This window comes from Ranitomeya imitator, chromosome 2 (assembly GCF_032444005.1).
Source record: "Ranitomeya imitator isolate aRanImi1 chromosome 2, aRanImi1.pri, whole genome shotgun sequence".
In the NCBI taxonomy this organism is placed as follows: Eukaryota; Metazoa; Chordata; class Amphibia; order Anura; family Dendrobatidae; genus Ranitomeya; species Ranitomeya imitator.
The window spans coordinates 137,368,899-137,657,256 of record NC_091283.1 but is presented as its reverse complement, the minus strand read 5'-3'; the positions used below and the strand labels follow the sequence as shown (position 1 = coordinate 137,657,256).

General features: G+C 43.4%; 1 protein-coding gene and 2 long non-coding RNA genes across 3 annotated transcripts; 2 read left to right on the top strand and 1 right to left on the bottom strand.

The window, feature by feature from the left end:
- The first annotated feature begins 30,675 nt into the window (after nt 1-30,675).
- LOC138667248 (uncharacterized) lies at nt 30,676-31,745 on the top strand. Its single transcript, XR_011318670.1, has 3 exons — nt 30,676-30,799; nt 30,882-31,032; nt 31,462-31,745. It is a non-coding gene; the product is annotated as an uncharacterized lncRNA (long non-coding RNA).
- A 2,865-nt stretch (nt 31,746-34,610) lies between these two features.
- Nucleotides 34,611-35,322, bottom strand: LOC138667247 (uncharacterized). Its single transcript, XR_011318669.1, has 3 exons — nt 35,056-35,322; nt 34,826-34,929; nt 34,611-34,735 (listed from the first exon to the last, which is right to left on the bottom strand). It is a non-coding gene; the product is annotated as an uncharacterized lncRNA (long non-coding RNA).
- A 10,882-nt stretch (nt 35,323-46,204) lies between these two features.
- Nucleotides 46,205-276,451, top strand: NALF2 (NALCN channel auxiliary factor 2). Its single transcript, XM_069747331.1, has 3 exons — nt 46,205-47,833; nt 250,960-251,131; nt 263,544-276,451. The coding sequence occupies exons 1-3, from the start codon at nt 47,030-47,032 to the stop codon at nt 263,918-263,920; spliced, it is 1,353 nt and encodes a 450-aa protein (XP_069603432.1). The 5' UTR covers nt 46,205-47,029; the 3' UTR covers nt 263,921-276,451.
- Nucleotides 276,452-288,358: the final 11,907 nt, after the last annotated feature.

Below are 288,358 nucleotides of genomic sequence, written 5' to 3'. Positions count from 1 at the left end.
AATATGAAAAATGAGAGCGTTTAGCGCATAAAAATGGCTAATTTTATGTGTACCTGGTAGCCACTTTACGGCATCTCTCTTATACCAGGTCCTACGCTTGCCTTACCTCGCTGAGAATAAACGTCTACATCTGAATGGGTACATGTGAAACCTCTTCCTAGACTAAAATTCTCTCTCTCTATGGAGGAGTATTGGACCTGCTGTAATTAAAACACCTGTGGCTAGAAGGCGGAGTGCACGATCAGAAGGCTAGAGAATACATTTCAAAAACCTGACCTGCACATCCAAACATAGACTAAGTGTGAACAGGTGCTGAACCTAGAGTCGCCAACTCGTATATAGTTAAATAAATAAGGCAGCACACTGCAGCGCTAGAACATACAAACTTGAAATACGAAATTTGAACTGCATTACTGCACTAGAAATATGAAAAATGAGAGCGTTTAGCGCATAAAAATGGCCAATTTTATGTGTACCTGGTAGCCACTTTACGGCATCTCTCTTATACCAGGTCCTACGCTTGCCTTACCTCGCTGAGAATAAACGTCTACATCTGAATGGGTACATGTGAAACCTCTTCCTAGACTAAAATTCTCTCTCTCTATGGAGGGGTATTGGACCTGCTGTAATTAAAACACCTGTGGCTAGAAGGCGGAGTGCACCATCAGAAGGCTAGAGAATACATTTCAAAAACCTGACCTGCACATCCAAACATAGACTAAGTGTGAACAGGTGCTGAACCTAGAGTCGCCAACTCGTATATAGTTAAATAAATAAGGCAGCACACTGCAGCGCTAGAACATACAAACTTGAAATACGAAATTTGAACTGCATTACTGCACTAGAAATATGAAAAATGAGAGCGTTTAGCGCATAAAAATGGCCAATTTTATGTGTACCTGGTAGCCACTTTACGGCATCTCTCTTATACCAGGTCCTACGCTTGCCTTACCTTGCTGAGAATAAACGTCTACATCTGAATGGGTACATGTGAAACCTCTTCCTAGACTAAAATTCTCTCTCTCTATGGAGGGGTATTGGACCTGCTGTAATTAAAACACCTGTGGCTAGAAGGCGGAGTGCACGATCAGAAGGCTAGAGAATACATTTCAAAAACCTGACCTGCACATCCAAACATAGACTAAGTGTGAACAGGTGCTGAACCTAGAGTCGCCAACTCGTATATACCGTATATACTCGAGTATAAGCCGAGATTTTCAGCCCAAAATTTTGGGCTGAAAGTGCCCCTCTCGGCTTATACTCGAGTCAAGGTGGGTGGCAGGGTCGGCGGGTGAGGGGGAGAGGGCGCTGAGGCATACTTACCTAGTCCCAGCGATCCTCGCGCTGTCCCTGCCGTCCCACGGTCTTCTGTGCTGCAGCTTCTTCCCCTCTTCAGCAGTCACGTGGGACCGCTCATTACAGAAATGAATAAGCGGCTCCACCTCCCATAGGGGCGGAGCCGCCTATTCATTCCTCTAATCAGCGGTGCCGGTGACCGCTGATAGAGAAAGAAGCTGCGGCACCGAAGACCAGGCAGAGGGACAGCGCGAGGATCGCCAGGACTAGGTAAGTATAGCATATTCACCTGTCCTCGTTCCAGCCGCCGAGCGTCGCTCCATCTTCCCGGCCGGCGCCTCCATCTTCCCGGCGTCTGCGCTCTGACTGTTCAGGCAGAGGGTGCGATGACGCATATAGTGTGCGCGGCGCCCTCTGCCTGATCAGTCAGAGCAGAGACGCCGGGAAGATGGAGGCGCCGGAACGAGACGCCGGGAGCTGCAATCAAGGGAGGTGAGTATGTGTTTTTTTTTTTTTATTGCAGCAGCAGCAGCGGCGGCGGCAGAGATTTATGTGGAGCATCTATGGGGCACAGTGAACGGTGCAGAGCACCGTATATGGCACATCTATGGGGCACAGTGAACGGTGCAGAGCACCGTATATGGCACATCTATGGGGCACAGTGAACGGTGCAGAGCACCGTATATGGCACATCTATGGGGCACAATGAACGGTGCAGAGCACCGTATATGGCACAGCTATGGGGAAATATGAACGGTGCAGAGCACTGTATGGCACAGCTATGGGGAAATAATGATCTATTTTTATTTTTGAAATTCACCGGTAAATGCTGCATTTCCACCCTAGGCTTATACTCGAGTCAATAAGTTTTCCCAGTTTTTTGTGGCAAAATTAGGGGGGTCGGCTTATACTCGGGTCGGCTTATACTCGAGTATATACGGTAATTAAATAAATAAGGCAGCACACTGCAGCGCTAGAACATACAAGCTTGATCGTGCACTCCGCCTTCTAGCCACAGGTGTTTTAATTACAGCAGGTCCAATACCCCTCCATAGAGAGAGAGAATTTTAGTCTAGGAAGAGGTTTCACATGTACCCATTCAGATGTAGACGTTTATTCTCAGCGAGGTAAGGCAAGCGTAGGACCTGGTATAAGAGAGATGCCGTAAAGTGGCTACCAGGTACACATAAAATTGGCCATTTTTATGCGCTAAACGCTCTCATTTTTCATATTTCTAGTGCAGTAATGCAGTTCAAATTTCGTATTTCAAGTTTGTATGTTCTAGCGCTGCAGTGTGCTGCCTTATTTATTTAACTATATACGAGTTGGCGACTCTAGGTTCAGCACCTGTTCACACTTAGTCTATGTTTGGATGTGCAGGTCAGGTTTTTGAAATGTATTCTCTAGCCTTCTGATCGTGCACTCCGCCTTCTAGCCACAGGTGTTTTAATTACAGCAGGTCCAATACCCCTCCATAGAGAGAGAGAATTTTAGTCTAGGAAGAGGTTTCACATGTACCCATTCAGATGTAGACGTTTATTCTCAGCGAGGTAAGGCAAGCGTAGGACCTGGTATAAGAGAGATGCCGTAAAGTGGCTACCAGGTACACATAAAATTGGCCATTTTTATGCGCTAAACGCTCTCATTTTTCATATTTCTAGTGCAGTAATGCAGTTCAAATTTCGTATTTCAAGTTTGTATGTTCTAGCGCTGCAGTGTGCTGCCTTATTTATTTAACTATATACGAGTTGGCGACTCTAGGTTCAGCACCTGTTCACACTTAGTCTATGTTTGGATGTGCAGGTCAGGTTTTTGAAATGTATTCTCTAGCCTTCTGATCGTGCACTCCGCCTTCTAGCCACAGGTGTTTTAATTACAGCAGGTCCAATACCCCTCCATAGAGAGAGAGAATTTTAGTCTAGGAAGAGGTTTCACATGTACCCATTCAGATGTAGACGTTTATTCTCAGCGAGGTAAGGCAAGCGTAGGACCTGGTATAAGAGAGATGCCGTAAAGTGGCTACCAGGTACACATAAAATTGGCCATTTTTATGCGCTAAACGCTCTCATTTTTCATATTTCTAGTGCAGTAATGCAGTTCAAATTTCGTATTTCAAGTTTGTATGTTCTAGCGCTGCAGTGTGCTGCCTTATTTATTTAACTATATACGAGTTGGCGACTCTAGGTTCAGCACCTGTTCACACTTAGTCTATGTTTGGATGTGCAGGTCAGGTTTTTGAAATGTATTCTCTAGCCTTCTGATCGTGCACTCCGCCTTCTAGCCACAGGTGTTTTAATTACAGCAGGTCCAATACCCCTCCATAGAGAGAGAGAATTTTAGTCTAGGAAGAGGTTTCACATGTACCCATTCAGATGTAGACGTTTATTCTCAGCGAGGTAAGGCAAGCGTAGGACCTGGTATAAGAGAGATGCCGTAAAGTGGCTACCAGGTACACATAAAATTGGCCATTTTTATGCGCTAAACGCTCTCATTTTTCATATTTCTAGTGCAGTAATGCAGTTCAAATTTCGTATTTCAAGTTTGTATGTTCTAGCGCTGCAGTGTGCTGCCTTATTTATTTAACTATATACGAGTTGGCGACTCTAGGTTCAGCACCTGTTCACACTTAGTCTATGTTTGGATGTGCAGGTCAGGTTTTTGAAATGTATTCTCTAGCCTTCTGATCGTGCACTCCGCCTTCTAGCCACAGGTGTTTTAATTACAGCAGGTCCAATACCCCTCCATAGAGAGAGAGAATTTTAGTCTAGGAAGAGGTTTCACATGTACCCATTCAGATGTAGACGTTTATTCTCAGCGAGGTAAGGCAAGCGTAGGACCTGGTATAAGAGAGATGCCGTAAAGTGGCTACCAGGTACACATAAAATTGGCCATTTTTATGCGCTAAACGCTCTCATTTTTCATATTTCTAGTGCAGTAATGCAGTTCAAATTTCGTATTTCAAGTTTGTATGTTCTAGCGCTGCAGTGTGCTGCCTTATTTATTTAACTATATACGAGTTGGCGACTCTAGGTTCAGCACCTGTTCACACTTAGTCTATGTTTGGATGTGCAGGTCAGGTTTTTGAAATGTATTCTCTAGCCTTCTGATCGTGCACTCCGCCTTCTAGCCACAGGTGTTTTAATTACAGCAGGTCCAATACCCCTCCATAGAGAGAGAGAATTTTAGTCTAGGAAGAGGTTTCACATGTACCCATTCAGATGTAGACGTTTATTCTCAGCGAGGTAAGGCAAGCGTAGGACCTGGTATAAGAGAGATGCCGTAAAGTGGCTACCAGGTACACATAAAATTGGCCATTTTTATGCGCTAAACGCTCTCATTTTTCATATTTCTAGTGCAGTAATGCAGTTCAAATTTCGTATTTTAAGTTTGTATGTTCTAGCGCTGCAGTGTGCTGCCTTATTTATTTAACTATATACGAGTTGGCGACTCTAGGTTCAGCACCTGTTCACACTTAGTCTATGTTTGGATGTGCAGGTCAGGTTTTTGAAATGTATTCTCTAGCCTTCTGATCGTGCACTCCGCCTTCTAGCCACAGGTGTTTTAATTACAGCAGGTCCAATACCCCTCCATAGAGAGAGAGAATTTTAGTCTAGGAAGAGGTTTCACATGTACCCATTCAGATGTAGACGTTTATTCTCAGCGAGGTAAGGCAAGCGTAGGACCTGGTATAAGAGAGATGCCGTAAAGTGGCTACCAGGTACACATAAAATTGGCCATTTTTATGCGCTAAACGCTCTCATTTTTCATATTTCTAGTGCAGTAATGCAGTTCAAATTTCGTATTTCAAGTTTGTATGTTCTAGCGCTGCAGTGTGCTGCCTTATTTATTTAACTATATACGAGTTGGCGACTCTAGGTTCAGCACCTGTTCACACTTAGTCTATGTTTGGATGTGCAGGTCAGGTTTTTGAAATGTATTCTCTAGCCTTCTGATCGTGCACTCCGCCTTCTAGCCACAGGTGTTTTAATTACAGCAGGTCCAATACCCCTCCATAGAGAGAGAGAATTTTAGTCTAGGAAGAGGTTTCACATGTACCCATTCAGATGTAGACGTTTATTCTCAGCGAGGTAAGGCAAGCGTAGGACCTGGTATAAGAGAGATGCCGTAAAGTGGCTACCAGGTACACATAAAATTGGCCATTTTTATGCGCTAAACGCTCTCATTTTTCATATTTCTAGTGCAGTAATGCAGTTCAAATTTCGTATTTCAAGTTTGTATGTTCTAGCGCTGCAGTGTGCTGCCTTATTTATTTAACTATATACGAGTTGGCGACTCTAGGTTCAGCACCTGTTCACACTTAGTCTATGTTTGGATGTGCAGGTCAGGTTTTTGAAATGTATTCTCTAGCCTTCTGATCGTGCACTCCGCCTTCTAGCCACAGGTGTTTTAATTACAGCAGGTCCAATACCCCTCCATAGAGAGAGAGAATTTTAGTCTAGGAAGAGGTTTCACATGTACCCATTCAGATGTAAACGTTTATTCTCAGCGAGGTAAGGCAAGCGTAGGACCTGGTATAAGAGAGATGCCGTAAAGTGGCTACCAGGTACACATAAAATTGGCCATTTTTATGCGCTAAACGCTCTCATTTTTCATATTTCTAGTGCAGTAATGCAGTTCAAATTTCGTATTTCAAGTTTGTATGTTCTAGCGCTGCAGTGTGCTGCCTTATTTATTTAACTATATACGAGTTGGCGACTCTAGGTTCAGCACCTGTTCACACTTAGTCTATGTTTGGATGTGCAGGTCAGGTTTTTGAAATGTATTCTCTAGCCTTCTGATCGTGCACTCCGCCTTCTAGCCACAGGTGTTTTAATTACAGCAGGTCCAATACCCCTCCATAGAGAGAGAGAATTTTAGTCTAGGAAGAGGTTTCACATGTACCCATTCAGATGTAGACGTTTATTCTCAGCGAGGTAAGGCAAGCGTAGGACCTGGTATAAGAGAGATGCCGTAAAGTGGCTACCAGGTACACATAAAATTGGCCATTTTTATGCGCTAAACGCTCTCATTTTTCATATTTCTAGTGCAGTAATGCAGTTCAAATTTCGTATTTCAAGTTTGTATGTTCTAGCGCTGCAGTGTGCTGCCTTATTTATTTAACTATATACGAGTTGGCGACTCTAGGTTCAGCACCTGTTCACACTTAGTCTATGTTTGGATGTGCAGGTCAGGTTTTTGAAATGTATTCTCTAGCCTTCTGATCGTGCACTCCGCCTTCTAGCCACAGGTGTTTTAATTACAGCAGGTCCAATACCCCTCCATAGAGAGAGAGAATTTTAGTCTAGGAAGAGGTTTCACATGTACCCATTCAGATGTAGACGTTTATTCTCAGCGAGGTAAGGCAAGCGTAGGACCTGGTATAAGAGAGATGCCGTAAAGTGGCTACCAGGTACACATAAAATTGGCCATTTTTATGCGCTAAACGCTCTCATTTTTCATATTTCTAGTGCAGTAATGCAGTTCAAATTTCGTATTTCAAGTTTGTATGTTCTAGCGCTGCAGTGTGCTGCCTTATTTATTTAACTATATACGAGTTGGCGACTCTAGGTTCAGCACCTGTTCACACTTAGTCTATGTTTGGATGTGCAGGTCAGGTTTTTGAAATGTATTCTCTAGCCTTCTGATCGTGCACTCCGCCTTCTAGCCACAGGTGTTTTAATTACAGCAGGTCCAATACCCCTCCATAGAGAGAGAGAATTTTAGTCTAGGAAGAGGTTTCACATGTACCCATTCAGATGTAGACGTTTATTCTCAGCGAGGTAAGGCAAGCGTAGGACCTGGTATAAGAGAGATGCCGTAAAGTGGCTACCAGGTACACATAAAATTGGCCATTTTTTATGCGCTAAACGCTCTCATTTTTCATATTTCTAGTGCAGTAATGCAGTTCAAATTTCGTATTTCAAGTTTGTATGTTCTAGCGCTGCAGTGTGCTGCCTTATTTATTTAACTAGGTATACTAAATGACATCTTAGTGCTCACGTGCACTAAAGCAAAATACTCCGGGTTGCATTGCAGGGAGAAGCCATCTCTGGCTTACACGGCCATTAGCCTCCTTACACACCATAATTTGCAAAATAAATCTTGCCAAATCAGACAAGGTGATTTTCTGGATTTGTTTTCTCACTTTGACTCTCATAGTTGTGGTCTACCTATGATATTAATTACAGGCCTCTCTCATCTTTTTAAGTGGGAGAACTTGAACACTTGGTCGCTGACTAAATACTTTTTTCCCCACTGTATCCCAAAATGGGAACAAAAAAATCTGTAACTCATCCTGCAAGAAATAAGCCCCCATACAGCTCTGCTCGCCAAAGCATAAAAAAGTTACAACTCGCAGAATATGGCGAAAAAAAAACTACTTTTCTAAAAACAAAAAGCATACTACAGTATGTGATAGCAGCAAAACCTAAAAAAAATTAAATAAATCTGGTATCGCTGTAATTGCACTGACTCACATAATAAATCCACCTTTTCACACCACAGAATGAAGCGCGTAAAAATAAAAATATGAATTATTCTTGTACTGCTGTCTATATGTTCAATCTACCTCCCAACAATCGGAATAAGGCTCGGCTCACATTTATTCTGCCGTCCAGTTTCACCTATTAACCCTTGTGTACCTTACAAATTTGCAGCAAATGCAAAAATCACATATTTACCTCTTAGATGTCATATTTCTACTTCTCAATGTTTTAAATTCTGTGAGGCATCTATGGGTTCAAAATACTTACTACACCCCTAGATTAATTTCTAGTGCAGTTTCCAATATGAGGTCACCTGGGGAGGTTTCTGTTGTTGTGGTACCTTAGGAGCTCAGCTAATGGAGCGCACAATTTATTTGAACGAAATATGTGTTATAAAAGCCAAGTAGCGTTCCTTACCGTCCGATCCCTGCCGTGTGCTCAAACATCTATATATAATTGTCTAAGGTCCACTTTCGTCTGTTTGTCTGTTTGTTTGTCACGGAAATCCCGCGTCACGACAGGGACAGTCTGGCTGCAAACTGGCCTCTCCCTACCCTCCTCCAGTCAGTGCCCCCTCCATACTCCCCTCCAGTCAGCGCCCACATAGCATTTTAGCAGTCCGTTACACGGACTGCGTTACACCTCGGCATAACGTGGTGTAACGCAGTCCGTTAACGCTGCCATTAACCCTGTAAGTGTGACCAACTTTTTACTATTGATGCTGCCTATGCAGCATCAATAGTAAAAACATATAATGTTAAAAATAATAATAATTAAAAAAATTATTAAATTCTCACTTTCCTCCGTCCGCGGCAGTCTTTCCCGCTCCTTGTGACGCTCCGGTCCCAAGAATGCATTGCGGCAATGACACCAGATGATGTAGCGGTCTAGCGAGACCGCTACATCATCACGACTTATTGCCTCAAGGCATTACTGGGAACGGAGCATCGCGAGGAACATCGCTAAAGGCCTGGGCTGGATCCGGGGGCCGCCGGAAGGTGAGTATATAACAATTTTTTATTTTAATTATTTTTTTAACAGGGATATGGTGCCCACATTGCTATATACGATGTGGGCTGTGTGATATACTACGTGGGCTGTGTTATATACTGCCTGGGCTGTGTTATATACTGCGTGGGCTGTGCTATATACTACGTGGGCTGTGTAATATACTGCATGGGCTGTGTTATATATTGCATGGGCTGTGCTATATACTACGTGGGCTGTGCTATATACTACATCGGCTGTGTTATATACTGCATGCGCTATGCTTTATACGTGGCTGTGCTATATACCATGTGGCTGTACAATGTACTATGTGGCTGTGCAATATACTACGTGGCTGTGCTATGTACTACGTGGCTGTGTTATATACTACGTGGGCTGTATTATATGCTATGTGCGCTGTGAGACTCTTTTGCCTGGGGCCTTCAAAAACCTGGAGCTGGCCCTGGCTTCACTGATTGGTCGTGCCCGGCCGGACTGCATCCGTCGCTGATTTTTCGTGGCCGGCTGTGCTATATACTACGTGGGCTGTGCTATATACTATGTGGCCTGTGTTATATGCTGCATGGGCTGTGATATATACTATGTGGGCTGTGTTATATACTGCGTGGGTTGTGTTACATACTGCTTGGGCTGTGCTATATACTACATGGGCTGTGCTATATACTATGTCGGCTGTGTTATATAGTGCATGGGCTGTGCTACATACGTGGCTGTGCTATATACTACGTGGCTGTACAATATACTATGTGGCTGTGTTATATACTATGTAGCTGTGCTATATACTACGTGGCTGTGCTATATACTACGTGGCTGTGCTATATACTACGTGTGCTGTGTTATATGCTACATGGGCTGTGAGACTCTTTCGCCTGGAGCCCTCAAAAACCTGGAGCTGGCCCTGGCTTCACTGATTGGTTGCACCCAGCCGCCCGCGAAAAATCAGTGACAGATGCAGTCCGGCCGCAAATTGGTGCAGGATTTGAACCACGCTTCGCTAATTGGTCGCGCCCAGCCGGCCGAATCCTGTGTATTCATTGCATTATTCTGAAATCTTCATAAATAAACTACATACATATTCTAGAATACCGGATGCGTTAGAATCGGGCCACCATCTAGTTAGTGCATAACCACATATGGAATACTGCCACATTCGGGAGAAATTGCATAACAAATTGTGGGTCCACTTTATCTCAATACCTATAGTGTAAATTATAAATTTGGTGCTAAAACAGTATTTTAGTGGAAAAGAAAAATTTTTGTTCTCACATCTAAATTGTATAAAGCTTTGTGAATCATCTACAGCTTAACCCCTTTCCGACGTTGAACATAATAGTACGCCGATGTCGGACTCCCTCCCTCACCGTCGGAGCCCACATCTTTCCTGGTGCATTTCAGCTGTTTTGAACAGCTGACATATGCCCGGAACAGCCGCGGGTGGAATCGTGATCCGCCCGCGGCTATTAATGCATTAAATGCCGCTTTCAAACGCTGACAGCAGCATGTAACATGCATTTCCGGCAAGCGTGCCAGAAATCTGCCCAACGGTGACCCCCATCACGTGATCGTGGGCCACCTGTGCGTTGGCATGACATCCAGAGGTCTCCTGGAGTCCTCTATGGTTGTCACTGCCAGCTTGCTATGAGCACCACCTGGTGGTCGGCGCTCATAGTAAGTGAGAAATTCTACTACATACAGGTGATCTGAGCATCGCCTCTATGTAGCAGAGCCAATTGAGCTGTGGCAGCTTCTAATCTCCCATGGAGACTATTGAAGCATGCCAAAAGTAAAAAAAAATGTTCTTAAACATATAAAAAAATAAAAAATATATAAAAGTTCAAATCACTCCCTTTTCTCCCCATTCAAAATAATTTAAAAAAAAACAAACATACATATATTTGGTATCGCTGAGTTCATAATCACCCGCACTATCAATTAAAAAAAAGGATTAACCTGATCGCTAAATGGCGTCGCGAGAAAAAAAGTAAAAACGCCAGAATTACTTTTTTTGGTCACCGCAACATTGCATTAAAATGCAATAACGGGCGATCAAAAGATCGGATCTGCACCAAAATGGTATCAATAAAAACGTCAGCTCGGTGTGCAAAAAAGAAGCCCTCACCCAACCCAAGATCACGAAAAGTGGAGATGCTACGGAGAATCATAATGGCGGGTCAGTTTTAGGATTTAATGAACCTAGTAAAAAAGCCAAAGTGTGGAATTGCATGGTAAAACCAATGGGGTCCTTCAAAAGTACAACTCATCCCGCAAAAAAACAAACCCTCACATGGCCAAAAGATAAAAAAAAAATTATGGCTCTGGGAAGAAAGGGAGCAAAAATGAAAATCCAAAACAAAAAAAACCCTGGTCATTAAGGGGTTAAAAATGCTTAGTACACCCCTAAATGAATTTCTTGCATTAGTTAGTTTCCAAAATAGGGTCACTTGTGTGGGGTTTCTGCTGTTTTTGCATGTCAGGGGCTCTACAAATCTGACATGGCTTTCACAATCTATTCCAGAAAAACAGCGCACCCTGCCTAGTGCCCAAACAGAAGTCTTTGACCACATATGGGGTATCATCGAGTTTAGGAGAAATTGCATAATTTCACCTATTATCCATTGTGAAAATTACAAAGCCCACAAGAAGCCGAAGATTCTTAGTCATAGATCATGTGACTAGAAGAGTAGCTCAGATTACGGGAGGATTTGGTATAGCAAGGTATTTAGTGAAATGCTTATTTATAGCAGTTAGTTCACATAAAAGAGACATAAAAAAGAATGGCCAACCCTTTTATCCTTATATTACAATATTATACTTGTTATATGGCGGTATTATTGAAAATATGGGTAGTACTATATCTTGATTTCCTCCAAAGAGGGTAATATTAGTATTAGAGACTAGTGATGAGCGAGTGTACTCGCTGCTCGGGTTTTCCCGAGCATGCTCGGGTGGTCTCTGAGTATTTATGACTGCTCGGAGATTACGTTTTCAGCGCCTCAGCAGCATGATTTACAGCTATTAGCCAGCTTGATTACATGTGGGGATTACCTAGCAACCAGGGGCAACCCCCACATGTACTCAGCCTGGCTAATAACTGTAAATCATTCAGCTGCCGATGAAAACTAAATCTCCGAGCAGTCATAAATACTCGGAGGTCACCCGAGCGTGCTCGGGAAAACCTGAGCAACGAGTACACTCGCTCATCACTAGTCATCACTAATAGAGACTCCAATCTAGGGAAGGGGCCTGCGTGCATTGACAAGGGCTGAAATTTAGCTTATATCAGAGACAGACTGGGACTATGTTATCGATAAATATATTTCCACTGGATACTATTCTGGAAAGCTCAGGACTGCACCCTCAGTTTGCCCTTATTTTGCTTTTGTCCCATAGGTATCCTGCTTGTTTCAGATGGTTGGCTACAGTGCTGTGTGATTTATGTGTTTGGCAGAGACACAACACACAGAAACCCCCCCAGTGATATCAGCTGCAGTTACCTCCATGAACCCTTCACAATAATTCATTTCTGGAGCCCTTACATCATCAGCTGCTTGCTAACCTAGAACATTTTATTTCCGATATTTTCCCTTTTGCTACAACACATCGGATGACTTATGTATCTTGTGTAAGATAAAGCATTCCCACTATAAATTTAAGAGAATATTAGAAAATACCTAGGTGTTTTGTGGTTATTTGAAAGATAGAAGCCCCAGGCAGTAGTACTACAACAGTTGAGGTATTGCTTTGGCTGCTGCAGAATCTCTTTGAAAAGTAAGAATTTTACCAAGGATGATCAGTGAATAGAAACAAAATATAGAGCTATACCCATACATACACCAGCTTAATATCACCAGGGGCAGCACCTCTTCCAGAAGTGAAAACAATTTACCGTATATCAAAGGTAAAGGAAAGGGGAGGTTTACAGTGGTCACCTGTAGACTAGAATTGTCAACTTCTGCAGGAGCTTGTATGGCAACTCTTGGTTGCATTGACTATGGCCTGGAAAAGCACATGGGGCAAGCCTTAATTGAGGACCCACCAGGACTTGTGACACAGGCAGCTCAATCACCATTTTCTTCCTCCACCAAAATAAGCTACACTTTGCCCCCCTTTTTTAGACCACAAGGTTACCATTTTAAAGCAGTCCGCTGGACAAACACATCCTCATTGGAGCCAATATGCTTGATTAAATCATATTCCTTGCAGGCATTTATCCATTTCAGCATTCCCATCATTATGCCTGCTGGCTCGTGCAAAAGCTTCTTTGTAACCTCTGATCATTCCCAAAAAATAGCTTGTTCCAATAAACAGCACCTGGGAAACCACTTGAAAGCCTTATGGATTCTTTAACAAGGGCTCCCGTGTCTTGATGCTAAGCAGTGGTTTATTTTCCTGTGATGAGAACTGTATGATCTCTGTGGCCATCTGGGATCCTAGATTCTTTGGCTAGATGTCCAGGCTTGTTGCATCTCCAACACCTGATACTCAGCTGTATAGTTCCTGAAGGCAGGACTTTACTATTAGCATTTTCCCCTCTCAGCTGGGAAATCCACTTAAAAAGTTCTCCAAAAAAGTTTCCTGGAAAGACATTATGGGGACAGTCTGTGTGCTTATAGTGGGTCCAGGGGTTGCCCCTCAGAGACTCATATTATTTGTGATGCCATTGCTAAGATAGGAGAACATTTATTTATTCAATCAGCAGCTTTCACTTATTTTACGTAGCCATGACAACCATAAGAATTTTGTTTTCATGACTAGGCAGCGTGATCAATGTGGAATGCACATTTAGTCCAGTCCTCCTATTTCTCAGAATAGGATACATCCGCAATCTGGACCAGTATCCCAACTGTAAAGGCCCCTTCACATTAAGCGACGCTGCAGCGATACCGACAACGATCCGGATCGCTGCAGCGTCGCTGTTTGGTTGCTGGAGAGCTGTCACACAGACCGCTCTCCAGCGACCAACGATGCCGGTAACCAGGGTAAATATCGGGTAACTAAGCGCAGGGCCGCGCTTAGTAACCCGATGTTTACCCTGGATACCATGCTAAAAGTAAAAAAAAAACAAACACTAGATACTTACCTACCGCTGTCTGTCCTCCAGCGCTGCGCTCTGCTTCTCTGCTCTCCTCCTGTACTGGCTGTGAACCGGAAAGCAGAGCGGTGACGTCACCGCTCTGCTTTCCGGCTCACAGCCAGTACAGGAGGAGTGCAGAGCACAGCGCTGGAGGACAGACAGCGGTAGGTAAGTATCTAGTGTTTGTTTTTTTTTACTTTTAGCATGGTATCCAGGGTAAACATCGGGTTACTAAGCGCGGCCCTGCGCTTAGTTACCCGATGTTTACCCTGGTTACCAGTGAAGACATCGCTGGATCGGTGTCACACACGCCGATCCAGCGATGTCTCCAGGGAGTCCAGCGACGAAATAAAGTTCTGGACTTTATTCAGCGACCAACGATCTCCCAGCAGGGGCCTGATCGTTGGTCGCTGTCACACATAACGATTTCATTAACGATATCGTTGCTACGTCACAAATAGCAACGATATCGTTAACAATATCGTTATGTGTGAAGGTACCTTAACTCTGTAGTCAGGGCCACAATATGCAGGGGGTCCACAGCTCGATCCCTGTGCTCCTATCTCATCCTCACGCACAACTGCCTCTTGCTAAGTGCTGACACCTGATAGGTCATCAACCAAGGCTGAAAACACAACTCTGATCAGGCACAATACACTTTCAAAAAGACAGCCATTCATAAAGGGGAAACATCATACTCCACAGGTGGGCTGCCAGTGTGTGATGGCAGGAATACTCCTCTCACATACAAGGCATATGTGAGCATTTTCAAGGAGCCATACCAATAACTCACAAGTCATCTAGTATTTCCTTTTTTGAGGAGAGAATTATAGTATTCAGTCTATAAAATGATTAATAATAATAATTAGGGTTGAGCGAAACGGATTGGAAAAATTCAGAAATCGCCGACTTTCAGCAAAGTCGAGTTTCATGAAACCTGACCCGATCCTAGTGTGGGATCGGCCATGAGGTCGGCGATCTTCGCGCCAAAGTCTTGTTTCGTATGACACTTTCAGCGCCATTTTCAGCCAATGAAGGAGGTCGCAGAGTGTGGGCAGCGTGATGACATAGGTCTCAGTCCCCACCATCTTAGAGAACGGCATGACAGTGATTGGCTTGCTTTCTGCGGCGTCACAGGGGCTATAAAGGGGCGTGCACTCCGACCGCCATCTTACTTCTGCCGATCTTAGCATAGGGAGAGGTTGCTGCAGCTGCATCAGAAGAAGGGATATAGTTAGGGAGGGAAGATTAACCCCGAAACTGCTTGTGCTGTAGCGATTTCCACTGTCCAACACCACCTTTTCCTTGCAGGGACAGTGGAGACTAGATTTCTGTGCATCAGCGCTGTAGCTTGTTAGGCTGCCTTATAAGGCTCCCTGATAGCTGCATTGCTGTTTGCACGCCGTTGTGCAAACCAACTGCTTTTTTAAAAGCAAAAATCCTGTTGCTCCTTTATGCACAGTTATCTTGTTTATTTGTCCACACTTTTGTGTGCAGCAGTCCTTTTTATTGCTTCCATACTTTTCCTGAGATCATTGTAGGGAGATTGAAATTGTACTACAGACCGCTGACAGGACAGGTCCTGCTGCATCGATTCAAAGTGACAGGAGACAGCATTTGTCCAGTATGGTTACGAACTACTTTTCCTCCCTTATCGATGTTCTCCCTCACAGGTCATTCCCCTTTGATTACTGGGCATCTAAAATAGACACCTGACCTGAATTGGCAGAATATGCATTACAGGAGCTCGCTTGCCCTGCTGCTAGTGTGCTCAGAAAGAGTATTCAGTGCTGCTGGTTCAATACTGACCGAAAAAAGGACACGTCTGGCTACCCAGAATGTTGATGATCTTACCTTCATTAAAATGAACCAATCATGGATTTCAAATTATTTTGCCCCACCTTCTCCTCCTGACACATAGCTTGCCTGAAAAATGTCTTGCTTTTGGCCTCCTCTTACTGACTTCTCCAATTCTGCCATTTGCAGCTGCTGAATGTCCACTATAGGCCATTTTTATACCTCCCTAAATGGGCTGACTCCCCCCACAGGGCCGTGGTCACCACCTGGCGCAAGCACCTGTGTGAGTGCCATTTGCCTGGACAGGTGGGTGCGCCCACTCTTGGGCGACTGCACTGGCACAGGGTCCCTCATAGTACAATGAAGTGTCTCTGACGATGGTGATGCACAACCAACGTCAGACACACCATCGTAATATGAGGGGCCCTGTGCCAGTACCGCCGCCCACGAGAGAGTGTTCCCCCCAGCTCGAACAGTGCTCTACCACTTGCAATACTTACCTCTCCCTGCTCCACCACTGTGTAGTCTGTGCTGTTAAATCCTTCAATGGCACTGTCAATACAAATTTGTTGAAATGATAGATGATAGTTAAAATATACAGGGGCCCTGGCCTCCATTTAGACCAGTTAATACTTTGCGCCTACTACCACTGTCTGCTACTCAGCAGAGGAGCCCACCCCAGTACCTAGCTATGCCGCCTGTTTAGTCCTGTTACCAATTTTGAACTGCATTTAGCCTACTCTAACCAAAAAGATACAAAGTATCAAAACACACCACTCAGAAGGTAGTATAAAAAGATAACAAATTTTATTGAGAATACATACATGCTAAAAAAGAGTAACAGCGATCAATACGTAATAAGAGGAAGGATGATAACCGAGTAAAGTGCACAAAAACCAGAGAATGAGGTAGAAAGTAACACAGGCTATGGGGATGAGATGGATATCCATAGTATACCAGCTTCATGATAACATGCATAAAGGGTTAACCATCTTAACCACGATCCAAAGTGCAAGTGCATAGAAACTTAGTAAAGTTATTGACCCATACCCATAAAATCCGCCTGTCCTCAGTCTCACAGAAAGCCCCGACGCGCGTTTCGCGATCTTGCTTTGTCAAGGGGAAAGAAGTTGTGCGTGTCATGTCTCTGTTAAGCCCCAGTTTATAATGCCCGCTTATTACTGCACCCGCCAATGCCGCATCGCGAATGGCACCGCCGCCCCCGGGTCCCAGGTGCATCAGTTTCCGGCACTCACAATCGGCGTGCGGGGAGGAAATCCTCCATGACGTCATATCCGCACAGCCGATGGTAGAGAGGCCTTCAACAAAATGGTGGTTCCCGGGCAGGGTGCGCATGCACGTCGCCATCTTGTTAGGGCCAGATTTCAACAATGTAGGGGAGCAGCTGAAAGAAACAGCCGATCATGCTGACATACATCACCCCGGATCCAAGCGGTAAGGAACGCATTATATACAGAGAAGAGCACAGTATACCACCACCGCAAAGGGGAACACAGTGCAATACGTTGAAAAATATACATTATATATCAAAAAAGGACACATCACAAGCAATAGGAGAAAACATAGCAAGAGAACAATGCCCTCATATCATCATAAAACGGTACACTTTTGTATTGGGGCCTACTAACTGTGTCTGCGCCACTCATTACAGTTGTCCTCCACTGAACAAAGCTATGCCGCCTGTTTAGTCCTGTTACCAATTTTGAACTGCATTTAGCCTACTTTATTATTTGGGCCTATATCTGTGTTTCCTCCTCATCCTGCCCATTGCCCAGCCACTGCTAGATGAGTCTGCTGATACATTGACCCAGACCACTACATTCCCCTTGCACTCTACACAGCCTGAATCTGACCCTGCTGAAAGTCAGGTTCCCCTTCCCGCATACTATACCACCTTACACGGGGACAAAGAGGAAGGTGCAGATGAAAGTGCAGGTTCCTTCATCAGGTGGGGGGCATACTCGTTGGCAACGTCACTGGCACAGGGCAACTCATAGTACGCAAAAGTGTCTCTGGCAGTGGGAGGCGCCACCTGCCCTCAAACACTGCCGTACTATGAGGGGCCCTGTGCCAGTGCCCAGTGCCAACAAGTGGGCCCCCCCCTGGTTGCTCAGGATCACAGCACTTGCAAAGTTGAAATACTTACCTCTCCCTGCTCCACCGCCGTGACGTATTCTGCATTTCCTGGGCCCACGAAAATCTTGATGCAGCCCTACCCCCCCACAACTTTAGCCAAGTGACCCCCTGTTTTCAATGCCTAACTATTATTATAAAGTAAATTAAGATTGACAAGCTTAAGAAATAAGAATTGATGTTTTAGGCATTAAAATGGGCACTCTAGGTGTTTTCCTGTCCTCCACTCACTGCCGACTTTGATTCCCCATTGACTTGCATTGGGTTTCGTGTTTCGGTCGGCCCCCGACTTTTTGAAATAATTGTCCGATTTCACCCGACCTGACTTTTGACAAAGTGGCGCAGGCACTTCCAGTCTATCCCACTGGTGTCACATACTCTTCATTTCAGAGTCCAGATCATCTCTCTCTTGTTTGCCAGGCTTCCGCTTCTGTCTTACCCACCATTTCATCTGTCTCAGCCCTTCGTCTTCATCCTGAATATGTCTCCATTCCTCATTGGTTCTCCCCAGAGACCGGGGTAATGCGCAAGCCTCCCTTCTTGACTGGGCCGCAACCACTGGGGGCTTAAACTTATGAAAGTCTGGGGTTTCCTCCTCTTCGAGTTGCTCATCGAGATCCCCCTTTGGAGTCTCCACAGTCACTCTTGACAGCCCATCAGCATTTGCGTTTTCGGTAGCAGAGTGATAACAGATGGTAAAGTCAAACTTGGCTAGGCGAGCCACCCACCGTTGTTCTAAGGCCCCCAATTTAGCATGCTCAAGGTGGGCCAGGGGATTATTGTCTGTTCGAACTTGAATCTTGGTCCCTGTCAGGAAGCCCACAAACTTCTCTGTCATGGCCTACACCTGGGCCAGGAGCTCTAACTAGAAGGAGCTGTAATTGTGAGGATTTCTTTCGCTGTCTCGCAGGGACCTTCTGGCATACCCAATGACTCTCTCTTGTCCATCCTGATCTGAGAAAGTACTGCACCAAGTCCATGAAGGCTACCATCTGTGTACAACAAGAACGGTTGATCGAAGTCTGCGTAGGCCAAAATCGGGGCTGAGGTAAGGGCATTTATAGCCTGGAAGACCTCATCTTGTCTCTGGGCCCAAGGGATGTACTTGGTCTTCGGTACTCCAGTGGTCCCTCTCAGCAGCTCATTGAGAGAACCCGCCACCTTCGCGAAGTCTTTAACAAACCGGCAGTAGTACCTTGCAAGCCCCAGAAAGGCTTGGAATTCTCTCACTGTTCGAGGGACTGGCCACTTCTGAATAGCAGCCACTTTTCTGGTGAGGGTAGAACTCCATCTTGTGACACTATGTGGCCCAGGTACTCGATCTCTCTCTTGAAAAGGTGGCACTTCTTTGGCTTCACCTTCAGGTTATGAGCCCGCAGTCTTCCGAGTACCTTTCCAAGCCAGGCAAGGTATTCTTCGAATGAGGCCGAAAACACAATGATGTCTTCCAGATAGATCAGGGTAGCCTCAAAATTTAAGTCTCCTAAACACTTTTCCATCAGCCGTTGAAACTTTCCCGGAGCATTGGAGAGCTCAAAGGGCATCCGGTTAAACTCGAACAGCCCCATAGGAAGGATGAAGGCGTTTTTTTCTTTGTCTTTCTCTGCCATGGCTACTTGCCAGTATCCGCTTGCTAGGTCCAAGGTGGAGAAGTACTTGGCTTTCCCCAACGCTTTCAAGGATTCCTCGATGCGGGGCAATGGATACGAGTCTCGAACAGTGCAGGCATTGAGTTTCCTGTAATCTACACAGAACCGGATTGTCCCATCCTTTTTCTTGACGAGCACCACCGGGGCTGCCCAAGGGCTATGCACCACTCCTGAATCCAGCATCTGCCTCAGTAATGTTTTCACCTCTTGATACATCTTGGGCGGGATCTGCCGGTATTGTTCTCGAATTGGACGGGCTTCTCCGGTTGGTATCTCATGCGTGATGGCTTCAGTACAGCCGAAATCCTCGGTGTGACGGGCGAATGCGGCCTGATTTTCCCACAGCATAGCTTCTATTGCTTGCACACACTCAGGGCCCAGAGCCTTCACATCCACTTCCATTTGATCAAGGATGACCCGTCCACTCCACTCTGGGGATGGCGTCTCTTTGGCCCCCGCAGCAACTGCTAGGGTCCACTTCACACCTTCTTTCGGTGATAATGACATCTTCTTCTGACTCACCACTTCACCCTTATGTAGGTACACCAGGGCCAGATCTGTCCTTCTTGGCAAGGTGACCTCCCCCAGGCCCACATTCAAAGCTCTTTTAGGGACATGTCCTCGCTGGACCACAGCTATCGTACGAGTGATCATGACTTCTTGGTCCACTCCTCCGCCTACCACAGGCTGAGCAATCACTTCCAACCTGTCAAGGTTGCGATGCGTCCCCACTGGAAGGTATACTATAGTTTCTCACTCAGGAGGCAGGACTACAGGTTCATTACCAGGAACCCTGATGACCCCTTCGGTCTTATAGGATGGCACACTCTTCTGCGTCCCACAGACGCGGATCAGTCGTTGAAGGGCTTCTTGAGTAGGCTTATGTGTATTAGCCTTCTTCCAATATCCAGGTCCCCATTTGGTAAACATAATCTGATCAAGTTCACGTAGGATATTCATTCCCAGTACAGCAAGCACATCTTCTTTGATAGGCTCAGGGACTAGCAGGATCCCTTTTCTCCCCACTTCTCGCCCACAGATTCGAGTATTCATCCACACGACCATTGTGACCGGGATCGGTTGTTGGTTGGCAACAAACAACCGGATCAATGTCTCTTTTTCTGGCTTGGCCAGGGCCTGAAAAATGCTGCTTGAAATACGTTTCTGGCATCGTCGTCACTTGTGACCTGGTATCTATAAGGCAATCCACTAGAACTCCCTCGAATTCAGCACATAGGATGGGACACCCAGCAATCAAGTGTTTGTTATGATATTGAGCGGTCTCTCTCCTCGCCTGCCCCACAGAGTGACGCACTACTGGTTGGTAGTTTAACAGCGGCTTTCACTGGCCTTGAGTATAGTTCCAACAGTCTCTAGCAAGATGCCCCCGTCCTCCACATTCCCAGCTTTGGATGCCTCCTCCTCACCGGGGGGCACCTCGAGCCTGTCCTCGTGCCTCCGATGCCTGACGGGAGGGGACTTGCTCCCACTGATCCCTTATCGGTCGGCCGAAGAGTGGTTGCATGAGTACGGTGGTTCAGACTGTTGTAGTTTCCCCACTCGTCATTCCATCTGGGTCAGTTTCTCTTGCACGTTGACAAGGGACCGCTGCAAGTCTTGCACCACCTGGAACAGCACCTCCTGATGGTTTGGATCCCTCTCTGGTATTGGCGCACTGGACTCGCATCACCCCAGACGCATAGCTCTCTTCTTTACTTCAGGCCACTGTTTCCGCCAGGATTTGACGAAAAGTAAGAGCCGGATCTGCCCAGACCCTTTCAGACAGTGCTCGCCTCAATGATGTGCTGTGCGGTCCCAGAATGAATTGCTCCTGGAGTATCCGCTCTTTAGAGCCCATGCCGCCAAATCCATCCACCTCCTTTCTCTGCACCTCCGCTAACACTTCTTGTAGAGCTGTTGCATACTGAGAAATTCCTTCTTCCCACTGCAGCCTAGAGAAGAAGGTGTCCGGCGCCAGCAGTCTTGCCTTAGATCTCTTCCAGGAACTTCACTTGCTCCTTCAGGGTACTGCAGGTGAGTTCTGGTTGTAGGCACACGTTACCAGGGGCTTCTCCCTCTAGGGAAGTTAAAGCAAGGTCTGCTTCGAGGTCTGGGCTGATGTTGTAAATCTTCAGGGTGCTTTGTAGCCGGGACACCCAGTCGGACAGTGGCATATTATTGCCATCAAACTTTGGTAGCACACTAAATATAGTGCCCATAGGTAGTTTCCTTGCAGGGGTTCCACCAATGCCCACAGCATCTCCATTAACATTAGCATTCCAGCCATTGCTGTCTGCTGTCTCCATCTTGGTGACAGTACCCTGCTCGCAGTGCCACTTGAAGCGATGGCCGGGGGACCACCACAGTGCAGGAAGACTACTGTACACAAGATGAGGTGCAAATAACAAAGGGTAGATTTATTGGAAAGCAAGGAATGAAGTGGATGAGGAAGATGCAAATGGGTATGCAATGGCAAAACATAATTTACAAGAGTTACCGTATATACTCGAGTATAAGCCGAGATTTTCAGCCCATTTTTTGGGGCTGAAAGTCCCCCTCTCGGCTTATACTCGAGTCATATACCGGGAGGTCAGCAGGGGAGGGGGAGCGGGGGCTGTCTAATTATACTTACCTGCTCCTGGCACGGTCCCTGCAGTCCCTGGCTTCCCCAGCGCTGCAGATTCTTCCTGTACTGAGTGGTCACATGGCACCGCTCATTACAGAAATGAATAGGCGGCTCCACCTCCCATAGGGGAGGAGCCGCATATTCATTGCTGTAAATGATCGGTAACTGTGACCGCTCAATTACAGGAAGAAGCTGCAGCGCCGGGGAAGCCAGGGACTGCATTGACCGCGCCAGGAGCAGGTAAGTATACGGGGAGCGCAGCGCTGCGCTATATTTACCTGCTCCTCATTCCGGTGCGGCTCCATCTGCAGCGTCCTCTAGCAGTGACGCTCAGGTTAGAGGGTGCGGTGACGTAGTCAGTGCGCGCCCTCTACTGAGCGTCAGTGCTGGAGACGGAGCCGCACAAGGAGCAGGTAAATATTGAAAGCGCTGGCAAGAGAGGTGAGTATGTGATTTTTTTTTTTATTGCAGCACCAGCAGCATTCTATATGGCACAGCTTTATAAGGAGCATCTATGGGGCCATAATCAATGGTGCAGAGCAATATATATGGGGCACAGCTTTATAAGGAGCATCTATGGGGCCATAATCAACGGTGCAGAGCATTCTATATGGGGCACAGCTTTATATGGGGCCATAATCAACAGTGCAGAGCAATATATATGGGGCACAGCTTTATATGGAGCATCTATGGGGCCATAATCAACGGTGCAGAGCAATATATATGGGGCACAGCTTTATAAGGAGCATCTATGGGGCCATAATCAACGGTGCAGAGCAATATATTTGGGGCACAGCTTTATAAGGAGCATCTATGGTGCCATAATCAATGGTGCAGAGCATTATATATATATGGCACAGCTTTCTATGGAGCATCTATGGGGCCATAATGAACAGTATAGAGCATTCCATATGGCACAGCTTTATGTGGAGCATCTATGGGGTCATAATGAACGGTGCAGAGCATTCTATATAGCACAGTTGTATATGGAGCATCTATGGGGCAATAATGAACGGTATGGAGCATCTATTTTTATTTTTTTAATTTACCAGTAGCTGCTGCATTTCCTACCCTAGGCTTATACTCGAGTCAATAAGTTTTCCCAGTTTTTTGTGGCAAAATTAGGGGGGTCGGCTTATACTCGGGTCGGTTTATACTCGAGTATATACGGTATATTCTTTAGCTTGTACGTAAAATAGTACGGTGCTCCAACTATTACAGAATCAACATGTCTCACACAAGCAAATGCAAACAATAAACAAATAATGATGCTACTGTATGTATAACCTCCCTGGCCTTTACTAAGCAGGCCACACGGCTCCCGTGTACTGACTATTGAAGCCTACACTAGGCCCTGACATGTGCACAAAAAAGGAACAAACTCACATTGATGTTGGGAACTCAGATCCAGTCCCCAGGGGCCCCCAACAGTCTAGTATGGTGGTGCGCACGGCTTTCTGCCAGCTCCGTGAAACGTACTCTTCTCCTTGCTTCTGGGTCCTGGAGATGCTCCTGGAAACTGTAAATCCCTTTCTCGGTATCTTCGTGGCTTCTCAAACTCACACAGAACAGCCACTCTCGCTGCACCCAGAAAAGTCTGTCAAATTTCACAAGTCCACTCTGATACAGGCTGTGGGTCCTCTCTTGCAGAAAAACAGCACAAAGTTCTCTCTGCAGAAGCTTCAGCTCACACACCCTGTTCAGGCTCCACCCCCACCCCCTCTGCACAGTCCAGTTCATTCACACAGTCTCTTGCAGGGGAGAAGCAGAACATTCCATCACACCAGACAAGGGGGTGCAGTCTCTTAAAGTGACAGCGTGTACCTTACTGTCCATAACAGCACCACCCTTTTACATTATAGTATTGGCTGTTTTGGATCACCCACCTTATAGACATGTTAGAACAATTCCTTCTGTTGGCTATCTAGCACTGGTTTCATCTTCTTTTGTTTAGCCAAGACTCACCACATGTGAAACATTTAGATATACCTACAGAAATAACCTATTTCTAGGAGACTACATACAAGAGTTAACAAGTATAGTATTGGCTTATTAACAATTATACAGGCACAGCCCGTATTGCTAGAAATAATCTTAATCAGCAAACCTAAAGTCAATAAAATGAAAACTCTTCTTGATTCCTATGTTATGTCTTCAGGTCTAAGCATCACATTACCGGTATAATCAAGGCACACGTGAATGTTTTCAGACCTGTCACTTCTTATAAATGTTCTGAGAAGGAGACTCTGGAGGCTGCATTCTGCTTGTAACATAATACCACCATGTACAATGCAATGTACAGTATATGCAGTGTAGGTGTAGGCAAGACTTCTTAATGCCTCGTCTCTCTTTAGCATGAGCAAACCTAACATCTATATTATATATGCTGGATCAAGGTTGATTGGAGTGATTACTGACAGGAAGCCAGAACTAATTTCTTCCCCAATAATAAATACATTATCTTACATATAGATAGTTTTTATTGAAACAAGAACTATTACATATTTAATACGTTATTAACAGTTTACCGATGTTGCAGGAGAAGTAATGCCTCAGCACCTCGCTCACTAGACAGCTCCTCCGTGCTTTGTTTCTCATGTTGAAGGGAAAAACAAGTCGCACCGCATTCAACATGCTTTATTAGATTTAATGCTGTTTTTTATGTTGGCTAAAATTATTACTGCACAAAATGAGCCTACAATTGTGTGCACGGAGTATTATAACTCCAAAAATGTGGGACGCTGTGCAAAATGCAAAGAAAACAAGAACACAATGATTACAGCCATATTTTCTTCACAACAGGACACAGGATAGAAGTTGAAAGTTATATTAGACATTTTTCCATTTTGTTTGAAAGACAAACCTCATTTAGAAATTGATGGAAGCAACACATCTCAAAATGGTTGGGACAGGGACATATCTACCATTGTTTAGCATTCTCTTCTCTTTTCACAACCATCACATGGGCTACAGGGAAATAACTACAATAGACTGAGGATGGGGGACATCCCTGTTTGGGTCATTGCCCCCTTACTGGGACACCACCCCCTTTAGGGACACCACCCCACTCTGGGGTACACCCCGTGGACTCCCCCACGGCACTCTCAGGCCTCAGTTTCCACAGTACACTTATGTCTCTCTGGGCTTGTACTGGCCCTTTAAGAGTTTATACGACCTGGACCACTGTCCTCTCATGACACCTCACCAGCTCTTGCTGGTGCTACCACAGCACCTGCTGCAGCCACAAACCGCCAGTACCTCCGGGTGCTGATCACAAGCCGCTGCTGTTGCAACTGCAGCTCCTGCTGCTGCAGAACCTCTTGCTGCACCTGCAGCTACTCTCCACAATGCTCTGCACGGCTCTATACTGCAGACTTTTTGGACCCACCGATCCATAGCAAGACTTCGTAACCCTGCTGAGTTACAGCCAGACGCTTGTAAGCTTCGTGGATCCGCCAATCCACAGCAAACTTCATAACCCCGCCGAGTTACAGGAGTCTAGCACCATATGTCAGATAGCACTACCTGAGTGGGTTGGGGGACACTCGCTTGGCAACGGGATTAAAGCATTAAGGCACGGTTTCTCACATAAACAGTCTATTTGGTTTATTAACTCCGCATAAACCACATAACATAAAGTCCATTTCATTACATCCACAAACATATCATGACCACCAGTCTGTTCATGTAGCAGGTAAACCTCTCTGCCTTATATTACAATTGCTCTTTTCTGGGGTTACGTTCCAGGAGCTCTGCTCCTCACGCTGATGTCTTGTCAGTCCTGGCTTCGCCAACACAGAAGCCGTCCCAGGCTCTGTAGGTACATGGCCTCTCCATGCGCTCTTCAGGATGTCCGTCCCCAGCTGGGACCGTCCAACACACAGGCCACTCAGTGCCAAAGCCCCACCACGTGATTTTCAGGGAGATATCACGCCCAACACATAGGCTTCCAGCACCTCGCACATGGACCAAACAGATCCATATACTCTCAACCATGTGACCACAGCATGGTCACATTATGTACCTCTAACCACCCCCATAGGTGGGAGGTGTGTGTGGTTAGTGTGTTCCACCCAGCTCTCCGGCCAACCCTGCAAGCCTCTCTTTATCTATGCAAATACTTGTGGGACTACAGGTCCCAGAACAACAATACTACAGACTTACAGCGCAGACTCCCTCTGCGACACATACCAGCCATTTACAATCATGCCGGACACTGTTTCATTATCACCATTACAGATACGCCTTCATGCGTATCCTGAGGAGCACATACAGCGCCCCCTGGCTGTAACATTGGTCACTGCATCACAGCCAACAGATCACGAGCATCCAATATTGATTGTCATCCTGTTCCCTTGTGCACATTGATTTCTCCAAAATAGATGCATCTTTTTATATTATGTACTGTAGATTGTGGGATCTTTTTCTGAAATTGTTTAACAATTTTTACATGCAGTTGTTCAGAGATGAGTCAACCTCTGACCATCTTTTCTTTTGAGAGACTGTGCCTCTCTAACATGCTCCTTTTCAACACAATCATGTAGTTGAAAATTTACACTCCAGCTGTTTTTCATTAGTACCACTCACTTTTCCAACCAGTCGTTAACAGTGTCCCAACTTTTTTTGCAATTTTAAAATGGGTAAAAAAAAAAATAATTAAATGAAAAAATGTCTATATGCATTCTTGTTTCCTTTTACACCAAGTCCCAACTTTTTTGGAACTAGAGTTGAATAATTATTTACCCCAAGACTTGCGTACTTGCCTTGGTATTATATGTATGATGCTCATGCACCTGGAAACAGAATGCAAATAAAACAAGCTTACTATGTATGCAGGAGAAGCAGTACTCAGCAGTGCACACAATTAGAATGGTGTGACTACTGAGGTCAATGACTTCACCCAGATGACTCGCTAAGAGTATTTACAATACATATGTGCACACGATGCAGATTTAGTGCAGAACTGCAGCAGATTTTTCTGCAGCAGAAACGCTGCAGAACTGCACTGTGATTTAGGCTATATTCACACGTTGCGGTTTTTTCCGCGGAACCGCAGCGATTTTGCCGCTGCGGGTCCGCTGCAGTTTCCACAGCGTTTACATTTACATGTAAACCTATGGAAACCGCAAACCGCTGTGCACATGCTGCGGGAAAAACCGCGCAGAAACGCAGCGGTTTTCATTCCGCAGCATGTCACTTCTTTTTGCGGAACTGCAGCGGTTCTGCACCCATAGACCTCCATTGTGAGGGTCAAACCCGCAGAAAAACCCGCAGATGAAAAAATATCTGCGGGTTTTCTGCGGTTTTGTGGTGCAGAAACCGCTACAGCCGGAAGTGCGGGGAAGCAGGAGGAAGTGCGTGGGCGGAAGTGCGTGGGCGGAGTGTGGCTGTCATGATGGAGGCATATCGTCGCATGGGGATCGATGTCGGTCGCTTGATCGATTTGGTATGTATGTGTATATGTGTGTCCCCATGCGACGATAGTGCCACCCAATTGTGTTAAATCACCGTATGGGACTACTACTCCCATCCGATATTAGGATGGGAGAGTTGTCCCTGTGTCCGGCGACTTTAGCACAATTGTACGGTAAAACAAAACACATCACACATCACACACAATACACACACAATAAACGTGACATACATGACACACAGTACATAAAACATAGAGTATATACTCACCAACACCACACTTGTAGGCGAAGCCCTCGTCCATAGAAAAAAATCCCAAAAAAATAAACCAAATTCATACTCCCTGTCCGCAGAATCCAAAACCGAGTGTCCCACGACGATCTCCTGCTCTCCGGCGATACACTGCCAGGAGCGAAGCTCCTAGCAGTGTATCGCGTACTGTCCCGGAGCTCAATGGCGCCGGCTTCTCGGTTAACGGCAGTACAGCTGCGTTGAACTTTCCCACGCAGCACTGCCGTTAAGCGAGAGTGCCGGGGTCAATGACCGCCGGTAAACTCGCTCGCGCATGCGCAGTGACACACCGACAGGAACTATGGCTCCTGTCAGTGTGTTGCTGCAGCCATGGAGAGCAGACACATCTCTGGATGTGTCTGTTCTCCATGGAAGATCTTCGTGGGACCCTCGATGGATTTCTGCGGACAGGGCCAGGGAGTATGAATTTGTTTTTTTATTTTGCCTTTTTTTCAGGTCGAGGGTCTTCAGGATGGATTAAGCGTACAATAAAAAATGGTCAAAAAGTGGGTGTCTTTATTTCATTAAAATATTTTTTTCTAGTCTTTGTGTTTTTTTTTTAACCCTTTCATTGGCTTAATAATGGATAGGCGTCTCATTGACGCCTCTCCATTATTAACCGGGCTTAATGCCACCTTACAATAGCAAGGTGGCATTAACCCCTCATTACCCCATATCCCACCGCTACACGGGAGTGGGAAGAGAGGGGCTAAGTGCCGGAATTGGCGCATCTTTTTGATGCGCCTTTTCCGGGGCGGCTGCGGGCTTATATTTGTAGCCAGGGGGGGGCAAATATCCATGGCCCCTTTCCTAGGCTATGAATATAAGCCCACGGCTGTCTGCGTAGCCTTTCTGGCCTAAAAATATAGGGGGACCCCAACACTTTTTTTTTTCGGGGCCCCCTATATTTTAGTGCCAGAAAGGCTACGCAGACAGCTGTGGGTTAATTTTCATAGCCTGAGAACAGCCATGGGTATTTTAACCCCTTCCCGGGCCTCAAATATTGGCCCACGGCTGTCTGCCTAGCCTTTCTGGCCTAAAAATATAGGGGGACCCCAAAACTTTTTTTTTTCGGGGCCCCCTATATTTTAGTGCCAGAAAGGCTACGCAGACAGCTGTGGGTTAATATTCATAGCCTGAGAACAGCCATGGGTATTTTAACCCCTTCCCGGGCCTCAAATATTGGCCCACGGCTGTCTGCCTAGCCTTTCTGGCCTAAAAATATAGGGGGACCCTATGTATTTTTTTTAGGGGGTCCACATATATTATAGTAACCCTTTAATAGGATTAATAATGGATAGGCGTCTTATTGACGCCTCTCCATTATTAACCGTGCTTAATGCCACCTTACAATAGCAACCCTATCATTAACCCTAGGATCCCTTTAGGGTTAGGGTTAGGATCCCTTTAGGGTTAGGGGTAGGGTTAGGGTCCCTTTAGGGTTAGGGGTAGGGTTAGGATCCCTTTAGGGGTAGGGTTAGGGGTAGGATCCCTTTAGGGTTAGGGTTAGGATCCCTTTAGGGTTAGGGGTAGGGTTAGGATCCCTTTAGGGTTAGGGGTAGGGTTAGGATCCCTTTAGGGGTAGGGGTAGGGTTAGGATCCCTTTAGGGGTAGGGTTAGGGGTAGGATCCCTTTAGGGTTAGGGTTAGGATCCCTTTAGGGTTAGGGGTAGGGTTAGGATCCCTTTAGGGGTAGGGTTAGGATCCCTTTAGGGGTAGGATCCCTTTAGGGTTAGGGTTAGGATCCCTTTAGGGTTAGGGGTAGGGTTAGGATCCCTTTAGGGGTAGGATCCCTGTAGGGTTAGGGTGCCCACGGCTGTCTGCCTAGCCTTTCAGACCTAAAAATATAGGGGGACCCTACGTATTTTTATTTTGGAGGGATCCGTGTGATGTCCGTGTGTCTGCTTTTGTGTCTGTGTCCTTGCATTGCAACAATTTTTTCAATGTTAACACTATGACAGAAAAAATGCACACGGATGGCACACAGACAACATCCGTGTGCGGTCCGTGTTTACATGGACCCATTGACTTTAATGGGTCCATGTAATCCGTGCGCTCCCATAAACACTGACATGTCTCCGTGTTTTGAAAATGGACACACGGTCCTTGAAAACACGCTGACATGTGCAGAGACACATTGATTTTAATGTGTCTACGTGAGTCAGTGTCTCAGGTACGTGAGGAAACTGTCACCTCACATACCGGAGCCACTGACGTGTGAAACTGACAGAATTTGGTGTTTGCCTTGTTTGTTTGACTTTGGGTTAGGGTAGGGGTGATGTTAATATATATCAAAATTTTTACACATTTGTGCTTTAAGGAAACCTCTTAACTCCAACATGGAAGTAGAGCTAAGCCCACCGGCATCAGGGGCTTATCTACCCATTCTGGTATACTGTAGATAAGCCCCCGATGTATCCTCAAAGATGATTAAAAGAGGTTAGATTATACTCACCCAGGGTCGGTACCGGTCCAATGAGCGTGGCGGTCTGGTACAGCCCCTCCCATCTTGTTATGATGACGTCCTCTTGTATTCACGCTGCGGCTTATCTCCCTGGTGAGGACACAGCAACGTACTGCAGTAATGCAACGTACTGCCCTCAACAGGGCAGACAAAGTACGCCTGCGCTGGAGCCGCAGTGTGAATACAAGAGGACGTCATCACAAGATGGGAGACGCTGGACCGGACCGCAACGCCCATCAGTCCGTTACCGCCCCTGTGTCAGTATAATCTAACCTGTTTTGATCATCTTTGAGGAAACATCGAGGGCTTATCTACAGTTCCCATTTTGGGGGTGACAGGTTCCCTTTTAGATTAATTATCATTTGGATATAGTATGTAATGACACTATTCTATTCATTGTAGGTTCGCGATATACCTTGTTTATGGGATGCCGCAGATGTGTCCTACAAGGATAAATATTTCCGAGACCATTGCTGGACCAAGATTGTGAGGGACCTGTATCCGGAGTGGGATTCCCTGTCCATTAAAAACCAATTGGAAATTGGTAATTATATTGTTACCAATTATTAGAGTTTATGATAAATTTACTTTGACAATATATATATATATATTTTTTTTTTTCTTAGAAAAAAATGTCAAGCAGAGATGGAGGTCAGTTCGGGACCGGTTCAACAAATTCATAAGTACATGTGACCGGAGTGGATCTTCACCAAGTCGAATAACCTTTCCCTTTTACGATGAGCTGCAGTTCCTGCTCACAAGCCGGACTTTGCGGAGGTAGGTTATAAACCACTAATATATATGTAGCCTCATCAATGTTGCCATGTGGTGTAGCACAGTTGACTGCGTATTGAATGCTGTGTCCTGCCGCAGCGTTCAATACACAGCATCCAGATGTTATACCATAGTGAAGAGAGCATTTTCCAAAATCCTGTCTGCGCTATGATTCCAAAGATGGAGTTGTGATAGCTATGGCTCCACACCATGTCTATTTATCTTGTGTTGGCACTTTGACTGCGCAAGATAACTAGCACATTGTTTGGATAGCATGTGGTGATAACGCATGTGTTAAATCAAAACATGCATTATCAGCACACATGCCAAAAAATGAACAGCGTTTTGGAGTAAGCGGCCTTTATGCTGTTCCTAAAATGTTGCTCCTCTGCAGCGGTCATGATTAATAACTTTTTTCCTTTTCTCACACAGGACTGAGGGAAACCTTTCCAACCCGCCTCCTGTGGATGACCACTCCGAAGATGGAGCAGGCACTGATGGAGCAGGCACTTCCTCGGGAGCGGGAGGGACAATTTTTCCATCTCTTACCACAGCTTCTGCTGAAGCCGCATGTCCAGCAGCTGCTGCAGGCACATCAACTGCAGCAGCTGTTGGATCATCTGGTTCGTCAGAAGCTGTGGTAACAGAGAAGAGAGCTCCCTATCCGGTGGCAGGAGAGTCCATTAAAAAAAAAAAAAAAAAAAATGAGGATAAAACTGAGAAGATGGCCAGTGACACACTTGATTTACTGAAACAATCCTCAAGTGAGGACCAGTGTGACTTTTTTGCATTGACCATTGCCCGAAAGGCACGCTCACTGCCACCGGATAGGCAGTCTCTCTTCATGTCTCTGTGCCAAACATCCCTCACCGCTCTGGAGGACCCTGCTCCAATTGAGTCATACGAGAATGTTTTGACGGGGGTTTTCGGACTCTTTCGCCCACGACCGAAATCCAGTGAACCGCACTATAGAGTGTCTTCCTACACCCAACCGGCACAGAATTTTTCTGGAGGAGGAAACACAAGCCTGGGACCATCAGCAAGTCAATCTTTCATGACTGACACAAGTAGCTCATATGGGTGTTCCCAGGAATACACCTACTTGCATTAAGATGCAATTGTTTTTGAAAAAGTTAGTTCAGTTTTTCACATTGAAAAAATTTTTCTCAAGTGTTTGGAAAAATTTAGTTGCTTGTTAAATAAATTAATGTTGATCAAATGTCATCTCTGATTTTTAGATACTTTACATACTTAGCTGACAGGTGTACGGTGTCATGGCTATATGGGGGCTGGACTATGGGATGGACATAGTGTGATGGCTGTATGCGCACTGGACAATGGGATGGAGAATAATTCTTAGTTAAGAATTTTATATATACAATACTTATTCAATCCAAAAACAACCAAATTAAAATAAGAATTTTTTTATTAACCATAAATAAAAATTACAATTTATTTTGTTCCCCAAAAAAATACAACAAACAAAATTGAATATCGATGTTGATTTTGATTAATAGGGATCTTGACATCTTCTATCTTTTGGTATAGATCTTCCCATCTTGGTCAGTCAATGTTCTTCCATCCTTCTCTGCTGCTCAGGCTGCCCAACACCAGCACAGGAGTATTGCCAGTGCACGGCACCTTCTGGACTCATGAAGTAGTCAGTGAAGGATTCTCTCACACGCACACCCGAGTTGGACGGCCTTCCCAGACCCACGTTGACCACTGGATTAAATATTGGCTGCTGGTACTCCACATCTACGTCAGTGTTGTACTCACGAGCATAGTTGTGGAGTACACAGCAAGCCTTAATCACAGCATCAACGGTGTCTGTGTCCAACTGGATGGGTGTGTGAAAGATCCTCCACTGACTAGTCATGATCCCAAAGGTGCATTCCACATATCTGCGTGCACGACTCAGCCGATAATTAAAAATCCTTCGCCGGGCATTCAGTCCCCTTCGTGGGTATGGGCGCAGCAGGGTTGTCGTTGAGGGAAACGCCTCATCCGATACCATCACAAAGGGTACTGGATGTGTGGAACCCGGCAAAGGTCTTGGGGCTGGGAGCGTTCCGCCATCTTGAAGAATTTGCATCCCAATCTGTGACGTTCGCAACACCCGAGAATCCCCAGTACTACCATAGGCACCAACGTCAATGGCAACAAATTTGTAATGTGCATCAGCCACCGCCATCAGGACCACTGAAAAATACTTCTTATAATTAAAGAAGCGTGATCCTGATCGTGGTGGCTGCTGAACCCTTACATGTTTACCATCGACTGCACCTATGCAGTTTGGGAAATTGGCCACAGACTGAAAGCCTGCTGCAACCTGCAGCCAAGTCTCCTCGGTAGGGGAAGGCATCACCATGGGCTGCAACTTCTGCCAGATGACGGTACATGTGCACCTCACAATGTTAGAGATGGTGGATTTACCAACCCTAAATTGGAGGTGCAGGGATGTATAGCTCTCTCCTGTGGCCAAAAATCTGCAAAGAAACAAAAATGAATATTAGAAATGTCACACAAAAATACAATAAAACATGTCAGCAGTTATGGGCGCTATAATATGTGTTCAGCCCCTTTCATGTTTTATCTAAAGTATTCTATAATGCTGCCCTTAGTAACACGGCACAACACAAGGGTATCAATAAATAAACCACCAGTCACATCAGAAGGGACTTGCAGGTCCGTGTCCAGCCACTCCAATGTTTAGCCAACGACACCACCCTCCTACTTCCTTCAACGCACTAATCCGGCCTGTTGAGGGCAGAAGTAAGTCCTGCAGTGAGCGAAGGCAAGAAAAGGAGACAGGCCCAGCGCATGCACATCTGCGCACTTTGCTCTATCCTCATCAGGACCAGAAAGTACATCTGCGCAGAAGAGAGGTATCGCAAGAAGGGAGGCGCACAAACTGGACACAGCAAGATGGGATAACATTACAAAACACACACACGGGTATGATGTATCTCCACTGACCCAGGGCCCAAATTATAGAATTCTGTAGATAAGGCATAAAATACAGTGGGCACATCTGGTAGCACACAAAAATGTTTACATTTTCCTGGCGTGTTATAAACATGATATTTCCGGTAAAGCATTTGCCCGTAAAGTATTTGCCCGTAAAGCAGAGCACAGTGGTGATGTCACCGCTCTGCTTTCCGTCCAGCGCACTTACTGCAGGGAAGCTGACGCTGCGGGACGCGACAGGAATGGATTTTTTTTTTTTTTTACAATTATACAATGGTAACCAGGGTAAACATCGGGTTACTAAGCATGGCCCTGCGCTTAGTAACCCGATGTTTACCCTGGTTACTCGGGGACTTCGGCATCATTGGTCACTGGAGAGCTGTCTGTGTGACAGCTCTCCAACGACCACACAGCGACGCTGCAGCGATGGACATCGTTGTCTAGATCGCTGCAGCGTCGCTAAATGTGACGGTACCTTTATTAGTTTGTCAGTGTCTCCGAGACATGTGAAAACTTTCATCACACATACCGGACACACGGACATGTGAAAGAGCCCTAATAACATTCAACCCAAAAATTATTTACTTACCGCAAAGTGATGAGCAGCCTTTCCTCAGCAGAGATGGCCTTCCTCATAAAAGTGTCTTGCAGTGTGAGATGGGGGGAAACTATTGCCAGAAGTCGGTCAAACGCCAGGATTGGCAGACGGCAAAATGAAACGAACTTTTCCGGGTATCTGAAAATGTAAAAAAAAAAAAAAAATTGTTACATAACATATCATAACATTTGTGGAAAAACATTACTTTGTATTTTCATGAATTTCTACTTCCGCAAATCATTATAAAGCACATAAAAGTGGCCTTTTTGTGTACGTTCTGCAACAAGCGGGTGCACCCACAGTCTTTTCCGTCTTCTCTCCTGCTGCTGCCTCTAAAATAAAAAAAAATACATTTTTTTTACAACACAACACTGTGAAAATTAAGAAAAATCAAGATGTCAGTAAAGCGCTGTAGAATATGTTTAGCGTAAAAAAAAAAAAAATGTACTTCAGCTTACCTGCTGTCTATGCATATTCAAGATTTGCAGCAGCAACCCCAGCATAAGTATCCGGTGCGGCCTGCGGACGTGTACCTGCGGCATATTGTGGTAACTTCCACTCATGTTTGCACAAAATGGAGGATGAAAGAAGAAGGGGATGGACAAGGAAATGACATCATTATTTTTTTTTTTTTGTAACTGAAGTTTGTCAAGTTTCCAGAGCTTTATTTAGGTAAAAAACGCAGACAATCTGCACTAAAAAACGCACTGAAAAACGCACCAAAAACGCACCAAAAACGCACCAAAAACGCACCTGCGTTTTCTGCCATGAGCTGCAGATTTTACTGCAGAAAAAAAAGCTGGAAAATCTGCAATGTGTGCACATAGCCTTACAGTACAATGTAAATCAATGTGAAAAAAAAGCTGTGCGCATGGTGCAGAAAAATCTGCGCAGAAACGCTGCAGATTTCAAAGAAGTGCATGTCACTTCTTTTGTGCAGTTCTGCAGCGTTTCTGCACCCCTCCATAATAGAAATCCATTGGTAAAATCTGCACAAAAAACGTATAAAAAACGCATAAAAAACGCACAAAAACGCACAAAAAACGCACCTGCGGATTCTGCCAGGAGATGCAGATTTAGTTCAGATTTTATGCAGAAAATTCTGCACCAAATCTGCATCGTGTGCACACAGCCTAATAGGTTTATTTTCTGCAGTAATCACTATCACTATATAACTAAAACCATACTAGTGCAGCTTTTAAAAAGCCATATAATGTTGTGTTGGTCCTGATTTATAGTCCAAAATTGCAATGGTGAAGCAGAGCTGTTCCTCATAACAACTTAGATTTCAGATTTTGGTTGATTAATAGAGATGCGAATTGACCGCAGAGGAATGATTTCAAGCTGAATTTCCAGAAATTTGCGGTTTCAAGCAAATTAGACCATTTTGAGATTTCATTCACAAGTTGCAAATAAACCTCAAAAACATTTCTGGCACCATTTCCCATGCTGCGGAAACATCAAATGCCCTGCGGCTATGACATCAGATTATCATACCTTGTATAGTGGTGAGCAGCACTGGGACCATCACTGATCAGCGGTTCCCAGCGGAGCACAGTTTGTACCAGGGTTGTGGATTTGGACTCCATTTTGGTGGAGTCAGAGTCCGTATGAAATGGCACAACTAGGACTCCTAAAATATATAATAAATTGGGTGCAGTAGTACAATGTAGGATGTGCTGTAAATGTTTTAGTGAAGTTATGAAATGTCCTGTAAATGTATGTTCTGTTCTTGATCTAAGGATCTGGGCTTTTAGTTGAGATGAATCTGTGCTGCATTTTATGTATATGCTCAGTAGTGAGTCATGTATGGGATAGTCGGGGAAATTGAGGAGTCACAGTTGGAGGTTTAGCTTTCCGACTCCACAGCCCTGACTTGTACGGCAGAGTCCTTTTCCATTTCCAGAATCACTGGGTAAGTCTCTCTCTTCTGTATAGGGTAAGTTCTTATGGTCAGAGAGATTCTCTATCCTGTCCCCAATGTGTATTTTCCATGCAATTACAAGCTTTCCAGTATTGAAATTCCTGTGAATTTATTCACGGCTAGTAAAATATTTAGTGGAAATTTGATGAAGTTGGTGAATTAGAATTTTGAAGGACCCGTTGTAAGGGGTCGAGTTCCCGCTTCTGCACAGGGAGTATCTTGGGCCGTTTCTGCTGCAGTCTCCCATTCTTCTCCTGCCACAGTGGAACCTGCTCAGCGGAGACGTCGGTCCTTGCGTCTGGCTCAGTCTCACTCTTTGCTTAGGCTTGCTGTTGCTTCTCCAGCTTTTGCCATTAAAGCCAGTGCTGGGCAGCGGCGAGCGGACGCTTTTGGCACTAAGTCCTGCTTTTTCCCTTCTGAGCATGCCCAGGGTGAGATCTCTCGTTGGAGATCGAGGGTCACATGCTCAGATGCTGCAGCGGTTCCCATTGGTCCTCCTGGAAGGTCCTGAAGGTGCTAAATTTCTGTGGCAGCTTCCCATTGGTCCTTTTTTGGAAGGTTCTATACGTGCTGCAGCTATATAAGCTTCACATGACCGCACGGCCATGCGCTAGTGTACAATTGTATACGTGTGTATGTGGATGAGTGCAAGTCGTCCTTTAAATAACCCACCCTATTGAATGACTGCTCGCGTAAGGTGTATGGCTGCTATCTAGTGCCCGACTATCCTCACAACGTGTTACACACGAATCAGCGTCCATTGCTGTGACTGCCAGTGCGGCGCCAGTAGTGCGCTTCCTAACCCACGTCCGGGTGCTTGGTGGTGTCTGCCAGCACGGCACAGTTCGCACTTCGGTGCTCTAAAATTATTTCTATTTGTTACCTAATACACCCAGTTGCGGTGTTGTGCGCAATTAGTCTGAACGGACTTCAACCCCGAGTCTTGGGACTGAGTTCGGTGACTCTTAGCTTGCACTCTTTAGTGCGGTATTGCGGTCCTGTGGCTTAACAGGGTTCGCTTCCACCGCCATATAGCGCTGCCATTTACTAGCAGCAGGTTTTCACCTGCGCGGTGGACCCCGGACTGCGAACGCACCTAATATTATTTCACCTTATACTTGGTGCATTCCGCCAGTCCTAACACCCGCTCACCTCTATTGATGACTTTAAGCAATAATTAGTGATGAGCGAATATACTCGTTACTCGAGATTTCCCGAGCACGCTCAGGTGTCCTCCGAGTATTTTTTAGTGCTCGGAGATTTAGTTTTCTTCGCCGCAGCTGAATGATTTACAGCTACTAGCCTGCTTGATTACATGTGGGGATTCCCTAGCAACCAGGCAACCCCACATGTACTCAGCCTGGCTAGTAGCTGTAAATCATTCAGCTGCGGCGAATAAAACTAAATCTCCGAGTACTAAAAAATACTCGCAGGACCCCCGAGCATGCTCGGGAAATCTCAAGTAATGAGAATATTCGCTCATCACTAGCAATAATTCTAAAATAAAATTAAAAAATGCACTATGTCTGATAGTTGGCTAAACACACAATTTTTGTACAATCAGCAGACTATAGCTGAATGGTACTTGTCCACTAAAAAAGGGACTAGATATAATGGTTTTTAAAATTTGCTGATCCCGTGTTGCTTTTTAACTTCTTAATTCTTCAAGCGCCACCTCTGTGCTCTGTGTCTGCTCCCTGGACTGTGAGAGGAGTGCAGAGACATCTGAAGGGAGAACTAATTTCAGCACCTCTCAGAGGACAGCTCCTTCCTTAGTACCTTTACTCTTATTGCTGGGCTGAAAGATGGTCTAAAACTCTTTTAAATTGGCTTTAAATATGAACTATTATTATATGTAAGCAGCAATTTCAGTCTGGGGAACATCTAAATCGAGTGGTATTTAATTAGATTGCTAGCAAGAAGTTAAAAAGTGCTGCTCACAATCACTACTTTATATCCAGTATATTAATTTCTGGACGGAAATTAAACAGTTAACATCAGGTAACCAAGACAATGCTCCTTCCCTGTAAAAAACAACCCAGAAAAAAGGGCTCAAAAGACAATACCATGGGGACAAAGCAAGACAATATGAGCTCCCTTTAGTTATGTGTTAAAAAATGTTCCTGTGCTGAGATAATCTTATAACTGTCCCCCTGCTGTGTACTGTGTAATGGTGGTGTCCACCCATGCAGAGCTGCTTCAGTTTATGGTCGGCACATACAACTGCTCCTGGCAAGGGGTGAAGAAAAAGTAATTTATGATAAGGCTACAGCAGCTACTTTCTAAGGTAGAAAAATGTCTGTTTGTTTTATCATAGGAGTGAGTGTTTATGCTGCATCAACAGTCCTGTGAGCTCATTATAAATCAAGCCAGTGACAAACAGGTGCATCTCACAAAATTAGAATATCATCAATATGGTCAAAGTTCATTTTAATCAACAGATCTTGGAATAATAAATATCACTTCCACAAGTGGATGTGTTAAAAAAAAATGTTCCTGTGCTTAGATAATCTTATACATCAGCTCCTGCTGTGTACAACATAACGGCTGTGTCTGACCCTGTGTAGCTCTCCAGTTCATGGTTGGCACTTACCACTGCTCCTGGTCAGAGGGCATAAATCAATTAAGATAAGTGAGCATGCAGACAACACAGCAGGGGCTCGCAGCTGTTTATTTCTGGGATAACACATTTCCCTGCCTAAGTTCTGGTGGCCACTGAGTTTATACAGGTGCTTCTCACAAAATTAGAATATAATAAAAAAAGTTAATTTATTTCAGTTCTTCAGTACAAAAATTGAAACTCATATATTATATAGAGTCATTACAATCAGAGTGATCTATTTAAAGTTTTTATTTCTGTTAATGTTGATGATTATGAATTACAGCTATACATACATTAAGGCTTACAGCCTCAGTGGTCTTATAGTTGTGTATTGAACCTGTTTTTGAACTCTGTAATGTAAACATAGTCTTATTAATGTCCAAATGACTTCAACCTACAGTATCTGGCTAGAGAAAAACAGATGGTAACCAGCAGTACACAGCAGCTTACGTAACTGTACATTGCGGTTTTGCACTTTGTAGGCTGCCTAAATTGTATAAAAGGTCAAAAAATATCCCTTTTTGGGGCAGATGCCTGTTTGCTGGTGTTCATACATAGGAAGTGAAAACAGAAGAAATGGTGGCTTTTTCACATGAGAAGTGAAACGAATGTTGTTGTTTAGGGAATTCCAAGAGTTTTGTTCTTTGCTAAGTGAAGTTGCGATAGCTTTTTGACAAACCATCCAAAAATTATACTTTTATTTAGAGAGCGCAAAGGTGAAGAAGTAATGGCTTATCAAGTAGGAGTGAAAAAATGTACAAAATGATTAAGCAATTACAAAGGCTTTTTATCAAGCCGTCCAAAAATGATTCCCTAGTTTAGAGAGCATTGATAGGTTAGCTGTTTGTCATCAATGCTTTGTCATCAAACCTTTCTAAAAATTAGCCCTATTATTGGAGCTAGTTCTCTTTTTATGTATACCATCAAGAAAGTTTGGTTACCAGCATCAGTACAGTCTAGCACTATAAAAAAAAAACAGTGGGCAACCTGGAGATGTGTGGTTGATGTGGCTCTGCAATGGCGGTGGAATAAGCCCCATGGTAGGGACTTAGGATGAGGCAGGTAAAGAGGTGTGCAGCAATGTGGAACAAGCAACAGCAGCCCTGGCATCAGCAAAACAGACACACTTTTATGAAGAGGTAAGCTATAGGCTGGACCACGGTGAGTCATTGGACGTGGTATATCTCGATTTTTCCAAAGCGTTTGATACCGTGCCGCACAAGAGGTTGGTACACAAAATGAGAATGCTTGGTCTGGGGGAAATTGTGTGTAAATGGGTTAGTAACTGGCTTAGTGATAGAAAGCAGAGGGTGGTTATAAATGGTATAGTCTCTAACTGGGTCGCTGTGACCAGTGGGGTACCGCAGGGGTCAGTATTGGGACCTGTTCTCTTCAACATATTCATTAATGATCTGGTAGAAGGTTTATACAGTAAAATATCGATATTTGCAGATGATACAAAACTATGTAAAGCAGTTAATACAAGAGAAGATAGTATTCTGCTACAGATGGATCTGGATAAGTTGGAAACTTGGGCTGAAAGGTGGCAGATGAGGTTTAACAATGATAAATGTAAGGTTATACACATGGGAAGAGGGAATCAATATCACCATTACACACTGAATGGGAAACCACTGGGTAAATCTGACAGGGAGAAGGACTTGGGGATCCTAGTTAATGATAAACTTACCTGGAGCAGCCAGTGCCAGGCAGCAGCTGCCAAGGCAAACAGGATCATGGGGTGCATTAAAAGAGGTCTGGATACACATGATGAGAGCATTATACTGCCTCTGTACAAATCCCTAGTTAGACCGCACATGGAGTACTGTGTCCAGTTTTGGGCACCGGTGCTCAAGAAGGATATAATGGAACTAGAGAGAGTACAAAGGAGGGCAACAAAATTAATAAAGGGGATGGGAGAACTACAATACCCAGATAGATTAGCGAAATTAGGATTATTTAGTCTAGAAAAAAGACGACTGAGGGGCGATCTAATAACCATGTATAAGTATATAAGGGGACAATACAAATATCTTGCTGAGGATCTGTTTATACCAAGGAAGGTGACGGGCACAAGGGGGCATTCTTTGCGTCTGGAGGAGAGAAGGTTTTTCCACCAACATAGAAGAGGATTCTTTACTGTTAGGGCAGTGAGAATCTGGAATTGCTTGCCTGAGGAGGTGGTGATGGCGAACTCAGTCGAGGGGTTCAAGAGAGGCCTGGATGTCTTCCTGGAGCAGAACAATATTGTATCATACTGTATCATAATTAGGTTCTGTAGAAGGACGTAGATCTGGGGATTTATTATGATGGAATATAGGCTGAACTGGATGGACAAATGTCTTTTTTCGGCCTTACTAACTATGTTACTATGTTACTATGTATGTTACTTTGTAGGTAGGACATGCGTGGCTGGTGTGGCCGTGCATTGGCAGGGGGAGCTGCAGAAGTCGCACAGTAGAGAATCTGAATAGGGCAGGCAAGGAGATGTGTCCCAGCTTACTGCCAGCAACATCAGCCCCAGCAGAAGCAGTGCTACATTATAGATGACATAACTGACGGGGTAAATGCCTGCTGAGTGTGGGCCATCGGCACTGGCAGCAGCAGAATGGCATAGAAAGCAATGGACAGGTATATGGTATGGCCGACTGACATATGTGGGTGAACTAAAGTTGTTTTTGGTCCATGCCTGATTCATTTTAACAAATGTCAGGTGGAAGATAACCTGGCCTGCTTGACTAAGCCAAGGGCAGCACTGAGTCCCCTCTCTAACAGTACACTGGGGGCTGGACATGACAGTAGACCCATAGCAAACTTTGTCACTTGTTTTCACTGCTCCAATATGCTGAGCAAGAAATCCATGGAATTGGATCTCAGGGTATGTGCTACAGTAATGACACAGAGCAGGTACAAATTAACATGGCTGTTCACGCAGTGCAACTCTGCTGAGATGAATACGTTTGTTGCACCAGCAGATAAACCATTTGGTCCATCATGTCACAATTTACAGTATATGTTGTAATTGGTGCCGCTGCTGACTCAGCTATTTGTAAAGTTGTTAATTTTTTTTAAAAGAAAAATTGTAATTATGAAATTCAAAGAATTTGAAGTTCGGAATTTTAAACAAATTATGGTTATGGTCATGGAAGTGAAATCATTTTGGTTTGAAAATTTCAAACAGTTTCACCCTATGTGACAATTTTTCCTTTTCTGTCCTGCCTTGTAAGGTGTCCGCACACATGGGAAGTGTTGACTCTGCGGAGAGTGGAGAGGGTGTTTTTGGTCAAACATACAGTCGGAAATCGTTTACTGTACAAAAACCTCACCAATTAGGGAAGATGTATTTTCATGGTAAAACACATATTGCTCTGACCTCAACATTTCTTAATAATTTTGGAAAAAATGATAATTTTTTAGAGAAATTTCACTTATGGAATTCAAAGAATTTTTGCCGGATAATTTTTGAACAATTTTGCACCTTTTTCACATCCTGATCAGGGTGCTCCCAGGAATATTTACTCCAGATGCAGTAACCATAGAATTGAATTTCACTCAAAATGGAAAAGATGTTGAGGTTTTTTTTTCAAAATATTGATGCACAAAATGTAAAATTTAGCATTTTGTGCCAAAACCTGACGGATAACTTTTTAGCGCAACAAATAATGGCAACTACATATCGTCCATGTTTCTTGGGCACATGAAAGGAGAACTGTCAATGCAATGGAGGTAGAAGAAATGCATGGAAAGCAGTAGGTAAGGATGATGATGGGGCTGATGACAGAGACAAGGCACTACTTGCAGGTGCAAACTGGTTACTAGAAAGATGATTGTGAGGAGAGGAAGGAACATAGCTTGAACCTCATCCTCTAATAACATTACCTACTCAGCACTCCTGTCTGGTTCCCAGGTCTTGACCACATCAGACTAATTATCATCCCTAATTTGGCTGATAATTGACTCTTTGCAGTAAATAACCTGAATTACTTGTCCCTTGCTCACCTCATCCCCTCCCCAGGCTTCTTGCCTTGAGATTTGCCCTGGCTCGGAATGCTAGTATCACTGCCTTTGCCTTTACCACAACGACTTGCTGATCTTACAACACAGCTTGACATTAAAATTGTGTTCTCCATCTCATCCAGCTCAATGTCATCCAAAAATAGTGGCTGACTGTTATTTTCCAATAAATCAACTGGAATGAGTTATTCTGTTGTAGTATATTGCTTAGCGTCTGAAGTGCTGTGGGTTAGGTGACTATAGGACAGAACAGAAACAAGTGTTATTGACAGAATAGAAATCCTGTTATGTACAATACTAAGCATCATAACGTTGGAGAAGCTGAACTGGGCAAAACACTGACTCGAGCTGATGGTGTCACTGTCAGATGCTACATCATCCTGCTGTAATTGATATGAGTAATATGATAGATATTCCACTACTTCCTATGCTTCCTCTCCGTTAATATTCTTGCCAGAGGTAAAATGAGGCCAAGTTTAACCAAAATTTGATATTACTACTGCCATGACAGTTGCTGCCAGCAGTGTTTGTGTTGTTGCTGCTACTAGCGTCTCCCACATTTATTGCACAGACGTTTTGCTTTAAAATACATTTTTGTAAAATTTAATTTGTGTCTAAAACTTTGTTACCACATAACCCAGGCAACTCGGGAAAAATATGAAATCAAACAAAAATGCTAGGCAGGGTTCACATGATGGGCAAAAAAGATAATTCAACAACAGGCTGGGTTGTATCTCCAGTTTGACAATTTAGGCAGGTGAGGCAAAACAGACCTGCACAGTAAAATGTCAAAATAAAAAATGACAATGAATGCAAGAAGCACACTTTCTTTGACACACCAGTCTTGGATTCAGAATTTTAATTTAGCAGCAAAAAAAGCATCAAGGGGTTTGATACTTACCTTCTTTGTTTGCAGTTTGAGAAAAATAGTAATGAGTCTGTTGTTAAGGTGCTGTTACTGCAGTATCTCACAAATCAATCAATCAATCCACAGTCACACTGAATAACTACAGTATATAGCCACAGCAGTTCTCTACACATCACTGGAATCTCTATATTAGCATTCACCAAATGATATGATCACTCCCATTTTCAATCTGCTTGAGCACTGAATTGACCTTTTTCTATCCATAGGTATAATGAGCTGTATGCTTTAATCTCCTAGCCCTACACTGTACAAGCATGTAATGTCGCTACTTGGCTGGGCCTCAAATTTTATACTGGCTGTGGTAGTCCACTTGATTGGCTGCGCTAGACCATGTGAGGTGATAGCTGACGGTCAGTATGGAGAGGCCTGTGCCATGCCTTTAGCCCATACTATGATTCCTCAGAGTGTTTGAAATGGCACCAAGCATTTTTTTTAGCCAGTCCTCACGAATCGAATCGCATAGTGTTTGACTTCGCAGATTCCTAAAAATTTTTGGAAATTCTATTCTTAGTTGTCACGATTTCTTGGCTCAGAGTGTCTGGGTCTCTGTGATGGACAGCTCTGTCATCCTATCCTGTGCTTGGGTGTGCTGAGCTGGCAGTGCTTTGATTGACAGCGCGGTTGACCTATCTGATACTGAAAGGTACAGAGATTTCCACAGGTGCTCCCTGTTCTTGGTAATTGCCCTGCTATTTAGGTGAGCTGTCTGGCCCAGATCACTGCCAGTCAAAAGCTTGTTCTAAGCTTGTGCTCTCTGGTGTGTTTGCCTGCACCCTGTGCTGTTAGTTCTGATTTCTGCTGCTGTCCTTTGGACCGTGTTCTGACTACCCGTTTGTTATTGCCCCTTTGCATCTGATATTCTGCTGATGTCCTTTGGACCATGTTCTGACTACCCATTTGTTATTGCCCCTTTGCTTATCTGCTATTTCTCTCATCTGACCCTGGCATGTGACTTACGACATCGTATTTTCCCCTTGGTTTACTACGTGCTCTTCCTGAGGAAGGAAGTTTCTTAACTTCCGAAACGCGCGTCGGGGAGGGTGGGAATACGCATGTGAACCTGCCACATCACTTGGTATGTTATTTGAGACATGGCCACTGCGCAATATAGGTGATGTTTACTATTCTCTATAATCATTTGTTGTCTCCCTGTTGGTTCGCATGCTCCTTCTCCGCCGGTTTTGTCTGTGGGAGTGTCCGTTTATCCTTTACCATGTGTGCTGTCTATGGGTCTTTTGTATATGATTAATAAACTTTTGCATTTATTTTGGTGTCAGTCTCTGGACATTTGTACACTGATTTTTATTAGTGGTGCTCTCTGTATGGACTTCAGTGTGTCCGTGTACGTCCTGTAATATACTATGGGTTACGCATATATGTATTATACGATATATTAACATGGTGTCCCATAGTTTTCTGTGTCTTCTTGCTTATTATTACGTGCTCTTTTGGTATTGACCCCGGAACATCTGACTTCGCTGATTCAGCAATCCAAGAAAAACTTTAAAGCTAAATGTGCTTTAACAAGCGGTTTCTTCTATAAGTTCAATAAGGATTCAGATTGATAGTGAAATATCAGGCAATGTGGAGGGGCAGCTTGACATTAGCCTTGTCATTTAGTCCTGTCCGGCTACGGTGAATTAATTCCACATATCAGCTTTTCTCTGGTCCATACAACTTGTTCCAAATGGGACATTTTGCTGTCAGTAATCCAATTGTCTATGTGTTGTGTCTGAGCACTGATTATTTAGTTGCAGACCAGGATACATGTCACCTGGCAGCTGAGGTCTGGAAGATGTCACACGCTGACTCCACTTTTGTAACCAAGAATAGGCACCAATTCCACATTACATTTATGATATTTTGCTTTTATTGCCTATGTGATCGGGTGTGATCATATAGTTCTCTGACAACTGAATTGTGCTTTATAGAAGAAGCTGGCAGTCAGGGTTATGGTAAAGGCTGTCTCACCCAATATTAGGGGGAGAGGGCTGCTAGAACACAAGAAGCTGAATGGAAGAGAAGATGAATGAGAAGCTGCACATAGTGAATGAAAGGAGAGGAGGGGGAAGGAAGAGGTGGAGAGTCTGTGAAAAGGAGGAGGGGGGCGGCTTTTATAATAAAAAAAACCCCACAGTTGCATAAGGCAGGGAAGGCAGTGCACGTGCATGTGAGCACGGGGCCACGCATTGACGTGCCTGCGCCCCTCTGATCAATTTCTCAAGGTGTTCTCTGCACAGCTGAAGATGGCGACAGATTAAATAGAAATAATAGGAGACCCAGCTGGGTGATCTCGGCCTGGGTGCTCTGCGAGGAAGAGAAGGCATGGGAATATTCAGTCCTAGCAGCAGGATGCCCAGGGAGCAGAAGAACAGTGCCCATCAGAAGAGGAAGAGAAAACAATAAGGAGGGCACAGCCACCTTCTGAGGAGCGGAGGAGCAGAAGCAGCCCGGGATCAGCAGGCAGGATGGGTAGCAGGTGCTAGGCACAGGGGATGCCCATACCTGGCTCTGCTGTAGATCCATAGGGGGGTGGGTGGGGGGATGTGCACGGCTTGTCCCTTGCATCCCCTGTGGACTTCTCCTTGATGTTCTATGCCCCGGGGCTGAATCTTTACACAGGGAGGGGGGGTTCTTTTTTCTTGGTTGCTTTCCCAATATTTCCTGCAATGGCCTGTTACTGAGTGACCCGGGCAGGGCGGGCAGGGGAGGGGAGCTCCCATCCCTTCATCCACCTGCCATTGCTCCATCACATCCTCAATATTCTACAATTCATCCTCATTTCTCCTTCCTGTATCTGACCCTCCATCTCCTTGTCCCCCATCCCCCGATGATGTCCCTCTCTGCAGGCCCCCTCACTGGAGGCAGGTGACATTTTGCTGGTGGCACGGAACCCACCACAAACATAGGGGGTGGGGAAAGACTGAGAGCACCCGGCCGCCGAATTCTCCCACCCCCTAAAATATGATCAGGGGGGCTTGGATGTATCCAAGGGAAGATGAGGCCGTCTTAAAGATCTGCTGGGAACCCCGACACAGTGACAAACCGTGCGCCGACTCCGAGAGGGCTCAGAGATGGCGCTTGTCCCTCGCCTCTCTCTTGTTCTTCACCGTCCTGCTGTCTAATCACCTCTGGTTGGTCTCTGCAGGGGCCAAAGCAAGAGGCAACTTCTCCTACAGCCAGCAGCCCAGTCGGGGGGAGCTGGACAACTCTAGCTTGCTGTCCCTCCAGAGCTTCCCCGGGGAGGGCAAGGGGTGCTGGGACAACTTCCTAAGCAATTCGACCAAATCTGCTGCTCATCGTCCGCACTGCACTGGTGCCAGGTCTTCTCACCTGGATACTGCCTGCACCAAATTGCATTTGCAAAGACTTAGGGGGTCTGCGGCCCCCTCCTCCCCCCAATCCTCCTCCTCAAGAACCTACTCCCCTTCCTCTACTTCCTACAACCAAAAGAGGAACTTTTTGAAGGCTTATTTTAACAATTTCACTCTGTCTTTTTGTGATACTTACACCATCCTGGACCTGCTGCTGGGCATGTCCAACCCGGACAGCCTGAACTGCAGCCTGGAAAACCTGATGGAGGACTTCATGGGGGACCCTGCAGCCTCTGCTGCTGTCACGGACGATGAGGTGTGCAGCACCTGTGTCCAAGCCTACCAGAGACTGGATCAACACGCTCAGGAAAAATACGAGGAGTTTGATTTTGTGTTAGAGAAGTACCTGCAATCTGGGGAATATTCTGTCAGATCCTGCGTGGGGGACTGCAAGGTAAGAAGGATGTACCCACACCACCCACTCTCCAGGTTATCTCGGGTCATATCAGGCTGTCAGGTCAGAGGTTGCACCATAGCATAAATGGCTACTCCACAAGATGCTGGTAAAGGCGGCTATTAACACCAAACACAACATATTTCTACCAGCTCATATGGAGGTCACTTCAGCCTGTCAATAATGGGAGGCTACAGATGGAGGACAATTTCTTATTCCTTTAGTTGAGAATCAATAGACTCATCATTTCCTTGCACCAATAGAAATATGGAAGAGGATAGTTTCCACTTTTAAGTACTACATTAATTCTGATTCTGTGCTGGGACTGATGGTTGTTGGTTAACTATATCTTTTGCTTTTCTTGGTAATAATGATATCTTTAGCATAATCATTATTGGATACCCTGAGTCTTATCTCCTCCGTTGTAGTCCTGCAATGGTCATTGTCTAAAGCTTCATGAAATAGTTTAGTTCTAGTGATTCAAGCCTAAGAACAATATGAAGAAGTAAAAAGTAAAGAAAGGCTGTGTATTAAGACACGGTATTACTATTACATGATTGATATTACTAAGCTTACAAATACTGATCGACACTGGTATGTTTATACGCTTTACTATAATAATTAGATGCAGTATAGAACATTGGTCTGCGACCTAAGCCTGAGACTGCAACTGGCAGCATGACCCGAGATAGATAGACAGATAGATTATAGATAGATAGACAGATAGATTATAGATACATAGATAGATAGATAGATAGATAGATAGATAGATAATAGATAGATAGATTCACAATGGTAGTTACATCAACTATAGTACTATGTACAGACTTGTAAGAACTTTTTTTTAATATTACTTTATTAGCTCTTTAAACAATAGAGATGCACAGAATGCATCAGATTTGTTAAGTTCCATATTAACAGATAACATTGTTCACGAAACCAGTTTTCTTTTAAACCAACTACTTTTCATGTCTTACCAAACTCCTGATTTCCCCCCACATGTAAGAACTTTTATCCTTTTTTTTAACAATATACTTTCCTAAAAGTTGTTCTTAGAAGGACACCAGTAGAAAAATACTTGACTCTCCAGTACAATGGTAAACATAATATAAACTAATGAGATTTCTGAAGTGTATAAAATATCTAGGGATCAATTCCAGTAACGAAGCTATAAATATCGGTTGAGAAGGTCCTTTCCAGTCAGGACTCTGGGCTACACCTATAAACAAGCTTGATCGTATGGATGCAAATATTCCTTCCAGTCACCGCTCCTTAAGTTACTTTTTTGGTAGCATTTTATTTAAAGTATTGGCACTTGTCGGAGATGCAGGAAGTAACATTTTCTCAAGAAGGGATTCAATATTTGGAATGTTATTCTAAGTGCTACTTCCTTTTTTTAGTTGGTCCTTTGAGATGTGCACACTTCACTGTATATCCTGACGCAGCAGTGGGAGGAGTGCTGGGGATGTGGAGCCATGGACAAAATCTATTATTGCGTAACCATGGGGACTTATTCCTGTTCCTAGCTGGCTTCCACATTGCTTGATCTGTAGGAAGGGTGATAATGTGGCATAGCTGATCACACAGTGTTGTGGTTCCATGGTTTGCACACTGCATTGCACCTCATGGATTAAACACTGCCCACAATACTACACTGCAGTGCTTCATCAAGCCTGAGCGACCACGCTCTGCCGCTCTGCCTGTAGGATTGTCTCCGCTCTGCACATTCCTCTCCAGAACCATATATGGAGCAGAACGTAAGGGAAGCATGGCCAGGCCCATACACTGCAGCACACTGCAGGCTGCTGCTGGGCGACAAACTCACATTCTGCAGTGTGGCTGGGAACTATAGGAAATTACGGAAGATTAAAGTCTCGTTGCTACCACGTCGTAACCAGCCATGGTCGGCTGAAGGCTAGCTTTGCAACAATTTTCGTGAAGAGCCATTTCCAATAACTGGTTAATGTAGACTACTGTGCCAAGGCTCATTAGCCGGGCATTCATCATCTGTGGCGTCCTCTTACTTTGTGGCATCGCAAGACTATTTAGATTGTTCCAAGATTAGTCAAATGATTCTTATTACTTAGCGGACGAGAAATAGCCTTTATTCTGTATCGCGTGCCCTATCGAGACGATGGAAAGTGTTGGCAGGACCCAGTGACTTTTTAATGAATTGTTATACCCCCAGCTCGGCTAATAAAACTTTCATTTCCTCAATTTGACATTTGCACAATCTGTGGCTCTTGTGCCAGGCAGACGTGGTATGCGATGAACGCTGAGATTGGTTGACCTCTAGCCCCTTTTACCAGCCTCTTTCTGTAATGGGCCACCCGGACTGCTGCCTACTACAACAGAAAACCAACAGAAACCATGGCAACTAAAACCGCCTGCCAGAAATTGCAGACGCCAACTCCTGCATTGCAATCAGGAGAGCCTGCTATCTGTACCAGAGGGGGGAAAGGAGAGAGGGGGAGGAGGAGAGAGCAAAAAAAAAGAGACACAGAAAGACACAAATGGCTTGCAAAACAGAATAATACACGTATTCATATGTAGAGTGAAAATAATGGCAGCCGGCGTAGACCGAGCAGGGAGAATGACAGAAAGCAGCATGGTGACAGCGCACAATGGAGAATGATGGAAATCTACCAGATATAGAATAGTGTGGGAAAGGCGGCAGTCACTTGGAGGAGGCAAGGCACCTGAAGGATGGTGTACTGCTCTGCAGATGAAGGGCTCAAGCCTCTGACACCTGGTATCGAGGGTGAACCTCAGATGAGGCAGATGTTCTGCAGAACGGAATGGTCATGGGGCAAAATGTCCAACATTTACTTTATTAGCTGATCAGTATACTAATGTTCTGCTATGAATGGTAGGTGTCATTTTATAGATGGAAGCACCAGATAAAATATTGTGTCTCATGCACAAGGATCCATATCACGCACACTGATAATGCATTTGGATGGAGCCATTTATACTATCAAAATATGGCGACATTCAGATATTTCTAGATGTGGAGTCTACCTGAAAAAAAGAACTGACTAATACAGATTCTTTCCAAAGCTTTTCGGGAAAACTTGGGTTTGAGTTCACTCTGAACTATGGGGTCTTCATTAGATGCTGCAGTTGGTTCCATATGGCACACTGTACGACACACCACATGATTGTCCGTGGATCAGGCGCACTGGAAGATACATACACTGATCACACATACAGTATCATTAAAACCACCGAAGTGAATAATATTGATGATCTCTTTGTAATGAAACCTGCCAAGCTGTGGGATTTATTAGACAGCAAGTGAGCAGGAAGTTTCCGAATTTGATGTGTTGGAAACAGGAAAAATAGCCAGGTTCAAGGAACTGAGCGACTTTGTCAAGAAGGCCAGATTTTAATGGCTCGCAAGGTGTTCCCACCATGCTGCGGGGCAAGGGCCCCTAAGGGGGAGCAAAAGTTAGGATGTTTTGCCCATTCAGTTTGATGTGCTGGATATCTCACAATGTCCAATACCAGATGGCAGAGAGTCAGAAAGTGGTTATCATGTTACATTTCCTGCCAGTACCATTTCTGCTTTATGCATATTGTGATATTGCTATGTCCCCCTGAAGAACCTTCTTTGAAGACACATGTTGAGACTTTGTCATTGGTGTTAGTTGTGGAGATAGGCTAGCTTTCCACCAATGTCTATGGTCAAATTTGCTATTAGCCAGGCACCTTGTGAAAGACTATCAATAAGTAAGTTATTGCCATTATGATTGTTAGCAATCAGGTCTCATTGGATTTATAGTTCCATCATTTTAAGGTTGAAAGTAGACATAAATCCATACAGTTCAACTAATAACCTAACAAGTTGATACAGAGGATGGCAAAAACCCCATGAGGCAGACGCTATTTGCTTCATATTAAAGGGAATCTGTCAGCAGATATTTGCTATGTTATCTGAGGATAGCATGAGGTAGGGGTTAAAAGACAAAATTCAATGATGTGTCACATGTCTAGCTGTGTGCTGTTGTTTACGTACACTGAAGGTTTTATCACCTTGTGATTATCATTGTCTGGACTACAGAAGCAGGTGCCTCCTGGTCTGACTCCGCCCCTTCTGTGATAAGCAGCTCACTGTCCATAGCTATGTACACAGAGAGCCTGGTGTGGCCCGGGGGGGGGGGTGGTCGGAGGGGTTGTGGCAAGTTTTTCGGCTCTGTTTCATGCTGCAGTTAAGATCTCTGATTGTGTCAGAACGGCTGCACCCAGTAAGCTAAGTGATGCATCATTGGATTCAACTACTTTTTGCCTACATTGCAATCTACTCATGTAGATGTAGATAGGTAGCAAAAACTTGCTGACAAATTCCCTTCAAGTGAATAATTCCTTCCCAACCCCACATATGGTAATAAGACTAGTTCTCTGGATCAATGTCCCACCACAGGATCTAATAACCATAACCTATACATTATATTTTTCAAGAAAGACTCCTTGACCTTTTTAATGAATCGGCCATTACAACATAATCTCACTACTCCAGATGTAAAAAAATGTTGTTTATGATGATTATTAAACCTTCTTTGCTCTAGACTTGGAGGATGCCCCTTGTCATCATTGAAATCCTAGGTGTAAACAAATCATTAGAAAGAGACCTATACTGTCCCTTCATATATTTGTACATTGTAATAAGATTGCCCCTAAGCCTTCATTTTTCCAAACTGAAATCCCAAACTTTGATAACCCTTCTTGATATTGTAATAAACTAATTCCCTTAATAACCTTGGTCGCTGTTCTCTGCACCCGCTCTAGTTTAGCTATGTCTTTCTTATACACTGGAGTCCAAAATTGTACACAATGTTCTAAGGGTGGCATCACTAATGACTTGTATAGAGGCAAAACTATGTTCTTGCCATGAACATCTATAGTTCTTTTAATGCATCCCATTATTTTATTTGCCTTGGCAGCAGCTGCCTGACACTGGTCACTAACTTAGAGGTTACTGTCTGCCCATATACCCCATATACTCAAGTCTTTTCAGTGACAGTTTTAGCCAGTGTTTTTATTTCCTCAAGTGTATGATTTTACATTTATCTACATTAAAATTTAATTGCCATTTCTCAGCCTAAAACTCCAGCTTACATTATTTCCTCTGTTATATGAAATTATCTTTGCAGAGTTTAGTATCATCTACAGATTTTGACATTTGATTTTACTCTAAGTGTCCTCTACAAAGTCCTAAATACACATGTTAAAAAGAAGAGAGCCCAATACAGACCCCTCTGGTGCTCCGCTGTTAACTGTAACTCAATCCGAGTGTGTGCCAATATTAATTAACCTCTGTTTTCCATCAGTGAGGCAGATGTTAACCAAACGACACATGTTTTTCCACAGTCCCATTGCTCTCATTTTATGTCCAAACATTTCATGTAGCACTGTGTCAAATACCTTTGAAAAGTACAAATAGATGACATCTACGGCATTACCCTGGTCCAGTCTGGAACTTACTTCTTCATAGAAGCTGATCAGATTAGTTTGACAAGACCAATCCCGCGTATCTACTATTTCTTTTCCTTTAGGCTCATTTACACTGAATAGGTCTATTAATGGGTATAAACAAATACTAAATATCAGTAATCTATATTGTAAATACTGTGACCCAAAAGACCAGACTGTGTTAGGCTAGAGGGACAGTCGGTGGAAATTCATGTTTAACAATTGTGGTAGTTTAATACCAAGTTTAGACAGGCCGGTACACTTCCTATGTGTACAGAATGATCATCAATAGATCGTTCTGTGCGTATAGACTGTCATTGTTCTCAGCAACACGTCCTGTGTACACAGGATGATGTGCTGCCAAGAAGAATGATTTTTAACCAGGTTGGAGCTAGTTCATTGGGTAATTGGCAGCCGGTCTACACTGCCAGATTAACGGGAAACGAATGCTACTAGGAGCGCTTGTTCATGATAATTGGCCAGTGTAAATACATCCTTAGCTTGCAAGCACTGCTTTAAAGCTGGCCAGATTGCTGCACCCAGCCAGCTTCAATGTTCTTGCTTTGTTCAATGCATCAGAGACTATGCTGTCCTTGCTTGCCGCTCGAGAGAGCACACAGTTCTGGCCATTGGAGTGGCCATGATGCCGGCCATAACTGTCATTTTTAAGGAGCACTCCGCCGCTCAGCAACATTATTGATACGATTGTTTTGTCTCCATACATGAGGTGATGTGTCGCTGGCAACAATGATGTTTATGCCAATCTCCAGACAAACAATCATTTTGTGCATACTTTAGATGGTATGTATACATGGGCAGACAATTGGGAAATAGCAGTTTTATGGACACTTGTTCTCCGAGTATCAGCCTGCCTAAATGTGCGTTTAGTAAAAGTCTTCTGCATTAGTCCTCTAAATGTTCTCAGATCTTATCCCAAAAGAACTTCTCAGCCCCATGTAACAATGACCTTATCGGGTTCAATATAAAGAAACAGTAGAAATTTATTGCCAGATTGTAAAAATAGTAGACATCGGGTAGATCATCAAAATATGACAATATTCACTTCAGCTGAAATCATAGTAAGATGATTATGATCAGTTGGCTGTGCTTGGCTAGATTCTCTAAGGCGAAGTTAACATGTTCAAACACTGTTATGTTTTCGGTAAAGACGCATTGAATTAATGTGCAAAAGTGACCTGCATCATCTAAACCCAGCCTAACAATACACTTTATACAGACTATATAAGCAGAGTTGAGCAAAAAGATCTGTATGACCTTGGTCCTACGGCCACCTCACTAGACTAGACTGGAGCCCTGTGTGAACCTCCTCCTACCTTCCAGCATCATTGGCGCTTCTACTGATGGTAGGAGGCCCAACACAACATCATCATTACGGTGTGACGCATGGGAGGAATCTCGGCAGGTAGGGGAAAGTTCACAGGGCTGTGGATCGGCATTCATGGACTGGATCGGGGTCCTACTATTCATTTTGCTCAACTCTATTTCTATGTTAAATTCTTGTAAATGTCTTTGTAGCAAAGTGAAAATGTAATAAATAAATGATGCTTTAGAATGGCTCCTAATGAGTTGTCAGAAATGTTGACACTCCAATAAATATATACATAGACTCATGTAAATCTACATTTCATTGTGTGCTTTAGGTGTGAGCATATGGTTCATCTGTGGATGTTTTGATCTACAGACGTTTGATGAACGCATCATGAGACACAAGCAAATATATTACTAGACAGCAATACATTACCTGTGCCAAGGAGCTACACTGTCTACACGAGCAATCTCATGCAAACAAACATAAATTCAGTCTGGCTACACATACCTGTCTGTGTATGCAGCTCCCTGTATCAGCTTCTGTTATATACCTTCATACAGATATATTTATTGCTTTGTCCTATATCACCACGTTTGGAGATAGTCTTGTGCTGGATGTGCACAACCTTCTCCCGAGTCCCATGGACTTATTTAGCTTGTACTATGGTGGCTGTTCCGGCATACATGCCAAGTTCGGTTTTAATTACATGTATGGAGTATATATCACAAAGGGCAGCTCCTACTGCAGCCAGTAAAATTGTGTCGTGAACTTTTTTGTGTGAACAAAGCCCTAATGATACATTTCTCAAGGCAATTCATTGATCCAAGGATGTCTATTGGTTGGGATCCTGAATACTCAACTGTAATCTGTGTCCCAGTGGTGCTTCCCGGCAGCACAATCCACGGTTGAAATGGCGCATTACCCATTGCTGAGTGAAATCTATGGCCTGTCCCTACATAACACAGACTTGCCACGTCCTCCCACGCTAGTGGTTTCCCAGGTAAGACTCATTATGTGACAGGGAAAGTAATGCGGCATCTCATTATGGACACAATTAACAAAGATAGATCAGACAAATGAGCTAAATATATAAATGAGATATAGTCGGGCAAAGCTACATACATAGTTAGTGATACATATATTTTATATAATGAACTAGTGATTTCACAGTCAAACTAGCAATTTCCCTAATGGCTGACTAACCATTCAGTGTATCTGCTCCTGTGATGGCGTTCTGACAGCATCTAGATGTGCATGACTATTCATATGTGTGCATACTTTGTCGCAATCATGCAATTTTATATAATAGGCAGTGATGTTCTTGGTCTGCATATATTAGACCACTAGAAATTGCTTTGCTGGTTATATCTTCCATGAACCAGTCTGCAAACAGTTGGCTTTGAAGAAAGGAGACAAGACATTGAGATGAGAGGCAGCCAGCCTTAGCTTATTGTAAGACAGGGGTCTCAAGCACGCAGCCCACGGGCCACATGTAGCTCCTGAGGCTGCATTCTGCTGTGGCTCACGGGGCACCAGAGCTCCCACAAGACATTCTTTGGTCTGGAAAACAGGCCAAAGGAGGAGCACATCAGGTGCCCCTTAATGACATCACACCGGACCACAGTGTGACATCACATCAGCTCACAAGCAGGACTGGCACCATCTTCAGCAGGTGTTCGCTGAATATCATAGCTGACAACCTGCTGAAAAAGGTCACAATTGGTTTTAGTACCGAATACGACCATTTAACCCCTTAGATACACATGTTTTTTGAGGCAGGGGGCTCCCTCTTTGAGCCTATTGGTAGCCCACGATCAAAGGGTGCCGATAGTGTCATGGCCAAAAAATAGCCTTCAAGTCAGCCACCTGCCCTGCAATAAACAGGTGAAGGGTCAGTGTAAAACTGACAGAATATCCTGCAGTGCAGAATTATTTCAGGATAATACGGTAGATCAGTGATCAAGCAATTAAAAAGTTAAAGTCCCATATAAGGACTAAGTAAAGAATTTAAAGAAAGAAATAGGAAAAAATAGTAAACATTCTGAATAAAGTATGAAAAAATAACAGAATGCTGGAATGACCCAAGCTATAATACTGTACCATAACCCGTACGATGAACATAGTAAAAAATATGAACACGCCAAAAATGCAGTATTTTCATAATACTGACACACAAAAAATATAGCAAAGAATGATCCAAAAATGTATAGAAAAATAATCTCACAGATAACATCCTGTCTACAAGTAATGCAGCATGTCAACTTCAAATTTTTTTCTAGGCACGCGGCAGAGTTTGAGACCCCTACAGTAAGATAAGGAAGAATTACTGCTCAGTGAACATGAAGAAAGTCAGGAACGCACTAGTTCGTCTATACCCTATAGTTGGTCTGTAGTATAGTGCAAGGTTTCCCGTGCCTCATTTCACCTGGTATAAAATATCCACTCCTTATAGTGGTTGTCCACACTTTTCATGTAAAAATAATAAATGCAGCAGAATAACCTAGCAAAGTCCCGCTATTCCTCTCTTAGGCTGCATTCACATTTGCGTTGTTGGGCACAGCGTCGGCGACATGATGCAACCAACAACGCATGTACACAACGCAGCATTTTGCGACGCATGCGTTGTCATAAGATCCTACAGATCAGGAATTTCGGCGCAGGGAAAACGCTACAAGTAGCGTCCTCTGCGCCCTGTCTTGTGTGTCTATATGACGCATGCGTCGTAAAACGCAGTACAACGCATACCGGCGCATGTCCATGCGCCCCCCATGTTAAAGATAGGGGCGCATGACGCATGCGTCGGTATGCGTCGCCGACGCTGCGCCCAACAATGCAAATGTTGCACTCTTTTTGCTTTCTTTTTTGATGAGCAATGGCACATGATGACTGCTGTCACTGATTGGTGGAAGCAATCACATGTTCATATGACTTTCAGAGGATCCAAAGTGCGGTGGATACATTTCTGTTAAAGAGGCTTTATATAAAGTTTATTGAAAAGAGCAAATGATGCAGCGATGTGACTACTTTAAATGAGGACGTATTTTAGACGCCTGTAAAGGAGTTACGCTTTTGGTTCTAAGAGTTTAAACTATACATTTTCAAGACTAGAAACTAGGGAACAATATACAATTGCAGGCATCTAGCTGAAAAGGACATTTAGAATGAATGAGAAAGCCTCGCCTATCTGCTGCCCTAAACCAATTAGAATCGCTGTGATTGTTCTCAGTGATGCTGATTGGTGCAGAGGAGCTGTAAAATGGGGCAGATCTCGCAATGCTCCTCTCAGTTGTCCATTTCAGCTGGATTCTTTGAGGATTGCACTGTGTCTTTTTGCAGTTATTGATCCCAGAAAACATATCAGGAGGATCATGGCTACAGGAACATTGATGTTTGTTTAGAAATAATGCATCCTGGTTATACAAGCAAACACAAAAGGGAGAAGATTCATTCACACAAAGAAAAGCATGGGCTCACGATAGAAAGATGATTGGTTTTACTGAAAACAAAAGAATGTTGCCTATCCCTATGTAACTAATAATTAGTGCCATAGACTGAAGCTGTGCAGCGATTTAATAGTTACCACATTGCAATTAATCCTAGTGACGGTGGTCATGTTTCACCCACTGGTTACCTTTAATGCAGCGTGACACTAAACAGAAATACAAATTTGTTGACTTCTGCAATAACTCATTCACTATAATTGGTTGAGTTTAAGAGAGTTGCACCTGCTTACCAGGAGGCGGTGCGTTCCCGAAGACTGACAGTTTAGGCCAGCTGTGTGCTCGTGCCGCGTGTCTGAACTGTGCTGTCTCAGATGCTGCTATCATCTTGCAAGCTCGCACTCCTTACCTAGGTTACAGGCCACCCTTATTGCAGAGAAGGATGGCAACCTAGGCAACGATCTGTAAATTCTAGAATTAAAAATCCATCTGTTCTCCAGAACGAAGAGGATTATTAATAAGAGGGAAATTGCAAAGTTGCTTGTTTTTACAATCACTTTGCAGTTTTGCAATTATAATCAAACTAACTCCTTGCAGATGTTGTCCTTCTTAGCATTTTCCTTCAAGACTGCCATATGAAACATCCATTTTTATTAATTCTTCCCCCCACTATCCCCTCACCCAATCTTATTCCATTCTCTAATTGTGAAGTAGTTTTTGAGAACTTGTGTTAAACTGTGCAATGTGCCAAGAGCACTGTAGAAAAGACTCCAAAAACATGGCTGACACAATCCCTTTTTTATAGAGTGATCACAATAAAATGATCACCAAGTGTCCCGCTGCAGAGACTTCCGTAAACCTGTTATGGAACCAGGAGGCAAGTGTTCCATTTCCATTTATTACTGCCCTTTGCACTGGCTAATAGACAAAGGTCCTGAATGGGAAAACCCATCACCACCAAAAACTAATAATAATTACTCAACCAGACAACTTGTTTAATAAAGGTCTTGTTTTAGTGCCAATGCAAAGTGTTGTTGCTATCAGTAATATCATCATCATAATCCAGCAATTATGTTGACCTACACCGTGCAATGACGACTGTGATGTCCTTATCCTATGCTCTCTGCATTTCTACAAGTTGGTCTGAGTTCCACCCAAAGTAAGGTAATATATGCCACCAACCTCACACTCCTATTATCAGCTTAAAAAGGCAAAAATAGGCTTGACATGTAACCAGAGACAGCTACAAATGACTCAAATCTTAAGAATCAAAGATTGCAGGCAAATACAAGGAGAATTGTCTGTCTTCCAATAATGTTATGTTTTCACTCCCCTCCTAGAGATAACCGACCAGTAGAATGATCTAAATAACCTTTATCCTCATCTGCAAAACATTCACTGTCACACGGAGGAAACCATACACACAAGTACGTCTGGCACACCAGCATTACTGTCACACATATATTTAGTGCACGCAGTTACATTATCACTTCCATTGTGAGAAACATATATTCTGACTCATACCTGCTTTGAAATACTTACACATTGGACTGAAAATTAACTTGGTTTTTTATATATATGTTTAATACTCCCAGATTGAGAAGAGTTGCAGACATTATACTGAATGTAATTTTCAGGGTCACAGAAAGGGAGGATAATCCACAACATTACAAGTAACAAGCTGCAAGCCTATCCTATAACAAAGGTATGCTAAAACTTTTTCTGCTGGAGTCTCATCAGATAATGCCCAGACCTCACCAGACAAAGACCAATAATTATCTGCTTTTATCAGACAGAGCAGGAAAATGCCCGGGGCTCACCAAACCAAGGTAATGCCTAGGGCTCACAAGAAGACCAAGATAATGCCTGAGCTTCATCTGCCAACCCAAGATAATGCACAGATTTCTCCAGACAAACATAGATAATGCCCGGGCCTCATCAGACAGACCAAGATAATGCTCCGGCTTCATCTCTCAGACCAAGATAATGCCTAGGGCTCAGCAGAAAGACCAAGTAATGCCCGAGATTCTGGTGTTAACCCAAGATATTGCACCATACAAACCAAGATAATGCCCGGGCCTCATCAGACAGATCAAGATAATACCCAGATATTACCAAACAGACCATGACAATACCTGGGCCTTACCAGACAATCCAAAATAATGCCCGGACCTCACCAGACAGATCAATACAATACCCAGATATTACCAGACAGATCAAGATAATGCCCGGACCTAACCAGGCAAGTCAAGATAATGCCCGGACCTCAATAGACAGACCAAGATAATGACCGGTCTTCATTAGACAGATCAAATAATGCTTGGGTCTTACATACAGTCCAAGATAATGCCTGGGCCTCATCAGCTGGACCAAGCTAATACCCAGTACTCATGCCTTACAAGACAGTCTAAAGGTATCGTCACACTGAACGATATCGCTAGCGATCTGTGACATTACAGCGTCCTGGCTAGCGATATCGTTCAGTTTGACACGCAGCATCGATCAAGATCCGGCTGTGATGTCGTTGGTCGCTGCAGAAAGTCCAGCACTTTATTTCGTCGCTGGACTCCCTGCAGACATCACTGAATCGGCGTGTGTGGCGCCGATTCAGCGATGTCTTCACTGGTAACCAGGGTAAACATCGGGTTACTAAGCGCAGGGCCGCGCTTAGTAACCCGATGTTTACCCTGGTTACCATCATAAAAGTAAAAAAAACAATCACTACATACTTACGTTCCGCTGTCTGTTCCCGGCGCTGTGCTTTCCTGCACTGGCTGTGAGCGCCGGCCAGCCGTAAAGCACAGCGGTGATATCACCGCTCTGCTTTCCGGCCGCTGTGCTCACAGTCAGTGCAGGAAAGCACAGCGCCGGGGACAGACAGCGGAAGGTAAGTATGTAGTGATTGTTTTTTTTACTTTTACGATGGTAACCAGGGAAAACATCGGGTTACTAAGCGCGGCCCTGCGCTTAGTAACCCGATGTTTACCCTGGTTACCGGCATCGTTGGTCGCTGGAGAGCTGTCTGTGTGACAGCTCTCCAGCGACCAAACAGCGACGCTGCAGCGATCGACATCGTTGTCGGTATCGCTGCAGCGTCGCTGAGTGTGAAGGTACCTTAAGATGATGCACAGGCCTCATTAGACAGACCAAGTTATTGCCCCGACTTCAAATGCCAATCCAAGGTAATGCCCGGGCCTGGTCAGACAGATCAAGCTAATGCCCAGGCCTTACTGAGCAGACAAAAGTAATATCCAGGAATCACCAGACAGACAAGTGTGAAGTCTGGGCCTTACCCTTGTGAGGCAATGATGGGTATTATATGCGAGGGGCACTATGTATCCCCCAGGATGCGCATAGAGGCAAATTAAGGCCGCTGTAGTGCATTGCAGTCACAGGTATAGCTGTAACTGCAATGCAGAATAAAATTATGAGTGGTCTTGGACAACAAGCTATTTAAGAAAACGTGACATAGGCTTTTATTTTTGGAGCAAACTACAGAATGGTAGTGAGGCGGTTTGCTCCTTCCACATCTTAAAAGTGGCCCATGGCCATTGATTCCATTTAAAAACCCTTCAATAAAGGGTTTGGGTGTGTCAGTGTTTGTTTGCAAGTGGCAGAGCTGGTGGCTCTGTAACAGTCTGCTTGGGTGAGGTAAGACAGAGCCAAGAGCAGCGAATGCCTGGCACCCCTCAGCGTGACACGGTGGTGCAGTTGTCCTCGGCAACCGGTCTCTGATACGGACTGTTGTGATGCTCCGGCTGCAATCCAGAGGATACCATGTGAAGTTAATTTTGTGAGTTTTTGACATTAAATACGTTTGCGTTGAACTTTCCTGGGTCACTGCTTCATCACTGCATGGTGTGCACTATACCCTTTTTAGTGGAAATTTATAAAAAAGTTCAAAATATCTCTTAATTTTCCTTTTTTTGCTTGAATATAATGTAACGTTACAAAATGAGTCAGGTATGTTGCTAAACAAAATATTGTTGCGGCCATAGAAAGTACTGTGCAGCGTACGATCACTTGTATGAAAACTTCCTTCCCAGCTGCGCCAATAACTAATGTACACTTCACAGTTTGAGAAACACTGCTCTAACAAATAACATGCCTTTGTTTTATATAGTACCATATGTACAATGGTTCTTTTCTTATATAAAACTGGGGAACTTAATAGTGCGTACAATCTGTCCCACTGAGGAGCAAGAAGTATATCCAAATAGAATAAAAGATTTCCTTCATAAAACAACCATTTAAATAGGTTGTACCCAGTTTGGAAGTCATTGCCTTACTGTAAAGGTACCTTCACACTGAACAACTTAACAATGATAACGATAGGGATCCGTGACGTTGCAGCGTCCTGGATAGCGATATCGTTGTGTTTGACACGCAGCAACGATCAGGATCCTACTGTGACATCGCTGGTCGGAGCTAGAAGGCCAGAACTTTATTTTGTCACTGGATCACCCGCTGACATCGCTGAATCGGCGTGTGTGACGCCGATCCAGCGATGTCTTCATTTGTAACCAGGGTAAACATCGGGTTACTAAGCGCAGGGCCGCGCTTAGTAGCCCGATGTTTACCCTGGTTACCATTGTAAAAATTAAAAAAAACAAACAGTACATACTTACATTCCGGTGTCTGTCCCCCGGCCTCAGCTTCCCGCACTGACTGTGCCAGCGCCGGCCGGCCGTAAAGCAGAGCACAGCGGTGACGTCACCGCTGTGCTCTGCTTTACGGCCGGCCGGCGCTGACACAGTGCAGGGAAGCTGACGCCGGGGGACAGACACCGGAATGTAAGTATGTACTGTTTGTTTTTTTTACATTTACAATGATAACCAGGGTAAACATTGGGTTACTAAGCACGGCCCTGCGCTTAGTAACCCGATGTTTACCCTGGTTACCCGGGGACTTCGGCATCATTGGTCGCTGGATAGCTGTCTGTGTGACAGCTCTCCAGTGACCACACAATGACGAAACAGCGATGCTGCAGCGATCGGCATCGTTGTCTATATCGCTGCAGCATCGCTAAATGTGACGGTACCTTAAGATAGAGGATAACTTGTGAATCATGGGGGGTCAGACTGCTGGTGCCACCACTCTAAAAACAGGGGCACTGAAAATCCCTATTGGAATAGGGTAGTGGAGTGGTCAATCATGCGTACTGCTGCTACATTAATTCCTAATAGGATTGCCGAAGCTCAGTCAAACCCTGTGCTCGGACATCTCAAGCTGTTCCATGGAGAACGAATGGAACAAAGGTGCGAACAATTGGCGAACACTTATTTCACAAGGGGCTCTACAGAGCATTGGTTTTCAGGACCTGTGGTCAGAACCCCAGCAATCAGGAAGTTGTACCATATCCTTTGATAGAGAATAACTTCCAAACTTGGTGTAACCTCTTTAAAGAACAAACTCTTTTGTCAGCTGGGTACATATTATCCGGTCATGGATTATCCTTTAGGAAAATACACGCCAATGTATTTTTTTTTTTCATGTGCTTCCTGGATATCCATCTCTCTGCCAGATTAATGTTCAGTATTCGATGAGACAATTTTGGATTCCTGACACTGTCCCAGAAAGCAACACATCTACGATCCTTTACATTTACTTCTGAAATTTTACTGTTTATATAGTCAGAAGGAAATGTTACCATTTTCTCCCGATTTGCCTTTTCAACAAATGGGTGTCTGTGTATTTGAGGTTGCAACAGGCATCAAGGACAAAAAATTGCTCCCGAGAACCTACAGCCTGCCTTCTGGAAAAAGGCAATGATCTAAGGATAGTAATAAGGGAAGCAGTTCATCCTGTGACCAGTGTGTCATGTTTTTCTGTAAAACAGAGGACCTGCAAGCTTTCCTGACATGAAGAAGCTCTCCTGACATCTGAGGAAAGCCTTGTTCCTAGGATGAAACATTATTGTTTTACACTAAAAATAGAGACATCTGTTAATCTACCTCGTATTTTTGCAGTGTTTGTCGCTTGTGATAGCAAATTGGTCCAGAGCTTCTCTTCATATCCAGCTCTCCGTTAAGTCTGTTTCCGTGAATTCTTGTTTTCTTTGTAAAGTAAAATTGCTGGAGCATCTCTTTTTCAAATTTTGCATTGGTTGATTCCTACACTACTTGAATGTATAAGTCCATAAATTGGAGTTATTATTCCTCTTGTCTATGTGGGGGGTCTCTACCCAGTCTGACTCAGACAAACTGTTGTCAAAGTACTCAACTATTTGTGTGGAATAGCTGAATGCAGAGTCCTGAACAAGAAACAATACCTTAGAATTAGTAGTCAATGTATCCAAGAGTACTGACACTTACCTTGTTTGGTATTAAACCAATGGTATCATTGAAAAGTACAACTCGTTTTGCAAAAAAAACAAGCCCTCACATGGCCAAATTGACAGCAAAAATAAAAAAAATTTATGGCCCCGGGAAGAAGGGGAGTGAAAAACAAAAACGCAAAACCGAAAAAAGCTCCGGGGGTTAAGAGGTTACATTCCCCTGCCTGAGCTTTATCTCCCCAAACTTCATCATAGCAGTCTCAAAACACATCAGATGGTTGGCCAGCCCTGACAAAATCAGCCAGTTCCACTGACTTTAGCCTAAATTGTAAGTTCTGCCAGTCTATGCTTGGGTGGTTTGCAGCAAAGCTAACTCTTTAGGAGGCACCGACTTTGATAATGCAAAGGAAGCAAGTTATACCTTATCTTATATATGGTGAGACACGAAAAACAGACCCCTGTGTCCCCTGTGTGCTTTGTACGGGATTATACTTATCGGGGCTCATTCATCAGAACTGTCTTACAGTAAAACAGTCTTTGTGGCTCGCAATCAGTGAGAGCTCAGCTATTATTTTACCAGAGCAGTAAAAGAAATGAATGAGGCCCATCGTATCCTGACCTGCCAGCCTATATGGAGGACAATAGTGATGTGTGTCAGTATGTCTTACATCCCGTATTCGAATCAACAAAGATCTGTGACAATGGAGGACGATCAGCGCACTTGCTGCTTCACAGAAATACCAGACTGCTTTATTGGTTAATTTAAAGAACCTTCTGCTTCAAGAAATTGCAGTATATATGGTTTGGTGCAGGAATCGGAGGGTCTTTGGCCAATTCTAGTACTCTCTAAACATTGATGAGAATAGGAACTTTTGCACAGTTAGCTGATTATTGAGTGAGCAGTCTTTTTTTTTAATAGGGTCCTATCTTCCATGTCCCACCCTGAACAAAGATATTGCCAAGATACAGATAGTGATGGTGTTCCCAAATACAGCTTGTACATATAAATGAACAATATAATGGTGGAATTCGATATGATCCCCTTCCCAACTTATGATGTACATTTACATCATATGTCTGGTCTTCTTCTTTGAAACAGGCTCAGAACAGCCTGCGGTCTTCTCAGAAGATGGATGATAGTGCTGTTGAGTCATCATCTGCCTCTAACAGCAGCGAGTGGAGCCGGGCTCAGGGTGCTGCTGTCAACCTGTTAGATGTCACTGTCAATCTCTGACAGCACATGCCGGGGGGCCCGCCAAGCTAAGCGTTCATAGCCCCCCTAGCAATGTGATTGCGGGTTGCCGATGGGTTGCCATGACAGGCGTGGGTCTGCTGAAGACCCTAGTGCCTGTCATGATCGTGCTCCTTTGAAGCCAAGCATTTAGTTTGGCTTTATGGCTGACCATGATTTTTGCTATATACTGTGATATTGCGGTGTGTAGTATAAGCAATCAAACAATCACAGGTTCAAGGACAAGAAAATACAGTAAAAAGGTAAAAAAAAAAGTTTTTTAAAAAAATATATATATCAAAATGTCATATTTAACCCAAAATGATATTGATAAAAACGTCAGCTCCTGGTGCAAAAGAAAAGTTTCTAAACACTCCATCAGCCAAAAAATGAAAATGTTACATGTCCCGAAACATGTCACATTTGTCCACATGTGTGATTTGTCCACAGAACATGTTTAATGAAGTTAGTTTTATACAAAAATCCAGCAAAACCTGTTTGGTGCCTTTATTTTCAGCGTTTTTACACTTTCTCATCTCTTTCTAAGGGTGAAAAAATGCTGCAAAAACTCTATAAGAATTGCCATGCTGCAGATTTATTCTTATAATCACTGGGTTCCAAGAGTTCAGATTTCCAGTGACTAAAGATATGTAGTTTATCCTAATGATATGCCATCCCATACTGATATCTTCTTTATTCAGAATGCATCTACTATTTAATTGTCTAAGGGTCACTTCCGTCTGTCTGTCCTTCTGTCTGTCTTTCTGTCACGGACATTCATTGGTCGCGGCCTCTGTCTGTCATGAAAATCCAAGTCGCTGATTGGTCGTGGCAAAACGCCCATGACCATTGCCACGACCAATCAGTGACAGGCGCAATCCGGCAGCAACATGGCAGCTCCTTCCTCCCCGCAGTCAGTGCGTGCTCCATACCCCCCTCCAGTCAGCCCTCACACAGGGTTAATGCCAGCATTACCGGAGCACGGTGTAACGCACTCCGGTTACGCAGCTATTAACACTGTGTGACCCACTTTTTACTATTGATGATGCGTATGCAGCATCAATAGTAAAAAGATCTACTGTTACAAATAATAATAAAAAAAATGTTATTCTCACCCTCCGACGTGTCGTCCTGTCCTCGGCAGTGTAAGTGGCAGGTTCCGGTGCTATGGATGCTATGCGACAAGGACCTGCCAAGATGTCATCACAGGTCCTGCGCTCATACCAAACCTGGGACCGGAAGCTGCGGCGTACACCGCACACAGGCGACAGGATTACAAGGGCCCTTCAGAAGGTGAGTATGTTTATTTTTTATTTTAATTTTTTTAACCTGTTACATACGTGTCTGGGCAATATACTATGTGGCTGGGCAATATACTACGTGACTGGCCAATATACTACGTGACTGGCCAATATACTACGTGACTGGGCAGTATACTACATGACTGGGCAGTATACTACGTGGCTGTGCTGTATACTACATGGCTCTGTGCTGTATACTACGTCGCTGGGCAATATACTACGTCGCTGGGCAACATACTACGTGACTGCAATGTACTATGTTGCTGGGCAATATACTACGTGGCTCTGTGCTGTATACTAAGTGACTTGGCAATATACTATGTGACTGGACAATATATTACGTGACTGGGCAATATACTACGTGGCTGGGCAATATACTACGTGTCTGGGCAATATACTATGTTACTGGCCAATATACTACATGACTGGGCAGTATACTACATAACTGGGCAGTATACTACGTGGCTGTGCTGTATACTACGTGGCTCTGTGCTGTATACTACGTCGCTGGGCAATATACTACGTCGCTGGGCAACATACTACGTGACTGCAATATACTACGTTGCTGGGCAATATACTACGTGGCTCTGTGCTGTATACTAAGTGACTGGGCAATATACTACGTGACTGGACAATATATTACGTGACTGGGCAATATACTACGTGGCTGGGCAATATACTACGTGACTGGGTAATATACTATGTGGCTGGGCAATATACTACATGACTGGGCAATATACTACGTGACTGGGCAATATACTATGTAGCTGGGCAATATACTACGTGACTGGGCAATATACTACGTGGCTGGGCAATATACTACGTGACTGGGTAATATACTACGTGTCTGTGCTGTATACTACGTGGCTCTGTGCTGTATACTACATCGCTGTGCAATATACAGTACTACGTAGCTGGGAATATACTACGTGACTGGGCAATATACTACGTGGCTGGGCAATATACTACGTGGCTGGGCAATATACTACTTGGCTGGGCAATATACTACGTGGTTGGGCAATATACTATGTGGCTGGGCAATATTCTACGTAGCTGGGCAATATACTACGTGGTTGGGCAAGATACTACATCGCTGGGCAATATTCTACGTAGCTGGGCAATATACTACGTGACTGGGCAATATACTACGTGGCTGGGCAATATACTACGTGGCTGGGCAATATACTACGTGGCTGGGCAATATGCTACGTGGGCTGTGCAATATAATACGTGGACATGCATATTCTAGAATACTCGATGCGTTACAATCGGGCCACCATCTAGTAATAATAATAATAATTTTATTTCTATAGTGCCAACATATTCCGCAGCACTTTACATTTTAGATGGGACTGAGTAAATTCTTAATCCAGGTAATATAACTTGGGGCTTGTGTTCTAGCTGTAAGAGTCACCATAGCACTGAATTAAAAAAAAAATGTTTTGTACTTGTTTTTTTTAGACTAGGTCCCAAGACTATAGGTGTATTATGACCAAAGTGTGGCATTGTAGAAGCATCGGATCCAGTAAGGAGGCATCATATAGTGGTTCACTATGGAGTCACAGGGACCAGTTATGTATATTGACCACTTTGTAAAATGACAATGCGCTCTCTAAACTGGATGGGTGTAACAGTAGGAACATGAGTTAGCAACCTACGAATAGAAACTGCACTTGGGTGGTCATAGATTTATAGATGTACAAATAAAGAAAGCAGCGTCAAGAAACTTCAGGAAATTGGGAGGTGGAATAATATAGAAAGAAATACATGGTGATGAGGACACGCCAACTTGTTATGTCCTCATTTGCAAGTCTCCACATAAAGTAATGTTGGCACTGGTGCTGAAGAACAATAGAAAACCACATGGCGTGATGTATTTCATTGCAGAATCTCTTGTTATGGAAGTAAATTATTTAGGAAATAATGACAGGTTTTTCTTTCAGAAGGTCTAAACTGGGTTTGCGATCTTGACACTGCCCCAAAGAGTAGAATGTTTCGCTTCCAATACTGACTTCAACTTGGCGAAGGCAGAACTGAGATGGCGTAATATGGTTGTTCATCCAAATTGATTGACTTCGGCATCATTTCCAAATGCAGATTGGGATTGAATGTTTTTGGACCTAGCAGACATGGTGACTTTAATATCTTTAGATATGAGATCCTATTTACAGTATTCCATACAACCTCCAGCATTAAATGAATTTTACCTGTGCCATGCAAAGAGCAGGAAGTGATTGGTGCAGGTTCCTGTACCAGCTTAGATAGAATTCGGGAATGTTCAGGTCCATTGGCTTTGTTGATGTATCTGAACTTCTACAGCTTTCCTACGGCATATGGATGTTCAGTTCTCTTACCAGACACTTCAACATGCTGAAGAGATGTTAAATAATGTATGAATGGTCTCAGGACCTACATAGGTGGTCTCCAACCTTTCTTACCTTGAGAGCCACATTCAACTCTGAGAGGTGGTTGTGAGCCACACCCTGTGCCAACCCTCATACTAGTGACACTCAGATACCCCCATTATCAGAATGAAAGCCAAAACATAACCACAGAAAGCACACTGAGATCTTGTGCCCATCTAGGAAGTATACTTACAACAAAGAGGTCTACCTTACTCTCATCTGGTGTTCTTCTAAAAAGCACACCCTCCACACTATTGCATTCACCCTAAAGCTCCTCGCTAACACAATCATCAAGCTTACTATATTTCTCACACCCATCACAACAATATATGCACATTCAGATCTTCTCTTATGTACAAGGCTACTCGCAATAGTCACCGTTTGGACACCTACTCTTCATAGCTGGTAGCTATTGCACCAAACTGGCAGAGAGCCACGAGACACCAACTTGGACCATGGACCATTTGTGGTTCCCAAGCCATTGGCTGGGGCCTCCTCCCTACATAATGACAATACAAGCTCTGATTCTTCAGTAAGATGCAATAACTTTCTTACCCAGGGGTAGAAAGATATTGAGGGATTTTGATATCGGATATCACAAATGGATATTTTATCCCAGAGCTCCGGTTTTGAACATTAGAGATTGGGCACAGTAATTCTGAGAATATGAAATTGAATCCAAAAGGTTTGTGGTTCTCTTTGATGGGAGCTCATCACCTACGGCGTGTGTGTGGGCACATGTCGTATGGGACGGGAAGCTTGAATGTGTAGCATATGTAGCTCGTCATGCACTTTGCTGAATGGCTCTCGTGGTGGATTGACCTGCGACGTGCTGGTGGTGAGATGAGCTTCTCACGCAGCACTGCTGTCATCTCAAGGGCACTGAGTCAAGAGAAGGAAGAGCCAAGTGATTTTACAAGCGAAAGGGAGGAGGGGAATGGACATGATTATACAGAAATATGTGTCTACTACAGTCTCCATTACATGATCTACACAATACATAATTCTACTACTGCATGTCCCTCTGTGTGATTTTGGCTTTTCTGAACTTTTTTAAGATAAAGCTCCACAGTGCATTTATGATTTTGCCATTCAGACATCACAATTTATTTCACAAGTGACTTTCTGCCATTAGCTGAGGAATCTGTCTTAAGAGTTAAAATAAAATTAGATTTTAATATCGCATGCCATTGTGGGTATACTGCAATTTTCAATTCATATGGAATGGCACATATGCATGTCGGCATGCCGTGTAATGGAACCTCATTGGAAAACACATTATAAATGATAGCATGCTGTGATCTGATGTAATGGCAGTAGTGATTATATGTAGACTTTTGGTATGAAGCCCTATCATAGTTTTGATGCCGAAAAAGGAAAAAAAAAACGCATTAAAAATGCCACATGTGAATATATGCTTGTGGACACAGTTGACAGGACAGGGACTGACACTAATTGATTGCTAGGGCACACAAATGTCCTTGCTGTCAGTTCTTACCAAAGTCATTTAATTATGTGACACATTACATAGAAACTACTTGCTGCCTTTAGGATAACAAAATCTTTCGGCCTTATAGAGTAACCATAGTTTTAATTTATTTTTCATATATAAAGTGCAAATGAAAAAAAAAAAAAAATTGTAATATATCTGCTTCTTTCACATCGTCACTGACAATCTTCAACTAATGAATAAAATCTGCATTCAGAGAATACAGATTTTCCGATCACGTAGAGAGGAGATGACAGTTGGTGCTCATAAATTTCTATGGAGAACTGTATCTGCCGCTGAAGGTGTGTGTCCGTCTTTAGCTCCTCCTTCCTCTTCTCCCCACCCCTGTCCACAGAATTTTATAAGCACCAACAGTCATTTCGTATCTCACTAATGTGAAAATCTGTCTTTATTGAATTTAGGTTTTACAGGTTTTACGCTAGTGCATGCCCTTATCATCTCCCGCCTCGACTACTGCAACCTCCTACTCTCTGGACTCCCCTCTAGCACTCTGGCACCACTCCAATCCATCCTACACTCTGCTGCCCGACTAATCCACCTGTCTCCCCGCTATTCCCCAGCCTCTCCCCTATGTCAAGCCCTTCACTGGCTTCCTATCGCCCAGAGACTCCAGTTCAAAACCCTCACAATGACATACAAAGCCATCCACAACCTGTCTCCTCCATACATCTGTGACATGGTCTCCCGGTACCTATCTACACGCAACCTCCGATCCTCTCAAGACCTCCTTCTCTACTCCCCTCTCATCTCTTCTTCCCACAACCGCATCCAAGACTTCTCCCGTGCTTCCCCCATACTCTGGAACTCTCTACCCCAACACATCAAACTCTCACCTACCATAGAAACCTTCAAAAAGAACCTGAAGACCCACCTCTTCCGACAAGCCTACAGCCTGCAGTGATCCAGAAGTTACTGAACCGCCGCACAGCCAGCTCTTCCCTCTCCTAGTGTATCCTCACCCACCCCCTGCAGACTGTGAGCCCTCGCGGGCAGGGTCCTCCCTCCTTATGTACACATGTGCCTTGTTATCTGCTCATGTTTAATGTATTTGTCTATATTTGCCCCGTATTCACATGTAAAGCGCCATGGAATAAATGGCACTATAAAAATGTATAATAATAATAAAATAATAATAATACATACATTTAGCCATCAATTGAGAATGAAAGATCAGTCCTGGAGGAGAAAGAAGCAGATTCTCCTGATAACAGAAATGACAAAGTTGCTCATTTCCATGTCTACTATTGATTTATGAAGTAAAACTAAAACAATGGTTACTCTTTAAGAATATATTCCTATTTCTGTTAGCAAGAAAATTATTGGGTTAAAACTCAAGTAACAGATTTGCTATTTTACTATCCTAATCTAATCAGAAGCACAGTTTTAGGTTCCATTCAGGCAAACCAATAGCTGGAAAACAAATACTGCGAAGAAAGCACGTTTCCCTACGATCAGCTAAGGCTCTGTTCACACATGGCAGCCATGGTGCTTTTTTTAGGCCAATTGCTGCATTAAAAAAACACTATGACTGTAACATGCGAATGCAACCAAAACAGGCCAGCAACCATCTCACTAATCAGAAAAACGCTTGTTTGTTGGGTGAGATGATTTTTAAGCAAGTTTAAAAATTAGCTTTATAGGCAGCACATCCTGTGGAGATAGGACATGTGCTGCCGAGCACGTAACGTTATATGGCCACAGACCCCTGCGCTCATGGAAGTTCCCTCGTCTGGACTAGATAGGCTATTAAACAACTGCAGATCACCTTACACATAGCTAATCGATGGTCATTTATCGGCCACAAATGTGCGGTGTATACCTGGCCTTACTCTCCAGTATAACAACCAGACCATATAGCAGACTAGGTATCAAGTATTTATTATTATTATCTGGGATCATAATGCATCAGCGGTCTCATTAATTCACCGCATCAGTGACATACTGTATCTGTCGTTGGCCACTATTACATGAGAAGACATTTTTTATTTGGCTTATTCATGGTTAAAAAAAACATGGCTGCCTTAATCTAAAGACAGCTCCACTCCTGTCTACAGGTTGTGTGTGGTACTGCGGCTCTGCATCATTCATTTCAACGGAGTTGAGATGCAATACTTGTGTATTGGTTTGGTGCTGTTTTTGGGGAGAAGGCAGCCATGTTTTTCAAATCCTGGATTTAAGATTTCTCACTCAAACTATTCAATATAACATTATTGTACTGCAGCCAGTCCGTGATTTTTAGTTTTCTCTCAACCTCCTTTTATGTTTCTCAGTAGTCGCCTGATGCCATCAAAATACAAAATTATGCTTGTGACAGAACGGTGACGTCGTAGCTGAACTCGGCATCCATTCTACAAGAATTCGGTCTACACGTGATACTGATGTCTCCCCGCTCAGTCAATGCTCAGCAGGGTCAAAGGGACGTATAGTAAAGACCATTTATATATTGCAATCAACTCTAGGGAATACCATCATCTGCTGCCGTCCCCCAGTGAGGTCCTGGACATAACACATTAGTCGCTGTTTGGTTGCAGCAGAATCTATTGATGTCAGATTCAGAGAGAGGACCACTATATACCCAACAGGTTATATAATACTAAAGGATACATTCTCAAGATGTAGTGATATGAAGTTTGTCAGATGTGGCGGAGCTGTCATTTGTGTCACTTGCCAGTTGCCACCACTCATGGTGCTATCTGTGGTTACTGCTGATACAACAGATTACTCAAGTAACACAGGATCTCCAAAACTATACATCTCTCACATATGTCTATTAGGGTGCAGTCACGGCCATATAAATCGGACCAAAATCGGAACACAATGGACCAACTTAGCACTCCTGACCCAAGAGTGACAGCTTCATGTGCTTCTATGTAGTTGTGACAGTTGGGTCGTGAGAGCCGCCGGCCAGTCCATCCACTCTGTTCCGATCTCAGCCCAATTTATATGTCCATCTGACTGTGCCCTTATATGAGAAATTCCGTATAGAAGTCTGTTTATCCTATCCAGACATTCGGGATTTTATTTGTACATAAAAAATGGCCCAAGTGTCATCAGTGTTTAGTCGGTGTTTCATTTTTTACCATCACTTTTCGTCAGTGATTTTTGGTAAAAAAAAAAAAAGAAAAATCTTCTCCCGTCATTGCAATGTGTTAATCATGGATAGTACACTGATGCCATCCATGTGCTATCTGTGGTTCTCATTGACTCATAAATTTGTATTGGTAATTCCAGAAAAAAAAAAAGACGTGAGCAGCCCCATAAACTATAATATTTAGGTGCATATTCAAAAAAAAGCAAGGATATAATATGTACGGTACATGCAGTGTCAGCGTTAGAGAGAGCGAACTGGGCAATTGCCCAGGTTCCCTGGCCTCCACAGCAGGATCTACACTGATAGTAGCATTAAAACAATTAAAAAAAATACACTGCATTCGTAAAAGTCCGATTTGTCAAAATATAAAATTACTTAGTCTGATCGGTAAACGGCGTAACCTGTAAAGAAATCAAAATGCCAGAATTCCTTTTTTGACTACCGTAACATTGCAATAAGAGGTTATCAAAACATCGCATCTTCCCTAAAATGGTAACATCAGCTCTGGGTGCAAAAAATAAACCCTCATGGAGCCCCATATCCTGAGAATTGGAAACATTAAGGGACTCTGAAAAAGGCGACAAATGCAATATTTATTTTTTTTTTTTTACAAATGTCACCTCTTAAATAAAAAAAACTATACATGTTTGGTATCCGCATACTCGTACTGTCTTGGAGAATCATATTGCCATGTCAGTTTTACCATATAGTGAACATGGCACATAAAAAGACTCAAAATCAATTGTGAAACTGCACTTTTTTGCAATTTCAATGCACTTGGAATTTTTTCCCACATTCCAGTAAATTATGTGATAGAATGAATGGCGTAATTCAAAAGTCCTGCAAAAAACAAGCCCTCATACAGCTATGTGGACAAAAAAATAATAGTTGGAAGAAGGGGAGGAAGAACATCCTCCTTTGTCAGCCGGTGTAAAGATGCCGGTAAACAAGCGTCAAACGACTTCAGGATTGTCGATCGCACTCATTTAGCGGTCTGAGCTCAGAGCGTGTAAAGGCGACCTGAATGTTTCTGTGTGACGGTGGAATATCTGAGCATTTGGGACTCCGCTTTAAACTTTTGCCCAGGGCCCCACTTTGTCTAAAACCGTCCCGGCATACATATTATTCTTGGCGATAATGACAAGGCTGAAATATGGAAGAAAACCATTGAGGATGATAGGAAGCGACTACAAGCAGAGATCTTTAACACCATGTCATTCACCAGGTACAATAGATAACTATCACGGTTTATTCAATATAAATGGATAGGGTTTATTGGCTTCAGTCGCAATACTACTTTAACAAAAAGAGCATTTAAAGAAAGCATAAAGAGGGGGTTATGTCCGCTAATCCAGCGCTAAACCCTGCAGGCAGATTATTCTCATCCATGCAGAAAAGCTGCCCATACACAAAAATAGCCATCAGCCATATTAGCATTCAGACAAGCCCTTTGTTCCACAACTTTCTTATAAATGTGCATCCTATTGTGCATGTTAGGTCTCATTCACATGTCGGTGTTGCACATATGTGTTGTATCCATTTTTTTCACGGATTCGGCAAATATCCATTATGCTCTATGATTTTATTCACATTTTTACGGACCGTGTGTCTATGAAAAACACATGGACGAGTCTTGTTTTTTTCAGCAGCATGGATGAAAAATGGCCACCCTGATGACACACAGCTGACACACTGATGGTAAAAATAGATACACGGATGACACACTGATGGTAAAAACGGACACATTAATGACACACTTATGGTAAAAACGGACACATGGATGACACACTTATGGTAAAAACGGACACATTAATGACACACTTATGGTAAAAACGGACACATGGATGACACACTTATGGTAAAAACGGACACATTAATGACACACTTATCGTAAAAACGGACACATGGATGACACACTTATGGTAAAAACGGACACATTAATGACACACTTATGGTAAAAACGGACACATTAATGACACACTTATGGTGAAAACGGACATATTAATGACACACTTATGGTAAAAACGGACACACGGATGACACACTGATGGTAAAAACGGACACATTAATGACACACTGATGGTAAAAACGGACATATTAATGACACACTTATGGTAAAAACGGACACATTAATGACACACTTATGGTAAAAATGGACACATTAATGACACACTTATGGTAAAAACGGACACATTAATGACACACTTGTGGTGAAAACGGACACATTAATGACACACTTGTGGTGAAAACGGACACATTAATGACACACTTATGGTAAAAACGGACACACGGATGACATACTGATGGTAAAAACGGATACTCGGATGACACACTGATGGTAAAAACGGACACATTAATGACACACTTATGGTAAAAACAGACACATTAATGACACACTTATGATAAAAACGAACACATTAATGACACACTTATGGTAAAAACAGACACATTAATGACACACTTATGGTAAAAACAGACACATTAATGACACACTTATGGTAAAAACGGACACATTAATGACACACTGATGGTAAAAACGGACATATTAATGACACACTTATGGTTAAAACGGATACACGGATGACACACTGATGATAAAAACGGACACATTAATGACACAGTACCATTTTTTCACATACATGTTTAAACAGACGAGTGACTGAGGCCATATGGTAATAGAATAGTGGGAAAATGTCTACACCCGGTATGTACCACATACTGTATATAGTAAAGAAACAAAAAATCAGACATGTTCAAATCCAACTAGTCCATTCCTTGTAGCTCCTAGTGGGAGATATCTGTGGACATTAAATTATGGAAGCATCCTTTCAACCATGGTGAAATTTACTGACAAATAGCTAACGTGTACAGCCGGCTTAAAGAAGCGCTCCCAGCAATTATTTTTCCCTAATCCTTTCTACATATGTATGTGATATACTGTAGTGTAAGTAGTGTAAACTGGAATAATGGGCAGTGACTAGGGATGAGCGAATAGCTTCGGATAACTCCTTATCCGAATAGTTATAGAGCTTACCAAATAGCTGCGTCGGGAACCCTGATACCAGGAGCGCTCCGGCTGATCAGCTGTTTGGTGCCACAGCTGCATGTGTCACAGCTGTGTGACAGTCACAACACACAGGCTCTCCATCTATGTGTTGTGACTGTCATACAGCTGCGACACATGCAGTTGTGGCACCGAACAGCTGATCAGCCGGAGCGCTCAATGCATCCGGGTTCCCGAGGCAGCTATTCAGAAAGCGATATAGTTATTTGAATAAGGAGTTATCCAAAGTTATTCAATCAACCCTAGCAGCGACTAATAGAATGGAATTTAACAGGGAGAAATGCAGGATTCTACACCTGGGCAAGAAAAATGAAAATTACATCTACAGAATGGGAGGAATAGAACTAAGCAACAGCATGTGTGAAAAAGACTTGTTTTATACTAATAGATCACACACTACACATGAGTCAATGGTGTGATGCAGCAGGAAAAAGACAAACACAGTTATGGGATGTATAAAGAGAAGCATAGAGTCTAGATCACCTGAAGTAATTATCCCGCTCTACTCCTCCTTGGTCAGACATCATCTGGAATACTGTGTCCTGTTCTGGGCACCATATTTTAAAAAAAGACATGAAAAACTGGAGCAAGTTCAGAAAAGAGCTACCAGGATGGTGAGTGGACGGCAAAGTAAGTCTTATAAGGAATGGTTAAAGGATCTGGGAATGTTTAGCTTCCTAAAAAAAAGTCTAAGAGAAGACTTAATAGTTGTCTACCAATACCTGAAGCGATGTCACAGTGTAGAGGGATCATCATTACTCTCATTTGCACATGGAAACACAAGAAACAATGGAATGAAACTGAAAGGAAGAAGATACAGATTAGATAATAGAAAAAATGTTTTGACCGTGAGGGTGATCAATGAGTGGAACAGGCTACCACCAGAGGTGGGGAGTTCTCCATAAATGGAAGTCTTCAACCAAAGGCTGGACATCTGTCTGAGATGGTTTAGTGAATCCTGCATTGAGCAGGGGACTGGACACGAAGACCCTGGAGGTCCCTCCCAACTCTTAACATTCTATGACTCTATATTATAATAGTCTCTAATTGTTGTCCTTTCCAGTTTCCAACGCAGCTTTGTTTCTCTTCTGGACCAGACTTGCAGGATCACACTGGTGTTTATGTGTGGTCCAGAAGTTGCTTTCTCAATGTCAATCTACGGAACTTCTCAGACTCATAGACTTAATTTGAAAAAGCAGCTACTCCTCAACACAATAGTTACTTTGAGTGCCTGCACTGCTGATTAGCGGTCACATGGTCCAGAAGAAGTTTGGAGCGGCGCTAGAAACTGTGGAAGATGGCCCAGTGGATATTCTGTCCAGATTTTTCTGCCATAAAATTAATTTCACATTATAGTAATAGCATTGTAAATAGGATTTCATAAAATCTCTTCTAGACACTGCAGGGAAAATCTGCAATATAAATAGAGCAGCACTGGGATTTGGGATACATGCTGTAGATTTTAGCCATGCACATTCCACAGCGGATTAGCTCCATGGCGACTTACTCTAAGACATTTATGTTAGTTCCCAGAGATATTCTCAACTTATCCGCACAACAGTTGTCCCAAGAATGATGTTCCTCCAGGTGAGGCAGTAAAACCATATAGGTATATATTGGCCACTACTTTATGTGAATGTATAAGTGCCGAGGATCATGCTTGGAAGAAATAGTAGCTAGAGTGATCAGTAAAATGAGGACATCCATCATGTGGTGGTGACAGATGCCATTTAATCAGACACATGATGGTGCAGAAATATCTTTGCTTCTTCTTGACTGATTCAGTTATGTTGAAGGAAGAATATTAGAGTTTTCATTTATATTTGTCAAGCATTCAAATATATTAGATATTCACCAAATTCTGGTATTGTTACTATCACGGTGCAAAGAGAAGAGTCGGCTCCATACACTGGTCTAGGAGCATTAAAAGTGATGTGCCTTAGATCTGCCTGGTAATACCTACATAAAGATCTTCCAGGGCATAATTGTCGTAGAATATGTTCATTTTTAGCATATTCTGCTATTAAATGGACACTGTCCCTCGACAATATATTGCAATCTATGGGCATTATGATATAGAGCAGGAGAATCTGACCAGATTAATATAGAGGTTTGTGGAAAAAGATTCAGTATAAGTGAAGTCAATGGGATTGTTCCGATGAATGTTTTTTAATTGATGATCTGCATCTAAAAACAAAATTGCGCCATGGACTACTCTGATAATGGAGTTTTTATTTAGGTTAGACTCACCCATTAAACTCAATGGATACTTAAAAAAATCAGGTGCTATATGGGCACCATCCAAATGGCACCCATTTTTTACAGATCTATTGTAATTGTTAACACAGGAAACCGTAGTTGGATTTCTTATTTAATTTTTTTAAAATTATTGATATATACAAATGTTGGAACAGTGCTTATTATAGTACATATTGCAAGAACTACTATTTACTACTGTTTAATAGTGCATGAGTTTCTGTCTCTAGAAAGTTTTATATTGCTAGTAAAGCCTTATTTAATAAAAAAAAACAAAAAAACAGGAAGTTCCTGCTCACTGTGTGTGTGTAGCTGGAGCTCACTTTACTTTCACTTTGCAAGGTGACAGACAAGATGCTACATTCCTAAGCTATAAGAAATACCAGTTGTAAGCTGTGTTATCTTTGTTCCTGAATAAATATATTTTCACTGTTGAATGGCTTGACAGTACAAAGGTTAATCCACTGCCAGCATACTGTTAACCATACGTCACCCTTATGTCCATTTTATTAACAAATCAGACAATTTTTCATACACTGAACCTGGACTTAGGCAAAGTTTGTATACCGTAATTAAAGTGTTTGTCCAGGTTTGCCACAAAAGTCAGTCTATGTGAGTTCAGACTCGTGAATCCTCACATCACTCACAACATGAGGTGTCAGGATTCTCCGGTGCTGGCGGCGAGACCAGGCAGTCTTGTGTTCCCAAATATGCGATATGAAAATTTCAACTAGACATGTGTGGCCTCGCTCAATTTACTTGTATCGGAATGTGGTTTGGAGTATGCCCGGTCTAGCCGTCGACACCAGACAATTCTGACAGCTCACGGTTTGTGATGTGAGGATTCACAAGTCTACAGTCACATGGAGTGACTGCAGACTTTCACACCAAGCTTGGACAATCCCTTTAAGGAGGTCTATGTGTTGTCCATGTGTTCATTTTTTTAAATCTGTATTACACATTTTTTTTATATCCACAATTAACCCCTTAAAGGGAACCTGTCACCAGGTTTTCTCAATGTAAAGTTTAGAGATCTAAGTTACTTGATCTGAGTAATCCAATCCTCTTTGCTATCTCTGTTTGACATACTAAGGTATTCAATATATTGCAGTCTATAAACAGCATTTTCAGACTGGAAAAACTGTTTATGGATAAGGCTACTTTCACACTAGCGTCGGAATCTCCCTGTCGCAATGCGTCGGGCAGAGATTCCGACGCTAGCGTTTGACGCACTGCACAACGGGTGCAGCGGATGCATTTCTCCGGCGCAACCGCTGCCCCATTGTGAGGTGCGGGGAGGTGGGGGCGGAGTTCCGGCCGTGCATGCGCGGTCGGAAAAAGCGGTCCGTCAAGAGCAAAAAACGTTACATGTAACGTTTTTTGCTCCCGGCGGTCTGCCACAACACGGTGCAACCATCGCACGACGGTTGCGATGTTTGGCAAAGCGTCGCAATGTGTCGCTAATGTTAATCTATGGGGCAAAAACGCATCCTGCAAACAACTTTGCAGGATGCGTTTTTTGCCATAAACGACGCATTGCGACGTCTGGCAAAAAACGCCAGTGTGAAAGTAGCCTTAAGGTTAAGATTATTGACAGGAATTTGAGAATAAAGTTTATTTACATAATTTATCTCCTGTTCTGCGAATCCTCGGAAATATTTATGAATCATGATGGCAGCTTTTAATCAGAAAAAGCTCCATATTTTGTGTTATTTGTGTTAACTTCCAGGTAGTGGCAAATAGCTTTCACTCCAACCTCCGTGAATTCTAGATTAAATTATGACCCTGAAGCTAATTCCTCAGAATCGTATTCCTAAGAATATGTGAATGTGCTGCTCTGGAAAATAAGATGACTGAGCCAAGTGGTCGAGATGAGTAGCAGATGACAATTGTGCTATTGGCCAACATTTTATGCTTTCCTGTAGTAGATACTGTCAGCTGGCCTGCTCTTAGACGTATTCTTTCAGAAAATCTAGTACTATAGCCTCCAAGAGCAGCAATTTCACTTTAATATAAAGAAGCATAGAGTTGTCAAACACAAACTAAGCCTAGGAAGCCATATCAGTTGAGCCTTGTTTACTCCAGAACCTCAGGTAAATTTAGCTGTTTTGGTAGGATATACCAGTAGTTCTCAAAGTTTATTACTGGGACAGGAAAAAAAGAAAACAAAGCCTTCATGCTCTCTATGGCGACCGGCAATATTCCCTTCTAGATTCTCACTATATTTACAAGGTAACGCCTGAATTCTGGAGCTAGGAGCATCTATAATAGATAGGTAGTAGAGATGAGCAAACCGTTGGTTAAACACATTTGTAAGTCTGTTTCAGTGTTCGGAGTTCTGGGTGATGTCCCGGAGGAGAGAGAGTGAGAGACATACTCCAAAGCCCCCTAGCCCTTACTACGACCATTTTACAACACCAAAGTTTGGTTCCCCATTGGATTCTATGGAGATCAAGTTCCGGTTACATTTCTGGTAGAGTTCTGATACCCTAACCGAACTTTAAACTCAAGTCCGGTCTAACCCAAACTTCCACAGGTCCATTCATCCTTAATAGCTAGTCCCCTGAATAATCATAATATAAATGACTGGTAGAAACTCCAAATAGTATATCATCTGTAGAAACAACTGGAGCAATAGACTACCAAAAATAATCATAAAACATTAATTTTATTAATAATAAGATAGCAATTCAAAATCTAAAAGGTGGATCTTTATAGAGGGATCAAATTGTCAGTGAGTAACAGTGTTACAATAGTTGATCATTCAAAACATGGCATAAATTAATCAAGATGATATAAAAAGTGCGCAAATATAAAGTCACAATCATAAAGCTTGTGTCGATGCAGTTGCCAATGCTCACCCTCCTTCTGTATATCTTAATAATGCCAATTATGATATCCACGGTCAGCATCCTCCTTGTCCATGGCTAACCATCTATTGGTGGCATTATTAGGTTGGTGGGGGTGGAGAAGTGATTGGGTTATATTCTGCACAATGATTTTGAACCTGGCAAGGAGCGGACTATGACTTTAAGTACCTCTACAGATTATAGGTTTTGCTTTCATTTTACTGTGGTATAGGTCTATATTCTGCGGGGAGCTTGGGATTCTTATTACACTCAGAGTACATAAATACACCTGCTCCACGCCAGAGCAATTACTAATAAAAAATATATTTATTTGTGGCATACGATAAAACAAGACCAAACATAGTCTTAAAAAATCCACATAAATAACAGGTGAGGCTCACATATGCACAGAAAAGCTGATGGACAAACCTGGAAAAATAATAAGGACATAAAATCCAAGTTCAAGTGTATATATATATGTGTATCTCTCTCAGGCAAAGAATGTTAGATGTTATATAAAAAAACAAGAATGGCACACTTTGTTCATTGTGTGCTACACTGCACCCAATTTCAGACAAAAAAGATCCCATGTAATTGGATATACCCATATGGTAGGCCTGAATGTATGCACTAAAATTATGGAAACCCACATGTATTTAGTCAAATGGATACAACACTTTTAACACAGCCATCCTATGTACATGTCTAATAAAATTACAACATTCATTACCAGAAAGTGTAGAGGAAATCCAGATGTCCACCACACCCGACGCGCGTTTCGCAATAAACTGCTTCGTCCAGGGGTGGATAGACGCTGGTAAGGTACCTTTTTATATTGCAAATGGCCAATCAATAAACAAAAAAATGTGTGGTCCAAAGCGCATGCACCAGGGATAATGTTTACGCCGTTGTCATGAGGATGACAATACCGCAAAAGAGAATCCGCCCAATACCAGTCCAAAACTGCCCGAGCATATAAAGGAAGGAACACGTGAAAGGTAAGCGCAGTAAAAAAGAAAAACCATCGCGTGATTCAATAATGAAAACCACCGTACCGCCGATGCCATGAAGACACCGAGAAAACACTTCCGGGGAACAAGCTGTAAGGCAGTCCGATCACGTGTTAGGTCAGCACAGTAAAGCAGGATCCTATGGAGATCATAGAAGCGGTAAGTATCCAGGCAGCATAGACGCTGTCTCAAAGAACTAGGACATAATAATATGAAGTGACAAAATTACATAAGTAAAAAACCCCAGCAGACTAATGATGGGATAAAAAAGTGCATACATAGCAATATACAATTACTCATAAAAAGAGTAAAGTGACACACAGTATTACAAAAAGTGCATAGTGCATGAGAAAAAGCAAAGTGCATAGTGCATAAGGAAGGACATCATCCTAGATATAGAAGCGGCAGAGGCACAGCATAGATCAGGGCCAACATCTGAATGAAATAGAAAACATAATATTAAACACGAAAAACACATAAAACATAAAAACCAACAACTAAAAACAACAAACAGCTCAACATAGGGACATATAGAGATAACAATAAAATTAATAAAAAATGATTTTAGACAAATATGATAAAATACAATACTAATAAAAACAACTGGTATAACAGAGGAAAGAAGAAAAAATTGGTAATACAGAAATATTACATAATTAATATGGAAAGGCTGGAAACTGTTGTGATCATTCAAACCATGTGGGGATATAGTAGAGTACATGTCTGAGGACGGGCTTCAAAAGAGACCCCGATTTTCAATAAATGCAGCAATACTGTGGTATTGCTATACATAACACAAACAATCAGACAATCACAGATTATAGCCCTCTAGGGGGACTAATAAATAAGGAGAAACGTAAAAAAAGTTCTGAAAAGAATTTAAAAATCCATAAACGTTAAAATCACTCCCATTTTCTCCCATTAATAATAAAGATAATAAAAATGTGAAAAAAATACATATTCAGAAAAGTCCGAAAAAAAATAAAAATTAACTCCATTTGTGAACTGAACACCTTAAAGGTAAAAAATTAAAGAATGCCAAAAGTACGTTTTTTTATATAGCTGCAATAGCACAAAAATGCTGTGTCAAGGATCAACATTCATATCTATCCCAAAATAGTATAAATAAAAATGTCATTTCACCCTGCAAAAAATAACCTTTCACACAGCTCAATCGACCATTAAATGAAAATGCTACGGGCCTCAGAAAATGGTGACACACCCCCCCAAAAAATTTTTTGTCAAACTTAACTTTTAATTTTTTTTTTCACCGCTAAAATAATTTAAAAAACTGGAGAGATTTCGTTTCGCTGTAATCATACTGCTAAGCAGAATAATATTGCAAGGTTAATTTACCACAAAATGTACATCGTGCAAACAATTGCCAAAAAAACAATGTCAGAATTGCATTTTTTTAACAATTTATCCCCACATTTGAATTTTTTTCATGTACAAAAAGTACAAATTGTCCTTCAAAAAACAACCCTCATATGTCTATGTAAACACAAAAATAAAAAGTTATGGCTCTGGGAAGAAGATGAGCAAAAAACGAAAATGCAAAAATGGAAATTTGTCGCGTCGTGGCTGATCTTTAAACTTTCTCTTGATTTTGGCTTCAAGAATGGAATGAAAAACCTAAACTACCCCTGCATGGTTAATTGCACTTTGTCTATGTTTATAAAGATTTTAAAGAGATTTTCCTTGTGGATTCTATTGGCTGTGAAAACTGCATAAAAAAAAAAAACTTGTAAAAAAAAATGCACAAAAAGTTGGTATTACAAGATAGTGTCTTGTGCTCTTTAGGCACATTTTCCTATTATGAACATTTGGAAAATTATTTTAAGCATACTTGAAGTATTGTTTGCTGAGGTTTGTGGTACAGAGTTCTCTCCAACACCCATATCTAAAAACTCCAAGTGAGCATACCAGACTTTGGAAAACTAATGTCATTTAAAGAGCTATAATTTGAGAGATACACAGGGCAGGGTGTTGACATACACTAACCTTCTAAAGTTTAGTATAATAAATGCATTAAAGGGGTTTTTCCCTTGATCAAAGTATATTTTAATCAATAGATCTTGGAATAGTAATAATTTCCACAATTGGATGTGTTTACATAAAATGTTCCTGTGCTGAGATAATCTTATAAATGTGCCCCTGCTGTGTACTGTGTAATGGCTATGTCTGACTGTACAGGAACATGGTTGGATCATACCACATCTCCTGGGCAGGGGAGGAAGCAAAGAGTATACAGACAGGACAGCATGGGATCACAGCTGATTCTTTCTGTGAGGTACAACATGTTTAAAAACAAGCAGGGAAATGTTTTACCTCCCAGAAAGAATCAGTTGTGATCCACTTTTGTAATGTCTGGATACTCTTTTGCTTCCTCCCCAGCCCAGGAGAAGTGGTGTGATCAGACCATGTTCCTGCACGGTCCGACACAGCCATTACACAGTACACAGCAGGGGCACTTTTATAAGATTATCTAAGCACAGGAACTATTTATAATACATCTAATTGTGAAAAAATATTTTCATTCCAAGATCTATTAATTAAAATGTACTTTGTTTGTGGGAAAACCCCTTTAAGTGAAAATTATGTCTATCTTTGGACTTCCCAATGCTGTTGAAGACAAGTAACGCTGTTATGAGACTGTTTTTTAACAGCCCTCCCCTAACAGTTTATCCCCTGCAAATATCCTCAGTAGACGTGTTTGGCTTGTTTAGAGGGCTTCGTCCTTGACATCCATACGGTTTACAGTATATTTTAGGGTTTACTGCTTGAACGCGATTCCTTTGTTTCAATAAGCACATTTGTTTCAACCACAACTCTCTGAAAGATTGATGGGAAATATATTATCTTTGTCTACAAGACTTTCTGCACCAGACATGGATCATTTCCCTTTGGCCTCTTACTAACGTTGCTCTGTTGGTCCTGTCACAGCTCACTAAGGTATAACGTGTGAGACACATTGCTCCTTATTCCTTGATTGTAATGCATGGACTGAAGTGGTGCAGAACTCTGTCCTGCCCGAGATAATCTCTGTGAATGACGCTGTCAGCCCTTTCCAGAAGGGAAACACAAAATTGCTGCTTTCTATAACAGTAAAATAGGTAGGCATCAAGGTAGGGCTGGAATGGGTGCAGCTGGTGGAGGCCCGGACATGGTGGGAGTTTGTGAGTGGGAGGCATTGAAGGGGTTAACCAGTAGTTTTACACATAGGAATGAAGAGGGTGGTGAAATGGGGGCGTAAGTTGAGGGATAGGTCACAAGGAGGGCATTAGGTGTGATTGTATAAATGTTATAAGGGGAGGAGTAGTGTAGGGTACCTTACAAGAAGATCACGGACCAACCTTGTCCACCCAGAATACAGGATCAGCGAACGTCCCTCCTACCTGCTCTTAGTTTTGGTTGGTTATCGCTGACTAGATTTCGGTGGTGTGGGATCTCTTTGATATGTTTGTCTTGTCATGGCAGCTGGAGGTGAGGAGGTCAGGGATGGCCTTTGTTAATTGGGGTTTGGGCACATCAGAGGGATGGTGACCCTTAATCAATGGGTGCGGTGTGTTCCCGCTTGGACGGTTTCTGGGGAACAGAGAAATGGTGATGTGGGCATTATTATGACAGTTTGTCAACCCCGAGTTGAAGTGGTGTGACTGGGGAGTGTTTCTGAGTTTGTACTGCCCAGTGTGTTTTTGGGTCGGCCATCCAGGATTTCCTCTAAAAGAGGATGATTAGCATGTTGTCATATTTATATTGCAATCAATAAAGGTTGCTGTGGCCATTATTCTCCATCGTCACTCAGTGTCATGTTGTTTATTCAACTAATGCCGTATACAATTTTCATTACCCTAGTCACGTTGACCTGTATCGATTAGAATATGTATAGAGGATTGTGTTACCTTACGACCAGAATGTCTTGCCGTGATTCACTAGAATATGCAGATCATATCCCATAAACACCTGCGTTTTATCACCAGCTTATTGGTAAGAATCAGATGCAGAGGAAGATAAAGGGATTTGCCAAAGGGAGTGTAGGCGTCTGAGGTTGGAATTGAACTTACAAACCTACGTACTTAATACTTACACATTTACCATGGCAGCAGTAACCTACTATGCATGCAGTCGCTCAGATGGTGACTATTAATTTCAATACAGCTGGCAAATTACAAGCCCAGTCAGGGGTACAAGGCTGATTTGTTCCCCTTCAACAAGACAATGTATTAACCTGTCTCTGGTGTCGTGGTCTATATGTACTGTTTTCTTTAAGGCTTTAATACATTCTTAAATGAGCTATCAAGATATTTGGACTAATTCAGACAACAGGATAGTGGGTGTACTTTCTTGTCAATATTCTGGCCAAAAGTTCCGGTCTGACTGTTGTCGCCTGACCTGTATGAGTAGCATTATATATGCCTATGATGCTGCTAGTTTGGGTCACCAGACTCATACTTGGGCTTGTATCGCAAACTGGATGAGAAAATATACCTGCTATCTCGTTTTGTGAATTAGCCCCCAAAAGAGTTGTCTGGGCAAAAAGAAGTGAGCCCCATGGCTTAGAGTTGTAAAAAATAACAAAACTAAGTGATACTCAACTACTTGCACCCATCTAGATCCAGCACACACAAGAAGAGAAGACGTGACCATTCCACTTGCATTTAACCGCTGCAGTCTATTATTGGCTTCAGGTGACCTGAGCAGCTCATCATCAGAAATACAACCTATGATGCTCTGCTCAAGTCACCTCACCGCTGCAGCTAGTCACAGGCTGCAGTGGTCATACTGCTGGTGAAACTCTGACGTCTCCTCTTCCTGTGTCAGGGCAGACCCAAGACGACATGTACTGGATCAAGGTGGGTCCCGTTGCATGATTATGGCCCCCTAAACACAAGGTAGCTGCCAGCCGAGCAATAGGCCAAACAGTGATCTCGCCCGACTCACCTATACACAGTATTGCTCACTCTGCTGAGCACTACTGTGTTCTTTAGGAGAGTCCCTGTGGCAGCGGCTTACCATTAGAGAACAAAATGATTGTCAGTCCGAAATCGGACATGCCGTGTCCCTACCTCCACCAATAATCATCTGTTGGGGGGCCCCGTACACATTAGTCTGTCTGCTGAACCCATGGATATCAGCCAATGTTCCTTTAATGTGTACAGTGGCTTTATAACTTTATTTCTTACAGCTCCAAGACCCTTGAGAACTTTTCTTTTTGCCCAGACAACCCCTTTATGGAGATTTTGCTGCCACAGTTAATTTCCCAACCATAAACGTAATAATGAGTAGAGCTTCTCTGCTGGTTTTTTATGGCAGTTGTCAGTCAGTTGTTCAGTACAGCCGGCTACAATGCAAACCCTAATGCCCTTAATGCCATATTTTTGTCTCATGTTGACATGTACTGTTCTTTTTTGTTTCGCTTTTTTTTTTTACGACTATAAAAAAGGAACCTAATACATAATCTACTAATACATGAAACAGAGCCTTTCAAGAGGTTGAAAACTTGTAATGTGAATTCAGTCCTTATTGTATGAAATAGACCTAGGGCCATTTTCACATGAGCAGGTTTGTCATGTATGCCACATTTATTTTAATGCTATATGTGCTTACATTCCAGTTACAATGGCAGTGGCGATCTTTGAGCTTATTTTGGTTGGTCACATAAAGTGTACATTTGAGAATCACAGCTAAATTCTGAATAGTAATGCAAATACAAAGCTATATAATTCTAAGTGCATATGCTCAGCTGTATAACTGTGCCTGGCGTACCTACGGTAGGTCTATATTTTCGGGTATGGCATTCTCCCCTACAAGTAATGATTCTTGAGGAAAAATATTGCCATAGTAGAAAACAACATCTTCGTGCCATTGGATGTGATCATGCAGTATGGGGTCTCATTGCGGTCTACAGGTACCATGTGTATAGAACAGGTACCAAGTGTAGAGAGCTAGGCCTGCTCCATGTGTGCAGATGGGATTGCAGTACCTGGACTGACCGCTGGTATCCCGCCTCACAGACACATATAAGGCTGTAATTTTGCGTTGGGAGATCCGCGGTCAGTCCAAGCATTGCAATCTGTATATGGGCAATGAAATACGCTTATGTGAACCGGCCTCAATCGATGCATCTAGGGGAGCCACGTCTTCTGCTGGAGTTGTCCTCCATCTGAAATCATGTAATGCAGTCTCATGTTCATAATTTGACATTGATTAATACATTTATTGACCAAGATTGGCAAATGAAAAATACAATATTCTGGCAGTCCTAACCTAAAGCAGTCATTGCCGCTATGTCTACTACAGCACCGCATCGTGTGTTTGGTTGCCATGGGTTACAGCACTTTCACATACCACGCTGATATATTAATCACCAGCGCCTGTAGAGTTATATATCATACGATGATGCCAAAAAAAAAAATTATCTGTGGTAAATGTCAGCTTATTGTAGCGTACTGCAGGGTAACAATGAGTTAAGGAAAGCCCTTGATGGCCTCATTCAGTCCCCATCAAGATGTCTCTTAGCGTCTCAGTTCCTGCCTGTTCCCATGGAAATGATGAGGGAACCTTTCCGGCTGCGGCAATCTCTGCAGGGGGAGGGGGTGCGCGGTGTAACACAGCTCCAGAACCAGGCGCACTGTCATTATTAATTCACTACCAGACATCCCAGGAGAGCCCTGCAAATGATGAGATGGGGGAGCTCACAGAGAGGAGCCCCCAACAGGACACCTCACCAGACCTTTATATAATACGCGTTAATTGTTCTTTTATTCCCAGCCATTGTTTAACCGCTTACACGCCGCGTTCTTTGACACCACAATCGGCAATCTACAGCGATGCTAAGTACTGATTGAAAATATAAAACATGGCTGTCAGTTCAATGAAGAATCAGCGAATGTTTATAGATACCGTGAAGGGAACGTTCACTTCTGATGAACCTTCTTTTATGTATGAGAGAAATAGATTTCTGTGATTCACTTAAATATATCTATTATCCAAATCGCCTCCTTTACAAATGAGAGCAATCAGGGTAATAGAGGAGATGTGTCACAGGGGAGACAGAGTCCCCGTGGCTGCGCTCCCTGTCATCTTTAACATTATATGGTATCACTATGGCTGGAATCACACGTGCAGTTTTCTACGCCAAAGCCAGAAATGGATTCAGCAGGAATATCATGTAAAGGGTTAAATACATGTTACATCCTGTGGGTATGACATTGTCCCGAATGACGCAATCCTTTAAGGCAGGGTGATGCGGATTTATTACAACACTCATTGTGGGGCCATAGATGTTAGGTAATAGGGTTCCCATTGCAGAAGAAAGTTGCAACTGAAGCAAGCAAATAAGGAAAAGTCAAAGGCTCCAATTTCTCAAAACGGTTAATTTGGTGTAAAACACTTTGAAAAATCACATGCATTTTGTGAGTTGCGTAAAATTTTCAACTTTTAACGTTTCCACGCCATTTTTGGCCAAGTCTGTTAAAATTAGCTCGCTGGGGGAAGGCAGGGAAACTCCACCTCGTCAAATTCATGACGAACTGTGTCATGTGTTACGACACAATTATTACTCCACTCCCTGGTTCACATCACTTTTAAGACTATCCAGATTCATTAAGAGGTGTGCGTCTATTAATAAATAATCCGACACCCCACCTCATCAAGGCAGGCATGAACAAGTCTGGTCTTGATGAATCGGGGCCTAATAAATGATTTTGTTTTTTTGTCACTTAGATGTCACAGTCGCTGCAACTTGCAGGTAAAGCAACTCCATTTTCTAATAGTTTAGCAGCAAAATTCCACAACAAACTTTGGCTCAAAAATCTGCATTGATAAGGGTATGTGTCCACGTTCAGGATTGCATCAGGATTTGGTCAGGATTTTATGTCAGTATTTGTAAGCCAAAACCAGGAGTGGGTGATAAATGCAGAAGTGGTGCATATGTTTCTATTATACTTTTCCTCTAATTGTTTCACTCCTGGTTTTGGCTTACAAATACTGACATAAAATCCTGACCAAATCCTGATGCAATCCTGAACGTGGACACATACCCTTACTGTACCAAAAACTGCTGTTAAAGGGACACTGTCACCTGAATTTGGAGGGAACAATCTTCAGCTATGGAGGCGGGGTTTTGGGGTTTTTGATTCACCCTTTCCTTACCCGCTGGCTGCATGCTGGCTGCAATATTGGATTGAAGTTCATTCTCTGTCCTCCATAGTACATGCCTGCGCAAGGCAAGATTGCCTTGTGCAGGCATGTACTACAGAGGACAAAGAATGAACTTCAATCCAATATTGCAGCCAGCATGCAGCCAGCGGGTAAGGAAAGGGTGAATCAAAAACCCCAAAACCCCGCCTCCATGGCTGAAGATTGTTCCCTCCAAATTCAGGTGACAGTGTCCCTTTAAAACTGCACTTAGGGGATCACCAACTGCTGAGGAGCATACTGCATAAAAGTTGCCAAAACTGTCTTGAGTATATAACTGCAGAGATCAAGCCCCCTATGGCATTGACATCCACACAAAAAGTGCACCGGAAGCTTCAGTTCCAGGGGCCTAATAATTGAAGTTCGCAACCAAGAATGGGCCATTGAGGGTGATGGGCCTGCTGACGCCAGCGCAGACTTCAACTGGATGTGTGTCCCCGGATGCACATTCAGCTGAAGTGTATTACGGCGGAGAGACCATCTGGATCCTTGCGCTGCAATACATGCTGCTGGCCAATCAGAGACCAGCAGCTGACATTGCCGTGTACATGACTTGGGGCGCATGGCAATGATGTCATGCGCTTCCGTCCCTTGTATGCTAAAATCAGTATGAAGAGGACATTGCATGGTGGGGGGATGGGAATTGAGTATAATTCTTTATTTTTTTCTATATATTAAAGAACAGGGGAGGAATCAGGGTCATATACCAAGATGGGGGTTATATATACCAAACTGGGGATATATACCAGGATGGGCGCAGGATAAGGGACATATACAGTGGGGCAAAAAAGTATTTAGTCAGTCAGTAATAGTGCAAGTTCCACCACTTAAAAAGATGAGAGGCGTCTGTAATTTACATCATAGGTAGACCTCAACTATGGGAGACAAACTGAGAAAAAAAAATCCAGAAAATCACATTGTCTGTTTTTTTTAACATTTTATTTGCATATTATGGTGGAAAATAAGTATTTGGTCAGAAACAAAATGTCATCTCAATACTTTGTAATATATCCTTTGTTGGCAATGACAGAGGTCAAACGTTTTCTGTAAGTCTTCACAAGGTTGCCACACACTGTTGTTGGTATGTTGGCCCATTCCTCCATGCAGATCTCCTCTAGAGCAGTGATGTTTTTGGCTTTTCGCTTGGCAACACGGACTTTCAACTCCCTCCAAAGGTTTTCTATAGGGTTGAGATCTGGAGACTGGCTAGGCCACTCCAGGACCTTGAAATGCTTCTTACGAAGCCACTCCTTCGTTGCCCTGGCGGTGTGCTTTGGATCATTGTCATGTTGAAAGACCCAGCCACGTCTCATCTTCAATGCCCTTGCTGATGGAAGGAGGTTTGCACTCAAAATCTCACGCTACATGGCCCCATTCATTCTTTCATGTACCCGGATCAGTCGTCCTGGACCCTTTGCAGAGAAACAGCCCCAAAGCATGATGTTTCCACCACCATGCTTTACAGTAGGTATGGTGTTTGATGGATGCAACTCAGTATTCTTTTTCCTCCAAACACGACAAGTTGTGTTTCTACCAAACAGTTCCAGTTTGGTTTCATCAGACCATAGGACATTCTCCCAAAACTCCTCTGGATCATCCAAATGCTCTCTAGCAAACTTCAGACAGGCCCGGACATGTACTGGCTTAAGCAGTGGGACACGTCTGGCACTGCAGGATCTGAGTCCATGGTGGCGTAGTGTGTTACTTATGGTAGGCCTTGTTACATTGGTCCCAGCTCTCTGCAGTTCATTCACTAGGTCCCCCCGCGTGGTTCTGGGATTTTTGCTCACCGTTCTTGTGATCATTCTGACCCCACGGGGTGGGATTTTGCGTGGAGCCCCAGATCGAGGGAGATTATCAGTGGTCTTGTATGTCTTCCATTTTCTAATTATTGTTCCCACTGTTGATTTCTTCACTCCAAGCTGGATGGCTATTGCAGATTCAGTCTTCCCAGCCTGGTGCAGGGCTACAATTTTGTTTCTGGTGTCCTTTGACAGCTCTTTGGTCTTCACCATAGTGGAGTTTGGAGTCAGACTGTTTGAGGGTGTGCACAGGTGTCTTTTTATACTGATAACAAGTTTAAACAGGTTCCATTACTACAGGTAATGAGTGGAGGAAAGAGGAGACTCTTAAAGAAGAAGTTACAGGTCTGTGAGAGCCAGAAATCTTGATTGTTTGTTTCTGACCAAATACTTATTTTCCACCATAATATGCAAAAAAAATGATAAAAAAAACAGACAATGTGATTCTCTGGATTTTTTTTCTCAGTTTGTCTCCCATAGTTGAGGTCTACCTATGATGTAAATTACAGACGCCTCTCATCTTTTTAAGTGGTGGAACTTGCACTATTGCTGACTGACTAAATACTTTTTTGCCCCACTGTATACCAGCATCGTGAACATATATAGTAGGATGGGGAATACATATATTAGGATGAGCCCATGTTCGGGACATATATACCAGGATAGGAAACATACAGTCATGACCAAAAATCTTGGCCCCCTTAAATTGTTCCAGAAAATTAAGTATTTCTCCCAGATCATTACTGCAGTTGCACATGTTTTGATATACACATGTTTATTTCCTTTATGTATATCAGAACACAAAAAATTAGAGAGTAAAAGGCAAATTGGACATAATATAGCACGGCACGTCAAAAATGGGCCAGATGAAATTGATCGCACTAATAATAATAATAATAATAATATAATACCACCTTTCCACAATTGTAGGTAAACAACTTTGTTTCAAGCATGTCATGCTCGTTCAAACTCACCTGTGGCAAGCAATATGCATGGTCAATATCAAAATTACACCTAAAACCAGATAATAAGGGAAGAAGTTGGCTCAATCTTTGCATTGTGTGTCTGTGTGTGTCACACTAAGCATGTAGAAAAGAGAACTGTCTAGGGACTGAGAACCAAAATTGTTGCAAAATATCAACAATCTCAAGGTTACAAGTCCATCTCCAGAGATCTTGATGTTCTTTTGTCCACAGTGCACAACATAATCAAGAAGCTTACAACTCATGGCGCTGTAGCTAATCTCCTTGGATTTGCATGGCAGAGTAAAATTGATGACAGGTTGCAAAGCAGGATAGTCCAGATCCAAAGAAATTCAAACTGTCCTGCAGGCTCAAGGTGCATCAGTGTCAACGGGAACTATCCATAGACATTTGAATGAAATTAAATGCTATGGCAGGAGACCAAGGAGGACCTCGTTGCCAAAAAAGAGACATAAAAAAGCTAGACTGCAGTTTGCCAAAATGTACATGAGTAAACCAAAATCCTTCTGGTTTCATAGGTCATTATAAACTATCCTCAAGAAGAACAAGGATTTTTTTTCTTTGAATGGCAACTTTTCCCAAGTTATAAAATGAAGAGACAGGTCGAATCCTTGGCTGACATTCCAATAATTCCCTATAGGGCTGCCAGAAAAATCTTAAAACAACACTTAAAGCATCTTTCCAACATTTTGTTTTGTTTCAACTCTGGAGTGGTACTTTAAATGTAAGTCCCCCTATCCTATTTTTATACTCCCTTTCCGGCAGTTTCACCTTTTACCGACACTGCTTCACTCCCGCAGCAACATCTTATACCCGTAAATTATGACTGGCCGGAAGTCAGAAGTTACGTCCCAAGAGCTGAATGCGAGTCTATGAGAACCAGAATGAGGTGCTCATACAGATATATTGAAAAGTGACTTCCGGTGTGCTCCATGAAGCACTGAAGCTGCCGGCAGGTCACTTTTTGCCAGAGACTGACAGGTGCGACGCTGGAAAAGGGTGAAAGCTGCAGGTGAGTATTAGACAGTGGGCAGTGGAATAACATTTAAAGAACTACTCCTGTAGTGCAATAAAAAAACTGCTGGTGGTGCTTTAAATGACATGAAGTTTAACTCCAAATCAAGGTGGTTTTCAACTGATTTTACATGCAAAAAAATGCGAACACTAACAATCATTTATAAAACAGGCCAACTCTGAAACAATCTGCATCACAGCTACACCTTTGCCCAGTGGCAGATAAACCATTGGTGCAACCACACAGGGGCCCAAGAGGTAAGGAGGTCCATTTCCACATTCCAAAGCAGGCAAACTTGTGCATTATAATCAGCTAATAATACCCCCAAATGCCCATATATACTATAGATCTTTCACAGGGGCCCTTTTCAGTCTGTGTCGGCTCCTGCCTTGTCCGCTCCTGCCTTAGCCACTTAGTGTGTCAAAAGCTTATAATGCAGGAAACTGCGCAGACTCCCCGCCTGACACGGTCAACTTGACAGCGTGGGAAAATGATCAGAAACTTTCCCATGCTAATGAATTCATGTCCGGTCAGGCAGGGAGGCTGTGCAGGCAGCTTTTCATTCATTGCACAGTGGTTTACAGTCGGGGCGGTAGTATTAGTACCGCTCCCGGTTGTAAACTATTTAACCCCTTGAGATTGATTGCAGCATTGATGCCGCCTGATCTGTTTTTTTTTCTCATAGACTTGTATTAGCGATGGATGGCCAAACGTTTCATCCATCATTGGCCAGATTCGTCGAAAATTGTTTGTCCAGCGAGCGGAGACAATGGACAAAGTAGCATTTTTTGCGTACGTCAAAAAAACAGACAGCGACGGATCCATCGCCGTCCGTCGTTTGCTAGAATGGGAGCCTATGGCACCGGATCCATCAAATGATGGGATCCAGTGACGGATTCCGTTTTTATTTAACTGAGCATGCTCCAATCCAATTAGTCAGATCCGCTAGTCGAATCCGTGCCAAAAAACAGATCCGTCACATCAGATTTTTACAATCGAGCCAACGGATTGTCACTGACGGCAAAAAACTGATGTGTAAAAGGGGCCTAATAAAGATGGAAAACCTGTGTGTTTAATTATTTCATTAAAAAACTTTATTCTGCATGTATGTGTATTTTTTAACCCTTTTACACTAGTGGATTAATAATGAATAGGTGTCTTATTGGCACCTCTCCATTATTAACCGGGGTTAATGTCACCTTACAATAGCAGGTGACATTAACCCCTTAGATGTTTTTAGCCAGGAGGGAAAATAGCCATGATCCCTCTCTAGGCTATTAATATTAGCCTTCAGTCACTGGCTTTCCCTCTCTGGCAGAAAAAATTGCGCGGGAGCCCACGTCAGTTTTTTCCATGATTTAATTCTTTAATTTAACACCTACAGATCGACAAGTTTGCACACATATACTACTATCACTATTAGTCAGGGACATATATAAATCTAAGGGATATGCAATGGCTTACTGTATGTAAACCATGTCTCATATCCTGTCGGCTTCTGCAATGATATTACAGAAGCCGACAATTGAATTATCGGCTATTCTGCTGTTGTGAATTCTGTGGCAGAGCTCCCTCCTGTGGTCACAAGTGGTACTTCGGCTGATTCTCTCTGTGAGCTTCCGTTGGTGGAGGAAAGTGGTACTGCGGCTTCTGAGTTTCCTTCCTCAGGTGATGTGGTGAAGTCGTTAGGTGCTGCTCTATTTAACTCCACCTAGTGCTTTAATCCAGGCCTCCAGTCAATGTTCTAGTATTGGACCTGTTTCCTCCTGGATCGTTCCTGTGGCCTGCTGCTCTGCATAGCTAAGTTCTGCTTTGCTATTTTGTTTACTGTTTTTTTCTGTCCAGCTTGTCTATTTGTTTTTTCCTGCTTGCTGGAAGCTCTGGGACACAGAGGGTGTACCTCCGTGCCGTTAGTTCGGTACGGAGGGTCTTTTTGCCCCCTTTGCGTGGTTTTTGTAGGGTTTTGTGTTGACTGCAAAGTTACCTTTCCTATCCTCGCTCTCTTCAGAAAGTCGGGCCTCACTTTGCTAAATCTATTTCATCCCTACGTTTGTCTTTTCATCTTAACTCACAGTCATTATATGTGGGGGCTGCCTTTTCCTTTGGGGTATTTCTCTGAGGCAAGGTAGGCTTATTTTCTATCTTCAGGCTAGCTAGTTTCTCAGGCTGTGCCGAGTTGCATAGGGAGCGTTAGGTGCAATCCACGGCTGCCTCTAGTGTGGTTGGAGAGGATTAGGGATTGCGGTCAGCAGAGTTTCCACATCTCAGAGCTCGTTCTATGTTTTTGGGTTATTGTCAGGTCACTGTATGTGCTCTGACCTCTATGTCCATTGTGGTACTGAGTTACCTTATCATAACAGTACTGGAGGCCCAAAGTACTAATGATTCTCAATAGAGGGAAAAAAGAAGTTCTGAGACCATTTTTTTTTCTCTGCACTGTGTTTTGCCTTTTTTTTTCCCTAGACATTTGGGTGGTTCAGGACACAGGTGTAGCGATGGACATTAAAGGTCTGTCTTCATGTGTGGATCAGCTCACGGCAAGAGTACAAAATATTCAAGACTTTGTGGTTCAGAATTCTATGTTAGAACCGAGAATTCCTATTCCTGATTTGTTTTTTGGAGATAGAACTAAATTTCTGAGTTTCAAAAATAATTGTAAACTATTTCTGGCTTTGAAACCTCGCTCTTCTGGTGACCCAGTTCAACAAGTTAGGATCATTATTTCTTTTTTACGTGGCGACCCTCAGGACTGGGCATTTTCTCTTGTGTCAGGAGATCCTGCATTAAGTAATATCGATGCGTTTTTCCTGGTGCTCGGATTGCTGTACGATGAACCTAATTCAGTGGATCAGGCAGAGAAAAATTTGCTGGCTCTGTGTCAGGGTCAGGATGAGATAGAGGTATATTGTCAGAAATTTAGAAAGTGGTCCGTACTCACTCAATGGAATGAAGGTGCGCTCGCAGCTATTTTCAGAAAAGGTCTCTCTGAAGCCCTTAAGGATGTCATGGTGGGATTTCCTATGCCTGCTGGTCTGAATGAGTCTATGTCTTTGGCCATTCAGATCGGTCGATGCTTGCGTGAGCGTAAATCTGTGCACCATTTGGCGGTATTACCTGAGCTTAAATCTGAGCCTATGCAGTGCGATAGGACTTTGACCAGAGTTGAACGGCAAGAACACAGACGTCTGAATGGGCTGTGTTTCTACTGTGGTGATTCCACTCATGCTATCTCTGATTGTCCTAAGCGCACTAAGCGGTTCGCTAGGTCTGCCACCATTGGTACGGTACGGTCAAAATTTCTTCTGTCCGTTACCTTGAGCTGCTCTTTGTCATCGTATTCTGTCATGGCATTTGTGGATTCAGGCGCTGCGCTGAATTTGATGGACTTGGAGTATGCTAGGCGTTGTGGGTTTTTCTTGGAGCCCTTGCAGTGTCCTATTCCATTGAGAGGAATTGATGCTACGCCTTTGGCCAAGAATAAACCTCAGTACTGGACCCAGCTGACCATGTGCATGGCTCCTGCACATCAGGAGGTTATTCGCTTTCTGGTGTTGCATAATCTGCATGATGTGGTCGTGTTGGGGTTGCCATAGCTACAAGTCCATAATCCAGTATTAGATTGGAAATCCATGTCTGTGTCCAGCTGGGGTTGTCAGGGGGTACATGGTGATGTCCCATTTCTGACTATTTCATCATCCACCCCTTCTGAGGTTCCAGAGTTCTTGTCTGATTACCGGGATGTATTTGATGAGCCCAAGTCTGATACCCTACCTCCGCATAGGGATTGTGATTGTGCTATCGATTTGATTCCTGGTAGTAAATTCCCAAAAGCTCGACTGTTTAATTTATCTGTGCCTGAGCACGCCGCTATGCGGAGTTATGTGAAGGAGTCCTTGGAGAAGGGGCATATTCGCCCGTCATCGTCGCCATTAGGAGCAGGGTTCTTTTTTGTAGCCAAGAAGGATGGTTCACTGAGACCTTGTATAGATTACCGCCTTCTAAATAAGATCACGGTTAAATTTCAGTACCCCTTGCCGTTGTTATCTGATTTGTTTGCTCGGATTAAGGGGGCTAGTTGGTTCACCAAGATAGATCTTCGTGGAGCGTATAATCTTGTGCGTATTAAGCGAGGCGATGAATGGAAAACTGCATTTAATACGCCTGAGGGCCATTTTGAGTATCTAGTAATGCCATTCGGACTTGCCAATGCTCCATCAGTGTTTCAGTCCTTTATGCATGACATCTTCCGAGAGTACTTGGATAAATTCCTGATTGTGTACTTGGATGACATTTTGATCTTCTCGGATGATTGGGAGTCTCATGTGAAGCAGGTCAGAACGGTGTTTCAGGTCCTGCGTGCTAATTCTTTGTTTGTGAAGGGATCAAAGTGTCTCTTTGGTGTTCAGAAGGTTTCATTTTTGGGGTTCATCTTTTCCCCTTCTACTATCGAGATGGACCCTGTTAAGGTCCAAGCCATCCATGATTGGACTCAGCCGACATCTCTGAAAAGTCTGCAAAAGTTCCTGGGCTTTGCTAATTTTTATCGTCGCTTCATCTGCAATTTTTCTAGTATTGCTAAACCATTGACCAATTTGACCAAGAAGGGTGCTGATGTGGTCAATTGGTCTTCTGCTGCTGTGGAAGCTTTTCAAGAGTTGAAGCATCGTTTTTCTTCTGCCCCTGTGTTGTGTCAACCAGATGTTTCGCTTCCGTTCCAGGTCGAGGTTGATGCTTCTGAGATTGGAGCAGGGGCTGTTTTGTCGCAGAGAAGTTCTGATTGCTCGGTGATGAAACCATGCGCCTTCTTTTCCAGGAAGTTTTCGCCTGCTGAGCGAAATTATGATGTGGGCAATCGAGAGTTGCTGGCCATGAAGTGGGCATTCGAGGAGTGGCGTCATTGGCTTGAAGGAGCTAAGCATCGCGTGGTGGTCTTGACTGATCATAAGAACTTGACTTATCTCGAGTCTGCCAAGCGGTTGAATCCTAGACAGGCTCGTTGGTCGCTGTTTTTTGCCCGTTTTGACTTTGTGATTTCGTACCTTCCGGGCTCTAAAAATGTGAAGGCGGATGCTCTGTCTAGGAGTTTTGTGCCCGACTCTCCGGGTTCATCTGAGCCGGCGGGTATCCTCAAAGAGGGAGTAATTGTGTCTGCCATCTCCCCTGATTTGCGGCGGGTGCTGCAAAAATTTCAGGCTAATAACCCTGATCGTTGCCCAGCGGAGAAACTGTTTGTCCCTGATAGGTGGACGAATAAAGTTATCTCTGAGGTTCATTGTTCGGTGTTGGCTGGTCATCCTGGAATCTTTGGTACCAGAGAGTTAGTGGCTAGATCCTTTTGGTGGCCATCTCTGTCGCGGGATGTGCATACTTTTGTGCAGTCCTGTGGGATTTGTGCTCGGGCTAAGCCCTGCTGTTCTCGTGCCAGTGGGTTGCTTTTGCCCTTGCCGGTCCCGAAGAGGCCTTGGACACATATCTCTATGGATTTTATTTCAGATCTTCCCGTCTCTCAAAAGATGTGAGTCATTTGGGTGGTCTGTGATCGCTTCTCTAAGATGGTCCATTTGGTACCCTTGTCTAAATTACCTTCCTCCTCTGATTTGGTGCCATTGTTCTTCCAGCATGTGGTTCGTTTACATGGCATTCCAGAGAATATCGTTTCTGACAGAGGTTCCCAGTTTGTTTCGAGGTTTTGGCGAGCCTTTTACGGTAGGATGGGCATTGACTTGTCTTTTTCCTTGGCTTTCCATCCTCAGACTAATGGCCAGACCGAACGAACCAATCAGACCTTGGAAACATATCTGAGATGCTTTGTTTCTGCTGATCAGGATGACTGGGTGTCCTTTTTGCCTTTGGCTGAGTTCGCCCTTAATAATCGGGCCAGCTCGGCTACCTTGGTTTCGCCGTTTTTCTGCAACTTTGGGTTCCATCCTCGTTTCTCTTCAGGGCAGGTTGAGTCTTCGGACTGTCCTGGTGTGGATACTGTGGTGGACAGGTTGCAGCAGATTTGGACTCATGTAGTGGACAATTTGACCTTGTCCCAGGAGAAGGCTCAACGTTTCGCTAATCGCAGACGCTGTGTGGGTCCCCGACTTCGTGTTGGGGATTTGGTTTGGTTATCTTCTCGTCATATTCCTATGAAGGTCTCCTCTCCTAAGTTTAAACCTTGTTTCATTGGTCCGTATAGGATTTCTGAGGTTCTTAATCCTGTGTCTTTTCATCTGACCCTTCCAGATTCTTTTTCCATACATAAGGTATTCCATAGGTCATTGTTGCGGAGATACGTGGCACCTATGGTTCCATCTGTTGATCCTCCTGCCCCGGTTTTGGTGGAAGGGGAGTTGGAGTATATTGTGGAGAACATTTTGGATTCTCGTGTTTCAAGACGGAAACTCCAGTATCTGGTTAAGTGGAAGGGTTATGCTCAGGAAGATAATTCCTGGGTCTTTGCCTCTGATGTCCATGCTCCCGATCTTGTTCGTGCCTTTCATATGGCTCATCCTGGTCGTCCTGGGGGCTATGGTGAGGGTTCGGTGACCCCTCCTCAAGGGGGAAGGTACTGTTGTAAATTCTGTGGCAGAGCTCCCTCCTGTGGTCACAAGTGGTACTTCGGCTGATTCTCTCTGTGAGCTTCCGTTGGTGGAGGAAAGTGGTACTGCGGCTTCTGAGTTTCCTTCCTCAGGTGATGTGGTGAAGTCGTTAGGTGCTGCTCTATTTAACTCCACCTAGTGCTTTGATCCTGGCCTCGAGTCAATGTTCTAGTATTGGACCTGTTTCCTCCTGGATCGTTCCTGTGGCCTGCTGCTCTGCATAGCTAAGTTCTGCTTTGCTATTTTGTTTACTGTTTTTTTCTGTCCAGCTTGTCTATTTGTTTTTTCCTGCTTGCTGGAAGCTCTGGGACGCAGAGGGTGTACCTCCGTGCCGTTAGTTCGGTACGGAGGGTCTTTTTGCCCCCTTTGCGTGGTTTTTGTAGGGTTTTGTGTTGACCGCAAAGTTACCTTTCCTATCCTCGCTCTGTTCAGAAAGTCGGGCCTCACTTTGCTAAATCTATTTCATCTCTACGTTTGTCTTTTCATCTTAACTCACAGTCATTATATGTGGGGGCTGCCTTTTCCTTTGGGGTATTTCTCTGAGGCAAGGTAGGCTTATTTTCTATCTTCAGGCTAGCTAGTTTCTCAGGCTGTGCCGAGTTGCATAGGGAGCGTTAGGCGCAATCCACGGCTGCCTCTAGTGTGGTTGGAGAGGATTAGGGATTGCGGTCAGCAGAGGTTCCACGTCTCAGAGCTCGTTCTATGTTTTTGGGTTACTGTCAGGTCACTGTATGTGCTCTGACCTCTATGTCCATTGTGGTACTGAGTTACCTTATCATAACATTCTGCTACCTAACCCTCTATGAAATATATATATATATATATATGTAGGATGTACAGCCGGTGCACACAACTCAAACCAAGTCCAGTGAGATCAAGAAAGGGTTTTCTCAGGCCTTCTCTCAACTCCCACATGAGCATGCACACTTGGATCAGCCAGGGTTCACGTGTTTATCTCAATGAAGAGTGAGGGATAAGCTGCTGCCAGTTATCTTTGGCAGCACTTATCTCCAGGTAGAACAAGGAACCAACAAGCTTGTTCCTACTTCAATCACAATACTTTTCTGACACATACTGTCCCTGTACAATAGAATATATCTCGATTTCTCCAAAAAATGGTGGGTTCAGCTGACTATTACCTAATATTTGCAGTAAATCTGCCACATCTTAGCTTGTGTGACCTTAAGGTACCGTCACACATAACGATATCGTTAACGATATCGTTGCTTTTTGTGACGTAGCAACGATATCGTTAAGGAAATCGTTATGTGTGACAGCGACCAACGATCAGGCCCCTGCTGGGAGATCGTTGGTCGCTGAGGAAAGTCCAGAACTTTATTTCGTCGCTGGATCTCCCGCTGACATCGCTGGATTGGCGTGTGTGACGCCGATCCAGCGATGTCTTCACTGGTAACCAGGGTAAACATCGGGTCACTAAGCGCAGGGCCGCGCTTAATATCCCGATGTTTACCCTGGTTACCAGCGTAAAGGTTAAAAAAACAAACACTACATACTTACCTTCAGCTGTCTGTCCCCAGCGCTGTGCTTCTCTGCACTCCTCCTGCATCCTGTGTCAGCGCCGGCCAGCCGGAAAGCACAGCGGTGACGTCACTGCTGTGCTTTCCTGCTGACCGGCGCTGACAGTGCAGAGGAAAGCAGAGCGCCGGAGGACAGACAGCGGAAGGTAAGTATGTAGTGTTTGTTTTTTTAACGTTTACACTGGTAACCATGGTAAACATCGGGTTACTAAGCGCGGCCCTGCGCTTAGTAACCCGATGTTTACCCTGGTTACCGGGGACCTCGGGATCGTTGGTCGCTGGAGAGCTGTCTGTGTGACAGCTCTCCAGCGACCAAACAGCGACGCTGCAGCGATCGACATCGTTGTCGGTATCGCTGCAGCGTCGCTGAGTGTGAAGGTACCTTTATGTCCTAGGGTATAGCTCTGCCACTATGTGACCTTATGGCCTGAAGATACAGAGATACAGTTTTCAGAGGAATCATTAACAGCTTAACCATGTATTGTATTTATCAGACAGAAGTGTCATGAGTGAGGCATGCACAGTATTGCTGGAGATATCACGCAGTTGTCAGAACCCTGCTGCTTCCCTAGAGTCAAATCCTTTCCATTTACCATATGAAGAGGGAAGATTATATAATTGGGGAAGTCTCTTTGTGTGATATCAAGTACTGCTGCTCCTCACAAGCACTTGATAGCTCCTTAAACGCAATCCTATTTTTGCCTTGTTTGTTGAATGGGGTCAAAGAGATTCATGAGTCCAGATTAGACACACTGAAGAGAACTTGCCGGGTCTCCTGACTCTTCCCAATCAGTAACATAGCAGAATGCATGGGGATGTCGCTAATCTGATCATATCTTCTACTGTATGTTGCACACTGAAGACAAAAGGTCTAATGTGTATGGGGGTCCCAGATGATTCTGAAGGATCCAGCATGTTGGATCTCCAAAGGCTAATCCTCTTCAGGAGACAAGACGCTGCCGTAAGAGTGTGGCAGTGGTTCTCTTATAGAGAAAGCAGGAGCACTTTGCCAAGCATTCCTGTGTAAGGGGGACATCTAAGAGATAGCTGTTTTCCACTCAATTGTCCAGCCAACAGCTATTTAATGTGTATGAGAGGTTTTAATGCTGCAGGTTTTTTTGTTTTTTTTTTAAATGAACTTTAAAAGTGACCTGTCACATCAAAAACACTATTAACCTGCAGATATATGAAAAATCTGCAGGTTAATAGTATTCTAAAGCTATGGTGCTACCGCACTGAAAACCCGGCTGCAGGGAGGAAATGGACTTTTTTCCACCCAGTAACCTCCGGCTTTCAGTCATAGAGGAGGGGCTTCCGTTACCGCTAAGTACATAATGAGAGAGAATTACTCATGTACTGAGAAGTGACTGAAGCTGCACCGGTCATGACTCTATGACTGAAAGCCTGAGGCTTCTGGAAGGAATAAAGTTCATTTCCTCCCAACAGCGGGGCTTTCAAATTGGTGGCCACATAGCTTCAGAAGTCTATTAACCTGCAGATTAATCCTACATATGTATCAGGGGGGACAGTTTTTTTTACATGACAGATACCCTTTAATCCAGCAGTGCTGCATATTCTAAGAGACAGGACTAGTCTAGAGAGGTGTTTCCAGGTGAGAGTCCTGCCATTGATCGTCTAATAACACATCATTGGGCATCATTAACAGCTTGCATATGGGTCCTGCCATACCAGAGAGTGTACACTGTCAGTCGTGCTCAGGTATTTCAGCCAGAAAAATTGTAAGAATACATAGAAGTAAGCAGATGGTTGAACAACCATTGAACAATTACCTGGTGAGTGACCATTTCACTTAAGCTGCTATGTACATTTTAGTCCATATCTGCTGTAGAGCTGACCATACACGGTAGATAACTGTTGGACAAATAATAATCTATTCTCCTGAAGTTTCCACACACATTAAGATACTGTCACACTGACCAACTTCACAATGATATCGCTAGCGATCCGTGACGTTGCAGCGTCCTGGCTAGCGATATCGTTGTGTTTGACACGCAGCAGCGATCTGTATCCTGCTGTGACATCGTTGGTCGGAGTAGAAAGTCCAGAACTTTATTTCGTCGCTGGATCACCCGCTGACATCGCTGAATCGGCGTGTGTGACGCCGATCCAGCGATGTCTTCACTGGTAACCAGGGTAAACATCGGGTTACTAAGCGCAGGGCTGCGCTTAGTAACCCAATGTTTGCCCTGGTTAGCAGTGTAAATGTAAAAAAAAAAAACACTACATACTTACATTCCGGTGTCTGTCGAGCACCCCGGCATTCTGCTTCCCTGCACTCCTCCTGCATCCTGTGTCAGCGCCGGCCAGCCGTAAAGCAATTACAGCGGTGACGTCACCGCTCTGCTTTTACGGCCAGCACTTACACAGTGCAGGGAAGCAGAAAGCCAGGGGACGCGACAGGAATGTAAGTATGTACTGTTTGTTTTTTTTACATTTACACTGGTAACCAGGGTAAACATCGGGTTACTAAGCGCGGCCCTGCGCTTAGTAACCCGATGTTTACCCTGGTTACCCGGGGACTTCGGGATCGTTGGTCGCTGGAGAGCTGTCTGTGTGACAGCTCTCCAGCGACCACACAGCGACGCTGCAGCGATCGGCATCGTTGTCGGTATCGCTGCAGCGTCGCTAAATGTGACGGTACCTTTAATGCTCATCATGGTGAGCATTCCCTTGTTCTCTATGGCAGAATCATTTGGTAGCCAGTTATCTGTCCAGGAGATTCAATTCCAAATACATTATCTTTATGGGAGACCCCCATGCACATTAGATGGTCAGTCAATCCCAATGAAATCAGCAGTGTCAGAGAACTCATCTAATGTATAGGAGCCTTTGGAATCTTTCAAACTGGCCATACATGTTCAGTGATATTGAGCAAACGATGAATGATCTTTGTGGTAAAGTTCTGTGAAGATTCTTTCTCAGAACTCACAATTATCCGGCAAAATTTGAAATCCAACCGACTTCTTTACTGATGATAGCGGCAGGTCATAAGTCGGCTAAAACCACAGTTCTATGTGAAATTTCACCTGATTAAAAGATGGCTCTGCTTGAAATCATTCACTTTTATTAACTGGCTTCCAACCAACGACAGATAAGATTGAACTGCATAATAAATATAGATAAGAGAGATAAGGCTAAATTCCTGTCTCTCCATGAGAAATGTCTGACAGCAGCCTTGTGGACTCTTTCCAACAGAAGAAGTATTGTGGAGGCAACTCTGGGCAAACATACAGATTGTACAGCAGAATGGTTGTACGATTTTTATCTGGGCTGTATGTCTAGATACATGCTATAAAATGGTGTTCAATATAGTCTACAGTCTTTTTCTAAGTGGAGGCAACATGGTGGTTTTATCCTTAGAGCTAAGTTACATACTTGTACATTCACTACTGAGAAGGTATAAGCGGCACATTTTCTGTGTTACTGTGTGTTATCACAGGCCGGTGACGATAGCAAGTATGAATGATCCAGACGTGGCTTCAGCCCGAACATTCAGCATTGCCATTGTCAGGCGTATATTTGATGTGATCTGCATGCATTGCAGACACATCTAAATGAGGGAAAAAATAGAATGACAGGCTCTTTACGAGATCATAGTGACAGCAGCGTGCACGGCTTCATGTCTGCCGCTCTATGTTCAGACACCTGCCACAGAATGCACCTACAACGTCTTCTTCATCGCTTTTTGATTACAATTCATGTTATATTTTGTGAAAACCTCAAGAGGAGAGAGTAGAAAATAGCGCCACATTATGGTCATGATTTGTGCCACTACCAATCCCTTTAGCTCAGAGCACTAGAGAGATGACTTCAAGAAGTTATAGTGACCAAATGGACGAGGGCTTGGAAATGCGAAATTCTTGGCTATCCTATAGGACAGAATATAGGGAAACTTCTTGCAATGGAGCATCTCAATCATAGTATTTTTACTGTCATCCATTCTATCACCATAATGCTAGACTTTCAAGGCGGCCACAAAGCTCCTTCCTTTTCCGTAAACACATGGAAGGGATTCCCAATAATCTAGCAGCAGGTTGGTGGTGGATTCCCCCTTTGATGTTAGCGCGGAGCCTTCTGGCGGTACCCCTGCAGCAGAGAGAGACTCCGGGGAATAAGACACACTGCATCTTCACTACTGCCATTCTCGCATTTGGGTTTCCCTCCTGAGCTGCTTGTGGTTTGCGCTCCTGTCGCTGCAGGCTGTTTATCTACTAATGGTTCATGTGTGGGATGCCCACGCATCGCTGTGCCAGCACCACCGTTCCCTCCCCCGCGTGGTGCTCCCCCATTATTGGATGCTATGCAGCACTGCTCTGGAAACTACCTGGGTACCCCCAGCCTAATTCAACCAGGCAGAATTCCTGTGGTGAACGCATACTGCAGTGTGGAAGAGGCGGGCGCGCCGCAGATACAGACTGACACCCAAGGCAGACAAGCACACGTACTGCTGTTGACATAAAATCTTCCTCCCGTCACTCTATATTTTCATTTTTATGTTGCATGGTGACCTGTGCGGATTAGAACAAAAGCAGCCTTTACGTTTCCCACAGCACGAAGAATAAACGCTTAATTTCAAGACAAATGCGAAAGCGTTATAATTAAGCTCTTGAAAATTAACCGTTTCACTACTTATCAGGGTGAAGAACCTCGCCGTTCTTCGATGGCTTGCAACCATTTTCAATAGACTGAATACTCCTGAGAACAAGCGCCAATATCCATCCATTTCATTGTTTCATTGCAGATTTTAAAACCAATGTTACCTTGCGTGATTTCCATTTTTTTTTTGCTATTACCTGTGGAACATATCAGCATCATAGGGGTCTAGCTAAAGCGTATACAAAAATAGCAGTCACATACGGCCTAAACGATGTAGGGGGCCGTAAAGTAGATGTTAGAGGTTTTGCATTGGGGCCTGAGAGCGTCAAGCTGCGATTCTGTCTCTAAATACCAGCTGAGGTTCTTGTAGACAGAAGGTTTGCATCGATACAATATATTGTGTGTGCAGTAGCGGGTTTTGCACAGAATTGCTGTACCAGGCTCAGTAACACTCCTCACGTGTCTGATTATTATAAGCTCCATTTTTTCCCAGAAAAAGAAATGTGGAGGAGGCCGGATGTTCTCACACAACATTATTACATAATAGTGTATGCTTATTTTCCTTATTAACCATGGCAAGTCAGCATATCTAAATGCTGCAGGAGAGGCCCAGCCATAATAATGTCTCCAGATTAGTGATGAGCGCGCGTACTCGCCACTGCTCGTTACTCGCTTGAGCATCCGTGTGCTCGAGATGTTGGTTACTCGGCGAGTATTTTTTGAAGGCTCATGCGCAAGCTTGAATCCTTGCCTGGCATGCTTGGCGCTTTTTAGACAGCCAATAAACATGCAGGGATTGCCTGACAGTCACTGTAGTGCGGTAACCATATTGGTTGTGACATTACTATTATTGACTGGCCGCATATCATCATCGGGTCTATATCAGACCCAGGACGCCATGCTCGGCACAGTATACCACCTGAACCGGGCAGCACAGTGAGAGGTGCTGCTGGCCTAGGGACAGAGTTTTAGCTGCGTATAGGCAGGCATTAGTCACCATTAATATTTCTTTCAACTGCAACAACAGCCCTTATGAGGGCTAATTATAATCAATATACTGCTGTTAGCAGCACTTAGGGAGAGATTGTGCTGAAGGGATAGTGTAGGACAGGATAAGGTTAATTGCATGTCCTTTCTGCTGCAACACATACTAAAAGCCCTTCTCTGGGCTAGTAATATTCTTATTACTCTTAATCCTGAAAATTGTTCTAAGCAGGGAAATATTATACACCATTTATACTGTGCCAGTTTTGCATCAAAAGCATACAGCCAAACTTGGTTGGTTTGCAATAACATCGATATATTGCATCTGCAGTGAAACTAGACCATCTGAGGTGGGCAAATTTTCCTTCGATAGTAATCCTGCAAAGTTTTTCAGCAAGGAAACATTATATGGAATTTATACTGCACCAGTTGCGCATCAAAAGCATACAGTCAGACTTGGTTGGTTAGCAATAGCATCACTATATTGCTACTGCAGGGTAACAAGTCCATCCGAGGTGGGCAAATTTTCCTGTTACTAATCCTGCAAAGTTTTCCCAACAGGAATATATCATACGCAATTTAAAATGGGCAAGGTGCATGGTAAGGGACAGGGAAGTGGACATGATGCTGATGGTGAGCGCAGAGTCTGAGACCATGGGCAGGTATAACTGTGCCTGCTGCGGGAGCACAACAAAACACACACATCATGTCGACCTAGCCTCCTGTGCCACATTGTAGTGATGCGCGGAACACCACTCTTGGAGTCAGATGAGTGTGAAAAGATTGTTGGATGGATAGCAGATAATGCTTCCAGTCACTTTGCCAGCTCCACCCTGTTTGCCACACATTCCAGTCTCAGTAGCCATGATTCTGGACCACATAACCCTCACTCTGATCCTCCTTTGTCCCAATGTGCTGAGTGCCAGGAGACAAGTGGCCCTGTTCATTTCAAGTGGGACATGAGGAGATCGCACGTAGCAATGCCCAAATATTTAAGCAGCCACGGTCACAAGAAGGTGACGATGGGAAAATGCAATTACTGTCACAAGAGGTGGATGATAATGAGACACAATTGCCAACAAGTGATGTTGTTAAGTCAAAAAGTCAGGAGGAGAACTAGGATGTGGAAGTGGAAGAAGAGGTGGTGGAAGATGAAGTCTCTGACCCAATCTGGAAAGGTGACAAGCAGAGCGAGGACAGCAGTGCAGAGGGGCATGTATCCACCACACTACAAAAGGCAGGAAGAGGCATTGGGGGGGCCAGAGACACAAGGTGAGCAACCGTTCCCCAGAGCACCAAAACGGGTCCAGTAAACCAAAAATGTAATTTGCAACATCTGCCATTCCAGAAACAGCAGGGGCAGCACAACTACCAGCCTGATAACCACCAACCTGCTCAGGCACATGACAGCAAAGCACCCAACTAATTGGGCTGAACGGCAGGGTCCAGAGCAGTGTCTGCAGGTGATACCACTGCCTCTTTGCCTGTTCTACATGCATGCCAATCCCCTGTCCATGACACAGGTGAAGATGCATCCCTCTCTACACTTTTTGTGGCACACTTGCAGCCACTGTCAGCAACCCGTCCACATGCTTGTCCCAAGTACAGCGTTCAGTTGTCCATACCTCAGGCCTTGGAACACAAGCGTAAATAAGCAGTCACGCACCCACAGGCCACAGTACTAAAAGACCACAATTCCAGATTGTTTGCCATGGAAATGTTGCCATTTAGGCTCCTGGATACAGAAGTTTTTCGCAACCTTATGGAGGCGGCCTTACCTCTGTACTCGGTCCCCAGCCGCCACTATTTCTCCCGGTGTGTCGTCGCCACCTTACATGAGCACATGTTCCATAACATCAGCCATGCCCTGAACAACAGGGAAGGTCCACTTAATCACAGACACGTGGGCAGGTGCTTTTTCCAGAGATGCTACATTTCCCTGACTGCACACTGGGTGAACATTGGGGAAGCAGCGCTACCAACACCGAGGATTGCAGGTCCTGGTTCAATCATGGCTTCCCCCACCTTCTACAGTAGTTCTTGCACCTCCTCTTCCTCACTCTCCATCTCTGAAACGTAAACATCAGTTGCAAGTTGGAAGCACTGCAGCACTGCCTCTGCCAAGCGGCAACAGGCCCTGCTGAAGTTAATCTATTTAGGTGATAAAGCGCACATTGCCACAGAGTTGCTGAAAGGTCTAACAGACCAGACTGATCTGTGGCTGTCTCCTCTGAACCTACAACCAGACATGGTCATGTGTGACAATGGCTGTAACCGGGTGGCGCCTCAGAAGCTTGGCAACCTCGCACACATGTTACATATTTTGGCAAGGCTTGTGAGAAGCAGAGGGCAGTAGTTGAATACCAGCTACAACATGCCCGTCGGTATTCCAGTCAACCTCTGCACATAAGAGCTGATGAGTTGGCATGGATGTCTGACATCAGTGAGGTTCTCCAAAACTTTGAGGACTTGATCAAGATGGTGAGTGGTGATGACGCCATAATCAGCTTCACCATCCCGCTTCTCTGTCTACTGAAATGCTCTCTGTTCACAATTAAAGAGGAGGCTTTGCAGGCGCAGTAAGTTGAGATGAAGCAAGAAACTATACAGGGTGATAATGCATGGGGTGCTATGACAAGGAGTAAAACGTTTTGGAAGATGCTGAAGGAGTACCTTGCCAACTGCACCAGTGTCCTCTGTGATTCCTCTATGCCTTACAACTATTGGGTATCCAAGCTAGACACATGGCATGAACTGTCTCACTATGCCTTGGAGGTCCTTGCCTGCCACGGCCACTAGCATTTTGACAAAGAGGGTTTTTAATGCCGCCGCTGGTATTATAGCTGATAGGCGCATCCACCTGTCAACTGAAAATGCTGACAGACTGACTCTTAACAAAATGAACAAGGGCTGTATTAGCCCAAACGTCTCAACACCACTGGATGACAGCAGCAGAACATATACTCAAATCCAGTGTTTTTTTGTTTTTTTCTGGTCTATTCCCATACACTCCTTCCCACCCAAACATGGGTATTCACTTCAAGATTTTGTATTTTTGTGTTGTCTTCTTCTTTTGCCTCCTCCTCCACCACTATATCAATAGGATGATCATGCTACCCTTGCTATACATTTTTTAAGGGTATTTACGATCCCCTCATAAATAATTTTGAGGTGCCTACCTTTAACATACTTTGAAATATATGTATACCCTCTGGGGTAAATGCTTTTCAACCCATGCACTTACTGCATGTGCATTACCAGTCTAGGACACCCACTCCTTAATAATGGAAAAAATGCTTTTCTGATGCTCCACCTTCCAGTTGAGGGAACATTTTTTGAAACTAAAAAAGTCAGTGGATTCTATTACTATATGATCTAGTGCCTTGAAGTGGGCTGTCAGGTGGGAGTCACATAGGGAGTTCTGTACACAGAATTTCACAGCTGGGTCAAGAGATCTTGGTCTCCTCCATATCAGGCTGAGTAGATGCGAAACACTCCACTATATTCCCCAGCAGGGTTGATGAAATAACAGTCCTTGATGCTGCTATGTTAAACTATTCCCCAGCAGGGTTGATGAAATAACAATCCTTGATGCTGCTATGTTAAACAAATAGCCTTTTAGGGCTAATTAAAATAGATTCTATTCTCTAATATTAATAACACTCATATCTGCAATTTGTGTAGGGTAAGCTGTTGCAGTAGGGATAGCGTATTACAGGTATCTAGTGAGAGATTCTAAATTATAATCCTTGCTGCTGCAAGCTAAGAAAAAAATACCAAGGAAGCATGTATTCTATTCAATATTAATACTGTTAGCTGCATTTAGTGTAGGAATAGGTGCTACTTATCATTTGCTGGAAATGAGTGTTCATTCTGGTCACATACAGTGAAGGAAATAATTATTTGATCTCTTGCTGATTTTGCAAGTTTGCTCACTGACAAAGACATGAACAGTCTATAATTTTAATGGTAGGTTAATTTTAACATTGAGCGATAGAATATCATAAATAAAATCCAGAAAATCACATTGTATAAATTATATACATTTATATGCATTTTGCAGTGAGAAATAAGTATTTGATTCCTCTGGCAAACAAGACTTAATACTTGGTGGCAAAACCCTTGTTGGAAAGCACAGCAGTCAGATATTTTTTGTAGTTGAGGATGAGGTTTGTGCACATGTCAGGAGGAATTTTGGTCCACTCCTCTTTGCAGATCATCCCTAAATCATTAAGATTTTGAGGCTGTCATTTGGCAACTCAAAGCTTCAACTCTTCTGCTCCATGACCTTAATGTGCTTTTTTTTGAGCCACTCAACACCCCCAAAACATAATGTTTCCTCCTCCATGCTTGACAGTAAGTACGGTGTTCTTTGGGTCATAGGCAACATTTCTCTTCCTCCAAACACGGCGAGTTGAGTTAATGCCAAAGAGCTCAATTTTTGTCTCATCTGATCACAGCACCTTCTCCCAATCACTCACAGAATCATTCAGATGTTGATTGGCAAACTTCAGACGGGCTTGCACATGCGCCTTCTTGAGCAGGGTGACCTTGCAGGCACTGCAGGACTTAAAACCTTTACAGCGTAATGTGTTACCATTACCAATGGTTTTCTTGGTGACGGTGGTCCCATCTGCCTTGAGATGATTAACAAGTTCCCCCCGTGTAGTTTTAGGCTGATCTCTCATCTTCCTCATGATCAACGATACCCCACGTGGTGAGATTTTGCATGGTGCCCCAGATCGATGTTGATTGACAGTCATTTTGTATTTCTTCCATTTTCTTACTATTGCGCCAACAGTTGTCTCCTCACCCAACATCTTACTTATGTTTTTGTAGCCCATTCCAGCTTTGTGCAGGTCTATGATCTTGTCCCTGAAATCCTTAGAAAGCTCTTTGGTCTTGCCCATGTTGTAGAGGTTAGAGTCTGACTGATTAATTGAGTCTGTGGACCGGAGTCTTTTATAAAGGTGACTATGTAAGACAGCTGTCTTTAATGTAGGTAATGAGTCTTTAATGAGTTGATTAAGAGCCTCTAACTGGTCTGTAGGAGCCAGAACTCTTAATGGTTGGTAGGGGATCAACTCACTTCAAAATGCAAATAAATTTATATAATTTATACAGTGTGATTTTCTGGATTTTATTTTTGATATTCTATCTCTTAATATTAAAAATTAACCTACCCTTAAAATTATAGACTGTTCATGTCTTGGTCAGTGTACAAACTTACAAAATCAGCAAGGGATCAAATAATTATTTCCTTCACTGTAAATAATAAAATAATTATATTGTTAAAGCGCCAGCATAATTACCAGCAGTTTACAACCTTCATTATAAAAAATATTCGTTGTCAATGCTGCATGTTCCGGTCATCAGCCTGTATGTGTCTATGTACAGCTACCAAGTGCTATTGGAGGATGTAGAGACAGATGAATAGGAGGGACTAGATTCTGTGGAAAACTTAGATAGAACAGGGAAGAGTTAGATTAGTGAAGTGAGATGATAGGATTGTCTGTGGTACTGCATTCTTGAAAAGTGCAGTACTAGAGAAGTCTTGGACACGGAGGCTGGCGGTTTGGATTATGGAGGATGTTCGAACAATTGCAGAATAAAGGGCACGAGTAGGGTGACAGACAGAGATGAGAGAGGAGATGTACACTACCGTTCAAAAGTTTAGAGTCACCCAGACAATTTTGTGTTTTCCATGAAAACTCATACTTTTATTAATCAAATGAGTTGCCAAATGAATTGAAAATCTAGTCCAAACATTGACAAGGTTCAAAAAAAAGATTTTTATTTGAAATAATAATTTTCTCCTTCAAACTTTGTTTTCGTCAAAGAATGCTCACTTTGCAGCAATTACAGCATTGCAGACCTTTGGCATTCTAGCAGTTAATTTGCTGAGGTAATCTGGAGAAATTTCCCCCCATGCTTCCAGAAGCCCCTCCCACAAGTTGGTTTGGCTTGATGGGCACTTTTTTCGTACCATACGGTCCAACTGCTCTCACAACAGCTCTTTGGGGTTGAGATCTGGTGACTATGCTGGCCGCTCCATTACAGATAGAATACCAGGTGCCTGCTTCTTCCCTAAATAGTTCTTGCATAATTTGGAGGTGTGCTTTGGGTCATTGTCCTGTTGTAGGATGAAATTGGCTCCAATCAAGCGCTGTCCACAGGGTATGGTATGGCATGGTGTTGCAAAATAGAGTGATAACCTTCCTTATTCAATATCCCTTTTACCTTGAACAAATCTCCCACTTTACTAAAACCAAAGCAACCCCAGACAATCACATTACCTCCACCATGCTCGACAGAAGGCGTCAGGCACTCTTCCAGGATCTTTTCAGTTGTTCTGTGTCTCACAAATGTTCTTCTGTGTGATCCAAACACCTCAACCTTGGATTTGTCTGTCCATAACACTTTTTTCTAATCTTCCTCTGTCCAATGTCTGTGTTCTTTTGCCCATATTAATCGTTTCCTTTTATTAGCCAGTCTCAGATATGGCTTTTTCTTTGCCACTCTGCCCTGAAGGCCAGAATCCCGGAGTCGCCTCTTCACTGTAGATGTTGACACTGGCGTTTTGCGTGTACTATTTAATGAATCTGCCAGTTGAGGACCTGTGAGGCGTCGATCTCTCAAACTACAGACTCTAATGTACTTGTCTTGTTGCTCAGTTGTGCAGCAGGGCCTCCCACTTCTCTTTTTACTCTGGTTAGAGCCTGTATGTGATCTCCTCTGAAGGGAGTAGTACACTCCGTTGTAGGAAATCTTCAGTTTCTTGGCAATTTCTCGCATGGAATAGCCTTAATTTCTAAGAACAAGAATAGACTGCCAAGTTTCACATGAAAGAAATTTTTTTCTGGCCATTTTGAGAGTTTAATGGAACCAGCAAATGTGATGCTCCAGATTCTCAACTAGCTCAAAGGAAGGCCAGGTTTATAGGTTCTCTTATCAGCCAAACTGTTTTCAGCTGTGCTAACATACTTGCACAAGGGTTGTCATGGGTATTCTAACCATCCATTTGCCTTCTTACACAGTTAGCAAACACAAAGTACCATAAGAACACTGGAGTGATGGTTGTTGGAAATGGGTCTCTATACACCTATGAAGATATTGAATTACAAACCAGACGTTTGCAGCTAGAATAGCCATTTACCACATTAACAATGTATAGAGTGTGTTTCTGAATCATTTAATGTTAGCTTTATTGGAAAAAACTGTGCTTTTCTTTCAAAAATAAGGAAATTTCTAAGTGACCCTAAACTTTTGATCGGTAGTGTATTGTGGAGTGGAATTGTGGAGAATTTTGTGGTTGAGAGCGATGAGTTTATATTGCACTCTGTATTGGATGGGTAATTAGTGCAATGACTGGCACAAGGTAGAGGCATATTCGAAGTGGCTGGACAGAAATATAACCCTAGCTGTGGCATTCCGGACGTATTGGAGAGAACATTTTCTTTGTGCCATTCTTATTTTATACCATAGTTCCTCCTGTCCAAGTGGACATAGTCAATATGTATGAAATAGAACACACCATATTTACAAAGTGAATGGTGATACCAAGTTATTTCCAGGAGTAACAGATGTTCCTCTTGGTCAGATTTGAATCAAATTTGAATCCAAGTTAGAAGCAACCAGACTCGGCTGGAATAAATCAGATGAAATAAAATTAGGCGTTCTTCAGCATTTTAGAAGAAATATCTGTAAATAAGAATTCAGCTTGAACTGCCCAAACGCTGAACAAAAATGAATATGAAATCTGGGCTGCAGCCGTGTTTTCAATGTCTGGAAACCACTGATCTAGAACAAAGTTTCTCAATCTGTTTCTTACGAACCTGGAACACATACCAAAATTTCCTGCGTGAGCGCACTTGGGATAATTACAGATTGCTTGCAGCAAGTCATATTTCAAGAATGCTCCTGACCAGGTTGAGCTGAATTATTTAAAGAGAGAGTAATTTTAATATTATATCTTGTAGCATAGCACATAAGTCATTCTTATTGTACAATAAATTATCCTGACCTGCCTAGACCAGGATATGGTAAAAGTAACTTACATCGCATCTTTTTAGTTTAAACCCATTTTAATCTTTACAGGAATTACATCTTTTAGGCTTTGACTTGTTTTTCCATATTTGATGATGGGCACCATTATAGTTGGTAGACTCCTGAACAGGAGACTAAATACTCCTCTTACTTACTTTCATCAGTGGCTTTTCTTTTTGACTACCTGTCCTGGCTCAACATCATTGCTGTGTTGTGACACACATGTAGCATTGCGACAGCCCGGCTAATCAAAAGAATAGCTGCGGATAAGAGCAGGTAAAACCTGTACTCCCTTTACCATGCAGTGGCTACAGACCGCTGTTGTGGATGATGGAATGGGACATGAGAATAAGTTTGCACCAACTATAGTCATCGTAATAATTTGTATGTAGATACAGTACCTTGGAAAAGTATTCACACCCATTAACTTTTCCACATTTTTTATGCTACACCCACAAACTTACCGTAAATGTATTTTATTGGAGTTTTATGTGATTTACCTGTGATGCCCCAGGGTCCATTGAATAAACCACCATCTAAACTTATTATCCTTGGAACTTCATCATTAAGGCAACGCGGATTTAACCCACACCTCCTGCACAGTTTATATTTTCACCAGGTAATCACATACACACAACATGTTCATACTCCAGGCCAGAAGGGGGAGCTCTAAACCTGGTTTAGGGTGAACTCCCATATAAATACATTCTGGTCTGGAGGGAAAGGGAGATTTCAGTCAGACTGTTAGAGGACAGAGAAGAGAGCAGACAGACATAGAGTGTCAGAAGGTCTGAAAGGGCCATGTAGTCTGAGGTACTACAGCTCCTGGAGGAAGAGAACAGAAAGGGAAAGAACAAGCTTGTGGATAGTGTGTAGGAGAGAGAAGACGCAGGAGAGTGAAACCAGAGGAGCAGAGCAGTGAATTAGCTACCTCCCTGGGTAGCGCAGATTCTGGTAGCCGGAAGACCGAGGCTGTGTCGGGCTCTAAGGGGCATAGCTGAAACCGGCAGGACAGCTGAACTTCAAGTTACCTGTCCGTCTTTACACCCAGGAGACACAGTGATATATATAGGGCCCGGGTCATGATAGAGACCCTGTAAAAAGGCCTGCTTCACCTGTCATACGGGTTGTGTCCTAACCTACATGGGGGACAGAGAAGAACTGTGAGGACCTTATCAGAAGCCATAGGCAATAAGGGACTACAACACCACTGCACTTTGAGGAAGGCTTTCATCTCCACCTGGTAAAGGGGACTCTGGATTCGCTTCCTAGCCGGCCAGACCCTGCCTGTCATGTGATCTGGTGCCCTGGACTGCGGTTGCCTGAAGCTTCAGTAAACCAGGTAAAGAGATTGCAAACCTGTGTCCTCGTTCTTTACTGCACCTCACATCATCTTCACCTACACACCGGGAGCCCTGGGGACCTACTTCACCTGTGGGAAGTTATACCATCTTAGCTACCATACCATCACCTCAGAGGACCCCTTTAAGCAGCGTTGGTCCCCACTGACCGAATACCACAGGTGGCGTCACGAACATAAACTTTAATCAATATTCCTTTTACATGGGCGCCCAGGGCCAGGGACCGGGTCGCCACCGTGACACATCCGTTAAGTACCGGACCCGGTACCAAGTTCCCCACAAGCCCTGGCGGGCGACTCATACCAACACAAAGTAGCAAGTATTTGTGAAATGTAAAGGAAATGATACATGGGTTTCTATTATTTTAAAAATATACATCTGAAAATTGTGACTTGCATTTGTAGTCTGCCCCTGTAGTCTAATAACCCTAAATAAAATCCTGAGTGACCAATTGCCTCCTGAAGTCACATAATTAACAAATTGATTCCTCTTGTGTGTGATTTATTCTCTGTATAACTGTTCTGTGAAGGCCTCAGAGGTTTGGTTGAGAATATTAGGGATCAAGCAGCATCATGAAAACCAACAAACACTCCAGACAGATCAGGGATAAAGTAGTGGAACAGTAAAGCAGGGTTAGTTTGTAAAAAATAGACCAAGCTCTGAACATCTCAAAAAGCATTGTTCAAGCCATGATTCAAAAATTGTCTGGTGCTGTACCTAGTGGTCAGTTGAACATTCATTGTCTGGACCCTGGTAATTAGCAGTACATTCATTCTCTTGTCCCTCTGGTGATTAGTAACACATTCATTTTCTGATATCTGGTGATTAGTGGCACATTTTATTGTCTGTTCCTCATGGTCAGCCTTACAATAATTTTCTAGGCCCTGGTGGTTAGTGGTACATTCATTGTAAAGTTCGTGGTGGTAAGCAGTACATTCATTGTTTGGTCCCTAATGTTTAGTTGTCCATTAATTCTCTGGTCCCTTTTGGTCGGTAGTACATGTATTGTCTGGTACTATACCTAGTACTCAGTTGTACATTCATTGTCTGGACCCTGATGGTCAGCAGTAAATTCATTATTTAGCCTATGATGATTAGTGACATATTCATTTTCTTGTCCCTGGTAGATAGTGGTACCTTCATTTGTCTGATTCCTTGTAATCAGCAGCACAATCATTATCTGTTTCCTAGTTGTTAGTGGTATATTCATTGTTTGGATCCTGTTTCTTAGCAGTGCTTTCATTGTTTTGTCCCTGTTGGTTAGTGGTACATTTTTTGGCTCGAGCCTGGTGGTCAGCAGTACATTTATTGGTTGGTCCCTGGTGTGTAGTGCTACATTCATTGTCTGGAGCCTGGTGGTCAGCAGTACATTTATAGTTTGGTCCCTGGTGTGTAGCGGTACATTCATTGTCTGGAGCCTGGTGGTCAGCAGTACATTTATAGTTTGGTCCCTGGTGTGTAGTTCTACATTCATTGTCTGGAGCCTGGTGGTCAGCAGTACATTTATTGGTTGGTCCCTGGTGTGTAGTTGTACATTCATTGTCTGGAGCCTGGTGGTCAGCAGTACATTTATAGTTTGGTCCCTGGTGTGTAGCGGTACATTCATTGTCTGGAGCCTGGTGGTCAGCAGTACATTTATTGTTTGGTCCCTGGTGTGTAGTTCTACATTCATTGTCTGGAGCCTGGTGGTCAGCAGTACATTTATTGTTTGGTCCCTGGTGTGTAGTTCTACATTCATTGTCTGGAGCCTGGTGGTCAGCAGTACATTTATTGTTTGGTCCCTGGTGTGTAGTGGTACATTCATTGTCTGGAGCCTGGTGGTCAGCAGTACATTTATAGTTTGGTCCCTGGTGTGTAGTTCTACATTCATTGTCTGGAGCCTGGTGGTCAGCAGTACATTTATTGGTTGGTCCCTGGTGTGTAGTGTTACATTCATTGTCTGGAGCCTGGTGGTCAGCAGTGCATTTATTGGTTGGTCCCTGGTGTGTAGTGGTACATTCATTGTCTGGAGCCTGGTGGTCAGCAGTGCATTTATTGTTTGGTCCCTGGTGTGTAGTTCTACATTCATTGTCTGGAGCCTGGTGGTCAGCAGTACATTTATTGTTTGGTCCCTGGTATGTAGTGGTACATTCATTGTCTGGAGCCTGGTGGTCAGCAGTGCATTTATTGGTTGGTCCCTGGTGTGTAGTGGTACATTCATTGTCTGGAGCCTGGTGGTCAGCAGTACATTTATAGTTTGGTCCCTGGTGTGTAGTGGTACATTCATTGTCTGGAGCCTGGTGGTCAGCAGTACATTTATTGTTTGGTCCCTGGTGTGTAGTTCTACATTCATTGTCTGGAGCCTGGTGGTCAGCAGTGCATTTATTGTTTGGTCCCTGGTGTGTAGCGGTACATTCATTGTCTGGAGCCTGGTGGTCAGCAGTACATTTATTGTTTGGTCCCTGGTGTGTAGTTCTACATTCATTGTCTGGAGCCTGGTGGTCAGCAGTGCATTTATTGTTTGGTCCCTGGTGTGTAGCGGTACATTCATTGTCTGGAGCCTGGTGGTCAGCAGTACATTTATTGTTTGGTCCCTGGTGTGTAGTGGTACATTCATTGTCTGGAGCCTGGTGGTCAGCAGTACATTTATTGTTTGGTCACTGGTGTGTAGCGGTACATTCATTGTCTGGAGCCTGGTGGTCAGCAGTACATTTATAGTTTGGTCCCTGGTGTGTAGTGGTACATTCATTGTCTGGAGCCTGGTGGTCAGCAGTACATTTATAGTTTGGTCCCTGGTGTGTAGTGGTACATTCATTGTCTGGAGCCTGGTGGTCAGCAGTGCATTTATTGTTTGGTCCCTGGTGTGTAGCGGTACATTCATTGTCTGGAGCCTGGTGGTCAGCAGTACATTTATTGTTTGGTCCCTGGTGTGTAGTGGTACATTCATTGTCTGGAGCCTGGTGGTCAGCAGTGCATTTATTGTTTGGTCCCTGGTGTGTAGCGGTACATTCATTGTCTGGAGCCTGGTGGTCAGCAGTACATTTATTGTTTGGTCCCTGGTGTGTAGTGGTACATTCATTGTCTGGAGCCTGGTGGTCAGCAGTGCATTTATTGTTTGGTCCCTGGTGTGTAGCGGTACATTCATTGTCTGGAGCCTGGTGGTCAGCAGTACATTTATAGTTTGGTCCCTGGTGTGTAGTGGTACATTCATTGTCTGGAGCCTGGTGGTCAGCAGTACATTTATAGTTTGGGCCCTGGTGTGTAGTTCTACATTCATTGTCTGGAGCCTGGTTGTCAGCAGTACATTTATTGTTTGGTCCCTGGTGTATAGTTCTACATTCATTGTCTGGAGCCTGGTGGTCAGCAGTGCATTTATAGTTTGGTCCCTGGTGTATAGTTCTACATTCATTGTCTGGAGCCTGGTGGTCAGCAGTACATTTATAGTTTGGTCCCTGGTGTGTAGTTCTACATTCATTGTCTGGAGCCTGGTGGTCAGCAGTACATTTATTGTTTGGTCCCTGGTGTGTAGCGGTACATTCATTGTCTGGAGCCTGGTGGTCAGCAGTACATTTATTGTTTGGTCCCTGGTGTGTAGTGGTACATTCATTGTCTGGAGCCTGGTGGTCAGCAGTGCATTTATTGTTTGGTCCCTGGTGTGTAGCGGTACATTCATTGTCTGGAGCCTGGTGGTCAGCAGTACATTTATAGTTTGGTCCCTGGTGTGTAGTGGTACATTCATTGTCTGGAGCCTGGTGGTCAGCAGTACATTTATAGTTTGGGCCCTGGTGTGTAGTTCTACATTCATTGTCTGGAGCCTGGTTGTCAGCAGTACATTTATTGTTTGGTCCCTGGTGTATAGTTCTACATTCATTGTCTGGAGCCTGGTGGTCAGCAGTGCATTTATAGTTTGGTCCCTGGTGTATAGTTCTACATTCATTGTCTGGAGCCTGGTGGTCAGCAGTACATTTATAGTTTGGGCCCTGGTGTGTAGTTCTACATTCATTGTCTGGAGCCTGGTGGTCAGCAGTACATTTATTGTTTGGTCCCTGGTGTATAGTTCTACATTCATTGTCTGGAGCCTGGTGGTCAGCAGTGCATTTATAGTTTGGTCCCTGGTGTATAGTTCTACATTCATTGTCTGGAGCCTGGTGGTCAGCAGTACATTTATAGTTTGGTCCCTGGTGTGTAGTGGTACATTCCTTGTCTGGAGCCTGGTGGTCAGCAGTACATTTATAGTTTGGTCCCTGGTGTGTAGTGGTACATTCCTTGCCTGGAGCCTGGTGGTCAGCAGTACATTTATAGTTTGGTCCCTGGTGTGTAGTTCTACATTCATTGTCTGGAGCCTGGTGGTCAGCAGTACATTTATTGTTTGGTCCCTGGTGTGTAGTGGTACATTCATTGTCTGGAGCCTGGTGGTCAGCAGTACATTTATAGTTTGGTCCCTGGTGTGTAGTGGTACATTCATTGTCTGGAGCCTGGTGGTCAGCAGTACATTTATAGTTTGGTCCCTGGTGTGTAGTGCTACATTCATTGTCTGGAGCCTGGTGGTCAGCAGTACATTTATTGTTTGGTCCCTGGTGTGTAGCGGTACATTCATTGTCTGGAGCCTGGTGGTCAGCAGTACATTTATAGTTTGGTCCCTGGTGTGTAGTGGTACATTCATTGTCTGGAGCCTGGTGGTCAGCAGTACATTTATTGTTTGGTCCCTGGTGTATAGTTCTACATTCATTGTCTGGAGCCTGGTGGTCAGCAGTGCATTTATAGTTTGGTCCCTGGTGTGTAGTGGTACATTCATTGTCTGGAGCCTGGTGGTCAGCAGTACATTTATAGTTTGGGCCCTGGTGTGTAGTTCTACATTCCTTGTCTGGAGCCTGGTGGTCAGCAGTGCATTTATAGTTTGGGCCCTGGTGTGTAGTGGTACATTCATTGTCTGGAGCCTGGTGGTCAGCAGTACATTTATAGTTTGGTCCCTGGTGTGTAGCGGTACATTCATTGTCTGGAGCCTGGTGGTCAGCAGTACATTTATAGTTTGGTCCCTGGTGTGTAGTTCTACATTCATTGTCTGGAGCCTGGTGGTCAGCCGTACATTTATAGTTTGGTCCCTGGTGTGTAGCGGTACATTCCTTGTCTGGAGCCTGGTGGTCAGCAGTACATTTATAGTTTGGTCCCTGGTGTGTAGTGGTACATTCATTGTCTGGAGCCTGGTGGTCAGCAGTGCATTTATAGTTTGGGCCCTGGTGTGTAGTGGTACATTCATTGTCTGGAGCCTGGTGGTCAGCAGTACATTTATTGTTTGGTCCCTGGTGTGTAGTGGTACATTCATTGTCTGGAGCCTGGTGGTCAGCAGTACATTTATTGTTTGGTCCCTGGTGTGTAGCGGTACATTCATTGTCTGGAGCCTGGTGGTCAGCAGTACATTTATTGTTTGGTCCCTGGTGTGTAGTGCTACATTCATTGTCTGGAGCCTGGTGGTCAGCAGTACATTAATAGTTTGGTCCCTGGTGTGTAGTGGTACATTCATTGTCTGGAGCCTGGTGGTCAGCAGTACATTTATAGTTTGGTCCCTGGTGTGTAGCGGTACATTCATTGTCTGGAGCCTGGTGGTCAGCAGTACATTTAAAGTTTGGTCCCTGGTGTGTAGCGGTACATTCATTGTCTGGAGCCTGGTGGTCAGCAGTACATTTATAGTTTGGTCCCTGGTGTGTAGTGGTACATTCATTGTCTGGAGCCTGGTGGTCAGCAGTACATTTATAGTTTGGTCCCCGGTGTGTAGTGCTACATTCATTGTCTGGAGCCTGGTGGTCAGCAGTACATTTAAAGTTTGGTCCCTGGTGTGTAGCGGTACATTCATTGTCTGGAGCCTGGTGGTCAGCAGTACATTTATAGTTTGGGCCCTGGTGTGTAGTGGTACATTCATTGTCTGGAGCCTGGTGGTCAGCAGTACATTTATAGTTTGGTCCCTGGTGTGTAGTGGTACATTCATTGTCTGGAGCCTGGTGGTCAGCAGTACATTTATAGTTTGGTCCCTGGTGTGTAGCGGTACATTCATTGTCTGGAGCCTGGTGGTCAGCAGTACATTTATTGTTTGGTCCCTGGTGTGTAGCGGTACATTCATTGTCTGGAGCCTGGTGGTCAGCAGTACATTTATAGTTTGGGCCCTGGTGTGTAGTTCTACATTCATTGTCTGGAGCCTGGTGGTCAGCAGTACATTTATTGTTTGGTCCCTGGTGTATAGTGGTACATTCCTTGTCTGGAGCCTGGTGGTCAGCAGTACATTTATAGTTTGGTCCCTGGTGTGTAGCGGTACATTCATTGTCTGGAGCCTGGTGGTCAGCAGTACATTTATAGTTTGGTCCCTGGTGTGTAGTTCTACATTCCTTGTCTGGAGCCTGGTGGTCAGCAGTACATTTATAGTTTGGGCCCTGGTGTGTAGTTCTACATTCATTGTCTGGAGCCTGGTGGTCAGCAGTACATTTATAGTTTGGGCCCTGGTGTGTAGTTCTACATTCATTGTCTGGAGCCTGGTGGTCAGCAGTACATTTATAGTTTGGTCCCTGGTGTATAGTGGTACATTCCTTGTCTGGAGCCTGGTGGTCAGCAGTACATTTATTGTTTGGTCCCTGGTGTGTAGTGGTACATTCATTGTCTGGAGCCTGGTGGTCAGCAGTACATTTATAGTTTGGTCCCTGGTGTGTAGTTCTACATTCCTTGTCTGGAGCCTGGTGGTCAGCAGTACATTTATTGTTTGGTCCCTGGTGTGTAGTGGTACATTCATTGTCTGGAGCCTGGTGGTCAGCATTACATTTATAGTTTGGTCCCTGGTGTATAGTTCTACATTCATTGTCTGGAGCCTGGTGGTCAGCAGTACATTTATAGTTTGGTCCCTGGTGTGTAGTTCTACATTCATTGTCTGGAGCCTGGTGGTCAGCAGTACATTTATTGTTTGGTCCCTGGTGTATAGTTCTACATTCATTGTCTGGAGCCTGGTGGTCAGCAGTACATTTATAGTTTGGTCCCTGGTGTGTAGTTCTACATTCATTGTCTGGAGCCTGGTGGTCAGCAGTACATTTATTGTTTGGTCCCTGGTGTATAGTTCTACATTCATTGTCTGGAGCCTGGTGGTCAGCAGTACATTTATAGTTTGGTCCCTGGTGTGTAGTGGTACATTCATTGTCTGGAGCCTGGTGGTCAGCAGTACATTTATAGTTTGGTCCCTGGTGTATAGTTCTACATTCATTGTCTGGAGCCTGGTGGTCAGCAGTACATTTATAGTTTGGTCCCTGGTGTGTAGTGCTACATTCATTGTCTGGAGCCTGGTGGTCAGCAGTACATTTATTGTTTGGTCCCTGGTGTGTAGTGGTACATTCATTGTCTGGAGCCTGGTGGTCAGCAGTACATTTATAGTTTGGTCCCTGGTGTATAGTTCTACATTCATTGTCTGGAGCCTGGTGGTCAGCAGTACATTTATAGTTTGGTCCCTGGTGTGTAGTGCTACATTCATTGTCTGGAGCCTGGTGGTCAGCAGTACATTTATTGTTTGGTCCCTGGTGTGTAGTGGTACATTCATTGTCTGGAGCCTGGTGGTCAGCAGTACATTTATTGTTTGGTCCCTGGTGTGTAGCGGTACATTCATTGTCTGGAGCCTGGTGGTCAGCAGTACATTTATTGTTTGGTCCCTGGTGTGTAGCAGTACATTCATTGTCTGGAGCCTGGTGGTCAGCAGTACATTTATAGTTTGGTCCCTGGTGTGTAGCAGTACATTCATTGTCTGGAGCCTGGTGGTCAGCAGTACATTTATTGTTTGGTCCCTGGTGTGTAGTGCTACATTCATTGTCTGGAGCCTGGTGGTCAGCAGTACATTTATTGTTTGGGCCCTGGTGTGTAGTGGTACATTCATTGTCTGGAGCCTGGTGGTCAGCAGTACATTTATAGTTTGGTCCCTGGTGTGTAGTTCTACCTTCCTTGTCTGGAGCCTGGTGGTCAGCAGTACATTTATAGTTTGGTCCCTGGTGTGTAGTTCTACCTTCCTTGTCTGGAGCCTGGTGGTCAGCAGTACATTTATTGTTTGGTCCCTGGTGTGTAGTGGTACATTCATTGTCTGGAGCCTGGTGGTCAGCAGTACATTTATTGTTTGGTCCCTGGTGTGTAGTTCTACATTCTTTGTCTGGAGCCTGGTGGTCAGCAGTACATTTATTGTTTGGTCCCTGGTGTGTACTGCTACATTCATTGTCTGGAGCCTGGTGGTCAGCAGTACATTTATAGTTTGGTCCCTGGTGTATAGTTCTACATTCATTGTCTGGAGCCTGGTGGTCAGCAGTACATTTATAGTTTGGTCCCTGGTGTGTAGTGGTACATTCATTGTCTGGAGCCTGGTGGTCAGCAGTACATTTATAGTTTGGTCCCTGGTGTGTACTGCTACATTCATTGTCTGGAGCCTGGTGGTCAGCAGTACATTTATTGTTTGGTCCCTGGTGTGTAGTTCTACATTCATTGTCTGGAGCCTGGTGGTCAGCAGTACATTTATAGTTTGGTTCCTGGTGTGTAGTTCTACATTCATTGTCTGGAGCCTGGTGGTCAGCAGTACATTTATAGTTTGGTCCCTGGTGTGTAGTGGTACATTCATTGTCTGGAGCCTGGTGGTCAGCAGTACATTTATTGTTTGGTCCCTGGTGTGTAGTTCTACATTCATTGTCTGGAGCCTGGTTGTCAGCAGTACATTTATAGTTTGGTCCCTGGTGTGTAGTGGTACATTCATTGTCTGGAGCCTGGTGGTCAGCAGTACATTTATTGTTTGGTCCCTGGTGTGTAGTGGTACATTCATTGTCTGGAGCCTGGTGGTCAGCAGTACATTTATTGTTTGGTCCCTGGTGTGTAGTGCTACATTCATTGTCTGGAGCCTGGTGGTCAGCAGTACATTTATTGTTTGGTCCCTGGTGTGTAGTGGTACATTCATTGTCTGGAGCCTGGTGGTCAGCAGTACATTTATTTTTTGGTCCCTGGTGTGTAGTGGTACATTCATTGTCTGGAGCCTGGTGGTCAGCAGTACATTTATAGTTTGGTCCCTGGTGTGTAGTGCTACATTCATTGTATGGAGCCTGGTGGTCAGCAGTGCATTTATAGTTTGGTCCCTGGTGTGTAGTGCTACATTCATTGTCTGGAGCCTGGTGGTCAGCAGTACATTTATAGTTTGGTCCCTGGTGTGTAGTGGTACATTCATTGTCTGGAGCCTGGTGGTCAGCAGTGCATTTATAGTTTGGTCCCTGGTGTGTAGTGGTACATTCATTGTCTGGAGCCTGGTGGTCAGCAGTACATTTATTGTTTGGTCCCTGGTGTATAGTTCTACATTCATTGTCTGGAGCCTGGTGGTCAGCAGTGCATTTATAGTTTGGTCCCTGGTGTGTAGTGGTACATTCCTTGTCTGGAGCCTGGTGGTCAGCAGTGCATTTATAGTTTGGGCCCTGGTGTGTAGTGGTACATTCATTGTCTGGAGCCTGGTGGTCAGCAGTACATTTATAGTTTGGTCCCTGGTGTGTAGCGGTACATTCATTGTCTGGAGCCTGGTGGTCAGCAGTACATTTATAGTTTGGTCCCTGGTGTGTAGTTCTACATTCATTGTCTGGAGCCTGGTGGTCAGCCGTACATTTATAGTTTGGTCCCTGGTGTGTAGCGGTACATTCCTTGTCTGGAGCCTGGTGGTCAGCAGTACATTTATAGTTTGGTCCCTGGTGTGTAGTGGTACATTCATTGTCTGGAGCCTGGTGGTCAGCAGTGCATTTATAGTTTGGGCCCTGGTGTGTAGTGGTACATTCATTGTCTGGAGCCTGGTGGTCAGCAGTACATTTATTGTTTGGTCCCTGGTGTGTAGTGGTACATTCATTGTCTGGAGCCTGGTGGTCAGCAGTACATTTATTGTTTGGTCCCTGGTGTGTAGCGGTACATTCATTGTCTGGAGCCTGGTGGTCAGCAGTACATTTATTGTTTGGTCCCTGGTGTGTAGTGCTACATTCATTGTCTGGAGCCTGGTGGTCAGCAGTACATTAATAGTTTGGTCCCTGGTGTGTAGTGGTACATTCATTGTCTGGAGCCTGGTGGTCAGCAGTACATTTATAGTTTGGTCCCTGGTGTGTAGCGGTACATTCATTGTCTGGAGCCTGGTGGTCAGCAGTACATTTAAAGTTTGGTCCCTGGTGTGTAGCGGTACATTCATTGTCTGGAGCCTGGTGGTCAGCAGTACATTTATAGTTTGGTCCCTGGTGTGTAGTGGTACATTCATTGTCTGGAGCCTGGTGGTCAGCAGTACATTTATAGTTTGGTCCCCGGTGTGTAGTGCTACATTCATTGTCTGGAGCCTGGTGGTCAGCAGTACATTTAAAGTTTGGTCCCTGGTGTGTAGCGGTACATTCATTGTCTGGAGCCTGGTGGTCAGCAGTACATTTATAGTTTGGGCCCTGGTGTGTAGTGGTACATTCATTGTCTGGAGCCTGGTGGTCAGCAGTACATTTATAGTTTGGTCCCTGGTGTGTAGTGGTACATTCATTGTCTGGAGCCTGGTGGTCAGCAGTACATTTATAGTTTGGTCCCTGGTGTGTAGCGGTACATTCATTGTCTGGAGCCTGGTGGTCAGCAGTACATTTATTGTTTGGTCCCTGGTGTGTAGCGGTACATTCATTGTCTGGAGCCTGGTGGTCAGCAGTACATTTATAGTTTGGGCCCTGGTGTGTAGTTCTACATTCATTGTCTGGAGCCTGGTGGTCAGCAGTACATTTATTGTTTGGTCCCTGGTGTATAGTGGTACATTCCTTGTCTGGAGCCTGGTGGTCAGCAGTACATATATAGTTTGGTCCCTGGTGTGTAGCGGTACATTCATTGTCTGGAGCCTGGTGGTCAGCAGTACATTTATAGTTTGGTCCCTGGTGTGTAGTTCTACATTCCTTGTCTGGAGCCTGGTGGTCAGCAGTACATTTATAGTTTGGGCCCTGGTGTGTAGTTCTACATTCATTGTCTGGAGCCTGGTGGTCAGCAGTACATTTATAGTTTGGGCCCTGGTGTGTAGTTCTACATTCCTTGTCTGGAGCCTGGTGGTCAGCAGTACATTTATAGTTTGGGCCCTGGTGTGTAGTTCTACATTCATTGTCTGGAGCCTGGTGGTCAGCAGTACATTTATAGTTTGGGCCCTGGTGTGTAGTTCTACATTCATTGTCTGGAGCCTGGTGGTCAGCAGTACATTTATAGTTTGGTCCCTGGTGTATAGTGGTACATTCATTGTCTGGAGCCTGGTGGTCAGCAGTACATTTATTGTTTGGTCCCTGGTGTGTAGTGGTACATTCATTGTCTGGAGCCTGGTGGTCAGCAGTACATTTATAGTTTGGTCCCTGGTGTGTAGTTCTACATTCCTTGCCTGGAGCCTGGTGGTCAGCAGTACATTTATTGTTTGGTCCCTGGTGTGTAGTGGTACATTCATTGTCTGGAGCCTGGTGGTCAGCATTACATTTATAGTTTGGTCCCTGGTGTATAGTTCTACATTCATTGTCTGGAGCCTGGTGGTCAGCAGTACATTTATAGTTTGGTCCCTGGTGTGTAGTTCTACATTCATTGTCTGGAGCCTGGTGGTCAGCAGTACATTTATTGTTTGGTCCCTGGTGTATAGTTCTACATTCATTGTCTGGAGCCTGGTGGTCAGCAGTACATTTATAGTTTGGTCCCTGGTGTGTAGTTCTACATTCATTGTCTGGAGCCTGGTGGTCAGCAGTACATTTATTGTTTGGTCCCTGGTGTATAGTTCTACATTCATTGTCTGGAGCCTGGTGGTCAGCAGTACATTTATAGTTTGGTCCCTGGTGTATAGTTCTACATTCATTGTCTGGAGCCTGGTGGTCAGCAGTACATTTATAGTTTGGTCCCTGGTGTGTAGTTCTACATTCCTTGTCTGGAGCCTGGTGGTCAGCAGTACATTTATAGTTTGGTCCCTGGTGTGTAGTGCTACATTCATTGTCTGGAGCCTGGTGGTCAGCAGTACATTTATTGTTTGGTCCCTGGTGTGTAGTGGTACATTCATTGTCTGGAGCCTGGTGGTCAGCAGTACATTTATAGTTTGGTCCCTGGTGTATAGTTCTACATTCATTGTCTGGAGCCTGGTGGTCAGCAGTACATTTATAGTTTGGTCCCTGGTGTGTAGTTCTACATTCATTGTCTGGAGCCTGGTCGTCAGCAGTACATTTATTGTTTGGTCCCTGGTGTGTAGTGGTACATTCATTGTCTGGAGCCTGGTGGTCAGCAGTACATTTATTGTTTGGTCCCTGGTGTGTAGTTCTACATTCCTTGTCTGGAGCCTGGTGGTCAGCAGTACATTTATAGTTTGGTCCCTGGTGTGTAGTGCTACATTCATTGTCTGGAGCCTGGTGGTCAGCAGTACATTTATTGTTTGGTCCCTGGTGTGTAGTGGTACATTCATTGTCTGGAGCCTGGTGGTCAGCAGTACATTTATTGTTTGGTCCCTGGTGTGTAGCGGTACATTCATTGTCTGGAGCCTGGTGGTCAGCAGTACATTTATTGTTTGGTCCCTGGTGTGTAGCAGTACATTCATTGTCTGGAGCCTGGTGGTCAGCAGTACATTTATTGTTTGGTCCCTGGTGTGTAGTGGTACATTCATTGTCTGGAGCCTGGTGGTCAGCAGTACATTTATTGTTTGGTCCCTGGTGTGTAGTGCTACATTCATTGTCTGGAGCCTGGTGGTCAGCAGTACATTTATTGTTTGGGCCCTGGTGTGTAGTGGTACATTCATTGTCTGGAGCCTGGTGGTCAGCAGTACATTTATAGTTTGGTCCCTGGTGTGTAGTTCTACCTTCCTTGTCTGGAGCCTGGTGGTCAGCAGTACATTTATAGTTTGGTCCCTGGTGTGTAGTTCTACCTTCCTTGTCTGGAGCCTGGTGGTCAGCAGTACATTTATTGTTTGGTCCCTGGTGTGTAGTGGTACATTCATTGTCTGGAGCCTGGTGGTCAGCAGTACATTTATTGTTTGGTCCCTGGTGTGTAGTTCTACATTCTTTGTCTGGAGCCTGGTGGTCAGCAGTACATTTATTGTTTGGTCCCTGGTGTGTAGTTCTACATTCATTGTCTGGAGCCTGGTGGTCAGCAGTACATTTATTGTTTGGTCCCTGGTGTGTAGTTCTACATTCCTTGTCTGGAGCCTGGTGGTCAGCAGTACATTTATTGTTTGGTCCCTGGTGTGTACTGCTACATTCATTGTCTGGAGCCTGGTGGTCAGCAGTACATTTATAGTTTGGTCCCTGGTGTGTAGTGGTACATTCATTGTCTGGAGCCTGGTGGTCAGCAGTACATTTATAGTTTGGTCCCTGGTGTGTAGTGGTACATTCATTGTCTGGAGCCTGGTGGTCAGCAGTACATTTATTGTTTGGTCCCTGGTGTGTAGTTCTACATTCATTGTCTGGAGCCTGGTTGTCAGCAGTACATTTATAGTTTGGTTCCTGGTGTGTAGTTCTACATTCATTGTCTGGAGCCTGGTGGTCAGCAGTACATTTATAGTTTGGTCCCTGGTGTGTAGTGGTACATTCATTGTCTGGAGCCTGGTGGTCAGCAGTACATTTATTGTTTGGTCCCTGGTGTGTAGTTCTACATTCATTGTCTGGAGCCTGGTTGTCAGCAGTACATTTATAGTTTGGTTCCTGGTGTGTAGTTCTACATTCATTGTCTGGAGCCTGGTGGTCAGCAGTACATTTATAGTTTGGTCCCTGGTGTGTAGTGGTACATTCATTGTCTGGAGCCTGGTGGTCAGCAGTACATTTATTGTTTGGTCCCTGGTGTGTAGTGGTACATTCATTGTCTGGAGCCTGGTGGTCAGCAGTACATTTATTGTTTGGTCCCTGGTGTGTAGTGCTACATTCATTGTCTGGAGCCTGGTGGTCAGCAGTACATTTATTGTTTGGTCCCTGGTGTGTAGTGGTACATTCATTGTCTGGAGCCTGGTGGTCAGCAGTACATTTATTGTTTGGTCCCTGGTGTGTAGTGGTACATTCATTGTCTGGAGCCTGGTGGTCAGCAGTACATTTATTGTTTGGTCCCTGGTGTGTAGTGGTACATTCATTGTCTGGAGCCTGGTGGTCAGCAGTACATTTATAGTTTGGTCCCTGGTGTGTAGTGCTACATTCATTGTCTGGAGCCTGGTGGTCAGCAGTACATTTATAGTTTGGTCCCTGGTGTGTAGTGGTACATTCATTGTCTGGAGCCTGGTGGTCAGCAGTGCATTTATAGTTTGGTCCCTGGTGTGTAGTGGTACATTCCTTGTCTGGAGCCTGGTGGTCAGCAGTACATTTATAGTTTGGTCCCTGGTGTGTAGTGGTACATTCATTGTCTGGAGCCTGGTGGTCAGCAGTACATTTATTGTTTGGTCCCTGGTGTGTAGTGCTACATTCATTGTCTGGAGCCTGGTGGTCAGCAGTACATTTATTGTTTGGTCCCTGGTGTGTAGTGGTACATTCATTGTCTGGAGCCTGGTGGTCAGCAGTACATTTATTGTTTGGTCCCTGGTGTGTAGTGGTACATTCATTGTCTGGAGCCTGGTGGTCAGCAGTACATTTATTGTTTGGTCCCTGGTGTTTAGTGGTACATTCATTGTCTGGAGCCTGGTGGTCAGCAGTACATTTATAGTTTGGTCCCTGGTATGTAGTGGTACATTCATTGTCTGGAGCCTGGTGGTCAGCCGTACATTTATTGTTTGGTCCCTGGTATGTAGTGGTACATTCATTGTCTGGAGCCTGGTGGTCAGCAGTACATTTATAGTTTGGTCCCTGGTGTGTAGTGGTACATTCATTGTCTGGAGCCTGGTGGTCAGCAGTACATTTATAGTTTGGTCCCTGGTGTGTAGTGCTGCATTCATTGTCTGGAGCCTGGTGGTCAGCAGTACATTTATAGTTTGGTCCCTGGTGTGTAGTGTTACATTCATTGTCTGGAGCCTGGTGGTCAGCAGTACATTTATAGTTTGGTCCCTGGTGTGTAGTGGTACATTCATTGTCTGGAGCCTGGTGGTCAGCAGTACATTTATAGTTTGGTCCCTGGTGTGTAGTGGTACATTCATTGTCTGGAGCCTGGTGGTCAACAGTACATTTATTGTTTGGTCCCTGGTGTGTAGTGGTACATTCATTGTCTGGAGCCTGGTGGTCAGCAGTACATTTATTGTTTGGTCCCTGGTGTGTAGTTCTACATTCATTGTCTGGAGCCTGGTGGTCAGCAGTACATTTATTGTTTGGTCCCTGGTGTTTAGTGGTACATTCATTGTCTGGAGCCTGGTGGTCAGCAGTACATTTATTGTTTGGTCCCTGGTATGTAGTGGTACATTCATTGTCTGGAGCCTGGTGGTCAGCAGTACATTTATAGTTTGGGCCCTGGTGTGTAGTGGTACATTCCTTGTCTGGAGCCTGGTGGTCAGCAGTACATTTATTGTTTGGTCCCTGGTGTGTAGCGGTACATTCATTGTCTGGAGCCTGGTGGTCAGCAGTACATTTATTGTTTGGTCCCTGGTGTGTAGTTCTACATTCATTGTCTGGAGCCTGGTGGTCAGCAGTACATTTATAGTTTGGTCCCTGGTGTGTAGCGGTACATTCATTGTCTGGAGCCTGGTGGTCAGCAGTACATTTATTGTTTGGTCCCTGGTGTGTAGTTCTACATTCATTGTCTGGAGCCTGGTGGTCAGCAGTACATTTATTGTTTGGTCCCTGGTGTGTAGCGGTACATTCATTGTCTGGAGCCTGGTGGTCAGCAGTACATTTATTGTTTGGTCCCTGGTGTGTAGTTCTACATTCATTGTCTGGAGCCTGGTGGTCAGCAGTACATTTATAGTTTGGGCCCTGGTGTGTAGTTCTACATTCATTGTCTGGAGCCTGGTGGTCAGCAGTACATTTATTGTTTGGTCCCTGGTGTGTAGTGGTACATTCATTGTCTGGAGCCTGGTGGTCAGCAGTACATTTATAGTTTGGTCCCTGGTGTGTAGTGGTACATTCCTTGTCTGGAGCCTGGTGGTCAGCAGTGCATTTATTGTTTGGTCCCTGGTATGTAGTGGTACATTCATTGTCTGGAGCCTGGTGGTCAGCAGTACATTTATTGTTTGGTCCCTGGTGTGTAGTGGTACATTCATTGTCTGGAGCCTGGTGGTCAGCAGTACATTTATAGTTTGGTCCCTGGTGTATAGTGGTATATTCATTGTCTGGAGCCTGGTGGTCAGCAGTACATTTATAGTTTGGTCCCTGGTGTGTAGTTCTACATTCATTGTCTGGAGCCTGGTGGTCAGCAGTACATTTATTGTTTGGTCCCTGGTGTGTAGTGGTACATTCATTGTCTGGAGCCTGGTGGTCAGCAGTACATTTATTGTTTGGTCCCTGGTGTGTAGTGCTACATTCATTGTCTGGAGCCTGGTGGTCAGCAGTACATTTATAGTTTGGTCCCTGGTGTGTAGTGCTACATTCATTGTCTGGAGCCTGGTGGTCAGCAGTACATTTATTGTTTGGTCCCTGGTGTGTAGTGGTACATTCATTGTCTGGAGCCTGGTGGTCAGCAGTACATTTATAGTTTGGTCCCTGGTGTGTAGTGGTATATTCATTGTCTGGAGCCTGGTGGTCAGCAGTACATTTATAGTTTGGTCCCTGGTGTGTAGTTCTACATTCATTGTCTGGAGCCTGGTGGTCAGCAGTACATTTATAGTTTGGTCCCTGGTGTGTAGTGGTACATTCATTGTCTGGAGCCTGGTGGTCAGCAGTACATTTATTGTTTGGTCCCTGGTGTGTAGTGCTACATTCATTGTCTGGAGCCTGGTGGTCAGCAGTACATTTATAGTTTGGTCCCTGGTGTGTAGTGGTACATTCATTGTCTGGAGCCTGGTGGTCAGCAGTACATTTATAGTTTGGTCCCTGGTGTGTAGTGGTACATTCATTGTCTGGAGCCTGGTGGTCAGCAGTACATTTATTGTTTGGTCCCTGGTGTGTAGTGCTACATTCATTGTCTGGAGCCTGGTGGTCAGCAGTACATTTATAGTTTGGTCCCTGGTGTGTAGTGGTACATTCATTGTCTGGAGCCTGGTGGTCAGCAGTACATTTATAGTTTGGGCCCTGGTGTGTAGTGGTACATTCCTTGCTGGAGCCTGGTGGTCAGCAGTACATTTATTGTTTGGTCCCTGGTGTGTAGTTCTACATTCATTGTCTGGAGCCTGGTGGTCAGCAGTACATTTATAGTTTGGTCCCTGGTGTGTAGTTCTACATTCATTGTCTGGAGCCTGGTGGTCAGCAGTACATTTATTGTTTGGTCCCTGGTGTGTAGTGGTACATTCATTGTCTGGAGCCTGGTGGTCAGCAGTATATGTATTGTTTGGTCCCTGGTGTGTAGTGGTACATTCATTGTCTGGAGCCTGGTGGTCAGCAGTACATTTATAGTTTGGTCCCTGGTGTGTAGCGGTACATTCATTGTCTGGAGCCTGGTGGTCAGCAGTACATTTATAGTTTGGTCCCTGGTGTGTAGCGGTACATTCCTTGTCTGGAGCCTGGTGGTCAGCAGTACATTTATAGTTTGGTCCCTGGTGTGTAGTGGTACATTCATTGTCTGGAGCCTGGTGGTCAGCAGTACATTTATAGTTTGGTCCCTGGTGTGTAGTCGTACATTCATTGTCTGGAGCCTGGTGGTCAGCAGTACATTTATAGTTTGGTCCCTGGTGTGTAGTGGTACATTCATTGTCTGGAGCCTGGTGGTCAGCAGTACATTTATTGTTTGGTCCCTGGTGTGTAGTTCTACATTCATTGTCTGGAGCCTGGTGGTCAGCAGTACATTTATAGTTTGGTCCCTGGTGTGTAGTTCTACATTCCTTGTCTGGAGCCTGGTGGTCAGCAGTACATTTATAGTTTGGTCCCTGGTGTGTAGTTCTACATTCATTGTCTGGAGCCTGGTGGTCAGCAGTACATTTATAGTTTGGTCCCTGGTGTGTAGTGGTACATTCCTTGTCTGGAGCCTGGTGGTCAGCAGTACATTTATAGTTTGGTCCCTGGTGTGTAGTTCTACATTCATTGTCTGGAGCCTGGTGGTCAGCAGTACATTTATAGTTTGGTCCCTGGTGTGTAGTGGTACATTCATTGTCTGGAGCCTGGTGGTCAGCAGTACATTTATAGTTTGGTCCCTGGTGTGTAGTGGTACATTCATTGTCTGGAGCCTGGTGGTCAGCAGTACATTTATAGTTTGGTCCCTGGTGTGTAGTGCTACATTCATTGTCTGGAGCCTGGTGGTCAGCAGTACATTTATTGTTTGGTCCCTGGTGTGTACTGCTACATTCATTGTCTGGAGCCTGGTGGTCAGCAGTACATTTATAGTTTGGTCCCTGGTGTGTAGTGGTACATTCATTGTCTGGAGCCTGGTGGTCAGCAGTACATTTATAGTTTGGTCCCTGGTGTGTAGTTCTACATTCATTGTCTGGAGCCTGGTGGTCAGCAGTACATTTATAGTTTGGTCCCTGGTGTGTAGTGCTACATTCATTGTCTGGAGCCTGGTGGTCAGCAGTACATTTATAGTTTGGTCCCTGGTGTGTAGCGGTACATTCATTGTCTGGAGCCTGGTGGTCAGCAGTACATTTATAGTTTGGTCCCTGGTGTGTAGTGCTACATTCATTGTCTGGAGCCTGGTGGTCAGCAGTACATTTATAGTTTGGGCCCTGGTGTGTAGTGCTACATTCATTGTCTGGAGCCTGGTGGTCAGCAGTACATTTATAGTTTGGTCCCTGGTGTGTAGTGCTACATTCATTGTCTGGAGCCTGGTGGTCAGCAGTACATTTATAGTTTGGTCCCTGGTGTGTAGTGGTACATTCATTGTCTGGAGCCTGGTGGTCAGCAGTACATTTATAGTTTGGTCCCTGGTGTGTAGTGCTACATTCATTGTCTGGAGCCTGGTGGTCAGCAGTACATTTATAGTTTGGTCCCTGGTGTGTAGTTCTACATTCCTTGTCTGGAGCCTGGTGGTCAGCAGTACATTTATTGTTTGGTCCCTGGTGTGTAGTGGTACATTCATTGTCTGGAGCCTGGTGGTCAGCAGTACATTTATAGTTTGGTCCGTGGTGTGTAGTTCTACATTCATTGTCTGGAGCCTGGTGGTCAGCAGTACATTTATAGTTTGGTCCCTGGTGTGTAGTGCTACATTCATTGTCTGGAGCCTGGTGGTCAGCAGTACATTTATAGTTTGGTCCCTGGTGTATAGTGGTACATTCCTTGTCTGGAGCCTGGTGGTCAGCAGTACATTTATAGTTTGGTCCCTGGTGTGTAGTTCTACATTCCTTGTCTGGAGCCTGGTGGTCAGCAGTACATTTATTGTTTGGTCCCTGGTGTGTAGTGGTACATTCCTTGTCTGGAGCCTGGTGGTCAGCAGTACATTTATAGTTTGGTCCCTGGTGTGTAGTTCTACATTCATTGTCTGGAGCCTGGTGGTCAGCAGTACATTTATAGTTTGGTCCCTGGTGTGTAGTGGTACATTCCTTGTCTGGAGCCTGGTGGTCAGCAGTACATTTATAGTTTGGTCCCTGGTGTGTAGTTCTACATTCATTGTCTGGAGCCTGGTGGTCAGCAGTACATTTATAGTTTGGTCCCTGGTGTGTAGTGGTACATTCATTGTCTGGAGCCTGGTGGTCAGCAGTACATTTATAGTTTGGTCCCTGGTGTGTAGTGCTACATTCATTGTCTGGAGCCTGGTGGTCAGCAGTACATTTATTGTTTGGTCCCTGGTGTGTACTGCTACATTCATTGTCTGGAGCCTGGTGGTCAGCAGTACATTTATAGTTTGGTCCCTGGTGTGTAGTGGTACATTCATTGTCTGGAGCCTGGTGGTCAGCAGTACATTTATAGTTTGGTCCCTGGTGTGTAGTTCTACATTCATTGTCTGGAGCCTGGTGGTCAGCAGTACATTTATAGTTTGGTCCCTGGTGTGTAGCGGTACATTCATTGTCTGGAGCCTGGTGGTCAGCAGTACATTTATTGTTTGGTCCCTGGTGTGTAGTTCTACATTCCTTGTCTGGAGCCTGGTGGTCAGCAGTACATTTATAGTTTGGTCCCTGGTGTGTAGTGGTACATTCATTGTCTGGAGCCTGGTGGTCAGCAGTGCATTTATTGTTTGGTCCCTGGTGTGTAGTTCTACATTCATTGTCTGGAGCCTGGTGGTCAGCAGTGCATTTATTGTTTGGTCCCTGGTGTGTAGTGGTACATTCATTGTCTGGAGCCTGGTGGTCAGCAGTGCATTTATTGTTTGGTCCCTGGTGTGTAGTGGTACATTCATTGTCTGGAGCCTGGTGGTCAGCAGTACATTTATTGTTTGGTCCCTGGTGTGTAGTGGTACATTCATTGTCTGGAGCCTGGTGGTCAGCAGTGCATTTATTGTTTGGTCCCTGGTGTGTAGTGGTACATTCATTGTCTGGAGCCTGATGGTCAGCAGTGCATTTATTGTTTGGTCCCTGGTGTGTAGTGGTACATTCATTGTCTGGAGCCTGGTGGTCAGCAGTACATTTATAGTTTGGTCCCTGGTGTGTAGCGGTACATTCATTGTCTGGAGCCTGGTGGTCAGCAGTACATTTATAGTTTGGTCCCTGGTGTGTAGTTCTACATTCATTGTCTGGAGCCTGGTGGTCAGCAGTACATTTATAGTTTGGTCCCTGGTGTGTAGTGTTACATTCATTGTCTGGAGCCTGGTGGTCAGCAGTACATTTATAGTTTGGTCCCTGGTGTGTAGTGGTACATTCATTGTCTGGAGCCTGGTGGTCAGCAGTACATTTATTGTTTGGTCCCTGGTGTATAGTGGTACATTCCTTGTCTGGAGCCTGGTGGTCAGCAGTACATTTATAGTTTGGGCCCTGGTGTGTAGTGGTACATTCATTGTCTGGAGCCTGGTGGTCAACAGTACATTTATTGTTTGGTCCCTGGTGTGTAGTGGTACATTCATTGTCTGGAGCCTGGTGGTCAGCAGTACATTTATTGTTTGGTCCCTGGTGTGTAGTTCTACATTCATTGTCTGGAGCCTGGTGGTCAGCAGTACATTTATTGTTTGGTCCCTGGTGTGTAGTTCTACATTCATTGTCTGGAGCCTGGTGGTCAGCAGTACATTTATAGTTTGGGCCCTGGTGTGTAGTGGTACATTCATTGTCTGGAGCCTGGTGGTCAGCCGTACATTTATTGTTTGGTCCCTGGTGTGTAGTGCTACATTCATTGTCTGGAGCCTGGTGGTCAGCAGTACATTTATCGTTTGGTCCCTGGTGTGTAGTTCTACATTCATTGTCTGGAGCCTGGTGGTCAGCAGTACATTTATAGTTTGGTCCCTGGTGTGTAGTGGTACATTCATTGTCTGGAGCCTGGTGGTCAGCAGTACATTTATTGTTTGGTCCCTGGTGTGTAGTGCTACATTCATTGTCTGGAGCCTGGTGGTCAGCAGTACATTTATCGTTTGGTCCCTGGTGTGTAGTTCTACATTCATTGTCTGGAGCCTGGTGGTCAGCAGTACATTTATAGTTTGGTCCCTGGTGTGTAGTGGTACATTCATTGTCTGGAGCCTGGTGGTCAGCAGTACATTTATTGTTTGGTCCCTGGTGTGTAGTTCTACATTCCTTGTCTGGAGCCTGGTGGTCAGCAGTACATTTATTGTTTGGTCCCTGGTGTGTAGTGCTGCATTCATTGTCTGGAGCCTGGTGGTCAGCAGTACATTTATAGTTTGGTCCCTGGTGTGTAGTTCTACATTCATTGTCTGGAGCCTGGTGGTCAGCAGTACATTTATTGTTTGGTCCCTGGTGTGTAGTGGTACATTCCTTGTCTGGAGCCTGGTGGTCAGCAGTACATTTATAGTTTGGTCCCTGGTGTGTAGTTCTACATTCATTGTCTGGAGCCTGGTGGTCAGCAGTACATTTATAGTTTGGTCCCTGGTGTGTAGTGGTACATTCCTTGTCTGGAGCCTGGTGGTCAGCAGTACATTTATAGTTTGGTCCCTGGTGTGTAGTTCTACATTCATTGTCTGGAGCCTGGTGGTCAGCAGTACATTTATAGTTTGGTCCCTGGTGTGTAGTGGTACATTCATTGTCTGGAGCCTGGTGGTCAGCAGTACATTTATAGTTTGGTCCCTGGTGTGTAGTGCTACATTCATTGTCTGGAGCCTGGTGGTCAGCAGTACATTTATAGTTTGGTCCCTGGTGTGTACTGCTACATTCATTGTCTGGAGCCTGGTGGTCAGCAGTGCATTTATAGTTTGGTCCCTGGTGTGTAGTGCTACATTCATTGTCTGGAGCCTGGTGGTCAGCAGTACATTTATAGTTTGGTCCCTGGTGTGTAGTTCTACATTCCTTGTCTGGAGCCTGGTGGTCAGCAGTACGTTTATAGTTTGGTCCGTGGTGTGTAGTGGTACATTCATTGTCTGGAGCCTGGTGGTCAGCAGTACATTTATAGTTTGGGCCCTGGTGTGTAGTGCTACATTCATTGTCTGGAGCCTGGTGGTCAGCAGTACATTTATAGTTTGGTCCCTGGTGTGTAGTGGTACATTCATTGTCTGGAGCCTGGTGGTCAGCAGTACATTTATAGTTTGGGCCCTGGTGTGTAGTGCTACATTCATTGTCTGGAGCCTGGTGGTCAGCAGTACATTTATAGTTTGGTCCCTGGTGTGTAGTGGTACATTCCTTGTCTGGAGCCTGGTGGTCAGCAGTACATTTATAGTTTGGTCCCTGGTGTGTAGTGGTACATTCATTGTCTGGAGCCTGGTGGTCAGCAGTACATTTATAGTTTGGGCCCTGGTGTGTAGTGCTACATTCATTGTCTGGAGCCTGGTGGTCAGCAGTACATTTATAGTTTGGTCCCTGGTGTGTAGTGGTACATTCATTGTCTGGAGCCTGGTGGTCAGCAGTACATTTATAGTTTGGGCCCTGGTGTGTAGTGCTACATTCATTGTCTGGAGCCTGGTGGTCAGCAGTACATTTATAGTTTGGTCCCTGGTGTGTAGTTCTACATTCATTGTCTGGAGCCTGGTGGTCAGCAGTACATTTATTGTTTGGTCCCTGGTGTGTAGTGGTACATTCCTTGTCTGGAGCCTGGTGGTCAGCAGTACATTTATAGTTTGGTCCCTGGTGTGTAGTTCTACATTCATTGTCTGGAGCCTGGTGGTCAGCAGTACATTTATAGTTTGGTCCCTGGTGTGTAGTGGTACATTCCTTGTCTGGAGCCTGGTGGTCAGCAGTACATTTATAGTTTGGTCCCTGGTGTGTAGTTCTACATTCATTGTCTGGAGCCTGGTGGTCAGCAGTACATTTATAGTTTGGTCCCTGGTGTGTAGTGGTACATTCATTGTCTGGAGCCTGGTGGTCAGCAGTACATTTATAGTTTGGTCCCTGGTGTGTAGTGGTACATTCCTTGTCTGGAGCCTGGTGGTCAGCAGTACATTTATTGTTTGGTCCCTGGTGTGTACTGCTACATTCATTGTCTGGAGCCTGGTGGTCAGCAGTACATTTATAGTTTGGTCCCTGGTGTGTAGCGGTACATTCATTGTCTGGAGCCTGGTGGTCAGCAGTGCATTTATTGTTTGGTCCCTGGTGTGTAGTGGTACATTCATTGTCTGGAGCCTGGTGGTCAGCAGTGCATTTATTGTTTGGTCCCTGGTGTGTAGTGGTACATTCATTGTCTGGAGCCTGGTGGTCAGCAGTACATTTATTGTTTGGTCCCTGGTGTGTAGTGGTACATTCATTGTCTGGAGCCTGGTGGTCAGCAGTGCATTTATTGTTTGGTCCCTGGTGTGTAGTGGTACATTCATTGTCTGGAGCCTGGTGGTCAGCAGTACATTTATAGTTTGGTCCCTGGTGTGTAGCGGTACATTCATTGTCTGGAGCCTGGTGGTCAGCAGTACATTTATAGTTTGGTCCCTGGTGTGTAGTTCTACATTCATTGTCTGGAGCCTGGTGGTCAGCAGTACATTTATAGTTTGGTCCCTGGTGTGTAGTGTTACATTCATTGTCTGGAGCCTGGTGGTCAGCAGTACATTTATAGTTTGGTCCCTGGTGTGTAGTGGTACATTCATTGTCTGGAGCCTGGTGGTCAGCAGTACATTTATAGTTTGGTCCCTGGTGTGTAGTGGTACATTCATTGTCTGGAGCCTGGTGGTCAACAGTACATTTATTGTTTGGTCCCTGGTGTGTAGTGGTACATTCATTGTCTGGAGCCTGGTGGTCAGCAGTACATTTATTGTTTGGTCCCTGGTGTGTAGTTCTACATTCATTGTCTGGAGCCTGGTGGTCAGCAGTACATTTATTGTTTGGTCCCTGGTGTGTAGTTCTACATTCATTGTCTGGAGCCTGGTGGTCAGCAGTACATTTATAGTTTGGGCCCTGGTGTGTAGTGGTACATTCATTGTCTGGAGCCTGGTGGTCAGCAGTACATTTATCGTTTGGTCCCTGGTGTGTAGTGGTACATTCATTGTCTGGAGCCTGGTGGTCAGCAGTACATTTATTGTTTGGTCCCTGGTGTGTAGTTCTACATTCCTTGTCTGGAGCCTGGTGGTCAGCAGTACATTTATAGTTTGGTCCCTGGTGTGTAGTGCTGCATTCATTGTCTGGAGCCTGGTGGTCAGCAGTACATTTATAGTTTGGTCCCTGGTGTGTAGTGGTACATTCATTGTCTGGAGCCTGGTGGTCAGCAGTACATTTATAGTTTGGTCCCTGGTGTGTAGTTCTACATTCATTGTCTGAAGCCTGGTGGTAAGCAGTACATTTATAGTTTGGTCCCTGGTGTGTAGCGGTACATTCATTGTCTGGAGCCTGGTGGTCAGCAGTACATTTATAGTTTGGTCCCTGGTGTGTAGTTCTACATTCATTGTCTGGAGCCTGGTGGTCAGCAGTACATTTATTGTTTGGTCCCTGGTGTGTAGTGGTACATTCATTGTCTGGAGCCTGGTGGTCAGCAGTACATTTATAGTTTGGTCCCTGGTGTGTAGCGGTACATTCATTGTCTGGAGCCTGGTGGTCAGCAGTACATTTATTGTTTGGTCCCTGGTGTGTAGTGGTACATTCATTGTCTGGAGCCTGGTGGTCAGCAGTACATTTATTGGTTGGTCCCTGGTGTGTAGTGGTACATTCATTGTCTGGAGCCTGGTGGTCAGCAGTACATTTATAGTTTGGTCCCTGGTGTGTAGTTCTACATTCATTGTCTGGAGCCTGGTGGTCAGCAGTACATTTATTGTTTGGTCCCTGGTGTGTAGTTCTACATTCATTGTCTGGAGCCTGGTGGTCAGCAGTACATTTATAGTTTGGTCCCTGGTGTGTAGTGGTACATTCATTGTCTGGAGCCTGGTGGTCAGCAGTACATTTATAGTTTGGTCCCTGGTGTGTAGCGGTACATTCATTGTCTGGAGCCTGGTGGTCAGCAGTACATTTATTGTTTGGTCCCTGGTGTGTAGTTCTACATTCATTGTCTGGAGCCTGGTGGTCAGCAGTACATTTATAGTTTAGTCCCTGGTGTGTAGTTCTACATTCATTGTCTGGAGCCTGGTGGTCAGCAGTACATTTATTGTTTGGTCCCTGGTGTGTAGTTCTACATTCATTGTCTGGAGCCTGGTGGTCAGCAGTACATTTATAGTTTGGGCCCTGGTGTGTAGTGGTACATTCATTGTCTGGAGCCTGGTGGTCAGCAGTACATTTATTGTTTGGTCCCTGGTGTGTAGTTCTACATTCATTGTCTGGAGCCTGGTGGTCAGCAGTACATTTATAGTTTAGTCCCTGGTGTGTAGTTCTACATTCATTGTCTGGAGCCTGGTGGTCAGCAGTACATTTATTGTTTGGTCCCTGGTGTGTAGTTCTACATTCATTGTCTGGAGCCTGGTGGTCAGCAGTACATTTATAGTTTGGTCCCTGGTGTGTAGTGGTACATTCATTGTCTGGAGCCTGGTGGTCAGCAGTACATTTATAGTTTGGTCCCTGGTGTGTAGTGGTACATTCATTGTCTGGAGCCTGGTGGTCAGCAGTACATTTATTGTTTGGTCCCTGGTGTATAGTGGTACATTCATTGTCTGGAGCCTGGTGGTCAGCAGTACATTTATTGTTTGGTCCCTGGTGTATAGTGGTACATTCATTGTCTGGAGCCTGGTGGTCAGCAGTACATTTATAGTTTGGTCCCTGGTGTGTAGTGGTACATTCATTGTCTGGAGCCTGGTGGTCAGCAGTACATTTATAGTTTGGTCCCTGGTGTGTAGTGGTACATTCATTGTCTGGAGCCTGGTGGTCAGCAGTACATTTATAGTTTGGTCCCTGGTGTGTAGTTCTACATTCCTTGTCTGGAGCCTGGTGGTCAGCAGTACATTTATTGTTTGGTCCCTGGTGTGTAGTGGTACATTCATTGTCTGGAGCCTGGTGGTCAGCAGTACATTTATTGTTTGGTCCCTGGTGTGTAGTGGTGCATTCATTGTCTGGAAAAAACAAAGAAAACAAACCGAACTCAAGCCCAAATTAATAGATAAATATTTATTAAAGGGGTGGAATACACCATGTAGTAGGGGGAAAGAAACCAAAAAGGAGGCACTAAAACCAGGAGACGAAAATATTAAACAAAATCTGTACGCTAATGGCTGCACAAAATATTAAAAACCAAAAAAACCAAAAAATTGTCAATTATGTGTGAATAAATAATTGAAATATTATTACGTATATATTAATAAATAAATAAATATATAAATGTACACAATACAAGAATTATATATACAAAAAATGACATAAGTGAAAGTGCATGTGCAAAAAATAGTATATATTAATAGTATATATTATATATTGAGAAACCACCTAGACACTAAAGTGCATATAGTGCTTGCATGTGGACATATGTGTTTATGAATATGGTGGCAAAAAGAGTGCAAATGAGCAGCCACTGGAGGTAAGGAGATGGTCAAATACAGGTAGATGCGCTAAAATATATGATTCGGTATACCAAATAATGTTCCCTAAATGCATGAATAGTACATTCACCCGAGCCACAAATACCTGTATGAGTGAGAAGTTGTCTCCTGGATGTGCCAGTCCCCGACGCGCGTTTCGGCGTCAGCCTTCGTCAGGGGACCATCTCCTTACCTCCAGTGGCTGCTCATTTGCACTCTTTTTGCCACCATATTCATAAACACATATGTCCACATGCAAGCACTATATGCACTTTAGTGTCTAGGTGGTTTCTCAATATATAATATATACTATTAATATATACTATTTTTTGCACATGCACTTTCACTTATGTCATTTTTTGTATATATAATTCTTGTATTGTGTACATTTATATATTTATTTATTTATTAATATATACGTAATAATATTTCAATTATTTATTCACACATAATTGACAATTTTTTGGTTTTTTTGGTTTTTATTATTTTGTGCAGCCATTAGCGTACAGATTTTGTTTAATATTTTCGTCTCCTGGTTTTAGTGCCTCCTTTTTGGTTTCTTTCCCCCTACTACATGGTGTATTCCACCCCTTTAATAAATATTTATCTATTAATTTGGGCTTGAGTTCGGTTTGTTTTCTTTGTTTTTTCGTGTATTTATATTTCCGAATTGTCCATAATATTTTGTCCATATGGGATATAGGTTAGGCACAATCATGTAGTGCATACAATTGTATATTTTATTCTATTTTTGCATTGTATATCCCTGCCTTGAGATCTACTGGTATGTAGTGGTACATTCATTGTCTGGAGCCTGGTGGTCAGCAGTACATTTATAGTTTGGTCCCTGGTGTGTAGTTCTACATTCATTGTCTGGAGCCTGGTGGTCAGCAGTACATTTATTGTTTGGTCCCTGGTGTGTAGTGGTATATTCATTGTCTGGAGCCTGGTGGTCAGCAGTACATTTATAGTTTGGTCCCTGGTGTGTAGTGCTACATTCATTGTCTGGAGCCTGGTGGTCAGCAGTACATTTATTGTTTGGTCCCTGGTGTGTAGTGGTATATTCATTGTCTGGAGCCTGGTGGTCAGCAGTACATTTATTGTTTGGTCCCTGGTGTGTAGTGGTATATTCATTGTCTGGAGCCTGGTGGTCAGCAGTACATTTATTGTTTGGTCCCTGGTGTGTAGTGGTATATTCATTGTCTGGAGCCTGGTGGTCAGCAGTACATTTATAGTTTGGTCCCTGGTGTGTAGTGGTACATTCATTGTCTGGAGCCTGGTGGTCAGCAGTACATTTATAGTTTGGTCCCTGGTGTGTAGTGGTACATTCATTGTCTGGAGCCTGGTGGTCAGCAGTACATTTATTGTTTGGTCCCTGGTGTGTAGTGGTACTTTCATTGTCTGGAGCCTGGTGGTCAGCAGTACATTTATTGTTTGGTCCCTGGTGTGTAGTGGTACTTTCATTGTCTGGAGCCTGGTGGTCAGCAGTACATTTATTGTTTGGTCCCTGGTGTGTAGCGGTACATTCATTGTCTGGAGCCTGGTGGTCAGCAGTACATTTATTGTTTGGTCCCTGGTGTGTAGTGGTACATTCATTGTCTGGAGCCTGGTGGTCAGCAGTGCATTTATTGTTTGGTCCCTGGTGTGTAGTTCTACATTCATTGTCTGGATAAAACACAACCACAGAGACACCACAGCACTATATACTTATCACTATAGAAATATAAATAATGTAAGTGATCAGTGCCCTGTGGAAGAGAAGTGTGGACTACAACCACTATTTGAGAACAAAAACACCCCCAACCAAGCTATAGACTAATACCAAGTAAAACATCAGGCAGAGAGTAGATATAAAATGCCTTTATTATTTATGACTGGCAATAAATATATAAATACATAAATGTGCGCACAAAAACACAAAGGAATTAATTAAAAAAAATATGATATATAAAACCAATGTATATTTAATTGGTAAAATAATATAACGGACTGACCCAAGAAATAATCTAATCTTGTTTATATATTAGCAGGAGTAACCACTAAAAATAGTCTAATGTCAAAAAAGTACACATAAAATAGCCAAAGGTATGAAAATGGCCAAGACCCCTATACAAAAAAGCCACAGTAAAAAAATATAAAAGAATATATATATATATATATATATATATATATATATATGTATGTAAAAAGTGATGAAAAACCAAAAGTGGTATATATGAGGAACAATTGTCCTACTCAAATGACATGTGAAAAAAAAAAAAAAAAAATACTATATATGCCCAAAAAAAAAAAAATATTAATATAGTGTGCAAACCAAGCAATATTAGATAAAAAAGTGCAAATTTAGCAAAGAAGTGTATGCAAATAGGGGTGCATTGAACCACATCTAAACCATTTGGCTCAAAAATACATGGTAAAATAGCCAGTGATTAACTCTGAATATATATATATATATAGTTGTAGCACAAAGTGCAATAATTTATACAATACTGAGCTTGCAATCCAAGGTAAAAGGGGTTTATATCACAAATGTACTACATAGAACAGTGAATACGAGTGCTCCCATACAATATAAGGTGCTAAGCTGTAATGAAGAGAGGCACCTAATGTCTCCAATGAAACATATGAGGCCTATCACTGACAGGCTCCTCTGGAATAACGCACACCGCTACAATAAAGCTCCAACAGGAGTCCCACCACAAGGTACAAATTAGCATAAATAGTGTGGAAGCACACCGTACCTTAATCACGCAAGATACTCTGGGTCAGTCCGGTCCTTTGCTAGAGCGCATTCCTTGTCTGGAGCCTGGTGGTCAGCAGTACATTTATAGTTTGGTCCCTGGTGTGTAGTTCTACATTCCTTGTCTGGAGCCTGGTGGTCAGCAGTACATTTATAGTTTGGTCCCTGGTGTGTAGTGGTACACTCATTGTCTGGAGCCTGGTGGTCAGCAGTACATTTATAGTTTGGTCCCTGGTGTGTAGTGGTACATTCATTGTCTGGAGCCTGGTGGTCAGCAGTACATTTATAGTTTGGTCCCTGGTGTGTAGCGGTACATTCATTGTCTGGAGCCTGGTGGTCAGCCGTACATTTATAGTTTGGTCCCTGGTGTGTAGCGGTACATTCATTGTCTGGAGCCTGGTGGTCAGCAGTACATTTATAGTTTGGTCCCTGGTGTGTAGTGGTACATTCATTGTCTGGAGCCTGGTGGTCAGCAGTACATTTATTGTTTGGTCCCTGGTGTGTAGTGGTACATTCATTGTCTGGAGCCTGGTGGTCAGCAGTGCATTTATAGTTTGGTCCCTGGTGTGTAGTCGTACATTCATTGTCTGGAGCCTGGTGGTCAGCAGTACATTTATTGTTTGGTCCCTGGTGTGTAGTGGTACATTCATTGTCTGGAGCCTGGTGGTCAGCAGTACATTTATTGTTTGGTCCCTGGTGTGTAGTGGTACATTCATTGTCTGGAGCCTGGTGGTCAGCAGTACATTTATTGTTTGGTCCCTGGTGTGTAGTTCTACATTCATTGTCTGGAGCCTGGTGGTCAGCAGTACATTTATAGTTTGGTCCCTGGTGTGTAGTCGTACATTCATTGTCTGGAGCCTGGTGGTCAGCAGTACATGTATAGTTTGGTCCCTGGTGTGTAGTTCTACATTCATTGTCTGGAGCCTGGTGGTCAGCAGTACATTTATAGTTTGGTCCCTGGTGTGTAGTCGTACATTCATTGTCTGGAGCCTGGTGGTCAGCAGTACATTTATTGTTTGGTCCCTGGTGTGTAGTTCTACATTCCTTGTCTGGAGCCTGGTGGTCAGCAGTACATTTATTGTTTGGTCCCTGGTGTGTAGTGGTACATTCATTGTCTGGAGCCTGGTGGTCAGCCGTACATTTATAGTTTGGTCCCTGGTGTGTAGTTCTACATTCATTGTCTGGAGCCTGGTGGTCAGCAGTACATTTATTGTTTGGTCCCTGGTGTGTAGCGGTACATTCATTGTCTGGAGCCTGGTGGTCAGCAGTACATTTATAGTTTGGTCCCTGGTGTGTAGCGGTACATTCATTGTCTGGAGCCTGGTGGTCAGCAGTACATTTATTGTTTGGTCCCTGGTGTGTAGTGGTACATTCATTGTCTGGAGCCTGGTGGTCAGCAGTACATTTATAGTTTGGTCCCTGGTGTGTAGCGGTACATTCATTGTCTGGAGCCTGGTGGTCAGCAGTACATTTATAGTTTGGTCCCTGGTGTGTAGTGGTACATTCATTGTCTGGAGCCTGGTGGTCAGCAGTACATTTATTGTTTGGTCCCTGGTGTGTAGTTCTACATTCATTGTCTGGAGCCTGGTGGTCAGCAGTACATTTATTGTTTGGTCCCTGGTGTGTAGTGGTACATTCATTGTCTGGAGCCTGGTGGTCAGCAGTACACTCACTGCCTGGTCTTTATAGGCCCTTTATACTCTAGTGAACATTCATGCTCTCAGGTAATTTTGCATCATAATACCTTTCTTTATCCAGCAGTGTATATTTTGAGTTTTTCATGCTATCGGCTAATGTGTTTTTAGCTATTAAGCCAAGGACTGCTGACTGGCACTGCATCCATAGTTGTCAGTGGGGCAGCCTGTAACTGACACGCTGTTAGGGTATGTGCACACGTTGTGGATTCTCTGTGGATCCGCAGCGTTTTTTGAGGTGCAGAAACGCTGCAGATCCGCAATTGATTTACAGTACAATGAAAATCAATGAGAAAAAAAAAAATTCTGTGCATACTTTGCGGAAAATCCGCTGAGGAAACGCTGCGGTTTAAAAGAAGTAGCATGTCACTACTTTTTTGTGAATCTGCAGCGTTTTTGTATCCATTCCATTATAGAAAACCGCAGGGGTAAAAAACGCAGCAAATCCGCAAGAAAACTGCAGCAAAAACGCACAAAAAACGCTGCGGAACCGCACAATCCGCAGGTGCCTTTTCTGTCAGGAGAGGCAGAATCCGCACCAGAAATTCCTAAGCCTAATCCGCAACGTGTGCACATAGCCTCAGATTGTGAAATCTTCTGAGATTCACGGACCCAGTTACTGGCTGATCACAATGATTGTCGCGGTTCTTTCCCTTGATGCTGTAAAAAAGTGCTTAAATAAATAACTCTTTGCGGAAAAAAAAGTTCTTGTCTCTAAAATATTTACAGTGGGTTGTTTAAGGCAAAATAGTTTGGTCAACTGGAAAAGCAAAATTAACCTTCCTGTTATTACAGAACTGTTACATTTAAATGCTGTTTTTCAACCATAAAACCACAGTCCAGAAAGCAGCAGTGGTTTAGAAATCAGTGTATAATCAATTGTGGAATGAGATTTGTAATGAACACATTTGACTTACGAGATGTAAAAAGGAAAATCTAATTTAGTCAGCAAGAAAATGAGGAATGGCCGAAAGAAATGTCGCCTTATATTTGTAGAATTTGTTACATAAATGCTGCAGGACTCATTGAGAAATACCGAGTAGTTGGCTACATTGACCCTGGATGCCGCATGCAATGTTGCTGTGGGTTTGATGGATCGCGCTCCTTGTGTAAATAGCAATGATGAGAGTTCTGCTCCATAGGTGTATTGTGCTCGTCTCCAGCTTCCCTGGACATTATGAAATGAGCTGTAATCCAGGGAGCAGACATTAGTGAACTGAGCTTCTGGGTAAGTGCTGAAACCGTGTGTGGTGCTCCGGAAACATCATTACACAGAGTGATGACCGCTAAAAAGGACAGTCGCATATCAGGAATTAGGAATTATCCTGTAGGAAAGAGATCGCTGCCGACTCTACGGCATGTTGTATTACTAAAAGTGAAAAATTCAGTGTTCTCCCCATGTCCCAGCTCATAGGAAAGAACAGTACGACCTTTACCAATGTATAAAGTGTAACTTCATCAGGTGATGTGGGAGCCCCTGTTTACCGCAACACTTAACACTTGTGCTTGAAAAGTATCGAGCAGAGAACAAACAACTGTAGGTGGCTTTTGATTCCTTTGTGAGAAATGCAGCAGATCCATAAATATTTACATGGCACATTTTAGATTCTGCAGTCATGTCTATGAATTTCATGTATATCCCCGGAATGTGTGAGAAGAGCCGCATGCCAGCTCCACACTTCTGCTGCCCCAATCCATGCAGACTCGGGCATGATTTCCAGAAGCTATGTTGTGGACCATTATTGAGCAATTTTTGGGACACTGCGGCTTACGCCGCTGTCCCCTGACTGCTGCGCCTCCTCCCCCCCGTGTTGGGAAAGCAGATCTCCCATTCAGTGATGCCAAGTTGAATATGGGATTAACTCCCCGCTGAGGGGGCGGGGCTTATCCCCTGCCTTTGGCGCCGGGAAACGCCGAAGCCACATCCGGATCCCTGGACCCGGACCTGTTTCCCGCCCTCCCTCCCCTTTTGTTATGTGTTGGTTCAGTTGCAGCTGCGGAAGGGTGGAGTTTTGTTGGTGGTGAAGATACCTGCCCGGGAGACCGGAAGGCAGTTAATCTCCCTACACCCCATTTGTTGGCAGATATTGCCTGTTTTAAGCTGCGACCAAAATAATTAACCCAAAGTAAAAGATGGAAATTTTATAATTATATTTCCCAATAAAAGTTTTCATGTTGTGATAATTGTTGTGTGTCACTTAATGGGAGTAAACGGTTATGGGTCGTAGCAGTCGACATTTTATCAAAATAGTGAATGAAAAAAATGGTCATCATATGAAACTAATCTCTGTAAAATGTACAACAAGAAGAGCAAATTGTCTATTCAGAGAGGAAGAGGACTAGAACTCTAGTGCACCTAGGTGGCACTAGAGTTCTAGTCCTCTTCCTCTCTGAAGAGATGTGATTATTTCCCAGAGGAGCATTGCGGCTTTAAAGGTACCTTCACACATAACGATTTCGTTAACGATATCGTTGCAACGTCACGCTTTTTGTGACGTAGCAACGATCCCACTAACGATCTCGTTATGTGTGACAGCGACCAACGATCAGGCCCCTGCTGGGAGATCGCTGGTCGCTGGGGAATAATCAGGACCTTTTTTTGGTCGCTGATCACCCGCTGTCATCATTGGATCGGCGTGTGTGACACCGATCCAGCGATGTGTTCACTGGTAACCAGGGTAAATATCGGGTTACTAAGCGCAGGGCCACGCTTAGTAACCCAACATTTACCCTGGTTACCATTGTAAAAGTAAAAAAAAAAAAACAGTACATACTCACATTCCGAAGTCTGTCACGTCCCCCGCCGTCAGCTTCCCTGCACTGACTGTCAGCGCCTGCCGTAAAGCAGAGCACAGCGGTGACGTCACCGCTATGCTCTGCTTTACGGCCGGCGCTGACACAGTCAGTGCAGGAAGGTGACGGCGGGGGACGTGACAGACATCGGAATGTGAGTATGTAGTGGGTTTTTTTTCTAACTTTTACAATGGTAACCAGGGTAAATATCGGGTTACTAAGCGCGGCCCTGCACTTAGTAACCCGATGTTTACCCTGGTTACCCGGGGACTTCGGCATCGTTGAAGACAGTTTCAACAATGCCGAAGTCTTTTCCCTGATCGTTGGTCGCTGGAGTGAGCTGTCTGTGTGACAGCTCTCCAGCGACCACACAACGACTTACCAACGATCATGGCCAGGTCGTATCGCTGGTCGTGATCGTTGGTAATCGTTTAGTGTAACGGTACCTTAAGTCTCCTCATCTCGACATGCTTTAAGGGACTCTGTCACCCCCAAAATCGTATATGAGCTCCGGCCACCGGCATCAGGGGCTTATCTACAGCATTCTGTAATGCATTCTGTAATGCTGTAGATAAGCCCCCGATGTATCCTGAAAGATAAGAAAAACAGGTTCGGTCCGATGGGCGTCGTGGTCAGGTCCGGGGCCTCCCATCTTCTTACGATGATGTCCTCTTCTTGTCTTCCTGCCGCGGCTCCGGCGCAGGCGTACTTTATCTGTCGTGTTGAGGGCAGAGCAAAGTACTGCCGTGCGCAGGCACCGGGAAAGGTCAGAGAGGCCCAGCGCCTGCGCACTGCAGTACTTTGCTCTGGCCTCAACAGGGCAGGCAAAGTACGCCTGCGCCGGAGCCGCGGCAGGAAGACAAGAAGGGGACGTAATCGCATGAAGATAGGAGGCGCTGGACTGGACCGCCCCGGGGTGAGTATAATATAACCTGTTTTTCTTATCTTTCAGGATACATCGGGGGCTTATCTACAGCATTACAGAATGCATTACAGAATGCTGTAGATAAGCCCCTGATGCCGGTGGCCTTATCTCACATACGATTTTGGGGTTGACAGGTTCCCTTTAACATGTCACTCTCTGCAAAACGATACTTCTTGGATCCCCAACAAGAAGAGAGCGTTTTCCAGGCTTAGCAGTGGGTGCATATAAAAGTGAGAGCATTATTGACAAAAACTCATTCTAAAGTTATTATTAATAGTATGAACCATGACTTTTGGATATGGGATGGACCCCACTCCTTCTTAAAACCACCATAACTACTGTAAACCTAGGTACTAAAATAAATACACAAAACACATTATTTTGGTTGTCAAAATGGCCACAGCTTTTATTCAAATCACAGGATTAAATAATCACAGTAGGAGTCAGGTGGAGTGCTAGTACATTGGGATTCACAAGTACTGCGATATCCCCAGCTGTCTGACATACAGCACCAGGACAGACAGCCATAAAGGGGCGGCACGCACTGGCTTGCCATTCAAGCACAGCCAGTAAATTTTCAGGGCACCAATGACCCTATTATCCTCACTCCTGTGCTTAACCACTGTGCCCGCCCCTGATTGATGTTACCATTACAACGCCCTTGAGGCTGGCCACCAAAGCCGAGCCTGCTCACCACCATGAGGTTTTACATCCTCTATTAGTTAAAATGAGTCCACCTTAACTTGTCTGCAACTTCCACCTGACTCCTAAACCGCAAAGCCGTGACGGGTTATAAATTCCAAGTCTCATTTGACACCTTTTTTTTTTTTTTTAATTAAATCATTTTTGCAAACTTAAAAACTAGGAGTCCCTGCAAAAGCATTAATGGGACTAAACTTGGCAAACCCCCGACTCACAAAGAGTCATCCTACAGCGCTCAGGAGAGGAAAAAACCCCTGTGGAGGAAACCTCCAGGGAACCATGGCTGAAGGATTGCCCTTCCCTTGGGCTTAGAAGGTTACCGCAAATAATAACTCTTTATAGCCAATATACAATTGAACCTGGTACAAGATATACAATGAGAAATTCAAAAATACAATAAAGCATTTATCATTATACAAGCAATAATTAAAAAGTTTAAGGATAGAGATTATAAACAGGGCGGGAGGGCGGGTAATATTTCCTCCTGTCCATCGTGTGAGAGAAAGAGGGAGAGCCAGAGTTGCCTCCCCTATATAAGCCCCACCCTCCTCACAGTAATACACCAGGCACAAACATCTAAACTCCTTCCTCTTAAAGCAACAACACTCTTGTTTAAAATCTACACTGCAATACAAACAAAGGCTGCAGGAGTTCTCAGTCCACCCATCCCCAAGTCATGTCCACCTCCGTCTAGTCTCCGGTGGTTTCTTTACAGACCCACTCCGGACACCAGCAGGTGTAATGCACAGGGATAATCTGACCACTCACTTTCACATGAAGAGGTGAGTAGGGACGGTTACATCTACAAATATCTGCCAGCTCACCTGTACATGTGCCAGGTACCGCTCACCTGTCCTATTCTAATACGAGCTGGCAGATGTTTGTACACGTGACATCGCTGATGCAGAAGTAAACTGAGCTGGATTACCCCTTTAAAGTTTCCAACCTTAGGTTAAGTTCACATTGGGCGTTTTTGCTTGGCAGGTACGAAGCTGGGGCAAAAATGCATTTTTTTCCCCCCCTTAATTCAATGAGAGAAAAACGTTGAAAGAAGTGACATGCTTTATGTCCCAAAAACCAAGCAAAGCACAAACTACTGATGACAAAAAAAACCAAGCTGTGTGCATGAGATTTCTAACACCTCACAGACATAGCTGGTACTGTAAAACGCAGCTGAGAATTACCATAAAAAAGCAGCAAAAACGCCCTGTGTGAACTTAGCCTTAGAGCAAATACTGTAACAACCCCCTCCCCTTCATCACACGTTGCGTTTTTGCTGTTTTTTAATGCAAATTTTAAGCTATGTATTACAGTACCAGCAAAAGCTATGAGATTTCAGAATCACATTTTTTTGGGGGTGGGGGGACACTAAATTTTATCAGCTTGGACAGGATACAACAAAAATGCCGTAATAATGCAGCAAATACGCAACAAAACCTGCTTTTTGTTTAGCAGCTTCTTTTACTGCCAAGAGAGCACGTATTGCCTGCAGAAGAAAATGCAGCAAAAATGCAACGTGTGAACATAGCCTTATGGGTTTTACTCATATTTCTTTTCATTTGGACTTTGCAGCGAATCAGCTCCAAAATCCACAACAAAAGCCACGTGAAATACTACGTGATATGGATTTTGGAGCAGAATATTCTGAATCCTTGGCAAAGGCTGCGTGGCGCAGGTACAATTGCTGTCTTGACACCCCCTATAATTATGCCCCATACGGTGGACCTGTAAAAGCGCCAGTTTTGGCGTGAAACAGCCGTCGTCCTCTCCCCGCTCACCTCTTTGCACTCCCCCGTGCCGTGAAGATGTGTTCACAGATATTCCAATAAAGACAAGCCTTGGTCACAGGTCCGGTGAGTGTTGCCGCGTTTTTCCTACTACTATTACTCAATACATGGAGCCGCACGCTCCGCTCCCAAGTGCCTACGCCAAAGCTTGGTTTTCACATGCGAGACTCGGAAGTTTATCTCGCAAGTGGAAAGGAGCCCTTAGTCCAACGTTCGGCTCAGGTACCAGAACTGAGCCTGAACTTGAACCCCATTGAAATCAATGAGGACTTGAACTTTGGAGCTGGAAAAGCTCTATCTCTCTCTGTTTCAGACAGCAGACATACTGCTGGTTGGGCATTAGTGCCACCCTTGTCCTCACCACATGGATCTAAGCCATCTTCTAGTGGTGACATACTGCTGGTTGGGCATTAGTGACACCCTTGTCCTCATGTGTCCTCACCACATGGATCTAAGCCATCTTCTAGTGGTGACATACTGCTGGTTGGGCATTAGTGACACCCTTGTCCTCATGTGTCCTCACCACATGGATCTAAGCCATCTTCTAGTGGTGACATACTGCTGGTTGGGCATTAGTGACACCCTTGTCCTCATGTGTCCTCACCACATGGATCTAAGCCATCTTCTAGTGGTGACATACTGCTGGTTGGGCATTAGTGACACCCTTGCGACTTTGTGCCACTGTTTATAAATCTGACTATTTGGTGAGTAGCATAACTACAAGTTAGATACATCATTTTTGGGGTGTGTGTTTCAATCATGCCACTTTGACGGAGATTGCTTCTCTTTATTGAGACCAGCTGTATATTGAGTCTTATAGAAAATGCTCAATGGGGAAAAAAAGGTGCAAATTAGGTTTTCTCCGATAAAGAAAGAAAATGATCTCACTAGTGCCCCCTGAGAGTGATTATAAATGCCGTCTTGCATAAATATATCGAGTAACTACGGTGATATCAGGCTGCAATTGCTATGGGCAGTGGGAATGTACAGGGTGTCACAGCTTGTTTGGGAAGTTCCTGCAGCTCCATGGTTACAAATCCATATTGCAATGTTCTGTGCACATGGAGACGTTCCACTTCATTTTCATTCCTCATCTGTCCGCTTTCCCTCACTTCCTGTTTGCATGTCCCTGGGAAGCCCATTGCCTCATCATTCCTGCATCTATGGTTTCATGGACCTCCTCGGCCCTCTCCTCCCTTTCCATCCTTCTGTCTGTCTCCCTCCTATTTGTTATTTCTATCAGTATTTATCTCACCCTCCTAGTTTCCCTCAGACATGCAGTTGTGACACCATATCCAGGAGTTTCCATGGTAACGGACCTGTGTCTGTGAGCATTTTGTTGTAATGGGGGAGAAGGGTTCAGGATGACGAGGTGTTAGCCGGAGTATTACCACAGCAGCGCGTGTTACTTCATATAAGCAGCAGAATCCAACGTAAGGCAAACTGTGTTTAATATATGCAGCTTGAACTGGAACAAAATAAGAAAGCTTTGACAGTAACTACCGATATAATCTAGTCCATGTAACACATGTCTCTCTGTGAAGGAAACAGCAGCAGAATGATGCAATCAGTGAGAGTCCTCTGACCTTTTTTTTTTTTGTACAAACTTTAACAATCACAGCATAGCTGACAAATGAACACTCATAGACATTCAATGCAGACTACAACAGGAATGGAGTTGTTGCATTTAAACTTATTCCAACACCCCCACTCAACAACTGCTTATCCTGTTAGTCCCATTGCAGTTCTGAATTCTTCAAACTTGGCTCTTGACAATGGCTTTGTCAAAACATCTGCTAACATCTTGTCAGATTCACAGTAAACAAACTTTAGAACTTCACGCTCTACTAAGTCACGCAAGTGATGATGTTTAACATCAATGTGCTTTGTTCTTGCACTTATCCTTTCACTGCTGGCGAGCTTGATACATCCTTGGTTGTCCTCATAGATAACAGTTGGTTCAGCTAGTGGTTTGCCGAATTCTTCCAAAAGTTGCTTCAACCAAATTAACTCTTGACTTGCATGAGCAGCTGATGTATATTCTGCTTCTGTAGAAGACAATGCAACTGACACTTGTTTTCTACTGGACCATGAGATTGAAGTGTGTCCTAACTTGAACAAGTAACCACTTGTTGATCTTCGATCACTTGAGTCTCCAGCCCAATCTGCATCTACATATCCTCTGAGAATTAGATCTCCTGATGCAGAAATCTTTAGACTTAACTCTTGGGTTGCCTTAAGATACTGAAGAAGTCTCTTAATTGCATTCCAATCTCTTTGGCGTGGCTTGCTTACACGTCGGCAGAGAATTCCCACTGTGGCTGAGATATCTGGACGGGTTGTGGTTGCTATGTATAGAAGTGCCCCCACTGCTTGTCTGTAACTGTCATTTGTGGGTAGCAGATCTTCTTCTCCTTCCAATTTTAGGTAAGATGGATCCATTGGAGTTGATATGCCTTTGGCTTCTGACATTCCAAACTGGTTTAGAACTGTGGAGATTTTAGAATTTTGATTAAGAAGAAAACTTCCATCTTCCTCTCTCTGGATTTGGATTCCCAAATAGTATGTCACATCTCCAAGGTCCTTGGTCTCGAAATGCTTGTTCAGAATTTGACCTAGTTTTGAAATTTCTCTCTCTTCTTGATGCGCTATTATTACATCATCCACATATAGAATAACATACATCCAATCTTGTGATACACCTTTTGTATACAAACATGGATCCGCTTGAGACCTTTTAAATCCTTCGTCGATTAACACTTTGTTCATCTTAGTGTTCCATGCTCTTGCTGATTGCTTAAGGCCGTAGAGAGATTTTTGCATTCTGCAAACAAGGTTCTCTTTACCCCTTTTAACATAGCCTTCTGGTTGAGTCATGTACAGCTCTTCTTCAATGTCTCCATGTAGAAAGGCTGTTTTGATGTCAAAATGTCTTACTTTCATCTGCTGAACAGCAGCTATGGATAATAAAGTTCTGAATGTAGTTTGCTTGGCAACTGGAGCAAAAGTAGCATCATAATCTTCACCATATTTTTGTGAATATCCTTTTGCGACCAATCTTGCTTTAAAACGGTGAACATTACCTTCGGAGTCATATTTGTTCTTAAAGACCCACTTACATCCAATTGCTTTCTTGCCTTGAGGTAGCTCTGTGAGCTCCCATGTTTTGAGCTTATGAAGGGATTCCATTTCTTCATCAGCAGCTTTTATCCATTTTTGCTTCTTATGAATAGGCAGTTTTTGCATTTCCTGCCATGACTGTGGCTCTTCTTCTGGAATTGATCTGACCATATAAGAAAGGCGTTTAGCTGGAATTCCTTTATTTGATCTTTCTGATCTTCTGATCTCCTGAGGTTGGCTTGGTTCTTCTGTTTCTTTTTCAGTACTTTCAGAGCATATCCAGACTTCAGTATTTTCTTTGAGATTCTCTTCAATGTCTGGAATCACTGACTGAAATTCTTGTTCCTTAGGTTGAATTATTTGCGTAACCTCATGAAATTTGAGCGATACTGAGTTTTCATCAATCACTACATCTCTGCTGATTGTTACTGTGTTGGTCTGTGGGTGCAGGATTCTGTATCCTTTCTGAGTTTCACTGTACCCCACAAGAACTCCTTCCTTTGCATGAGATTCCCACTTAGAACGTTTTTCTTTGGGAACATGCACAAAAGTTTTGCTTCCGAATATCCTGAGATGCTTCAGGTTGGGCTTCTCACAGTTCCATAGCTCATATGGAGTTTTACTTGTAGCTTTACTTGGCAGTCGATTTTGAAGATAGGTAGCAGTCATGATGGCTTCTCCCCAATATGTTGTAGGTAGGTTTCCATCAAATAGCATACTTCTTCCACTTTCACAAAGAGTTCGGTTCTTTCTCTCTGCTGTGCCATTCTGCTCTGGGTTGTATGGAACGGTTGTCTGGAACACGATTCCATTCTTTTTCAGGATGGTTTGCACTTTACCACTTGTATATTCAGTTCCATTATCTGCTCGCAGTACCTTTGGTATTCTTCCAAATTTGTTAAGAACTGCAGCAAGATATTCTTCAAGTTTCTGTGGAACTTCATCTTTACTTTGAAGTAGGTAAGTAACAGTATATCTGGAATAATCATCAATGAATGTGAGAAAATATCTCTTCTTGCTGGGAGTAAGAACACTCATTGGACCACACACATCTGTATGTATCAAATCCAGTATCTGTGCAGATTTAGTAGTGCTTACTTTAGGAAACGATTTTCTGGACATTTTCCCTTTTAGGCAACTTGTGCACTTCATTGTTTGATTACACTGGTTGATTGCAATACCATTTGCAAGTTGAGCTAGTTTCTTTACTGCTTCTGGATCTCTGTGGCCTAGGCGTCTGTGCCACACATGAATACAGTCCTTATGAAAATCTTGTCTAGCACTGTAAACAGTTTCATTGCATTTCAGCTGATAAAGTTCATCTTTGATTTTTCCTTCGGCAAGGGTATGACCCTTCTTTGAAATGATGCATCTGTCATCCTTAAATGTAACTATATTTCCCTGTTGTGCAAGCTTCTTTACAGATAAAAGGTTACTTTCAAGTTTGGGAACATACAGCACGTCTTTAACTGGGATTTTTCTGACTTGTGCTGAGGATTGAACTTGACAATGGAGATAACCATCTCCTATTCCTTCTGATGTCATATAGTGACCATTAGCTAAAATTACCTTTTCAGACTTGCTTTCATCTAGATTAATGAAGAAATCTTTATCACGTGTCATGTGAGCAGTCGCTCCAGAGTCAATACACCAAACATGGTTTGCATATGGGCTTGTGCTGACCCCAAATGCAGTCGCAATACATGCATCTTCCTTCTTTACAGCTGTTTTAACCTTTTGATGACTGTCCTGCTTTTTAAACTGATTCATTCTTGCTTTCCACACTCTGCAGTCTGCTTTAAGGTGACCAGGCTTTTTACAGACAAAACATTCACGAGTTTCCTTTAAATGACTCTGAGCTTTAGAAAAGTACTGTGTCTTTAATGCTGCTTCTGCTTTGCATATATTATTGCTAATAGTCTCTGACTTTCTCTTGTATTCATCTGCAAGTTTCCCTTTCACATATTCTAGTGTGAGTTCATCATCTGGTCTGGCATCTAATGCAGTCACAAGCGTGTCATAACTTTCTGGAAGACCACTTAATAGTAATGCAGCAACATGAAAATCTTTAATTTCTTCACCAATACCCCTTAGGCGCTCCACAATCTCTAGGGTGTTTCTGATATAGTCCTGCATATGCTGGCCATCACTTAATTTAGACTGATACAGCTTTCTCATAAGATATAGCTTATTGCTGAGATTTGACCTTTCATGCACTTTCTGTAATTCTTCCCACATTTTCTTTGCAGTATCACATTTGCATACATGTACAATCTGGTTATCATCTATGCTGAGGGAAATAGTGCTTTGTGCTTTCTGATCAGTCTCTAGCCAATCACCCGGTACTGGGTCAGGCACAGGCTGTTCAATACATTTCCATGTACCCTCTCTTATAAGTAACATCTTTACCTTGAATTTCCAGGAGCTGTAATTGTGATTTGTGAGACTTGGCACTGTGTACTTCACTGCATTCCTTTCTGTAGACATTCTTGTCTCTTGTACCTTTTTTTTTTTTTTTTTGTTACTGGCCCTTTAAGCTGCGCTGTCCGGTGCTCTGTACACTGCGGTACCTTTGCGTTCCGGTGTCCTTGTATTCCGGGGGTTCCTCTGTGCTGTCTGCGCTTGGCTCGCTGCTTATTCCGGTGACTGGGCTTTTTACCATTTACTTTCCGGTGGCTGGGCCCATAACCTGTTAGCCGGAGTATTACCACAGCAGCGCGTGTTACTTCATATAAGCAGCAGAATCCAACGTAAGGCAAACTGTGTTTAATATATGCAGCTTGAACTGGAACAAAATAAGAAAGCTTTGACAGTAACTACCGATATAATCTAGTCCATGTAACACATGTCTCTCTGTGAAGGAAACAGCAGCAGAATGATGCAATCAGTGAGAGTCCTCTGACCTTTTTTTTTTTTGTACAAACTTTAACAATCACAGCATAGCTGACAAATGAACACTCATAGACATTCAATGCAGACTACAACAGGAATGGAGTTGTTGCATTTAAACTTATTCCAACACGAGGGAAACACCGTTGACACAGGAAGGCTGCGTGTGATTGGGATTCATGGTGACTCACTATCCCACAGGCACAAAAACAAAAATCTGCACTGGTGACCAGGAATCTACCCGAGCCGAATATTAATTTTGCATGTGTGTAGCCATAACATAAAAGCAGGTTCTACAGATGTCCGCACAGTTGTGGAGCTATGCCAGCCTCATAGTGCCCAGGGTTACATCGGTTCTTCCTATGCATAATACTCCTCATGATGCCAGTCTGTGGCAGGACAGGACATAAAGCAGGCCTGTCCGCCAGTGGGAAATGGTTTAGCGCAGCATTTTAGTATTTTTTGTATATTTCTGTATACAAATTAATACCTTTATGCAGTGTCGGACTGGGGTCCCATGGGTCCACCAGAAACATCAACTCCAGGGCTCCACTTTTCATCTACATGTAAATATGACTTTATGCTCATTCACAAATTTATATAGCAATAACATGGGTTGATTATTGAATAAAAAAGAAGTTGCCTTTGTCTATATATAATGAATCAAGTATATTCTACCAAGTACTGCTCAAATAAGAGGGTGGTGGCAACTCCTGCACAGCGGTCCACCGGAGAATTCTCCTGCTCTCCTGTGGGCCAGTCCGAGCCTGCCTTTATGCATCATCAGCCTCCTATTACAATCTCTGCCAAATTTGGAATTATTTCGGAAAATGTTCCCAAAATGACCTCTCTTGCTATCTATCATGAGGGTGCAAGTGATGTATTAGCAGAATTTACTACCTGAGAACATAATGCTAGCCTGCCTCATTAAAAAACTTGGCCTGCAAATCACTGGATCAACTACAATTTGATTTGCTATGCTGCTGGTGTGATTGGCAGTCTGTCTTATCATACATTGTAACTTGGGTCTTTAGTGTCTGAGCTGATCGGTGCGGCAGGTCCACGTTTGGGCTTGTTAGATTTCAGTCCATGTAGGATTAAGATGCTATTGAATGTATTTCATCCTGGATGTTGTTTTGTGTTTTTTGTAAGATCTATCTATTGGAGTATTGTGCTTGCTTGTAAACATTAAAGGCATATCTCCCAACTGTCCCAAATCTAGGAAGACTATTCCCAAATTTGTGGAGTTGTCCCGCTGTCCCAGGACGTTCTGTTATGTCACAACATCAGCTATGTTCTAAGGTCACAAATGCAGCTGAACATAACAGTGGAGGAAAGAGCTATGTGAGAAGTGATGTAGCAGGACTGCTGTGTGTGTATGAGTCTGTATGTGTGTATTGAAAGAGCTGAGCTGTGTGTATTGATGTAACAGAGCTGTGTGTGTTTGTGTGTACTGATATAGCAAAGTTGTGTGTATGTATTGATATAGCAAAGCTGTGTGTATGTGTTGATATATATAAATAGGAGAAAAACTGGAGTAACCAATACATAAGTAAGAAAGTACAAAATTTATTTCAAAAAATGAAAGAAAAACACATATAATAAAATTGTCAATCAGGACAAGGACACGGAAGTACATACAGTAGTGAGGTGCACATGGGAGTTCAGAGGTAATACATCTATCTGATTTACATTTGAATGCTTGTCCATTTGCTAGGTAAGTAGAGCCAAAAATAAGGCACAATAAATAAAGCCAATGTATTGTATAACAATGCAGGGATCCACATAAGCAGCGGGAGCTCTATAGCAAGGTTTAAAGCCAAAAGTAAGGCAAAAAAAAAAAAAGGTCAGGGTAAATCAACATAGATCAAGCCCAGCTGGAGATCCGCAGAGTAAAGGGACTGTATCATAAATTAAGGGCAAAACTTACCAGGCCCAGTGCACAACACTACTCAGATGGTAATGAGCCCCAAATGATGGCGGGTGACCCCGACGTACGTTTCGTGTCTATACCAGACACTTCCTCAGGGTGTGTGATGTAAGTTTGAATAGAAGGACCTTATATTGCCATGACAATGGGTCACAGGGTGTATCACATGGTTGTGATCACCCTATGAGAAGCGGCGCTGTCGGCGCGTGTGCAGTGCGTCCCCGCAGGTCCTAGCATCCAGACAGAGCATCAGGCATCTAACCATTTCGTACTATTGGATTAATAATGGATAGGTGTCATAATTGACGCCTCTCCATTATTAACCTGGCTTAATGTCACCTTACAATAGCAAGGTGACATTAACCCTTCATTACCAAATATCCCACCGCTACATGAGAGTGGGAAGAGAGAGGCCAAGTGCCAGAATAGGTGCATCTTCCAGATGTGCCTTTTCTGGGGTGGCTGGGAGCAGATGTTTTTAGCCAGGGGGGAGGGGCCAATAACCATGGCCCCTCTCTAGGCTATTAATATCTGCCCTCAGTCACTGGCTTTCCCACTCTGGCGGAGAAAATTGCGCTGGAGCCCACGCCATTTTTTTCTGGGATTTAACCCTTAAATTTAATAACTAGAGACCCCAAATTTGACACAAAGACACTCCTTACATTACTACATTACTAAAGAGGAATATGTAATAAAAGAAGGGATATGAGATGGCTTACTGTATGTAAACCATGTCTCATATCATGTCGGGTTTGTGAAGGAGATAGCAAAAGCCGGCAATTGAATTACCGGCTTTTCGGCTATCTAGCGCTGAATTAAATATATTTAAATATATATATATATATATATATTATATATATATAATATATATATATATATATATTGTGTGTCTCACTGACATATATATATATATATATATATATATATATATATACCTATACTATGTGTACACATTTATTCTACCTATTCTATTCCATTCTGTCAGTGTGATTTTACTGTACACCGCGCTGAATTGCCGGCTTTTCTATAGAACACGGCTGCGTATTTCTCGCAAGTTACACGCATGGTCCGTATGTAATCCGTAATTTTCTCGCCCCCATGGACTTTCATTGGCGTATTTTTTGCGCAATACGCTGACAAACGCAGCATGCTGCGATTTTCTATGCCCGTAACATACCGTATATTACAGATGCGTAATATACAGCAGATAGGAGCTGCCCCATAGAGAATCATTGGGCCGTGTGCAATGCATATTTTCTGGATGTATTTTCTGTGCTCATATGTCCATAAAACTCGCTAGTGTGACGCCGGCCTCATACGTCCGTAAAACTCGCTAGTGTGACGCCGGCCTTACTGTTATATAGTTTGAATGAATCCAAAACTCACTAATCTCATTTATTCCGCAGGTATGTGTTTCAGTGTTCTATTTGGCTTCTTTCACACTTCTGTTTTTACAATCTGCACAGGATCCGTCAAAATGTTGAAATGACGGATCCTGTGCAGATTGTAAAAAACGGGTGCACTGGGCCTGTTTTTCTGACGAATCCATCGAGGCTATGTGCACCTGTTGTGTATGCGTCTTCGCAGCGGTTTTCCGCTGCGAAAACGCATACACAACATAACCCAGGTTAAAAATAATAAAATTAAAAATCGCAGTATTCTTACCTTCAGGCGTTACCGATGCTTGCGATGCTCCCGGGCAGCTGGCGTTCCCAGTAATGCCTTGTGTGCAATGACTTCTGATAACGAAGCGGTTTGCGAGATCGCGACGACATCAGGTCATTCCGGGAGCATCACGAGCATCGGTAACATTGCGCTGGACGCCAGAAGGTAAGAATATTGCGATTTTTTTTTTATTTTGAACATTATATCTTGTTATTATTGATGCTGCATAGGCAGCATCAATAGTAAAAAGAGAGAGAGAGCGAGAAAGAATTTCCCTGACTGGAAATTCTTCCACGTATGCTCCATTTCAAAAGACTGAACCCGTCGCTGGATTCCTGCTTTTGACAGTCGCTGAGCAATTTTCCGACTTGCAGAAAAAACGTTCCTCTGTGCGTTGTCCCCGCCAGACGGACACGTACAATACAAGTCTATGGGAAAAAACAGGATCCTGCAGAAAAATTTGCTGGATCCTGTTTTTTTCAAAAATCAACAGATTTCGACGGGAGCTAAAAGACGGAAGTGTGAATGAGGCCTTAGGTACGGGTCCGTTGCAATGCGTCGGGCCAACGTACCGACGGACGTTGTGAAAGTTTTGCACGACGTGGGCAGCGGAAGCAGCTTTTCGATGCATCCACTGCCCATTCTGCAGTCTGGGGAGGAGGGGGCGGAGTTTCAGCGACGCAACGGACAAAAAAACATTACATAGAACTTTTTTGTGACGACGGTCCGCCAAAACATGATGGATCCGTTGCACGACGGACGCGACGTGTGGCCATCCATCGCGAACCGTCGCTAATGCAAGTCTATGGGCAAAAAAAGTAAGAGGAGCTACCTCCAGTCTCTGTCTAGACAAGACAGAGATCTGGAAAGTCCCCAGGGAGTCTGGTACAAGATGTGACCCAGAGCAGACCTCATCTGAAGGGTCTCCTCACCCCTCCAGGCTCATGCCTGAAGGTTCATCCTTCTCTTCATCTTATTCATCTTAAGGCATGAAGCCAGGCCTAATGCCTAGGATTTTTCCCTTGGCTTCTACAGCCAAGATGGCTAAAGACTTTTATATTTCTCTTTAACCATGGGTCTTGTGCTGTCGTGCTTCTCCAGCATTAGGGTGCACTGGGATACATAGAAGAACCTATTGCCCCACGTGTTGAGGAAATTGAGGGTCTCCCGCCTCACCGCAAATTATCCGTTATTTACTTCAAGTACACGTAATTCTGCACAGACCGCGACAAGCTGTGAAATGGATATCGGACTCAAGGTCTGTAAATACCCTAACTATGCATCTCCTCTTCTACTCATATGCCCCAAAAGACTTTGAACTCTTTTAAAATTACCTGCAAGTACTGCTTCTAACTAACACAGGTTCTTAAAGTTCCAGAACCTCAATTCTGTGTCAGAATCCAATCCTGAACTGTATTGGCCGTGGATTCTCCATGTGAACTGTAAACCATTACTACATGTTATATCTCCCTGTTCTGCTGAAGTAAAGCAGCTGTTATCGCCGAGACCTGTGGTCTGTGGTTATTCAATCGGCTGTGGACACTGTGTGGGGGTGGATAACCGGGAACGGAATAGCTCCATACCAGGGCTATTGCAAAAATTGCTGTACGAACCCCACTGTATTTGTCGATCTTTCTTGCTTTTAAAAGTAAGGTGGTATGAATAAAGGGGTTGTCCAACTTTGGGGACAAATCTATTTATTTTAACTTAAATGTGTGAGTTTGGGGCTAAAAATCATTTTTGAAATTTGACTTAAATAAAAAAGTTGCTTTTTGTTTCCCTGCTAATTCAAGTTTGAAGTGGTCTCTGGTCATACATTGACAGCTGAAAGGCGCTCAGAAAATTACAGATAAAGTTAAAAACTCCTTGTCAGACTGTCGTACCAGGCTGAATGATGGATTCTCAATTACCTCATTCTGTTGCAGCAATATAAAGGTTACAAAACTCTCATTCTGCAGCAATGCAACACAGGTACTGCAAAAGACAAGTGCTACAAAACAGTGCAAAATGTTAAAAGCACCACTCCAGTGTTGTTGTTTTTCTCAAATTTCAGCACTGGAATGGTATGAATAATGTAAGTTCTCTGCCCCTAGTAATATACTTGCATGTCACCATTTTCAGCTGCTTCTCAGTAGTGCCACTCTTGGCCTGCACCACCTTCTTGCGACTTCAGTTTTTAACTGAACGGGGAAGTCAGAGGTAACGGTCACAAGCTCTCAGTGTCAGTCTGTGAGACCGCGTTCTGACTCTAAACACTGGCAGTTGGTTTGGGAGTTAATTTTGAGTCCATCTTCAACCTGAATAGGACGAGCTAGCTCATCTTTAATAGTGCCAGCCCATAGCAGTAGCCCACCTCCAATTCGCTGGCATCTGAGTTATAATGGAGGTCTGTGCCCATTACTGATGACTTGTTACTGTTTTGCTCCTAAAAATCTGTATTTACATTTTCTTTATTTTGGTACTAGTTTGTAAATCCACCCTTGGCTTTCAATACTGCATGAATCCTTATGGCCGTGCTCTCGATAAGATTCAAGCATGTCTCAACTGAAATCTGATCCCAGGTCTCTTCTATGCGTTCCCAAAGTTGGTGCATACTGGTTGATTCATTTGGGTATGCATACAGCTTTTTCTTCAACTCTACCCACAAGTGCTAGATTGGGTTGAGGTCTGGGGACTGTGGAGGCCATTCCAGTACCTCTACTTTGCTGTCATTGAACCATATCTTTGCCGTTCTCAACATACACTACAGGTTATTGTCCTGCTGGTACACTTGTCATCCTTTTCATACCTATAGTACTCAAGTGTACAAAGTAACTCATCTTAACTCATCTTTTAGGATACTCACATAGAGCTCAGCATTGAGATCACCATCAATCCTGAACAAGTATCCAACCCTTTGGTTGTGAAAAAAAACCCATATCATCAGGCTTCCCCCACCGAAATTGTCACTTCCCTCAATTTGTCTATCTGTTAGCCCCTAATTCCCTTCTTTCTTCCGGACCCATTTGCACCCATCAGAGCCTAGTCTATTGACTTTTGTCTCATTGCTCTGAATCACCTGTTTCCATTCTTCTACTGTCCACAGGTTCCCTTTAAGTGAGATAGGTTTTTTGCATTTTTTTAAAAAATATGCAGCATCAGAAACTCACCAAAAGCTTATCGTGGGAGAACAGCCTTCCTGGTCAGATTCTTTATTTCCTTGTAAAGCTGCGTTCCCACAATGAGCTTTTGGTGCATTTTTGATACTGCACCAGTTCTGCACCTATTATTTAAATTAGGTTACTTGTGTTTTTTTATTGCATTTTTCTGTGCATTTTATCACGTTTTTTGATTATGTTTTTTTGTGTCTTGTTGTCATGCTTTAAATAAAGCTGCTTTTATTCTTGGTATTTGACTTTGACAAAATGCTGTTGATATACTTATGTGCATATTACATGTGTTTTGATGCGTTTCCGCTGCAGAATTTCTGCAACTAATGCAAATTTCTGGGGAAAATCGGCACAGAAAACTCAGTGTACCCGCAAGAGAAAGTAACAAGCTGCTGATCTGAAACCCGCACCACAGGTCAGTTTATGCTGAGTAAAAAAGAAGCACAGTGGGCAGGAGATTTCTATAAATCTCATCCATGCTGCAACAACTGTAAGACACTGCGATTTTGACGCAGAAAAAACACACGGTGTGAAAATCGCACTAGAAACTTATCATGGGTTTAGCTGTTTATCTCTCCACCTATAACATGAGCTTATGGCAAAGTAGAATGTGCATGCTATTGTGAAGTTATATGCAGTATATATTTACATTTATACATATAAATAAACATATACATATTTACTTGGTACTATCCTGGATCTCGTCATACGTAACTGATCGGACATTCAGCGTCTCCCATTCACACACCACCTACTCACCTCGCCCCCTATCTGTCGGAGTCCCGCAAGGTTCAGTTCTAGGGCCCCTGCTCTTCTCCATTTACACTTTTGGCCTGGGACAGCTCATAGAATCTCACGGTTTTTAGTATCATCTCTATGCTGACCACACACAGATCTACATCTCTGGACCAGATATCACCACCCTACTAACCAGAATCCCTCAATGTCTATCCACTATTTCATCCTTCTTTTCCGCTAGATTTCTAAAACTTAACATGGAAAAAACAGAAATCATTGTTTTTCCCCATCTCACACGACCCCCCCAACGAACCTATCCATTACAGTGGCTGCCCACTTTCCCCAGTCCCATAAGCTCCCTGTCCCGGGGTGATCCTTGACACGGATCTCTCCGCATATCCAAGCCCTTTTCACTTCCTGCCACCTTCAACTCAAAAATATTTAATGGATCCATACATTCCTAAACCATGAATCTGCAAAAACCCTAGTCCATGCCCTCATCATCTCCCGCCTCGACTACTGTAACCTCCTGCTCTGTGGCCTCCCCTCTAACACTCTCGCACCCCTCTAATCTATTCTAAACTTAGCTGCCCGACTAATCCACCTGTCCCCCCGCTATTCCCTGGCCTCTCCTCTCTGTCAATCCCTTCACTGGCTTCCCATTACCCAGAGACTCCAGTACAAAGCCTAACCATGACATGCAAAGCCATCCACAACCTGTCTCCTCCATACCTGTCTCCCGGTACTTACCTACACGCAACCTCCTATCCTCACAAGATCTCCTTCTCTACTCCCCTCCTATCTCCTCTTCCCACTATCGTATACAAGATTTCTCTCGCGTATCACCCCTACTCTGGAACTCTCTGCCACAACATAACAGACTCTCACCTACCATCGAAACCTTCAAAAAGAACCTGAAGACCTACCTCTTCCGACAAGCCTACAACCTGCAGTAACCACCGATCGACCAAACTGCTGCATGACCAGCTCTGCCCTCGCCTTCTGTATTCTCACCCATCCCTTGTAGACTGTGAGCCTTCGCGGGCAGGGTCCTCTCTCCTCCTGTACCAGTTGTGACTTGTATTGTTCAAGATTATTGTACTTGTTTTTATTATGTATACCCCTCCTCACATGGAATAAATGGCGCTATAATAATAATAATAATAATAATAATAATAAATAATAATATGTTTATATATTTAAAAAAGTCCATTGTGCGCAACCATCTATATTTGCAGAACTAAAGTACGGTAGATGTTAAAGTTGGCGGCCATTATACTGCTGGTATATATCAAATGTCTATGACCTGCTAAATTCTGCTAAAATAAAAATAGAAGAAATATCTCTCTGAACAATGCTTTTTTTCTGTACATTATTATTAATGATGTATTTTGCTATGGTATTATTTACTGTTTTGCTGTAGTGTATGTGCCTGCCTATTTTCCACATATAATATACTGCTGGGATTGTTATTCGTGTTTATTTTTAGTGGAGTTTGGCCAATGCTGTTAGGTTTCCTTGCTGCTGTTGCGATATTGTTGTGTATATGCCACTGCTGTGTGTATATTATGGCTTGCATTGTAGCAGTGTGTCGTTCTCGGCTGGGTGTACATTGTTGTATATGTAGTACCGCTGGGCCTGTATTGCTGTTTATGTTCCACAACTGTATATGTATATATATATGTCACTGTTGGATGCTTATTATATACAAACTGTGATTTTCCAGTAACTAACATTATAAGTAATTGAGAAAAGAGCAGCTTTCTGGAATTTGTACAATGGCCAATTTGTTGATTTTATAGACTATTTCTACTCTTCAAGTCTGCAGAGATTCGTTGTCTGCTAAAGTCATAATATATACTAATTTCTACATATAAAGTCACATACTGTGCATATATAAAGTTATACGCAAGTATAGCTTTCAATACTTTTTTATTTTACTATTACAGGTAGTCCCCAGGTTATGAACTTGGGTTCTGTAGCTTTGTTCATGATTCAAACATGTATGTAAGTTGGAACAGGGCAAAGAGAAAAATGTTCACCTCATCGCTCACCTCTCCAGCTGCCCCGCTACTCAATGGTCCTTTTTCTCTGTCGCACATTTCATCTCTGGCCTCTTCACTATAGATTAGTACTTCCAGCAGTGTTCAGGTGACCTTATGATGCACAGTGACCTCTGGGACCTGGACAAGGCCAGATGTCTTGGAGATGCGTTGTGCAATGGAGAGGTATTTTCTTAAAAAAAATACTCACAGCTCCAGTCACCCACCTGCTCACCAGCCACATCTCCTATCTCTTGACTATAGTCCAAGACTTCCGGTTACGTCCAGACGATGATGACTCAACCTTATGACGTGCAGTGAGCACCAGCCTAGACATTGGTGGAAAACCTAGCCTACAGCGAAGAGTTCAGATATGCGGCATTTGACGGCAGAAAAGAGACTGATGCAGGGCTCAGTGAGATGAGTATTAGGACAGCAGGTGGCTCAGTTGTTAGCATTGTACCCTTGCAGCGCTGTGGTCCTGGGTTCAAATCCCATCAAGGACAACGTCTTCGAAGAGTTGGTTCTCCCCATGTTTGTGCGGGTTTCCTCTGGGCACTCCGGTTTCCTCCCTCACTCGAAAGACATACTGATAGGGTATTTAGGTTATGACCCCCAATGGGGACAGCGATGATAATGTATGTAAAGCGCTGTGTTATTAATGGTGCTAAATCAGGAAATGCATACATATTAGTTTTTGGGGATGATTTTGAACATCCGACATTCGTATGTAAGGGGTCGTATGCAAGTTGGATGTTTGTAAATCGGCGACAGTCTTTATTAACCTTTAGTCTGTAATTCCACAATTTTTAGAAGATTATAACATACAGTACATTAAGGACATATAGTACCATGTAAACATTTTAAGCTGCTGAGGACAAAAATTCTGCAAAGAAAAAAAACTTTAAAAATTAGAAGTGCTAATAATTTATTTTTATCACTTAACAAAATGCAAAGTGAATGAACTAAAGAGAAATCTACATAAAATCAATATTTGTTGTGAACACTCTTTGTCTTCAAAACAGCATCAAAGCATCGATTCTTTTAGGTGTACTTGCACACAGTTTTTGAAGGAACTCTGCAGGAGGATGTCCCATGCATCATGGAGAACTGACCACAGATCTTCTGTGGATGTAGGATTGTGCAAATCTTTCAGTCCCTTTGTGTAATCCCAGACACTCAGTGCTATGATCAATGATCTTTGGGGCCCATAGTTAGACATTCCAGGACTCCTTGTTGTTCTTTAAGCTGAAGATAGTTCTTAGTAACATTGGCTATATGACTGTAGTCGTTGCCCTGCTGAAGAATAAATATGGAGACAGTCAAATGCCTCCCTGATGGTATTGTATGATGGATAAGTATATGTCTGCATTTCTCAGCATTGAGAACTTCATTAATCTTAACTACCGTATTTTTCGGACTATAAGACGCACCGGACCTTAAGACACACCTAAGTTTTCGAGGAGGAAATTAGGGGGAAAAATATTGAAGCAACAAATGTGGTCAATTTTGTGCTTAATATCCCTTATCCTGGCATATATGGCCCCCTCATCTCCATCCTGATACACATGGCCCCCTCAACCCTACCCTGTTATGCATGGATCCCTCATCCCTATCCTGGTATGCAGGGCCCCTATCTCGTCCTAGTATGCATCACCCCATCCCTATCCTGGTATGCAGGGTCCCCATCTGGTCCTAGTATGACTGTCACCATCCCTATCCTGATATGCAGGGCCCCCATCTCATCCTAGTATGCGTGGCCCCATCCCTATCTTGGTATGCAGGGCCCCCTCTCATCCTAATATGCATGGCCCCATCCGTATCCTGGTATGCATGGCCCAATCCCTATCCTGGTATTGAGGTCCCCATCTTATCCTAGTATTCATAGCCCCATCCCTATTCTGGTATGATTGGCCCCCATCCCGGTCCTGGTATGCGTGTCCCCATCCTTATGATTGGCCCTCCACCCCCATCCTGGTATGCACTGCCCCATCAGAAAACCTAAAAAAAAAAATCACACTTACCTTCCCAGCACTCCCTTGCAGTGTCCTGCTCCGTTGCCAGCAGCTGCTTTATGCTTGTAAGCAGCGCATGGCAGGCACGTCATGCGCTGCTTGCAAGCCGAAGGGCAGCTGCCGGAATACTCACTGCTCTGCGCACCGGTACTGTGTGTGCAGAGAGTAGTGAGTATTCATTGCCCTTCAGTAGTGCGCATAGTGTCAGCCGGAGCCTTCCTGCAGCTGCTGGGCGGTCACGTGTGCCACTACTTAAAGGGAACCTGTCACCCCCAAAATCGAAGGTGAGCTAAGCCCTCCGGCATCAGGGGCTTATCTACAGCATTCTGTAATGCTGTAGATAAGCCCCCGATGTATCCTGAAAGATGAGAAAAATTATACTCACCCAGGAGTGGTCCTGCTGCGGTCCGGTCCGATGGGCATCGCGGTCCAGTCCGGGGCCTCCCATCTTCTTATGAGGCCCGGCACCTGCGCACTGCAGTACTTTGCTCTGCCCTCAACAGGGCAGACAAAGTACGCCTGCGCTGGAGCCGCAGTGTGAAGACAAGAAGAGGACGTCATCCTATGAAGATGGGAGGCCCCAGACCGGACCGTGATGCCCATCGGATCGGACTGCCCACCCAGGTGACTATAATCTAACCTCTTTTTGTCATCTTTCAGGATGCATCGGGGGCTTATCTACAGCATTACAGAATGCTGTAGATAAGCCCCTGATGCTGGTGGGCTTAGCTCATCTTTGATTTTGGGGGTGACAGGTTCCCTTTAAGAGAAATGAATATTCACTCCTCTGGGCATGGAGAGGACTATAAGATGCACCCCCCATTTTCCTCCACATTTTGGGGGAAAAAAAGTATGTCTTATAATCCGAAAAATATGGTAAATCCCCAACTCTATTTGCTGAAATGCAGCCCCAAATTCTCATGGAAAATTCACCATTCTTCATTTTTGCCAGGAGACTTTCACTATTATACTGCTCTCCAGCCCATCAGTAAGTATAATCTGCCTTCTGTTACAGCCAAATATTTCACATTTTGACTGATCAGTTCAGAGCACCTGCTGACATTTTTCTGCACCCCACTTCTTATGTTTTTGTGCATAGTTGAGTGACTTGGCCTTGTTCCTATGTCGAAAGTATGTTTTTTTTATTTTGCCACAATTCTTCCATGAAGATTACTTCTTGATAGATGTCTCGAAACAGTAGAAGGGTATAGCTGGATCCCACTGGTTGCTGCCAGTTCTGAGCTGATGCACTGCTGGACATCTTCCGATTTTAAAGCGAAGTAAGCATGATGTGTCTTTCATCTCCTGCACTAAGTTTCTTTGGCCGACCACTGCGCCTACGGTCTTCAAAATTGCATAATTTATTGATGTCCTCAAGGCTGAAAAATACAGGCAGATACTTTTCCATCATGTAATACCATCAGAGATGCTTTAAATTTGGTCTGTATGAGAACAATGACCCCAAACATACAGGCAATGTCATGAAGAAATATCTTGAGCGTAAATAAGAACAAGGAGTCTTGGAAGTGATGATGTGGCCCCTACAGATCACTGGGTTCAACATCAACGACTGTCTGTGATTACATAAAGAGACAGAAGGATTTGTTTATGTCTACAGCCACAGAAGATCGGTGGTTCTATAGCTCCAACATATTCCACAACACTTTACAATTCAAAGGGGACATGTACAGACAAAATAAGATATTACAGAGTTACACATAGTTCAACAAATACCAAGAGTAGAGGGCCCTATTCAACAGGAAATAGGGGAGACACAAAAAGTAAAAAAAAAGTGCTTATATTGTATGTATATAAGGATATATAACCAGCAAGTATGTGTGCAAGTGCAAAGATACAAAGATACAAAGTGCTACTGAGTGCATGGACATTGTTGAAACACATGATATGAGGGACCTGATTCTGAAGAAAATTTAGAAAGGCAGAACAGCCAATAGTTAGACTAGTGGGGAATTAATTGGATTGTCTGGGGTAGTACATTCCAAAAAACTGGTGCAACAGTAGAGAAGTATTGGAGAGGAGACGTGAGTGTGAGCTTCAGATTATAGAAGATGTCAGTCTTAGAACACACAGATAGGATGGTAGACAGAGATGAGGGAGAAGATGTAGGGTGGAGCAGAACTGTGGAGAGCTTTATATGTGAGTGAGAAGTTTACACTGTAATCTGTGGTGGATGGGTAACCAGTGCAATGACTGGCACAAGGGTGAAGACATTGGATTGGTGTAGTGGCTGGACAGAAATAATAGTTCTCCAACATGTTAGGAACAACCTTTCTGCCAATTTTCTTCCCAAACACTGTGCAAATGTAACTAGAAGAATTGATGCTTTCATGTTGTTTTGAAGGCAAAGTGTGGTCACCAGTGATGAGCGCATGTGCTCATGCTCGGATAACGTCTTATCTAAGCACGCTCAGGTGGTGTCCGAGCATCTGGCAGTACTCGTATATTATGTTCGAGTCTCTGAAGCTGCATAATTTGTGGTTGCTAGAAAGCCTGAATACATGTGGGAATTTCTTAACAAACAGGCAATTCCCACATGTGTTCAGGCTGTCTAACAGCCATAACTCATGCAGCCACAGGAACTCTAACATAATAAATGAGCACTGCCAGATGCTCAGATAACATCCAAGCGTGCTTCGATAAGGCTTCTTTCACACTAGCGTCGGAATCTCCCCGTCGCAATGCGTCGGGGAGAGATTCCGACGCTAGCGTTTAACGCTTTGCACAATGGGTGCAGCGGATGCATTTTTCCGGCGCATCCGCTGCCCCATTGTAAGGTGCGGGGAGGTGGGGGCGGAGTTCCGGCCGCGCATGCACGGTCGGAAAAAGCGGTCCGTCGGGAGAAAAAAACGTTACATGTAGGGTTTTTTTTTCGCGACGGTCCGCCAAAGCGCGACGCATCCGTCGCAAGACGGATGCGAAGTGTGCAAATCCGTCGCAAATCCGTCGCCAATAGAAGTCTATGGGGAAAAAACGCATCCTGCAAGCACTTTTGCAGGATGCATTTTTTCTGCAAAACGACGCATTGTGACGGATTTACAAAAAACGCTAGTGTGAAAGTACCCTAAGACGTTATCCATGCACGTTCGCTCATCACCACTGGTCACACCAAATATTGCTTTCATTTAGTTTTCATTTGTTAATTTGCTTTGCATTACCTGGTAAGTTAGGCATTACATATTGCAGAAAACTCAGAGGATAGGTAGAACTAAATAAACTTAGTTTATGCTCAAGAGTAGACTATATAGCTAAAAGCCAAGTTTTAAGAGTATATTCACATAGGTTTTTTAACATGAATTTGAAACAATGCTGGGACATACCGTGTAAGCTTATAGCTATATTATCTGGTGTAGAAAATCCAGTTTTTAAATACTCTATGAAGCAATTCTAAGCTAATAAGGGTGGTTTGGGACAAGTGTTCAATACCCTCATCCATCAGTTACAAATGAGGGATTCGACAAAGAGCATTTATACATTTCGTCCAACAGTACATTGATTTGTGTGCTTGATTTTTCCTATGGTAGAGCTGCAGGTAAATCACTTGTTGCCAGGTTCCCTTACATATTACAGCTGATCTCTGGGAGGATCCTAGCAGCAGGACAGCATGTAAGCAGCTTCTATAAAGGGGCCTTTCTAATAAAAACATAATATATCAACGTTATATTATGTACATTTTCATTCTAAAATTTTCTGCAGTAAAATTATAATTTTCAGTCCCCAATGGGGCCAAACTGTATGTCTGTGTTGTAATAGGATAGTCTTCAAAACACTTAATTCAAAATGGCCCACACTGGACAATGCAGCACTTAGCGTAAGCTGTCTGTATAGCGAATGACCCTCACCTTTCCCTGTCTGCCCATACGCGTTGATTACTGTACTTACACATGATCTCTGATCCATTCAGACACAATATAGGTTTCACTACCGCCATGGATATGCTCAGAGCAATGTGTCTGTGAATTTTTCCCAACATTACAGGTTGTCCAAACTCATGGCTCTCACATCAGTCATGGCCAGACAGAGTGTGCACAGCTTTTACTGAGGCTGATCTATACCCAGAGTCAGTGTGGACAGCCTCGAGCTACTGTCACGGGGATTAATGATCTTTGTGACAACCGTATTTTGCAGGCAGCGCTGAAGCAGTTATCTACAGTGAAAGCACAAAAGCAATCTGCCATGTGTTGGGGAAAACTGCTTCAAAGACCATTTGTATTTGATATTATATTTCACGACGTCTTCTTTAGTTTTCCATATAGGTTGGACCATCAATTTCAAGCAAACTGATCAAAACTGTAGGATCCTAAACTCAAAAGCAGATAGAAAAAAATAATGAATCCTTTAAACTCTCCGGCGAACAGTAATAGCAAAGATGTGTAGATTGTATAACTTATATCATCACTAGCATTCCATGAATAAATATGGCTGGAGTGGAACAGACACTTGGTGGCCGGGGGAAATTTTTATATGTAGGCACTGTAACATATATTCTGCATACTATGACCAAATTAATGTAAATTAATTCCTGAATTCTTTGTAAGATTGCATTAAGCAATTTCAGACAACTCAATTAGTGGCATGCTGACATCCAGTGGCCATGAATTACAAAAGTCAATTTTACAAACTGTTCTGAAGTTCTACCGTACTTCATCTATAAGACTATGTGATCTTACTTAGCCAACTATGGGATAGGTCTCCCCTTGAACTCCTTTGTTTGTCCCTCAAGTCCTTAGCACTTCACTTATGAAGCATAACGTAATGATCTGGTAATAATAAGTCCAAATAAATTGCTAACCTCCAATATTCACATGTAGCCCATTTGCACCTCCGTTCCAGCGTTCTAGGTTAGGATATTTGATACTCTGTTGGGACCAGATGCACCATACTCAAGACCTGCTGCTTTGGAAATGCTTTGCTGCAATCTTTAGCCATCACGAAAATCACCTTGTCCAAGTCAGATTCTTAGGGTTCCCCTTATTTCCTGCTTCAAACTCATCAACTCCAAAAACTGTATACATTTAGCCGAGTTCGTCCCACCCCACCCCATATCAAGTGTCATTGTAATGAGATAGTCTATGCTGTTCCTTTCACTGGTCAGTGAGTTCAATGCTGAGAGGCTTTGTACATACTACATGTATTTTACATGTACCGTAAATGTAATTAAAGAAACACCCAGACACATGACAATGGTTTGTAATTTTAGACACAAGCTGTGGAGGTTGGGGAAATTTGTTAGTCCATGTGACTAGCATGATGGCCATCTCGAATGTGGTCATCTTAGATTCAACTTCTGTTTTTCAAATGGGAATGTAGATGTGTGGCACATCACTCTGGTAGAGCATTTTGTCAGAAAAATAATGGTGTTCTTCATGTTAACGTAACTTTATTTGTTCTCATTTTGTCTTACTGAAGCACTTGCCATTGCAAAACATTACTGCCAATATCACCCAAGCAGACAATGCCTCGATTCAGTGAGTAAACCCGTCAATGGCACCTTTACAAAATTTGTTTACTGCAATGCCTGATGAAGGACTCGGACTACGAGATAGACTATCCACAATGGGTAAACAGCAACTTCAGGTAAACCCTTGTTTCCCCATCAGGTGCTATTCAATGAAGGCAAGAAGTTTGGTCACTGCACTTTAGGTAATGAAAAACCTGCTTGGTTGAAATCTGCAATGACACATGCTTCATTTATCAGAGATGAGGGCATTCGCAATATGTTCTGTTTAGGATTACACTACCATTCACATCACAAGTTCAAAAGAAAAAACTCTGTTTTAACATGAGAAGAAATACAGTTAGGTTAGCATGAAGCACACCATTGTGTTTCTGGTGAAATTTTGTACCAGACAGATATGTCATACACCTTCCTTCCTATTTGTGAAACTGAAGGTAAATTAAGATGGCCACCACACTGACACAGTGACATGGCCTGACAGGATTCTCCCTTCCCCACAGCTCATGTCTAAAATTGTATCTCCATCTACAAAGCCAGTTTAATTTTTATGTGCATTTCCTTACTTATAAGATACACAATATGTGTGCATATTTTTATATATGCACATATGTAAAACAAGTTGGCGACATGCTGTAACTTCTATCTATTTCCATTCTTCAAGAACGAAAATGGGACAAAAATACAGCGTGCGAACAAGCCCCAAGTATTGCATTCTGCCGTGCATTGTCCCAAAGATTTATCACAAATAATTTTAGAGAAATGTAAAAATAATTTTCACCAAAAAAGTACATTTGTCATATAGTAGATACTTTGTAAAAATTTAGAAAATGAATCACTTTATGGAGCCGTAAAATGCATCACATTTCTTACTAAAGTTAGGTGCAAAATGGAGATGTGGGAAAACTGTAGTTGGCTGGTCATTGCTGACTTAATTTCTGAAACATTTAGTTGGGAAACAAACCTTTCATTGGACATCATCGGCAAACGGGGAGATTCATGGTACCTAGTTGATCTATGTCCCAGGGCTCGGGGCTGTAACAAGGCTTAGAATGGGATGCCCCTCCACCAACAAAGACAAGAAAGGACATAAAATAGACCGGTTATGCCTAATATGGTCTTTTAATCTGTGCATGGAGTCTTTTCCTCTATTTCCTTTCAGTTTACCTTTTTTTTCAAAATCTATGACTGCCTTCATTGAAAGGAAACATTTTTGTCCATATTCAGAGCTCAACAAACGTGACATTCATACAGCTGTAGTTTCAGCAGTGCTCCCGTCTACGCAGACCTCTGGCCACGGCTCAAATTTCTCTCTTGCCCTAAGTACTGGTTGATCACCTTTACTAACGCTAAGACATTGTATTGGTAACAATGAATATCTCTTTTCACCAGAAGCAAACAAGGATCTTGTAAATGGTGGAGTCCAATGCAACAATTGAGCCTCCATTTCCAGATACCACAACATAGACTTGTCCATTATCTCTACTGTCAATAGTCCTGTGCATAATTCCCGCCAATCCATTTTGTGCTTTTCAAGTCTCTGGTACTACAGTTGCTCTGGGACAGCACATTTCTATATACCATAGAAGTGTCAGGTTAACGACTACAAGTATTTACTCCTTTACAGTCTATATCTGTCACTAGGGCCTCATTAATGAGGAATCCACTTCATAGGTGCTACAAGCCAGCAATTTTCTAATATTGATTCTCAGCCTAAGCTTCACATTGTAACAGTCAGCTGAAGGGTTATACAGGTGTATACGCCAGAAGGTGCTTTCCTTTGAATATTTTTTTTCCTCAAGTATTTTACATTTTACTACCAGGGTATGTGTGCACTAAATTTTCTGAGGAGTTTTTGGAGCAGAAACTCTACAAATCCTGCTTAAAAATTGAAGTTTTCTGATCCAAAACCTCTCCAAAAAGAGTCAACTTTGTGTGCACATAGCTGCCACGATAGCGTCACGTCTCCCTGGAAGACCTGAAGTTAGACGGTCACGTCAAGTAGTGAATCACAGGTCTTCTTTAGAGGTGGTAAATGATACAAAACCCGGCACTCAACTTTGTGGTGTGAAGAAACGAAAGATTTATTATCCCAAATCAGAAAACGTTTCGGTCCCACAGCTGGACCTTCATCAGTAACGTTTACTGGGACAATGTATAGATTCAAGTGGCTATATGGCCTGCCCGGAGGTTGCTACCAATATAGTATTGGATATCCAGAGAGAAAAGTTACAGCCTATATGGGTGCTGTCATCGCGGCGTCCACCGCTGATTAGCAGGTCAGCTAATCAGCGGTGGACGCCGCGATGACAGCACCCATATAGGCTGTAACTTTTCTCTCTGGATATCCAATACTATATTGGTAGCAACCTCCGGGCAGGCCATATAGCCACTTGAATCTATACATTGTCCCAGTAAACGTTACTGATGAAGGTCCAGCTGTGGGACCGAAACGTTTTCTGATTTGGGATAATAAATCTTTCGTTTCTTCACACCACAAAGTTGAGTGCCGGGTTTTGTATTATTTGCTGATTACGGTTTGGGAACCTACCCGTGCACCTCATACGGTTGTACACACGTGTTTCTAACTTCTTTAGAGATGGTGTGATTCATGTCCTATTTTTAAATGGATTTCCATTCCTTCGGTGCTGAGAGGGTTAGGCCGGGTTCAGATTTGCGTTCGAGGGCTTTGCGGAGGACTGCATACGTCCTCCGTTAAGCCCCGCCTACCTCCGCATACTTCTGCATGCGTCCTGTGTACCTATCTTTAGCATTGGGTACACAGGACATGCGGATGTACACAGATGCATTGCTTTGACGTGCCCGCCGTCCGGACAAGACGCAACTTGTGTTCCCGTGCGGTCGGCAGGCGCGTCAAAACAATGCATCCGCATACATCCACATGTCCTGCATACCCAATGTTACAGATAGAATCTAATTCCCATAGGGAAAAATGATGTACCAGTCCATTAATAAAATATACAAATTCTTTATTAGAAATATTAAAATACATGAAAAGACATAACCAGGTGTGTGGAAGTTACAAACTGAAAACAATATAACACCAAGGGCCCCACCCCCCACCAGTTATCCCACCATTCATATGAACCTAAATTAATATGTTGCAACCTAGAAACGGCCAGATAAGTGGTGCATGTGCACCTGCGACCTGTCACACATGGGCTGACTAGCAATTATCCCTCTATCTGATCATATATGGGGCTTGTACTCGTCTTAGGCCTATTCATGCCCATACCAAAATATATAGTCACAATAAAATGCCATGGAAATATCCACCTGATTATTGTTATATATAGCGTGACTATAATAATACACTCCTTTTTAGCAGGCCCAGACCGTTAGGTGTCAATGCCAGAACCATGTCAACTGACCGGCCATATAGGGGTGTCTAAGAATATCCAATTGAACCCAGCCTAATATTGAAAATGGTTGCCAAGTACTTACAATCACGCCAGTAAATGTAGGAGAACAAGGGGGGGGGTGAGTGCCCGCCCCAACGCGCGTTTCGGTCCGTCCTTCGTCAGGGGGCACATAGTTAAAGATAGGTACGCAGGACGCATGCAGACGTATGCGGAATTAGGCGGGGCTTAGCAGAGGACGCACGCAGTCCTCCGCAAAGCCCCCGAACGCTAATGTGAACTTAGCCTCAGTGACTCTTTCAATGCTGGCTGAGACCATACAGCCTGGTTATTATCAGCTGCAACTGCTTATCATTTACTCCCTCTATACAGCTCTGACAAAAATTAATAGGCCACTGCAAAATGTTCAGTTTGTCTGATTTTTCTCTTTATAGGTATATTTTTGAGTAAAATGTAAATTGTTCTTATATTTTATAAACTTCTGACAACATGTCTCCGAATTTCCAAGCAATACATTTTGCTTTTGTTTGTCCGAAAAGGAGAAACTGTCAATAAAAAAAAAAACAAAACAAAAAAAAAACAGTGCTTTCAGACCTCAAATAATGAAAAGAAACCAAGTTCATGATCATTTAGAAACAACAATACTAATGTTTTAACTCAAGAAGAGCTCAGAAATCAATATTTTGTGGAATAACCATGATTTTTAATCACAGCTTTCATGCGTTTTGGCATGCTTTCCACCAGTCTTTCGCACTGCTTCTGGCGAAAAAATGTAAGCAGGTCTTCTTTGTTTGATGGCTTCCTGATTACATTTCAGAAGTTTTCAATGGGGTTCAGGTCTGGTGATTGGGCTGCCCATAACAGGGTTTTGATGTGGTGGTCTCTTAATTTGTGCCAGAGCTGTATTGATGGTTCTGGACGTTTAGTCTCTGCTGGTGAAAAATTTGTCTTCCTTCCTGTGCTGAGTGCTAAAGCTAAGTGGTTGGAGTGGAGATGTTGTAGTAGTAATCTGTAATTTGCAGTAGTAATTGAGTGCTTATCTCCTGGTCCCTATTCCCATTTAGTTTATTCCTTCCTGTCCCTATCCTCCTCCCTATTGTTGGTTTCTGCTTTTGTACGATAGAGGTTTTCTGCTATCCCTGTTTTGTCTTTGTGTCTTGTGAACATTACATTTCTGTTCCATGTCTCATGGAGTGGGGGAGAACAGATTAGGGTTTAACAGGAGCATAGTAAGGTTAGCAACCAGGACCTCCCTACCTTTTAAGGCTATGTGCACACGTCAGGAATTGCCACAGAGATTTCCGCGCCAGAATTGGCATGCGTTTTCCCGCTAAACACTAGCGTTTTACAAGCGTAATTAGCTTGCAGAATGCTAGCGTTTTCCCAGCAATCTGTAGCATCGCTTGGAAAACTGATTGACAGGTTGGTCACACTTGTCAAACATAGTGTTAGCCTATGCAGCATCAATAGTAAAAAGATCTAATGTTAAGAATAATAAAAATAATAATAAATCGTGATATTCTCACCTTCCGGCGTCCCTTGCAGCGTTCCCGCTCCTCACAATGCTCCCGTTCCCAATAATGCCTTGTGGCAATTACCCCAGATGACGTAGCGGTCTTGCGATACCGCTATATCATCACAGGTCATTGCCGCAAAGCATCACTGGGAACAGAAGCATCGTGAGGAGCGGGAAGACTGCCAGGGATGCCGGAAGGTGAGAATATCACGATTCATTATTTTAATTCTTTTATTTAACAATTATATGGTTCCTAGGGCCTGGAGGAGAGTCTCCCCTCCTCCACCCTCAGTACCAACCGCACATGATCCGCTTACTTCCCGCATGGTGGGCATAGCCACATGCAGAAAGTAAGCGGATCAATGCATTCCTATGTGTGCGGAATCCCCGCGATTCCACACAAAGAATGAACATGCTGCATTTTTTTCCGGAATGCGATTCTGCCGCGGAAAAAAATGCAGCATGTGCACAAAAAATGCAGATTGCATTCTAATAATAGGATGCTTAACGTTAGGGCTTTTTTTCGCGCTTTTATCGCATTTTAATAGCGAAAAGCCGCGAAAAATCCTGAACGTGTGCACACAGCCTAAGAGTCTCCCTGGAAAGGGGATATTTAGGGTCCCAGTTCCAGGGACAGTTTCAGGTCCTTCTCCGTAACTGAAGACCGTCACAGCTTGACAATAGCCTAGGGGTATGCACACACTGATTTTATTTTAAATAAAATACAAAAGCATAATAGGGTCTTATCCAAGTACACAAGAGGAAAAGAGAGATACAGTGGGGCAAAAAAGTATTTAGTCAGTCAGCAATAGTGCAAGTTCCACCACTTAAAAAGATGAGAGGCGTCTGTAATTTACATCATAGGTAGACCTCAACTATGGGAGACAAACAGCAAAAAAAATCCAGAAAATCACATTGTCTGTTTTTTTAACATTTTATGTGCATATTATGGTGGAAAATAAGTATTTGGTCAGAAACAAAATTTCATCTCAATACTTTGTAATATATCCTTTGTTGGCAATGACAGAGGTCAAACGTTTTCTGTAAGTCTTCACAAGGTTGCCACACACTGTTGTTGGTATGTTGGCCCATTCCTCCATGCAGATCTCCTCTAGAGCAGTGATGTTTTTGGCTTTTCGCTTGGCAACACGGACTTTCAACTCCCTCCAAAGGTTTTCTATAGGGTTGAGATCTGGAGACTGGCTAGGCCACTCCAGGACCTTGAAATGCTTCTTACGAAGCCACTCCTTCGTTGCCCTGGCGGTGTGCTTTGGATCATTGTCATGTTGAAAGACCCAGCCACGTTTCATCTTCAATGCCCTTGCTGATGGAAGGAAGTTTGCACTCAAAATCTCACGATACATGGCCCCATTCATTCTTTCATGTACCCGGATCAGTCGTCCTGGCCCCTTTGCAGAGAAACAGCCCCAAAGCATGATGTTTCCACCACCATGCTTTACAGTAGGTATGGTGTTTGATGGATGCAACTCAGTATTCTTTTTCCTCCAAACATGACAAGTTGTGTTTCTACCAAACAGTTCTAGTTTGGTTTCATCAGACCATAGGACATTCTCCCAAAACTCCTCTGGATCATCCAAATGCTCTCTAGCAAACTTCAGACGGGCCCGGACATGTACTGGCTTAAGCAGTGGGACACGTCTGGCACTGCAGGATCTGAGTCCATGGTGGCGTAGTGTGTTACTTATGGTAGGCCTTGTTACATTGGTCCCAGCTCTCTGCAATTCATTCACTAGGTCCCCCCGTGTGGTTCTGGGATTTTTGCTCACCGTTCTTGTGATCATTCTGACCCCACGGGGTGGGATTTTGCGTGGAGCCCTAGATCGAGGGAGATTATCAGTGGTCTTGTATGTCTTCCATTTTCTAATTATTGCTCCCACTGTTGATTTCTTCACTCCAAGCTGGTTGGCTATTGCAGATTCAGTCTTCCCAGCCTGGTGCAGGGCTACAATTTTGTTTCTGGTGTCCTTTGACAGCTCTTTGGTCTTCACCATAGTGGAGTTTGGAGTCAGACTGTTTGAGGGTGTGCACAGGTGTCTTTTTATACTGATAACAAGTTTAAACAGGTGCCATTACTACAGGTAATGAGTGGAGGAAAGAGGAGACTCTTAAAGAAGAAGTTACAGGTCTGTGAGAGCCAGAAATCTTGATTGTTTGTTTCTGACCAAATACTTATTTTCCACCATAATATGCAAAAAAAATGATAAAAAAACAGACAATGTGATTTTCTGGATTTTTTTTTCTCAGTTTATCTCCCATAGTTGAGGTCTACCTATGATGTAAATTACAGACGCCTCTCATCTTTTTAAGTGGTGGAACTTGCACTATTGCTGACTGACTAAATACTTTTTTGCCCCACTGTAAATGCGCTCACATTATAGGGTTGTGTATAACACAACCACTAATAATAATAATAATAATAATAATAATAATTTTTATTTATATAGCGCCAACATATTCCGCAGCGCTTTACAAATTATAGAGGGGACTTGTACAGACAATAGACATTACAGCATAACAGAAATACAGTTCAAAACAGATACCAGGAGGAGTGAGGGCCCTGCTCGCAAGCTTACAAACTATGGGGAAAAGGGGAGACACGAGAGGTGGATGGTAACAATTGCTTTAGTTAAGCACTAAAGAAACTATAGTCCAGATGCTGCAGCTTCCATATGATAGTGCAGGAAAAAGTTGTCAGGGCAATGGCAGCATTCTGCACTTACTGGAAAATTGACATCCACAATCAGATACAGTATATTATGCAGGTTTATTGTCAATGCATTTCAGAATCACACTATCTTCTTCTTCAGGATAACCATGCATAAGAAGTCTAATGTATGGGTGTCCGGAAGGAGTCAGTGTGATTCTGAAACGCATTGACAATAAACCAGCATATTATTCCTGATTGTGAATGTCAATTTTCCAGTAAGCTCAGAATAATTCCATTGCCCTGACAACTTTTTCCTGATTTTTATTTTTTAGGAGTCTTTGGACCAGAATCTGAGCAAAAATTGAGAGGAAATTCTGCAAATCCTCTTCAAAAGTTCAAAACATTTTAAAAATTCACAAAAACTGTGCAAAAAGAAAAATACTTTTAGTTTGAAAAATGTAAATGTTTATCTTTCATTAGTGCTTGACTTTCTTTAGGCTAATGGTGCGCCCCCAGACGCAGGGCCGCGGGTTACTCGGTACCGGTCCTCTGCGGTCTCAGTTCTTGGGATGTCATGGTGGCTGGACCCGGTCCGTGACCCTGCTAAGGGGCATCCAATGAAAGGTGATGCGAGTCTGTCAAGGTTTTGTGACGCCACCTGTGGTGTTCGGTCAGTGCGACCGACGCTGCTTGGGGTCCACTGGGGTGATGTGATGGCAGCTAGATGGTAAACCTTCCCATAGGTGAAGTGTGTCCCCAGGGCTTCCCAGTTAAGTGGATGGTGATGATGTGAGGTGCAGACAATAACGAGGACACAGGGTTGCAGTCTCTTTACTGAAGACTTCAGGATCTGCAATCCAGAGCACAGTTAACAGTGCTGTCTGAGACCGGCCGGTCCGAAGGCACATCCAGAGTTCTCTTTGCAGGTGGAAATCAGTGCCTACCACTAGCGCCTGTGTGTTGTAGTGCTTCCCTGCTGAGCATTCGGGATAGTCCTCACAACTTCTGTTCTCGTTTCTTTCTAATTTGATCCAGTTCTTTCTAGTTCTCCGTCCCCCGGGTATGTTATGGCTAGGACGCACCCGTTTGACGGGTAGGCTCGGAGTTCTTCTGGGACCTTAGAGACGCCCCTCTCCACGCGTTGCCCCCTATGTCTGCTTAGGTGATGTAAGGTAGACAGCCAACCTATAATTAACTGTCCTGCGGAGTTTGAAGTAAGGCAATAGAGTCAGTTACTTCCTCGGTGTTCCGGCCACCGGCTACGCACCTCAGTAGTAAGTTGCCGTTCTCGGGGCACGACTCCTACTGGCTCTCCTTTGTGCTTGATCTCGTTTCTCACTGTCCACAATCTCCTTCGCTTTGTGTCTCTTTCTTAGGATACCGCCGCAAGGTAGTGCAGGCGCTGTTCTGTAACGTTCTATTCTGGTCGCTAGGTACCTGCCAGGTTTCCACGCCTGACAGGGCCCCCCCTGAATCTTCTCCCTGCAACACCCCCTGCCATGGGATGTTGCCTGAATCCAACCCAGTCAGCTTCTGAACTAACTTCCTATCCAACCCCTAGTTTTACCAGTGTGAGGAGTGGCCTAGTAAATAAAACCTTTTGCTCCCCCTAGTGGCCAGAGTGTGAAGTGTAATGTGTGCTGGTGATACCTGGTCAGAAGAACTCCTTCAGTGCCATCAGACGTACCATCACTCCCCTTAGTGGCAGAGCGACATTACTGCAACGACCAGATCTCTGGGGTGCTGCACTAAGTTCACACAATGACTATTTGGGGCATTTTTGATGTTGCATGTTTTTGGCAGCATTTCTGCACCAATTAGCTAAATTAAGTTTTTGCATTGCAAATTTGAGTACATTTTTACATGCATTTTTATCACCTTTTTTCAGCTGCAGTTTCTGTTTTTTTATGTCATCTACTATATAATTGTCTAAGGGTCACTTCCGTTTGTCTGTCTTTCTGTCTGTCTGTCACGGATATTCATTGGTCACGGCCTCTGTCTGTCATGGAAATCCAAGTCGCTGATTGGTCGTGGCAAAACGCCCACGACCATTGCCACGACCAATCAGCAATGGCCACAGTCCAGCGGCAAAAAGGCCGCTATTTCCTCCCCGCAGTCAGTGCCCGCTCTATACTCCCCTCCAGTCAGCCCTCACACAGGGTTAATGCCAGCGTTACCGGAGCGCGGTGTAACGCACTCCAGTCACACAGCTATTAGCCCTGTGTGTCCAACTTTTTACTATTGATGCTGCATATGCAGCATCAATAGTAAAACGATCTAATGTTACAAATAATACTAATTAAAAAAAAGGTTACTCTCACCCTCCGACGTCGCGTTGTCCTCGGCAGTGCAAGGTGCAGGTTCCGGTGCCAAGGATGCTATGCGAGAAGGACCTGCCATGATGTCACGGTCATGTGACAGCGACGTCATCACAGGTCCTGCGCTCATACCAACCCTGGGACCGGAAGCTGCCGCGTGCACCGTACACAGGCGCCAGGACTTCAACAGGCCTTCGGAATGTGAGTATATGTTTATTTTTTATTTTAAGTCTTTTTTAACCACGCATATAGTGCCCACATTGCTATATACTACGTGGGCTGTGTTACATACTGCGTGGGCTCTGTTACATTCTACATCTCTGTGCTATACACTATGTAGCTGGGCAATATACAACGTGACTGTCCAATATACTACGCAGCTGTGCAATATACTACGTGCTTTGTGTTATATACTACGTAGCTGTGCAATATACTGTGTGGCTTTGTCGGTTCTGTTATATACTACGTTGACTGTGCAATATACTATGTGGCTCTGTTATATACTACGTGGCTGTGCAATATACTATGTAGCTATGCAATATACTACGTGCCTCTACAATATATTACGTGGCTATGTTATATACTACGTCGCTGACCAATATACTACATAGCTGTGCAATACACTACATAGCTGTGCAATACACTACGTGACTGTGTTATATACTACGTGGCTGTGCAATATACCATGTGCCTGTGCAATATACTAGGTGGCTCTACAATATACTACGTGGGTATGCTATATACTACGTGGCTGACCAATATACTACATACCTGTGCAATACACTACGTGGCTATGTTATATACTACGTGGCTGTGTTATATACTACGTAGCTCTGCTATATACTATGTATGCTGTGATATATACTACGTAGCTCTGTTATATACTATGTAGCTACGTTAATCACCATGAGAAAAAATATGGAGTACTAAGTCCAAAAAGCATGTATAAAAATATATATAAACTTTATTAATAAATTCCATACAAATCAAAATAACAACAAGTACAAAAATAATAATAACAACACTAATAATAAGGGATCAGGTCAGCCACAGGTATATATCCAGCCAAATAACATGAAATAAAGTGCTTGGTGCTCACATGTAACTCAGGGAAGCATCTGCACTGTGTCCCTACCATTAGGCATAGTGCCACATCACGTGATCAAAGTTCAGTAACAACCCAATGGTATGTAGTCATATTCTAACACTGATGCTTACCCATGCTGAAATGTAGTGCCGGACCTGTGTATCGCCGCCACCGACGCGCGTTTCGCTGCTCTTTTTCAAGGTGCGGTGATGTTATGTGTGGGGGCCGGTATTTTTATAGCCAGACACGCCAGGGCCTCTCCAATCGGCGCATGTCCCATGTCTCCACGCCGGTGCTAGCGTCACTTCCGGCGGGGAGGAGTAACACTGCGTGCCAGTCGCATGTCAGTGACATCACTGGAACGCAAGTGTCCTCCAAGAGTCGCCATTAGCGACGCTCCAATCATTGCAGCAAAGGACATGCGCACAGAGGACCCAGCGCTCTGGTAGGAGGAGCCGAGGGCCGTAATAACGGGATCGCATAGGGCAGGAGGATGATAAGTGTTAAAGTGCCAATGTGTTGCAGGAATTAGTGATGAAAATCAGTGCTAAAATACCAATTACTAAAATTGGCCAAATCCATATAACTATATGCCAATATTATAAAAAGGGAATCCATACGCTATATATGTTGCGCACTGTAAATGGTTGTGCAAAGCACATAAAAGTGTAAATGATGCATTTATCATATAATAAAAAATGTGTATACATCTCCATCATAATAAAGATGGATAAGGATATCTAAAGTGACATAAATAACATACACAAAAAAAGGGGGGGGGAAGAAAGGGAGAGGGGGGTGGGGAAGGAAAGCAAGGAAGGGGAAATAAGGGAGGGAAAAGAAAAAAGACAATAAAATGTTGCAAATCTTCTGCAAATCTTCCTCCAAACTCCTGCTGCCGAACGGCTATAGCACCTCCAAAGATGAAAATCAGGCCAGAGTTTGTTATGCCAGTTCACACACAAGGAAATATATAATAAAATCAAAAGCGATACTGAAAATAAAAAAATATATCAGGTAAAATCAACATAACAATACAAAACACATAACACAAAAAATTAAAAATCAAGACAGGGATGCGGTGTCAAAATACCTACAGGAATGAACTAAAGCTTAATTGCTCATTAAGGCCTGCCGGTGCCATGGTATTCAAAACCATGATCCACCGACATTCCCTCTGAGCTAGAAGACGTTTGGTGTCTCCACCCCTGATGCCTACACGGATTTTGTCGATGCCCCAAGCCCTAAAGCCCTGTGGATTACAGTTATGCTTCAAACGGAAATGCTTCGGGATTGGTTTCAACATAGAGACGTCTTCCACGTCATGTGCGGCCACAATGTCCCTGACATGTTTGCGTATACGAATACGCAATTCTCTCGATGTTAAGCCAACATAAACTAGATTATAAGGGCATGTGGCGTAGTACACCACATTCATGGTGCTACATGTAATATGATCTCTTATTGTGTATTCTTTGCGGCCGTCAGATGACGTTAAAGTCTTAGCACGTTTCAAATTCCTGCACGCCAAGCAGTTCCCACAAGGGAAAAAGCCTGTTCTTGGTTCACCAACCCCAAAAAGCATTTATAGGTTTTTTCTGTACATAATGGCTTCTCACCATCAGGTCCTTGAGGTTCCGACTCCTCCGTGCAGTCATCAGCGGGTGTTGTGGCAGGCATTCCCGCAGGATAGGATCAGTCTTTAATATCGGCCAATGTCGATTAAGTATCCTTTGATCCGTGGTGCAAATCCTCCTGGCGCGAAGAAACTGTCCCACTGGTATGGATCTGACCGTCTCACCTATGCCTTTGATCAACGTGAAGTTACATTTTTGGATGTCACACTGAGAGTCCAATCCAACGGTCTCATACATACCGACTTGTATCGGAAGGAGACATCTGTGAATGCCCTCTTGCATGCGTCCTCATCACATCCGCTGTCCACGATCAGATCCATACCAGTGGGACAGTTTCTTCGCGCCAGGAGGATTTGCACCACGGATGTGGATTTTGAGACACAGGCGGTGGACCTTGGGGAGAGATTTTCCCAAAGGGGTTATAGCCGAAGAAACATTAGGAGGGGCTATTTAAGAGCGAAAAGAGTACAGAGAGATGAGTTATTAACATCAAAAGGGAGGAGACTTTCAGTATCAAATAAAGATGGTGATTTGAGATATATTTCCACATTCAATCACAGATGGGACACCATGAAGTCCATACTTAATTGACATTGGCCGATATTAAAGACTGATCCTATCCTGCGGGAATGCCTGGCACAACACCCGCTGATGACTGCACGGAGGAGTCGGAACCTCAAGGACCTGATGGTGAGAAGCCATTATGTACAGAAAAAACCTATAAATGCTTTTGGGGTTGGTGAACCAAGAACAGGCTTTTTCCCATGTGGGAACTGTTTGGCGTGTAGGAATTTGAAACATGCTAAGACTTTCACATCATCTGACGGCCGCAAAGAATACACAATAAGAGATCATATTACATGTAGCACCATGAATGTGGTGTACTACGCCACATGCCCTTGTAATCTAGTTTATGTTGGCTTAACATCGAGAGAATTGCGTATTCGTATACGCGAACATGTCAGGGACATTGTGGCCGCACATGACGTGGAAGACGTCTCTATGTTGAAACCAATCCCGAAGCATTTCCGTTTGAAGCATAACTGTAATCCACAGGGCTTTTGGGCTTGGGGCATCGACAAAATCCGTGTAGGCATCAGGGGTGGAGACACCAAACGTCTTCTAGCTCAGAGGGAATGTCGGTGGATCATGGTTTTGAATACCATGGCACCGGCAGGCCTTAATGAGCAATTAAGCTTTAGTTCATTCCTGTAGGTATTTTGACACTGCATCCCTGTCTTGATTTTTAATTTTTTGTGTTATGTGTTTTGTATTGTTATGTTGATTTTAACTGATATATTTTTTTATTTTCAGTATCGTTTTTGATTTAATTATATATTTTCTTGTGTGTGAACTGGCATAACAAACTCTGGGCTGATTTTCATCTTTGGAGGTGCTATAGCCGTTCGGCAGCAGGAGTTTGGAGGAAGATTTGCAGAAGATTTGCAACACTTTATTGTCTTTTTTCTTTTCCCTCCCTTATTTCCCCTTCCTTCCCTTCCCCGCCCCCTCTCCCTTTCTCCCCCCCCCCTTTTTTGTGTATGTTATTTATGTCACTTTAGATATCCTTATCCATCTTTATTATGATGGAGATGTATACACATTTTTTTATTATATGATAAATGCATCATTTACACTTTTATGTGCTTTGCACAACCATTTACAGTGCACTACAACAACATATATAGCGTATGGATTCCCTTTTTATAATATTGGCATATAGTTATATGGATTTGGCCAATTTTAGTAATTGGTATTTTAGCACTGATTTTCATCACTAATTCCTGCAACACATTGGCACTTTAACACTTATCATCCTCCTGCCCTATGCGATCCCGTTATTACGGCCTTCGGCTCCTCCTACCAGAGCGCTGGGTCCTCTGTGCGCATGTCCTTTGCTGCAATGATCGGAGCGTCGCTAATGGCGACTCTTGTAGTTCCTTCAGGAAATACCCATCTAGTTAGTGTTGTTATTATTATTTTTGTACTTGTTGTTATTTTGATTTGTATGGAATTTATTAATAAAGTTTATATATATTTTTATACATGCTTTTTGGACTTAGTACTCCATAATTTTTCTCATGGTGATTATTGTATTCAGGAGTGTCCTCTCAAACCGAGACTGCTGTAGGCAGTGTGTCTAATTGTGATGCATGCTTTAGACATCCCATTATGTAAAGTGTTTCTATTGGGTTGGAATTATATGTAGCTATGTTATCTATTACGTCGGTGTGCAATATAGTATGTAGCCTGTGCTATATACTACCTACATATTTTAGAATACCCGATATGTTAGAATCGGGCCACCATCTAGTGTTTTAAATAAAGCTGCTTTGTTTTTGAAACTTCCTGCTAGTTAGCTTTTGATAAAACTTTATTGATAAAGTCATATGGGGATCATATGCACTTTTGGTGTCTAACCTCATTTAAGTCCATGGGGAAAATGCGCAAATAAAACACATATTTACTGTAGGAGAAATTGACAGGTTGCAGATTTAAAAATTGCATTTCAGGTCAGATTCTGCAGCATTAAAACAAAAACCGCGAATCATGAGATTTCTATAAATCCCGTCATGTGGCTGAGACTGTAACACAAATTTTTTTTACACACATAAATATGCAGCGGAAAAAAACCAAAAACCAAATCCACATTGTGGGAACTCAGACGTAAACTTCTTATTTTTCAGACTCTTGTCCTGGTTTTAAAATAAAATATTCAGGAACAAAAATGCAAATATTTTGTGTGAACCCAATCTGAGTCTGCTATGCTGTACATTATATGCTTATTCTTTACTTTATGATAGTTACACAATTAAATGGGTTGTTAAGCATGAACAATCTGAAAACAGCTTAGAATGTTTTAACTTAAAAAATAAATCACATTACCAATCCTCTACCTCCCCGGTTCCAATGCTTTCAGGTCTCCTACTCATTTCTGTCCTTTCTTGCAGATGATCATGCGCCATACAGCCATAGTTCCCAACTCTCCAGGATTCAGAGGGACTGTCCTGATTTCAGGGGGCTGTCCCGCTGTCCCGGCATGTCAAGGCTTTGTCCCGACTCTCACTCATCACTTCTCTTCTGCTCTTCAGGGGTGGAGCTGGCAGCTTGCTGCACATACTTACATAGATTAATGAAGCAATTTTCTTATTTTTATTCCCTGGTCTCCCCAAGACTGGAAGCCACAACGTCTTGCAGATTGCTGCTAAATCTATGAGCCACTGGCTGGAGTGATCAGCACAGGACAACTTGTTAATCTTGAGCTGTATTGGAGACTCTGGTAGCACGGGCAGACTACACTGGTACCTAGAAATCCATCTCTATGTCCCTGTATTATAGAGGTGAAGAATAAGTCAGATTTTTTTTGTTCTTATAAAACTCTAAAAAATAATACAAATCATTTACAAAAAAAATCATTTTCACTTTTATGTGTCTACCAGGAATTGAACCAACTACCTTCACACTTGCAGGTAATAGCTTAAGCCGTAAACCTTAGGCTACTTTCACACATCAGGTTTTTGCCGTCAGGCACAATCCGGCGAGTTTTTAAAAAAACAGATCCGTTTTTCTTTTCCGCCGATTCCGTTTTTTTCTCATAGAGTTGTATTAGCGTCGGATTGTGCCTGATGGCCTCACGTTTCATCCGTTTTTTTGCCGGATCCATCTAAAATTTCTTTTCAGGCCGACGGCGAAAAAAATGCCCAGCGATGGTTCCAGCGCTAAATGGATGAAACGTGTGGTGTATTGACTGGATCCAGCTACTGATTCCGTTTTTTTCACACTGAGTATACCCCGTTACTGCATTTTCATTTCTGGAGAGTCTCTCTCTCTCCCCTCTCCCTCTCTCCCCCTCTCCCCAGAACAGGAAGTCAGAATTGTATGCCGATAAACCAAAACGGATCCAGCAAAAAAAACGGATCCGGTGCATCAGTTTTTCACAATTTGCACCGGATCCGTTTTTTTTCAAAAATAGACGGATTATGCCTGAAAGCAAAAAACTGATGTGTGAGGTTATGTGCACACGTTCATGATTTTTCTTGTTTTTTTCAGCCTTTTTCCACGGAAAAAAAGCTAAAAAAAAGCACATTACATTAAGCATCCCATCATTTCAATGCATTCCGCAATTTTTGTGCACATGCTGCATTTTTTTCCGTGAAAAAAACTCATCGCGGTAAAAAGCGGAGCAAGTTCATTAATTTTGCAGATTTTTCACGTTTTTGACGCTATATCATTGCATTGGGAAGCTCCGGAAAAAAACTTGAAGAATTCGCAAAAAAAAAAGCGCAAAAAAACATGATAAAAATGCGGAAAAAACGCATGCGGATTTCCTGCAGAAAAAGTCCAGTTTTGTTCAGGAAAATTCTGCAAATATTCCTGAACATGTGCACGTAGCCTAGCCTTAGGCTCCACTGACATGGGAGAATTTTGTATACTTGAGCTAAAGCGTATTTCTATGTCCCTGTATTCTAAAGGTGAAGAAAAACTCAGATTTTTGTTCTTCTTATGAACTTACTAAAAAATAATGAAAAACAATTACAATAATGTGTTTTTTTAATTAAGTAATAAATATAACAAATCCGCAAATGGCAGACATATTTGGTGTCCCTGTAATCATAATGGATGGCACAACACAGAGATCAGAATTATTTATGGTGATCAGTGAATGGTGTAAAAAAAAATGACATGCTTGATTGTTTTTCCATTAAACCCATAAAAAAATGTAATAAAAATGTAACGCTGAGGCTGTGTTCACATGTAGCATAAATGCTGCTTTTTTTCTGCAGGTGTCCACACCACATAACACAGTAACAATGTAATCGCTAATTATTGCATGTTTGCAGAAAAGCTTTGACTCTGGAATTAAAAATGCAACAGCATTTATTTTTACATGCATTTTTCTCAAGCTGTACATAGCAGCCTTTAGGCTATGTGCACACGTAGGAAAAGAGGTGCAGAATTTCTGCACAAAATCCGCATATCCTGGCAGAATCCGCAGCTACGGATTTGCCGCGGTTTTTATACGGATTTTGTGTGTTTTTTTATGCGGAATTGATGCGGATTTTGTGCGGATTTTCTGCGGTTTTTTGCCACTGCGGATTTTTATCATGGAGGGGTGCAGAAACGCTGCAGATCCGCACATAAGAAGTGACATGCACTTCTTTAAAATCCGCAGCAATTCCGCACTGATTTTCCGCACAGCTTTTTTTTAATCCCATTGAATAACATTGTACTGTACATCACAGTGCGGATCTGCAGCGTTTCTGCGCGGAAAAATCCGCTGCGGATCAGGGGACCAGGAAAAGTTTTAACGCTTGATGCCTCACGTGCAGCTTCTAAATACTGAGCATTAGGCCGGGGTCACACACAACGTATAAAAATACGGTCCATTTTACACAGATGAGCACAAATGTTTCCGAAACAGTGATCCGTGTGCAGTGCGAGGATGCGATTTCCTCGCATCAAATTATCCGTGTGACATCCGTATGGCGAGATTTTCTCGCAGGCTTGCAAAATGGACATATAACGGTTTTTTTACCTTAAAATAATTTAAATCATCATCAAGAACATTATTTAATGGTCCTAAAACAGGTGGCAGCCACCAATCTATGCAGTACAGTTCCTGCTTGTGTTGGTGGATTTCTTCTTGCTGAGCAACATGTCTGATCTTCTGACTTTTAACAGCACAGAGCGTGTGCTTTACAACTGAGTACTTTCCCAAAATTTTGGTCAGCCATACCCAGTTATTGTAGATCCGAGGAGGCGGAGAAGGATGTGGGTACATCCACTTTTGAAGCAACAGATCAATAAAGGCCATTTCAACGTCTGTATGCTGCTCTGAGGACAAATCCGGACAAGTTCTTCAACTATTGTCGGATGAGGATCCAAACGTTTGATATTTTGTTGGAGATTTTGGGGCCAGGGATCATCAAGAAGGACACCAAGATGCGCAAATCTATTTCTGCAGAGGAACACCTTATCCTTACGTTACGGTATGTAGAAATACTCTTTTTTGAAATAATGTTATTATTTTCATGGTCTTATCCCTTTTTTTTAATATATCATTAAATTGTTATGCAGCTTTAACATCATTTCTGCTTTTAGAATATTGTATTTTATAGAACATCAAAGCCATCGCATGTCCTTAATGTTTTCTTAAACATGGCTTCTTACTTATCTAATCTTAGTTTTTGCACATATAACACTGTAATGTGTTCCATTTTGTATTTTTTAACAAATCTTATGTTTTCTTTTAGATTCCTTTCCACTGCCCTTTCATATGCAGCACTGCATTTAGAGTTTTTACTGTGCAAATCCACAATTTCTGGCATTGTGCGGGATACATGTTCTGAAATCTGGAGAAGACTCCATCAAGAGGTGATGCATGAGCCTAAAATGGCAGAATGGTTACGTATTGCCCAAGGATTTCAGGACACGTGCCAGTTTCCGCACTGTATTGGTGCACTGGACGGAAAGCACATCCGTATGCGTAAGCCGCCAAACTCAGGGACCCAATTCTATAATTACAAACAGTTTTTCTCTGTAGTGCTGTTGGCCCTGGTCGACAGCAACTACAGGTTTATAATTGTAGATATTGGGGCCTATGGGAGAACTGAAGACTCGAGAGTCTTCAGTTCTTCCATTATGGGTCGGCGGCTGTGCAATAATGATTTGAATCTCCCACCCCTAAGTCACATACCAGGGGCTAATTTGGATGCGGTGCCTTACATGATGGTAGCAGATGAGGCGTTTCAATTATCAAGGAACATCATGAGGCCCTATCCACGGAGAGGCCTGGACTACCGGCGTAGAATTTTTAATTTGCGTCTTTCCCGTGCCCGCCGTCTGGTGGAGTGTTCCTTCGGCATTCTCACTGCAAAATGGCGGGTACTGCAGTCCGCAATTCAACTGAGTGAAGGCAATGTCAATGGCATTGGCATGATAAAAGATACCATGATTGCCCATCATCTGCTGATGATGAAGTTGATTATGCAAATTTTGTCTTGTCTACTACACGTGTTCTTCCTTCACGTCGTCAGCCCTCTGGCATAAAAGTTCGTGATGTCTTAACAAATTATTTTGTTTCACCAGAGGGATCGACTATCTGGCAAGACAATGCTGTTTTGCTTTAATTTTGTTGTTAGATTCTAACTTAATAAATAAAATAATGTTCCTGTTTGAATTGTGTAGTATGTTTGTCCTAACAAAATACTCCTTTTGTTAAATAGTCACATCATGTTTGTAGTATTAACAATACATAACACTCATATTTTTTGAAAACTTTTTACTGCTCAAAGCATATATCTAGTAGCAAACAACATATTCACATCATATGTAATTGTAGGCATATTAACCTGAGCAAACAATAAAACATAACATGCCAAGGGCACAAATATCATTACACCAAAAACAGCGTAAATGAAAGGCCAAAAACTAGTTATCAAAAATTACAGGTTCTGGTAGGTTGGGGGTGGTGATGGCGGGTGGCCAGCATGTGCCGAACTTGGCCTAGGTGATTGACCAACCTGACGGTCAACCTGTGGTATGCCAGATATATATGAAGGGTTGTGTTGCAAGGATCTATCCTGTGTCTGAGGTAAAAATTGTTGCTGAGGGTAGAAGTGCATTAACTCCTGTGTACTGGATTGTCCCATTTGGTCATATCCCCCAATATGGCCATGTCAAGCAGACACATGTTGGGACCAGCCTCCAAACGTGTGTCTGCTCAAGTGGTCAGATTGGGCAGGTGGTGGAAACTCATACAATGGCCTAGGTTGTGTTTGTTGGTTGCTTTGGGCAGGCTGTTGTGGTGCAATACGTCGCGGGGGTGGTGTTGCGACTGGTTGTTTGTTCCTGTGGAAGGTCTTGCACTGCCAGAAGGTTTGTAGATGACATTTGCCAACTTTTTAGGTAGTTAAACACAGGAGTAGGGTTGTTTGGGGGTGTTGCTGCATCTATCACTATTTGTAGACAACCTCGGGTCTGCAGCCTGAGCGAGCGCAGAATGGGACGCAAGTAGCGGGCAAGACTGCGGAAGTATGCTTCCTCCCCATTGTCTATGTCCCCGGAACACAGCGAAATACTTCTGAGACATAGTGCGGCTGCGCATGCGCACTAATGCTATTCGGCTTGGGCAAAGCATACTGTGCGTGCGCAAGGCAAGATTGCATTGCGCACGCGTGAACTACGGAGGAAACAGACTCATATTCAAGATAATATTGCGGCCAGTGGGAAAGGAAGGGGTGAATGAAAGGAGAGAAAACACCGCCCATCGGACCAGACAGAGAGTCCGCCATATTCAGGTGACACAGTCCCTTTAAAGGATGGTACTTACAAATTTCTTGCTGAACATCATGAGGTCGCTCATCAAAATTGGGGAAGGTGGTGACAGATTGCCCTCCATGCTGCGTCTTTACGTGCACGGTCCGCATAATGTGTGTCGCGTTGGTCCCATAATTCTGGTCTATCATGAACCAGAGCAATCAGCATCTCAACATTTATATGTCTGGCCAAGCTGCTACACAGTACACTCCGTGGAGGCATGCTTCCTGGTTTTCAATACAGCGTGGACCAGAAATTTGCATGCCAAAGCTTCCCGATAATGGATGATTCTATTTCCTGTCACCTGGAGGTGTCTTCCCTATTTCTCACAATGCACACGCATGGTCCGTGTGTAATCCTATTTTTTCTCGCACCCATAGACTTGCATTGGCGATTCTCGGCCGAGATACACTGACAATCGCAGCATGCTGCGATTTCATTCGGATCCTGAATATGGCCGAGAAAATATCGGATGATGGGAGCTGCCCCATAGATTAACATTGGGCCGAGTGCTATCCAATTTTTTTATCGCATTGCACTCGTCCGTATTACGGTCTAGTGTGACTCCGGCCTTACACACCCTCTGCGCCGACAGATATTGCCTTTGTCATTGCCTTTAATAACTCCATAATCATAATAAGGAATCCAATGGAGAGTGCACCAATTTTTTGACAGAGTAAACATGGTATGCCTGCTAAGCATGATATCAAATGTATGCGTACCATAAGGGTATGTTCCCACGGTCAGGAACCTGCAGCGCTTTGGAAGTAGCACATGTCCGCTACATCCAAAGCGCTGTCAGCTTTTTAAAGCAGATGATTCGACATGTGTTTATTGAACCATGCGGAATCACTGCGCTCAATACATTGTACGGGGACATTTATCTGGCGGAGACTGAGGTTCTCCGCAAGATAAATAGACATGCTGCAGTCTGGAAAACCACTCCACATGTGCGTCTCTGCAGCGAACCTATGGGTGCCGGTGCACGAATAGTGGAGATGGGATTTCTTCAAATCCCACCCACTATGCTGTAACATCTGGCCGCTGTGGGTTGGACGCTTCAGATGTACACAGCACCCAACCCGCAATGTTTACTGACCGTCGGAACATACCCTTAGGGGTCTCTACAATTCACAGGTAATAACTAGTCATAATATTGTTATGTGCATGAGTCTGAAGACATTATTCCATGCCGTCTGCATAAGCAATCTGCTATGGCACTACAGAGGCCTACGTTGTACACATGCGATTTTCTGTATAAGCAAAGTGCTATGTTACTACAGAGGCGTATGTTGAACACATGCGATTTTCTGCATCAGCAATGTGCTATGGCACCACAGAGGCCTACGTTGTACACATGCGATTTTCTGTATAAGCAAAGTGCTATGTTACTACAGAGGCGGATGTTGTACACATGCGATTTTCTGCATCAGCAATGTGCTATGGCACCACAGAGGCTATTTTTCTGTATAAACAGTCTGCTATGGCACTACAGAGGCCTACGTTGTACACATGCGATATTCTGTATAAGCAGTCTGCTATGGCACTACAGAGGCCTACGTTGTAGTGCAACTCCATGTATTGCTGTGCAGCTGCACGCTCCACTCTGGCGAGACTCGGACGTATTTCACGCAAGTGAGAAGGAGCCCTATGCAATGTGCTATGTCACTACAGAGGCCTACGTTGTACACATGCGATTTTCTGCATAAGCAGTCTGCTATGTCACTACAGAGGCCTATGTTGTACACATGCGATTTTCTGCATCAGCAATGTGCTATGTCACTACAGAGGCCTATGTTGTACACATGCTATTTTCTGTATAAGCAGTCTGCTATGGCACTACAGAGGCCTACGTTGTACACATGCGATTTTATGCATAAGCAATGTGCTATGTCACTACAGAGGCCTACGTTGTACACATGCTATTTTCTGTATAAGCAATGTGCTATGTCACTACAGAGGCCTATGTTGTACACATGCGATTTTCTGCATCAGGAATGTGCTATGTCACTACAGAGGCCTACGTTGTACACATGCTATTTTCTGTATAAGCAATGTGCTATGTCTCTACAGAGGCCTACGTTGTACACATGCTATTTTCTGTATAAGCAGTCTGCTATGGCACTACAGAGGCCTACGTTGTACACATGCTATTTTCTGTATAAGCAATGTGCTATGTCTCTACAGAGGCCTACGTTGTACACATGCGATTTTCTGCATCAGCAATGTGCTATGTCACTACAGAGGCCTACGTTGTACACATGCTATTTTCTGTATAAGCAGTCTGCTATGGCACTACAGAGGCCTACGTTGTACACATGCTATTTTCTGTATAAGCAGTCTGCTATGGCACTACAGAGGCCTACGTTGTACACATGCTATTTTCTGTATAAGCAATGTGCTATGTCACTACAGAGGCCTACGTTGTACACATGCTATTTTCTGTATAAGCAGTCTGCTATGGCACTACAGAGGCCTACGTTGTACACATGCTATTTTCTGTATAAGCAGTCTGCTATGGCACTACAGAGGCCTACGTTGTACACATGCTATTTTCTGTATAAGCAGTCTGCTATGGCACTACAGAGGCCTACGTTGTACACATGCTATTTTCTGTATAAGCAGTCTGCTATGGCACTACAGAGGCCTACGTTGTACACATGCTATTTTCTGTATAAGCAGTCTGCTATGGCACTACAGAGGCCTACGTTGTACACATGCTATTTTCTGTATAAGCAGTCTGCTATGGCACTACAGAGGCCTACGTTGTACACATGCTATTTTCTGTATAAGCAATGTGCTATGTCTCTACAGAGGCCTACGTTGTACACATGCGATTTTCTGCATCAGCAATGTGCTATGTCACTACAGAGGCCTACGTTGTACACATGCTATTTTCTGTATAAGCAGTCTGCTATGGCACTACAGAGGCCTACGTTGTACACATGCGATATTCTGTATAAGCAGTCTGCTATGGCACTACAGAGGCCTACGTTGTACACATGCTATTTTCTGTATAAGCAATGTGCTATGTCACTACAGAGGCCTACGTTGTACACAGGCGATTTTAGCATTAGTGGCAGTAACATAGGATATAATCACCTTTGATCAGAAGCAGGAAAACTGTAATGTATAAAGTAACTGGAGCCCTGGCCTTAGAGATATTACTTAGGAGATGTACAGGCAGAACTAGCGTGACTACTGTAAAAGCTAACCTGCCACACGCTGCCATCATACTGCAGACACCGCAGCATTAGTGCAGCGCCTCCTACTGACCAGGGCAAGGGAGCAGCGGTGTGTTCAGACACTGATGTGACTGGTGTCCTTTCAGGTCACACATGTAAAGGACAAGCCTATCTCCTAAGACACTGTAACATGTAAGTGCATTGATAGTTATCTCAAGTCCCTGGGCCTTATTCAGACTAGCACCCTAGATTAGCACAGACCAGAACCACAATGTAACATACTCTCATACTTCACATACTCTCTGCTCTCATCATCTTGGTGCAGTTTGGAAATCTTTTTTTCGCTGCAAAGTCTGACTTGGTCCACGGTTGCCATAGCGACCATTACTGGCTAACACTGCCTTTAATTAACATAGCAAGGTTTGTTAGCTTTGGTCTGGGCTCTCCTTCACTCATTAGTTAGCGATCTGCAGCTCCCCGAGGAGTGTCCCGGCAATGCATCCTCCTGTGACGCCCTGCTGCCAGCGTAATTAGTGCCCAGCATAGCGTTGCCAAGGACTGCCACAATGCCAGTGCGATTCTGCATTACCAGGTGAAGCCCGTATACGTGCGGGGCTGTCAATGGAGTAATTTAGTGAGAAACAAATGGAGAACGACTATGTAACCATTTCCTTGCAATTTTGCAGTTGTAATGCCGGCCAAGTAGCTCAGGAGTGAAAATCAGTGCCAGGCTAATTTCAGAATTGACAACTTCATAGATCTCTATGAATCTGTCAGCTCAGGCCGTAGATCGCAATGGTAATAAGCTCGACTGAAGCTCACCTTAGACTCAGGAGGGAAACAAAGGGCACGGAAAGCAGTTTTCAGAGCAGCGCTCCAGCGATTATTCCTATTATCTGTCCCCTATCTGCTTAGCCATAGTTATAATGCGCACAGCGCATGTACTACCATTCTTACTGACCGCTGCCTTCTGCCGTTCCTAATGCATTATCGATTATCCTTCAGTGACCACAGCTGGGACTACACAACATCTTCTGTGTAGCCCAGAAGACACTTTCTCAAGGTAACACTATGAGATTTACATTGAGAACGTGCGTGTCAGTCCACCCAGAAAACTGTCACATGGCTAGTCACAAGTGCTGGCATGTCGCGCAGAAAAGGATCGAAAAGGCGTGGAAATTGAAAAAGGCAGCCATTGGTAAGTATTTTAATACATGCACTCTGTACATAACTATGGCTAAGGATGTAGAAATCGACCTGAGTGCTACTTTAAGAGACTATCAATGAACATTTCCCCAGCAAAATTACCAAAAAAATATTGTAATTAGAAAACCTTACAGGGGTTGTCTCAAAACAAAGTACATTTTAATCAATAGATGTTAGAATAAAAATAAGTTTCACAATTGGATGTGTTAAATAAAATGCTCCTGTGCTGGGCAGGGGAGAAAGCAAAAGAGAGTATACAGACATTACAGCACAGGATCACAGCTGATTGTACTTGTGAGGTAAAATATTATTTTTATACAGGCAGGGAAATGTTTTACCTCACAAAAACAATGTTTTACCTCACAGAAAGAATTAGCTGCGATCCTGTGCTGTCCTGTCTGTTTGCTCCTTTGCTTCCTCCCCTGCCCAAGAGCTGTGGTATGATCAGTCCATGTTCCTGCACGGTCAGACACAGCCATTACACAGTACACAGCAGGGGAACATTTCTAAGATTATCTCAGCACAGGGATATTTTATATAAACACATCCAATTGTGGAAATTATTATTCCAACATCTATTGATGAAAATGAATTTTGATGTGGGAAACCCTTTTAGATAATAATTTTTATGATAAAAGTTTTGTCAGCGATGTCTGTTTTCAGGTAAACTGAGTGAAAAACAATATGCCAACCATTGCAACTCTCACTGGAGTTGGCACAACAGCTATCTGATTTGTAAGGCTGCCTTTACACCTCATAAAATATCATCCCTACATGCGGAGGTCACAGACAGAGGAGGGCCCCTGTGCAAGAACAGAATATAGGCCCTTTGCAACACTTTCTGTGTTTGTGACAGAAGCTGCTTGCTGCTTTGGAGATGGAAATGGGCCCCCTTATCGTTTGGGCCCCTGTCCGGCTGTATAAGATACACCAATTGTATGTGCGCCCATAATCCCTAGAATATAACCCAATCTTGAGAATAAAGCATGATAAACAAGAAGCTTTTCTATGAATATTTATTTAGTGTTACTAAACCATAATACTCCTATTAGTCCAAAAACTCTTTTTTTCTTTAATTAGCCTTCCTAAATGTTCTACAACATTATTAATGCTTTCCTGGCAACATACATTCTAGTGCCATTATTTATTGTTACCTGGTCATATCATAGCATTATCATGAATCAACCACTACTGAACCCACTGTTGCCACCAATTTGTCGCGAATCAGCACAACTACCCCTTCCACCACCTTGTCACAAACACCACTCGCTCACAGCACATGGGCCTCAGATGGTGCTGAATTGGAGATCGTTGTTGCTACTGGAGAATGTTGCAAGCTGTTTTTGGGTGTATGTGTGGCACCCAAGGGGTCCGGTTGCCACAGTGGCATTGCATTCCTCACAGGGGGTGATGTCATGCCTGGAAGCAGAAAGGGATCCGCTTGGCAGGTAACACTAGCATGCAACACTTTCCTGACTCCAGATAAGAAGTCTAAAAACTAAACCCAGTTTCAGGGGAGCTGCCCTATAAGTTCTGGTCTGGAGCCGGGGTTAGTTAGTCAGTCAGAGACAGTGAAGGAAGAGGAGGCAAGTGAGGAGGGCCTGGGAGTGGAGCTACCACTGAGCTCACCCCAGGACTGAGCGCAAAAGACCGGACACTGGAGTCCGTGGTTGTGTGGGGACTGCATGCCCAGCAACCAAATCCGGTTGGCAGGAGACTGCAGGTCTTCTGGCCACAACTGACACTCGAAGGCACAACAGCAAACTAGAGTCCGGAGTCACCACGAGGAAGTGACACCTGGATAAGGCTTGAGCTGCCTTCCATTCGGGTAATGTTCCACTTAAGGGACAGACTCAGAGAGGGACTTGAATAGAGCATAAGGCATCAAGGACCTAAGAAACAGCGCAGAGGGAAACCTCCAAATCCACCCGGCTAGGTGGATCCTGAAATGCTTCCAGGCTGCTCGGACCTCCAAAATCACCTGTCATCAGTGCCACGGACTGCATCTCCAATTACAGGTAAAGAAACTACAGTCACTGTGTCCTCCAATCATTCCAGCACCCAACATCCACAACCCCTCATAGACTGTCCTGGTAGCCCTGGGCCCCCGCTCCGCCTGTGGGGAGCAGAACCATCCCAGCTGCATCACCATTGGCCCCAGCGGTCTCCTTAAGCAGTGTCGGCCAATTATAGCTGAATACCACAGGTGGCGTCACGAACATTCCCTTTATCCCCTACAAACTTTATTCCCCTTCATTTAATCATTTTCATTGGATGCCCAGGGTCACAGACCGTGTCACTGCTGCCGTGACAAATCCCTTTAAGAACCGGCCCCGTAACAAGTATCCCCACGGCCCTGGCGGGCACTCCATTTTCTTTCCTCATTGTCCTATTCCCATTTGGTTGGTACACTACTATACTTCTCTATATATCTCACTACCTTTGGTGAGTGTTTGTATGTTTGTTGCTTTTTTATCCCTGTCTGTCTTACGTGTTGATTCACTAGCATTGCAGTCCCAGGCCTCCTAGGGGAGTTTTAGGGGACAGCTTAGGGAATAACAGGAGAACAGTAAGGCTGGTGGCCCAAACCTCCTCACCTTTAGAGGTACCTTTGAGAGCAGGACTAGTTAGGGTCCCAGTCCTTGGGACGTTTCAGGGCCCCTTTTCCTTATCATGAACAGTCACAGTGTGACATTGATGCCTCATTCTGAAGCTCCTTAGGCTTACATTGTAAAAGTCACTTTCTGGTCACTCAGAGCCTAACAAATTGGCAATCCCTCCATGTTTTGCAGCTGTTGAACAGCTGTGAGACATGCAGCCGTGGGGACTCGAACATATTTTTTAAGGATTCCAAAGACACTCGGTTAGCACACAAGCATGCTCAGATAACTCCTTATCCGAGCATGTTTGCTCATCAGTAGTGAGCACATATATTTGCTTTAGATTGTCAGGGAATACCAGGCCCACAAAACATGATTGGAGACTATGCCATATTTTTTGTCAAAGGTTTCAACAACCTTAATCCTGCCTCGATGTACTCACTTTAGCATCACTGCACAGTAAAATGACAAATGCAGGAGTAACATAAAACCTTCCCTTGATTTGTGACATTTAATGACATGTCATGTGCGCTGGCATAGCATATAAATGCCACATGTCGCCCACTAATTACCCTTCCTTGTCAATAATATGACAGAAGTAATGACTCTGTTGTAGTTAATTACATAAATGTCATTAAAGGTAGATTCAGAAAATCCAAAATAAAATATGATCGTAGATAAAACTATTCCTGTGAGCAAGACAGGGTCATACTTGTATCAGCCAAGAAAGGGTTAAGAAAACATATAGTTCTAGCAGTGAAGCCGCTTATAATAGATATGAATTGGCATTTGTTTGGCAGGTAAACCTTTCCTCCACCGGATTAGAAAGCTAAATCCATATGCTTTTTCCATACAGATTTATAAAAAACTATTTAAAAAAACAAATGTCATTGGATTTTTTTATGGTGTCATTTGAAGCCTATTTTTTTGTGTCTTGGTCCACAAATATTTATTAAAAAAAAAAACATGGAGAAAATACTATGCCTTTAGTATGCCACTGACTCCAAAAATTACACAAGCCAAAACTTGAAGGCAAATCCAGGAGGGAATTCCAAGGTCAAGGCAAGTATGGAGGAAGGAGCGATTATTTCCTTTCTGAAGGGTCCACATTGATTTTAAAAACAGCCTCTTCACTGAACGTAAAGCGACGTGGATGGAGCACTATTTTACTGTTGACCAGTTTCTGCATGCGTGGCCATTTTTGGTGTGTTGAGGACAAGGAAGAACAGACCTGGGTGACCATTGAAACGATACTTGTGAGGAATTGGGGAGACTATTACTTTGTTGAATATTTTTAACCAGTTTGGGGTATTTTAGGTATAATTTTAATTGTCTGTGCAATGACTGTATACTTGTCAAACCTTTAAGCAATGTGCATTTCCACCTGGTAACACTCCCATTTGACTATTTATAGAATTCTCCCATCTCCTGGTCACCCTGGGTACCACCACCTTTTTTCTTGGGTGTCTTTGACAATCTGTCACTGTGATTAAACCATTTTTTTCCAACTCTTATACTGTCCAGAGGATCAGCCACTTATGATAATATTAAAGGGAATCTGTCACCCCCTGGGTGCTTTAAAGCTGTTACTATGGGCATTCAGGTAACAGAATAGTTAAAATAGTCTTACCTGTATGCCTCATAGCTGCGGTCTAGTTGTGGAGAACTTAAGTTTTAGTGTTTTATGTTAATGATTTCTTCCAGGCTCCGGGCATGCGATGCACAATGTGTTGAACAGTTGTGGAGCCGTAATCTTGCGCCTGTGTCCTGCACTCACGCTGTTCTGGGTACCTTATCCGCCCTTCTATCGGCAATGTCTTCATCCTACTTCTGCGCAGGCGCTGCAAGTCACTGCACAGTAGTAATAGCTTTAAAGTATCCAGGGGGTGACAGATTCCCTTTAGGTGTCTATATCAAATCTGTCCTGGTGGGCCAACTTGTCTATACCTCAACACAATGACTAGCCAGCAAATGCTACTCCGTCTAACGTGTGGATTAGCAGTCATATTCCTATGAATGAGTGACCTATGTATATATGGAGCACCCACTAGGACCGTGGATACTCAAAGGGGTGGTCACAGTGGCAGTGACCCAGTCTGTGGCCCTGGGCATCCAGTTAAATGGGATGTGAATGAAAGTGGAAATAAAGTCTTTAACGGATAATTCGGGATGCCACCTGTGGTGTTCGGCCAGGATGCCCGACGCCGCTTTCAGGGACTGCTGGGGCTGATGGTATTGCAGCTTGGATGGTTCTGCTCCCCATAGGATGGTAAACGATGGGGTGCAGGACTGAGGGCGCAGGTAATGATTGAGGAACACAAGGGTAGCAGTTTCCTTTACTTTTTCCTGATGAAATACAGGTACAGTCCAGGGTACAGGTAACAGGTGAAGATGGGGTCCGGGCAGCCTGGAAGCAACTTGGGTTCCACCTAATCAGGTGGGTTCAGAGGCCTTCCTTCCGTGCTTTGTTCTCTGACCCTTGCTGCCTGAAGCTCTGCACAAGGCCTCTCAGTGTCTGTACTCCCAACCCATATGGCTGACAGCCTGAGCCTGTCATGGGCACTGCCTTCTCACTGACAGCCCCAGGCTCCTGACCTGCTGTGTTGCCTCCGGGTGTCAGTTGGGGACAGGAGACTTGGAATCTCCTGCCCTCCGGATTCGGTGGCTGGGTATGCAATCCTCTCACCACCACTGACTCCAGAGTCCGGTCTCTAAGCGCCTTATCTTGGGGTGAGCCAAATCGCAGCTCCTCAGCCCAAGCTCCTCTCTCTTCTTGCCTCCTATCCTCTCACTGTCCCTACACACACTACTTTCCTCTAGCCCCTCCCCAAGGCCAGAATTTATAGCGAAGTTCCCCTGAAGCCGAGTTTAGAGCTCCCCATTCTGGTCTGGAGTCAGAAAGGTGTTGCATGTAATTGTTACCTGATTAGGGAATCCCTCCTTGCATCCAGGCATGACATCACCCCCCCGTCATGAAGGCTCCTGGGGTGCCACATATATATATATCACCAGTAGAGATGAGCGAGTGTGCTCGTTACTCGGGTTTTCCGAGCATGCTCGGGTGGTCTCCGAGTATTTATGGTGTGCTCAGAGATTAGGTATGAGTCACCGCAGCTGCATGATTTGCTGATGTTTGACAGCGACAGCCTGAATACATGTGGGGGTTGCCTGTTTGTTTGGGAACCCAGTGATTGATGGAGGTGTTCATAGAAGTATTGAAATTCTTGTAGTCACCCACTGAGCACAGTATCTATGGTTAGGCAAATTGCAAAACATATTTAGGTGCTGCCAAGCAAACAGAGTGCTTGAACAGATCACAAGGAATAATCTGAAAATTGTTAAATAACACATCTTTTTGGAGGAATAAAAGGAATATTGATCTATGACACATTAAGAATTCCCTTAGGTCCATTCAGACTGGGCATGTAGCTGGGAGCTGTAAGTTCAGAAAAACCATGGGATGTCCAAGCATTTACATCATGAATACGGACAGGTACATACAAGTACAACGTGCCTGACAGGATGAGGTTACATATCTCATCATATGTCAGCCGAAAGTGAGAATGAGACAATCTGATTTGTTTTCTCCCCAAAATATAATATTCAAGTAATTTTAGAGTATCTGTAGTCCTAAGTACAGCCCGCGATTTGTTCTCATCTCAAGGTAAGATATCCTTATAAGCCAGCTACAGGAAACCACCCCATTATTCTTTTATCAATGAGAATACTGTCATGCGATATAAATATTTAAGTCTGTTTCTCCTCAGTGTATCTTTTAGGATGACGAACACACTTCCAATCTAAAATGAGTCATGAAGTCTGACAAAAAAGGGGAAAAAAATGTTATTAAACATTGTAAGGCACCCATGATAGCATGGCGCCCTTCCAGGGATAAACAATGCAGAATCTAGGATCCAGCACTGATGATATCACCCGATCTGCATTAATCTCACACTTGTATTGTTATATACCAAATAAAACGGCTAGAACAAACACATCTGGAACACCGTAGAAATGCTGTCATCCCAACGCTATCCACTGTATATTCACAAATGGATATGGGGCATTTCCCATTATCCACGTGGACAACTTTCTCCAAACCTTGTAAGTGAAAAGTAACATTGGTTTCTGTGCCCAAAGATGCCAGTGTAATACTAACTCCCAGGATACTAAAAATGATCCTTATACCTCATAGGACAGTAACAGGGTTGTTAAGTAGTGATGGGCGAGCACTAAAATGCTCGGGTGCTCGTTGCTCGGGTCCAGCAAATTGGAATACTCGGGTACTTGACCCGAACAACGAGCCCAATGTACATCTATGGAAAACCCGAGTATTTTAACGCGATCACCCCGGGGGTCCTTTCAAGGTCTAAAAACATCTGAAAATGATGGAAACACTGCTCAAATGACACAGGAACATCATGGGGATTCACCTTGGAAGCATTCCTGACTCCTAGGTCACAGCTGTAAGCAATGTTGTCAGAGTTTCACGCCATTTTTACAGGTGCACCAAAAAACATACAAAAACGAAACCAAAATGGATTTTGCTGGGAAATATGTTAAGGTACATCCTTTCCAGGGTAATGACTTGTACATAAGGCAAAATTTCACACGCAGCATTTTTGATGCGTTTTTCAACTTTAACATTGCTTTCAATTAATACAAATGTATTCACTGGGGAATATCATTGTAACATTTAACAACCCTAACTGGCCATGTGGTGTGTGACACATAAGGAGACACATCTTGTTTCATTTATTAAGGAGAGACTCTTAAAGTCACAAAGCCAATTTTTGAGGGGCATCAAGCGGCATTAATATTCTTAAAGGGCCATTATTAAACAGTGGGTCTCCTATGCTGTTATTGCCTATGTAGTGAGTGGCTGGGCTGCCAAGAATTACAACGCACCTCAATACCCCTTTCACGAGAGGTACAGGAGGGCCTCCTGAAAAAATGTTGCATTGAATGCAAGGCATGCCCTGCTATCAAGTCATATGCACCCCAATAAGCCATTGAACCAGGTACTGGATAGCCACAGGAAAACCCACTTCACAGTCTTCAGTTGGTCCTGCCATACAATTTTCTTATGCATTGAATGTAAGGGTAGCCTTGAGCCAAATTTGCATGCACCCCAATCCCCCTTTAGAAGAAACATGGAGGAGGGCCTCATAAAAAACCTGTCCCATTACAAAAGTGCGGGTCTCCTAGACTCATAATGCCCATGCACTAAGTGTATGGTGTACGGGCTGACAAACATTTCCCCATGGGGGGTACATTTTTTTAAACAATTTTTTTATGGGGATCATAGACACCCTTGCCAAAAAATTCACTGGCGGTAGCAGCACTGAACACCTTAACCCTGGTGATCTAGTGGCAGTGGATGATGAGATGTGGAGGAAGGCCTCATTAAAAACTAGGCCCAATTTAAAAGAGCAGGTCTCCTAGACCTGAAATGCCCATACACTAAGTTTATGGGCTGATAAACATTTCCCCATGGGGGTAAATTAAAAAAAATAATTCAGCCCAAAATAGTGTTTGTTTAGAGCTAGGGTAACACACAGCAAAAAAAGGTGAATGGAAGCCTGGAAAGCACTCTTGTAGACCAAAGATACATGAGGCGTGTCACGGAGATACACACTGTAAAATATGTGGTCTGTGTTTTTATTTTGGCCCCAAAAATAGTGTATAGAAATCAGGTCAAAGACAGCAAATACAGTGGAATGTAACCCTGAAATGCCACAATTTGTAGGCCACAGATACATCTGGTGTTTGACTGAGCTACCAGACTCTTCAATAAGTGGCCTGTATATATTTTTTAATGCTAAATAGTGTTTAGAGCTAGGGTAACAAACCGCAAAAAAAAGGAGAATGGAAGCCTCAAAAGCAAACTTTGTAGCCCACAGGTAGACGAGGCGTGCCACGGAACTACCACACTGTAATATATGTGGGGTTTTTTTTTTAACAAGATAGTATATAGACCTAGGGTATTAGACAGACCAAAAATTGGAATGCATACATGAAAAACAACTATTTTTAGACCACACATAGAACGGGCATCAGACGGAGATAACAGACTGTTCTAATATGTGTCCTGTATTTTTACAAATTTTTAAAACCACAAAATACTGTATACACCAAGAGTATCAGACCAAACACTGTAATGTATGGCTGAAAAGCCAAGATTTGCAGACCACAGATAGACCAGACGTGTGACTGAGATAACAGACTGTTTCAATATGTGGCCTGTATTTTGTCCAATTTTCAAAAAGATAAACTGTATACACCAAGGGTAGCAGACCACAAACTGGAATGTATGCCTGAAAAGCCAAGATTTGAAGACCACAGATAGACCAGACGTGTGACTGAGATAACAGACTGTTTCAATATGTGGCCTGTATTTTGTCCAATTTTAAAAACAACAAAATACTGTATACAGCATGGGCAGCAGACAAAAAATTCAATGTATGCCTGCAAAGCAAGAATTTGGACACCACAGATACATCGTGCGTCTGACGGAGATAACAGAGTGATCAAAATGTGGGCTGGATTTTTTGAGGCCCACCAAAATTGTGTCAATAAGTAGTCTATGACACTAAAATAAAACATTTGTAGTACTAAAATTGTACAATATTTAGCGCAATGATATGTGATGCGTGTGGCGTACATATTACAGTGCTAAATATAAGAACTGTAGCTAAATATTTTTTTGCCAGCTAAAGATTTTTTGGTCACCAAATTGTTGTCCAAAAATGTTGTAATACACTCCAAAAAAAAAAAATACACAAAAAAAGGGCCAGAATTTTATGCGCACTCACATCTGATGCCTTGGACAAAAACAACCGTTTGAAATTGTTAGATTTTAATGTTCTTGTATTAAAATTACCTGGCGGTAGTCTGCAGTGTGACCAAGCCATTAAATGTTGTAAAAAATGGAGTTCTGTATTGCTTTGTAATAACATTTGCAGGTATAATGTGCCCAAAAAAAAAAAATCACGGCCACGGATACCTGCAACTAGGTATATATAAAATACGCAGCATCAGACAGTAATGGAGCATTTTGCTGTATGTAGGGAGATCTATAGACTCACATACAGTGCCTGCATGCCTTGCAGTGATGTGGATATGTGTATATAGACTCCCCTGCCTACATAGCCCAATTAAAAACTAGGCCCAATGTAAAGGAGCATGTCTCTAAGACTTGTAATGCCCATACACTAAGTGAATGGGCTGACAAACATTTTGCCATGGGGGGTACATTTTTAAAAAATATTTTATAGGCATCATAGACACCCTTGCCAAAAATTGGACTGGCTGTAGCAGCACAGAACATGTTAACCCTTGTGATCTAGCAGAGAATGAGGAGACATTAGAATGATAAATCATACTGAAATCAAACAAATGAATAAAGGACGTGAATCCACCTATGAAAGAAAATAACAAAAGGGAAGGGAGAACACAGGTTCATAGATCTGAAGCCAGAATGTGTCCAACGAGATATGTTGGTCCCTAGCAACAGCTCAGAGACAGGGATATAAATAAAAGTATAATATAATGATATTTCAATATTTTTATATTGGAGTGGTATACACTAGGTTATAAGAAGACGGTCCAGAGACAGGAAAACTGGAAAATCTACTGTATAATTGTCTAAGGGTCACTTCCGTCTTTCTGTCTGTCCTTCTGTCTGTCTGTCACGAAAATCCCAAGTCGCTGATTGGTCGCAGCAAAACTGCCACGACCAATCAGTGATGGGCATAGTCCGGCGGCAAAATGGCCGCTCCTTACTTCCCGCAGTCAGTGCCCGCTCCATAATCCCCTCCAGTCAGCGCTCACAAAGTGTTAATGGCAGCGTTAACGGACCGCGTTATGCCGCGTTGTAACGCACTCTGTTAACGCTGCTATTAACCCTGTGTGACCAACTTTTTACTATTGATGCTGCCTATGCAGCATCAATAGTAAAAAGATCTAATGTTAAAAATAATAATAATAAAAAAATCATTATATACTCACCTTTCGTGAGCCCCCGCATCCAGCCGAGGCCTTTTCCGCTCCTCGCGATGCTCCGGTGACCGGTCTATGCATTGCGGTCTCGCGAGATGATGACGTGCGGTCTCGCTAGACCGCTACGTCATCATCTCGCGTGACCGCAATGCACTCTTGGGACCGGAGCGTCGCGAGGAGCGTTGGTAAACGCCTCGGCTGGATCCGGGGGGACGACGGAGGGTGAGTATATAACTATTTTTTTATTTTAATTATTTTTTTAACAGGGATATGGTGCCCACATTGCTATATACTACGTGGGCTGTGTTAGATACTGCGTGGGCTGTGTTATAAACTACATCTCTGTGCTATACACTATATGGGCTGTGCTATATACTACGTGGCTGTGGTATATATTATGTGGCTGGGCAATATACTACATTGCTGTGCTTTATACTACGTGGCCTGTTTATATACTGCATGGGCTGTGTTATATACTACATCTCTGTGCTATATATTACGTGCCTGTGCTATATACTACATGGCCTGGGTTATATACTGCATGGGCAGTGTTATATACTAAATCTCTGTGCCATATACTACATGGCTGTGCTATATACTACGTGACTGTGCGATATATTACGTGGCTGTGCAATATGCTACGTGGCTGTGCAATATACTACGTGGCTGGGCAATATACTACGTGTCTGTGCTATACACTACGTGTCTGTGCTATATACTATGTGTCTGTGCTATATACATCGCTGTGCTATATACTATGTGGCCTGTGTTATATACTGCATGGGCTGTGTTATATACTACGTGGCTGTGCTACATACTACGTGGCTGTGCAATATATTACGTGGCTGTACTATATACTACATGGCTGGGCAATATACTAGATCGCTGTGCTATATACTATGTGGCCGGTGTTATATACTGCATGGGCAGTGTTATATACTACGTGGCTGTGCTATATACTACGTGGCTGTGCAATATATTACGTGGCTGTACTATATACTACGTGGCTGGGCAATATACTAGATCGCTGTGCTATATACTACGTGGCTGGTGTTATATACTGCATGGGCAGTGTTATATACTACATGGCTGTGCTATATACTACGTGGCTGTGCAATATATTATGTGGCTGGGCAATATACTAAGTGTCTGTGCTATATACTATGTGTCTGTGCTATATACTACATGGCTGGGCAATATACTACGTGGCAATTTGAACCACGTTTCGCTAATTGGTCGCGGCCGGCCTAATCCTGTATGTGAATTGCATTATTCTGAAAACTTCATAAATAAACTGCATACAGATTCTAGAATACCAATGCGTTAGAATCGGGCCACCATCTAGTATAACAATAAATGGGAAGAATATACGTACATCTCATTTTTATGATATTTCCCCCTGTGGGAGTAACATTTGTTCTAGTTTCAAATTAGTAACGGGCATCATTAAAACACCCTTGCACAAAAATTGGATGACTTTTGCATCACAGAATACGTTCACCCTGGTGTTCTACTGGTTGCAGGGCCGTATTTGCCACTAGGCACGCGAGGGCACGTGCCTAGGGTGGCGACATTGCGGGGGGCGGCACCTGAGCAAGGTGGGTTTTTTTGTTTTTTTTATAAGTCCCGGGTCAAAAACGCGACCAACGGCCCCGCCCCCCGCCTCCGAGTCCCCCCACCTCCGAGCTTCCCACCTCCGAGTCCCCCCACCTCCAAGTCTCCGAGTCCCCCCGCCTCCGAGTCCCACCCACCCTCCTTGAAGACGATACTCACCTGCTCCAGCGATGCCTGGTCTCAGCGTCTGTAGCGCGTCCTGAGTGAACGGTCATGTGGTACCGCTAATTAAGGTCATGAATATGCGCATATTCATGACCTTAATTAGTGGTACCACATGACCGCTCACTCAGGAAGAAGGCGCTGCGGCGGGACAGAGCCGGAGCCGGAGGGATGTCGGCGCGGCGTGTGGGACAGGCAGCTGACAGGTGAGTATGGGGGATGGGGGGAGGATGGTAAGCCACCCGCGCCATGCAAGATGGCCTGGGAGAAGGAGCGGGGGAGGGGGTGGAGAGATGCATAGGGAGGGAGGGGGGGGAATTATGAGCCATCAGCCATGCATAGGGAGGGAGGGAGGGGGGGAATTATGAGCCATGCATAGGGAGGGAGGGGGGGGGGGAATTGTGAGCCATCAGCCATGCATAGGGAGGGAGGGAGGGGGAATTGTGAGCCATCAGCCATGCATACAAGGGGGGGGATTATGAGCCATCAGCCATGCATAGGGAGGGGGGGTGGAATTATGAGCCATCAGCCATGCATAGGGAGGGGGGGGTGGAATTATGAGCCATCAGTCATGCATAGGGAGGGGGGGGGTGTAATTATGAGCCATCAGCCATGCATAGGGAGGGAGGGGGGGAATTATGAGCCATCAGCCATGCATACAAGGGTGGGGATTATGAGCCATCAGCCATGCATAGGGAGGGGGGGTGGAATTATGAGCCATCAGCCATGCATAGGGAGGGAGGGATGGAGGGGGGGGAAATTGTGAGCCATCAGCCATGCATACAGGGGGGGATTATAAGCCATCAGCCATGCATACGGGGGGGGGGGGGGGAATTATGAGCCATCAGCCATGCATACAGGGGGAGGGAATTATGAGCCATGCATACAGGAGGAGGGGGGGATATGAGCCATGGCCATTATACAATATGGAGCATCATGTGGGGCCATTATAAAGTATGGAGCATCATGTGCAGTCATTATACAGTATGGAGCATCATGTATGGCCATTATACAGTATTGAGCATCATGTATGGTCATTATACAGTATTGAGCATCATGTGCGGCCATTATACAGTATTGAGCATCATGTCAGGTCATTATACAGTATTGAGCATCATGTGAGGTCATTATACAGTATTGAGCATCATGTGTGGCCCTTATACAGTATTGAGCATCATGTGTGGCCATTATACAGTATGGAGAATCATGTGTGGCCATTATACAGTATGGAGCATCATGTAGGGCCATTATACAGTATGTGGAGCACTGCGTAGCCATTATACAGTATGGAGCACTGCGTGGCCATATTTTTTTGGTTTTAATTATTGTATATGAAACAGTGTGATCAGCAGTGCTGAATGGGTGTGGTTGGGACTTGGATATGGGTGTGATTAGTTGTGAAATGGGTGTGGTCAGAGGTGTGGCCTAAAATTTGCCGCGGCACACCTTTTTCCCTTCTTCAAAAGTTGGGAGGTATGGCACCTCATTTCCCAGATCACAGCAAGTACCGCAAATCTCATAGGGAATGAATGAAACCAAATGCAATGTTGCCGTAAGTGATCCGTTACGTGGCAGATGCAGAAAAACTGCCCGATCTGCTGCAAATGGCGACTTTCACAACAGCGAGGCTATGTGTCCACGTGCAGGAAACGCTGCGTGTCTGACGCTGCATAGAGCCGCAGCGTCAGACACGCAGCGTCCAGATGTTACAGCATAGTGGAGGGGATTTAATGAAATCCCGTCTCCACTATGCGTGGTAACACGCACGCGGCGGCCCTGCGACTCCGGACATGCTGCGCGTCTTTTCAGATCGCAGCATGTCCGTATATCTTGCGGCAACGCTGCGTCGCCGCAAGATATAGCACAGGGCCCTATGGTGGGGAGCGATGATGCCGGATGTGTGCTGTGAACACATCCGGCATCATCGCGTCCCAGAAAGGGGGCAGAGCTTACCGCAGAGCGGCTAAGCCGATTCGACGATACCGCCGGCCATCCTGAAAGTGGACACATACCCCGATTCTTGCCAAAGTCACTGCGGATAGTGTCATACTCACCAATGGGGGAGGCAGCACTAAAAGTGCCTAGGGCAGCAGAAACTCTAAATACGGCCCTGACTGGTTGTGGATGATGAGGAGGAGGATAAGGAGGAGGATAACACCAAACAGACCAAATCAGGAAGCGGATACCCATGTGTGGTTGTGAAGAGGTGCATGAGAATACACCTCCACAAAAATGACAATCTATTTGAGGTTGTGTTTCGCTGTTTTCATTCGGTGGTGTACAGAAACCTTGCCCAATCCAGCCCTTATTCATTTTTAGAAGAGTCAGCCTGTCAGCATTGTCCTCGGCGTGGGGAGGATGTGTTCCATCCCAATGTCCGACTGGGTCCCGGCTTCCACTATGTTAACCCAGTGTGCCATCAGTGAGATGTACCATCCCTGCCCACAAGCACTTGTCCACATGTCCGTGGTTAGTTGGACTTTCCCAGTAACAGCATTGCTGAGGGCATGGGTAATGTTGTGGGACACATGCTGGTGTAATGCAGGTATGGCACATGGGGAGAAATAGTGGCGACTGGGGACCAAGTACCTTGGGATGGCCACCGCCATCAGGTTACAGAAAGCTTCAGTGTCAACAAGCCTAAAAGGCAACATTTCGAGCGCAAGCAGATGAGAAATGTTAGAATTTAGTATCCTGGGCCGGCATTGGCTGGATATTTCCGCTTTTGTTCCAATGACTGGGGTATAGACAACTGAAGGCTGTGATGGGACAAGGACGTGGACGGGCTTGATGATGGTTCTGGTTGACTGTGGACAACAACAGGTGCAGGGCCCGAGGCATCTTCACAGGCATGGTGAACTGGGAATTGGCTTGTATGCAAAACAGTGGAAGAATCAGTGTTGTCACCTGCAGACAGTGTTCCTGAAGTCTGGTGTTTGGCCCACAAAGTCATGTGCTTTGCTGCCATGTGCCTAATCATGCTGGTAGTGGTCAGGCTGCTAGTTTTGCTACCCCTGCTGGTGCGGGCATGGCAGGTGCTGCAAATTGCCTGTTTGGGGTTATCGGCAGAGTCTTAAAAAAAATCAGTCACTATGTCATCCACCACCTCATCTTCCACATCCGCACCCTGCTCCTCCTCCTGACTTTCTGGCAATTTTGTCACACACTAATGTCCTAATGATATTAACCTATATCAATTTTAGATGAAGTACCCCTTTAAACAATAACTTCAATCACACAATGTTACGAGACCCCATGATAATTACCAGTAATGCAAGGTACTAAAAAAAGGTAATATTTTATTGAAAATTACAAAAATTTAAAAAATAAAGATTAGAAAGGTGCTAGTTTATAAACAATGGGGACACAATGCCATAAGGTACCTCAAAAGCCAAGCTTGTTACAACAAAAGGTATGAATATAGTTGCCCTAAACACATTTGTCACTTATAATACAAAGGAGCACAGCAAAAATACCATGTGCAGCAAAATACATGTTTTTCTGGCTATATAAACGGCTGTGATACCAACATGCCATATAAAAAATGCCAAACCACGCATTATTAAGCAGCAATTAGAATATACAAATACTGCTGTACTACTAATAAATGTATATAAAATGCAGATAAGAAAGAGGGCATACAATACCTATGAGAATGTGTACATCTGGGTACCCCGGACGTCCCTCAGCCCCGACGCGCGTTTCGCACTGCTTCTTCGGGAGGCGTGCTCCTTTGTATTATAAGTGACAAATGTGTTTAGGGCAACTATATTCATACCTTTTGTTATAATAAGCTTGGCTTTTGAGGTACCCTATGGTATTGTGTCCCCATTGTTTATAAACTAGCACCTTTCTAATCTTTGTTTTTTACATTTTTGTAATTTTCAATAAAATATTACCTTTTTTTTAGTACCTAGCATTACTGGTAATTATCATGGGGTCTGGTAACATTGTTTGATTGAAGTTTCTGGCAATTGTGTCTCATCATCGTCTACCTCTTGTGACACTCTCCCACCATCGCCTTCGTGTGACCATGCCTGTCCAAATCATTGGCCATTGCTACATGCGATCTCATCTGGCCCCACTTCAAGTTGACCGGCCGAGAGTCTGGAATCTTTAAAGGGAAAACTGAACAGCTCATCGGAGTATCCAAGTGTGGGATGAGTTATCTCAGGGCCCCCCCCCATGGTGGGAGGAAGGAGGATCAGGGTGAGTAATATCTGGTCCACACTCATGGCTACTCAGATATGACCGGGTGGAAGACGTGGTGGTCGTGGTTAAGTGACTGGAAGGATTATACGCCATCCAACCAACAACCATTTCACACTGCTCTGGCTTCAATAGTGGTGTGCTGCGGTCCTCTAGAAACTGGGACAGGAAGGTTGAGTGCAAAGATGTGGGTCTTTGTTGTGGCCCACTTTCAGCTTGGCCACGGCCTCGGCCTCTGCATGCATCATCAGCATCACGTCCACTTCCCCGTCCCTTGCCCCTTGCCTTACCCATTTTAAATTGACAACTGAAATATTTGAAAAGCTCAGTACAAATGGATTTATTTGGAGAAAAATTATATGTGATCAGTATGCCTGAAAAGCAAGTATTTGGAGACCACATATACACTGAGCGTCTGACGGAGATAACAGACAGTTTAGATAGGTTTGCTTGTTTGTTTGTTTTTTAAATATTTTTTAAACAAAAAATAATGAGTAGACCAAGGCTAGAAGGCAGAACTATGCAACGTATGCCTGTGAAGTGAAGATTTTTCCACCACAGATACACCAGGCGTCTGACAGAGATAACAGACTGTATACATTGTAGGGGTTACACTCACTCAGGTGCAACGGCTGACACTCAGGAGGCACGTTCCATTAAAAGTTCAGAGGGTTTATTGCTCCATAAACCACATAGTAGATAACAGAAATCAAATAGCCTTTAGCTCAGGAACAGAAAATATAAGTGTCCAGTCCTTCAGGCTCAGTCCTGGAGCCTTAACACACTCTGGAGGGTTTCACCTCCACACACATCTGCTGTGTTAAACATTAGCCTTTCTTTTATAGGTCTAACCACACCCAGGAACCCATCAGATGATTAGACATGTGGTTATGACATCACCACATGTCCTGAAACACACAGATAGGCAGGGTTATGATACAGCGACAAGCCACCTATGTGACACATATCTCCCGTCGACTATACAACCTTTAGCCACGATACATACCTCCCCCCTCTGCCTAAAGCCGTGGGGCTTGGTACTTTCTACCATTAGACAAGGGATTCTTGATAGGGCATCAGCATTACCGTGCAGCTTCCTGGCCCTATGTTCCACATGCAAAATTGAAGTCCTGCAGGGCTAAGAACCAATGGGTGACCCTAGCATTTCTACCCTTCGTTTCCCTCATCCATCTAAATGGGGCATGGTCGGATATCAGTCTAAATTTAAGTCCCAGCAGATAGTACCGTAACGTGTCCACCGCCCACTTTATGGCTAAACACTCCTTCTCTATGACTGAGTAATTCATTTCAGACAAGGACAGTTTCCTACTCAGATAGAGAACAGGATGCTCCTCTCCATGTAGCTCTTGGGAAAGGACTGCTCCTACCCCAACATCTGAGGCATCTGTTTGAAGAATAAACTCATTCTTAAAATTTGGGGCCATCAGAAAGGGTTGCTTACACAGAGCCTCTTTCATTTCTTGGAAGGCTGACTGTCTCTTCGGACCATTTAACCATTACTGATTTCATCCCCTTTAGCAGATCAGTCAGAGGCGCAGCCACCGTGGCGAAGTTTGGGATGAACCTCCTGTAATATTTCACGATCCCCAGAAAGGCTTTAACTTGCTTTTTGGAGAGTGGCTTTGGCCATGTTTGAATTGCCTCCACTTTACTGATTTGGGGTTTTATTTCTCCACGGCCCACTACATATCCTAGGTACTTAGCTTCTTCCTTACCCAAGGCACACTTCTTCGGGTTTATTGTAAACCCCGCCTCCCTTAGAGCATCAAACACTGCTTGGACTTTTTCCAGATGACTCTCCCAGTCTGGGCTAAAGATGACGATATTATCCAGGTACGCAGCAGCGTATGGCTTATGGGGTGCAAGGATTCTATCCATAGCCATCTGGAAGGTCGCTGGAGCTCCCTGTAGGCCAAACGGCATCTGGACATACTGACAGCATCCATCTGGTGTAGAAAATGCCGTTTTCTCCTTGGCTTCCTGTGCCATGGGAATCTGCCAATATCCCTTTGTCAAATCCAAGGTGGTTATATACCTGGCGTGCCCAAGCCTTTCGATGAGCTCGTCAACGCGGCGCATGGGATATGCGTCGAACTTGGAGACCTCATTCAACTTCCGATAGTCGTTGCAAAACCTTCACTCCCCATCAGGTTTTGGGACCAGGACAATTGGGCTCGACCAACCGCTCTTGGATTCCTCAATGACTCCAAGCTTCAACATACGCTCCACCTCCTTGGAGATTACTTCTCGACGGGCCTCAGGAATTCGGTAGGGCTTCACGTTCACCCGCACATGTGGCTCTGTCAGGACCTCGTGCTCTATGATCTTTGTGTATCCTGGCAACTCTGAAAACAGGTCCTTGTTCTTCTGGAGTAACTCCCGGCACTGCTGTTTCTGGGCCTTCGATAGCGTCTCCGCTATAGTAACCCCTCCAACCTCACCTTCTGGGTTGCTTAGCAAAGATGGAGTTACTGCCGGCTCTCTATCTTGCCATGGCTTGATGAGGTTGACATGGTAGACTTGAATTGGTTTCAGTCTTCCTGGTTGGTGAATTTTATAGCTTACCTCACCAAGCTTCTCGATGACCTCATATGGCCCTTGCCATTTGGCCAAGAACTTGCTCTCCACCGTCGGAACTAACACAAGAACTCGGTCTCCCGGATTGAACTGCCTAACTCTTGCAGACCGGTTGTTGACCCTGGCCTGAGCTTCTTGTGCCTGGAGGAGGTGTTCTTTCACGATAGGCATCACCTTTGCAATCCTCTGCTGCATCAGGGCCACATGCTCAATGACGCTTCTGTGGGGCGTGACTTCGGCTTCCCAGGTTTCCTTGGCTATATCCAGGAGTCCTCGCGGATGTCGGCCATATAGAAGCTCAAACGGTGAGAACCCTGTGGAGGCTTGTGGAACTTCACGAATGGAAAACATCAGATATGGTAAGAGACAGTCCCAGTCTCTACCGTCTTTCTCTATAGCTTTTCTCAACATGCTCTTCAGTGTCTTGTTAAATCTCTCAACAAGGCCATCTGACTGGGGATGGTACACCGAGGTCCTCAACTGGGAGATTTTCAGGACTTTGCATAACTCCCTCATCACCTTGCTCATGAACGGTGTCCCCTGGTCAGTCAGGATCTCTTTCGGCAGACCTGTCCGGGAAAACACATGGACCAACTCTCAGGCTATACTCTTCGAGGAAGAATTTCTCAGGGGAATTGCCTCAGGATAGCGTGTGGCACAGTCCAGGATGACTAGTATATACTGATGGCCCCGGGCTGATTTAACTAAGGGACCGACCAAGTCCATGGCAATTTTCTCGAATGGCACCTCAATAATGGGCAATGGCACAAGGGGGCTCCGGAAATGAGGAGTGGGGGCAGTTAGCTGACATGTAGGGCAGAACCTGCAATAGTTCACTATTTCCCAGTGACTCCCAGGCCAATAGAACCTCTGCACAACCCGTTCCTGTGTTTTTTCCACCCCTAGGTGTCCACCTAAGATGTGTGAATGGGCCATATCCAACACCTTCCGTCTATATGGACCCGACACTACCAACTGCTCTACCAACCCCTCCCTTATTTTCGTGACCCGGTACAACAACTCCCCACTCATCAGAAAATAGGGAAATCTTGTGTCTGCCCCCATCTCCTGTACAACCCCATTAATAACTGTGACATTATTAAAGGCTTCCCTCAGAGTGGGGTCCCTATGTTGGGCAGCCCCAAAATTATCACCGGTTACCTCTAACTCCAGAATGTCAGATGCAGGGGACACTTCCTCCTCATCCCCAACCAGAACACAAAAAGGAAACCTGTCTGTCTCTGGGTGTGGCGACACCTTTTTAGGGTTCTGTTGTGAATTCTGCTCTTGGGCTCCCTCCGGTGGTTATGAGTGGTAGTGCTGCGGTAGTTGGATCGCAGCATTTATCAGGTGTATCTATTTTTTGCAATTTGGACTGGGCTATATAGCCTTGCTTGATCCTTTAGTCAGTGCCAGTTGTCCATTGTTTTTGGAGGATTCACATCCCTTCTGGTCTCTCCTGTTTGCTGTGCTTTTCTTCAAAGATAAGTCCTGGCTTTGTTTTTGCTGTCCACCTTAAAGTTCTGTGCATTTTCATGTTTTTGTCTTGTCCAGCTTAGTCTGTGAAAGATTTTTTGCAGCCTAGCTATTTCTCTGGAGATGCAGATATACCCTCCATGTCTTTAGTCAGATGTGGTGTTTTGTATTTTCTGTGGTGGATATTTTCTAGTGTTTTAATACTGACCGCATAGTACTATGTTCTATTCTTTCTTTTTAGCTAGTATGGCCTCCTATGCTAAATCCTGATTTCATTTCTGCGTATGTTATTTCCCTCTCCTCTCACAGTCAATATTTGTGGGGGGCTGTCTTTCCTTTGGGGATTTTCTCTGAGGATTTTCTCTGATTTTCTATGGGCGGCACGGTGGCGCAGTGGTTAGCACAGTAGCCTTGCAGCGCTGGAGTCAACATCTGCAAAGAGTTCTCTCCGTGTTTGCATGGGTTTCCTCCGGGCACTCCGGTTTCCTCCCACATTCCAAAGACATACTGATAGGGAATTTAGATTGTGAGCCCCATTGGGGACAGTGATGATAATGTGTGCAAAAATGTAAAGCGCTGCGGAATATGTTAGCGCTATATAAAAAATAAAGATTAATATTATTATTATTGAGGCAAGATAGGTTTCCTGTTTCTGTCTTTAGGGGTAGTTAGTTCTTAGGCTTTGTCGAGGGGTCTAGGGAGTGTTAGGTACCCCCCACGGCTACTTCTAGTTGCGCTGTTAAGTTCAGGGTTTGCGGTCAGTACAGGTTCCACCTTCTCCAGAGTATGTCTCATGCTGCTCCAAGGCCACCAGATCATAACAGGGTTCATTGGTTCCCTACTCTTGCTAGGGACCTCAGAACCCTTTCCCCACAAATCCCAAAACAAACAGAAATCTCGGCCAATAATTAAAGGGCGCAACAAGTCCCGAATGACACTGACTACATGGGACTCAGTGCCACATGCCGTTTCAATGTCCACCCTGGCCATAGGGTAGTCCTGTGCATCACCATGTATGCATCGCATGCCGACTTTCTTTCCCGGGAGCAGGTGGAGAGGAAAAGTGGCTCTCACCAGGGTCACTAAGCTCCCCGAGTCTAACAGCGCCGTTACTGCTCGACTGTTCACCTTTATGGGACACGCTTGAGGTCCCTCATTGGGAGGAGAGTTCACACTGCAGGCTGAATATACATAGTATGAACTATGGCGTCCCATGCTGCAGTCCATCTGCTCAGTGTTCTGCGAACAACGGGCAGCTATATGTCCTGGCCCGTGGCACCTCCAGCAAATAATATCACCCGTAGGGACCTTGGGCACCACCTCGCCCGCCCTTTGTGACCTTGGACACCCCACCCCTTTTTGGGACTCAGCAACTTTCTGGGACCCCCAGTACTGCGTGGGCTGCCTCCCGAAGGAGCCTTCCATCCCTTGACCAGTCCGATCAGTTCATCGGCATTCTGGGGATCACCCTGGGCAATCCAAGTCTGTATGGGCCTCGGGAGGGAATGCACAATCCGATCCATCATCACTCGTTCTACCATCTGTGCAGGCGTAGAGGACTCTGGCTGCAGCCATTTCTGGACCAGGTGCAACAGGTCAAACATTTGCGAGCGAGGTTGTTTGTCCCAGTGATAGGCCCAGCAGTGAATTCGCTGTGCCCTAACAGTCAGTGTCACCCCCAAACGTGCGAGAATCTTGGCTTTCAATTTGTGATACTCCTTGGCATCCCTCAAGGTCAAGTCATAGTATGCCTTCTGAGGTTCTCCCGTCAGGTAAGGCGCCAGTACCTCTGCCCACTGGTCTGGTGGAAGTTTTTCCCTCTCAGCGACCCTCTCAAACACCGTCAGGAAAGCCCCAACATCATCCCTGGGGGTCATTTTCTGCAATGCGCATCTTACCGTCTTCCGGACGTAGGTGTCATCAGCCAGACCTGGGGTTGGGGCGCTCGTCTTGCCCTGGATGGTGGTTGCCAGAAGCTGCATCTGCTGCCGTTGCTCCTGCTGGCTCTGTTGCATCTGCTGCCGTTGCTCCTGCTGGCTCTGTTGTATCTGCTGCATCAACAGCCTGTTGGTCCCTTGCTGTATCTGCTGCCATTGCTCCTGCTGTGACTGCAACTGGACCAAGTGTTTCAGCAGGTCCTCCATTTTCCCCGGCAATGCTTGCTGGCTTGCAACAGACTTGACCCAGGACATTAAATAATAGACTTACGTCTCCACTGGGAACGCTGCCCGCATGTCTACCACCAATTGTAGGGGTTACACTCACTCAGGTGCGACGGCTGACACTCAGGAAGCATGTTCTGTTAAAAGTTCAGAGGATTTATTGCTCCATAAACCACATAGTAGATAACAGAAATCAAATAGCCTTTAGCTCAGGAACAGAAAATGCAAGCCTTAACACACTCTGGAGGGTTTCACCTCCACACACATCTGCTGTGTTAAACATTAGCCTTTCTTTTATAGGTCTAACCACACCCAGGAACCCATCACATGATTAGACATGTGGTTATGACATCACCACAGGTCCTAAAACACACAGATAGGCAGGGTTATGATACAGCGACAAGCCACCTATGTGACACATATCTCCCGTCGACTATACAACCTTTAGCCACGCTACAACATTTTTAAACATTTTTTTTGTAATTTTTGAAAACACTAAATACTGAGTAGAACAAGGCTAGCAGACAGAACAATGCAATGTATGCCTGCAAAGCAAGGATTTTGACACCACAGATACACCAGGCGTCAGCCAGGGATGACAGACTGATCAAAATTTGGCCTTTTTGGGGGGGGGCACACCAAAATTGTGTCAATAAGTTGGCGATGACACTAAAAAAAAATTGGAGTACTAAAATTTTAAGATGTTTAGCGCAATGATATGCGATGCGTGTGGCGTACAACTCACAGTGATAAATATAAGAACTGTAGCTAAATATTTTTCGGCCAGCTACAGATTTTTGGGGCAGCAAAATGGTGTCCAAAAATGTTGTAAGACACTACAAAATATTAGATAGTACCAAAAAAAAAGGACAGATTTTTTGGCGCACTCACATCTGATGCCAGGGACTAAAGACAAATTTTTAAATTATTAGATTTGCACGCTCTTGTATGCAATGACCTGGCAGTAGTCTGCAGCGTGACCAAGCAAATAAATGTAGAAAAAAGGGGGCTATGGATTGCTGTGTAACAAAATGAGTAGGTATAAGTTGCAAAAAAAACAAATTGCCACCGATAACTGCAGCTAGGTATAAATAAAATAAGCAGCAGCAGACAGTTTTGGAGCTTTTTGATGTATGCAGTGAGATCTATGTACTCACATACAGTGCCTGCAGGCCATGCACTGATGTGGATTTGTGCACATAGACTCCCCTGCCTACCTAGCGCTGCAATCTACAGTCATGGCCAAAATTATTGACACCCTTGCAATTCTATCAGATAATACTCATTTTCTTCCTGAAAATGATTGCAAACACAAATTATTTGGTATTATTATCTTCATTTAATTTGTCTTAAATGAAAAAACACAAGAGAGAATGAAGCAAAAAGCAAAACATTGATCATTTCACACAAAACTCCAAAAATGGGCCAGGCAAAAGTATTAGCACCCTCAGCCTAATACTTGGCTGCACAACCTTTAGCCAAAATAACTGCGACCAACCGCTTCCGGTAACCATCAATGAGTTTCTTACAATGCTCTGCTGGAATTTTAGACCATTCTTCTTTGGCAAACTGCTCAAGGTCCCTGATATTTGAAGGGTGCCTTCTCCAAACTGCCATTTTTAGATCTCTCCACAGGTGTTCTATGGGATTCAGGTCTGGACTCATTGCTGGCCACCTTAGAAGTCTCCAGTGCTTTCTCTCAAACCATTTTCTAGTGCTTTTTGAAGTGTGTTTTGGGTCATTGTCCTGCTGGAAGACCCATGACCTCTGAGGGAGACCCAGCTTTTTCACACTGGGCCCTACATTATGCTGCAAAACTTGTTGGTAGTCTTCAGACTTCATAATGCCATGCACACGGTCAAGCAGTCCAGTGTCAGAGGCAGCAAAGCAACCCCAAAACATCAGGGAACCTCCGCCATGTTTGGCTGTAGGGACCGTGTTCTTTTCTTTGAATGCCTCTTTTTTTCTCCTGTAAACTCTATGTTGATGCCTTTGCCCAAAAAGCTCAACTTTTGTCTCATCTGACCAGAGAACATTCTTCCAAAACGTTTTAGGCTTTTTCAGGTAAGTTTTGGCTTTTTTATGTCTCGGGGTAAGAAGTGGGGTCTTCCTGGGTCTCCTACCACACAGCCCCTTTTCATTCAGATGCCGACGGATAGTACGGGTTGACACTGTTGTACCCTCGGACTGCAGGGCAGCTTGAACTTGTTTGGATGTTAGTCGAAGTTCTTTATCCAACATCCGCACAAATCTTGCATTGAAATCTCTTGTCAATTTTTCTTTTCCGTCCACATCTAGGGAGGTTAGCCACAGTGCCATGGGCTTTAAACTTCTTGATGACACTGCACATGGTAGACACAGGAACATTCAGGTCTTTGGAAATGGACTTGTAGCCTTGAGATTGCTCATGCTTCCTCACAATTTGGTTTCTCAAGTCCTCAGACAGTTCTTTGGTCTTCTTTCTTTTCTCCATGCTCAATGTGGTACACACAAGGACATTGGACAGAGGGTGAGTCAACTTTAATCCATGTCAACTGGCTGCAAGTGTGATTTAGTTATTGCCAACACCTGTTGGGTGCCACAGATAAGTTACAGGTGCTGTTAATTACACAAATTAGAGAAGCATCACATGATTTTTCGAACAGTGCCAATACTTTTGTCCATCCCCTTTTTTATGTTTGTTGTGGAATTATATCCAATTTGGCTTTTGGACAATTCTTTTTGTGTTTTTTCATTTAAGACAAATTAAATGAAGATAATAATACCAAATAATTTGTTTTTGCAATCATTTTCAGGAAGAAACTGAGTATTATCTGACAGAATTGCAGGGGTGTCAATACTTTTGGCCATGACTGCATGTACTACCGAATTAGCCCTAAAAAGGACTGTTGTTTTATCAGGATTTGTGGACAGAACACTAGCAGACCCACACTAACTATTAAAAGAACGATTCTGACCCTATCTCAGCAGCATCTCTCCCTACACTAGCTAAGTCCGGAGCAGAATGCAGCGAGCAGGGCAGCGTCCGGTCTCTTATACCCCTGATGATGCTGTGCGGCCATCCAATCACTGCAAGACCACAACAAAGATGGCTGCGGTGTTACAGTGCCCGGAAGACAATCCCTGCATGTTGATTTGGTCTCTAAAGACCGCCAAAAACGAAGGGTGGAGACCCGAGCTCCCACTGAATAATCCCGGAAATGCTTGGTGCTCGCCGAGTACACTGAGCACAGTGATACTCGGGTGGGTACCGAGTAGTGGCGAGCATGTTCAAGTCATCACTATAGTTAACTTGGATTTTTGTTTTTTTTCTGGACTGCTTATCAAAAAATCACGGACAGATAATATTTTTTATGGACACGCTGGAAAACCATAATAAATCAGTATGATTACACCAGTGATACATGTCTGCAGCCCATAATTCTGATATACAGACATCAGTTAGGCTGCTTTTACACTTTCCGTGTTTTTGCGGGCCATTTTTGCAGCCCCAATAGATTTCTATGGGGCTGCAAAAACAGGCCGTAAAAATTTGTCGGAGTGCTGTATGCCGTATGTCCGTGAGGGCCATATTTATGGCCATGAAAAAATATCGAGCCTGCTCGATATTTTTCATGGCTTACAGACACGGCCCCCATTGAAATCATTGGGGCCGCAAAAACAACGGATATGAAAGTGTATGACGTGGCACAAAAGTGTATGGCACGTGCTCAAAAGAAGGTTCCCACACCAGAATATTGATAGTAAATTTTGGCACTCAACTTGTAGAATAAATGAATTTTTATTATTAGCAGTCACTGTTAAACGTTTCGGTCAAAACTGACCTTTCTCAATACACAAACTGCTCTTGGGGTGTCTGAATTTGCAGCACTTATGATGAAAATCAATGCGTGTATTTCATGAATGGCATGCGTCATGAGAGGTCCTGAATGGGTCCCTTAGTGCATAATGTGCATCTTAGTTGCATCTTAGACAGCTTAAGGTAACGTCACATTAAGCGACGCTGCAGCGATATAGACAACGATGCCGATCGCTGCAGCGTCGCTGTGTGGTCGCTGGAGAGCTGTCACACAGACAGCTCTCCAGCGACCAACGATGCCGAAGTCCCCGGGTAACAAGGGTAAATATCGGGTTACTAAGCGCGGCCCTGCGCTTAGTAACCCGATGTTTACCCTGGTTACCATTGTAAATGTAAAAAAAAAAAACACTACATACTTACATTCCGGAAACAGGAACACATGGGCTACTCGCACAGTGAACAAGTCTGTAGGAACATGCTCACACACCACCAAGAAACTTGAAGACACAAAAGAGCATGGTAGAACCAAAAACACTCAGTTTCAAAGAATAACAGTAATCTGCAAGTGCTAGTAAAAAGATGTAAAAAACAGGGTATTTGGTTGATACGTTTTTTGCAAAAAATGTATACTAAGCTGCTCCACCAAACGTCAAGGTATACCCATATCAGAGCAGTCCTAACTGATGTATGCAATCCCTATCTGATGCATTTAAAAACCTGATCATCTGTATATTACCTGTGTGAACAGGGTTCAGAGAGGAAAAGTCCATGTGGACATGCTGAGTGGAACAGCTTTTGTGCAGATAGCCCAAGAGGAGTGGTGGGTAACTCCCCAGTCTTGTAGACACAAGAGAACAATTATGGAAACAGGAACACATGGGCTACTCGCACAGTGAACAAGTCTGTAGGAACATGCTCACACACCACCAAGAAACTTGAAGACACAAAAGAGCATGGTAGAACCAAAAACACTCAGTTTCAAAGAATAACAGTAATCTGCAAGTGCTAGTAAAAAGATGTAAAAAACAGGGTATTTGGTTGATACGTTTTTTGCAAAAAATGTATACTAAGCTGCTCCACCAAACGTCAAGGTATACCCATATCAGAGCAGTCCTAACTGATGTATGCAATCCCTATCTGATGCATTTAAAAACCTGATCATCTGTATATTACCTGTGTGAACAGGGTTCAGAGAGGAAAAGTCCATGTGGACATGCTGAGTGGAACAGCTTTTGTGCAGATAGCCCAAGAGGAGTCGTGGGTAACTCCCCAGTCTTGTAGACACAAGAGAACAATTATGGAAACAGGAACACATGGGCTACTCGCACAGTGAACAAGTCTGTAGGAACATGCTCACACACCACCAATAAACTTGAAGACACAAAAGAGCATGGTAGAACCAAAAACACTCAGTTTCAAAGAGTAACAGTAATCTGCAAGTGCTAGTAAAAAGTGTCCGGTGTCTGTCGCGTCCCCCGGCGTCCGCTTCCCTGCACTCCTCCTGCATCCTGTGTAAGCGCCGGCCGTAAAGCAGAGCGGTGGCGTCACCGCTGTGCTCTGCTTTACAGCCGGCCGGCGCTGACACAGGATGCAGGAGGAGTGCAGGGAAGCGGACGCCGGGGGACGCGACAGACACCGGAATGTAAGTATGTAGTGTTTTTTTTTTTACATTTACAATGGTAACCAGGGTAAATATCGGGTTACTAAGCGCGGCCCTGCGCTTAATAACCTGATGTTTACCCTGTTTACAAGTGAAGACATCGCTGGATCGGCGTCACACACGCCGATTCAGCGTCACACACGCCGATTCAGCGATGTCAGCGGGTGATCCAGCGACGAAATAAAGTGCTGGCCTTCTAGCTCCGACCAGCGATCTCACAGCAGGATCCTGATCGCTGCTGCGTGTCAAACACAACGATATCGCTATCCAGGACGCTGCAACGTCACGGATCGCTATCATTATCGTTCTAAAGTCGCTCAGTGTGAAGGTACCTTAAGTTGAGATGATTCCACTGCTGAGTTCTCTTTAAAGGGACTCTGTCACCTGAATTTGGAGGGAACAATCTTCAGCCATGGAGGCGGGGTTTTGGGGTTTTTGATTCACCCTTTCCTTACCCGCTGGCTGCATGCTGGTTGCAATATTGGATTGAAGTTCATTCTCTGTCCTCCATAGTACACGCCTGCACAGTGCAATCTTGCCTTGCGCAGACGTGTACTATGGAGGACAGAGAATGAACTTCAATCCAATATTGCAGCCAGCATGCAGCCAGCGGGTAAGGAAAGGGTGAATCAAAAACCTCAAAACCCCGCCTCCATGGCTGAAGATTGTTCCCTCCAAATTCAGGTGACAGTGTCCCTTTAAGGCCAGATTCAGACATCCATGTACCATGGTATGAGTACGAACAATGATGTGAGAACTGGCCGTCCTGACCTGAACTTTGTAGCCTCTTACATACTGTACCTATCCGGCAGTGAAGGTCCGGACAGGAGACCTGTGTCAATTCTATGTATCATGGACCTTACTGAGTCCATAATGCACAGAAGTCAAAATTCAACCTAAATTTAAAGTTTGAAAATTGCTATTACCATGTAAAATGAGGTGTCAGATTGGAAAAATCTGCATTTGTCAGGACCGCCAATATTGGCTGAGTTTGGAAGAGTTAAGGGACATAAGGGGGATGTTTGATGACTGAGGATCAAGAATCCCCTCTTTTGCTGTCTCGTCTGCCCCTGCATTGCAGCAGGTCCTGGAATCTGTCCTCGTCCATAGCTACATAGAATTTAGACTTGCATTGTACTTCCGCTCATTTCCTATCATGCTCCAAAAACATCCTAATAAATCAGTGTATGTGTGCAACAATTTGTAACAAGCTGGTGACATAGAAGTAGAAGGAAATAACACATTTGTACATACAGTATGTCACTGTAAACTAAATCTCATTCTTCTGGCCCTAAACTCACTATGGGATTGTCGTGCATGCCCCCTAGTGGGGAAAATGGAAACATTTTGCTTGCAATAGTAATATAACTCCTATAATATAATATATAGTGTAATATAATTACTAATATAATTGGAGGCTGTTTGCAGAATGACTGCGTGTTAATTTCACTTTTAGTTGATGCATGCAATATGGAGAAAACAACATATAGAAGACGGCTTTGTGCAATAAATTGTAGCTGAAAATAAGAATAAAAATGGTGACTAAGGCCGTGGTCACATTCAGAGGAGCAGACAATCAAACGTCATGCGGAAAGCAGATCTGTTCCATCACTGATGATAATGGAAGCAGAGGGGCCCTATTAATTATTATGGGGCCCACCTATATTTTGTTTCATATCCACTTTTAAAACAGAAGAAAAAAGCGCAGCGTGCAGAACTTTTTCTTCTGTTCTAAAAACTAACGCAAGACGGAACCCAAGGAGACCCCATAATAATGAGTGGGGGTCCCTATGCTTCCATTCTCATCAGTTATCCAATGGATACGGTTTCCACATGAATTTAATTTCAAAACAGAAATGTTTATGTTGAGAAAAACATGATAAAATCTCCTTTACAATAAAGACTGTCATAGATGTAGACTGCTGTGTATCCCGGGAGCACAGACCTACAGCCATGTCTACCCCCTGCAGCATTTATTTGATGCCTCGGCTGTCAGGTATCCTCCGCGTCCTCGTGTAATGAAGTGTCGGTAGGTTAGTTAGGGCTCGTTATTTCATTTAGGGCTTGTGACAATACTTTTAATAACTAAAGTGCAGTGGATCCCCGCAGGGCTCTTCTGGTGTACTATATTGCTTAGACATGATTGACAGACATCTTTTTGTGGAGTATTCCTGTGCTGGGTAACCTCCAACGCTCCGTGATAGGATTCATCGCCTTTACATTTACAATAGAGTCCATTAGCATAATCTATTCAGATGTGTCATGAAATATCAGTGATTAAAGTTTCATGCAGCATTACGATAAATTACATTTTTTTTTTTTTTCATTTTAGTCAATGCATAATAAAATATAAATTGTAGCTTGGAAGTGAATATTCCTGGTAGGTAAATAAGGTGCACACTCCTCAACAGTGAGAACGCCAAGAGGGAAAACTTGTGGAAGTAAGGAAATTACAGGATGGATAGGCATGTTCCTGATAGGTAAATGATGAAAATGGAAACGTTTTGAAAACATCTTGATTTATTCAGTATAGAGTATGAGCGCCACTCACTGAAATACACGATTACACACTTTGACTGGTATCAGTGAGGTTATTACTGAATGCACTTGGTCAAATCATCAAGATCCGCTGCTGGCAGATCCCTTTACAATTGTCAACTAATGACATCCCAGATGTGCTTGATGGGAGACAAGTCTGGAGACACTGCAGGCCATGGTAGCACGTTTAGGCCATTCAGGCTGCTCAAAGTAGCACGAACAACATGCAGCCTGGCATTGTTATGTTGAACAATGGCTCCTGAGGACACTTTCATGTTCCCTCGCGAAGGCCTCTTCAGGATGTTGTCAGCGTGGTCTCCCGACCAATCTCCGGCTATCATTGTGTCCAACACAAGATCAGCACTCATTGCTGAACAGCATAGACCTCCTTTACAGCCTCAATTGACATTTTCCTTTGCAACGTTATTGCCTTTGAGAGCAGTGGGACAAGGATTAAAGGAGCACCCGTAGGTGTGCATCAGGCTCATAGTCAAATGTCTTGCAACTTCTGATGGTTGAAGCTATTTAACACCTTAGGATTGGCATGTGGCATCCATTTTCACTTGCAGTACAGAATGGATCACTACGCACCATTTTTCAGATCTGACGAGACCACATGGACAATGCCTTGCTCAGTTTATTGTAAGAATAAAATCTGCACTTTACTTATCTTATCTTATGTTCTGATCTCTGGTGTTTGGCTGCAGTGGTGACATCACAACAATCTTAGCTCATGCTACATTGGCAGAACCCCTGAGCTCAGTGATTGACTGCATCGCTGTCTATGTGACGTCACCACTGCAGTCGAACACCGGAGACAAAGCCAGTGTGGGGTTTGTTTGTTTCAACAAACTGAGGCGTGAGGCAAACATTTCAGAAAGGGGACAACCCATTTAATTCACACCCTTCTATAAAAGGGATCCTTTTACCAAATAATGCTGAAGGGAAGGAATAGTGACCCGATGTAACTTTCTTTTGTAGACCATGTCTGTCTCTGTTCCCGGCTTTGTTCTTCTTGTAGTTTCCCCCCATTTCATTCTTCTAGCATAGCCCTCCTGTGCATTACTGTAAGATACAATCGTGTTGTGTTTGTGCACAGAAAACCCTAAATCACACTGCAGTTTTTCTTCCCTTCCGGACCCATGTTAACTTGTCATTTTTTGGCTTCCTCTGTGGTTTGCGAGATTCATTCTAGATTGTGTGTGTGACTCACAGACCATATCCAAATTCTCCCTGTATACTCCCACTTTGTTCTGTACAGTATCTCTGCCTCTCCTCCCCCTCAATGCCCTCCACTCTCTTATTCCTCCGGTAGTCCCCTCTATTTATTCTCTGCACTCGTCCTGAAATTATGCATTAACTCCTAAAGGGGGCAAATGTAACACTCATCCAATATAAGTATATTCCTAGACCATTACATACATCTAAGGCTGCCGTCACACTATCAGTATTTGGTCAGTATTTTACATCAGTATTTGTAAGCCAAAACCAGGAGTGGGTGATAAATACAGAAGTGGTGCATATGTTTCTATTATACTTTTCCTCTAATTGTTCCACTCCTGGTTTTGGCTACAAATACTGATGTAAAATACTGACCATATACTGCTAGTGTGACGGCAGCCTAAGTGTTCCTGCACAATTTGGAGCTGTTTGCTGCACCTCGGCTGTCCAACCTCAAACCAAACCAGAGTTTTTTCCCTGCTGTTTTTTTATGGAACTCTGAAAGGCCATTAGTATTAAAGCACTTTGTGATCAGAATTGGAAAGCTATCTTGCAACCTTCACAGATGAGTATGCAAAGGTTTCCCATCCATACCAGAAATTAGCAGTTAAAATTGCAGCTCTTCTTATTTGGGCATGCAATTGTCCTTTTGTCATCTTCCATTAGAAGCCTCCCGCTGTGCCGGCAGGCTTAAATAGGCGAATGCCTGTCCAACAGAAATACGACAAAATGTTCTCTAAATATTAGTCATTTCCAGCCTGAAAAGTAAATTTTTGATATTATGTTCTTGGATATTCAAATGATTCAATTGTAAAAATATTCTACGAAGACAATCACTTTAATCCCTAAAGTAAGGGCTCCAGGTCTCTAGGTAGAACATTGATGGGGCCGGGGAGGGTTTAGCCAGAACAATACACAAGATGCAGATATGATGCTAATCATGTATTTAATGAAATGCCCGATGAACGCGAACTCTTTAAAGTTCCATCATGAACTGTTTTGCTTGGATCCATTCAAAAGCCTATCTTGAATAGTAGTGAGATTGATCTCTTCATTCTGGTTTGGGCCTCTGCCCCTCTGTGTAACCATGATTAATGGCTGTTATTTGTCATTGTGAGATTCTCTACTCTGAACATCATTTATTTTAGCCTCGGTTCACATTAGCGCCATGGCTTCTTGTATTAGTGGAGCCATGATCGTTATAATAGATCCTAAGAGAGGAGAATGACAGAATATGATATTCTGGCTCTTAAAAAGCAATTGAACCTGCAACCACATTGGATGTAATATTTGTATTGCAGGTGGCACTGCTTGCATAACAGGTTAGCTGGGCTGTCTCCCTTGCAGCCGTAAGGCTGCTAGTTAGGGCTCATTCAGATGTCCGTGCATTACCGGTCCGATCTCACAATGATGTGCACGGACCTCATGCAGATACTAAAGCTATGTGCACAGGGCCTGTATGTTGTGACATGAAGTGCCTACTCTTCTGCGGACTCTGCTGCTATATGGTGCCTTTGAACAATACTGTATTGTTGTAACAACTCTGCCAGCATCACTGCATGGCCTCCCATCCCCCACCTGCATTACACACCAACTTACTTACTACTCCGGGCCATGCTGTGAGTTCTGTCTGCTGCCGACTCCATGCTGTGTGCCTCATGAGTCCTGCTTGCTCTTTACATTCTTCCTGGCTGTGTGCTAAGGGCGACGGCCCCGGCACTTCCTGATTCTTGTAGTGTCAGTGTGCACCTTCCTAAGGTGTTCCCAGCCACTTGCCAAGAGGCCTCAAGTACTTAAGGCATTCCCACCCCTAGGGGAATGCCTGAGCAACTTACTTCCTCAGTCAGTTTCTCGCTGCTGAGGTGCCAGGTCCCGTCTCTATCTCTTGTGCTAGCCACCCAGTGGGGCGTCTGTTGTGAATTCTGTTGTTGAGCTCCCTCCTGGGGTCAGGAATGGTACTTCGGCTGGTTCTGTCCATGGACTTTCTCTGGTGGCTGTGGGTGTTTCTGAGTTTCCTTCCACAGGTGACGAGCTTAATTCGTTAGCTGGCTACTCTATTTAACTCCTCTTGGATCATTGCTAGATGCCAGCTGTCAATGTTGTACTATGGCTCTAGTTTGCTCCTGGATCGTACTGGTTACCTGTTACTCCAGCAGAAGCTAAGTTCCTCTTTGCTATTTTGCTTGTTTGCTATTTTTTCTGTCCAGCTTGCTATTGTTAAATATTGCCTTGCTTGCTGGAAGCTCTGGGATGCAGAGGGGCGCCCCCCGCGCCGTGAGTCGGTGCGGAAGGGTTTTTTTTTTCCCTGCACTCTCTGCGTGGCTTTTGTAGGTTTTTGTGCTGACCGCAAAATGACCTTTCCTATCCTCTGTCTGTTCAGTAAGTCGGGACTCTCTTTGCTAAATCTATTTCATCTCTGTGTTTGTGATTTCATCTTGCTCACAGTCAATATATGTGGGGGCTGCCTTTTCCTTTGGGGAATTTCTCTGAGGCAAGGTAGGCTGATTTTTCCTCTTAAGGGCTAGCTAGTTTCTGAGGCTGTGTCGAGTTGCATAGGGAGCGTTAGGAGCAATCCACGGCTATTTTTAGTGTGTGTGATAGGCTTAGGGATTGCGGTCAGCAGAGTTCCCACTTCCCAGAGCTTGTTCTGTGTTTTTGTGGCTATCAGGTCTTTCCGGGTGCTCTTAACCATCAGGTCCATTGTTGTCCTTACCACCAGGTCATAACAGGCGTCGTACCCTGGCCTGTACCTGTTTTCTGTTACTCCCGTGTCTGCCACCCAGTGGGGCCTTGTACCCTGGCTTGAGTCCTTGTTTCTGTGACTTGTCCCGTTCTTGTCCCTGTCTTACTCTAGTCCTATTCTTGTGTCCATTTGTATCCCAGTCTTGAGCCTTCTCTATCTCTCTGTGTGTTTTCTTGTATTCACTCCTTCTGCTCTCAGCCCCGCCTCCTGTGGTTCTGCTCTGCTCTCCGCTCTGCACTCTGTGGCTTTGCTCTGCTCTTGGCTCTGCACTCTGTGGCTTTGTTCTTGGCTCTGCACTCTGTGGCTTTGCTCTCGGCTCTGCACTCTGTGGTTTTGCTCTGCTCTCAGCTCTGCACTCTGCAGCTTTCTGCGGGTCCACTCTGCTCTCACTCTGGTGCTCCGCTCGACTCTCACTCTGCGGCACAGCTCTGCTCTTGCTTTGCGGCTCCGCTCCTTGCGGTTCTGCCTTGCTCTGCTCCTTGCGGTTCTGCCTTGCTCTGCTCCTTGCGGTTCTGCCTTGCTGCACTCCTTGCAGTTCAGCTTTGCTCTCGTTCTGCACCTCAGGGACCTTTGTCCTTACTGTCTGAACAGGTCCCTACCTGTTCCCATATATCTCATTCCTGTCTGTGCTCCTGTCCTCCCTGAACCTGTCCCTGCTCCTCCAGTCTGAACAGGTCCCAGCCTGTTCCCATATATCACTCACACCTGCCCATGTTCCTGTGCCTTCCTAGTCAGTTTCTGTCCCTTCTGTCTCAGCCGTGCCCGCCTTCCTGCCTGTGTCTCAGCCGTGCCCGCCTGCCTGCCTGTGTCTCAGCCGTGCCTGCCTGCTTGCCAGTGTTCCGTCCCACAGTGGGATCAGCAGCCACAGCCAGACACCTCCCTGGAGTGGTACCTGGCAGCTACTTGCCGCACAAGCCTGACCTCACCATCAGAGGCTCCAGTGAACACCAAGGAAGCTGCTTAGTCATGCCCCTTCCAGGGTAGTCTGGTTTGTGGCACAGTGGGGCCACACCCCCCACACTCGCGCCAACCAATGAGGGTGCGAGCGTGACAATTGTGTAGTGTATCCCAACTATGGTGCTATCGAAACACCCCAGGGGTGCCGACATCGCTTCCTGCAGTGCCGCTTATTTATTCAATTGTCTCCTCATCTTAAAAGCAAAGATACAATTGAATAAAGCACTGGAGATGCAAGAAGACATCTTTGGCTCCCTGCCTACTACTGTCATGTCTTCTCCCAGATGTTACTGGTGGTTTATTCCACGGGACAAAGTGTATCTTAATTAATATAGTCAGGGAGCGCAGTGTGTCTATCTATCTATCTTTCTATAATTTTTTATTAAATATATATTCAGTGGGCAGAGTATATATATATATCTACTATATAATCGTCTAAGGGTCACTTCCGTCCGTCTGTCTGTCTGTCACGGAAATCCCGCGTTGCTGATTGGTCGCGGCCGGCAGGCCGTGACCAATCAGTGACGGGCACAGTCCGGCCGCGAATTCGCCCCTTCCTACTCTCTGTCTGTTCCCTGCTGCCTATGCAGCATCAATAGTAAAAAGATCTAATGTTAAAAATAATAAACAAAATAAAAAATCATTATATTCTCACCTTCCGTCATCTTTCCCGCTGCTCCTCGCGATGCTTCGGTCCATGCATTGTGGTCTCGTGAGATGATGATGTAGCGGTCTTGCGAGACCGCACGTCATCATCTCGCGAGACCGCAATGCATTCTTGGGACCGGAGCGTCGCGAGGAGCATCGGTAAACGCCTGGGCTGGATCCGGCGGCCGACGGAAGGTGAGTATATAACTATTTTTTATTTTAATTCTTTTTATTTTTTAACAGGGATATGGTGCCCACATTGTTATATACTACGTGGGCTGTGTTATATACTGCATGGGCTGTGTTATATACTGCATGGGCTGTGTTATATACTACGTCTCTGTGCTATATACTACGTGGCTGTGGTATATATTATGTGGCTGGGCAATATACTATATCGCTGTGCTCTATACTACGTTGCCTGTGTTATATACTGCATGGGCAGTGTTATATACTACGTCTCTGTGCTATATACTACGTGGCTGTGCTATATACTACGTGGCTGTGCAATATGTTACGTGGCTGTGCAATATATTATGTGGCTGGGCAATATACTACGTGTCTGTGCTATATACTACGGGGGCTGTGCTATATACTACATGGGCTGTGCAATATACTACGTTGGCTGTGCTATATACTACGTGGGCTGTGCTATATACTACGTGGGCTGTGTTATATACTACGTGGGATGTGTTATATACTACGTGGGCTGTATGCTACTTGGCTGTGCTATATTTCTCTGCTGTATCTGCGCATCATGAATCGTGGTATGTGTTAAAGAGGTGGGCCCACTGAGACTCTTTCGCCCGGGGCCCTCAAAAACCTGGAGTAGGCTCTGGCTTCACTGATTGTTCGCGAATTGGCGCGGAATTTGAACCACGTTTCGCTAATTGGTCGCGCCCGGCCAGCCGAATACTGTGTATAAATTGCATTATTCTGAAAACTTCATAAATAAACTACATACATATTCTAGAATACCCAATGTGTTAGAATCGGGCCACCATCTAGTATATATATATATTGTTTAATATATTCAGGGGCACAGTGTGTGCATGTACAAATATATATTTATATACTGGGGTAGATCGGATGACTCTGCTACACACGGATGTACATACAGGTACACTGTCTCTTTAAAACTTCTGCTGGTTTATTATACATGCAGCATAGACCAACGCAAAGTGAAAATAAATACGGCCATTCAGGCAAAACAGGAAATCAAAACAAAATGGTATACACTCTCTGCAGCTGTGGGGATCTGCTGGCTCAGGATATAACAACCTGGTTCAGTACAGTTTAACAAACAAAAAAAACACTTCTCTGAAGCTGCCCGCTCCAGACCCACTGAACACTGAATGCCTCAGGAGGATGAGTATTTATACCCCAGACCAGGCGTTAAAGTGGACAACCTCCCACCCTCTCTATGGATGTCAACAAAATTCCAGCCCTTAAAATGGCCCATTAACCCCTCTCAACACATGGTGTGCTGGAGGAAACTTCTGGGTTGCAAATCACTGTGTGTGTATACACTGCTCCAAAAAATAAAGAGAATACTAAAATCCCAAATCCTAGATACCACTGAACGAATTATTCCAGTTGTAAATCTTTATTTATTACATAGTGGAATGTGGAATGTGTTGAGAACAATAAATCCTAAAAATTATCAATGTAAATCACAACTAATATCCCATGGAGGTCTGGAGTTGGAATGATGCTCAAAATCAAAGTGAAAAATGAAGTTACAGGCTGATCCAACTTCAGTGGAAATGCCTCAAGACAAGGAAATGATGCTCAGTAGTGAGTGTGGCCTCCACGTGCTTGTATGACCTCCCTACAACACCTAGGCATGCTCCAGATGAGGTGGTGGATGGTCTCCTGAGGGATCTCCTCCCAGAACTGGACTAAAGCATCCGACAACTCCTGGACAGTCTGTGGTGCAATGTAACGTTGGTGGATGGTGCAAGACATGATGTCCCAGATATATTCAATCGGATTCAGGTCTGGGGAATGGGCGGGCCAGTCCATAGCTTCAATGCCTTCATCTTGCAGGAACTGCTGACACACTCCAGCCACATGAGGTCTGGCATTGTCCTGCATTAGGAGGAACACAGGGCCAACCGCACCAGCATATGGTCTCACAAGGGGTCTGAGGATCTCATCTCGGTACATAATGGCAGTCAGGCAACCTCTGGTGAGCACATGGATGGCTGTGCGGTTCTCCAAAGAAATGCCACCCCACACCATTACTGACCCACTGCCAAACCAGTCATGCTGAAGGATGTTGCAGGCAGCAGATCGCTCTCCACAGCATCTCCAGACTCTGTCACGTCTGTCACGGTGTGAACCTGCTTTCATCTGTGAAGAGCACAGGGCACAAGTGGCGAATTTGCCAATCCTGCTGTTCTGTGGCAAATGCCAAGCATCCTGCACTGTGTTGAGTTGTGAGCACAACCCCCATCTGTGGACGTCGGGCACTCCGACCATCCACATGGAGTCGGTTTCTAACCGTTTGTGCAGACACATGCACATTTGTGGCCTGCTGGAGGTCATTTTGCAGGGCTCTGGCAGTGCTCCTCCTGTTCCTCCTTGCACAAAGACTGAGGTAGCGGTCCCGATGCTGAGTTGTTGCCCTCCTACGGCCCCCTCCACATCTCCCGGTGTACTGGCCTGTTTCCTGGGAGTGCCTCCAGCCTCTAGACACTACGCTGACAGACACAGCAAACTTTCTTGCCACAGCTCGCATTGATGTGCCATCTTGGATGATCTGCACTACCTGAGCCACTTGTGTGGGTTGTAGAGTCCATCTCATGCTACCACGAGTGTGAAAGCACAACCAACATTCAAAAGTGACCAAAACATCAGCCAGAAAGCATTGGTACCGAGATGTGGTCTGTGGTCCCCACCTGCAGAACCACTCCTTTACTGAGTGTGTCTTGATAATTGCCAATAATTTCCATCTGTTGTCTATTCCATTTGCACAACAGCATGTGAAATTGATTGTCAAACAGTGTTGCTCTGTCCCAGTGTAAAATATCATTTCACAACACCATGGTATGTAAGAGTTAGTGATGAGCGAATATACTCGTTACTTGAGATTTTCCGAGCACGCTCGGGGGTCCTCCGAGTATTTGTAAGTGCTTGGAGACTTAAGGTACCTTCACACATAACGATATTGTTAACGATATCGTTGCTATTTGTGACGTAGCAACGATATCGTTAATGAAATCGTTATGTGTGACAGCGACCAACGATCAGGCCCCTGCTGGGAGATCGTTGGTCGCTGAATAAAGTCCAGAACTTTATTTCGTCGCTGGATCTCCTGCTGACATCGCTGGATCGGCGTGTGTGACACCGATCCAGCGATGTCTTCACTGGTAACCAGGGTAAACATCGGGTAACTAAGCGCAGGGCCGCGCTTAGTAACCCGATGTTTACCCTGGTTACCATGCTAAAAGTAAAAAAAAACAAACACTAGATACTTACCTACAGCCGTCTGTCCTCCAGCGCTGTGCTCTGCTCTCCTCCTGCACTGACTGTGAGCCGGAAAGCAGAGCGGTGACGTCACCGCTCTGCTTTCCGGCTCACAGACAGTACAGGAGGAGTGCAGAGAAGCAGAGCGCAGCGCTGGAGGACAGACGGCGGTAGGTAAGTATCTAGTGTTTGTTTTTTTTTACTTTTAGCATGGTAACCAGGGTAAACATCGGGTTACTAAGCGCGGCCCTGCGCTTAGTTACCCGATGTTTACCCTGGTTACCGGCATCGTTGGTCGCTGGAGAGCGGTCTGTGTGACAGCTCTCCAGCGACCAAACAGCGACGCTGCAGCGATCCGGATCATTGTCGGTATCGCTGCAGCGTCGCTCAATGTGAAGGGGCCTTTAGTTTTCCTTGCAGCAGCTGAATGATTTATATCTGTTAGCCAGCTTGATTACAGGTGGGGATTCCCTAGCAACCAGGCAACCCCCATATGTACTTATGCTGGCTAGTAGCTGTAAATCATTCAGTTGTGGCGAATGGCGATGAAAACTAAATCTCCGAGCACTTACAAATACTCGGAGGACACCCAAGCATGCTCGGGAAATCTCGAGTAAGAATATATTCGCTCTAACTCTACTTCTGATGATAAAAAAGAACTGAAATAACAGTAGCCGATCATTTGCAATGTGTGGCAGGCCATTGTTTATATGATATATTACACAACATTTTGTTATAAACTGACACTAGGTGAAGGTAGGAATACTAATCAGATAGCAGTCGGTTCTCCCACCAGTTATGTCCATGGACTCCCTAGACAAGTACAGGTGCTTCTCACAAAATTAGAATATCATCAAAAAGTTAATTTATTTCAGTTCTTGATTGGCCAGAAAACTCGCCTGACCTTAACCCCATAGAGAATCTATGGGGTGTTGTCAAGAGGAAGATGAGACACCAGACCCAACAATGCAGACGAGCTGAAAGCTGCTATCAAAGCAACCTGGGCTTCCATAACACCTCAGCACTGGCACAGACTGATCGCCTCCATGCCACGCCGCATTGACGCAGTAATTGACGCAAAAGGAGCCCCGAACAAGTATTGAGTGCATTTACTGAACATACATTTCAGTAGGCCAACATTTCGGGTTTTAAAATCATTTTTCAAGCTGGTGTTATAAAATATTCTAATTTACTGAGATAATGACTTTTTAGGTTTTCATTGGCTGTAAGCCATAATCATCAAAACATAAACATCAAATAGATCACTCTGTAATGACTCTATATAATATATAAGTTTCACTTTTTGTATTGAAGAACTGAAATAAATTAACTTTTTGATGATATTCTAATTTTGTGAGAAGCACCTGTATATGCTGAGTTTCGTAGATCGTTCATTTGCTTTATATGGGAAGATGTCCTGATTTAGCATCCATTCTGATCTGCCCGTGTTCAATATGGACTTACGCACAACCACATTGGGGTGTTGTTCCAGAGTCATAAGACACAGTATCGTTATCCTATGCAGATTTTTTTTTTTAATCACAATATACATTTTCAGGCAGGTTTCCTCTTAAGCATTCTGTGTGATGCCCCATGACAAATAAAGTGCAATATTATTTACCCACATAAAAGTCAACCGAGATTAAAAAGTTGCTTAAAGGGGATGCCACATCTTCTATTATTTAGGCACGCACTGCTCCATTGAGTGGGTCGGTGCGGGCCTCAATAATTGACAGTTCGAACCAGCTGCATAAAATTACAAATCCTTCTTTCTTCAGGACATTTAGTAAGAGGTAAATCACAAAGTTATTTGTTTTTACAAACACTTCACAATTTTACACATATAAGATGAGGTAACCCCTTTAAGCGTGGTCTGAGTGGTTACGGTATACTACGCTAAACTATTGATAAAGATGACCGGTTTTGTAGCAGAAAATTATTAAGGTGCTCGTAGAAGCCACCATATCTATCTCATAAGGAACTACATGTAACTTAGTAGAGAAAACTATACATATGGTGAAAAGCCATGGCACTGTGCGGAACGTCACAAGCACAGCTGGCACTGGAGTACCGTATGGCACCATTTATTCAGATGCTTGAGTGCATGTGATTTAAGTAAGAGCAGCGATTCCAATATTTTTCTGAAAACCGATATTGAAGTACCAAAGATTTCGTTTTTTTTAGGAACTAAGCTGCAGTTTGTTAACCAATATCAATATATTAGACAAAATGGATAAATATAAATTGATCAGCTCACCATATACAAAGAAGTTTCTGTTGAATAGCAATGGTGCATGGGAGAAATAAATGCCAGCTGGGTTCTGAGTTGATGAAAACGGTTTGGTAATAGAGCACTGCTTGAGAAAAGATTAAAACATCACTAATATTTTTTCATTTAAAAACAATAAATTTGTGCATGAATCGCATCTTCTGAGATTCACGGATACGGTGAGATCCCCCGAGCTGCCTTCCATACAGCAATCCAGGGGCGGCACGCTCTGACTTGCCACAGTAACAAAGCCAGTCCACGTCAAGGGCTCCATTGACCCTACTAAAGATCCTCATTCCTGTGCTTAAAGGGGTTGTCCACTACTCGAACATCCCCTTCTTGATCTAAATGTTTGACCCACAAAATAATAAAGCTTATACTCGCCTCCCGTGCCACCACCATTCCTGGGAGTCTGGGCGGCAATTAATTTCTGACTTCCTCTTCCTGTTCAAAATATCTGAAGGCGAGGAGTGTGACGCCAGCATTGATTGGGCGCTGGGGTCACGTGTCACAACACCACATGACAGCCCTGGTGAGAGCAGGTGTCGACACTGCGGGAACGGTGCCGGTACGGGAGGTGAGTATAAGCTGCTTTATGTTATCGGGGCCAAGGGAGAGATATGAGAAGTTGTCCAAGTAGTGGACAACTTCTTTAACAGCTAATAATAATAATAATAATCTTTATTTTTACAGGTTGCACACATTATCATCACTGTCCCTGTTGGGGCTCACAATCTAGGTTCCCTATCAGTAAGCCGCCCCTGCATGACTTTACCATTATCACATCCATCAGGCTGGCCATAAAAGCTCAACCTATTCACCACCAGTGTGTAACAGCTTCTATTAAATTCAAATTAGTCCCCCATAACTTGCCCACCTCTTCCATCTGACTCTCAAATCACAATACCACAGCTGTGACAATAATATACCAATCTGATTTGATTTCAATTGCCTTTCATTCTGACTTTTATTTATTTTCTTTTTTACTTTTTTTATTTTAAATAAAACCAGGCTAAAATCTAAAGAGTCATCCTTCACCACTCAGGAGAGGAAAAACTCCCTTTGGAGGAAACCTCTAAGGAACCTTGACTGAAGGATTGCACTCCCTTGAGCTTAGAAGATTGATGCCAAAAATGCCAATCAATATGGTGTTTTTATTTTTTGTTTGCTTTTTTTTTATTATATGATAACATTTACAAAGGAAGGTTACAGATAACGGATGCAATAATACACACTGTTAGCCTAAGCAGGGTAAAGGTACCGTCACACTAAGCGACGCTGCAGCGATACCGACAACGATGTCGATCGCTGCAGCGTCGCTGTTTGGTCGCTGGAGAGCTGTCACACAGACAGCTCTCCAGCGGCCAACGATGCCGGTAACCAGGGTAAACATCGGGTTACTAAGCGCAGGGCCGCGCTTAGTAACCCGATGTTTACCCTGGTTACCATCGTAAAAGTAAAAAAAACAAACACTACATACTTGCCTTCCGCTGTCTGTCCCCGGCGCTGTGCTTTCCTGCACGGACTGTGAGCACAGCGGCCGGAAAGCAGAGCGGTGACGTCACCGCTGTGCTTTCCGACTGGCCGGCGCTCACAGCCAGTGCAGAAGCACAGCGCCGGGGACAGACAGCGGAAGGTAAGTATGTACTGTTTGGTTTTTTTACTTTTACGATGGTAAACAGGGTAAACATCGGGTTACTAAGCGCGGCCCTGCGCTTAGTAACCCGATGTTTACCCTGGTTACCAGTGAAAACATCGCTGAATCGGCGTCACACACGCCGATTCAGCGATGTCTGCAGGAGGTCCAGCGACGAAATAAAGTGCTGGACTTTCTGCAGCGACCAACGACATCACAGCAGGATCCTGATCGCTGCTGCGTGTCAAACTGAACGATATCGCTAGCCTGGACGCTGCAACGTCACGGATCGCTAGCGATATCGTTCAGTGTGACGGTACCTTTAGGAGTCAAGTAAGATATCAAATATACAATTGCACAGTTATACAAAGAAAAAGGAGGCCGGGGTGGGAAATGCTTCCGCCATCTCTTGTGGTAGGAGAAAGAGGAAGAGACAGGAAGTTATATCTTTCCATAAACTCCTCCTTCCCAACAGAAACAAGAAAGCAGGCACACAAGCGGACTCCTGCTTGTATAAGGAAATACCCAGCCTAATACAATCAATATAAATATAGATAATAAAAATTCCAGGAATTGATGGTCACCTCCTTCCTACAACCATGTGTCCACTTTGCCTAGTACTCCGGGGAGATAATTCCAGCTGACACATTTCATGCTATCTAGAAGCACTGAATCATTCCCAGAGGAAACCCCCTGAGGAAGCCAACACGAAACGCGCGATGGGGCTGCTGCGGTGACATTCTACATGGGTTAATTATGGGTAAGAGCTGTCTTCTTGTTATCTCTGTGACTGCCTGTAGTTTAAGGTATTCACTATTGGCAAGTACTAATTGTTGCTGCTATTTTTGATGCACCATGCAGATTGCAGACACAGCAGCTAATGTAAAAGAACTTTTTTAGCACTAGCACTTTAACATAGTTTAATCAGGATCATGCTAATCCCATCCTAAGATTACAATGACTAGTGGGTGTCACACTTTTTAACACTTGGCTCGTCCTACTGATCATGTCTAATATATATTATACTTACTCGTTTGCCTATGTTTATTGTTAAATTACACAAAATTGTGCTATTTTTCATTGGGACTATTTACTCCAGCGTTTTTGGTATTACCATAATAGCTAGGGAAGCAGTATCTACTGTGGAATAGATATAGAGTTAGTTAGTCAAGTAGCCAAATGAAGGCGAACAAATAGAGCAGAAATAATATGCAATGACACAGAAGCATGAAACACATTGGGTGGAATGTGATCATAAGGATAATATCTTAAAAGAAAAAAAAGCCAATCCATGCACAAACTTGCTGTTTTTAAATGAAAAGATATAAGCAAAGGTTTTTTTTGCTCTAAAATGGTGAATCTTGCAAACACCAAACACTTTTTAGCTAATCAATCTATTAGAACAATGCATAAAAAGAACAAACAAAGCAGAATATGTTATTAATACCCGCATCTCTCAGTTTACAAGCATGGTAGAACTGACATAACATTGTTGCTGAAAATAAAATACAGTGCCCTTACATTGTAGTATCCTATGTATCTATGTACTTTCGTTTTATTACCTTTTATTACCACCAGGTGGCATTTGTTGCCTTTATTTTAATATGAAGTTAGTACCTGCCGGGTCATTGTCTGGTCTGCAGATGATATATTTAATGATTTCAAGAGATGTACATTGGATATAAAGTCCACACTCCCCTGTTAAAATGAAAGGTTGTCTAAAACCTAATTTCAGAACTTTTTTTCAACTTTAATGTCATCTATATTCTGCTCAATTCAATTGAAAAATAAACTGTAATCTTTTAGGGTGGAAAAAGTAAAAAAAAAAAAAAGCCCTTGAATAATGTGTTTGAAAAAATATGCACATCCTTAAATAAATAAATACTAACATAAAAAAACAAAAGTGTAGTAAAAAAACTTGTATATTAAAATTGTATGTCAGATTTCAGAAAAAAGCTGAAAAAAATAGAGAACTGAAGTGCAAACTATGAACGGGGCCAAAATGTAATGTGACAGCACCCTAAGGAGTTCTCCCATGTTTTTAAAGTTATGTTTCCGGTATCTTACAGAGATGTTTTGGGTTTTTTTACAGAAAGAAAAAAAATATTTTATTACCTTAGAAAATGGCTTTATTAGTTTTGACTTTCTTGTACTTTTCTGTAACTCACATTCGGTGGTTGAATACTCTTCTCTTGCCAGAACATATGTAGTAGCTTAAAAAAAATCAATTATGATTATGTTTTGTTTTTTTGACAGGAAATTAATGGGGATCTGTCTCCAGATTTTTTCATTTAAACTGCAAATCTGTCAGCAATACAAACTTCAAACATTAGTAAATGGTAGTGATGAGCGAGTGTACTCGTTGCTTGGGTTTTGTGACTGCTCGGAGATTTAGTTTTCCTTGCCGCAGCCGCATGATTTGCAGCTTCTATACAGGTTGCACACATGAGGGGATTCCCTAGGAACCAGGCAACCCCCACATGTACTCAGGCTGGCTAGCAGCTGTAAATCATGCAGTTGCGTCAACAAAAACTAAATCTCCGAGCAGTCACAAATACTCGGAGACCACCCGAGCGTGCTCGGGAAAACCCGAGCAACGAGTACGCTCACTCAACACTAGTAAATAGATCTCTAAAATCGGGAATATACAGCTACTCTGACACGGATTTGCAAAGTGCACCAGTCCTATCAGATTTAAGAGATCTATTTATTAATGTGTGCAGCTTGTATTGTGAAATCTGGTGACCGATCTGCTTTAAAGGGATATTCCCAAGTTTACCTATCTATAGGGGATAATTTCCCTGTCCTTCCACTGGGACCCCAACTGATCCCAAGAATCATGGCTCTTCAGAATCCTTTGTGAATGAAGCAGTGGTTGATCATGCGCACTCAGCTCCATTCAGTCTCAATGTGACCACTGGAGGTAGTCCAGCACTGTGCTCATCTATCTCTGGTGGTCTCATAAGTGGGAGTTCTTTATACAGTCTTCTTAAAGTATCTCTCAGTGCTACCCTGCTTTATGCTTGAGTGATGTTTTCATCTATGACATCTATTCTCTATAACTTATTGTTACAGCTGATTACATTTGCAAAGTTTTGACATTTTTCTAATTATTATTCATCCGTAGGCTGTCTACAAGGCCTGGCTCTGCTCAGAATATTTTAACGTTACACAGCGACAGTGTCGAAATGGCATCCCCTGCAAGCAGTACTGCCTGGAAGTGCAGACCCGCTGTCCCTTCATACTACCTGACAATGATGACGTTATTTATGGAGGGTTACCAGGCTTCATCTGTACAGGTAAGAAACAACGTGTCGAAAAAAAATATGGTATCAGAAAAAACAACTTCATCCTACAAAAGAGAGAAAGCGGTAATAAACTGAAAACAGAAATGTGCAGGTGTGCACCGCTTCATCAATACTAGCGCTTTGTCCACCAGTCTTGATCAACTGTTCACTGGAGTACAACGTGCCTAGTTCATTAGAGGTGTCCGCCTTTTAATGAATTTGGCTCCTCTTTCGGCGACCATGCACCAAAGGTGTGTCTCTAATTAACTCAGATGTTGCAAAAAAAAGCTTCTAAACACATGACATAATCATATTGACAGTCCAGAATTGTTTAAAGGCATAGTAATCTTAGTGTATGTAAACATTTTGACTTTGCAGTAAATGATAAAAATGCCTTAAAACATTCTCTCTCTCTCATTCTAGCATTTGACAAATAGTAATAATTATGGTAATCCTAATTGACCTAAAACTGGAAAGGTTTATTCTGATTTCATGTCATATATATATAGTGTATGTAAACTTCTGGTTTCAACTGTGTTATATAATTTATGCACTTTAACCCCTTAAGCCCCGAGAGTGGTTTGCACGTTAATGACCGGGCCAATTTTTACAATTCTGACCACTGTCCCTTTATGAGGTTATAACTCTGGAACGCTTTAACGGATCTTGGCGATTCTGACATTCTTTTCTCGTGACATATTGTAATTCATGGTAGTGGTAAAATTTATTCGATATAACTTGCGTTTATTTGTGAAAAAAACGGAAATTTGGCGAAAATTGTGAAAATTTCGCAATTTTCCAACTTTAAATTTTTATGCCCTTAATTCACAGAGATATGTCACACAAAATACTTAATAAGTAACATTTCCCACATGTCTACTTGACAACAGCACAATTTTGGAACCAAAATTTTTTTTTGTTAGGGAGTTATAAGGGTTAAAAGTTGACCAGCAATTTCTCATTTTTACAACACCATTTTTTTTTTAGGGACCACATCTCATTTGAAGTCATTTTGAGGGGTCTATATGATAGAAAATAATGAAGTGTGACACCATTCTAAAAACTACACCCCTCGAGGCACTCAAAACCACATTCAAGAAGTTTATTAACCCTTCAGGGGTTTCACAGGAATTTTTGGAATGTTTAAATAAAAATGAATATTTAACTTTTTTTCACACAAAATTTATTTCAGCTCCAATTTGTTTTATTTTACCAAGGGTAACAGGATAAAATGGATGCCAAAAGTTGTTGTACAATCTGTCCTGAGTAAGCTGATACCCCATATATGGGTGTAAACCACTGTTTGGGCACATGGCAGAGCTCGGAAGGAAAGGAGCGCCATTTTACTTTTCAATGCAAAATTGACTGGAATTGAGATAGTAACATAGTAACATAGTTAGTAAGGCCGAAAAAAGACATTTGTCCATCCAGTTCAGCCTATATTCCATCATAATAAATCCCCAGATCTACGTCCTTCTACAGAACCTAATAATTGTATGATACAATATTGTTCTGCTCCAGGAAGACATCCAGGCCTCTCTTGAACCCCTCGACTGAGTTCGCCATCACCACCTCCTCAGGCAAGCAATTCCAGATTCTCACTGCCCTAACAGTAAAGAATCCTCTTCTATGTTGGTGGAAAAACCTTCTCTCCTCCAGACGCAAAGAATGCCCCCTTGTGCCCGTCACCTTCCTTGGTATAAACAGATCCTCAGCGAGATATTTGTATTGTCCCCTTATATACTTATACATGGTTATTAGATCGCCCCTCAGTCGTCTTTTTTCTAGACTAAATAATCCTAATTTCGCTAATCTATCTGGGTATTGTAGTTCTCCCATCCCCTTTATTAATTTTGTTGCCCTCCTTTGTACTCTCTCTAGTTCCATTATATCCTTCCTGAGATGAGATGCCATGTTGCGTTTGGAGAGCCCCTGATGTGCCTAAACATTGGAACCCCTCACAAGTGACACCATTTTGGAAAGTAGACCCCTTAAGGAACTTATCTAGATGTGTGGTGAGCACTTTGACCCAACAAGTGCTTCACAGAAGTTTATAATGCAGAGCCGTAAAAATAAAAAATCATATTTTTTCACAAAAATGATCTTTTTGCCCCCAATTTTTTATTTTGCCAAGGGTAAGAGAAGAAATTAGACCACAAAAGTTGTTGTGCAATTTGTCCTGAGTGCGACGATACCAAATATGTGGGGGTAAACCACTTTTTGGGCGCATAGCAGAGCTCGGAAGGGAAGGAGCGCCATTTGACTTTTCAATGCAAAATTGACTGGAATTAAGATGGGACGCCATGTTGGTTTGGAGAGCCACTGATGTGCCTAAACATTAAAACCCCCCACAAGTGACACCATTTTGGAAACTAGACCCCCTAAGGAACTTATCTAGATGTGTTTTGAGAGCTTTGAACCCCCAAGTGTTTCACTGCAGTTTATAACGCAGAGCCGTGAAAATAATTTTTTTTTTTTCGCAAAAATTAATTTTTAGCCCCCAGTTTTGTATTTTCACAAGGGTAACAGAATAAATTGGACCCCAAAAGTTGTTGTCCAATTTGTCCTGAGTACGCTGATACCCAATATGTGGGGGGGAACCACTGTTTGGGCGCATGGCAGAGCTCGGAAGGGAAGGAGCGCCATTTGGAATGCAGACTTAAATGGATTGGTCTGCAGGCGTCACATTGCATTTGCAGAGCCCCTGATGTACCCAAACAGTACAAACGCCCCACAAGTGACCTCATATTGGAAACTAGACCTCCCAAGGAACTTATCTAGAGCCGTGAAAGTAAAAAATCCTTTTTTTCCCACAAAAATGATTTTTAGCCCCCCAAATTTTATTTTCCCAAGGATAACAAGAGAACTTGGACCCAAAAAGTTGTTGTCCAATTTGTCTCGAGTATGCTGATACCCCATATGTTGGGGTAAACCCCTGTTTGGGCGCACGGGAGAGCTCGGAAGTGAAGGAGCACTGTTTTACTTTTTCAATGCAGAATTGGCTGGAATTGAGATCGGACGACATGTCGCGTTTGGAGAGCCCCTGATATGCCTGAACAGTGGAAACTCCCCACTTCTACCTGAAACCCTAATCCAAACGCACTCCTAACCCTAATCCCAACGGTAACCCTAACCACACACCTAAACCTGACACACCCCTAATTCTAATCCCAACCCTAATCCCAACCGTAAATGTAATCCAAACCCTAGCCCTAACCCTAGCCCTAACCCTAGCCCTAACCCTAGCCCTAACTCTAGCCCTAACCCTAATGGGAAAATGGAAATAAATAAATTTTTTTAAATTTTATTATTTTTCCCTAAGGCTAGGTTCACATTGCGTTAGGGCAATCCATTTAGCGCTAGCGTTAGCGGATTGTGCTAACGCAATGTCTTTTTAGGTGTCGCGTTTAGTGGTCGCGTTAACGTCCCCGCTCTGGAAGATTGGGGATCGGACCTCGGGCGCGCCGCGGACGCTGCAAGCAGCGTCCGAGGCCCGCCACAAGTTGACGGCACCTTGCTAGCGCGAGCCGAAAATGGCATGCTCTAGCGATGCGCTACACCCGAAAATCACATTGCTGTCAATGGGTGCGCTAACGGACCCATTGCACGGCGTTAATTGCGACATTTTCGCCGTGCAACGCTGTCCGTTAGCGTTAACCCATTAACGCAATGTGAACCTAGCCTAACTAAGGCGGTGATGAAGGGGGGGTTTGATTTACTTTTATAGCGTTTTTTATATCGGATTTTTATGATTGGCAGCCGTCACACACTAAAAGACGCTTTTAATAGCAAAAAAGTTATTGCGTCTCCACATTTTGAGACCTATAATTTTTCCATATTTTGGTCCACAGAGTCATGTGAGGTCTTGTTTTTTGCGGGACGAGTTGATGTTTTTATTGGTAACATTTTCGGACACGTGACAGTTTTTGATCACTTTTTATTCCGATTTTTTGTGAGGCAGAATGACCAAAAACCAGCTATTCATGAATTTCTTTTGGGGGAGGCGTTTATACCGTTCTACGTTTGGTAAAATTGATAAAGCAGTTTTATTCTTCGGGTCAGTATGATTACAGTGATATCTCATTTATATCTTTTTTTATGTTTTGGCGCTTTTATACAATAAAAGCTATTTTATAGAAAAAATAATTATTTTGGCATCGCTTTATTCTGCGGACTATAACTTTTTTATTTTTTTGGTTATGATGCTATATGGCGGCTCATTTTTTGTGGGACAAAATGCCATTTTCAGCGGTACCATGGTTATTTATATCCGTCTTTTTGATTGCGTGTTATTCCACTTTTTGTTCGGCGGTATGATAATAAAGCGTTGTTTTTTGGCTTGTTTTTTTTTTTTCTTACGGTGTTCACTGAAGGGGTTAACTAGTGGGACAGTTGTATAGGTTGGGTCGTTAATGACAAGGCAATACTAAATATGTGTACTTTTATTGTTTTTTTTATAAAGAAATGTATTTATGGGAATAATATTTTTTTTTTTCTTCTTTATTTAGGAATTTATTTTTTTTTACACGTGTGAAAATTTTTTTTTTTACTCTTTCACTTTGTCCCAGGGGGGGACATCACAGATCACCAATCTGACAGTGTGCACAGCAAACACAAACAGCCGGGCAGGATTAGAGCTGCAGCTGCAGCCTGCTCCTGACCCGGAAGTGCTCCCTGCAGGACTCGGATGCAGCCCCGCGGCCATTTTGGATCCGGGGCCTGCAGGGAGAAACCCCCTCCCTGCGCGATGCTTCCCTGCACCGCCGGCACACCGCGATCATCTTTGATCGTGGTGTGGCGGGGGTTAATGTGCCGGGAGCGGTCCGTGACCACTCCTGGCACATAGTGCCGGATGTCAGCTGCGATAGGCAGCTGACACCCGGCCGCGATCGGCCGCGCTCCCCCCGTGAGCACGACCGATCGCTATGACGTACTATCCCGTCGGTGGGAATTAAGGCCCACCCCACCTCGACGGGATAGTACGTCATATGGGATAAAGGGGTTAAAAACATATTTTTTTATATAAAACTATTGGTTTTAGCTTTGCTACATACATTTTTTATTTTTCTGGCGATGGAACTGTATGAGGATTTTTTTTTTGCTGAACAAGATGATGTTTCCATAGATCTCACTTTTTTAAATTCGACTTTTGATCACTTTTTCTACTTTTTTGTCAATATGGTGAAAAAAATTATAATTTTGTCATGTTTTTTATTTGTTTTTGTTTTTTAACACTGATCACTGTAAAGCAGGGATGGGCAGATAATTTTCTCAAGGGGCCACATGAGAGACTGTGACTGTTCTGGAAGGCAGAACCAATAGGCTGAAATTAGTTCTGCTCAATATTAATATTAACATTTATTATAATTATTTATGCTAATATTATTGTATCACTTGTTTTACTCATATTTATTGTACTTGTCTATATTTGCCCTGTACGCTTGTAAAGCGCCATGGAATAAATGGCGCTATAAAAATGTATAATAATAATAATAATAATAATAATAAAAAATAATAATAACTTAATATCGCGCAGAATTAGGTATGGTAACATCCCCCTATATACTGTATGAGTCCGCATACAGCCCCCTATATATCGTATGAGCCCACACACAGCACACAATCCCCTATATACCATAAAAGCCCACACACAGCCCCCTATATACAATATGAGCTCCCACATAGCCCCCATATACAGTATGAGCCCCCACATAGCCTCCTATAGACCCTATGAGCCCCCCCACATAGCCTCTTATATACAGTAGGAGCCCCCACATAGCCTCTTACATTCAGTATGAGTCCCCACATAGGTTCCTATATACAGCATGAGCCGCCACACAGCCTCTATTTACAGTATGAGCTCCCACATAGGCTCCTATATACAGTGTAAGCCTTCAGATAGCCTCCATATATACAGTGTGAGCCCCACATAGCTTCCTATATACAGCATGAGCCCCCATATGACCTCCCTATATACAGCGTGAGCCCCCACATAGCCTCCTATATACAGCGTGAGCCCCCACATAGCTCCTCATATCCCAATATGCAGCATGAGCTCCATGTGGAAGATGGGGGATTTAGTGACAGCTTACAATCCTCCTAAAAACAAGCAGCTGTAACAGAACACCTAGACCCCTTTCAGTGTGCAGCCAGCAGCAGCAGGGGGGAAGCGACAAAAGGCTGTGAGTGACAGATATCACATCTTGAGCCAGCTAAGCTTAGGACAAAAGGCTTGCTTGCCAAGTGGATATCATGTGGTCCAAACTACTTTAAGTCAGATATGATTTCATAAGAAGTTATTGAGATACTATATGTCCTAGCCATACATTGTGTATATTTTCGAGATCCCCAGAACATGGCGAACTCCTGCATTGGTCTTGAGCCATTCTAGCACCCAGGGTTATGGAGAACATAGAACAGCCAGTAGAATCAGATAGCAAAGCTATGTTTGGTCTTAACGCGTAGCAGGAGCCCGGCCGGATCTGATGGCGCCAAAACCGCCTCCGTAGGACCATCCGCTAAAGAGCTACGACTCATCTTAGGTTTTGGAGTTTTTAGCTGCCAGAGGCAAGGAGAGGGGATTTAGGCTCAGCCTAAAGGGCAGGAGGGGAGTGAACCAAAGGGATTAAATGCTCGTGTAAAGCATGGCCTATTGCTTTTTCTTTGGGGAGGTCGCAACAACATATCGTATGGGGATAAGTCAAGTAACAGAGGGGACCACAAGCCTCCCATTTGGCATCCCTTCACCTAAAAGCCAGGCCTTTCATCTTCTAGTAACTGACTCATATATTCTGCTAATATCTTTTGTCCTACCAATATCTGTATTTGCATATCTGACAATTGTATATGTTTTGACTAGTGTGCCTTTAAGGCGATTAAATGTATAATTTAACCTTGGGGTGCTCTTTATCCCTATCCATGTATCCACATGTCCATTTCTCTGCTTAACTTTCCATGCTACCGAACTGGTTTCTGGGCTGATATACAGTAATCCCATTAATGGACCAGGCTTATATCTAATGAGGAACTGATGGCAATCTTACCGTGCTGGCAGCGCTGTGTCCCTCGTGCTAGGGAAAGGGGTCTCTCTGCCTGACCCGGGTTGTGAGCGAGTATGGTGCCAGTTCAGTGACTGTGTGGGTCCCATCCTCTCACTTCCCATGTCTCCATGGGCTCGTGTGGACAGGGTGTTTCTGTGCAAAACTGTACCAAGCTGACCTTATGTGTCCCCATGGTGTGTGGAACATCACGTTGGTGAAAGTGGGGAGGCCGCATTACATGATCCATCTCACAAAATAGTGACATCAGGTGGGGTGGCGAGGTGCGGATTTTTCACATGTGGTGGCAGCGGTGGGATTCTGCATAATCTTTCCCATGCCATCCATCACATCCCACATAGCCTCTATATACAGTGTGTGCTCAACATAACCTCTGATATATAGTATGTGCCCCAGATTGCCTCTTATATACAGCATGTGCCCAACATAGCCTCTTATACACAGCATGAGCCTCACATAGCTTTCTGTATACAGCATGAGCCCCCACATATCCTCCTATATACAGCGTGAGCCCCCACATAGCCTCCTATATACAGTGTGAGCCCCCACAAAGCCTCCTATATACAGTGTGAGCCCCACATAGCCTCCTATATACAGCATAAGCTCCCACATAGACTCCTATATGCAGTGAGTCCCACCTAGCCTCCTCTATGCAGCATGAGCCCCATCTAGCCTCCATATATACAGTGTGAGCCCCACATAGCCTCCTACATACAGTGTGAGCCCCACATACCCGCCTATATACAGCATGAGCCCCACATAGCCTCCCTATATAGCGTGAGCCCCCACATTGCCTCCCTACATTTAGCATTAGGTAACACGTGGCCTCCCATATACAGTGAGAGCCCAACATAGCCTTGCATATACAGTGTGAGCCCCACATAGCCTCCTATATACAGTGTGAGCCCCACATAGTCTCCTATATATAGTGTGAGCCCCACATAGTCTCCTATATATAGTGTGAGCTCCACATAGCCTTCTATATAGAGCATAAGCCGCACATAGCCTCCCTATATAGCATGAGCCCCCACATAGCCTCCCTACATACAGAATTGGAATATACAGTGTGAGCCCCACATAACTTCTGATATACAGCATGTGCCCCATATAGTCTCGCTATATTATTATTTTTTATTATTATTATTTATTTATATAGCACCATTGATTCCATGGTGCTGTACATGAGAATATATATAGTATGAACCCCCACATAGTCTCCAATATACAGTATAAGCTCCCCACATAGCCTCCATATATACAATGTGAGCCCACATAGCTTCCATAAATATAGTGTTAGCCTCATCTGGCTTTCTGGCTGTTCCAGTCCGGCCCATGGGCAACAGTTTTGACAGGTCTGCCGTACAGAATAAATAATGTGGCAATATTATAGTTTTCAGACACGGCAATACCAGATATGTATACTATTTTTGTCTATTTTGTTTATACAGTACATAAAATCTGCATTTTAGTGGCAAAACATTTTTCTGCACTTTTTGTGTGGATTTCTGTTGGTTATTTTAAACTTTTAAAAACTTCATTGATTTTTTTACTTTTTATCTTAACTTTCTACTTTAATAGCTTTCATTTTCATTGCAGATCTAACACATTGCAGTGCATCAGATCTGTCAATGTTACACTGACACTTGGCCTGTTAGGACTTGCCATGAACAAGGCCTAAGAGGCCATCATAGCTGGCAGACCCCAAGGCCATTAATGACAACCATCAGGACCCTGCGATTGGTAACAATGTGGTTAAAGACAGTGCCCCTTCCTCTATTAACGATAATCTTTATAGCAGGGTATCTGGGTGTTTGCCTTGAGGCACACACTCCCTGACAGCCGGCTCTGATCTTCTCTACGACATCACCAAGAAGATTGGAGCTGGGAGAGCTGGATGAACCAGCCTGCAATTTATGGTCTGTATCTTGGATGCCACATTAAAATCCATGTTTCTCCCAGCCATAACTTAGATAACTATGGTTCTATAGTGATCAAAGTTTTGTCCATTTGAACCCCAGATATTTCATCAGTAATACGGTCACTAAAATGCAGATGTTTTATGGCCATCTGAACTGTGCAGAAGAAAAGTCAGCACTAGACCTATGTCATCTGACGTCTACACACTCCTCATCACTGAAATTGCAAAACCAAGAAGGAAAAGAGGGTAGAATTATGGAAATCGCAGGATGGATAGACATGTTAATGATGTGCACGTGATGAAAAAACAGAAACATCATTTCAAGATGTCACATTGTATTCAGTGTCAAGTATGAGTGCCATGAGGAGAAATACACACACTTACACACCTTGGCATTTGCACATCATTAACATTTCTATCCATCCTGTGATTTCCATAATTTCACAGCTATTCCTTCTTGGTGTCGCAGAACATCTTGGATGTGCTCGTGTATTATGCTCAAGTCCCTGCAGCTGAATGATTTGTGGCTGTTAGACAGCTTCAACACTTGTGGGGATTCCCTAGCAAACAGGCAATCCCCACATGTTGAGGCTGTCTAACAGCCACAAATCATGCAGCCACAAGGACTCGAACATAATATACGAGCGTGCCCAAGATACTCGGATAACATTCGAACATGCTCGGATAAGACGTTATCCAAGCACCTTCGCTCATCGCTAGATCTGATATCACAGTGACTACCCACTGACCAATGCTATTCAGTAGGGCTGGTCAGATGACAGTTCTCTCATATGGATCGAACGTTCTTGTGAGAAAAATTGCAGAATGCACTAATCTCCTCTGTTCTTTTGGATCAGACTCGACCATTTAAGTCTATAAGAGTGCAAAAAAAAAGGTTCACATGCAAATTATTTGTATTGTGTCCAATTTCACGGTACATGCAATTATTAATATAGGAAACTAATTGGCTATTTAAGTTCTTATTAGAGTTGATGTACAAAAACTGATGGCATGCGTATATAAAAGATGGACATAGGGATGACACACAGATGGCAATACTCATGACAATCGTCCATTTTTTTGAGTATTAAAAACAGACGATTTTTTTCTACGTTTCTCTAAACCCAACCATAAGAGAAAATGTGCACATCCCCAAGTCAATTAAGCTTCTGGGCTATAGGAATCAGAGGTGAATATGAATCAAATACACCTACTTTGGTGCAAGTGAAAGTGACATTATTTCACGTCTTGTAGCATGAAGTAGGACCTGCAGTGGCAGCACATTCAGATTGCGCAGGTAGTCCAGCTCCTGCAGGATGGCACATCAATGTGTGCCGTCAAAAGATGGTTTGCTGTGTATCCCAGCACAATCTCAGGAGCATGGAGCATATATTAGAACATGATGCTAGACACGAGGATAGCTACACAGGACAGAAGAAGAGCATCAACCCAGCGACAGGACCAGTATCTGCTCCTTTGTGCAAGGAGGAATAGAGGGGAATGTTCGAGTCCTACAACATTACCTCCAGCAGGTGACAGAGGTGCATGTGTCTGACCAAACTGTCAGAAACAGACTCCATGAGTAAGACATGGAGGCCAATGTCCATTAATATGACTTGTGCTCATAGCATAGCCTATGCTTCTCAATTGGCAATCAGCATAGGAACAAGGCATGGTAGGTCCTCCATTAGTGCCCCATTTTATATCACTATGTGGGATATGTCCTTTTAGATATATCAAAATGAATTTCCCCTCGCATTTACTCAATATCTAATGTCTTTTCACCTTGGTAAATTGTTCTGAGGTTTTAGTATGGAATTCTCTTGATTTTCGCCTAAGTTCACACATAAGTGGCTTATGTGGTTGGTTTGGGGTTTGATGTACTTTCTATTCGGGGCTACCCCTCCTCAGATTTTATAGCATTGTAATTGTTTGTGATTAGCTGGCATTACTATGTATTGTAAGCAAAGTGTAGTTACCGATAGCTGTGACTGAAAGAAAGTTGTTTGCGCGAAACGCGTCAGAAATGAAACTCTTATTCAATGTTATGGATTTTAGAATATATACAGAAATAAAGGCAAAATGTTATTTGTCCATGCAGCACACCCCTTTAATAAGTTATGTATGAGCGCATCTGACCCAGCCACGTAGTCCCATCTGTGATTTCAATTTTTTACTTTGATTTTTGTGGTGATTCTGAATCCATCCCGCATTTGTTTGACCACAGAAACATTCATTTTGTTGTGAACAAATAAGACATTTTATACCAGCACGGATTTTCTACTTGAAGCTTTTGCTCATTGAGAGCCGATGTGTTATTTTAGCGTTCTCTAACAGTTTTTGATCAGTGAGTAATGTGATTACTGGAATCAGAGGTAGAAGTGGAATGAAAACTGTCACTGAATATGGTTAGAGAAAGGCTGAATGTGTACGAGTTGAAGCGTTGCATTGCGCTTTATAGGCTAATAAAGAGTCTTTTTGGCATATTTACTATTGAAGTACTGTCCTTTTTTTTTTATTTACGGGATTTTTGGTAAACCTAGGAAGCCATGACTCTAACATCCCACCAGTGCTGCTTCATTTTTTTTAATCTTTGTATTATTTGATCTATCTAAAAATTAAAAAAAAATGTATATTTTATTTTAGGCATTAAATTGTCTTAGCCATACAGAGACCTGTAGGTTTGGTGACACTTTGTGAGCACTTTCCATATCCTCTTGTTACACTCATATCTGTTCTGTACGTCTACAGATAGTCCTAATGAGTTTACCCATGTATTTCTTCCTTTTCTCTTGTAAAAGAACAATTAAGTCCAAAGATCATCATTTACATTAGCTCCAACATGTAGTCATCAAATTTCCAAAGGTCATACATCTTCTTGCTGCTGCCTGCACAGAATCACTGTTAGATTTCTATATACTAGGCCTCATCTCCCCTGATGGGGAGTTTGCAATCTACCCTTGCTCCTAATCTTGAAGACAGTTGCCACCAGACCGCTCATCAATTTCCTTCAAATTCATCGTCTCTATAACTGTTGTATACACCTTAACATTTTCAGAAGGTGTACGTCTAACAAGCTTAAGGACTGTCCTTGGCCACACACTCTTTTGGCATACCTTGATCACGTAGAAAGCGATAATAAAAATTTTTATGAACCCAATTCTTTTACAAGGAGAGATACATGACCGTAGCGACAAATGGTTAATGATATAACAAGTCAATCGGCAGTCACTTAAAGGCCCTGTTACACGGGCCAATGCAAACTGCATGGGGGGGAAAGTGTTAATTAGTAGGTTGCCTTGCTCACTAATGACTGGGAATGTGCATTACAAAATGGTGCTGATGGGTTCTCTTTAAAGCATGCAGGTATCAATTCGCATAGAATATCATATGCTAATACTTCTGTGTTGTTAAACATGTTTTCACTATATTTTTTGTTTCCCAACAGATTTGCTAGAAAACCATATGTCTAACACAGATGCGGTTTGTTGTGATGTCCGATGGCATTCCTGCAACACCATGGGGAGCGGCGCCCACAACACATCTACCAAATCTTTGAACTCCCAATCCATGTATTACCAACACCGCAGTCGCCACCACCAGCATCCTCACCATCGGCATCATCACTTGCATCCTTACCATCATCATCACAAACCATCTCTGCTGCCGGTCTCAGCGGGATCCCGCCTCGGAAACACGAGACTAAAGCTATGTGTGCTGGTGCTTATGTTGCTCCACACCATGGCCTCCTTTTCAGCTGTGCAAAATGGGGTGAGCTTGGAAGCCATGCCCAGCATGGATGAGACATCGGCACGTGAAGAGTGAACACATAGAAGTGCTTTCTGAAAACTCAGAAGATTGGAATAAGTTCTTCTAAAGGGGTGTGCCCTTTTCTATGACCCAGAGGCACTGGGAGATTGCCCTCAGCAGCAGTTAACCATGACACAGCATGGTAAAAACAAAATGTGTCCTTTGGGTTAGAGGGCCGTGAGACACAACTTTGAGAAGGGTTCTGTGTCAGTGGCCTTGAAATGATGCTTGTGTTATGCAGAGGCAACGTAAGGCAGAGTCAGATTGGGGTGGTCCAGTATCCTTATGATGAGTGCAAAAGTGGGAAGAATGCCTGGCCAAGTAAAAAAAAATGCACTCCATGGTTAGAGAAATTAAGTCGGTTGAGCCCGCTGGTAACTACCGGTGAGCCTTACTTGTGGTAGATGCTAAGTGCTTTAGTGCTGCCCCGAATGTATTCTTGGTCATGCTGATTGAGAGCTGGCCTAAATATCCAACAGCTTATGGCCAAATGGCAGCCGTATTTCTAAAGTGAATAAAAAAAATAAAAAAATAAAACTTATGTTTTAATATCATCAAACCAGGGTTACACATAGAAAGGCGAATCGATGAAATAGTCATATCCTGTGTAGATGTCATAATGATGTTTCTATTATAGGAGAAGTCCCGTAATCACTGGTTACAACGTCACAGGCATCATGAGCCACAAATATTAACAGAATGTGCAAAAAAATAGAAATATATCTTTTATGGTATCACACATGTACAGAAAAAAATATGTATAAGAGAATGAGAGATAGAATATAAGAAAATTTATAGAGAAGAATACAATATATAGTATTTATGGAGGGTCATATAGCATCATGTCAGGTGGTATATAGATGTCAAATGTCACAATGCAATCTGAATGTTGCCAATACACTTACCTACAAAAACCAGGGCTATTCTTCCTATAGATTGCATCAAAATACATCAGATCAAATTATAAGTCCTCATCCACCATGCATTATTATTTCCCTTCACTATTTGTGGGATCAACTCAAGCTTTCCAAAAAAAATGGTTGTGTGTTTATTGAGTTTTCATCTTACAGCTCTGTAGCTATGATATTAGGGTCATAGAATCCTAGAATGGTAGAGTTGGAAGTGACCTCCAGGGTCATCGTGCCCAACCCCCTGCTCAATGCAGGACTCATTAACCATCTCAGACAGATGTCTGTCAGGCCTGTGAAGACTTCCATTGCAGGAGAACTCACCACCTCTCGTGGCAGCCTCACTGATCACCCTCACAGTCAAAAGGTTTTTCTAATATCTAATCTGTATCTTCACCCTCTATAAGACAGTATAATGGTCTATAAGACACAGAATCTAATTTTTTAGTGTCCTAATTTTATAAACGTTAAGGATGGAGATAATAATGGATATCCAAGGTGTAATACAAGTGCAGTCATGTCAACAACATATTAGCGAATACGACCTGTAAGTCAGTAGGGGAAAGTTCTGAGAGCTTCAGGGAGCGGGAGAAAGGCAAGGTAGGGTTAACGCTACATGTGAAGTCAATTAATACATAATTCAGTTAAACAATCACAATAATTTTTAATTAATTATTTTACAGGAAACATAGACTTTCCCAGGTTACATGCCCCACATTGGTGGAGAACAAGCTTAGCCTGGCTGAAGAAGATGCCCTTCATGCAGTTATGGAGTAATTTGGCTCATAAAGGAACCCTACTGTCTATGAAGTGCTATTGGCAATGCTCCATGGGGGAAAGTCTGCAGACTAGCGCTCTGTGTCTGGCTTTGCTAATATCCTTGGTCATACTGCAAAGTTTGATAGAGGGTCAGACAGTTAAATATAGGGTGGTGACCTCCAATAGGAAGGACTAGCAAGATATTATTTTTTTATTTGTGGGTGAGAGCTAATTTCCATATGTCATATATCAGGGAGAATTGACTATTAGACTCCATCCATAAACAATAAATCACAATAGCAACCCTATTTCCCAGCCAGATAATAATAATAATTATAAAATATAAAAAAATTATAAAATTAGACAGAGAAAATTGAAATTGCTAAAAAAAGGAGACTGGTTATCCATTCAGAACGTATAAAACAAAACGAAAAACCACACTATAGGAGTTTAAAAAATATATAAATATATAATAAGACAATATGTACAAAATAGGTATAATAAAATATGCCTTTATTATATATTATTGGCAAACAATGGCACAGACAATGTGCACGTACTTAGAAGTAATAAATACCACAAAACTTAAAATACATGTATATTACAAAATACAAATGGAAATAATAGCAAAAAAACAAAGGAAAGGGAGGGATAAAATATAAAATATAAATCATATAACATATTTTGCAACCATCTGAAAAGACAGGACAATGGTGTGGGCATATATATATATTTTTTTTAACTCCTATATTGTGGTTTTTCGTTTTGTTTTATCCATCCATACACAACTGTATTGAGAACCGCCCCAAGGCTACACTACAGAATGTGAATGAAAGATGTCTGATTTGTAGAGACACCAGAAAGTCTGGGATCTAATGCGAATGCAACGCTAAATGATATTTGGTAGTGGAGATGGCCAGGCCGTAGACATGACATTTTCATCAGCAAATCCCAGTGGTTGCAGCCCAAAGTCTCCTTATCAGAGGACGCAGAGATTGGACAGGATCAGCTTCAATCCATCCAATTCTACTGAGTTCCTTGATAAGAAGCAGCAGCAGAGATATTTAGGAGACCCTTATATTCTGTCCATGGAAGATCGTGTCTGCACAAATACATTTTTAGGGAGTCAGGTGTCTTTCACATCTAAAGATTTAGGATTTGTAAAAGGTAGGAAAAGAAATGAAATAGTAAAGTCACTCAACTTTTATGATCTGCATGTAAACTGTGAGATTATAGTTGAATGTAAACTCCTATGCCCAGTAAAGTTTGCAATACAGAAATGTTCCTAATTGCCTTATGTATAAGAAGCTGGTCGCCAGACTTTGTACCCTTGTTACAATATAGCTATGGAGGTTTTGGTTGGGGCCCCTGCACTTGGTAGAATTATATTATGGATGAGCCCATAACATACCTCTTGGTGCCTCAGGTTTCATAAAGGTTTTATCTCATGGTTTATGAGGTCTTACAGCGGTACTGTAATATGAACCAGTAAAGATCATGTGCCGCCATACAATATCTGTGTACCTGACTTGGCTTTGTCCTCTTGAAGTAAGTGCACAATAGCCTCTGTTCAACTGAGGTTCCACCTTGATTGGCAGTGGCTACAAGGGGAGAAAATGGAAAATGTGGTACCTTTAATTATGCAAGTAGCCTCTTCAGAATGGAAGCAAACTCTAGTGTCCCATATTAAAACTAATGCACCTACAGGATGCAGCAGCCCCCCTTGATAAAGGCGGAAGTACTACATGTGCAAAATACTGATGAACACCCACGTCAAATGCCCCCATTGTTTTGCGAGTCCCTACACTAAAATCAAAAACACAGCAAAAGGACACAGCAAAGCCAAATGCATAGCAGAAAAAAGGCAGCCATGTTTACGAATACAATAGATAAAGCCAATATTTCCTTGCCGCAAAACTTAGGATAAGAAGTCAAACCAGACATGTGTTTCAGGGTGTTTTCCACTCATCAGTGTCACAATACTCCCACCCTGTAAAACCAGCTGTTTACAAATGGAGTTTCTAATTTGGCTTATTATCCAATATTATGTGATGAGGACCCTTAAAGTGCAGATATCGACGTTTGGGATTGCTACCCCCGATGGGTGACACTAGACTTCTTCTCTCTGAAGAGGCTATTTGCATATTTACATTTTATAAGTCTCCCTACGTCAACTTAGCATTTTCCACAAGGAGAAATTTTACCCCTTATACCTTTAAAGAGAATCTATCACCAGGTTTTTGCTACCTAATCTGAGAGCAGCAAAATGTAGAGAAATAGACCCTGATATATTGCTGGAATCAGTCTTGCTTCCCCCACATCATACTGTTCTCAGATGGGTAGTGAAAACCTAGTGAAGGATATCCTTCAACCTTATATTTCGAACTGAGAAATCAATGGTCCTAATCCTCATGTCAACCCCTACATCTCATTAACGCAATTTGACAATCAATTTGCTCTTGATGGACTGTGCTTACACAAGCCATAGGGTTCATCAACATAAGATGCAATTGCCATGGAAAAAAAATTGTTCTAGATATCTCGGCTGATTTGTGGCAAAATCCATGTGTATTACATACCAATTTTGTCACGGATTTGTCAGAGGATTAATCCAGGGTTCACACAAGCATACTTCACAATCCGTATACAGGTCACATTGCACAGAGTGGCTGCAGGTCTCCTGACCCAAACTTATGAGGCTGTAAGTTCAGGTCGAGAGACCCGTCACCAGATATGGCATTGTGGACCCTTTATGGACCCTAAAAAAAATGCTTATCTGCACCCAGCCTAAGGCTGCATTCTCATGTCCGTTTCAATTTTTACATTAAATAGACCTGTTTTATTCTCATGTACAAAAAAAGCATACAGCAGCACTCTGTAAGCGCTAAGATGTATGCAGATATTGAATATACAAATTTTTGTAGAAAGATCGCATTATTTTTGTAGAAAGATCACCGACCTATTACAGTGAATGTGCCTTTCCACTTGTCCAAACGGGGACATTTACGTGATCAAACTCATCAAAACAAGTCGTTGGCTCCATGGGAAAAACAAAACAGTGCTCAGATGTCACCCGATGTGATTTTACTTCTTAATGGCTAGGAGAAGTTAAGAATTAATTTTTTCATATGAGGAAAACAGATGCAACGAGTGTTGTTAAAAACTGATACAAGGACCAAAATAGGATCTAATACACTGAAAAAAATCACATATGAGAAATAAAAATGACAAAACTGATGCGTGAAACCGGTCTACCTATGGGTTTCACCTCTCTCGATGATACAGATTACAGCACAAATTGAAAGCAGACGGGCGATTTACGTTGCGGATTAGCTCTGCGGTGTATGAGAGACATTTTGTAAAACCTTATTCACATGCTTTAGTGTGTAGTGGAAATTCGCTGCACATCCGACCCATGTGAGCACCCTCGATAGTCATCACCCCAGTTCTCCTAGTCATCCCCCCAGTTCTCCTAGTCATCACCCCAGTTCTCCTAGTCATCACCCCAGTTCTCCTAGTCATCACCCCAGTTCTCCTAGTCATCACCCCAGTTCTCCTAGTCATCACCCCAGTTCTCCTAGTCATCATTATCCGGTCATGTCAGAAGTAACAGGATTACAGTATGGTCTCATACGTTACACATTTAATTGATATGTAACACAAAACCGTATTTTTTACTGCATCCTCTGTTACCGGAGAGGGATGGGACTATTCTATTTTGGCAGCTTATACTAGATCGGCAATTACACATCTGCGATCATTTCTAGGGGAATTCTACACATGAACAGTTTCTATAGGAATTGGGTGTTTCCATTTAAAGGTCCCTCCGAGTATTACTTTTCTCTCATAAAATTTGATAGGGACCTACTATAGTGCATTTGGGAAATCTGTCCATGTACAATGTATCCGCACTCTGTAGTTATTTCTTGTCTTTTAAATAATACTGATATCTCTCCTTTACTTCCTAGGTTACAATTGGCAGTAAAGTATGACATTACGAAGGTAGGGATTTACATAGAGTGATCCCATAGATGGTAGATTGTTTGTTCTTCTGAGTTCCATGTAGTTTGCTGACCTGGAGGTAATCTAGTCTAGTTTTCATGTAGGTAACTATCATACATCGTACTACCAGCAATATCGGGGTTTTTACACGTCTCCTATATTTAAAGGCAATAATGCAAGTTACATGAATCAGAAGTACTTTAAAGGGAACATGTCATCAGATGAATGATTCACATTGCCTGTTGTATTATTGCAGCCACTGTATGTTTCACTGCAATGTTTCGAGGAAACATACTTTGAAAACCTGGCTATGTATCTTGGCACAGCTAGTCCGAGGCTGGTCCCTGGCAGCTTCTCCTCACCCAACTCCAGTTGGCTAATAGATGTCCCTATATTTATGTGTGCAGGGAGAGACCTATCAGTCAAAAGGATCTGGGTGTGGAGAAACCACTGGGACCTGTCTAGGGCTATTCAGTTGAGACATAGTCCTCCCTGGCCGGTTTTTCAAAGTATGTTTGTTCTGAAAGAGCCCATGTTTTAGAGTAAAATATATCTGGCTGCAATCGCACAGTCATTGTCAGATTCGTTCTGCCCGTGGTTTGCTGAAGACCAAGTGGTAAGCTGTGAATAGCCCTTAGTTCTACAACAACTTAAGATATTTTTCCTACATGGACATCATTTTCGAGTACATCTCTTGAAGTCTCACAAAAAAGTAAAACTTACTATGTGCAGAACTTCTGTAATATCAGCTGGGACCCCCACCAATCCTGAGACGCTGAAGAGGCCCATGTAAATAGAACGGTGGTCAATCATGGTCACTGCCACTCCATTCTTTCTTATATGAGTGCCGAAGACCAGCTGGTTATCTCCGGCCTTCACCTTAAGCACATTCAGAGTGAATGCAGTGCACATAGTCTTCCACCACTCCATTTACACAAGGCTCTTCAGGGCTCTTCTTCTCGGATGGTTGGGGGCCCCTGTGGTTGGAAGCCTATCAATCGAGAAGTTATCCCCTCTATCTCCCGTCGAGGATAATCTTTTACTTATTATTTGTCTTTATTCAGGTAATGATGGCCCAGGAGGGTACTAGGCTGTGGTTTAATTATTTCATTAGCTCGTTCTATTCTATGGGAACAATTTTAAAAATATATAAAAAAGAAAAGAGCATGCATTAAATGCACCTGTCTGTTTGATGCAAAACTGCAAATCTGACAATTAAAAATGAGGAAATATGTTTATACCTGATTATTAGGTGTGTGTACATAAATCATGAATATCAGGGGGTGAATGCCGACCTATTTAGATGGTTTCCCCTTGTGATTATGGCGTGCAAAGTTTCCTTTTCTTGCCGGCAGATGGTGCATGGGATGATTATTCCTGCTTTGGAACTTTACTGAAAGCAGTATCGGCAGCGTTCCGGCCATTCACGTGTTTTGAAACCTTCGAAGCACGTAGGATTAAGCAACGCCCTTTTTGCCTTAAGAAGAACTTGTAGACAGTGACGTCACGTGTCATGTGTGACCAGGGTGGCAGTTTTCTTCTCACAGTGTCTAGGCAAGTGTGACCAACCGGAACGCTTCCGACATTGCTTTCCGTAAAGTTCCAAAGCAGGAATAATCATCCCAAGCACCATCGGCTTACCATACGGACCGCCACCAAGAAAAGAAAACTTTGTACGCCATCATCACAGGCGGAAACCATCGAAATAGGTCGGCATTCACCACCTTGTAGCCATGACTCATGTACACACACCTAATAATCAAGTATAAACAATGTAGTTCTTTCTTTTTTTGATTGTTTGCTGCAAAATTGTAAAAGTGTCAAACAGGTGCATTTAGCGCATGTTCTTTCCTTTTTTATATCACCTTTCATTACGCAGGCAGGCATCAATTTTTGCAGCTTTATACACCTTCCATTAGTGGCAGCGCTGGTTCACATATTTTTCTTCAAAAAATGTAAAAATAAATACTATATTCATAAAATACTACATATGCATATTTGAATGGAAGTACCGAAATATTGTGTTCATGGTCGGTAACCCACCTGTGGGGGGTCCTGGAGGTTTGGACCCTAAACATTCATACACTGACGACCCTTAATGGTCTCTGATAGCCCCTATAATTTCTCCCTAGCTATTTGCACTCCTACTTGTACATCTAATATGAATATTATTCATGCGCTGTGATATCCGCCAGGCATGTGAAATCATGTGTCTCTCATTATCCCTCAAATATAGCAGTTACTGCACACTAGATTTCTCTGCCAGGGAGTGTTTGTCACTTGTAATCACTGGTGTCTTGGCAGAGATTTACAGAACATATATAAGATTTGCATTTGTTGTTTTTACATTATGACAGCGAGCGTTTCACAAATTGTGAGGCATACATCATCTGTTGCGGAGAAAACGACTTCCTAAAAAAAAAAAAATCTTCCAGATCTTGGATATCAGGTCCTTTCCATCTGCTCGTTATTAGCTGGCTTGGGTTGCAAATGAATTTAGTGGACAGAAGAAATGCTAGAATTGTATAAGTAAGAGGGGGCTGTGAGCCCACATGCGATATTTGTGTCGTACAGATGTAATAATGCATGTAATGCTGTACGTTAAGCAGGGTTTACACCTGATTTTATTGGCAATGAGTTCATGCCCCAGAGAGAAGAGTGAAAGAAAAGATAGGAAACCATCTAGAAAGCCTCCAGGCTCCGTATTATAAACAATTGAGCATCCCATCTCTCTGGCGTCCAATTCCTCTTTCCTAGTTCACATTCTCTTGCTTCTGACATTTATAACTATTAAACGCTCCCAGATCTCGCCGTTACTGCTCCGCACGGCTCCCTGAGTGAGCCTAAAAAGTCTGTGACTTACAGCTGCCTTCAGACGACCTGAACATCTGGGAAATTACCGAGCCAGTATGTCCCTGCGACTATTAGGGGATGTAGCAGAGCGTCCCCCTGTAATCGGAGCAACTCAGGACTTCTCGGTAGGGTGATGTAACTTGCTTACTATGTGCTATTTGGAATGACGACAAAAACAAACATATTCACATGAATAAATATCGATGCTGCAGATCTGAATTCCTATTCAATACTTGCAGTTGCATTACCAAGTTGATAAAGGGAATCTGTCAGAAGGGTCAACCCTCCTAATCCGCCTATATGGGAATGTAGGTCGTAGGAAGCTAAACAAAATGATTCCTTGATATCTGCGATCTGATGTCTTATTTTAGAGAAATCCACGTTTTTCTATGAGCTGTTCCAGGCTATAGGTCGGTCACTGATCTGTATGAGAATCTGCCTCCATAGATTATTATAAATGAAAGTGGGAGTTCCCGGTGTGACACATTACTAACATAGAACAGAGGAACTGAACCGTGTCTCCTTACTAACATACTTGCTGCAGCTCTCACAGCTCTGCTGTGTTGCAATACTAGAAGCTGAAGCTGAGAGGAACCTGCAGATGTGTCAGATATAATCACACACAACTCCGCAGTGAGATCAGAGAGCGGCCATCCCATATGACACTGGTAATGATCGCTTTTATTTAAAAGAAGCTCTGGAGGCAGATTCTCATGCAGATAATCCTGAACAGCTCAGTTACAGCTACTATCTCAGGAAGAAGTAATCGGATCACAGATATCAATTCGTCATTTTATTTGGCTTCCTATGACCTACATACTAATATAGACAGCTTAGGAGGGTTCATCCTACTGACAGATTTCCTTTAATTGGTACCCAAGTGACAAGATGCCCCAAACCATCACCCTTTTGTTTGATTCATAGAAAAAATACAAGAGACAACAGGCACTATATGGTAGAATCAGAGTATCAGACAGAATGACACCCCACATAATATCAGGTTTTTAAAATCAAAGGTACATTATTATTAATATTTATTTATATAGCACCATTGATTCCAAGGTGCTGTACATGAGAAGGGGTTACATGCAAAACACAGATATCCTTAACAGTAAACTAACAATGATAGACTGGTACAGTGGGAAGAGGACCCTGCCCTTGGGGCTTACAGTCTACAGGATGTTGGGGAAGGAGACAATAGGTTGGGGGTTGCAATAGCTCTGGTGCTGGTGAGGAGGCACGGGGGCATTGCAGGCTATATAAACTTTACTGAACAGATGGGTTTTCAGGTTCCGTCTGAAGGATCTGAAGTTGGTGGATAATCAGATATCATGGGTTGTGTGAAATGGAATTGGACTGCGTATGACTACTTGTATTCTGTCAATACATCTCTGTACCTATACTGGCACTGCATACATCTAGAATGTGTGTGTACTGCACATACAATTATTTATTTTAAATTGCCTATGTGTGATAAGTGACTTAGGTTTTTTAAAGGCATTGTTCCATCTGGGACATTTATGGCATATCTGTGGTATGCGTCTTCATTGTCCTATAGTTGCAGGTCCACCACTAGCACTTGTATCCATCTCGGGAACTGCACCACGATGTGCATTTATTGGACATTTATGGCATATCTGTGGTATGTGAAATGTGTCTTCATTGTCCTATAGGTGCAGGTCCACCACTAGTACCTGTATCTATCTTGGGAACTGCACCACAATGTGCATTTATTAGACATTTATGGAATATCTGTGGTATGTGGTATGTGTCTTCATTGTCCTATAGGTCAGGGGTGTCAAACTGCATTCCTCGAGGGCCTCAAACCATGCGTGTTTTCAAGATTCGCTTAGCATTGCACAAGGTGCTGGAATCATTCTCTGCAGGTGATTAAATTATCACCTGTGCAATGCAAGGAAATCCTGAAAACATGACCTGTTTGCGGCCCTCGAGGAATGCATTTTGACACCCCTGCTATAGGTGCAGGTCCACCACTAGTACCTGTATCCATTTCGAGAAAGGCTCCACAATGTGCATTTATTGGACTTTTATGGCATATCTGTGGTATGTGCTATGTGTCTTCATTGTCCTATAGGTGCAGGTCCACCACTAGTACCTGTATCCATTTCGAGAAAGGCTCCACAATGTGCATTTATTAGACATTTAAGGCATATCTGTGGTATGTGGTATGTGTCTTCATTGTCCTATAGGTGCAGGTCCACCACTAGTACCCATATCCATCTCAGGAACTTCACCATGATGTACATTTATTGGACATTTATGGCATATACTATAAATGTCCCATATGAGAACTCTTCTATAATGACTCGTGGTTATCAGTTTTGGAATATGATGTAGATGAACCAGTCCGTCATTACCTTAGTCCTTTATTGTCAAATGTAAACATTTCCTAAATTATCTTGCCACATGCAGAAGCCGATAGATACTTTTATGGTTCCCCACTCAGAGGTCTATCCTTGACTCACTAGCTTGACTCTCAGAGGTAATGACATTATGTATTCATGCCAGTTTACATTCTGTTTTTCCAGCTCTTTGACAAACCTGTTAGGAATGTGTATATGCATGTGTGTAACTATGAGAGGAAAACAGTAACGGCAGGTACCAAGAAATTTACAATTTGGCTTTTATGCCCCATTGGCACATTATTGTATGTAAAGTTTGTGCCATCCTTCAGAAGAACTACAAACTCAAAGCCTGTTCGCATACGAAAGACATACCGTAGGGTGACTGTACACCAGCCATGAATTTGTTGTTCTGCTTCTCATGCCTATATTCATCTCTTCTCATCCACATGGCCTTGTACAGGGACATGAACAGCATGATGTAGTTAAGCAGAATGTCTCTAAAACGCTATTTAAAATTTTCAAGATAAAAAAAATTTGTTGAAAGTCCAGGAATGTGATAACAGAGGAAAAAACCTATACCTGATATGTCCCCTGACGGTTCTACACCACAACCCTGTACTTCCTTATCAGTCTTGGTTGCAGCATGACATGACTGTGAAGCCACGTGACCAAAGTAGCCTACCACCGACATCAGCAGTGTGCGAAAGGAAAAAAAGGAATCATCTCACCTTGCAGGGAGGGCAATTCAGTGTGAAAACCACTTGTATTCACATAGGAACGCTGGAAGACCTTGTTTGGTCAGGGTGTGGTGCATGGAGTGTAGAACACACCAGGCTGGTATCCAGGCCAGAAATGGAAGAAGGGTCCATGATGAATGGGCTCCAGCACCAATGAGAACGTGATAAAACATAACTTTGACTGTGCAAATATAAGATAAGAAAAAGCAAAAAAAGATAAGAAGATTAAGGATCCATAAGCTTACGCGTTTCAGGTTACAGCTTTGAATAAAGGTTGCTGCTTAACCTAAAAAAAGATGAACTGGAGTATAAGTAGGTGTGCATGCAACATATAGGAGCATGTTCATACTGGCCATCATACAGTCAAAACGTAAGACAGAAACAAAATGAACATACTGTATACCCTGCTGTAAGTAAATAAGTAAAAGCATTATTGCATATAAATAAAATAGGCTACTTTAGTAAACACAGTTTTTGATTAAAACAAAAAAGTGTAAAAGCCATCCCACCAGCGTCAAGATGTACCGGATGGTCCCAACTTCTAGTATTAAAGCCATGAGTCAAAGTGACGTCAATTTAAATAAGGGCCGAGCATGACCAGGTCCCAAATATGAATGCCCAACAATGGAAAGCTATATAAACATAGTGTCCAGCTCAAACAAAGGAAGGCTATGCCCTTACCTGCACCCTGTTTGGTCAGGGTGTGGTCCATGAATGTAGGAACACACCAAACTGGTATCCAGGTCAGAAGTGGAAAAAAGGTCAATGGGGACTGGGCTTCAGCAACAGTAAGAAAATGTAAAAACATAACATTTACTTTGCAATTAAAACATGGTAAAAAAAAAGATTAAGGATCCATAAGTTTACGTGTTTCGGGTTATAGCTATGAATAAGGCTTGCTAACCTGACACGCATAAGCTTATGGATCCTTAATCTTTTTTTTGCTTTTTCTCACCATGTTTTTAATTGCATAGTAAAAGTTATGTTTTCCCATTTTCACATTGAATGCTGGAGCCCAGTCCTCAGGGACCCTTCTTCCTCAGCGGTGTACACCATGAGACCTCTGAGGCCTGTGATTAACTACAGTGGTCACATGGGCAAAACACAGGCTGATACGTTTTAGTGGTGATGCATCAGTGGATTTATTGTGGCGTATGTTTTTCCTATTTTATGGTATTTCCTACCTTTTATCAAAAATGTTAACCTCTTTAATCAATTTTTAGTCAATAGGATTATATAAATATAAATGTTGATTGGAGACTTTTTTAACATCTTGTCATCTGTTTATAACATTTATGAAACCATAGGATTTTTCCTGCTTATCACTAGTGATGAGTGAGTATACTCGTTACTCGGGTTTTCCCGAGCATGCTCGGGTGGTCTCTGAGTATTTTGACGTGCTCGGAGATTTAGTTTTCATCAACACAACTGCATAATTTGCAACTGCTAGCCAGCCTGAATACATGTGGGAATTCCCTAACAAACAGTTAACCCCCACATGTATTCATGCTGTCTAGCAATTGCAAATTATGCAGCTGCGGTGACGAAAACTAAATCTCCGAGCACGTCAAAATACTCAGAGACCACCCGAGCATGCTCTCGGAAACCCAAGTAACGAGTACACTCTCTCATCACTACTTATCACCCTAGGCCTCTGTGTATACCGTACTCCATGGGATCAACTAGTATTAAAATATATAGCAGATATATACAAAAAATAGGAAACACGTCAATTCAGCTCACCACTCATGTGTTAGCGATAAATATCCAAGGACTATGCACTGGTTTGCACTGGTATGCACTGGTTTGGCTTCCGTAATAAATGGTCCAAAAGAAGATGTTCTCTTGGACCAAAGGAAAGAAGCTAAAACATAACCTTTAATCATATAGCATAAAAAAACAGCAGAATGTTCACATAAAAAACCCATAATGCTGACGGGCTTCGGGTAGACAAACCATTAGTCATAGCTAGGTTTCTCTATCTGAAACGCATCAGCATTTAGATTTTTGTTTAATAACTGCACATTCTGCCAATGTTTTATCCTATATGGCTAAGTTTTAACTTCTTTCCTTTGGCGCACGAGAATATCCTCTTTTGGCCCATTTATCATATAGTAGACATACTAGTGCATAACACCCAAACCACAGAACAATTTGCTGTTTTGTCTATCAGCATATACATTGGGAAGACCACCCAACCAAGCGTTGAACCCAAGAATAGTGAGACCATGAGGCCAGAGCCTTACTGTTCTAACTTTTTACATCTCCTATAGGCGATATATAGTGTCATATACCTAGCATCAAGTGACAATTCTGTGCTGACCCATGAATATAATATTAAATATTCTGTATCTATTAGTAAAGGATCACCCCTTGCTTTATTCAGGCCTGGCTGTTGGCTTACGTCCATATTCTCACACCTACAAGTACTGGATTGTTGGAGTTTTTGCTTCCTGTCCATTGTGCCCTGTCCTCCTAGTATATTGTTTTGCCCGTCTGAGATGTAACGCTCTCATTCTTTGGGTATAGCCTATGTGTTTTTCATTTTATCATTTCAGGGTATATGTTGATGACCTGTTCTTGGCCGGGGTGGTGTGACGGTCATACAGACATACGTCAACGGTTGGCGGCTTTCTAATGATTATTAGTTTATTTGATTTCTCGAAGCCCATGTTCCATGAATGACTGTAGTGATTGCACAAATAAGTTTTTAATGACACTTCCACTGCTTGTCCCATTCTTCATTCAATATGACCTTCCCGCAGACTAATTGCATTGGGCAATTTACAGTCTGGGGCCACGTGTAAGAAGCTTTGCAGGACTTGAATGTTTCAGCCTGTTGAACATAGAATAATTGGACGCCCAACCCATAAAACAAACACATCCATTAAGTGTAGAATCATTTACATAAGAACCATTTGATGCTATTACCTGAACTAGTCTGAGCGATCGGGTTACACAAGAGTTTGCTTAAAAAAATATTGTTCATGTAAACAGTGACAAGCAAAATGTGCGCCTCAGTCATAGACTACAGTTATTTGCATCATTAAATTCACCACATGCTACTTTTTCTTATGAAAGGCAGTTTGTTGCGAATACACATTGAAGATTTGCTATGCGTCTACTCTCTAAATATACCAAGAGCAACGGATGAAAGAGCTGTAATTGGTAGACTAGACAAAATCCTGCTGAGTTTAACATTTTATCTTAAAGGAATCTTCTTAAAGGGGTTATCCAGGAATATTTATTTGTTTACTATGGGCCTAAAAAACAAACAAGCAGGTAGTTGCTACCTACCTGACTGTGGTGCTCAGCTCCAATCTCTGCTCACGTAGAGGGGTCACAGACAGCTCCTGCTGGTGATTCAGTGGCTTGACATCATGTTGAAAGAGCAGCGGCTTCTTATCCACTCTGCTCTGTTGACAGGGTGTGACAGATGACGTCATGCTGATTGACAGCCGGCTCTCCGCTGCCAAGTTGCAGGGAGCTGGCTGTCAATCAGCATGATGCTAGCAGTTATGCTCTCTTGACAGAGCAGCCCAGAAGAAGAAGAATAGCTGCTCTGTTGGCATGAGGAAGCTGAATTGCCAGCAGGAGCGATCGGTAACTGTTCTGCACTGGTGCTGGATAGAGCAGACATGTACTTGCCTCTGTTAGAAACTACCTGCTCATGGTAAAAAATAAAATAGTCCTGTTCAACACCTTTAATATTATATTGATTAAGATAAACTATCCCAAAGACCCCTACCAATAAAAATAACATGGGACAGCAGCCGGAGTGCCGTGCCCCTTTGACTGCAGTAGCTGACACTGTGATATGCCTGTGTAAGGAGCTGTGACTGGTTACGGGGGTCTGATATGCAGAACCCATCGCTGCGGCAAAGATGGCACTGAGACCTTGTGGATCCTGTGAAGGTGCTGCAAGAACAGCGAGACACGCTAAGACCTGGCTACATTGCCCATTGGGCTGAAAGTCTACATGTGCTCTAGTTGAAATCTGTGCCAACACCCATCCTAACCCCGTGTCACATCCAATATGTAGAATTTTTAAATTATAAAAGTATCACTCTATTATTGCACAATGTTATTGATTACTGCAATGGTGCTGCAAAGTTATAATGCTGATGTCCTCCAAAGCGTTTGATGGGTCCTTATAATTGACCGGGCCGGGGTACAACTACAATGTCTGTATCCTGAACAGCTAAAGGGGCATTAAATGTAAGCTGGCAGGACAAGGCCATTATGTAATGTGCATAGGGCCGGGTGATGAACTCTACCCTAACAGTAGAAGTCAGAAGGATCGGCATTTTAGGTTTCTAGAGGAGGTGAGCTGATGCCAGTCTAGCAGCCAGCAGCTTATTCCCTTCTCCCTGTGGGAAACACTTGCACACTGAGCCAAGACATTTTTTTTAAGGATTGTTGTTGTAATCTTTAACCATACTTTATAATTATGCTTGCAGTGATGATTAGTGATGCAGCAGAGCCCTTGTGGGTAGGTTGTAGTAGGTGCACACACAAGGAACTTGGTGATGAGCCCACATATATCGTTTGTTCCTGTGCCAAGTAGCTCACTTCCAAACATTACAGAAACATTTACGAAACATGTTCAATATCTGTTTATGCTACCCGGTTGCCAATTTGCTTAAATACACATGTGGAAGAATGTATCTCTGCTCGTACTATTGGTTTTACTCTCGCTCATCAACATAGCCGGCCTCTGTGTGTAGTCAGGAGAGAAGACATTAGGAGGAAAACCAGGGAAAGAAAAGGTGAGGAACGTGTCGCCTGCCAACAGTACGGTTAGTGACTAGAGAAAGTTTCTGACTGTACTTGTGAGAATTACTGCATGTGATTAATAAAAGGAGCACAAGAAGTATAAAGTAAATATGAAGTGTTATTATATGAAGTATAATTACCGCCGATGCCTGGAGCGGATTTACATTATTTTTATTTCATGCTATTACAGCGCTAATGGTTAATAATATCATTATAATTATATGTTCCTCAACTGAAATACCTGCGTTAAGTCTGAAAGGGATTCCTCACTTTAGACTGTTTAAATCTTATAAAATCTTTGTAACAGTTTTCTTCTATAAGTTGTTGCTTGCAGTTTTGAAGAAAACAATGTCTCTTTATTTTTTTAAAGAGTAATTTAACATGTCTCCCTGTCTACAACATAATGCAGACAGACGCAAGTCGGAAAAAAGTGATGATCCATGATACTGCATCCAAAAAAAGACTTCCAGAATAGATGTGTTCACGGTGGAGCATGGTGGGTGGATGATGGGTGCACGGTGGATACACGGTGGATACATGGTGGGTGGATGATGGGTGCACGGTGGGGGCATGGTGACTACACGGTGGGTGGATGATGGGTGCATGGTAGGTGCACGGAGGGGGCATGGTGGCTACACATGGGTGGATGATGGGTGCATGGCAGGTGCACGGTGGGTGCATGGTGGTTACCCAGTGGGTGGATGATGGCTGCATGATGGGTGCATGGTAGGTGCATGGTGGCTGCACGGTGGGTGGATAATGGGTGCACGGTGGGTGCATGGTGGCTACACGGTGGGTGGGTGATGGCTACACGGTGGGTGGGTGATGGCTACACGGTGGGTGGGTGATGGCTACACGGTGGGTGCATGGTAGGTCCACAGTGGATGCATGGTGTTTGCAAGATATTTCCATAATGTGTGCGTTTTTTCTTTATAATGTGCACGTGCTTCGTCCAGACTGTGTACATGGTACACACGGTCCATTGTGTATAGTATGTGCTTGGTGCCACGCATTGTATGGAAATGGCGTGTGCACATTTTGTTTATAGAGTGGGCATGATGGGGTGTGTTTGTTATTTTTTTCTTAGAAACAAGGGATCAAAGTATGATGTCAATACTTTATTTGCAAATCGAGAAAATATGTTCATAATGTGTTTTTATTATTGCCAAAAATTAGAAACAAATTCCAGAAGCGGGAACCAGGGAAACCAGACCTTTCCTTTGGGAATGTTTCCTTCTTCTGGGATCACTTCCAGCTTTTGTTTATAAAAAAAAAAATGGATCAGAAAGCCAAAGTTACAGCACTAGTAAGAACTAAGCCTAAGTGTTTTTAGCCATCAACTACTCAAAGCTTGAGCATGGGGATTGAAAAGTAGTTTTTAGTATTTCCTTTTTTCACCTAGGACTTTCATGCCACATTCTCCGCACCGGTTTCTTTCTTCATAGTATGAATCCATAGTCATTTCACTGGCTATTCTGCCTGGCAATAGAAGACTTTATCTACAGTTGAAATTTCCACTAATTCTTTTCACATGTAATACTGTAAACTCTGTTTTCTCTACAGCAACATCCACATAGGCCATTAAGATGGTTTTCCATACATTACAGTATCTGATACATAGGTATTATCATCAGGTCAGTGTATTGGTGTATAGATGCATACCCCGACGCGCGCTTCTCACCGTTATGTCATGATGCTATATTTCCCTCATCTGCTCTCCTTAATGGAAGTATCTGATAACTGATATCAGTTGAGAAAAGAAAGCAATGTAATAATAGGGCGAGGGCTGCATCTTATATTGTCAGTAAACATAAAATGTATATATTTTTACGTATGCAAAAAAAAAAGGCCTCTTGAGCCACCAGTGTGCACAAAGGATATACAAAGTAAACCAAAGTCATTTTGGTGTAATTGTGGCTTTGCACATGTGTAACCATGTCCCCTGCCTATGTCAGGGTAAGGTCTATAGGTATAGATTATTAAGGATAACTAGAGTGGGCCTGTTACCTGCGCACAGTGGGACCTCTATTTTGTGGGCTGATCGGGTAACCAGTCTGTCATCACTGGCATAGTCCGTACACAGTCCTATATGCCTCTGTGATGTCACTAGTTACTAGTGAGTTTCTAGATTTTTGTATAAACATGGCATCAGCCAACAAAACTGTGGCAACCCTTCTGTATGGCAGTAACCCCACTGAAACACAGAGAACACCCTTTTCCCTGAGATGACTTATGAAGCAATACCGTGTTCGATCCACAATTAAGCTCTGATATCTAATATTGTATCCGGAAGGAAAGTATAAACTGTACGTGTTGGCGCATAAGCTATGGATTTACCTTCTAGACCAGAGATACTCCTCGGTAGCTATGCCATATTTCCCTTTTTTCACCAGCAGACAAACACACGCTGCAAGTGAAAGGGTTAAACCTTTGCTGTTTGTAGGATGTGTGCATCATGTACAGAGCAACATGGAACTATTGAAACAATACATATTATTTATCTATTCGTTTCGGCCTTTTTACGTTTACATTATGTTGATCCACAGAAAGGCAAAAAAAACAATAATGTCTGCCACATGCCAAAATAAACTTTACAAAAAGGAAAACAAAATGTCTTCCTGGTGCCAAATATGTCAATTAGAATGAATCGCTCTGTTCAAGAAAAACTGGCCGTAGACATGGGCAACCCAATCTCTACCAAGCTGGCAGATGTTCTCCTGAAGTGAGGGGAGACATGGTCTTCACATGGACTTTTTCCTGTCTAATGTTTTTCTTCCCCAAGAGATAAAGGGCTTGAGAGGTGTTTGGCATGAATGTTTATGGGGGGGACTGACCTGATATTAGCCAGCCAGATCTGTCATGTCTACCGCCACTTTTTCTCGGACTAATTCAGTCTCTCAAGGATAAGGGGTTACTGTGGAAGGAAGGGTGGTTCAGTAGACCCCGGCATGGTATAGTGCACATCGCCAGCGCTGTCTTTAAGGCTGTTTTGTGCCTGAACCCTTCTCAAGATGTTGTGAGGATTTTAGGTGTCCATTAAAGTTGGACTAGGGGCAAAATCTTTTCACAAAGTGAGAAGTTTAAATATAATATTAGTAAAAAATAAAAATAAAAAAGTAACACAATGTGGAACTAAACTTTTGACCCCTTCTCTGCTGAAAGGAGAGGCTTAAAATGCATAACAAAACAATGCAGTGAGGAGGCCCATTCAGCTGTGAAGTGGTTAATGTGGTCTTTCTACTCTTTGCCCCTTTTCTCTCTGTCGGTCTTGACCTGTATTTCCCTCTTTCACTCTTGTTTTAATATCATTTCAAACTCTGTCATAAGGATGAGGCTGACATCTCCTCTTTGTGAGGACCTCTTTCTTATGTCGTTTTATACACTGTGCTTAATGTTATAGAACCTTTTTGCACTAGATCCTCTTTTTATTTTGAGATGGTTTAAAATGATGCTATAATTGAGTTGTATTAAAAAAAAAAGAATATAATATTAATACTGTCTGTGTTTCAATAGTCCTTATCTGTACCTGTAATGCTTTCTGTTCTGTTGTACTTTGGGCAGACACTTTCTGCTCCTTGTTTAACCCAGTAAGGAAATAAAATGTTACCAATTGATGATAATGTTTGCAATATTCTGATTTTATTTCACACACGTCAGAGATAAGAGCTCAACCACAACATTATATGGTTATAACCATATCCATCACTTTATTTTTCTTTTAAAAGCAGGGTCTAAAAACCAAAAATAATAAATATCCATTGACTCACTGCCACTTCTCTTCAGTTGATGCTCAGGGCCCCTGCCAGTCTCCATGCCTTCCTCTTGGGGTGGAGCTGGACATGTGACTGCTCTGCATATCCTTTTTTTTTGGTCACTGTCACAGCCAGTGATTGGCTGCATCGGTCAAATACCAGTACCTACTGGAAGAGAAGAAGAGGAGACCAACATGGGACTCTCACACTACAGGAAGTGTTGTAATTAGTGATGAGCGAGTATACTCATTGCTCGGGTTTTCCCCAGCATGCTCGGGTGGTCTCCAAGTATTTGTGGGTGCTCGGATATATAGTTTTTGTTGACGCAGCTGCATGATTTGCAGCTGCTAGCCAGCTTGAATATATGTGGGGATTCCCTAGCAATCAGGCAACCCCCATATGTACTCAGGCTGGCTAGCAGCCGTAAATCATGCAGCTGTGTCAACAAAATCTCCGAGCACTCACAAATACTCGGAGACCACCCGAGCAACGAGTATACTCGCTCATCACTAGTTGAGTTGTAATCCATAAAAGCCAGATACAGCACGTCAAAAAATGTTATTTTTTTTTTCTTCCATGAAATCAGTAACATGGATAATGTATAAAAAAAAGTTTAATAGAAGAACTATAAGTCACTTAGAAGAAATAGACGGTTGACACATTTCAAAGTGTACCGCTTCTTACTCATAACCTGAGAAAAACAGCTAGGAAATAGTTTAAAAACCCCACCGGAGGGATACACACACTTCACGTGATCAGTGACATCTCTTTAAAAATAGCTCTAAAAAAAAAGAAAAATGTCATACATAAAGTTAACAAGATCTATATGTGTATTTAAACCTTGTGGATAAGAAGTATCAAGCATTAATATCCAAAGTGCTTCCCAATTAAGTAGAGCCCATGTTTGAGCTCCAGCTCTAGATAAGGGATTAACTTTTTCCAACCAAACCAGCTAAATCGTCCCCATGTTTAAGTAAAAAAAAAAACACATTTGAAGGATTTATAGCATTTTGGTTATTTCAGTCTCTAATGTGTTCATTTATTATTTGTCACAATTTTCAAGTGTTACACCCTATGTATTTATTATTGCACAATGTGCATTGGATGTAGTGTACAACATGTGTGCTATTGCAATTAATCTGATAGCTTCTATCTTTAAACCCATTTGTATTTAGTTTTTTGGTTTTTAGCATACATACATGAAGTACATTTATTAATGCTCCTGTAAACTCTTCTGGATTTCATGAGGAAGTGTTTGTTGCTCTGCTGTATCTCTACACAGCAGTTGCAGAGATCAGTGAGGAGGGCGTGTTCTTTTTTTCTCCTGCATGACACTGCCTGCTCATGATTGGTCAACCTCCTGCAGGAGAAGAGACACACACCCCCAGAGACAATTCTTTGTTAACACTCAATCAAACTATAACATAAGTTACAACCTAAACTTTACAAGCTAATATCTCCATAACAGAGAGGAGATATTTTAAAATAAAAACTACATTTTACTTAACGATACAGCCTCAATTCGAAGATGTGACCAGTTTAAATTCTGAAACTAGCGAAAGATCCTCTTTAATTTCTATGCTGTAGGACATGGTGTTTTTCTTATGGTACTTGATATTATTAATCATACAATTTTCCAGTGGTAATATCCCTCGTATTTATCATTTATTGGATTCATTTTGTACAACTATCATTTCTGTCATAGTTCTTGCCACACTCTGGTATCTAAAGGTTTAAGGTTTGTTTTTTTTTGGTGAGGTGTTAATGATTTGTTTCACAATCTGCACGGCATGCTGCACATCATTTCTGTGCTTTCACGAAACAAACAATTCAAACCACATGCAATCATAGTATAAACTTTGAGACTGACCCACATTTAGGTTTTCACAAAGTTTGCTGCTTTAATGTTTTTAGACCTTTTAGTCAAATGTTTCTATAGCATACAGGAGTACAATTTCAACATTTCATACTTTTTTTTGCTGAGCCTTACTTTTCAAGACTTCTGCAATTCACCTTGACATGCTAAATATCAGCTTCTGGGCCAAATCCTGACTTATGATAACCCGTTCTTGTTTAATCAGTGCTTGGAATTTATCACAATTTCTGTGTTTTTCTTTGTCCACATGCTTTTTGAGGACTGACTACAGGTTCTCAATGGGATTGAGATCTCGGCATATTCCTCGCCAAGGAATATAATACTGGAGGATGTTTAGATACCATTCTTTATTCCTTGCAATGTTCTTATGCAAAATTGTGATTAATCCCACTCCCTTCGATGAAAAGCAACCACACACATGAATGGTCTCAGGACTCTGTACTATGAGCTGTGTGGGGTTGCTTTTCATCCAAGGGTGTCGGCTCACTCACAATTTTGGATAAATAAGTGCACTGGTGCCGAGCTCTAGGTTCCTATCCAGCTGTCTAGTTTGGTTAGCAGCTAGCACTTGTTGCCAGAGAGAGATAGTAAAATTATTAAAGATAGATTTCAAATGGCGCTATGGCAGGAACATGGTATTTACTATTGAGCGGACTAAAACAAAATTCTGCAGTATTAGTTGTGTATAGATGTAATATATATGAAGAGACTAGATAATTACAGCATATAACATATAACATACAGTATGTGTCATACTTCTTCTGTTCAATGTACTAGTGCAATTAAAAAAATATTGACAATCTAAAAAAAGTCGCAGACCCGTCAAGCGGATAAACGATATGGCGGGGTGTTCACTGCACGGTGTGTTGAGATAGTCCTGAGACTGAAAATAGTGACTAGTGCATATGTATGATCATAGGGTTAGGTCAATATTGTCTAGACACCGTCCCAGTCCCGTTAGAGAAATAGTCTGGGTGTCGGGATTGTTGCTGCACGGTGTACTGGACTGAAGGCTCCGGCTGTAGGTAAGAGTTCAAACATGCAAGTTCCTCTAACCTGATAGTAAGTAGACAGTGAGGGTCCCATAGATTCCTGTGGAGTCTTCTAGCACTCCATAAGATGAATGTGAGCTCTGGAATACCTATTGATGGTAGTGTGCAGAGCCACGAATAAGACCTGAATAGTCGAAACTCGTCGGTTTGGACCACCAGAGACCCCATTTTCATGTTGCACATAACCTAATTTTGGTTTGAAAATATGTCTCCAAAAAATTGATATTTTATTGAAGATCTACGCTGGAGAATATTTTCTCTTCACTTTTGGCTTTGGACTAAGGGCGGCTCCGTGCGGCTCAGGGCGGCTCCGTGCATGGACACTTATTGGACTTTGTGTGAAACTTATTGGACTTTCCCCCCTTTTCCCTATACCTCCATTTACATAGATTCCTGTGGAGTCTTCTAGCACTCCATAAGTAAGATGAATGTGAGCACTGGAATACCTATTGACGGTAGTGTGTAGAGCTGCACACGGTCCAAAAAATCCGGCTCCAGCCGGTGGCGTGCGTTGATGACAATTAGTGCCGGTTGAATTCCGTGCTCATACGGTCAAAGGTGAGTGTACATCTGACTATTGAAGTGTGCTCAGATGATCCTGTGTGACGTTACTGTGATTCAAGTTGGAACCAAATTCTGACGTGTTTCAAAAGCTGACGGCGTTCTTTCTCAGGAAATCAACTAATACCGCAGAATATTCTTTTAGTCTGCTCAGAAGTATATGTATATACCGTGTTCCTTCAATAGCGCCATTTGAAATCTATCTTTAATCATTTTACTCGCTCACAATTTTGCTTAAGCACACTGCAATGAATAAAGAATGGGATCTACACCTCCTCCAAGAGCAACTCCTGCCAACAATCCAGGAGGTGGCAACATCATGGTTGTGGGGCTGTTTTTCATATAAACATATAATTGAAAGAACAATGGACAAATATAAGAAGAAAAAAGTGGACAAGCCAGCTCACCGGTTGTTGGAAGCACGGAACTCCGTCTTGAAAAGCAATGGATTCACAGCAGCAAAAAACACATGTTCCAGCTTCTTAGAAATAAAATAGCAGATTTATTGAAAAATTCTTAAAAAGTGCATACTCCACGGATCTCACAATAGCCCCGGGAGGAAAGCGACGCGTTTCGACTGCAACCGCAGTCTTTATCCAAGCTCAAGACTGGATAAAGACTGTGGTTGCAGTCGAAACGCGTCGCTTTCCTCCCAGGGCTATTGTGAGATCCGTGGAGAATGCACTTTTTAAGAATTTTTCAATAAATCTGCTATTTTATTTCTAAGAAGCTGGAACATGTGTTTTTTTCTGCAATGGACAAATATAAAGAGACATTCTTGATAAAAATCTGTTGCCATCTACCAGGATGA

What these genes read in the sequence shown, in the direction of transcription:
- NALF2 (XM_069747331.1), top strand. Translation starts at nt 47,030, where the DNA reads ATGATCAGGGGGGCTTGGATGTATCCAAGGGAAGATGAGGCCGTCTTA. An exon ending in CCTGCGTGGGGGACTGCAAG is followed by an intron (nt 47,834 to 250,959) that starts GTAAGAAGGATG and finishes ATTCATCCGTAG; the next exon opens with GCTGTCTACAAGGCCTGGCT. An exon ending in ACCAGGCTTCATCTGTACAG is followed by an intron (nt 251,132 to 263,543) that starts GTAAGAAACAAC and finishes GTTTCCCAACAG; the next exon opens with ATTTGCTAGAAAACCATATG.